At 37.9% G+C, this 288,358-nt stretch overlaps 3 protein-coding genes across 5 annotated transcripts in view; 1 reads left to right on the top strand and 2 right to left on the bottom strand.

The window, feature by feature from the left end:
- Positions 1-5,991: 5,991 nt before the first annotated feature.
- Positions 5,992-24,768, bottom strand: CCDC172 (coiled-coil domain containing 172). Of its 2 annotated transcripts, XM_008926373.3 has the most exons (8): positions 24,643-24,768; positions 24,370-24,455; positions 20,877-20,993; positions 19,303-19,468; positions 17,399-17,500; positions 16,354-16,456; positions 6,997-7,084; positions 5,992-6,143 (listed from the first exon to the last, which is right to left on the bottom strand). In XM_008926373.3, exons 1-8 carry the CDS (start codon positions 24,719-24,721, stop codon positions 6,111-6,113), a joined length of 774 nt encoding a protein of 257 aa, XP_008924621.3. In that variant the 5' UTR covers positions 24,722-24,768; the 3' UTR covers positions 5,992-6,110. The 2 variants fall into 2 exon arrangements, with proteins under 2 accessions (XP_008924621.3, XP_017924426.2); XM_018068937.2 differs by lacking the exon at positions 20,877-20,993.
- A 22,878-nt stretch (positions 24,769-47,646) lies between these two features.
- Positions 47,647-185,415, top strand: GFRA1 (GDNF family receptor alpha 1). Its single transcript, XM_008926356.2, has 9 exons — positions 47,647-48,027; positions 49,109-49,411; positions 50,637-50,720; positions 131,913-132,252; positions 149,180-149,289; positions 154,593-154,727; positions 158,605-158,783; positions 181,949-182,005; positions 183,980-185,415. Exons 1-9 carry the CDS (start codon positions 47,988-47,990, stop codon positions 184,139-184,141), a joined length of 1,410 nt encoding a protein of 469 aa, XP_008924604.2. The 5' UTR covers positions 47,647-47,987; the 3' UTR covers positions 184,142-185,415.
- Positions 185,416-243,807: 58,392 nt separating this feature from the next.
- The window catches only part of ATRNL1 (attractin like 1), a 464,278-nt gene continuing 419,727 nt past the window's right edge, over positions 243,808-288,358 (bottom strand). For both annotated transcript variants that reach the window (XM_029958554.1, XM_029958555.1), the window contains one exon: positions 243,808-244,956. In XM_029958554.1, the coding sequence (XP_029814414.1) occupies positions 244,832-244,956 (125 nt within the window). In that variant the 3' untranslated portion in view covers positions 243,808-244,831. The remainder of the gene's footprint in view (positions 244,957-288,358) is intronic.

Raw genomic sequence — 288,358 nt, 5'->3', positions numbered from 1 at the left:
CTTTGAGAGATTACAGATGTAATCCTACTGTGGAGATGTCATATGCTTTAACTGTTAGAAGGCATCCAGCAAGCTCAATATGCTACTGCTCATTTAAAATAGCTGGCACTGTAGCGCACACAGTCTGGAACTGATGGGTTAGAAAAATAATGCCAGTGAGAAATAATCATCCAGTGAGGCTGTTTAAAATTGTGTCTTCCAAAGGAAAGCAGCACTCAAAGGAAAGTGATGCCAGTTTTATGCATCACCTGGATTTAAATATAAAATCACCATGGACAAAATATGCAGAGGACACAGAGATTTGACAGCATGACAGATAAAGATGCTGAAGTCAGAGTAGTTTGGTAAACAGAACAAACCCATGCAGTTAGCTGCTGTTTTAATATATTCACATGCAGAGCTGTATGTCTGAAAAAAAAATAAAATTTGTAAGTATGGAGGGGAGGACAGTATCCTTGAAAACAGCAACTTTGAAAAGTGCTTATAAATCATCTTGAACAACTGAGTCAACACACACTTCTAATGTGATGTGTGAGGTAAATTGGATTAACAAGAATTTTTAAATCTATTCAGAAAGGCAGTGTGTAGGAGTAGGAAGGCAATTTTTTGTTTATATAAGCACTGATGAAGCCAGTACTAGAATACTGCTTACAAGTCAGGTGTTAAGTGTTTCTAACAGTGGAAGGAATGAAGAAGGTGTAAAAAGAAAGCCATAAAGATTACCTGAATGCTGGAAAAAAAGCCTTACTGTGAAGGACAGAATGAATGCAATTCTCTAAGCTTATCAAAAAGAGTTTGAAAAGTAACTTGATTGTAGCAGAGAAGTACTAACACACAGAGAACATACCATGTATTAAAAGGCTTTTTAACCTCAGGGAAGAGAATATAAGGAAAAACAAGGACTATGAGCCACAGCCAACACATTCAAACTATCAGCTAGACAAAGATCAGCATGTAAATTAGTGAGCTGAACAGGTGTGATGCATCTCCACACTTGGAATCTTAAAACTGAAGCTGTGGTTTTTTCCATCATGTGGGGAGTTGCCTGGCTAAATTATTGGTCTCAGACTCAGAAAATAGTGCTTCCTCCTTGTATGCAATGTAGTTTAGTATATTTCCTCACTGTGTGATATTTAGTATATTTTTACAGACAAAATTTATTTAGTCTATTTTACACAGGATGGTCTGAGAGAAAAATCAACACTAGTACTTTAATGGTAATATATCCAACATAATTATGTATAAAAGTGAAGAAAAATGAAGCATGTAGCAGTAGCAAAAAGTGTTTTCTGATTATAAAGTAAAAATTGTCATACGAGAGGGAAGATTTTTTTCTTAACATGAAAACCCCACTAGATGGCACTGTAACATCCCCTTAGAAATGTTCTCACTTTGACCGACAACCTGATTATCCATTTTTAATCAAGACTAAAAGAATTTATGAACCAGAGTATGAAGAATCCAAGGGACATAAAATTCTGATATTATACAGGATGGGTTTTCTTTCTGTTTACTGTACACGATCTACTCTTCATTGTGTAGTTTATGATTATCTTCATTACCTTTATGCACTTAAATATTTGGAGACTTTGTTTAAGGGAACTTAATCAGTACCAAATTATATCAAATGCTCCTTAGAATATGGAACTGAACACCATTCCAATCCATAGTTTGATTGCTGGCTAAGCTTTGTTATCTTCCTGCTAGACTAAATTTAGTTGAATAAATTACAGCAACTCCTTCTTTTAAAGTGAAATAGAGGCTATGAGCTCCTCTCTCAGTAGGACATAGCATCAAAAATGCTTGGAAGTTCATTAATACACAGTAGCAGGAATTATTGTTTCAGTAAAACCCAAGAAATACCCTGTGTATTTATAAAGACTCTTTTCTAGGATTTCATCTGTATAATAAATTATTTACAGGTAAAATTGATAACTTGAAAGCTACTTCTTCCAGACAAGATGCTGCCTTTAAATACTCGAGGCATTAAGTGGGAAGAAAGGAATCAGCTCCCACTCCACATTTCCCTCGAATCTTTTAAGACCCTCAGCTATTCAGGCTGCCCTGTTTGTGGGAGTTACCACATGAATGGTGAAACTGCTAAAATCAGGGAATTACTGTATAGGTCTGGTTGAAGAAATGCAGAGGGTCTGTACTGTAGTGTAACACACCCAGTGTCTCAAAATTGAAAGTGTTAGGCTTTCTGATATAATTTTAGTAAAAAAAATAAAGGAAATACAAACCTCCTGCAGATGACAATCTCATGTTGAAAATGCATTCAGACCCTACACATAGCAAGGTGACTGTAAGTGTCTGGATGTGCTTTGAGTTTGGCCCTTCAGAGAATCAGAGCTGGCATGTCCCCTCCTTGGAACTCAGAGTCTCTAAGTGTCTCTGACAGTTTAGGCTTTCAGAGGTTTATTAGTGAGCCAGGTGAAAACTGTGCTGCAGAAGAAGGTACTGCTAAATATAATTGTTTTTTAAGCCCAGTGTATAGATGCTTAGCTACACAAAGGGCTACTAACAGCAGCCTGGTGTAGAATATAAAAAATGCATCTAAAAACTTGATAAAATCAGCCCCAAAAATTCACCAACTAAAGTACGAAATCATTACAAAAGTCAGTTGAATAAGGGGCTGAAAAATCCTAAGCAGAAAAATAGAAATGATGGGAATTTGGAAGGTTGGGCTATCACTGCAATGTGAGCACTACACATCAGCTGCAATCAATAAAGGAAGCAGAGCTACTACTTGCTCAAGTACTCTATTGACAAGTGAGACATAGGTCATTAGACATGGAGTGTGATCCTTTACCCAGCTGCCATACTGTAGTACCACATTTCAGTTCAGAGCAGAGAACTGGAACTATTTTCCTAGTCCTCTTTACCCAGTATCAGTTAATTGCACTGTCATCCTTGGCTGCTAAACCTGCTATCTTTCTCGTGGAGATCACCTGGAGGTTTTTTCACTTACCATAAGCTTCAGGACAGGCCCCTCTCTCTTACTTCTGCTCAGTCAGTGGGAAAATCCTTTCTTGTGTCACAAACCACTATCAAACTGAAGATGACTGTCTTAAGGCAGTTGGTTCACTCTCCACCTGAGTGAGAGTATTGAGTTAGGATGAGTTTAAACCTGCACCAGCATGACAATATAGAGAGATACCCATTGTTTCATCCAAATTCATTTAGATTGGCTGGTATGGTATCACAGCAGAAAGCAGCCAAACAGGTACACACAGATGCACACACAGAGCTCCTCAAAATTCTGATGTATTTAACTGTCATGATATAATAAGACATAACACTCCACATTCGATTGAATCTGCAGCAGAAATGCAGTGAATGGAAAACCCAAAAGCAGAGCTCTTTTCTCTGTCAAAGGACAAGGGGGATCTGCTACAAATAAGCAGTGGTGCTGGTCAGGCACCTTTAGCTAGGGAGACAGTGCTGAAACATGCCTTCTCTTTCTGGTCCTCCCTTGCTACCCCTTCTTTTAGGATCTGTGCTCTCTGGTTCCCCACTGCACCTTTGTGGCAGGGGTTGGCCTTGCAGGTACTTTTCTCATCCATTTTGACCTATGCATGTAATTTAGTTACAGGTTTTAAAAAGAAATATCCCTTTCCCTTGGTGTCTAATTTTTTTTAGATTAGTCAACTGCCAAACTGCCAAGCTCTTTGCAGGCAACCAGCTCTGTAGCTGAAGACTGAGGACCCCATAAGCCAGGTCAGCTGAACAAGGATATGTGACCTCAATTGATATATTTGCCCCATGTCATACATATGAAATTTTTCTCACTGACTCTGTCATTCAGTTACAGATACTTTTTTTTTTAATGACTTATTCTTCTTTTTTCTTGCTGTTTTTCATTTTATGGCACTACTTTGTCACTATCAGCAACTCAGTCATATCTATGTCAACCAATTGAAGATAATTCATGTTGGTACTGTTGCATTAGCTAATGTAATTTCATTCTGTGGTCAGGTATTGTAGTGGTTTTCTTGTTAGTCTTTGAAACAGTTGTTAATACTAATGAATAAAATAATATGAAAATGTGGTAGCTGTGGTGTCATATGTAAGCCTGAGGTAAAACTGCACTTCGACAAGTTCTTTTGTGAAGGAGACAGGACTTGATGCTTGCCAGATCTCTTAAAAGGCAAATTTAGTAATCTAAAGTATTTCTCTATCTCTCTTCACACACAAGGGAGTTTTATCTGTTGCTCCTAAGAAGAAACTGTTCCCAGGTCCAATACAGAAGCATAGCTGGTTTTCCTGATGCCTTTTTTCCCCCCCTCTAGAATAATAATGTTTTGCTTGGACCATCTTCCTCTTTCTCACTAGCTGTTTCAAGTATTTCTATGGCTCTAATTCATCTTTTTTTTTTTTCTCATAAGACAGTACAAATACATCCTCTGAGGTTCTGTTAGATTCTCATATGCAAGGTATATAATATAAAACCTTAAAAATATATTCTTATTATGTCATCTATGAAACAATTCATTTATTCATAATAACTCTGTGTGTATTTGCTTGGTAATCTGGCAACATTTTTTAACATATTTATCAAACATCACAGAGGATTTGGTTCTTTTGCAGTCATTATTTAAAAGATTACTCATCCCCAGTTTGAGAATTTGAAAGAAAATCTACAAAACACAAATTTTTGCTTAATTTTTAGTGTGGTCTTCCAAAATAGAAGTACTATATTCGTCCAGAATTAGATTATTTTTAAGATGGTGGCAACAAATGTATTTTTATACTTGGAGAAATTAGTATGTTTTACATTCACCCTGCAACAGCTGGTTTAGTCTGGCATTATACTTTTTTCCAGAGCTGTTGAGGGATTTCTTTAGCCCAATAGGATTTGTATTGATTTCTGTTGCACTTTTTTTAGTGGTCCTTATTCTTGGAGTTTTTTCTCTTATATTGATTCTGAAAGCTCCAGCCATTTGGGTTATTATAAATTTTGCTATATTTATGCTGTAGTTCTACTACAATAATCAAGAAGTCAGACCTTCACAGACTTTCATGCACACACACACAACATAAAAAACCCACACACATACACAACTGAACTTGCAACTGGAACTCTACATTTGAATAAACATGAATATTTAAATTGTTAATAAAACATCTTTTGCAGTTTTATGTGTGACAAAGACCCTCTGTAGCTTGAAGAGCTCTGGGTGTAGAAAAACTAGTGAAGAGCAACTACCTTTCCCACCCTCAGGTGAGAAGCACATTGAAGAATATCTGCATGCAGAGGAGATGGGAGGAGATGATGCCCACAGAGTGGACTGAGGCTGAGCAGAGTGAATGTTTTTACATGGTCTGGTTCTAAGCATCTGAATGATAAAGTCAGTTCCTACTGTGGGATGGGAACTGCTGTAGCAGTTATACATCCTACATGCTTGAAAGAATAGGGATCCTGATTCAATTCAAATTCTTCACCATTCTCTAGAAACGTGGACTTTTCATTTAGCACAAGGTTTTACCTTTGCTCTTAAGTGCTGAATTTAGCACTCAGTATTTGGTGAGTTGTGGGAGAGGAAGAAAAGAAGATTTTCTCATGTAATCAGAAAGGAAGCACTAAGAAATGGACTGGCTTAACACCAGTGGAGGCATCCACAGCTCAGTAGTTTGGGAACTATTCTGGACTGTCAAGCAGCATTGCTGGAGCTGAGCTGTTTCAGAGAGCTCGTTGTGGAATTGCATTGTTGAGTCATAAACTAAACAGTTGTAGCTCCTGTTAAGATTTTCTGATTGTAATACCATTCCCTTTAGAAATGGAAGACCATTCATTTGAAAAAATAATACATAAAGAACAGAGCCAGTAATACAGGAGCTGAACTTTGTGTGTAGTGGACCATGCACTGGGATCCATGGGCCACAAACAAGATGATAAAGATGGATGGCTGTTGAACTTGAGGATAAAACACAGTCCCCCCATCACTTTTAAATTAATAAAACTTAATTTTAATAAAAAGTAAAAGCAGATACAAACTGGGAATCAAACAAACAAAAAATAGATGCAAATCTGATAGACCCTGAATAAAATAGTTTCAAAATACTCAGACTTGCTTCTGTGACACTCCATATCACATGTCACATATTATTCACTTGCCTGAAGACTTCTTTTGTGACAAATTCTGGAAAAGAGAAAGAACTGAATGATAGATAATGAAATCTTATGACTTCTGTATTTTTTTTTCACAGAGAAATTTTTAAACATTGAGATTTTTGTCTTTCTTTCTGAAGAAATTAATTATAAAATTAACAGATAAAGTACAAGCAAGTTATATTACTTCAACAGAAACTTGAAACTGATTATAAAAGTGAGAAATACAAATTTCTCATGACTGTCATTCTGCTATTGATGGTAGTGGCAGCTGCATCTTCACACAGCTCGATCAGGGGCTCTGAGATGAACCTCTAAACCCCTTTTGTTTCCCAAATGGGACTTCAAAATATTTTTTCTCTTTGTATTATTACACAGACTGATAATCAAGAAGTCTGAAGTTAGAATTGACATTTAGAGAAAAACACATTTTAGTAAGTTTTTGTAGGGAATTTGAGAGTGAACAAAATAAAGTACTGTATAAAAGGATCCTATTTCTCTATATTCCCATCTTCCATTTAACTGGCAGCTGGAAGTAAAGATTAGTTTAGCTCCAAAATACATAATCTTATGCAGCTTTCAATAAACTAATGATTTGTATTAGTCCCCCAAATACACCTTTTTTTGGGCTAAAACTGAATCTTTGTATCTTTTTATCTTTGTCTCTTCTCTGTAAATTTCTTTTTCTGTAAGAAATTATATTATTGAACATTTGAAAATAAGCCAAAAGAAATGAGTATTGGAGTGGGCCTATAATGTGAGGATGTTTAGATGTGTACATAGTATAAAAAAATGCTTATCTAATGCCACTGCTAATCATCCTAAATTACACCTTTAAAACTAACATTATCAAATGCTTAAATTACATAACAAAAATGGCATACCATTTGCAGAATTTCAATTTCTGTTTGAAGAGTCTCACAGACACTTTCCCAACTATCATCTTTGCATTTTTCCAATTCTTTCTTAAGTCTGGGTCCAAAAACAAAAAGAAATTTCAGGTCAGAGAACTGTTGCTGGGCAGCTCTTTTTCCAGCTTTGGTCCCAGTTGTCCATTTGACTTGTGTGAGAAAAGCCTCATTGATCTATTTTCATGATCAGGATTTACGTTTGCTAGTTTTGTAATTGGCCCTCCAACATGCCACTCTCTCACAGTACTCTTGGATTTTATTCAGCACTGATAGTTGTGATGGCAATGTAAGGAAATCCAGAAAGCAACACTTTGGGTTTTTTCAAAGTATGTCTTGACAAAGTAATTTTTTAGAAAAATTTCTGGACTGTGTTGTTTTTATAAACCATGAAAGATTTAGGGCCTCATTAGTCATCATTTTCCTTATTTAAACATGTGAATTTGAATGCTGATACTTAGGAAGTACCATATGTTACTGTTCTTATTTTTCCTGAGTATCTATTTGTAGCTAGTGATGGAGACAGACTGGGGGATTGGATGGGTCCTCTGCCTGACCCTGAGCTATCACCAATCCACACCCTTCCACAGACACTGCTGCTGCTGCTGTTCTCCCCCCACTGCTCCCATTATTCTTCATCACTTTACTGACTGTTTCCCAATAGTCTCAGCCAGGAGTTCTCCAACTTTTCTACAGTAAGAATTATTTTTAATATAGCTATTTCTCCATTCGAAAGATCATTTTAGTCCTGCTAAAAGGAGACACCTGAACTTTGCACATCAGTGACTGTAGTGGTTTAAATTAATACTTGGTTGGCCAAGAGAAATCTGTGCCAGAGCTTTCAGTAGTCTGATAAATACAAGGTGATGAGATTAGACTGAGTCCTTCCATGGCTGTCATAAGAAAAGCATAATGACAAAGCTAAAGTTGTTTACCCTTAATACAGTTTCAGGAAACAATGTGAATATTCTGGGACATACAAACAGACTGAGAAAAGGAGGAAAAGTATATATTCTGCTTGTCATTAAATAGCTAAACTGGTGCATCAAAGCCAGATGTTGTTTCTTCTGAAGTTGAAAGAGAAGGTAGCAACCATTTTTTCTTTTATACACTATAATAGACAAGAAATTATTTAACCCTGTTCTACAGATGATGCACCTCTTTGGCTGCAATAGAGTTGGTTTTCTACACAAGACAATGGCTTTATTAAAAGTAAAAGATATATTTTCATACGAGAGGAATGACTTAGTCACTGTGCAACATTGTAAGTCAATTTTGCTGTTCCTGTGGAAGATGCAAATATCTTGCCCTCAATATGAAAAAAGTATGAGCTGCATGTGCTTGTATTATAAGGGAGTAAATGCCTCTGTTTTCAGAAATATTTCTCATAACACATACAAATATCAAAAAAAAAAGGAAATTTTGAACTAGACTTTAAATAATGAAATATTCACTGCACTGCAGTATATTGTTACTTTACAGACCATTTCATTGAGAGAAGTTCATTTCAAGGTCTAAGATCAGCTTGTGATCTTGATTGAATCAGCCTAACTTCATTGCCTTGTCTACTCATTTTTTCCTCAGTGTTCTCTGAGGAACAGAGAACTTAGAAACCTAAGACAAACAAAAGCCCTACTTTGCCTAATTTGCCTTAGAAAAAGACACAGTTTGTCGATCTCAGAGAAAATGCTCTCTCACTGTCTTCTACATTATAAAACTGATGCATAGTCTGTTTGCTAGCTGTCAGCTAAGAATGATACCAGTCCATGGCAGCTGTACATTAAGGATAGAACAACCAGAAGATAAGCAGTAGGAGTTGCTTATCTGTGTCCTGGGATTGTGAATTAATCACTATTGACGATGTGCTTTGAAACTCATATTTTGCATATGGATTTTAAAAATTTTATTTCAAATATTTTATAGAACTTTTAAATGTAGTGACAGCAAAATTACTTATATAGCATCAGGTTGTGGTGATAAAAGACACATTCATTCAAATGTGGTGTTTAATTCTTACATTAATCAATTGATTCTGCTTTCAAGTCTTACTTCTTTCTTATTTAGAAGCTAGATAATTACAGTATGTGCCAGGAATATTATACTCACAAAATAAGGGCTGTCTGTTAGGTTACAGTCTACAAAATTAATGCATTGGAAACGCCTGAGTTACTGAATAAATGATGAAGTTTTACCAGAAGGAATGTGAGACAATGGAACTATTAAAAAAATGCTTAACCTGAAAGCAGATTTAGGTTTTTCATTTTACATTTAAGATAAGCAGGATATTCATATTCATCTTTCCACTATCAGATTAAATGTGCAAACCAATTATTCATGAAACTATACTGTTTAGATGGAAGGCAGGTTTTCTGTCACCTTTGGAAATGGAAAGAGATGTAACTTTTGCCAGAACAAGGATTAATATGACAATTATATCCTCGCTTATGACTATGATAAAAAGCAGATCTCTTATAAAGAATAATCTGAAAAATCACATTAGCAGTTGGCCGTCCATGTCCTTTGGTTTTGTTTTATTTTTACCATTGTGTTCTCTTTGGTGACAATAAAATACATCTTTATAATAAGTCACTGCACTGCACCAAGAGTGCATGGGTAAATTACAGCATGCCAGGCTCTATGAACAGCTGGAGCGGAAATGCCGGATTTGCAGTAGCAAAACCCAGTCTTAAATCAAGTAGATGGGACAACAACATCAGCATTTTTGGATGCTAGCTTGTCCTAGACTGAGCTCTACTATCAATGGCCCATTTTCCATTATTTTGAATGCCAGAAGTGACAGAGATGAAGAAGGAGGAGACCACTGAAGATGATCGATTTTGCAGCTTTGAAATGAGCCCAGCTATTAAATGTCATTGGCATTTGTGGTTGATCCACTCTTCTTGAATTTCAGCTGTATATCCACAAGGAAAATAGGAAAAATAATTGTGAAATCAATACATGCTGGTATTATAAATTGAACTATGGAAAAAATAATGTTATTGTCAAACAGGTTTCTCCAAAAATCATCCATGGATTCAAATTACTGGATGAAGACTTCAGTATCCAAAACTTGCATTTCAAGAATAATTTTATGTTCTCAAAGGAGAAATAATTCATGTAGAAGGCAGGGTTAACATGCATTTTTGGTCTGCTTTTTTTCCCCCTAAGTGGGGATGAAACACTCTAACTAGTTGTTGTTGGCATTGCAGAAGGAGCAGACTGTCTCTTAGTAATGTTTTGCTGAGACAGGTAAAACATCTTTGTATTCTCCTTCTTGTCTTTGCCTTGTTTATGACCACCATTTTATTTTTTAAACATAAATTGGAGGGAAAACATTATGGTGTGTTATAAAACAGAATTGCTTGACATTGATATACAGGGCATAGAATTCATGGTACAAAATGAAATTGTGTAGGAAGTTTTATATAAAACTTGAGAGTATGTATGTTGATTTTCCTGAATTTTATTGTAAACTCCAGGAGATGCATTTATCAAGGTTTTAAAACTTTATTGAGATTGAGGAAAACATCAAAGACTTTGGTTTATTGTCTCAAGCTGAAGCAGAGGTAACACACTGAGGTCATTCACTCCCACTTCAGCACTGGCACTAAATTAATATCTATGTTTCTCTAGTGAGAGCAAGATTTTGCTGGGTATTTACAATGTGCTGACACTACTAAACAGAAAATGCTATTGATACAGCTGCAGAAGTCAATCAATTTCAGACTATTATCAATTGATTGAGGAAGGGAGAAAACAAGTCCTAAACGTAGTTTAGTATCTCAAAATATAAACTCAAGTACTTGAGCTACACAATTAAATTATAAAAGTCTGTGCTTGGTGGAGCAGAAAGAGAATAAAAAGTAAGAAAGTGATCTAGGAGTAATAATAAATACTAGCAAGAAGATTAAACATGAAAGTGAAGAGGGTACTAGACCACATAACAATGGGAATTAAATGTAAATTAAAAGAAATAGAGCTACCTTAGGTTAAATAAGAAAGTTTTGGCTTTTGCTGTCCTGGATCAAATGCTGAATGTAAAATATGCAATATTCACTGATTAAAGCTTGCATTTTGTGAATGCTGTCAGGCAACTATTTATAGGAGTAGTTAGAGGTCTTCAAAAGTGTGGTGGTATTTTTTTTAATTTATATTCCCCAAATACATAAAACATCACAAGCCATCTTTGAGGAATATATTATTATAGATGAATAAACATGAAAAGGTTAAGGCACGCTGAATTAAACTGCACATTAGGGTGAGATCTGCTTTTGTGCAGAGAGTAGACCAAAGCTATATGGACTACTTTTCACAGGAACTGGAAGAAGAGTTACACAGGAAAGGAAAAATGTAGAAGAATCAGAGATGTGAAAATAAAACGTGTTTCTAGGGGTCAGTAAGATTGCTATTGAGGCAGGGAAAGTAAATAGGGGTCAATGATCCCTCTCATTCAATTATCTTGATTTTTCTATTGTACAGGGAAAATTAGATCCTAATCTGGATATATTAATATTGCTACCCTAGTGCTGAAATCAGTGTCTCTGCTGATTTCTTCACGTGTATAATTTTCTCAGAGCTAAAAAGGATTTAGAATTGTCCTTCTTTCCTTCTGCATTATGGGCTCTCCATACTCTACTCATCTTCCAGGTTGAATGCATCTCCTTTTTTTGACAAGTAGGTGAGAGGTTTGTACACAATATTTTTACACCCTTTTGCTTTTTGTTGGAAATAACTCTTGCTTTTATCTTGTCCACAGCTATATTTACTTTTGATGTTTATGGTTGTATTTTGCTCATACAGTAAGCTCTGACCTCTCCTTTGCTTCCAGGTACTTATTGTTGAAGCCTTAGTTGTGTACAAATAGATCAACTTGCACTGTATATAATTATATTCCTCCTCTTTTTCAGCAAATTCCAGTCTACAAGGTGTAGTTTTTTGATTATTTTACACAATTGTCATAAAACACTTTCTATTCCAAAGTCATTATTTAAAACATTAACCATGACCAGCAGTGACTGTAGTTACCTTCTTCAAGTGCCAGAATTTCTATTTTCAGACCCATTCCTGTTGTTAGTATTAGTCATTTCTTTCCTTCATTTTTTAAATATGTCTTCCCCAGGTTAACTAGTAGTTTCCCATGTGGGTTAACATCAAATACTTTATTAATGTCTAAATGGATGGCATTTGAATTTTCTTTGCCTAACCAATTTTTTGTCTTATCAAGGAAAGATATCATTAGTCAGATTTGATCTACTTTTTGTAAATACATACTGCAACTCATAATGGAAACTTACTTTAACATAATTCAAACTATAACAGTTCCACTAGGCACTGCTATTAAAAAGGAAAGCTCAAAAAATCAATGAGGAGATTGCCATTGAAAAACTAATTTTGAACCATAAGAATTACTCCACAGACTGATATCTCTAGATTATAAAATTTAACATAAAATTAAATTGCAAATTTTTTTTTACCCCATCAGAACCATACATGGCCTTAGGCAGTCTGCTGTTAGCATGAAATATTTTTCAGCCCTAATGAATATATTTCCTGTATGACCTGTATGAAAGAAAGAATTACTTTTTCCTTCCTAATTTTGGTAATGGAGTTTCTTTTTCTGTATTATAAAGTCTAAGAAGCAATACTATATTTTTGGATTTAGACAAGTATACAAAGCCTTGAACTACTTAGAAAATAAGCAGATTTCATGCATTTCCTTTCTGCTACTTCTTTTCTGAAGTAGAAGAGAGATTCAGGTTTCAAAGAAACATTTTATCCTCAGTCTACCTTTTAAATGGTGTGAAAAATATCAGTTTTAGGTAGAAATGTTCTGTTGTTAGTCTAAATGAGCCTCAATTAAAATTATTTCTAGGCTGCTTTACTTAAGGCAACACAAACATTTAAAATTAAAATGTGAAAGAAGATAAATAATTAATACAGTAATTACAATTAATATAACAGTGAAATGACATAGTTAAGAATTTACTGGTATCAGTTAGTCTCTGCTTGACTCCTGAGTTGTTCCACTCAAGTGATGCTACTTGCTACCTGCCAGGGAAATGGGACTCAGGAGAGCTGATGCCAAAGTTCTTTCCTGCTGTTTTGTGTTTGGGGTTGGCATTGGCAGAAAAGATGATTAAAATAAAGCTTTTGATCTTAATTGCAGATCTCTTCAGGAAAAAAAAAAGCCTTTTCTTAAATATTTCTCTGAATTATGGGCCTGTATCTTGACACTGGCATAGTCCAGAGTGCCTGCTTTGAGTAAGAGGGTACAGTGTCTTACCCATAACTGTATCTGTGCTTAACATGCAAATTTTGGTTACCATTTTCTGTATCTGGTATGTATTAAAACAAGCCTCTAACTGCAGCATCAACAGCTCTGAGAATTACCCCTGTGTGTTTCTCATGACCTTTTGTAATTCTTTGATGGATTTGAGAGAAATTTTATGAAACTGCAGACGTGGTATAGGACATTTTTCTCAGATCAAAGATGAATTGCTGTAATTTGAATTAGCTGGCTACACTGAAACACAATTTACTTTTAGATATATACTTAATTGTAATGAAGATTCTTGCCTTGCCAGCTACTTTTGATATTGATTTTTAAGCTGGAACTAGGAATGTGATACAGTAACAGACTTGCAGGGTGATCAGGGAGCTACATATATCAGGTTATTGATGCTGCCTGTCTCTCACATTTGTTCTAAGGAAGCATTAAAAACATTGGTATTTTTGCCATTTAAAGAGCAATGTGCTTTCCAGCTCTGTAAAAAGAGAATCAAATTTTGTGCTTATTTCATAGAAAAAAATATGTATTTTTGATCCACATTACTTGTGCCAAAATATTATCATCTTTATATGTAATAAAAATGATTTTCAGCAAAAACTAGAATTCTATTCTTGCAATAAATTTTGTATGGGGAAAAAAATCTAATCTTGTTAGGCTAAAAAGGGTTGTTTCTCTGACACAGTAGGTTCAATCACATCGATTTTAACATGGCCAAAATTGACTCCTGGTAAGATATATACACTGGTATATGCATATATCTCAAGGAGAACCTTCAAGGATGAAAGCTATGCAACCTCTCTGGCCAACCTTTTCCTTTGCTTACACTCTCCTCATGATAAAAATGTTTTTCCTTAAATTCATTCTAAATCTTCTCGTTTCAACTCCTGCTTTTTGCCTTTTGTTGTCCTGCTGTGCAGCACTGTGCAGGTCCTGGCTCCATCTTCTTGATGATATCCTTGTAGGTACTGGAAAGGGAGCAGGTACCTCCTGGGGGACTATTTATACACTGCAATATTTATGGCACGGAATACCTTAAAGCCCCCCTTTCATTCTCTTAATTCAGTAGTCCAAATCAAGGAGTGATGGGTAGGTTATGTCAAAGAAGAGGAAAAAAGGAAGAATTGCTAGAGTTGTATGAGTCTGATAAGAGTTTGGGATGATTCTGAAGAGCACAGCACTATGACAGGGAGAGGTAGACAAATGAGGATTGCCTGACTAGCTCTACAGAAAAGCAGAATCTATTAGTGCTGACATGGAAGTACAGTAGCATATCTCTGTTGCTTCTGGCATTTGAGTTAACTTATTCAGGGCTATCTCTCTCTCTATAAAGCACTGAGCTCTTCTGATCAAAAGCAAGTGCAAGATAAAAGTATGATTTAGGCAAATCCGTCCTAAATTTTTTCCAGTATCTGAAATGAAAAAGTATTTCAATGTAAAGAAAATGTATTCAATATATTATTACACTGCAAGAATCTCTTGCATTTTGTGATATTAGTCATAGCAGCAGCAGCAGTTTATATTTTGCACTACATGCAATTATCAAATAATGTAATCTTATCTTGACCACAAAAGAAGGCATTTCATTAAACAAGAAAATATCATCCTCCTTCTTGCTTTGGTTGTAAATGGCACTTGCTGATTTTGCAGTTAATAGAATTTAATATGTTTTATCCACGTTTTCCACCCAGATAAAACCAAAGTACCGTTCTGCAGACCTGTGAGTTACTTTCCCTACATAGAAAGGCAGACATATCTGGATTTGATTGATCCCTAGGATCTCACTGGCAGAGCTGGGAACTTAAAGTAACACAATGTTTGTTACTTCTGTACCTTACACAAAGGAAACCTGTTACAGAAAACTAATTACACCAATTTCAATATTCAGTGGCATCATGGCAGTAAACTACTCCAAGGGAAGTCTGTTATTTAGAAGGAAGGTGACAACCTCATGTATCACAAGCCCTAATATATCACGATTGAATGAATAATGTAAACAAGTGAATTATAACATGCTGTCCTAAAGAATCGTTGCTGCTATTATTATTTACACTGTGTCTTCTATGTATATGTTGAATGCAAATTTTTTGCTGCTCTATGCAGGATTGTGAGCTAATTAATTTTTATGCTGAGGGAATTTTGGCCATGTCTCAACACCATGTAAGAGGTTGAAGAGAGTTAGTAATAGGGCTGATATATCATTTTCTTTCAAAAACTGATATTCAGCAAAAAATGGGCCATTACCAAATCATCTTTCAGAAAATTGCTCAGGGTTCTCTGCAAAGTTATAACTTTCCATTGAAAGTTTTCAGAAAAAAAAACCCATGTTATATTTATTTATTTCTGTCAAAAGCTTAGCAATATATAGGAAAAACCCCCACGATGGTAATGACAGCTATGTTTTCCTTAACAACTTCTGTTAGAGAATCTTTCAGACCAGCTTTTCCAGAAGGAGTTTCTTTGCATTGCCTATTCAATATTTTTAAATATCCACAGGCACTTTCATCTGGAACATCATAAGACAGAAAAAAGATGGACAGTTCTGTGATATGGGGCTTTCTGCAAACTGGAACTGATAGAGATCAGAGAGAAAAATCTGCATTTAGTAGCTTCAACCCAGGGCCCAGCTGAGCCCAGGAGGTTACTGTGGCCCACCCATCCCACTGCAGTCAGGCTCTGTGCAGCCCATCAGCAGAGATGCCTTTAGCACTGGGCAGTCCATCAGTACTTTGTGCACCACCACCAGTTTTACAAGAACTTAAGAATTGGTCTTCCACCCTGTGGAAGCAGCAGTCTTTTGTTCTTCTTCCAAGTCTGACTGACATCCCTGCAAACTCTTCCAGTTTTTAGTTCCTTTGAGTATGCATGTGAGTGTGAAATGCTGTACTAAACAGCAGGAATTTGTCTTCTCTAATAAAAAATGAATGGTTCTTCTGATTCCAAAGGAATATTGTACAGGAAAGGTAAAATAGGCATTGCCACCAGGATTGGTTTGCAGTTACAGGTCTAAAATCAAATTTAGGAACTCATTAACACGAGACTCTTACCTTAAACATTCAGGATCAGTCTGAGGTTTTTCAGTTACTTGGACTTTTTCTGCTTCTAAATCTTTGGTCATTCTTTCAGCCTCCCTGATTACTTTCTCAAGGTCTAAACATGAAATTAGAATCACTTTATAAATATATATTAATCATCCATATTCAAAGACTTTCTACATTTTCTAAATTTATATTTTCTAATATTTCTTCATGCAACTGTTTGAAGGGAAAAGGCATCTAAATAAAGAACATGAATTATTTTATTATTATTGCAATTGCATATTGCAATCTGGAAAGTTTCACTCCCTTTCTCAAACAATTTCTGATCATATTCACTGCTTTCCTTAGCTCTTACTGTGACATGTTACTTATATATTTGTAAAAAGTTTACTAAAAGGCTCTAGATTACATTTTTTAATTCAGATCTCAAAATTATTCCTATTGCTCTGATCACCTTTGACACAGAACTTTTTGTGGTTCCTTCTGTATCTTTTTAGCTTTTCATTTTATAGAGTTTGCTGAGTACTTGACACCCCTCCTAGATGTCCTTTTTGATGCACAGACTTCCATACAAGAACACACAAATGTCAGCAAACAGAAGACAGTTGAATTTACGACTCAGAGGTTTAGCACCCAGGACAAACCTGTCTTTCTCATTGCTTTTAAAACATTTGAATTTTAGTGACATTCTTTAATTATAGGTTAATGGGTTTAAAACAATATTTATATTGATTTTAAGTGCACTTAGAAACACCAAATTCTCCATTTAAGTACATGACTTACCAGCAAAAACAAATATTTCTTTTTTATATTTACAGCTCATGATTCAGCGAATCTCTAGACCTCAGTATCAGTGGCATTCAAAATAAATCTCATTGAAATCCATATTTATTATAGCCATGTTTAAAAATTATGTATTACATATTGTAAAAATTAATTAAAATCTTGTTACTATGATTTCTTTTTATTGAGAAAAGAAACTTGACTGAAAAGATTTTTCAAAAGCCTTTGTCAAGCAGAAGTAATTATCATAGCAAGTAATTATCAGGCACACCTTTGAGTTCACTTTGGAGAGTAAATAAATCCTGCTTTAACTCATTCTTCTGCAGCTGGAGTGCATTTAACTGAACATTTTTGTGTTCCATTGACTCCATTTCTAAGAAAAAATACATTTAAATTAAAATACATTGCAGTTTTAGCATTCATGATACAATCTTAAATATTCTTAACTACTTCTATCAATATTCAGCTAGTGAAAAAGAACCTTGAATATAAAACAAAAATAAACTAAAATCAGTCATATAAAACACAATTCACAAGAAATTATAGGTCATACAGTGCATTCATACCTATGAAAGAAAATGTTGTTTATTGTTATTAAGATGTTCAACATATTTTGTTGTCTGGGCAGAAAAAGAATGTTTTGCTTTAGAGTTACTTCAGCTATAAAGAAAGGAAGATGACTCATTGCATAGGTGGAGAACAGACACCTCTCAGCAGGACTGAAAAAAACCCACTTAATTTGTTTAGTCTCATGGATATTTGAGCCTGACTGTTGACAGCATCTGGAATGAATTGTGATTGTTTTTCTAACAACTGGAGGTCCTTGCATAATTTCCATGTTAAGAATTACTTAAACTTTTCACTTCAGTGTTGTCACTGTGCTCAGGACTGGAGCAGACCAAAGACAGGAAACTGTACCTCAAAAAAGGTGCAAATAAAGGGTGGAATCAAGACAGCAACTGAACCTAGAGAAGAATGTTAGTCCCTCTTCAGGTCCTACCAATCATTTAACTGCCCAGATCTGCCTGAATATGTAAAAATTAATTGCTAAGAGTAGCACTTGCCACCAAATACAGACTTTTTTCAGTTGTAGATTAGAATCATAGCAACAAGAAATAAGAAAGAAGTACTACCAAGTGCAGGCTCAAATGGATAGTCCTGTTTCAGTAACTTTACAGCAGATATTAGGAATTGGAAGTGCTGGTGTTTGACAAATCATGAGACTGGAAAGGACTTTGAGGGGTCATCTACTGCATTCCTTCTCCTGAAGGCAGGATCAGCTGTACCTCTGCCATTTCTGACAGATGCTTGTCTATCCTGTTTTTAAAGACCTTTGATAGTGAAGACCCCTAATTCCTTTGATAAGGGAATCTCCTAGGGCAGAGTGTTTTAGTTCATTGTTCCTGGAAAAACTTCTAAACAGTCAGACAGACTCTCTCTTATTGTGTTTTACACTTGTTACTTTTCATTCAGTTCACTATAGATATGCAGAATATATTAATTTCCTTTTTACAGGATCCTTTAATAACTTGAAGACTGATATTCATATTTCATCAATCTTTTCCTTAATAGGTTAAATAGTCACAATTCTTTCATTTTCTTCTTTCTCATGTGCTCCAGAACTCTGATCACTCTCACTGGTCCCATGTGGATTCTCTCCAGCTGGTCCACATCTTTTCTTAGAGTATAACATCAAAACAAGAAGCACAGTACTCCAGCTAAGAGCTTAACTGCCCCAAATAGAGTGAAAAATTATTTTCCATGTCTCAGAGATCAGAATTATGTTTACATCTCAGTGTGGTGTTGGCATTCTGATGTCATTAACTCATGTTCAGCTCGTGATCCATGACGACCCCTATTTCCTTGCAGAAGGACTGCTTTTAAGTCTGACCCTGTGTTCTGAGAGATCTCATACTCTGGGTCTTAAAGATCAAGTTCTACTGCAAGACATTTGTGTGTGCAATTCCTTTGAAGCTAAGGACATGTACAGAACTCATCCCTAGAGGATTCTAACCAGAACCAGTCAGTGTCTATGACAGAGCACCTCTGTGCTGGCTGACATTAGACATCAGGAGACCCTTCTGCAAGGGGATGGAATTAAAAGTACTGGTTTGCATAGTTATATTTTACTGATTTGTATTAATCCAAGATACACTAGTTTAATATAAGGCTTACCATTTTTCAGCAGTGCTGCCTCATTCTCTAAATCCTTTATTTCAGCCTTGACTTTTTTTTTAATCAAAAGATCTCTATTACTTGTTAGTCCATATTCATTGTTAAACTCTGTTACTTCTCTGGTAAAATTATCTTCCTCTTCAGCAATTTTTCTCTTTGCATCTGTCTGAAAAAAAGAAAGGGAATATTGAATGTTCAGGTGAAAAAAAAAAGGAAGTCTTTGTTAGGCTAGGCAGACTGAAACACACTGTTGTTTCTACCCTTAAATTTGTAGTATAATATAAATAAAAAACCAAAAGTAAATAAATGTAAAAGTAAATAATTTCCTGACTTATAAGAACATGAAAATGGTCCACAGTTCTACCATTATGTCTGTGGTTTCAACTTTCTTTTTTTTCCCCTGTAAAAATGAAGGATATATTCTTAATAATAAAGCATGTTAAAAATCACTACCTTATCTTCCAGAATTGCACCAACAGTTACTTGGTTCAACTATTTTACTGAAGTTAGTAGAAAGTTCTGTTTAAAGTCTGTAGCCTAGCATGGCTGTTCCTCTTTTTTAGATTGTTATTAATTTAAATCAAGGTGTTGTTTATTCCTCTGCAGAACTCAGACTTACTTTAACTCCCTCAATAACTACCAAGAAAGCTATAGTTGATAGGAGATTACTGTTTAATTTTCTGGAAAAAAACCCCATTCAAACAAGAAAGGTTATATTCAATTTCTTTTAAGAAGTCTTAATTGATTGCTAAGTCAAATGAAATGAAATGTCCCCTATATACAGGAAAAAAGAAATGATAACCCATATATTGAACTTGACTGGCTCCAATTAAAAGAAACTTCACACCTATATTGGGAATACTTTGGGTGCTGCAGAAATATTACTCAATTAAGAAGATATCTGCCTAAAGATTTAGGGTTAATATCAGTGATTTGGACTGACCATTTGAAATTTAGCTCTGCTGAACATTTAAAGTGCAGATACATATGCAGAGAAGACTCCTCTGGTATTTCTTCATTGGTACAGACCCAAGTATGCCCAGGGAAGTAAGAGGAAGGCAATATTCAGGTTGGCATATGAGAGAACTGAAAAACTTCTTGTCTGTTGTAAGCAGCTACCTTTGAAGAGGTGGTTAGGTGTGTCTGCCACCAGAGATTGTGTGGCACGTCAGGATTGCTAAAACATGGTGTGGGCCTCCCTGGGTTTTTCCTTAGATCCTTCTCAATCTGTTTGATTGTGGATGAGCCAACCCAACTTAAGGTGAGGCTTTCCTACTTTACTTTTAAGAGTAAATAATTATCAGAACTGGACTTCAGTCATACAGCAGCAGACATTAGAAAACAAAGTCAAGAAGGTTAAATCAGCTTTGTAGATAAACTGCAGCATACACTACCTTAGATCGTGGTTTAAATTAAAAGTGATAATTTATCTACATTTACATTGTTATAAAAGCTAAAGCAAAGAAAAAATTTCCTGATTTAGAATATTAGGTCTTCCAGATTTTCAAATTTTAAAGCTGATTGCTCTTGCCGAGTAGAAAAGAGCTCTCTGAACACCATAGCTGGGAACACACCAAGATTTTAAGAAGACTGCTTTTCTGATTAATAAGTTCAGCTTTCTGTTTTTCTAAGCTATCTTCACGTTTCTTCAGAATTTCTAAGTAGAACTGCTTTTCAGACAGATGCTGGACCTTCCAAGAGAAAAAAAAAGTTAAGAAGTAAGGTTATTGTTTTATTGTTTGATATACTTTGATATTGTACAGTTAAAACACAGCTGCCCCAGCTGCTGGGCTAGCAAAACCATAACAGCTCTTTCTTTTATCCCCCACTTATCTTGCAGGATACCACTAAGCTTTTCAAAATCTTCTTTCTTTGAAGGAGACATTTAGTGGTGGTCTGTCTATCTAGAATGGCAATTTAAAGTCTGCCTGATTCAGGAGATCTTTTTTCAGGTTAAAACCAGGAAAAGTCTTGGCCACATGGGATCTTTTATGCAACACAGGACAGTGTCCTCCATCTAACTGTGTAAAGTTCATCATCTACCAAATCAGACAATAATATTAGAGGGACAGTGGTCCAACAGTGTAGTTTTGACTGACTGGCTGTACATGTCACCAGCTCTGCAATGCCACTGTGGCATATGTGAAGGAAGGAGGGATAAGCTCATATTTTTCTGAGCACAATTTCTGGATTTTTTAGCCAAGAAAGTGTAATGGAAATCAGCTCATTGATTAGAGACAGTTTGGCCATAACCACCCAAAGCCCCAAACTTCAATTTTGCATAGAGATTTATTTTGAGTTTTATTACTTATAACCATTAATTTATCTGATAGAAGAGTATGCTGTTCAACCACTACATTTTCAAAATTTGCTGAGGAGTTCTTCTCAGTTTTCCAGCACATCTGCTACATCGTCTAACCTAAGTTAAGATACATGGTGGAATAAACTATAATAACAGATAAATAGAAAACAGTTAAGTGTTGAAGAGTCTTAAAGGATGAAAACCATTCATCTGATGAAGTTCTCTTGGAGTCAAGAGCAAGACTCAAACTGTAATGCTCAGCAATGAGTAGGGAAAGTAAAGTTAGCAGAAGTGCCCACAGACTGTAAAGGCACAGGGTAAGTATCAGGAAGTAAATTGAATAGTCAGGCTGATAACGTGACTGTTTGTGTGTGTAGAAGCAGAAAAGACCAAATAAGAGTGGTATTAAAGAGGTAAAAGCGAAAAGATTTTAAAATTAAACAATGTAGATGATTTTGGAGCGGGCACAGATCAAGTGCATCTCATCAAAACAGGAGGAGAGTGGAATGAAAATGCCCTAAGATCAGAATGTGAGAGTTGGGAAGGAAAGGACCAGAGTTTTTCCTTATCCCTGATATGCCCAGCATGCTGAGTGTCCAGGAAGTGCTTGCCTCAGGAGAATTTATTTTACATATCAATTCAAAGGAGTAGATGCTCTTATACCACTGTATTTGTATTATTGAACGTAACTAGCTGCAGTGTAGTTGCTCCATCTGTAAGATGCCAACTTAATCTATGCATTTGCAACCAATTTTTTTAAAGAAATCATTGAGCTATGAACTGCAAAATGTTATAATTTGGGTTCTAATTACATGCTACCTGATTTTACAGAAAAGAGGGAAAAAATGCACTTCCTAGGACTCTTTGATTGACCACAGGCAGTGTCTGTGAAATAGATGTCAAAAAACCTTTGAACTCAGTCTCATCTGCTTGGCCAAGCATCAGCTGCTGAGCATGCATGTGGTTGGATATGTCTGATTATAAAGAACTGCAGTTATTTTGTTCAGGACAAATTGAACAGCATTAGCTGAACAGCATTATTTAATATTATTTGAATTGCATGAACTATTGCAGACATATGTAAACCTGATTCCTGTACTGAAAAAGAAATTACTTTAAATAATGTCCATAACTATATAATCTTTAAACCTAAATACAGTCTGATTGAAATGTATTTTCCTATTCCACTACTTTTCTGTATCATTTCCTATCTATAAATTAATCAATGTCAGACTAAGCAAGCAAGTAAAATATATTTTTGTGGACATCAGTGAGAATATTATTAATCCTGGTCAGTAAAGCACATAAAATTTAATTAGGAATGGTTCTTCAGCTCTTCCCATTAGTCATTTACAATAATGGCTCTACTCTTGGGACCTTCTATAACCTACCACACGAACCTTGATTATAAATCACACTGCATCAACAACAAATTAGTAGTATAAACATAAAATTGTAATGTTCATAAATAAATTTATGAATAAGACTACAGAGGACTTCACCTAACAAGCAATATCCAGATATAATCTGTGTTGGCTAAATAAGTTACTATCTTAAAGCACCTTTGGGCTCTGAGATCATTACATGCATAAATGTGAGCACGTGAATAACTGCTTGCATGATTATAGTCTGAATTTACAGCCAGTAAATATTTGTAAATGAGTTCTTTTTTATTTTGATCAGTAATGTTGGTATTTATTATATATACTACATAATCCTTTACAAAAGGCAGAAGAGCTTGTGTTTGGAAGGATGAAAATCAACCTCCAAACATTTATTTTCACAACTAGGTGAGGCAATCCCCCAAATGTTCTTGATGCTGTTTATTTAAGTGATAGGATACAACAGTTCCGACTTCAAAGGAGGCTCCAAATCCTTTCCTGTTGTGAATACATATTCTGTCAGCACAGACACTTAAGAGCACCAGGGATGGTATTTAAACTTCATTTTTCAGACAGAAGCAAATAGATTTTCAAATAATTTGCAACTACAGGTGTTATGGGTGAAAAGCTCTGGAAGCTTAATCTGAAAATACACCTGCAGTCTGATTAAATGGAAAGAGTAATAAAGTCACTAAATAGACTTAGAAACTTTCCTCTGTCTTTGGCATCCTTAGAAAAAACCTTAGGTCTTGTCAGCCTTAACTGTGAGCCTGGGCTTACAGAAAGGTCTTCAGTGTATGATTCAAGCTCCTGTGAAGTAAACACAGGGAATGTTTCCATATATTTTTTCCCGTGGAAGGCTGTTAGTGAAGCACATCAGGCAACCAAAAAATGCCTTTTGGGCACTGAAGGAAACGCTGTAACAAGTGTCAGGACTGTTAAAGCAGGAAATCTCACACCACAGCCCAACAGTCAGCCTGCCCACAGCTGGTGGCCGTATCTGGTGCATGCAGTGACCTGTCCATGGTGACGTGCTCCCTGCCAAGCTCTGGCTGTGGAGAAGGAGTGACTGTGCACATGCCCTGATTCTAGAGTTTCCAGATTTTGGAATCATTATCTGGAAACGTTGCTAACCTTGAGCCGAGCAAGTCCCTGAGCACAGCCAGGGGCCAGCCCAAAGGGTGAGATTTGTGAGAGGAAGGATGTTGACAGACCCTTTTTTCACTGCAGGAATGCGCGGTGCAAGTTTTCTCAATGCTGTATTCCTCAGCAAGGGAAGCACACTCCTTGAAAGTGCTTATGAATCTATTCCTGAAAGGTCATATATTTGTAAACATAATGTATTATTTCATTATTATGTACACTCTAAATATGCCTGCTTACCTTAGTTTCTAAGTTAACTTTTGCAGCGCTCAGCTCTTCTTTTATTTGGTTAATTTTTTCATAGCTTCTGTTTATGTCAAATTTAGCTGCAACAACAAACAAAAACCTGTAAGAATGTTTACTCGGTTTATAAAAGTTACGTTCTTATAGAAACATGCCACTAGCAAGAAGCGGCCCCCCCGGCTTTCCCTGACACAAGTCCCCTCAGGACACCCCGGGAATGGAGAGGCCATTCAGGGTGGTCGGTGCCGCCGCCGGCCCCTCAGGGCCGACCTTGCTGGATGAAGTGCCTCTTCTCCCTCGCCTGCTTCTCTGTGAACTGTATTTGCTGGAACAAAGCGTCCAGGTTCATTTCTGCCTTCTCGTGGAGCCCGTGCTGCCTTTGTGAGGGGCTGGCTGGTGAGGTGCCCGCAGGAAGGTGAGGCTGGGTCTGGCCACAGCCCTGCCCTCAGCGCCCTGCCCTCGGCCTCCGCCTCCCTGGGGAGCGACCAGGGCAGACGGGACATGGCTGAGGGGGAAGAGGGGACACGAGGGGAGGTGAGGGCTGCAGAAAGCAGGGGACTGAGAGGGAACCTCGGGCAGAGGAAAATGTGGGTGACTGGCCGGGGGAGCCCGCGTGGGAAAGAGTGAGTGGAAACGAGCAGGCAGGGAAGCTACAGTAGGAGCAGGAGAAGGAAGATAATTGTTGAGGGAAAAACCAGGTGACACTGAATCATGTCAAACTTGGGCACATCTGTGAAACTGGTTCTGGCTCAGCATCTGGGGAGTTTTGATCAAACAGCTCTGACTTCTTTATTTCTCTGAGAACATGTGCTTTATTCCGGTTTTCTGTCGTCCAGAAGCTGTTCTTCTTTACCTTTTTCTATGGAGTGATCACTGTCCTTTCCAAAAGTTGCATCAGCCCAGATTTACTTATCTTTTGAAGACTGATGTCTAAGCTGAGCAGCTAAGGAAGTAGGCTAAAATCTGCTATCACACAGAAAACAAGGTAAATCTGACTCCATAGAACTTACAGGGATCAGACTCAGCTTGGCTGCATTTCACCATGAATGTAAAATGGGCAGAGTTTCTGTTCCAGTTAGTCCCAGCAAGCAAAGATCACAACACAGCCCATTCTACGCTCTTCTGGAGCGTATGTTTACTCTGCTTGGAGCTCCTGCAATGCTCTGGTTTGTATGTTACTCGATATACTTGGAAATGTAAGTACCTGGTTGAAAATATAATTCCTATTACAGGGTTTGCTTCTTCATCTTGGAAAGGATTGACTACACTCTCTGCAGGGAATAACTAAGTGAAGTTGGCCTATTTGCTTTGAGGCAGAAAAAGCCTGGAGGAATGGAACTTTATAGATTTCCAGCCTTTTTAACATTGAAAAAGATTAGGATTATTGACATTCCTGTATTGTTATAGACATTTCCTCAGAGGAGATACTGTCTTAGCATAGACTGCTGCAGCAAAGTTCAGAAATTAGAAAGAGAAAATCTTTGAACATCAAAAGCAAAACAATATACATGAGAGTACAAATGTCTTATTAATCAAAAAGCTGTTCTAAGTTAGCAGACTGAAACTGAGAATTCTGGAAAAATGTTATGCTATAGCATTTACTGCTTAAAAGACGCTATGTTATAGCTGATATTGTGCTATAAAATGGTGCTTTTAAAAGGAAAGACATTGCTCTATCTAGGAAAGAAAATGTGGGTTCTAATGAAATTTAACCCCCTGAAACTAGCACATTATGTTGCAGGAAATGCAATTATTTTTTAAAATGGAACAAAGTGCAACTGAGGGAGAAGAGTTCACAGAAGTGAATTTAGAAAATGTTTCAGAAGTGAAGCTTCCTACCCAAAGGCCAAAGGAAAGGCGGATGAGTCAAACAGGAACATTTGGTGATTGAGACAGTGATTTGTTACACAGGTCTGATGAGTGAAAAAGTCATTTTACAAAATTCAAGAAAATGAACTGCTCTATCAGGGGATCAAGGAGAAAATAAAATGAAAAGCTTTCTTTGAAGTTTTTGAGACTTGACTGCTTTTGTGTTTCAAACTGAGAAAGCTGCTGTAGGCTGGGATAGTGTTCAGTCTCACTTATTAAAGGAACAACTGTGTTTTGTGGAGGGTGCTTCAGTGCCTCTAATTATGGCAAAGGAGCTGCTCTCCCTAGAAAGAAGAGTCTGACTCCAACTGTACTTCTCACTGTCTGAGAATGACCATTCAGCAAGATTAACAGTTCTGTAAGAGTTTTCTTCAGAGGCCAAAAAAGTTCAAAATGGGACATGTATTTGACTTTAGCTTCAGAGCTTTTGACTCCTTCAGCTATTTGCCATGTGCTTGATTTTTTACATGGTAAATAACTCAAAATAATAACAACTCAGGATTATATAAATTGAACCACATGTGTGAAACATATACAAGTGATTTCAGAATTAGGATCAAGGCCTGACTTCCATGAAAATGGATGAGATGGCATGAACCTGAATGTGATATGGTTTGAAGTTGGCTCCCTGCCAAGTCTCCAAACCTTACCAATGTTTCAGAATGAAAATAAAATGTGCATTACCTTCACTCAACTCCAACTTTTGCCAAGTATAAGATCTCTTCTAAATCACTAGCTGTTAGAAAGGTGACTTTAATTTCATTCTCTCGGTCATATCAGTACATCCTAATCTTAATCTATATCTGTATCTTAATCACTGTGCTGTAATCAGGTCATGTCTTTTTAGTGTTCTTCAAAATTAGTAATTGCCCTTTGTAATCAGGCTGCTGTGCTAATAGTGAAGTTTCTTCTAAAAGTTTCTTCTCTAGTTTGTGTAGGAAGAAGAAAAGAAAGATTTTCTTTGTGATTTCGAGTCAGTATAAAAAATCATTACTGTAATTTATTTCTAAATCATATGTGCTCAGATTGTTTCAAAAATTGTTTTTCTAAAAGACAAAAATTAAAGAGGCAAAAGTAAAGAAGCAGCAGGGTAAAAGTCAGATGATGCAATGTGGACTTCACCATAAAAAATGTATAATAAGAGCTAGAAATTGTAGGATTATAGTTGCAAATAAATGTCCTCTTTTGGTCTTAAGCGTTGTTAGTATTATTTTTCCATATACAAACTACACTGTTTACTTTTGAAATGCTTTATTTATAGCAAACCTTCTTACCAAACTACATCTCTCTGGTCTCCCTTTCCTGTTGGTGGCCCTTGTATTTGACATCTATTTTTGCAGTAACTTTTTTCTACCTTACATGAAGGAATAAAGCCAAAATATTCCGTGGCATAAATTTGCCACTGTCATTTTGTGTTCAGTGCTGAAGTGCTGTTTCTTTTACGGGAAATAACGTATCTGTGTGTCTGTGTGTGTACATGTATTGAGGAAAAAAAAGAAAGGAAGTTCACTAACCACTTGGAATGCAATGCTAAGCAGCAATGCTATCAGAGAGAGAGCACAAATAGTAGAAACCCAGTAATTATTTGTCACAAGTATGCATAAAAAAATCACAGACTTATTAAAAATTCATTTTATAGTGTCACTTTTTAAAATCAAGGCTGTAGCTCTACTATTTAAAACTTTGCTGTTAAAATTCAGCAAGCAGTGTAAACTGGTAACATAAAATAAAGTGTTTTCAGTGTAAATCAAGAACATTTTGTGTCGTGGTTCTCCTGCTCTGGCTGTCCACCCATTGCATGGCAGGGTAGGATGGAGCTGTTCTGTCTCTTCCATTGCCTGTCTCCCGGGATGGGTGGAATGGGGGAGGCACAGGAGCAGCAGAACAACCTCTTGGTGGTTTCTGTTTGAGTATATTTGAGTTCCTATTAATAAAAGAAATGGAAGAAAAAAAAATAACAAACCCAGAACTCAACTACTGAAACCTAGAGCAGGAAAACAGGGAAGGGGAATATTAAGATGCAGGAATAACCTATAATTTATGACCTATCTCAAATTTCCTGAGGAACTCAGGCTGAAAACAGTCTAGTTTTAATCTCTGGAAGAGGGAGAGCAAACTGCTGTCCCACAGGCTGGAAGCTCCCAGTTTCTATTAGACTGCTGACCAAGGGAGTCCTGAATGAACACTGTTTGTTCCTTGTAAAAGGAAGGAAATAAACTACAAATTCACATAATAAAATATAAAATACTTGAAAATTTAGAAATAAACCCCTCACAACTTCTATGGAAATGGATACAGAGAAATAAGAATGTTTCTTTTTGCCCCAAATTCCTATTTGTTTTTTCAGGTAACAAAACAGTGAGTTAGTGAAAAGCTCTGTGTGTTTATTAAATACCACTAAGAAGTAACTTTGTATTCCCCCTTAACTTGCCTGGCTGCAATGGAGCATTAGCATACCCTTTTCCACTTTGGTAGGAATGTAAACAACTTCACAACAGATGTTCTTTATAAGGACAGAGCCTGCTATTTGCATTGTGATATCTCTGTTTGAGTCTTATATCCAAGATTTTGTTTAATTCCATCTGGAAAGGCTTCACTGGATCCCCTTGGCTTACTAAAGCAAAGATTATTCTTTTATGGTTTTAAATCTAAGTTTTCCACTTTCTTTGGTCAGAATCAAACACCACCTGCGTTCTTTGCTGGTTGGTAACTGTGCAGTTATACAGGTATCCACATTGTTCCCCTGTAGTGGTTTGGAATCTTAAATATATTTCAGCTGTTTCTTTTACTGGATCTAAGAGTCTATCCTAAAACTTTTATACTCTTCCGTTCTGTAATATTTGGATAAGTGACAAATGAGACTCTCATTTGAAACATCTATCAGAGCTCTTATTTATCTTGGCACACGGGTAGTAACTTGTCTAATGGAGAAAGAATTTTTCAGATCTGGAGTGCATATCACAGTACAAAATACAACCTTGAATTTGTATTTTTATAGTGAATTTTCTTAATTATTTGTCTGGGAAATTGTAGCTTGCTTGACATCAATACTCATTACCACTAAGTTGGCATCATGTGGAAGCTACAACAGAAACAGTGAATAAGTACTTTTTAGATTTTAATTGTTTTTATCTTCCATTTACATGAGGGGTTTTTTTCATTTTGTATTAGCAGAAATGTAAATGAATTATCTGTTATGTTGTAATGTCTTATAAGAAGATGGGTGGCATTAAATCCTCTGAAAAAGAGGTTGTTAAAGAAATATTTTGAGGATTGGGATTTTCATGCAAAAGATGTCATCTTGGATTGAAATGAAACAGTCTGTTGAAAAGACTTCATTTTAATCAATTAAATAAGATAAGTTTCCTATAAACATATAATGCCAGTATGCCAGTTTATCTCTTTTTATCACATAAATTTTATTTTAATTATAGAGATTCTTAATGGACACTGAAACACAGAAAGTAATAATTTCCCATTTCAATTGATTCTCAGGAGTTCCCATATAATCCTGTTATAGTATTAGATGAGCTGCTATCATTATTTCTTCTAAAACATTTCAGGAGATTTTAAAATGTGTTTGTTTAAGCTCTATTTCTACTTGATGCTGCACTTGAAGGAAAAATAATACATGTAGATGACTGAAATGAAATGGCTTTATTGTCTTTATTCATAACAGCAGTGTTACTTAGTGCTGGGTTAGAAAACTCTTATACTTTCACTATAGGCATTGAAGCCAAATGAGTTCCTTTGCATATCATGAATAACTCTTGTGAAACCAAGAGTTGTCCATTTTACTGTTAGGGTTCTCTGCTAATAGTTTTCATAAGATTAATTTTATGGTTCCATCTGTGTTCCTTCTTAAAAATATGACAGTTTCCTTAGACATTTGGAAGATTTGGATACATGCCCATGGGCTGAATTAGGCAGTAGTATAAATTACTCCACATTCCATGCAAATGCCCAAACCAAGGAAGTACTGCCTGTTTGAGGAAGGCTGTCTCAGTTTGACCAAAACTGGGCCAGATGAGGGTTTTTAGTGACAAACTTATGTAAGGAAATTCTAAATTCTAATTATTTACTCATAAAACAAGCCACTATCCCTACTCCTTCAAAAGAATCTCTATAGTTTTCACAGTACTTCTTTCCTTGAGGACGTTGTGGAAAAGGTTTGTTCTACCTGCAGGTTTTAGAAGCTGCTTTGTAAAATCCAATCTAATAAATAACTCTCTATAAAACTCTGCCCTCTTCTTTCTGTACAGCCCTTTGTGGGCAGAGGAACATATTTAAAGAAGACTTAACAACAACAAATAACACTATATAAACTTAACTGCCTATTGATACAGATGTTATACTGTAATTTCATCTTTTTTAAAGGTGGCATAAAAAGAGAGAACATATAGTTGGGCTTCTATCCCTTCCATATTCCTTCCCACTGATGCTTCTGGGAGATCAGCTGTCTTTAATCCTGAAATTTTCAAAGGCTTCATGGCACACATCTGCATACAGATGCCAGGAATCAGCACATAGGCAGGATAATAAAGGCATTACATTCAAGTAGAGTAGAAAATCACAGCTGTGGTAAGCCTGTATTATCAATCGTGCCACATTCATAAATTAATAATTTGCATTGTATTACAGTCACTTTGTTTCAGAAGCTTTAAATACGTCTATTCACAGATTGTGTGAAAAGTGTGCAAATAATTCTGCTGGGTTTTTCTTTTTACAGCCTGTCTTTTGAGAAAGAAGATAAGAGAAGTGAATTAGAATAAATAGCAAAAATGTTGCTTCCTTTAAAATAATTACTTTTTGCCATTTTGAGAATTAAGTCAGAATATTTAAAATATCTGCACTAAGTCAGTACTTTGAATGCAAAATTAATATCCATAGCTGAGGCTGCAGAATTTATAAAAGTGAAAAACACATAGTGTTTTTGTATGTGTTTTCAGATATGTTTTGGCCTATTCCTCTTTATTTTTTTCAAAAAAATTGTATCATATCTATGCTACTGTTGATGGTGGTTTTAACCTTCCTCTTCCATTGCTAAAAGGAATAAACACAGCTTTAATACCAGTTTAGAAGCAAGTGTTGTTGATTGTGAATGCTGATAGGTATTCCAGTGCTGAAAAAACCCCAGAACAACCCAAACAAAAAAGAAGAGTTCTTTAATCAAAAGGCTTACTGATGAAGTGATGAAGAGCCTGATGCACACACATATTTAGATTTGAAATCTTTACTTACAGGAATAATCCAGCAGGATACACTGAATAGATGACATAAGAATCATAGGCAGGGAGGGCTGAAAAGCGCAGCAGGGATTGTGTTTTAACTGTCCAGTTAGGACAGAAGGAGAGCACCAGGCATTGCCTCACTGGGGTCAGGGAACTCCTGCAAGGGCAGAACTTCTCAGATTGCTGCCCTGCCTGGTTCTCCCTATACTGTGTTCATTGTCTACAATAAACATACCCAATTCCTTCCAGCCTTTCTGCATCAGTCAGATTTTCTTAGCCTCTTGTCTTTTGTTTCTTTCTCCATCTTCTCCATCTTTGGTGTTCTTAGATCTTTTCCTTCTGGGCAGCTTCTTGGCCAGACATTTCTTATCCTGCATGTGTGCATTAGATTTATTGTCATTAAGTGTACCCTGTTGCTCTTGCCCCAAGTAAATATTCCACAGAGTATCTTCCATTCATCCTGATATTCTGAATTCTGATCTTTTCCTCCAAAGCACACTTTCTTCCACTTCTCCAGCCTCTGTCACCTTCTCAATGCTATACACCGAGTTGTGCATGTTTGGTAAATACACTCTCTCTTCCACCTTCCAAGATGTTAAAAACCCTGAACAGAGTATGCCTGGCTCAGACTTCTGTGGGATCCCTTCCGTGAAGTCCTGAAGAGAAAACTGAAGATTATTCACAGAGAGCAAGTTTTCAATCAGCAATGCACTCTGATAATGGTGAGGACTGTGGACCACATGGGAGATCAGGATCATGCTGGATCAGTTTGAAGGCATACCTATCCTCTCCATGAAAATGGTCTGTGTATGAGATTATTCTTCCACCAGTATGACCTTTTATTTTGCAGCAATTTGGATTTGGCCAACAGTTTACTTATGAGGCTATGACACAGGATATTGTGCAAATCTACTGTCGGTGTCATCAATGTCAAGGTGAGACACATTTAATGCTTCACCCTGATCCTTATGGCCTGCTGCTGTATCAGGGAGGGAAGTTAAAAAGTGTGATATGGTTTGTTTGTGACAAACCAAGGTTGACTTGTGTTTTACATCTGTCTATTTTTCTTCAAAGTATCTGCAGTCTAATTGTTTAATAATTCATCCTGGTACCTTTCTTAGTTTGTCTGGTGTAAAATTCTGCCAGTGAATAAAGACAAACACTAAGTTCAGCCTCTCATATTTATCTGGGAAATTCTCAGTCCTCTGTGAATTCTTAAGGCTCTAGCAATCCAGAAAGGTCTTTGAAGGATTTTTGCAAATTTGTAATTTTAAAAAGATGAGGTCCTATCAGTGTGAACACACCTAAATATTTAGCAAATTATTTCTGTGTTGTAGCCAGTACTCCATACTCCTTGTTGAAGTTAGTGTAATTATGCATCACTTTTCTGGGAAGTCCTGAAGGATATATGGGACAGAAATGTGTCAGTCTTCTCGGGGTCGTACCCCATACCCTTTCCTAGTTCATAATGGATCTTTGCAAGGGTGATATAAAAATACCAGCATGGCCAAAAATTGAGCTGGGTTGGCTGGCACAATTAAATCAAATATGAAATGCTTCTTCAGACAGATTAGTAAAAAGGGAGCACAGAAGTAAGGAAACAGAATACTAGGAATGAAATGGAGATTAAGTACAGTGGGGATAATGTAGTGACTAAGAACAGAAAAAAGGTGCTGAAGGGAATGGAGACAGAGCAATGGGAGTTTCCATAAGTGAGCTATCAGCTAAACATTGCCTCCTCACTGCCATAAAATGGAGAGGGTTAAACCCTGCCCAATTCAGGGCACTGAAAGGATCCCAGAATGCTGATTGGCACCAAATGCATTAGCAGGGATTTTACCTACATCTGTTCAATTCAGGGCTAACTCGATACAACTAAAGACTAATAAAGTTATTCCCTGTATTCATGAAAAGGAAAAGAGGTGGTCAAATAAAAGGCAGGCATGATGGTTTGACCTCAGCACCAAGCAAGATCTTAGAGTAGATTTTGAAGGAAAAAATTCTCAAGGACCTAGAAGAAAATTGATAGCGGGAAAAACTACAACATGGCTTTATCAAGGACAGATCATATCTGACTAACTTAATATCTTTATTTGATAAGATAATTGTCCCAGAGAAGAGTAATGCAGTAGACCTAATCTACCTTGATTGAAATAAGTCAGTATGTTGTTTGTTGTGGGAAGTTATTGAAGGTGGAGAAGATGAGCTTGAATGCAAGCATTGAAGGTGGAAGAGGAACTGAGTAAAGGGTTATATTAAAAGATGGGTCTGTTAAAAATGGACATATCAAAATCAAAGGTGTTTTATAGTAGAATTCCTCTAGCACTGATCTTGGGGCTGATTTAATTAGTATTTTTGAACTCGGTAGGAGTAGGAGAATGGGTATGGCATTAAGAGATGATACAGAATTGGAATGACTGGTATATAAAAAAAAAAAAAGACCTCATAGGCTGACAAAATGGAAACCTAATAGTATGGAAAGCAAAGCTTGGTGCTTGGGGATTAATATCATGTTCTTTTGGTATAACCCAGTGCCTTGATAATTGCTGTCGATAGTGAGGGGAAGAGGTTTAATGCATTAATCAGCTGTGGTGTGACTGTGAGCCATCATTATGCCATGGCCTCAGAGCAGTTTAGGGTATATTAGATGAAGGGTTTTCAGTGGAGACAATAAAGTGTTAACACTGCTTTACAAGGCATTGGTAAGACAAGTCTCAGAATATTATTTACAGTTCTCATGACCCACATTGATGCACAGCAGGTGCAGAGTGGGATGGTTAGGGTAAAGTACCTATTTTCTCAGCTGAGACGAAAATAGATTATCTGGCAAAACAAAGCTTGAAAGGGCACATGGTTATGTCTTTATAAGTATGTGTGGGGGTAGATGCGAGGCAAGACGACTTTTATGTTAAAGGATAACACTATTTCAAGATCAGATACTTACAAACAATTATGAATAAATGAGAAATTGAAAAGAAAGGTTCTTGGCAATCTGTGCAAAGCTCTGGAACTGCTTACAGACGAGGTCAGGGAGGCAGGGACCTGAACTACTTCCAGATGGAAATTTATAAATTAATAGAAGTGTATGTGTGACATGGTGAAGTGATCATGGGTCAGAATATAAAGTTTGTGATATAAAGCTTTGGATACTTACTGACATTGCCAGACAAGCTTGATGGGAAACTTGTTTACTTTCCTTACACAATCCTTAAAAAGAAATGTTTTTAACTGGTCCCTGTGCCAACTCTTCTATTCCACATGTACCAGGACTTTTATGTTCCTTCTTGGTGCATAGTATAGGAGAAGGGGACTGCCCTTTCTTTAACTGTAAGATGGGCAGCAAGTAAAAATGGGACAGTTTTTTAGGATGTCAGGTGTCACCTGGAGCATACTTGCTTACATGCTCAGGGTTAAACTGATCACCTAAGTGAGATTAGGAAGTATTTTTTCTCTAAATCATATAAGTTGGGGTTATGGAGGGTTATTGTATTCCTCTCTAAAACCATCTGGAAAGGGATGTGAGTTTTTACTTCATGAAATGCCTGTTTTTGCAGACTGATAAAATGGGATTGATCAGGAAATTGCATGACTAATATCTTCTACTGTCCTCTAGTATTTTTCAATCTTTTATTCTCCTGAGTTACAAGGGGATGTGACTGTAATGTAGGACATTATGCCAGTATATTACATGTTTGATTCAATGTTTGCTTTTTCTGACCTTTCAAGAGTTTCCCTTGAATAAGAAAATTTTACTTTTTTTGAAGTAGTGTGGAGCTGAATAAGAGGCAGTTAAGGATTCTTTGTATGTATTTGTAAGTTTTGAAAAAGAAAAAAATGATCATTTTTGTGGATCAGAGATTCCTGAGACCTTATAGCAGAAAAAGTCCTTTAATTGGTGATTCTAGCTCAAAGAACTTAAAAAGTATATTTTGTTAATTAGGATTCTAAGGGCTTTCTAGCTTAGGTAGTACACTAATATAGATGCCTCATCTTCTTACCAAATGATTGAGGTTTGTCAGACTTTATAAAATCTACTTCATCTCTTTAAATGTATAAGGGGTCTATGGCAATTAGGTTCCTAACTCACCTGTCACAGTTAAGTGCATACAATCAGATGGGATGTAAATGTATTGTATTTATAATGGTTAGTTCTAAAGATTGTTTTTTACATAAATATGGATCCTCAATCTGGAGGACACAAAGGATGCAGTGGTCTTAAAAATCTACTAGGTAATTCAGTGTGAATTACCGACACACTTATGCTTGTAGTGATTGTGCTGACATCTTTCTTGCCACTAATAAAACCAAGATACTCATTTTATCTCCATCTTGCTTCTTGAATTCTGAATAAGTGTACTTTGAAACTGAGCAGTTTACTTTTAATAACCTATACAGTTTTATCAATGTATCAGTTCTGAGATCTGGTTTATCTCTTGCAATCCAGGAAGCTGAAGTTTGAAAGTTTTTTTTTTTTAAAAGCACAGATTACTAAATGACAGTGCAATCTACTACTACTCAGTCTGGCCCTCTCCTTTCATTTTTTGTCAAAGAAATAAAATAGCACATTAATAAGTCAGGTCAAATCCAGTCTGTATCTGGGTTTTTGAGTCCTATCTTGATAAATTATATTTTAAGATAAACTATAGATGATTTTATAAAAATATATAATATTATATATATATAAAATTATGATATATGTCTTCAGTGAAAGATAAATTATCTTTCAGTGAAGAGGTGGCCTGGACCATATATAGAAAATTAGTATCTCTAAACCTTCCAGTCCTCCATGTAGCATTTGCTTTGACTGAAGCAAATGCTTAGTTGAATGCTAGTGATGCAAACAGCAAAATCACCAAATCAGTTTTTCTTTGCTCTTCTTATAGTTGCCTCTGTGGAGACCAGTGTTACAAGCTATGGAATCTTGTAAGAAACAGTTGGCAGTTGCCTGGCATATGGAACTTTCTAAATCCTCATAGACGGGGAACAGTTTCTCTCACGCTGCTCAGTCCCTTTCGAGTACCATCTGGAACAGCAATAAAATGTAGCTCTTTGTGTTATCATCTTTGATACATAAATCCAGCTGAAAATAGCTCCCCCCCCCCCCCATAAACTGTGTGATTAAACTTAAGCTGAAAAGTTTCTGTTGAGTCATCGCTGTAGTTTAACCCCAGCCAGTGACTAAGCACTGCACAGCTGCTTCCTCACTGCCCCTGCCCCAGTGGGATGGGGGGGAGAATTGGAAGGGTAAAAGTAAGCAAACTTATGGGTTGAGATAAAAATAGTTTAATAATTAAAATAATAATAATAAATTGGAATGACAAGGAAAATAACAAAAAGGGAGAAATAAAACCCAAAAAACCCCAAGCAAAGCAAATGAAAACAATTGCTTGCTGCTGATTGACTGCTGTCCAACCTGTTCCTGAGCAGCAGGCCCTGGCCAGCTTTCCCCTTACAGTATATGCAGAGCAGGATTACCTGTGGTATAGAATATCCCTTTGGTCAGTTAAGGTCCTGGCTGTGTCCCCTCCAAGCTTCTTGTGCACCCACAGATGGGGTGGGTGGGGTGAGGAGCAAAAAAAAGTCCTTGACTTGGTGAAAACACTGCTCAGCAACAACTAAACATAAGTGAATAATGTTATCAACATTATTCTCATCCTAACTCCAAACTCAGTATTGTACTGGCTACTAACTCTACACTGCCAAAACTAGGATATTATTTTAAGTTTACTTGTTTTAAGTTTCAGTTAGAAATAGAGGATTTTTGAAGGCAACTTTATTTTAGCATTTTAGGTGGCTTTTCTACAAACCCCAGCCCCCTTATTATTGTTGTCTAACTTATTGTTATCAAACACTTGCTTTCCCTTTATTCCACAGGAAAACTTTGATACACACATAAGTACTTTCAAGCCTTTAGGTTCCTGAGATCAAAAAACTCCTGCTTCTAAGGAGATACCAGTGTCTGTTGGCAGGAAGTTAGTTATCTTGTCCTTTTGCTTGTGTGCTGTACATGTGTCCCAGATCACCTCAGGCTGAGCAGCAAAGTGTCCAGTCATCTCCTTTCAAGGTCCCTGTTGGAAACCAGAGCAGGACTGAATTTATAAGTCCACCCACAAGATGGAAAGTGAACTCTACTATGTGTGACTGACAAGGAGTCAGTACAGTGTTTCAGTGTTCATTTTAATTACCAAGTGTTTCCCTGAAGAAGTGTTGGATTGAGACCTTGAAATGTGCTAAGAATATGGTGATTTGGGTTGAGGAAGAGCGAAAAGAGAAAAGCTGATCTCTCTGAAAGGCATGTGGTGTTAGGAGCTCTCAGGGCACATTGTGGCAGAGATATTGTAGAACATCTCTATATTCTACAGGCAAGTTTTGATTCTGTTCTCTCACAACGGAAAGGAATTTAAAATCTTACTTTCCTAGCATATGAATAGGCACCTCTTTCAGATGGGGACACTGAACAGCAAATTAGGCAAGAGTTGTGGGGTAAGAAAAGCAAGCATTGATGCAACACATATCTAGAGTCTTCAGAATACTTCCTCCACTTTGACTTGTTAAGTCTGAAATAAATTCTTAGTTCATTACAGATCAGGCTTGTCTTTCTTGTGTAATACCACAGCTGAACTGAGATGGTCCATATCCATATAACAAATGTTTTTAAGAAATGGGTTATACTGGGGAGAGATTTAAAAGCATGGGTTCAGTGGATCCATTTTAGACTTCCCCAGGAAAAGTGACTTTTCTTTAATCATTAGATAAATAAAAATGTTCTTGAGTGGCTTTAAAATACAGTGAACTCAATTCAGGAACCAAGTGCATTATTTCAGAAATAGTTTTATTTCAGAGAGGTTTTTGTTTGTTTGTGTTTTTGGTTCACAAACAGACTTACTATTTATATACTAAAAAAAAAAATCTTGTGCAGATAGCTTTGGCAGTCCAGTGACATGGTTATTCAAACCAGGAACACAACTCTTAGTTCTTTATCACAAAGCTCCAAGTGTAGGACTCTGTTTGTCCCTAACCACTGGAAGATTTTTCCTTGGGTATATTCCAAATTTACTGGCCAAGTCTGGGCCAGCATTGCAAGTGTATGCCACAAGATTTTGGATACCAACATCTTAACAAGATTCAGAACTAAGGATTAAGTTCTAAGTCTTTTCAGTGATCCCTGTATATAATATATATACGTATGTGTGTATATATATATACATACATATATATATATATACATATATATATATATATACACACATACATATATGTATAGTAACCTGGCTATAGATATATATAAGTATTATATAGAAATACTCAACAGAGTTAGACTGAGGGAATCTCCTGTGTGCTTGACACTTCTTTTTAACATATTTAGTCAATGTCCATCAACTGGGACAATCCACATAAAGTAGAAATCTTATAGAAAGAGCACTTGTGGTTATCAATAGAAATCTTGCAGGAAGAACACTTTTGGTTATGCCTCCGGGGGAGAAATATCCTCCTGCAGGGATTTTTTTTCCTTTTCTTTTCCCCTGTGGGATGAAAGGAGTTTTAAAAATTCTTTTTTTTCACTTTCAAAAAAGATATAAACCTCAATCTTAAATTAATATTGACTGGGCAGTCAACACATTTTCATCTTTCCTTCAATACAATGTCTCTGTGCCCAAGTCAGCTATTTCAGATGTCTGAAAAAGCATTGCCTAATGCCTGCAAGCACTGTCAGAAATCAATAACTTTGAAATTTGTGCTATTTGTACTTTAAGTTTGGCATATCACTTTAATTCAGTCTGTTTACAGTAGATTAAAAGTGGGTATGGACAAGTGTCACAAAGCACATAAATGTGCTGAATATGATTTCTTTAAATTATAGAAGGAGTACAATTTTGACATTTGCAATATTAACTGGATCTTCATTGAAGCTCTGGAAAAAAAAAGGATGAATTCAAGATATCACAGGAAATAGCCTTGTTTTGGTGATGACACAGAATGTGAAGTTATTGAGAACAATCATCCTAAAATATTTTTTTCCATATCAAAAATATTTTAAGAATTTGAAGTATCAAAAAGGACAAACAACTCAGACTAGCTCTGGTCATAAAGATTAGAACGTAATCAAGTTCAGAAATAATGATATTAATCTCAATTGTTTTGGATTTGTAATTCTGGGAACATCATGCTTACATTTCACTCTGGCAAGATGCCCTCCCCATACATGTTTAAACAAGTTCGCATTATTTTCTTATAAATTGTGTTCTACTGGATAATTAAACAAGTCAGAAACTTGGAGGGGACACATTGTCAGCATATAGGTAATTTTTTCAGCTTTAAATTTACTATAAAGTATTTACATTTTATCTTAACATTTTGTCTGCAAACAGTTGTTTCTTCTTTCATAAATTAATAACTCAGGAATTCCTACGAAAATGACTTCATCAGAAACTTCTTTCTTTTCCTTACTTGGTGCTGAAGATTCCTAGTCTTTTGGCCATTTATAAATTAAATTACACAGCTCAATTGCTCACATCTACAGCCTTTCTTTCTTTCTTTTCTTTCTTTCTTTCTTTCTTTTTTTCTTTCTTTCTTTTTCTTTCTATCTTTCTTTCTTTCCTTCCTTCTTTCTTTCTTTCCTTCCTTCTTTCTTTCTTTCTTTCTTCCTTCCTTCCTTTCTTTCTTCCTTTCTTTCATCAACTATTGCTGAGTTCAAAAGATGGCCTTTAGAAACCTTTTTTGGGTATGGCTTTGGTGTGTCTGCTTAAAGAAAATGGCAAATCCACATCCATATCCCTCGCAGATGGACAGACAGAGCATGGAGTCCTTCATATGTGATTACTTTTACTGCCAAGTTATGATATAGTTTATTTAGGAATATTCAGAATACAGTTGCATGCAAATGACTTTCAATAAGTTTAGATCACCTAAAGTTTAGATCACCTAAAGTTTAGATCATCTAAACTGTCATCAGGTTTAGACAGCATCTAGGATGTCTGAATAGTTCAGCTTCATAATTTAAGAGTAGGCATTGTTGTTTTTCAAAGGAATTATGTCTGCCAGTAAAACTGCAGGACAGATGCAGACATTCCATCATAAAGGCTTTCTTTGGTGTGACCAGCAGGTAACTATATCCACCTAAAGAAAGTGCTGTAGATTTAAGTGTGTATCACATGAATAAACCAGAACTTGAACAGGTAGAGCTGTAGTTGATGTAGTCGATGCAGAAAAGTGTGGAGGGAAGAAACTGGAATTTCTCTGGCTTTCAGACTCCCCTTCAGAGTGGCCTGTCATGTTCACTTCTGTGATGTGTGCCGTGCTCCATCAGAATTTTATAGCAGTAGCAGAGAAGCCAAGTAATGGGATTATGTGGTATTTTATTAGAGCAAACAGGTCTTGATTTTCAACACTGTTTCCAGCTGATGATCAATTGGATTACAGGAGAATTATCTCATCATAAGGTTTTTCCTAAACTATATATATAAAAAAAGCATGTGTTAATTAAGGAGATGTTGCTGACTCAAGAAATATTTAGTCTTTTCATCCTGAATTTATTGAATATCCTTTTATCTAATTTCAAATTCTGATCTGCTTGTTAATTTTTTTCTGAAGTGTTTGCAGGCATTCAGAGAATTGTGTAAGCAAGCCAACAAACACCTCTCCCCAACCATCCCAAATAAAAAAAAAAATGCACCACAAGCCAAACAAACAAACAAACAAACAAAACCTCAAAAAAACCAACCAAACAAACTCACAAAAGCCCACACCCTCACCCCCAAATCCCAAGAAACCACAAAACCCCACACCCTCCGACCCAAAAAACCACAAAGCAAACAAAGACCCAAATATAATTGTACCTTTGGTAAAGAGACTGATATATGCAGCTGATGGCAGATATCTGAAAATAGGCAGTTTTGTTTCCTCAGTAGGACAAATTCTCAAGGCATTTACAACACTTGTTTCTTCCACTTCCATTTTTCCTTGTTCTTCTTTCACCTCTTGATATAAATATCTTGAGACTTTTTGTACCCAAAGTTTCTCACCTCTGAGCAGACCGATCAAACAGAGACTGTAGAGATTAACACTGACAGAGTCGCTAACCTTTTGAAAAACTTCCAATAAAATTACAACTTTGGTGATACTATCAGGAGAAAAAATTATTTTATTTGTCAGGGCTAGTCTAGCAAATGTATAGAAAATACAGCTTTGAAAATCCAAGATGATAATTTTGCCTTTGGTCACTAAATTCTAAAATGAATTTAACCTCCATGCATCTTTTTTGACTTCCCTACACAGGGCAGGAGTCAGAGCATATTTGATCCTGCAACTTAGAAGAAGACATGTACAGTAAGTGAAAGCAGAATGTTCCTCTATGATTTAATATGCTTTGCTCTGTAAATGTGTGTGTATCTGGTGTAGCATGAACAGTGAAAGCTGAACACCCATGACTAGCTAGAGCTGTGTACATTTGAAAAGAAAATCTCATCACTTTTACACACATTCCACACACAGAGTTGTCATCACTTTCAATTAAAGATGGGAAGGAAATGAATCTACATGTAAGTGAAGCATTATGCAAATACAATACCAACAGTCTCATTTTTAACATGGATTTTCTCAGATTCTGGTCAAGAATCTGATTTCAATGTTCTGAAATGTTTTAGTGTTTATGCTTTCCACAGTTATGTTTTTAAAGCAGAGTGGATGTTATATTCTTAGAGCAATTCGAACAATTAGAATAAGTAATTTTCTAGCTCTAATTTTTCTGCAAAGATGATGAGGTTCACTAATGTAAATATATTTTACATAGTAAGGTTTCAAGTTAACAAATCAATCTGTAGCCTTTGTTTAATCACATGAGTTGCTAATACCCTGGGGATGCTAAAGGTTGATGCTGCTGGCATATTTTTTGGAAGCTGAAGTTTCAAATGATGATGTTCTAGCATCTGAAGGGTATTGCTCTAGATTTTCTAGGCATCTGAATTAATAATAGTTAATATACGACATTTCATTTTTTGGTCATCTTTTATACTTTTACCTAGCTGCGTCACACTGAGTCTCTTTGATGGCTGTTTCCTCTTGTGCCATGGAATTCAGAGCCTTGTTTTGCTGAGGAGTCAGGAATCCCTTCCCGCGTCAGCCTGCATTGTCCCCACCAACAGCCAGGGGGAGGTATTATCCCATTTTTAAAGGAACAAGCCATCAATCGAGGGATGCAAGGACCGGTCTGTCCTAACAACTCTTTTCTTACTAGTTTGGGCAAACATCAGTGTCTATGCCTTGATATCAATATTTAGAGATAAATGAAATAATTTCTATAAGATACAGAGCTTCACAAGTGGCTGCAGTTCTGTCTGTATTTTCACACTTTTTGGGTTAAGCAGTATGTCGTGTTTCTTCACTACAAACTCTGAACTGCATTGTACTGTTTTAGTGTTCGTGTATCTTTTCTACTGAAATCATACTCGGGTCATATATTACATGAATTCACAGAGGAATTCTGCAGCTTTGTTTTTCTTTATCTTTTTTTTTTTTTTCTTTTTCCTTCCAGGTGGCCTGTTACTACACCAACCTCTGGTGAGGACAGGGAAGCAAGAGTTTAGGAAAAACTTCTTGGTCAAGAACAGCTGAGAATAGTCAGTTTTGGGAATTCACTATCAGGTCTGCTTAAAGCAGGGGCAGGGGGTGTAGTTTGTAGATGATGAATTTCTTTTCTTATACTTTTGCATCAATTAAGTCACTTTGTGATCTGGATTGCACTTCCACGTGTTTTTTATTTGATTGCTCTGTGAATGCTCATTGCTTACTTTGCTTTTGTTTTATGTTTTCTCTGATGCTTACTGAAAGCTCTAAACCCAAATAAATGACAGGTTCAGTAAAAACTCAATCATGCTTTTGTGCTGCAAAAGCCCATTCAAGGCTTCATAAGCCCCTCAAAATTGATTTTTGGAGCACTGTTATTTAATCTGCCCTTTACAAAACTTTAATGCCTTGAGCAAATCCTTCTTGCCTTATTCCCACCAAAAGGCACTTTGACTTTATGGTAAGCAGATAAATGTAAGACAAAAAAATGCAGTTCAGATTGTTCCCCCAGTCCCTTGTAATTCTCTAACTTCTCTATTCTCCCTTTCCCATTATTGAATAAAGCCTCCCGTGTAAACACTACTTTTTGTGCTCCAGTGGCACACAGACTTTTTCCCATCAGTTGCTTGCTCTCCCCCATCTGCTAGATCTGACTCATTAGTTCAGCTGCAGCTTTTCTTCACCTATTCACTCCCCAAAGAATTACATTTAAAGTTCATGGCACTGTTCTTATTCTGAGCATACTTTCTCTTCACATACCTACCAACCCTGAAGATAATACTGTGTAATGTTCCCTGGGCTCACTGACTCCAACTTCAATATTTTCTTGCAGAGTTTGGTCTTCAAAATGAGGTGTACAGCAGAGATGGCAAAGGGAATCTGCAGGCTAACTGTGGGCCAGGCAAGGTATTAATTCAGCTTTCAGCTCCTGGGTACGTTGTCACCTGAACTCCTGCCAGCCAGGCCAACCCAGTGCAGAGCTCCAACACTGCAGCTTTTGCAAGTGGAACTGGCTGCAAAACAACATCCACTGCCTTTGAGTCAGGTCTCTTTGCACGTGACGCCCTTTTAAGAGCTTGCTGTCAACCTCTAATTGACATGCAAAGGATGAGGCAGAAGGACATCCAGTAAAACTGAATGCAGCAAAATTTGTGTTATGACTTCACACACCTTCTCTGCCTGGCCTCCAGGGTCAGGTGGTTCTGATTACAGGTTGCTGTTTCTTGATGCATTCAGAGCATTTGGGACCTGGTTGCAAGGTGACAGGGAGTTTAACAGTGACCACTGTTAGGGGTTACACTTACCTCAACCTGCTTGGAGAGAAAAGTGTTTGAAGCACTGTCTCTTACTGAAGTTTTAGTATCAAATAACCCCATGATCCTCATTACTTTGTCTTTTCTTCATGAAAAATTTTCAAGAAAAGGATGCCAGCTATTGTAAAACAGCTTCCAATTAGAAAGAGCCCAGTAACTAAAAGTACTTAAATACTGAAGTACCATCAGTTAATGCTGGCAGCAAAGAGCTTGGAGTAGTTAGTTCTGTCTTCCAAATTATTTATACTGTGATGGCCTTTAAACTGTAATTCAGTGGTGATTGTGTTGTCACCTTGCTTCTAATGAAAGCTTCCTTACGAGCTGCACCTTATATATGTTATGTTATATTAATTGTCCTGAAAGTTTTTTTAATAAAACTCTATCAACAGAGTATTAAAAAAGCTTAAAAATCTTTAAAATGTTTGTTGTAGGTACTTCTGTATGGTTTATTCTTTTATTCTTCATTTGACTGAAGAAGCTCATGAGTGGAGTGATTGACAGACACAAATTGTAAGATGGACTTAGGTTTGACTGAAATCAACAGTGAGGCATCCATTGACTAAATTTTAACCCAGAGGGGGTAAAAGGCAATTGGAAAACAATGTGCAAAGAGCAGAAGCATTATGACCCCAGCCACAGAGTGGCTTGTGGTGTTTTGTCTGGTATATTTTTAAATTCTTGAAAAAACTAATAATGATTTGTAGCTACAATTTGTGGCACACTACTATACATAAACAATACTAATAAAACATGGTGCTTCAGTTCAGGAAAGCTGCATAGCTTGTGTGTTAATGGGACACCAGTTCAACACCCAAGTAACTTCAGCTACCCAAAACCACAATGATCCTCTAGAGAGAGAGTAGAGTACTAGTGCTGTCTCAGGGCTAATTTCCAGGACATGGAAATTAGTTTAGTCATAAATGGAAAGGATAGGGACTACCTAAAAAATAGTTAAAAAAAGGTAATTTCTGCTGTGGAACAAATGTCCTTGTGATTTTGAAGAAGCTTTTTTGCACCTGTGGTCCTGTTAAAGACTGTGCAGCAGGTGGATATTCTGAGCAACTGTATGTAGCATGAACTTTCTTCTCAGATTTTGTTTTTCAAACATGGTTTTGCATTTTAAACTTTGTTTTGGTTAAAACATTTTAACCCTTTTTCATTTTTGGTGGTAGTTGTTCAGAGATGAGTCAAAATACTGGCAGGAGGAGTGTTTAGGGGCAATATTCAGAATTTTGGATGCATGTTTTCCAGCTGTCTTGTTATTTCTGAACTGTCAGTGACATTTTATTTGACTTTTAAAACTTAAAACATGATTTCGGTTTTACTGTAATAATAATCACCCCACAAAATCTGTGTTTTACAACAGCATAAGTAGCTATTAATGCAGAGATTTGCAATGTGTTGCTTTTATAGGCCAAATAACTTCTGTGTGTATATAAGTATTCAGGACATTAAAGCATGAATGATTTTGTAAAAAGTGGATTTCAGTCTTATTTTCAGTTGCTATACCCTGCTGTGAATGGTGTAGCTATTTCTGATTTAGACTTCTAAATAACAGAAGAATTATGCTACCTCTCTATTAGATATACAGATAACTTCTATACAAAGCTTATTATGTGCCATAATAGTGTCAAAATTACTAGCAAAGAAGTAATCATCTCTCTGTATCACCCAGTTCAATTTGTACTGAAGTGTTTGGGAGGCCAACTTGTTTCATTAAATACCAGCTACTTGAAAGGGTGAAGCTGTCTTGAATTGTCAATGCTATCACCACCTTAGCACCTTCTAATTATCCTGAAATATTCTAGAAATCTGGTCTTTGTGTTTGTTTTTCCAATTCTGTCCTTGTAGGAACAGCAGAGAATAGATTTTGTGACTATATAACAGTACGGGCCTCTTCGTATTAAACAACCAAAACACAAAAGTTGTGACTTAATCAGTTGCAACTTGACATCACTATTACAACTTCACCGAAAGAACCAGTACTCTGTGCAGGTTTTTTTGGGTTAAAAAAAGCCCCTTCTGTGACTGTTGCACTCTCTGTATATCCTGGCATATGCTAAGCTTTTAAATAAGTGTTTCTGAAGTACCTCACAACAGTTTAGCTCCATCTGCCATCCAGTTTTTGCTGCAAAAGTGGCCAGCCTGATCATCTCCCATCTCATGAGGCAAGGCAAACTCCTTTAGGCAAAATTTATTGCAAGGAAAGGCAAATTCCTTAAGTCAAATGAGCCAAATAGCTTGTTGACAAAACTGCCAAGGAACGTATACGCTGACTTAAAAAAAAAGAAATAAAAAAATTAATAAGACCAACCCAAACACCTGAACACATTTGGTTGCAGCTAGAACATAAAAACACCTGAATCAAATTTCCCACATATGAAAACAAGGAAATCTGGAAACTGATGCTATTTCAGGCTAATTGCATTTTGTTGGGTTTCGGGAGAGCGGTCCATAGTAGCAACTGGGGGAAAAACCACTAAATAGTTCTCTGTTTGAACCATCTGTCACGAATATGGGACATATGTTCTCTTTGTTTATTCAGGAGCCAAGTGGAAGCCGATACACTCCGCTCGGCCCCGGCCGAGGGCTGGACCGCACCGCGCACCGCAGGGATGCGGGTCCCGGCTCGGCGGGCGCGGGGCTCGCCCGCCCCATTCAGGGACGCAGGGGAGGGACGGGCGGTGCCTCCGCCGCCCCCGGGTCGCTGCGGGACGCCTCGGGCTTCCCCGCGGGCGGCGGGGGCCGGCAGGAGGAGGCTGTGGCCGCCGATTCCCCCGCGGAGGGCGGGCGGGACCGGTCATCCCTGGGCGCCGCCGCCTCTCCCCCGCTCGCCTCAGCGGTCCGCTCGGAAACGCTCCGGAAGCCGCCGGGCTCCGCTCTGGGCGCGGAACCGGAGGGCCGCGCCTCCCGCCCGCTACCCATTCCCTGCCAAAACTTTTGGCCGCCGCCGCCGCTGCCGGCGGTGACACCGCGCCCCACCCCCGGCCCCGCCCCGGCGGCGAGAGCGCTTCCGCGCAGCCTGCGCGCCCCCGCGCACCGCCCCGGGCCCCGCAGCAATAAAGTTGCTGTTGGGCTGAAGGGGCGAATTTGCCCCGGGGGGCTCGGGGAGGCGCGGTGCGGGGCTGCGGGCGGCGGCCGGGGCGGGCGCTGCGCGTCTCGGGTCCCTTGTGCCCCCCCCTTCCTCCCCCGCCCCCTGTGCTCTCGGGTCCCTCCTGGGAACAGGCGCTGCCCACCCAAGGAGGCGACCGGCGCTCCTGCCCCGCTGCCGCTCGCTCGCACACACACAGACACACACACAGACACACACACACACACACACACACATATACCCGTGCGTGCGCCTCTGGCTCCGCACTGGAGTCAGTGCTGGTGCGTGCAGGTTGCTCAGACCTGAAATCTGAGGGAAAAGCTCAGCGTTTGCGTCGCTGCTCCTGCCGCCGGTGGTGGTAGCGGTGAAGAGAAGAGGGGCTTGTGTGATTTTTTTTTTTCTTTTTCTTTTTTTTTTATTCCCCCCCACTGAATTCAATGGATGTGAACTTGGAACCTTTGGACCTCGGTGGTTTTGGAATATCTACATGCTGATCCTTTTTATTTTGACACATCAGGTTGTTTGGGGAAACCATCCGAAGACAGCAAGATGTTTCTCGTTCTCTTGTACTTCGCTTTGCCCTTAGTGGGTAAGTTGCTGGTGCCTGATTTCGGTCTGTACATCGCTTCCTAAAGCAAAGCGTAGAGTTTACGGGATCGGGAGCCTGACGGTTGTCAGTCTATTGTTTAGGCAGAATAGTGAAGTTTCCAGTAGTTTTTATGGCTCTGTCTCACATCAGTTAGCCTGGTCCACATTTAAAGCTTTGTGAGGTTACAGACTTGGATACTTGCCTGTCTAGCCTCTTGTTAAACTGGGTTCTCGCAAGTTGCAGGGAAACTTTTCATTTAAATAAAAGAAGGCTGCCTGGGGAGGGTGGGGGGGTGACAAGAGCCAGCTGAAGGACTGTATCTTCACCTGCACCTGGCAGCGTGCCCGAGTGCTAGTGGTTTACAGCCCAAACTGGTTTCCTTTCCACAGGAGATGTTTGCGTTTCCATCCGCATGTGTCTGAGGGAGCATGACAGGGGCACGATGGAGAGGAGAGAGTTAATGTAATTTGCTTTGTTCTCCTGCAAAAGCATCATGCGTGGAGAGAAATGGGGGGTAGAGAGGGGGAGAAGAGTAATAAATTCTACCTTTATACATATAGAATAAGCAAAAATGTGTACAGCCTTTAAAAAGTGACGCCAAGACAGGCTAATATCAATCAGTGAGGATACTTATCTCTCTGAGCGGGCTGTTCCTGGATGTAATTGAAATTACAGCAAAGCTCTTGTGGAAAGGGAGGGTGAATATTTAACCCCTCAGTTAAACCCTCGGATGGAAAGCTGATTTGTTTCACCAAAGTGGATCTATGGAATAACGAATGCTTGTTTTGTCAGGCACATTAACCCCTGTGGGTTTTCTTTCCTTTTTGTGTTTCCTCATAAATCAACCTTCGGGGTTAAAACTTACCTTTTCTTTGGACTTCCTCAAAAAGTGGATCTAAACCCTGTGTCCTTTTTTCTAAGGCGTAGCACGAAGCCAGGTTTGCCAAGTGCTGCCCGTGGGGTTGGCTGCATGTGCTACGTGAGGAGGTGCCCGGTGCTTCCCAGATGCTTCTTTGGAGCCCCGGTTAAATCCGCCTTCTCCCTCAAGGAGTGTTTGTTGGTTTATGTCTCCTCTCTGTAGATGTACTTTTGTGTGCAGAAGTGAGCGGGCTGCCTGGAGGGGACCGCCTCGACTGCGTGAAAGCCAGCGATCAGTGTCTGAAGGAGCAGAGCTGTAGTACTAAATACAGGACACTGAGGCAGTGTGTAGCCGGTAAAGAGAGCAACTTCAGCCGGGCCACGGGCCTGGAGGCGAAGGACGAATGCAGAAGCGCCATGGAAGCTCTCAAGCAGAAATCCCTCTACAACTGTCGCTGTAAGAGGGGCATGAAGAAGGAGAAAAACTGCCTGCGCATTTACTGGAGCATGTACCAGAGCTTGCAGGGTACGTTGCAAAGCACAGAGGCGCCCCACTCCCCCGTGCAGGGTGCGGGTTTGCAGCCGCTCACATCCGCAGTTTAGCGGCTGCCACTGAGCCCACCCGGGCTCTGACCCCGCAGCTCACATTGTGCTCTTCAGCTGCGAACTGAGGACCTTTCATCCGCCTCAAGGCCAGCTGCTGCTCCGTCTCCTGTTGTTGGGAAATCCACAATGAGAGTTTCCTCCAGGGGACCCAGCTGACCTTTCTAAACCAGAGTCGAAAGATGAGGGCACTAGCATGTGCAAGAACCACAAAAACAATCATTTGGAGACGTTTTCCTAATAATATTAGAACTCATTAGTTAGGACTCACCTAACAAGATCACAGGACACTGGGACTAGTTTCTTAGCTTTTTGCTGGAAGTTAAATGTAATATGAAGAGGAGCACTGTTTTAAGGAAAAGTTTATTTTTTCCTTTCCTGTATTTCCCTGGGCATGCTGAGGCAGAAACAACACCCCAAGTTTATGGTTCCCGGAGGACTTAGATATGCCAGTTAGAAGGGATGTGACACTGGTTGACTTGTAGCTTCTGTTATTCATATCACTTGCAAATTTCCCCCAGTGTACTGAGAACAGTCAGGTCCTCGTTTGAGAGACAGCATTTTTAGCATTTGTAGCTCTATTTGGCTGTGGCCCTGGAGCTGAAGGTGCAGTCTTTAATTTCAGTGTGGTCTCCATTTAACTCTTTTTTTGTTTTTTTTTTAAGTTACTTCTGCAGAACAAGAAATAATGCATTCCTGCTCATTTATCCGTATGTTTTGATAAGTCAATATATGTTTTTCAGCTACCTAAAATAATGAATATTTTCTGTATCATAAAAAGTTTGTCTTCCACTAGCATCTTGTTAGGAGTGTTTTGTTCCAAAGATGCTAGTTTTTGGCTGTTAGCTGGGCTTCTCTAAAAAAGAGCTCTGCTATTATGGTGAAGAGGGGCACCCTTGCTTCTCTCCTGCTGGCATGAGATGGGACAGTCTCTGTGATGTCACAGGCTGTCTCTGAAACTTATGACCTTATCCAAGGAGGAAGGAGAGAAAAGATCTAGTGACAGTTTCTTTCAGGTGTTTTTATAGATAAGTAGCCACTTAAACAGGTTAAAGGGGAGTATGTTTTTCTGTTACAGAGTAAAAGTAAACAAATCTTACCCTGACTTTTTGTCTAAGAAAAAAATCTGAATATTTTTTTGTCCTTAGGAAATGACTTACTTGAAGATTCCCCTTATGAGCCAGTTAACAGCAGACTATCAGACATATTCAGGCTAGCACCAATTGTATCAGGTAAGCAGATTTAACATTCTTTAACTGATACTTGATTTTGTAATTGAATTATGGAACTTTAAAGCACTACTCTCATAAGTAAAAAGAAATGATAATGGCTTCCTGGATTTAGGAAGTTCATGATATAGTTGCACAAAAGAAAAGACTAATCGGTTTTGAAATAATAGTTAGAACTGAAAGAATGCTTGGCAGAATGGCAATTTGTATTCTTTTTGAGTAATTCTTGACAATAAATGCTAAATTTTCCTGTAGGTGGCAATCTGATTCCCTGTGTTCCCAATTTACAAATCAGTTCTTTTTTGGGAATTTGGTCAGTGCAAGTTACCTGCTATTGACATTATGGAAGATCAGAAGATAGATCTTTCTAATGTTTGCATAAGGGAATGCTTTATAGTTTAATACAGTTTTGTTTAAAACAAAATTCAGAGTTAAGGTAAGGTTTGTCTTCTTTTCTGGAACTGCTGCCTGTTTAAAGAGCCTATTCACAACTTCCTCCTTTTTCTGGTTTTGTGTTTGTTGTTTTGGTTTTTTTCCCCCTTGGTGTGTGGCTGTCTCTAAGAACCTTTTTATCATATTTCGAATATGTTGCTTGGTGATTTAACTGTGATGTTTGTTCTTTATCAACCTAAATTATACTCATTCTGGATAATATTTATTGAAAACGCCATTTTGGGGGGGGGGGGCCACTCACTGGGGTTACAGCTTGGAATTGCATTTCTTTTTAGGAGTTTCAGGAAGTCTTGTGAGGATGCAGTCCGTACTTGGGACATTTATTTGTTTAGCTACATAAATTGAACGTGTGTAAATTGGACAGTGCTGAAGCTGTAGTTAACTGACATGCTATGGATAAGCAGTAGGAGATGGCTCTTTAAAAGAAAAAAGGAAAAGACCAGTGAGAGTGGCTTGACCAATTTCTGGATGTACTTACACTTTTTAGAACTCAAAGTCCCATTAAAAGCCACGAGGGCTTAGGTTGTTAAGTATTTAATGGTACAGGTTTTCAAAGGCATATAGATACATAAAATGTAGGTAACTGCCCATTGGGATTTTCAGAGAGGACTAAGTGATGTAAAAAGGCGTTAGATGCCCAGGCAGTTCTGAAAATTCTAAGTGCTTAATGCATCTTTAGGTATCTTAATGCCTTTGAAAATCGCCCCTTTAGTCACTTTTCAAAATGTGACTTCAGATCCTTATCCTATACATCTTTTTAAAACATTATCCCGATTTTTGGGGCAATTCTGTTGGAGAAATAGTAGAGAGCAATGATTAATGTCAGAATAATCTTTATTTCTCTTATTTTTTATTGCTTAAAACTCCAACTTAATACAGAACAAAGACAAAATCAATGCAGAGGAGTTCCAGGCAGTTTTCTTAAAATTTATGATCAGGCTGCCTAGGGCCAAATTGTAATCTACCTCAGCAGTTTTATGATCTCCATAGAAATACCCTACATACATTCTGCCTTTGTTAGTTTTTAGATTCCCCGTTTACTTGCAAAGTAATTATCTTAAAAATGTAATAATTTTTTTCAGTAGCTGTTCAGTGCAACAGTGAAATAAGACATAGTTGCCAGCCATTGATTTCCATCCTATCACAGTCTTTTCAGATGGCAGTGGACTGGTCAGGTATCATTCTGCGTTACTAGTGCACCCCAAATTGCCGTGCATTGATCAGAAGTTTCAGGTTTACAAGGATAGGAGGCCTGGATTCACAGGGAGCAATAGAAAAAAGTTGTAATCCAGTGGAAAAACACCAGTATTTGAAAGTATTGTCAACTGAAAGAAAAAGATTAGCAAAAGCATTTTTCTTATCGTCATGGTTACTATTGCGTGTTACATTCTCTAAAGCTGCCTAGTCTTAGAGATTTTTTGCAGCACTCTGCAAATACCCCAAGCAGCAGAACTTGGTAAGATTTCTAGATCTTGATTAGAACAAACAAACAAAAAAATCCCTGTACAAGTACTGTTGGCAGGGGTTTCATAACTGTTGTTCTGCTAATATGGTCACTGTGTTTATAGATGTTGCTGCATAATTCCCTGTCATTTAAGTTATTTGGGTTTAACTGAAAGCAGTGATTAACCCTTTCCTATCACAAAGGCCATTTGTGATACTGTATTTCTAAGATGACTGTTTTGTGTGACATAAGCCTTTTGTAGCATACATAAGTCTGAGAAATGAAGGACAGTTTAGTTACAGTTGATGTATTTTTATACTGAAAGATGTTCAAAAATGCATCTTCTATGGAAACAGGATGCCACGTTTTCTTTAATTCAAGCATCAATATGTTGATTTAAAACAAAAATCAGAAATATATTGCTAAACCTGTTAGTTCCAATTTTCTCCCTAGTTCCTGTTATGTTAATGTAACAAATCATGTTCCACTGTTCCATCCATGTTAATGGATGCAGTCTTGTTACTAAGGTGAAGCATCTGTATTTTTAAGTGGTCTACATTATAGAGGGGCTGGTCGTGTAGTTAGTCTAGAACTAGAAGGAAAAGAGAAGCATTCTATATAAAATTTAAAACAATGTCCAACGGCATAGAGAAGAAATACGTAACTCACTAAATTATTTATTGCACTTTTAGCTGTTAAAAACAGGTTATCAGTATTTAGTTAATAATAATAAGCATGAATTCTGCATTTGAGTAACTACTTAAAGTTTGCAAGGAAACTGTAATTTATTAAAAAAAAAAATTGCTGGCTGAAATAGGAATGTGAGGTCAGTTCTTGATTTCCTTGTGATGATGAGAGTATTCAGGGATATTTTGTTGCTTTCCATCTGCACTTTAGCTCCTTCTATAAAGTGACTCCTCACATGGCCAAAGCCTGGACTGTAAGCCTTCCTAGTTGAAGGACTAGACTGTCTTGGTTTTTTGTTTTGGGCATATCTAGGTTTGAATTTTCTTTATAACTACAATGTCTGATGTGATGCTTCTGCCTCAAGGGTGTGAATTTCTTGCTGTTAGGCAGCTCTTCAAATTACTGAAAACTTGTGCATGTGTTCTAGAGGGTAACAGATTTGGGTTAGTTATTGTGACGTAAAGATTTTGCTTAAGCAGACATTTTTTGCTTGAACCTTTACAACTTCTGAGAGGTGAAAACATTTTAAGGTCATTGACTTCTGTCACAACTACAGTAAATGCAAAATCTGTTGATAGGATTTCAGAGGTGCGTTTCACAGTAAATTAAAGATAGATGCTGCAATTAGTCACTACTTAAAGCTATCTATGGCTTTTTACTACCTGGAGAGCAGTTTGCCTCTTAAATTTGTGTTGTTTCTGACATTGAGCCATGTAACTGGAAGATATATTATTACTATTTTGGTATCAGCTGATACACTATAGTGGTCATCTCTGGCATGTTGTAAGAAAATATCCTGCATAAAAACTGTAGCTGCATAAAACCTGGAGAAATTCTTAACAAAATAATATCTCTGAAATGTGTCATTTATATCAACACAAAAGGGAGAGCCACTACATCTGAATAAAATGCCTTAAGCCATATCTGTGAAGTGGTGTAAATAAAATCCGGAGTGTAATAAAGGTTTGGCTATTTAGATCAACGTGTTCAGGATGACATAATGCTCTCCTCCCATGGATTCACTTTTAATTTGCCTAGTTGTTCACAGGCTTATTATCCCATTGTTCAGCTTTGCAAATCTTTTTTCTTTTTCATCTATTATGTTCAGAAATAATCTTAAAGGACAGGCTCTTAAAACACACAGGGTTTGCTGTTAGTCTGTGGAGAATTGGTTGGTTACGTGCTGCTAGTTTCCAGTTGCTAAAACACAAGACAGGTAGAAATTAATTATTTTGCCAATATTTCTTGTTAGTGTAGTAAACCATTTTTGAGAAGTGCCTTTTGTATCATTAACAAATGAGAGAAAGAAAATGGCTCATACGATTGTATGTCAAGAGAAGTATTTCCTCATTCTGCTGTTTTCCTCAGAGGCTGTTTACTCTAAAAACTCTGAAAATGTTCTGTTGTAGAAAGTGCCTTGAAGCTTTTATTTAGAAAAGAGTATATTTTATGTTTATTATGGCAGACCTGTAAATTAAAACCAAGAATTCAGTAGACAGCACATAGGGCTTCTTGCTGGATTGTATCATTCCACGTTAGAACATGGGTAATGCAGTACATGAAGTTAGCATGTTTGACTTGCATGCTGAATAAGCTGTAAGACAAACAGTTATGGTCAACAAGGTGGCCTTTTACTGTATGTAAAAAGTTGAGACTATAACAAGTTAGCAGTGCTGGAATTCTCAGGAATTCTCAGCTGTGTGTACTGGTGGCTGTTACACTCTGTAGGACGTATGAAGATGTCTCCCTCTAGGATCCCACTGCTGCTCAGAGGGAGAGTGGGTTGGTTATTAGTTCCCATCTTCTTTTTCCTTTGAATTTTTCAGAGTCTTTTAGGCATCCTGTAGAGTTGGCATTCACAAATCAGAAAGTTGATTGTGGGAAAGAATGAATCCAGTGTGCAAAACACTTCCCTAAGCATGTGACAGGCTTTTATAAGGGGATAGTTTCCTCTCCCCAGCATAAAACCTTCTCTGAGTATTGATGACAGCTGCCTGGCCCCTCCCCAGTAATTTTTTCTTCTCCAAGATGGGGTAGAGACCTCACTGAGAACTTTTCCTTTGGAAAAGTTGCCATCATCACAGGTGGATGGGGAGGAAGGAAGGCTGGGGTTTTTCAATTGGAATTCTCAGGTTTGAGAGAAACAGAGCTTCCATTTTCGTGTGCTATTTCTGTAAAGAGGGGTTGTAGAATTAGAACAAGCTGTGTTGGAGTGCATTAATTCCCCTGAAACTTTCATAACCCCAAAATTCTTTTAATCAAGAGTGGAACGTTTCCCCATTTATTTATTTATTTATTTATTTTTTGTTGTTCTTGAACTAATGTAAGAGCTGTGTTCTGGGTAACAGGTCCCTGATACTATAATTATTATTTATTTATTTTTTCCTACTTGGTAAAGTACTTTTCTTTTGTAGAAGCCATACATAGCATTTTTTAGATTGTTTATCAGAAAGATAAGTTAGTCTGTGTCCTAGCCAAGGGATTCACTGCTTTTTCCTTTTTGGGTTAGTGGCATGTGAATTAGTGGCTTCTCCCATGAATTAATACTGTGTGACATTCCCAATTCCCGTTGCCTGAGGCCTCTAATCTTGTTCCTGTTCTGAAATCTGTGTATATTTCAAGTGCCACATATTTTTCTAATTTAACACTGTGTCTTTTTATGACATTTCTTTAAGATTTTTTGAGATGCCACATTTCCGCAGAGGCAGTTTTAATTTACAAAATATTGAAAATGTTGATTTCTCTTGACTCTTTACAGTGCTCTTATTAGGTCTGACCTCCCATATCATAGTAGTTCAGTTAAAAAAGCCAGATACTTCATGTTAGTTACCTTGCACATACACCCAAGTTCATGAAAAATAAACCAGATCTTATTAGGTTAACAGGAATCTTGCAGTCTGATTCTGTTCCCACTGAAGTAAGCAAAACACATCAAAATCTTTTTATTTGATTATGATATATTCTGTTTCCTGATATAATTTTTTGAGGGCTCTAGTTCTGGTTTTCTGATATGTGGTCAAGCCTTTTGATAACAAAAGTAAAAACTTCTTAAATTTAGCCTACATTAGATTGTCACATGCACATGCAAACTGTGTTTTGCTTTGTAAGGTAATATATTGCAATAATAGCCCTTGGACCAATATGTAGTACTGGTTTTGCACAAATCCAGACTAACTCTTTTTTTCCCAGTGAGAATTTATGTCCTGTTGCAAGAAAAAACCCAAACAACACAGGCATCTCTTTTAACTGCATTTAACAAAATGAAAATAGTTTGATAAAAATAAATCTGAGTGTGTCCAGTGTTTGTGTTCTTTGACATTTCTGTCTGCAGATTTTCTTTGCAGAGACAACTAGGCTGGCTTCCAGTCAGATAACAAGTTATCGAGGGTGCATAGATACCAGATTTCCACTTCTGCATTTTTATAATCAGATTGGACTTCACACAAAAGAAAATCACTTTGGTGACTGTTGGCTTGCAGGAGCTCTTTGAATTTCCTGTTTTCTGCATTTCTTGAAGCTAGATCTGATTATGAGGGGGGAATTAAGTACCTTGCTGATTGACTGGCCTATAAAGGCAGTGCCTACGCACTTTACCTTCAGCAGGATCATGAACAGGCCTTGAAAAATAGGAATATGTAAACACTCATGCACATTGCTTTCAGTGGTAAGATTACTGGAACCTTTTTGCTAATTTTTTTGAAGAGCTGTAAAACAGAAGAAAAGGTCTTTGTTCCTGAAGTGTTTAAAATGCACAGCTTTGAGCAAATGTAGAGCTTCTGCTTGTCCAAGTAGTCTAGGCAGGCTTTGTCAACCTGTTTAAACATGGGGAAACAAGATGAAATCCATTCCACGGGAGGAGGAAGCATCTGGTGATACAACCCAGACATATAAGCATATATACTCAGCATCTACATTAATGCTGAGAGTAGTAAGAGAGAATAGTTAGGAGGAAACTGGAAGGAGAGCAGTATTTTCCTGAAACCTCAAAGGAAAGTGTTGGGACATGGCCTGTTGAATAAGCATGGCCAGGTAGTTTGTTACCATATATGATGTGTACAGTGGACCACATCTTTTCTAGAGTAGCACCTTTGGAGAGTGGAATTGCCATCCCTCAGTGTGCTTTGCAGGAAAGCCTCAGTTATGGTGTGGGGGGTCATATATTAAATGAAAAATGCCTGTGTACTTTGGGCAGCAGATTATATATTCTTGTTTCCTGTTACAGGCCAGCTTTGTGGTTTGCTTAAGTGCCACCTGAGTTACTCTGAAGTAGGAGCAAGGCACACAGGTACTGCTAGTGGTATTAGTGGGATTATGAGGAGAGATCAGGTAGTTGTCCCTGGGAAGGGAAGCAGAATCCAGTTACCTATGAGTAGAGGTACCACTGTTCCAGGGATGTGATGAGCAGGAACAGGTGTGGGCTGCTGGGGACCCCAGAAACACAGAACTTGCCGGGTTTTGGGTTTTGTCAGGTGTGTACAAACTGCTGTGTCACAGGGGTGAGTGGTTGGATCCAGTGAGCCTGCTAATGGGGCAGCTGAAGGCATGACATGGTGAGAGAAATAGCCTGTGGTTCACACGGGGAGGATACTGGTGGCAGTACTGCTGTGACAAAGGTGGTGTGACAACTGGTGCAGAAGACAAGGCTGCACTGAGTACTCATATTTTTATGGCAGTCTTCCTTGTAGGGCTTCTGAAATGCCTTGTTTGAAATCTGTGTCCCCTGGTGAAACCATAAGAGCAGCATCCTGCAGCTTTCTGTCTCTTGATGGCACAGCAAGGTGCAGTTTATAACAGGTGATTTGCATGCTGGCTCTTTACAGTTTAAAATATTTAAAAATTTTTTTTTTATAATAATCTTGGAAAAGCCACTGGTATCTGTCAGGAGTTTGACAGTACGTTAAAAATGCTAGGAGTAAAATGCTTGTATATAATGAAAAGAAATAAGAATTTCTGGATTGCAAGGCAGATACTTTATTTGTGATAAGTCTCCAACATTTCTTGTTTTAAGATGTACATTATATTGTTTTAACTTTAGGAATGTGTTCACAACTTTTGTTTTTAGAAATGTGACTGGTTTTGTTCATGAAAAGTAATTCTGTAATTTATTTCATATTATTTTTGGTGGTGGTTTTTAATTCTTGCATTTTTCATGGATGAAACTAATGCAGCAACAATGCTGTCAGTATAGTGGGCATTAACACCATTAAGTTATTTTTGGAGTAGTTCTTTAGTTACTATGATACTTTGACAATTTTTATAAGTGTCAGGGTATTGTCCTGTACAATCTGCACTCAGCTTGAAATTTAACGTGAGAGAGGCATGACACAAAGTGTAATGGCATAGAGATAACTCTTCCTGCATAGAAATTTGCAGAAATAATGGATTGTAAAGAGACTTGAAGATATCAAAGAGTTTGAGTAGGAACCCATAAATAAAGATGAATTTCTGCATTCAGTGGTTATATTATTTTATCACTGTCTAGTGTCCATAAAATGCATCTTCCCATTAATGTTTTGTCATGCAGCTGATGAGGTTTAGAAGTGTTAAAAACTTCCGTGCTCTTCTTTTTAAAGTTCGCACCCTAAATTCAGTACTAAAGCTCAGTTCAGCAAACCCAGAAATAGCTGTTTCTCTCCCTCCTCCACTGGAGACAGCACAATGATTCTCCCTCCTTCCCAGTCCTACAACCTCCAGCCCACTGCTGGTGTTTCTTGGGTTTGCAGTCGGGCTAGTGCTGACCACTGCTGTGACCTCATACCCCGACTCATTCCTGCCTTGACATATCTTTTCAATATACTGCCATCCCTTCTTTGATTGTCAGCTTTGTTCTCTGAACCCTAACTCCTCCAGCTGTAGGACTTCAGGGGTTTCCTTCTCTGTCACTGCAGCATGGAGTGGCTCTGCTTTCCACCTCAACTACTCACTTCTCAGAAATCTGATTGCAGTTTTCCCCATTCCTTTTTATGACAGCCTTGTCTTCGCTCTCTGCCCCTCCCCTGCTCTCCTGTTCTCCATTGCCCCAATGCCTCCCTGTCCTCCCTTGTCCAGTATTTCTGGTGAAACACCACCTTCTGTGCTCCTTGCAAACTTTGACTAGGCTTGTTTTTACCCAACATTCTCCATTTTTTTTCTCAGCTGTACAGTTGTTCAATTTACAATTGTGAAGAGTTTAAGATGTGGTCTAATAAAAGGAATTGTTCCTGAGTGAAGGAACTGACAAAGCCCAGTATCCTATCAGAGTCCTCCATCCCCTGGATGCCCCCACTCTTTGCACAAAAAGAGCTCCTGTATTCTTTCCCTGTTCTGTGCCCTCTCTACATGTGCTCCCTTACCTCTTCTCTGGTCCTTAGTTCTGTCCCACATCTCTTGTCTGTGGGGCAGCGTGTGCTGCAGCTGGCTGGGTGTTACTCTTGTGCTGCAGGACTGTGTGGCAGGCAGGGGGGCCCCTGTTCCCTCTTGGAGTGGCTCAGAGCCAGAGGCGACATGTGCTGTGTCAGGCAAGTCTTCTTGGGTCTAAAACTGTGGTTTTTGTTAAAATCTGTAAGAACTTCGTATTCATTCCTCTGTCAAATTTGTTCAAGTATGTCCTATGGATTAAAAAATCACTAGGAGCTGCAGGGATGTGGAGAACACAGAGACTAATATTCAATTTACTTACATTTCCTTGAAAAATCATGATTAAAAAAGCAAATATGATTCCTGCCGTATCGTTAAGCATTAGACTGTGACATATCTCATTCTAGTCTCATAAAACATCTAGTGTGTCATGCAAGTGATAAAAAAAAACATGCAGTGGACTTGAAACATACAGGCAATTAAGTACAGTCGATGGCTGGCAGTTGTATTAGATAACTGAACATCTCAGGATTCTCAAAATGAGAGACAACTCATGCATTTATGTTAGTTGGCATGAAGATTGTTTATTCAGATTTACAAATGTAACAACAAAGAAAGGACCCATCCAGAAGCTATTATATATGAACACATATATTGCATTTGACTATTTGGATGGTACCACATTGTGTTTACAAATAACATTGTGTTTTTAGAGTCATCTTCTTCTTCAGATGGAGTGTTTTTAGGATTAATGATTAAGTTTTGCTGATGTTTGTCGTCATGAGGTGATAAAGAAGATTAAGAAAGGCAATACTAACATTTGACAGTAGTTTCAAAGAATTCATGTCCATATACCCTGACTTCTCCAGACTTGCTGCTTGCAAACAGAGTGGAATGTGTTCTGCACAGCAGTGGCTTTGCATTAATGAACACTTAAGCAGCAGATTAAAATGTCTCTTTAAAAAATAGGTTGGGATTATATAATAACACAATTCTGGGATACTAATAGCAGTGAAGATGATTTTATTGAGCAGATTAAGTGCAATTAGATCTCAACTACAGAGTATTTAAATACAATACCAGATCAAAATCCAGCCCCTGCAGCTTTACTTGCTTTCCTTCACACCCACAGGATCAGCACCTGACAGCAAAGTAAATTACAATTTTTATTGTAGTTCATTTTATATTGCCATGGGAATGTACATCCATTAGGACCCAGACAAACATGACTTTTCTCCACATGCACAGTTATGAAACAAGCCATGATTGAAGATAGCGAGGTGTCAGCAGTATTTGAAATTCTATTAGAAATTGATAAGTTTGCTTGCCAGATTTCTTTAAGGAATTGCATGGATAAGAACTGCCTATAGTATTCTCATTTGAAAAGTCATGAAAATTATAGCTTTAAAATCAACCCATATAGACTGAGAAATTGTGTCAGTTCTTCCTCTGATAATCTATTTTCTTAATTTTAGTCTCCTAAACAGTGAAATGATGACACAAACTTGCAGTGGTTGATACCACTTGTGACCTGATGAAGTAAACTGCTTTGATCTTCTGAGAGGTCAAACTGTGTGTGATGCTAAGCAAACATTCCCCAAGGCTGCTGATGTGTGAGATGTTTCTTCCCCTTGCCAAACATCCTACCTTTGCAATAGAAAATTAAAGGAGACTTGCAAAGAAATGTGTGGTGTGTTAGTGTGTTAAATCTTGTCTATAAATTGGTGTGAGAATTGTTGAACACAGGGTTTGGTGATGTGTTGTTATTTTTTTAATTTTTGCACAGTTTAAAAAAATCTAGACAGCTTTCTTTGGGGTTGAGTAGAAAGTAAATGTATTAACTGTAACTGTGTTAATGTTTAGGGAGAGAGGCATACAATGTTTTTAATTTGGTAAATAATTATTTGGATCTAACTTGGAGCTCCATTTAGTTTTTTAAAACATTTTTTTCTCCATAGCCAAAAATATCTTATCTACATGCCCTTGACCTTTCTCTAGGAGCTGTGGGAAGATTCAAAAGCATAAATGAGAATAAATTTAAAATTAGCCTATTTGAAGAAAAATGGTACCAAATGCCTTAGCTGTGTGTAAATTGGAATTGTCAGTCCTACATGTCCAGTCTGGCAGAACTGAGCAGAGCACCTGCTGCTGGAGCTGGGAGCCCTGGAGATGTAGTAGTTAATTTTTTAGTTCTCTGCTCACTCCTTCCCCTCCTTGCAGAAGCTGCCAACAAAGGTGCCTTATAATTGACGGTTTCTGTAGCTCAGTTATCTGTCCCTTAACGTTCCCCTTTACCCTCAGCTTGCTCTGTGTGGTTCACCTTTTAGCTGTATAAATACCTTCTGTCATTACCCTCTTGGACTATAATTAGTGACTAAAAGGTGACATTGTCACTGTAGTAAAGACATTGTCAGTGACGTAACCACAGCCATAAGCGGGGAGTAATTGGGATGGTTAGGGTTTATTTATTTATTTATTCGTTAACAAAAGTGGTGGTGTTTGGGTATCCCAGATTTTACTGAGATACTTCTGAGAACAGATGACTTGTAGTCACTGCAAGCAGCCACTCTGCAGTGTTCTTTTATCATTTATCCTTTAAATCATTCACTTAGCAAGACAGAGACTGGGTGCACTTGTGAGGCTGTCACCTTTAGGGCTTGGGTACTGCATTGCTCTGCAGTAATTATACATTCTGATACTAGCTTTCATTTATGCTAATTGCAAATAAACTTATAAATTCCTCAAATTATTAAAAAGAGAGTTATCTCCTTCCTGTTGCGGTCAGTCAAGGATTTAAATGTTGCAAAATTTCGGTCCTGCTTTAGGGAGGAAAATGTCATCCTAAAAATCTTCCCAATATTAATACTTTGTCAGGCTAAGAAAACAGTGGTGTTTGTAGCATTGCAACTGTATATACTGATTTTAACTATTATTTTAAATTAACTCAGTGATTTAAATATGTATTTAATCCTACATAACCAGACATAATAAAACTAAATTCCTACTTAAAAGATAATCAGTAAGCGACTGTACCTAGGACACTAATGGGAGGGAAAAGAAATTAATCTCATAAATGGCAACATTTTCTGTAGAGCTGTTCTCATTAGGATATTCAGAAAAAAAAGCCCCAGATTTCTGTGATGCAGACAGTATGCAATATCTGGTTTAGACTGTGAAGAGAAATGTAATTTGCAAGTTACAGAATGAATTATTCTGTCACAAAAAGAATAAAATAGAGCCAATATTTTGCTCCCCTTGAGCACTAATACCTGCTAATTGAGGGATTGCACTGTAAGAGTCAATATTCAAGCTTGTAGACTACTTAAAGTGACTAGTTTCTGTCTGTAGCCAGACTGAGAAACATAATAAATGATTCTGGACCTGGACTGTGATGAGAAGAGCTACTTCCCACTGCAGCTATCAGAATGGGAGACATGTCAAGTGCTTGTATAGCTCTTCTATCTACTGAGCAGGTTGTACTTCTTCTATGGCAAAGAGTGTTGCTGACAGATTAGGGTGACAATTCATAATGTTCCTGAGCGTGAATGCTACATGTTGAACAAGATCAGAGTCTCAAGGAGCATGTCATAGAGAATTAAGGCTTAACATTATCCTTCCTCCTGGTTTTCAGAATTTTAAAGGGATTTCTAATATTTGAAAATTGTTTAAACTCAGAAAACCTTGGTATTTCAGAGTATTACTTTACAAATCGTGTTTTCCCCAGATTGTAGCTGAGTGCAGTGGTCTGATTCTGGGTAATGACTTTCTGTTGTGTGAAAAGATCCAATAGCAGAAAAGTATTTTTATAAAATTCTAGAAATTACTGTGCATATTGGGAATGATTTATTAGGCTACAGTAGGAAAGCTAGAAAGGTTATTTTAAAGGTGATAACTTCTCAGATGTGTATTATTAGTCTGCAGTAAATGTATTATTTTGAACTGTTTAAAGAGTAGCAGAAGTATTAAAATACGTTTGTAAATCACTCTACAGCTATTTAAAGACAAGGTTTTGGCTATCTGCCCAAAATACTGTATAGTAGGTATTTTGGAGGAAGAGAAGGTTTCTTTGAGGTATTTTTACCACTGGGGGACTCCTGCTGTTCACATTTCTTCTGTGTACTTTGAAGTACCCCAGATTTACTTGAAATGATTTGAGTTCACCCTGGAAGGTGTGTGGAGGTGTATTGGTATTTGTTGTGGAAGATCATTTTAAGTTTAATTGTGAAATGAAATGTTTATCTGTTTCACATGATAACACCCAAGTGTTAGCCCAGGTTGTTTCTCTTCACACATAACACTCGCAGGAGCTGTTAGGCTTGAAAAAGATGTGGCTGAGTTAATTTTCTTGACTATTTTATCCTTACTTGTTTTAAGACTTGAGTGAGTAGGTGCTGACAGGACTCTAGCTTTTTTCATATTAAGTATAAAAGCAGAGCTAATGTATATTTGGCAGACACAAGCACTTTGGAGGTCAGGAAACTTACAACTTTAGCTTTTTCTCTCTTGTGCAGTTCCTTTCTGACACGGGCTTGAAATTACATTTAAACACTCCTTTTCCAGTATGTGGTATGAATCAGTGCTCTAGAAGTGCCTAAGATCACCTTTACTTATGTAGTTAAAATCTGATTAATACGTGTATTAAAGGAAAAGTCAAGGTACAAACACATCTCTAATTCTGGGCCTGGCTGGCTGGAAAGTTTCTTTCTGTAAATTATTCAACAGCAGGTTTACTTTAAGAAAGGTTAGGAGGCTCATTTGTGTAAACTTCCAGACCTGTCTGCAGAAATAGCTCTTTTCCATTTGGAAAAAAACCCCTCAGTTATCCTCATTTCCTGATTGTAATCTAGGTGGGTCATTCTGTGAGACTGCATTTTCATTCCTGTTAGGAGTTTTCAAAACCTTCACAAGTGGCATCAGAAGGGCCACCAGTTTGTGCACTGTACAGGAGATACGTGCACATACCTGTTCACAGAGCTGAACAGCATTTGAGTTTGTGACGAGCCAAACCTTCCTGTTTGTAATATGGGGGGTGTCCTCAAACCATGGGGTGTTAGGTCAGCATGTGTTTCAAGGCACAGGCATTGTAAGGCTGAATATTCTCAAAGCAGTGTGTTGCTGTTGTAACCCATATCCCAGTGTATTTCCTTCTGTCTATACCTGTTGCATCATAGTGAAATCAGTTTAAGGGTGTAGTGGGTAAGAAATAAGTATGCAGAAGTCCCATCTCACATCTGGCATTCAGAGGCCATTTATTTTATTAAAGTTAATAAAGTGAATTGTACTTCAGATAGACAATCATACCACAGTTTTACTTAATAAAACAAACATGGAAGTGCCAAGCTGGATTTGCTTCATAAGGAAAATCTGTCTTTTGTTGTTTAGAGAATGTATCCTGTGATGACTTGTCATACAGCATTAGTTTTTATGCTGTACTCGGAATTTAAATACCTGAGTTTTGGTAGTTTCTTCACTGGTGGCAAGTAAATGTTGAATAATCAATTGAAATATAATTTTAAAGAAGTAACGTCTGGAATGAGGCAGACAAGTAGAAGGGAAGAAGGCAACATTTTACATGTGAATAAAACTAAAGAGTTTGTCAGACTCTAAATTGGAGAGCTTCAGGTAGTGTAAAAGACATCTTTAAACAGAAAATCCTCTCATTGCTTTCACTCTCCTTTCATGTATATAAAAAAGCTACCCCACTGAGTACCAAAACTTGAAAGGTGGCAACCTATTCCTGGAGGAGAGCATGTAGTGCCTCTGTTTGGTGTTGGAGAGAAAGAAATGACCAATTTACTTTTTGCAGAATTTGATATACTCTGGTATTATGTTATACTCTTATACAATCATTCCTAATGTGTAATGAAGCATAAATATTTTTCTATTTGTTGCTGTTTCCACTGGTGGTCAGTTGGCCACTAATGGGAAACTTAAGAGATATGTTACAGAGAAATTAGGTTGTAGGGACACCAGTCAAATTGCAGCAGCTATTTTGCAAGGTAAATAGTAGTTCTTAAGGATAGTTGGCAGAGGGAGAAAAGTGATGCTTGCATGCTTAAACCTGTTTATTTCATCAGGTCACATTGTTATTTGCAGAATATATTTTGCGGTAATTAAGTAGTATGCCAATTACTTCTTTTAATTACAGATTATTTTATTTGTGAGGATGGTATCAGCCACTGTGAAATTGGCTCCTTGTTGTTTTTCCGTTCATGTATGTTGGAACACTGGAACAAAATACATTTTGTATTATTTTGCTGCTTCATCTGGAAAGAATTTGTTTTAATCTGCAGATCCCATATTCATAGCATTAAATTATGACAAATATGCTTTATAGTTAACTGCAGCAGAGTTAACTCTTGCTTTTAGTCACAGGATACCATTTACATTCTATTATCAGGGTCTCGTTATGAGTCCTCTAGGCCCTCTGCTGCCATCAAGCCTCCAGTTGTTTTCCATCAGAGTTGAATCAAAATCAGCTTCACTAGATCAAATTTTTAGTTCCTCCTTGGGTAAAATTTTTTGTGAAGATCACATGGAGCTTTCCCAAGCAAGCTGCAGGATATAACCACTATGAACGATGATGTAGCTTTGTGTATTCCAGATTGCAAATATACCTTGTCTGTGTGACCTTGAGATGTTTTGATTAATTGCATCTCTTGAAATTCCATGTGTGTGCTGTGCCTGCTCTATTCACAGGTAACAGGGACACAGCCATTACCTTCTATCTTAAGTTATGTGAGGAAAGAGAATTGTGTTTACCTTCTGTGATATATATCTAAGCTCCATAACAGTTAAAAAATATTTTTTCATGCCGTGGGTCTAATTCTAAATGTTGTTTTTCATTATTCATAAAAAATATAGATTAAAAGCTCTTAGAAGTTTTTTGTAGGCTTTCATGCAGTAGTTTGATGCCTAGGACAGATAATCTTAGAGAGATCTCTTCCACAAAACAGGACTTGTTCTTGGTAATTATTCTCATATTATGACTGCTGCTGCTTTGCTTTGAGCAATCTGATAAGGAGACTGCATCACGCAGAGTCAAGAATATTCCTTCCAAACACAGGAGATTTTCCATGTAGGCAAGTCTTGAAATTAAAGTTCTGTAGTTATTTACAATGCATAGGATGTTCCATACTCTTACACTGATAAAAGTTCATCTGATAGTAACATGTGTGTGTCACTGCTCAATACTTTACTTCATGGTCTTCCATCTCATACTAGTCCAATCTTGAAGACCCTTTTAGTGACAAGACAGGTTTTTGTGGAGCACTTTAATGTCCTGTTTGTGATGCTCGTCATGCATCTTGTGTGTATTTTAAGCACTGCTGTGATCATTGTCTGATCTGTCTTAAAATTGGTATTTATTTCAGGAGAGCAAGCAAGCTTTAGACAGTTTTCATGTAAAAGCTATATGCCTTTCTCTAGCAGGAACAAATAGGATTGAGACATTGTATGAAATTCATTCATAATAGCGATGCCAGAATTTTGCAGAGCAGAATTGGTAGCCTTATGTTTTTCACCTACACTTCATGCTACAGATGGAGAGGATTATTTATGTGAAAAACTCAGTTTATAGCTCAGCAATGAGTTAGCAGCTGTATTTTCCTTCATTGCCAGAGCCTCGGAAGCATCTTGTCCTGTTTGTAAAACGGTCTAGTTTATGAAAGTTAGAAGACTCTCAAACAGAACAAGCTGCTCATATTTGTAAAGTAAGCAGCTGCTAGATCCAGAGCTGATGCACTGGGAGAGCAGTATTCCCATCTTTGTTTAATTGATAGTGTTGTCACTTTTCATGCCACCACTCTAAAAAGGCTGCAGCTTAGCAGTCACTCTTGCCTGGCTTTATGCTGGCATGCACCCAAAGGAAAATTAAGACAGCTCTCCTACGGCTGCCTCAGTTGTTCAAGATGCTCTAGTCAGTTGAAGTACACTGCTAACAAAATATGGGAATTCCAGGAAAAAGGAGAGAGTAACTAGTCCTTCTATCTCTGTGTAGAAGCAGTAGAAATTCGAGGTCCTATATGCAGCAATACGCTAAGCTGGGCATAAACCTTAGGAGGTGCCAGGGTCAGGCAGTTCAGGTGCTTGCCTGCTGATGATGTATTGTATTGCAGCCTCATTGGCCACAATAGTGCAAAAATCAGAGATATTTGTTGGAAAAAAATACTATTTTTGCTATACTAAAGCAAATTTGGGTGTATTTGTCACATATACGTTTTTTAAGTATCTCAAATTTCCAGTTTATAAATGCCATTTATAATATATTTCTCTCTGATACTGGTCATTCTTGTAATTATAAAACTTGCCTTCGTAGTTGAAAAATATGTTGTATAAGATGTGGATAATTTTTCAATGTTTGATTTAAATTACAAAGTTTTAATCAAACATTGAAAAATTATCAAAGTCAATAAGCTTTCTTTGCCCAGCTTATCTTTAGAAAATATATGCTTTATAAATACTCTGTGCACCAGTATTTAAAAGGCCACGTGGTATCTGAGAAAACTCATGCAGAGAATCAACAGCTCTGCCATAGGAATCAATCAGTGTAGTACTGCAAACAAGGGACCTTTTGTACCTCTACAAGTGCAGAACAGCATGAATTTTACAACTGCCGAGTGTACTCCTAAGTTAATTACCATTTAAAGTCTAAATAAAATAATTCTCTATAAAAAATAGTGTTGAAAAAAGATTTAGTGGCATATAGCATCCTATTTATTATTTATTCATTTATAACTGAAATTGTAATCAGAAGTCAGATTTTAATCACAGGCTGTGGGGAAAGGCACATCTTTTCAGTAGGGCTAATTAATTTGAATAAAACAAAGTGCTAATGCAGCTATCTGGAACTTGAGTTATCTAATGTATACTTGTACTATATAGACACTCCCTACTGTGCCAAAATCTTATATTTAATAGAGGGGCTGAGAGCAATTAAATTTAGACACTTAAGGGATCTAATTGAAGCACCATAATTGTTTAAGAAATGTTTAAAACAATGCACTGTATCATGTGCACATGTAGTGGGTTTCTGTGGCTGGGTTTTGGTGTGTGTTGGGGGGTGGCTACAGGGGTGGCTTCTGTTAGAAGCTGCCAGAAGCTTCCCCTGTTCCATGGAGCCAATGCCAGCCAGCTCCAGGATAGGCCTCCTGCCGCTGGCCAAGGCTGAGCTAATTAGGAGTGATAGTAATGCCTCTGTGATAACATAATTGAGAAAAGAAGATTGTTTCACAGAAGAAATTCCAGTCAGGGAAGAGTGGAGTGAGAACATGCATATAACAAGGTGGACTCTGAGGTCAGTGCAGAAGGAGGGGCAGGAGGTGCTCCAGGTGCTGGAGCTCAGGTGCAGCCCGTGGTGCAGAGCAGGGTGGGGCAGCGATGCCCCTGCAGCCCATGGGGGAGCATCAGGGTGCAGAGACCCACCTGCAGCCCATGGGGGAGTCCCTGCTGGAGCAGGGGGATGCATGAAGGAGGCTGTGACCCCATGGGAGGCCCAGGATGGAGCGGGGTCCTGCCGGAGACCTGCAGCCCATGGAGAGGGAAGCCCACACTGGAGCAGGTTTTTCCCAGGTAGGACTTGTGGCCCCTGTGGGGGACCCATGTCAGTACAGCTCATTCCTGAAGGACTGCACCCCAAGGAGGAGTGACCCATGGGACAGCAGGTTGGGAAGAGCTGCCACCTGAGGGATGGACTCACGCTGGAGAGGTCCATCCAGGACTCTCTCCCGTGGGAGGGACCCCACGAGAGCAGGGGAAGGACTCCTGTCTCTGAGCAGCTGCAGAAACAACAGCTGAGTGCAACCCCCATTCCCTGTCCCCTTGTGCTGCTGGGGGTAGGAGGGAAAACACAGAAGGAAGAAGGGGTGGGGGAAAAGTGTTTTTTAAGACTATTTTATTTCTCACTCTTTGGCTCTTATCCTGTTAGTAACAAATAAAAGTACTATCCCCACTTTGAGTCTTATTTTGCCCGTGAAGGTAATCAGTCACTGATGTCTCCCAGCTCTTATCTCTCCTCATGAATTCTTAGCTGGTTTTTTTTGCTCTCTCCTCTGTCCAGGTGCAGAGGGAGAGTGGGAGAGTGGCTTTAGTGGGTACCTCATATCTGGCCACAGTCAACTCACTACAGCACAGCACTGGTTTAGTATGTATATTTTTTGTGTCTCCTTTAGTGTATTGTGTATACAGACTGCAGGAATTATCTTGTAGTAGTGGACATGTTATTCCAATGGTTAATTCATTGAGGAAGAAGAGGTGCCACAGGTGGAATAAGGATTTTTCAGGAAACCCTGAAGTGAGTGGATTCATTGTAAGGAGGAGGTGCTGTGTGTATTTCCCCTGTAGTTCACAATCTGTCCAGTGAACCTGCAGCATCTGCTGACTGTCACTGCACAGTCCCCAACACCTCTGGTGTGTCTGGTTATTTCCAGGCTTGATGGAGATGAAACTTCCCAAGCATAAGGACAACTGTGTTCTTTCTCTGAGGTACTTGGCAATTGCATTTCCTTCCTCGACTTTTAATTCTTATTATATTTTTTGCCAATATCATTGAGCTTTCAAATATTTTGCATTGTTTCAAAGGAGGTTGGCTTCCACGTTAAGCTAAATAAAACTTGTCAATAGCGTGCTTGATTCTTATTACTCTGTGTAATCACTATATCAGAATATTTTGTTGCCAATTTAACATTGTAATGGTTACTGTCTTTCTTCTAGATTTATTTGTGAAATAGGATGTTGAAATAAATGCTAAGCAAGGGTAACGCAGTATGTGCAGTGTCAGTCACCATTCTGTTTGGTTTCAGACCTTACTTGCTGTTTGAACACCAAATAGGACCTCTGAAATACCTCACGTATTTTCCTTAGGGAATATATGGGGGATTTAATTACCAGTTGACTTGTAAATACAGCTGAAAGAACATTTCTCAGAAAGTTAGAAAGAAAGATCTGTGAAGTTTGGCAACTTCAGTCCATTGTTGGCTCAGGACATATCAGTTGTACTGCAGAAGTATTTACCTCTGGCCTGTGGTTTTGGAGAAAGAAGTGGAATATCGGTTTCAAAGAAAAGGATGCTTAAAGAAGGTGGTCTTCTTACAAATGCATATTTCAAATGCATATTTGTATCTGTTTACCTTTTTGCATGTGTTTATCTTCACAGAGGATATCACACTGTTTATCATTTAGTGAAACACTCACTTTCTGTTTCAGTGACCTGACTTTGAGAAAGATCTTTTTCACAATACATGCCTTTCTGGGGACAAATTTCATCACAGTCCATGCTGGTGTGCTGCATCAGTTATACATGTGAAGTTTGTGCTGATTCTCAAGTAGTGTTTGACTCTTCTGGATAGGTGCATTTACAGAAGCTCTTCTCATGGTAGAGACTATAAACTATTGCCTTTCTGTCTGATCTACAGCTGCTTCACTTCTTCTTTCATTGGTATTTCTTTGATGCGCTTTCAACAATGATCAGATTTTTTGGGGACACAAAACCAGATGGGTCAGGAATGTGGCTGGGCCAAAATGCAGTGACTTTGAGGGATTAGAGGAATAGAGGCCATAGGGAGCAAAGGAAGATGAACTGTTCCATAAAGTTCTGTAAGGCAAGGGTGAAGAAGGGTGAGGAAGGATTGGCAGTGGGAGGACCTGGCCACACTGGTAACATTAAGGGAAACTCATTTTCCATCTTGTTGTCTCAGTTCTGCCCTCACGTGTCTTTTTATGAAAACAGTAATTTCAGACTTCACAATCCTAAAATAGCACAGATGGAATGAGGGAGAGTTAATGCACAAAATGAGAACTTTTGAGGATACTGCTGTAATATAAGTAATTTACATTTCAACTCTTAAACAAGTGACCTTGCCAAGGTATTTGGAAAAAAAATTAATCTGTATTGCTTTACTAGACTCAGATAAGTCATCAGTAGCTGCTGCAGGGATGGAGTTGAATATATTTTTGTAGCCCAGAGAGTTTAATAATACTTGAATTCCTTATGCCAATAAATGCAAATTAGTCTGATATTTTGACTAGATGTATTTAAAAAATGCTCTTTTTTTTTTTTAAATTTTGCAGTAGAAAAAAATTGTGTTCTAAGCTTTAGACTTCAAACTTGTCCTAACTTTGCTGCTGACGTATTGTGTCCTTGTGAAGAACTCTTACTGCTCCAGTGCTTGAATATTCTCAGTAAGGGCCTCAAATGCCAGGCAGAGTGCTTTGTCAGTAGTTACGCTGTAAGCTGATACTGAACACTGATATTCTTTTCTTTTTTGTTGATCCACATTGAGACATCCTTTCTTCACTCAGATATATTTTGTATAAAACACATTAGAATTTCTGTGCTTTCTCCCAAATAAAATATGAGAAGAAATAAAGTTACTTGATTAGTTGCTTTTGTACAAAAGACAGATCCTGACCAATGTTTTAAAAGGTACTTAGGCCTTCTTTGAAGACTGGCAGAGCTTTGTCTCCCAGCTCTAGGATACAGTGAAGACAAGAGATTCTTCTTTCAAGCTGCGAGTCGGAGTGAAGCTGGGATGTTTGTAATGCTCTGTGTGTATGGGAAGAGCTCATTCTCACTTTGGGAAGTGCTATATTCAGTGCATAGAGCTTCTCAGTCTCTCTCCCCTCCCTGTCTCCCCCTCTCTCTCTCTCCTCCTCCCTCTCCCTCTCTCTGCCCCGCACTGAGATCTATATCATATATACCTGCCTATAGATCTATAAACTGCCACAGGCAGCTGTGCATTGCAGACTGAACAGGGTGCAGGCAGTGGTGTGTGACAGTGCAAGGCCCTTTGCCTCAGAGCACATCTGTCTGAGCTGACCATCTTTGAAGTTAAGCTGCTTGGTTTGGTGCTTTTCAGCCTGGGCAGTAGTAGGGGACCGGGCAGGCAGGAATCAGATGTCTGGATCACAGATAAAACATACTAATAGCTTTTTGTGAAGCAGTGTTAAGTATCATGAGCACCCATGCCCCTACATGAAAGAAATTACTTCTTCTTGTTCGCAGCCTGTCTCTCATCCCTAAATTACATCACCACCAATGAATTCCATTTAATACAACTAATTTCTGGCAGGAACCCCATAAAGTCATAGCGTAATGATCTGCAGAAAGGGTAATGTTTCTTCTGTTGTGTCATCTTGTATTATTTCCTTCTGAATCTTATTTTTTAAAATGAACCAAAAATGTGGTTGTCTGTTGAGTTTCATATTTGTATTTTAGTTTGTTTATAAATGCATTTTGTAATCTTTCTTCAGAATGATTGTGTGGGTGGAAATATAGTTGAACACATCTATTAAGAAAAGATGAAGAAGCTTTATCAGTTGCCTAAAATCTTTATAATGTCTAGATTTTCTATCCTGTCTTCTTAATTAGTTTTACGAAGTACACCAATTTGCACTCTCTCGTTGTCTGGATATTAGGAAGCATCCAAGTGTAAAATAAGCATTAGGCTGATGCTCTTACACTGTTATTTTAGAAATACCTTTTCGTTTATTCTAAGAAAAGTGGTTTGCTTGGTCCTTTTTATATAAAGTTACAGCTTTTATATCCCTGAACTTTATGATATGATTTACCATCTTAAGTGGACTAAATTAATATTCTGATGAATGTAGTTTTTTTCAGAAAAGGGATTATCATCCTGTTTTGTACCTTTCTAGTTGATTTCCCATATTGCAATCAAATCATTAGCCAATTTTGGGGAACTTTTGAAATGGATTTAATGTGTATTGTGTTTAACTTTATATATTTGAGCAATGTGATCCTCTTTTCTCCAGATCATGTACAGAAGCAGTGTAAGCATTCATTCTGATATAGCCTTTAAACATAAGAAGTGCTTCCATTCATGCTAAATCAGGTTTTGGCTTTTCTGTGAGACAATCAATAAAGTGGTGGGATTCTCCTTTTGTTGCATGCTTTTGGCTTTAGAAGCTCGCCCAGGGATACAGCTTAATGCTTGCTTACTTGGCAAATGTGATTAAACTCTGACTTAGATAAAAGGAGAATGAGAGTAATTGTGTGGTAGAGGCAACAAGACATGGTATGAAGCACACAGATCCTGTAAAAGAGCGTGTGGAACTGTGTAATTTGTGAAAACTCAAAATAGGGCAGTTCTTGAAATGATTACGTGCAGGGGGAGAGCTTAGTATGGGATTCAATTCGGTTTGGAGGAAAAGTTTTGTTCCTTAGTCCGTTTTACTTTACCCTTGCTTACAGGGTAGAAGGTTGATCTTTGCTTGATTGTAGAAGAAGTTAGTGTTTCAGTATGGAAGGAGGAGGTACTTCTTAAGCAAGGAAGTCTCCTTGTTCATCTGATCAGGTTCATCTGACACAGAAATGAACTGGCTTCCTGTCCAGCATGACACTTTCCCTGTGCTACTCCTTCTTGGATCTGCTACTGCTTCTTGGATCTTGCAGCTTTAGACAGAGAACTTTGTGTCCAAATGTGTATCTCAATTTACTGGAATCTTTTTAAAATTGTAGAGGAGTCTTTTCTCTCTGACCAGATTGGTTGAGATCATATGTGTTTTCTCTTCTGAGCTGCACTGTGATGATTTGTGTATAGGACAGAGAAAAGCAGATCCAGGTTGGGTTTTTTTAATATTATAGTAGGACATAGGATAGTCATAGTACATAGTAGTTCATTAAGAGCTATATCTCTGTTCCCAAATATAAATGATCTCTGAGATTTTGTCATGGTAAATCTCAGTTTTCTTAGATAAAGCATTTTGAAATGTTTGGGTATTCTCTTGGATACACTTGATCCTTAGAGAAATTAATAGATCTTGGGTGACAGTGAAAAATCAATTACTAGAGGCAGAATGTGAAGGTGTGAGGGTGAAAGTTCTTGCAGAAATGGGCAATTACTATACACCCTGAAAAGAGGAGACAAGGGATATGAATGTCCCATATAAATTTATGCATACAAAATATATCTCGAACAGACAAAGGAAATTTTAAAGAAAAACAAGCATTAAAAAAACCAACAGAAGAACCTCACATAACTCTTAAAAATCTTCCAACTCTGTTGTATACAGCTGTCTGTTCTTCACAGGACATATGAAAAGAGAGAATTCTCAAAACAACTTCTCTACAGCAACTCCAGGAATGGATATTTTGTCTTCAAAAGACCCATACCCCTTGGCCTCGAATTCATCTTTCATATAGAGTTACCTACAATTGCTTGCTGCTAAGATCATCAGATTTCATATTGCCAGCATTTGTTTTAGAGAAAAACGTTTTCAAAAGCTTTATTCAACATGCAGAAACCTTGAGCTCATGCTTTCATATTGCCCCCTTTGTTTGAGACCAAAAGCTTTATTGATATAATAATGGATCTTTGGGAAAAAATTCATCCTGATTTATTAGTTTCTTCAGTATTATTATTGCATGAGAACATAGGTGAAAATTTTATGGATTGGAGTTAGTTCAGTGCCCATTTAAAGGAGGATCCTGAGAGAAAAAGCTGTATTCTGGATTATTTTTGTGTAAGGCTCCTTTTCTTATTCTTGTAAATAGGGGGATATTTTTGTAAAAGCAGAAATGCACTTTGGTAGCATGAGTGGTGATTTTTCTCAAATCTCTGATATTTTTAAAGACAAATTTTTGGTTTTTGAAGGGTGACCAGTGTCAATGCACAGCAAGTATTGTGATGACTTACACAGAAGACTGAGACAGCCTTTAGTGCTCACAGAGCAGGCAAGGCAAAATCTCCCAGAGGTGGAAGATGTACTTGGCCATTAAGAAGGCACTGGGCCTTCTGGACAAAGGACTAAATTCAGCTCCTCAACTCTTTGTCCAGCATATCTCCTGGCTGTCTTCTGATAGAGTGTTTGCTTAGCCAGTTGCACAGGTTATCTATTTGCTGATGTCCCTGCAAGCTGATTATAAAATACACATTGAAGTCCACTCTCCATCATTGGAAGTTTCAAAACATTTGGGTGAACCCTGGGCAAGTTGGTCTGATACTACAGCTGACTCTGCTTTTAGCAGTGCTTTCTGCAGAGCCCTTCAGAGTCCTTCCAACCTGAACTATTCTATGATTTTTATGAACAAATAATCAACAATATTTGAGAATACTTGTATATTGCATTTGTTAAATAAGGCAAAACTGTTTTTCCTAAATGGTATCTGGGTGTAATATACAGATCTCATTATGCTGTGGTATGGCATTACTCCGTGTATGAATAACAGATTGTAATGGAAGGCCAGTTCTTCATGGCTGAAAGTCATCACAAGTTCTACCATCCACAGAGGGGAGGTTCGGAATTCTCATTCACAATTCATGAGTCATAGTCTCTATTGCCTTCTGCTTTATGGAGTCACTGTCCCTGTGCACAATGGGCAGAAAACATTTCATCAAATCATATTGGGCCAGAGTGTTTTTCACTGTGCTTTCCAAGGACGTTGGGGGCAAGAGGTGGAGAGAAGGATGACTCATGTTTCTCGTCACTCATTTACTTTGTTTCAGAGACCCTTCAGTGAAGGGTATGTGCTGTGATGGGGAGAACTGATCCACCAAGCAAGTGGTGAAGATTTCAGTATCTCCTGGCTTCTGTTGCAGATCTGTGACATCCATTTTTGACATCCTTTTAAGATTAATAAATGAAATACCAGACTTTGGGAATGGATAGCTATAGGCATGTTGATGTTTTCCCAAAGATCTGGGAAGCTGGTATGTTAATTAGATTAATTAAATAGTGAATGCACTCTTCATTTATATAGCTATCAAAATGCATTTCATAGTAGTCTGTTTATTTACACAGTTGTCTGTCTGTCTCCTGAACGTCAGGATGTATTAATGATTGCTGGGAGCATAAGGCATGGGAAAGAAGGTGCTTTCTGTTTGTAGGCTATACATTGTTTATTTCCAGAGGCTATGTAATAAGTTTTTTTACCTACAGAGACTTTTCTGTGTAATGTATATAACCCAACATCCTGTAAGTTGCATTAGAAGTTTTAGTTAGTTGAGGTTGAACAAACAAAACTGAAAAGGGGATGAGGCTTGGTTTTTAATGAAATATCTGTTGTGGGAATGCATATCTATTGGGGATCTTTCTAATTGACTTGAGCCATCTAAGACAGCTTTTGGCTATAGTATGTTTTATAAATTAGAAATAACCACAACCAAGAGTATAGATTGTGTTCTTTATGTTACCACAGTATCTATTTATACTGTGAACAGTCTTCCTGTTTGCAAAACACAAGATACATTTATCATGTATGATGATAAAATCTAAGTGCCTAATTTGTGAACACCACTGAAGTGCAAAGAATAAATTAAGATTTATTACTAAATAGCTTGCCATACTTTATAAAATTTGCCTTTCTGGTGGTAGGACTTGCCAGTCAGTAACATGATAGGCTGTTAAGTGTAATCTTTAGAAAATTTCTCATACTTGGAAACTCACTAGCATTTTTTTAAACACTGGAGCAGTTGTTATAGTGTTACTTCCTCACATAACTATCAGAGAACAGTTTACCTATCGGAATATTCCTCTTGGAGGGAGTTACTAAGATTGCAAACACTAAATTAAGAAACACAATTTAAAAATTTCTGCTCTTTGCAAGGCAGTATTTTAGGAGTCACTGTATAAAGGCATAGAAATTCTGTCTTTATAGTTTTCTTCTGTTTTGAGATGTAAGGCAGTTAAGAGATGCTGGGCTTGATATATGTTTTATTGCTCTTGCTATTTTAATTCAGTCTTTGCTTAGAACATTGAAAAAACAACCAAAATAAAGTTGGAGTTAAGTTCAGCAAGTGTAATTGAAAAATTATAAATACAACTGCTTTCTGAATGACACATTACACAGTTGTGTGCTGGATGTTCACCAGTATCATATAAAATCTGAATTTTATATTTTGTGACAGTTTAATTCTGAACATCCGAGAAAAGACATATTAAAAAAGCAAGAAAGAGTGGTAGAGTTGTTTATGTTTTAATGAAAGGGCCATAACCAGGCACCTGAATACTGTATCTGCACATATACCTGCACATATGTCAAAATATGATGGACACAACAGATGGTATTTTGAAGAAGTTTTCAGTGCACAGCCACAGAGTCCTTTTTAGATTATTTGTGGATATTTAAAACTGGTTAATATCTGAGGAGATGTTTTTTGAGAAACTTAAGAATTTTTAAAATTATCTTTGTCAATTTGCATATAATTGCTCAAGTTCTGTAGCCCTCATTCCCAAAATACTTAATTGTCTCATAAATCTGTTGTAAATATTTTTTGTTACTTTAATTCCTTTTATGCTTGTTATTTCCTTCTTTGATAAGTTTCTGGAAGGGATGGGTTGATAAAATATGGGTTAAAATATCTAGAGTTCTGAAATTTCTCAGGGAAATACTAAAATTCTCCTAAAGTGTCAGAAGTGCTCTTAGATGGGATGAAACCTTCAAAGAAGGGACAGCTTGGGCAGGCCTTGAAACACCCATGGGAGCACATTGTACACATGAACTGCAAGAGCAGCTGATGGGATGCTGGTGTTGAGCACTGACTGATGTAAATCAGGCATAAATCACTTCAGATGTGATAATGAGGGTGTCCTTCATACTACCAGTATTGTTGCCTCCCCTCCTGTCATGGCCTTTGGTACAAGTTAAACAGAGAGAAGCCCTGCTCAGCCCTTAACTTGGGCCTGTAGGATGTTTGCTTTGCTGCATCACCTGCACTGTAGCTTTTCAGGGCTAGAAAGCCCACAGTGTGAAGGTCACTGCGAGAGTTTTCTTTGGCTCCGAATAGAAGTAACAAAAAGTTAACAACTCAAAAGATGACTTCAGCCTGCAAAGTAGTGGTATCAATTTTCCTGTTGCCTAAAGGTGGGGAGCATATGCCACTTTCAGCTGCAATAGCTACTTCATTCTTACTTCAGAGGCCATGCAGTGACTGAGCTTTCCTAACTCCAGCCATTCAAGTCGGAGCTGTCTGGGCTGGTGACTCAGTTTCTGCTTTAATGTTGGTGTAAGACAGGAATCAAACTACGGAGGGGAGTTCCTAATGCCAGTAAGAAATCTTCAATTAGATACTATTGTCAGAAGGCTATGGAAGACCACATAAGTGTATATGTAAAGTCAACTTTCTATTAATAACCTTTTGTACAACAGCAGCCTTCATCAAGTGGGTGAAGGAGTCTCAATGGGCTTGTGCTTTCCCTGAATCTGAAAGCTACATGACACTTCTCTTGTCCTTGACTCTCTGAATGTCTCCTCCTCAGACCACTAGACCTATTCAGAATCATCAACCCCCCTGGCTGTCTATTTTTACCTTAAAGCACTTCTTCAGAATTACAGGAGGACACCACTTGCTTACTGTGTTTCGAGAGACTGTTTGAAAAAAGTTGTACTCTCAAGTGCCAGCAGGAAATGTGACTTTTGCTGCATTTTTTGCAGCTCTGTGGCCCAAACAGTGCCTGTTACAAAAAGATAGTAAAACGTGTGTTGATATGAATGAACACTGTTGTTATCAGCCTGTGCCAAACACCTCACAGATGTGGAACCTGATATTCCAGGGTCTCCTAATGTATTGCTACATCAGTAACTTGCATTTATGGGTGAAGGAAGGATTGAGAAAGTTGTTAGTGACTCTTGCAGTTAACATATGTGCATCTGAAGCAAAGCAGTGTCTGTTTAGTTGTTTGCCTGTGTATGGTGAGTGAGAGTCAGTTTGTAGTCTTGTATTTAAAGAGTGGACACATGCTGAAGCAGTTTTGTGGTTTGGGAGCATAAGGGTTTAGAATAGAAAACACTGGGAGCAGGTGACCTTTGATAAAACGTTGTAAAAAGTTTCCCCTGAGTAATCGATATGTATTTATGGCCTTAATTTTGTCTGGAGTTTTTTTTGGCACATCTCCAAAAGTTCAGCTCCCCTCATTTTTCAGATCTCCTTTATTTCCCAAATGCCTGTCTGATTTATATTGAACAGTTTTGGGAGGGGGGAAAGCATCCCAAGTTCACATGCCACAAATGAAAAAATTTATGACAAAAGATTTTAGTGAAGGAGGGTGGAAGGAAAGCAGAGTTGTAATTATGTGACACGGGGAAAAACATTGGATTTATAAACCATTTCAAACTTAGGAGTGTCGGAGTACCTTTATTAATTTACTGTCAGATTTTTACTTGAAGTGTTATTTCAGGATTGGGATCAAGGAGGAAAAGACAGGCTAGTGACATCACTGTCATGCTGCAGAGAGCAAACTCAGGGTGGTACAATGGAGCCTGTGGCAGGATGGAAGGAATCTGCCCTGGGTGGGAGCTCATGCATCTCGCTTCCCCACGGGAGGGAGGGACGGAAGCACAACTCTCCTGAGGCAGCATATCTTACATTGCTGCCAGATCTACTGCTGTTGGCAGTAGTCTGACACTTATGAGTCATCTATCATCCTACCATTTTTTTTTCAGTTTTTCTGTCACCATTGTGAAACAACAGATTTTTCCCCTCCTTTTCTAATCCTGCCCTTGCTGTCTGCTGCCAGGCTGCTGTATGAGCAACGTGCTTGTGCTCATCCATTGCTGCCCAGTGATGGGAACCTGGACCTTTGTCACTCCCCCTAGGTGCTGGATGGGCTCCATGCAGCTCAGCTTCTTCCCCATCCTTTTTCTGAGAAAAATAGCTGACAGGTTCAGGTGCCAGAGCATGTGTTAGCGTATAGGTTAACTTGTGCTGCTGTGAAATGTATCCCATTCTGTATGTTTTATCCATTTAGTAGGGAGGGGGGCCATGCCAAGGGCAGACCAACACCTTGCTATCTTGTCAGCTACTCTATGAATTTCAAATATTACAAGGTAGAGGCTTGGCTATTGGCTACAGTATGAAATTCAAATATTAGGTATGGACGTAGCTACTCAGTGTCCTTTACTCACGTCTCAGGCTGAAACCATGATCCAACCCTTAAGCATTAAGGGAATCTACCAGTTCTCCTGCAATTGTCTGTGAAACTCCTGTTTTTACACACATACCGTAGTCTTGTAAAACATTAGGAAACAAGTTTAGTATTCATTTCAGCAAACAGGAGAATTGAATTCTCTCTTCATTAGCAGTGCATGAAACTGTCTGCTGGTTGGTTCAGGACTTTGATTTTTATTCTAAACCCAGATGGAAATATTTGCATAAGTCCTACAGTAGTCCTTTGTGGGGGCTTTTTCGTTCTTCTCGCCCCAGTTAATATTGCAACCTTAAGAAATCCTCTAAAATTAATCTTTTCCATTATACTCGTTTCTGAGTATTACGACTATGACAGAAAGATCTAGAAATCACAGCCTTGTGCTGCTTTCCAACGAGCTGTGAAGCTGCAGTGATTATTTGTGTGTCGTGTGTGTGTTTATCTCTTTTGGCTGGTGAGGCCTTCCATGTTTCCCATTTTTATTTCCATTCTCCACACACTCCTTCCCAGCTGCTGTAACCAGCACTTGCCCTCTGGCCAGTGTGTGAAATGAGCTGTTGGTGAGGCTGCTGGAAATGCCTCTCCGTCGACCACTAGACAGGACACACGCAGAGACACTTGGCATCTGTGCTCCCTCTCGCTGTCTGGCAGCCTGGTACCACCTGGTACCCTCTGGTGCAGAGTTTGCTGCTGTACTTGGTCCTGAGTACTCTGCAAAGAAACCCTGCCTGGGCCGAATTCATCCCCAGAGCAGCTTCTGCTGTGTTGCTGTAAAAAGGATGGATTTGGCATGGTTACGCTTTATGCTGCTGGAGAAGCAAGATGTTGAATAATATTTGTTGTTGTTTCATTGAAATTCAACCTACAGCTGTAGCTGCAGCTCTTAGCCTGCATGGAAAGTATCAGTGGCTACTTTGGATTCTTTTTTCAACACAGCAGATCCCTGAGTTTCTCCCTGGGAGTCCCTGCACTTGGGGTTGTCTTGTCTCTTACTGCTGCTGTCAGTATTGTAGGGGACTCTACGTATGCTTGGTACAAGGGGAGAAAGCACTTGCTGAGACAAGGCCTCAAGGATCTGGAAAAGGGGGGTTTTTTCACTCAACTCACTTTATTTTATTGGTATTTATTTTACTAGTAAAACGTAAGTGAATTCCCTTTTTATTTCTGATGCCTGTTTTTTTCCTACCCGTGATTTACTTTCATTTTTATGTTAAGTACTGTTGTGCTTGTAGAGTATTTATTTGTAATTGTGTGTTTGTGTGTGTTTTACTCTTGAATATAAATAACATCCTGATGTCTCTCTAGTTTAGAAATTCTGCCAAGCTGTCACAGAAATCTTTTCATGATCCATATCCTTCTCAAACTCCCTGCAATTGGTTTTTAAGTGCTGGGGCTGCTGGACCGTAAATTTTAGAGTTAGATCTGTTAGAGGTGCCATTTTGCATTCCCTGAGAAAGGGCTGTTGCATTTGGACACCATTTCCTGTTGCCCTATCTCCTGTTTTAGACCAGGGTTGAATATATTCAGAGATGTGATTTCTGGAGTGTAATAATAGGTATATAATAGCCTAAATGACGAGGCTGCTGGGCTCTGTACGTGTGTGTACATGTGTTTCATAAGCAAAGTCTATATTCATCCAGAGGTGCTTCCTGTACTACAACAGCATGACAATCACATAAAAGAAGAAAGGACTAGATGAGCTCTGTGTTTGCAGCAGTCAGTGGATTTTAAGCTCATTTCCAGTTGCCATACATTTAGCTGTTTTTAATATCTTTTGGTGACAGCTTTTATAATATTAAGGGTCAAAGTGAAATTGATACCCATTTCATCTTTCTAAAAGCTTATAGATGTAACATCGTTTGGACCAAATCCAGTCTCTCTTTCCCTCGGAGTGCAAGCATTGAAAGCATGAAAAGCGCCACTGCTGCAGTATTTAGATGTATGGGATAGATGCAAGCAGTAGAGAGCTGGTAACTTCCAGGGTAGCTCTTTCCACAGTGGTGTGTTGAAGATACTGAGAAGGTTGGCAGTAGCAGTTGCTAAGCCTGCAAGCATACAAATTACTGGCCAGTGCCCCAGCACAGCACCTACGTAGCAGGCATAGATATGTCATAGCTCCACAGCTGTTCCACCCCCTGTGTGACATTACATATGGTGAGTGAAGCCTACCTAATCTCTGCATTGAGCTTTGCTTCCTCAGGGGAGGATCTTTGGGCTCTCTGACCTAGCAGCCTCTCTCTCTGTTTTTTTTTTTTTTTTTTTTTTTTTTTTCAAATTAACAGTGTCCTGATGTCACATTTGATAATTATGTGACTTTGGACAAGAGGATGAGCGGTATCAGTTGTTTCCCTGCTTAATTTTTGCACCTCCCTGATACCACAGTCCTACTTTTGCCCGTTACTTATGTGTCTCCTTCCTTCTGATTTTTCTTTCTTTGTACACCTTCTAAAATAAAAACATAAATACCCAAACAAACTCAAAAGCTATACAGATAATAACTTTATTTGGGCTTTTGTATTAGTAGTAGCAAAAAAGCCATACAGAGTATAGGAATGGTTGTTCCAAAGGCCCAAGAGGTTGTTCTCACCTCATATTTGTATGATGCTCAACTGAAGAAAGGAAATCTCTCCACTTCTCTTCAAATAAACTTCTTATCTGGAATGTCATGGCTGCATGTCACCCACTATAGCTAGATTTGCCTGACTTCTTGTCAAGTCAGAGTTTATTTGTACAAAACTAATTTTAGGGCTTTCTCTTCTACATAAAATGTTAGGGTTGTTTTTTTCCCTTTGATTTAATTTGTCAGTATCATGTAGCATTTCTGCCTCCATCTCTGTATCCATTTCCAGTCAGCTTGTGGATGGTGGCACAGATGTGACATTTGGGTTCTTTTCATGGCTTTTGGGGAACTAAAAAAGGCTGACAGTCACTGGCTGATTGGAATGATAGGAGAGGTCAAATTTAGGATCACCATCACTTTGTGTAAATGTAAATAAAACACCACTGAATTTTTAGCTATTTGTAGTATGCTGAATTTGGACTTCGGTATACAAACTAATTAGAGATAGAAACACTTGATAAAGAATAAGAATTGAATTAAAAAATAATCCCATACCAACATTTCTGGAATTACAGAAGCTTTTTTTTGGTGTTTTTTATAATTATGAATGCAAAAAGTATGGATTTGTAACAATGTGAGGTCCCAATAGGAGCATAATTACTAAAAGTCTTGTAAAAAAGAATTATTTTCAAATTGCAATAATTCTGCCGAACTGTTTTGCTATTTGTTTTCCACAAGTGTGTAATAAGAAAACTCATTGCTTTAATCTCCAAGTATAATTTGTACCAGTGGTATAAAACCAATATCAGAGGTTCCTGCTTCTTACCGGGAAATTTATACTATGAGCTACCACAGAGACAGAAATTCTCTTACACCATGTGAGCAGATATTGAAACCAGCATCAGACATCCATTTTTGTCTTTCCCCTTTGTTTAAAATATGACATAGATAAATATAATTTGGCTTAAGAGACCAATTTATGCTTGGAGTACTAAACAGTTTTTCTATTGCCTTTATATGAGTTACAGTGAACACTTACCAGTTGTCACAAGGATGAATCAAGCTAATATAAAGTAATCCTTTATTCACACCAGATAACACTTTTCACTGTTTCACTTTACTGTAGTCAAGTCTCAGAGAGAATCTTTCGAAGTAATCCTTTTGAAGAGGGGAGCTACTGACAGAGCTATGAATTCTCTGTGGATTTAGGAATTCATCATTAGATTGTCTACACTCATTTTTTCTGGGAAAAACAGTAGTTTTTTGAGAAAGAGGTAAGACGTAAATTTAAAAAACAATAAACCACGAAAAGCATCAACACACACTTTGGGTCGCTGGCAGTGGCACACAACTGCAGAGGCTTTCCATGTGTTGTGGGTATAAGTAAACAAGTATTATTGAATTTGTTGCAAAAACACATGCTTTTGCCTTAGAATTGGTCCAGAAAAATAAGAAAAGCTGTAAAATGAGCCATATTTGAAGTAACATTACATAAACTCTTACCCATGGATAACAGGGTAGAATCACTTTAAATCCAGTTTCACTTGAAGATCCGGCTAATTCTTAAAAAGGGAAACTACAAATGATATTTTCTTGAATCGCTCAGCAATACCAAAACACAGATCAGAATTCTAATTTCTCTTTGTCAGTAACAGATAACATAAAAATAAAAGCTGTTGTAGAATATGAATATTAATTTGTTAACCATATTGAAAAAACCTTCTGACCACACAGCCTCGTGTTTTTGAAGCAATATTCTGGGAAGTAGCTGATTGAATCCCATTAATTTAAATGAGAGTCAAATGACTGTCTGTATGGACCTCTTTGAAAATTTGAGGCTTAGTTCTTTATTCTTATTTCTATTGTAGAAGACTTTCATGTATTTAGTGGACTTTCAAAGGCAGACATGTATTGTGCAGTTAAAATACTACAATTTAGTACTTGCACTGCCTAAGTTGTCATTTCCTGCAGAGTAAAGGAGCATAGTTAAAATGCTGTTTTACTTGATGTTGGGAGATTTAAGGCTTCTACTTGTTCGGAGTGTAACTGTTGAAAACTTTATTGCCTGTTGTCAAAAAAAAAATAATTTCAAGTTAATTTTTGAAACTTGAATCTAAATCTTAGATCGTGCTTCCTTTATAATTACACACACTTATTGGAGCAGCACAGGGTGAAAATATATAGAACTTTGTGATACAAAGGAAACAGAGAGAAATGCTGGGCTTTTATGTTGATTGCCACCTGTATGGGGGCTTTATAAGCTTACAGTTTATTTCATTTATAGATACAGAGTCAACATAGCTCTAATGTAACTAGTACTGCAAAGCTTTTTTTTTTTCCTTTCTGCTGACTGAATGATATGTAAAGCAATTTTCAACAGATGTAAGCTATCATCATGGAAGCCTTTTAATATTGCATTTTAACCTTAGCACTGGCAGCTATCTAGAAATTATTTCATTTATGCCAAACTGTTCTGCACAAAGCACTTGCTCTCTTACTATATGGGAAGAGAACAAACTTTAAACCTTAACATTGATATTGTTTTATCAGATCTTTTTCCTCTGTACTTCTGTCCATATGGGGATGTAGCAAAAGTGAAATAGCAACATCTTTTTTTTTTTCTTGGGATGGTATCAGTTTTTTTAATGAAGTAGAAATTTGAAAACTCCCATGTGACTTAGGTACTTAATTGCCATTTGTACCTTTCAGAATGTTTACTGTGGGCATCTGATCATTACAAGAATAAATTGTACTTCATTATATCCAAGCTGTTTTCTCTTTGGTAGTTTGGTTTGCTTTAAAACTCATATACACCTTAGTGCAGGGGCTCAGGTGGTAGTATAACTGCCTTCTATAAAATTGTTGTTTTATATACATCCGTTAATCCTTTAGTGGAGGTTAAGAGCATTTAAAAAAAAAACAAAACAACCAAACAACAAAAACATAGAACACCAATTAGAACAACATAGAACAACAATTTAAGACCCCTTAAATTAAGCCTGAATCTAGATTTTACTCAGGATCAACTAATCAATAAGATATTGTTAGCTCTGGCAGCTGTAAAGCCTCACAGATTGTCTATGCCCCATTACACACCTAAAATTCCAGCAAACAAAGTATTTTTTAACAGCAAGTGTACACTCTAGTTAATCTCTGGAAGTATATTTGCCCTGTATACTAGCTGGAAGATATATTTTGGAGTTAAATTAATAAAATCTCATTAAATTAATCTCCCCATTTGATCTGCATTTTTTTATCAGTAAACACTGTAATAATTTACAGGTGGAGAAGAGCAGGTATTTGCACAACATGGTGTTATCACATACATCTGAAAGCTATGATGATAGACTTGCAAGTATTTTAATTTTTACGTACTGAACATGCAGTTTTGAATTATCCCACAACTCAGAAAAACCATAATTTCCAAACTCTTGAAAAATACCCTCATGCTCTGTCCTGTGCAAGGTAATCTGCACTACACCATGGTACAAATAATGGCTTCAGAGAGGACTGTGCTGGTTTGTCTTTTTATTGCCCGTTGGGGTAAGGAGTTTATGTTCTTGCAGATCTTGGAGACAGTTTTCAGAGGAAAAAATCTTACCTACAAATAAAGCTTTATGTTAGAAATTGATCCACTCCTTGAAATTGTTGTCATATCACATTGGCTCAGACAGCGGATATTTTCAGCTCTTTCTTCTACTCTTTTTTTTTTCGTATTTTTATTTTTAAGCCTCTCTCTGTGAGATGAATTGTCAGTCATGCATTAAATGGTTGCTGGTTAGACAGTGCTTTTTTACAGATAGGGTGTTGGCTTCAGAGTCATCATATAGACTGTTCTGAATTCAGCTGTAAACCAGCTGAACAATCAGCAACTTATAATTAGCACCATTTTAATTATAGGTCAGTGGTGTTGTAGAAGAGCCAACTACTATTTCCTTAACTACTTAAATATGGACTAGGAGGCCTAATTTGAAGTTTTCTTCTCCAGAAGTCTTGACCTCTGTGGTTTCTTTGGTGTTATTTCCTCTTTGGTTTCCAGCATTCAGAGACTCAACTACACATAATTTACCCACTGCGAAGTCAAATATTTTCAATCAGTCTGTTCACTTTCTAAGGTTACAGATGCAATTTTTTCCAGTATTTTTTGTGGTTGCAGTAGTAGAAACATAAAATTGTCTCAAGAAAAAGAGCATTTGATAAGGGTCAAAGCACTGGCCTCTGTTGCTGGAATCTTTGAAGCAATACAGGTAGAAAAGAACCTCAAAAAATGAAACTACAACCCACGAACAACTGTGGTATTCCAGTGGCTCAGAGTTTATGCTGTCTTGTAGCTCACAGAAAGATTCTCTCATGTACCTAAAGTGTGGGAACAAAGAAATTAAGAACGGCATTCACAGACACAAATTCTCAAGAGATGACCTTCTGAGATCTGATAAGTGGAAAAGTAAAACCATGCTTAGTAAAAATAGAAAGGAGAAAAGAGAATTGTGGGTTTAGACTTTGTTTATTTAAGAGACTTCAAACGTTATGTATTTAGAGAATTTCCCATCAGCCTGTGTTTTTTATGTCAGTGTTTGGTTCCTGTACATGATGAGTCTGATGAGGAGCAGCTGAAGGAGTTGGGGGTGTTTATCCTGGAGAAGAGGAGACTTGGGGAGATCTTATCACTCTCTGCAAAAACCTGACAGGAGCTTGTAGCCAAGTAGGGGTCGGCCTCTTCTCCTGAACAACAAATGACAGAACAAGAGGAAACAGCCTCAAGTTGCACCAGGGCAGGTGCTACTGGGTATTAGGAAAAATTTCTTCTCCTACTGGTTTGTCAGGTGTTGGAACAGGCTTCCCAGGAAGTGGTGGAGACACCATCCCTGGAGGGACTTAAAAGACACGTAGATGTGGTGCTTGGGGACATGGTTTAGTTGTGGACTTGGCAGTACGGGGTTGACAGTTGGACTTGATGATCTTAGAGGCTTTTTCCAACCTAAATGATTCTATGATTCTATGATTTCTACTGCCTGAAGAGTATAATTCACTAAATATGGTTGGGGAAAAAAAGGCAAAGTTTCACTAATAAGAATCTCACATAGACTATTAACTTAAAACTTCCAGGAGACATTATTAGTTGCAGGGGTAAGGGTCAGGTCTCTTTGTGGATATATTTTCTCTTGGCTTTCAGCCTAACAGCTTTAGGGGACATTAGCTTGGAACTGAGCAATATAAGCAGAAACAATTCTGTTGCTCCTGCCTGGTGGGAGCTCACAGATGCTTGTAATAAAAATTGTTAAAAATTGTTTCATTAGTTTGCAAAAAGCAAATTTCTTGGAATACTCTACCTTCTTTTGCCAGGAATACTTAATTTCTTTTATGCTCTATATCTGACAAGTGCTAGCAGAACCAACCTCACAATTAATTATGATGATACATAGGACTTAAAATGACCACTCAGCATTTTTCCATTTGCATGTTGAAAACAAAAGGAAATTGGATCGAAAACAATATGGCATTTAATGGAACTGTTCCTTTAAGTGGCACATTTTTCCAAAAGATAAAGAGATATCAACGTTCTAGAATTACATAATATCACAGACATAAGTAAAACTAATCAGATATGCCACGTGCCCTCATTTTGTAAGTGCAATAGCTCATTTAGCTGTTAGCAAAACCTTGCTTAGTGATGCATCAATAATTAGAAACTGTCACTGTCTGTATATGAATAACACTTTTTCTCCCTCTTGCTATTTTGATGTTTGGAAATATCACATTTCATCTGTCCTGGAGTACAAACATAGTTGGACACTTCAAGATGTCTATATGGAATTTTTAAAATGTCACAAAGTGAAGTGTAGAATCTTTATACTTAAAATTAAAAGCATGTATTTTTATCCTATAGGCATATAGGAAGGGTTGCTCTTGAGGTAGCACATCTGCAAAACAGCCTACTCTGCAGTGTTTAATATAATTAGATGTCATACAATTTGGGAATGTGTATTTTAGAAACAAAGATTTTCTTACTTGAATTGAATATTTGTACTTAAACCTGCTTAGAAGGTTAATAGGAAGCCATTTCCTGGTGATTTTTTAGCAGGCAGGCTTCTCTGAGCTCCATTAGATGGAATGGGCACAGAGAAGTTACGTCTGTCAGTAACAAAACTGCCAGAAATCATTAAACCACTGTAAGCCTGGGCTGTAAACAAGATGGGCAGTCTTGCTAGATGACAGTGTTGCAATATCCTTTTCTTTGCAGATCAAAAGAGTGTCTTTGCAAACCTATGTTTTTGCAGAGCACCTTTTATGAGGACGCAGTTCCTCTGTTCTCCAAGGCGTGTGTTTTATGTGCAGCGGCGCTTTGTGTGTAGCCTTTGTCACTGGCTCTGTTGTTGCATTTCAACTGAGAGTCAAAGGAAGGACAGTACATCCCATCCATATATACAGATCTGGGGTCAGGCACATTGCATGAAATAATTTTAATTCATGCTTAGAAGCTTATCCTGTTCCTTATAATAGTTTTTATGTAAAGAAAAGAATCTCAACTAAACTATTATTAAAATAGGCAGATTGAAATCAGAGCTATTGTAAACATTCCAGCAGCTCTGTGACAGTGATATACAAGGTTTTAGTGACCCACCTGTGGTCTTCAGTTGGAGTAGGTGGGAGAATTTCCCTTTTCCTTCACAGAGATGTGTAAGTGGATAGTGCTGAACATTTTGTGTGTGACTCCAAGCTGTGCTCTTCCACTAAAAATGGTGGTGCAAAGACCTGCTTCTCTGAAGTCTAGACAAGATAAAAACCCAAGTGGAAATTAGATCTAAGTCAGGTAAATGGAGGTCTGGAAGACCCATAAAGCCTGGAAAACTCTCCATGCTGAGGAGAGGACAATGCAGATCTGATTTAGGATATCTATTCAGATTTGTGAATGATAGTCCTTAAAAAGGATTTGGTGGCACTATTTTTTCAGTCTGCTCACTGTAGCCATTTGTCTATGAAATAATTTATTTATACCCACATGAACCCCACATTTTGATATTGCAGTGCACCAAAATGTACTGTAAGTCCAAAGGCTACTTGGAAGCTCACAGATAAGTCTTTAGTGCAGCTGTTCATGTTACTTAGTGGTAACGCCTTCAGAGAGTAAATTGCATGATTTCTCCAAAGGAAGGTTTGGCTCTCTATTCACTGGTGATCAGACAAATTCAGAAAGCCCTCCTTGAGAGACAGCCTCAGACAGTGCTACAGAAGTGCAGATCACCTAAAGTATATCCCAGCCACTGTTTAGCTGTAAATATCTGGGGACTCTACAAATTTTAGCTGACACTAAACCAACACTAAGATTTGTTTTTAATGCGTAAGCTAAATATTTCCAATTATTTTTTAGTGGAAATCTAAAATAATGAAATCATAGTCTAGGACTTGAGAAATTCCCTGGACAACATACTCATCTGTTCCAAATTCCTACTGTCTCTAGTCTGGTGGGATTTCAAAATTTATTCAGAGACCAGCTGCCTGAATTAATAGGAAATGTACTGAAGGTGTGTGATGTCATGGATTTACATGAATACTTATATATGTGAAAAATTGGATGACTGTAAGAATATGGACATAGCCTTTTGTCTCAGGTGGTTCCTTGACACACAGTGCCAAGACATTCACTCCCACACATGGGCTCTGGAGGGGAAATTTCCTTTTCCTCCTGTTATATGTAAAATATGACAGAGGATTTTTTTAAAACCAGTGCTCTTTGTTATTCACAATCCATAAATATTTATGAGCTGTAAGAAAATACACCTGCTACTTATTGCTCCATATGAAACAAAAGCCTAGAAAAGAATATGCTGCAAACCAAAGGAGAAGCTGAAACATGTTTTGTCAATTACTGATAAGTACTAGAAGCTTAAATGAAATTTTTCAGAGACAAGATGCAAAAAAGATAGTGGCAAAGTTAAGCCATACCCTTGAAGAACCTGACTCCAAAGGCTCTACTTAGTAGAAATCATAAGGGATAACTACAGCATTGTCAGAAATGGATGACAGTTTAGCAGATTGGAAAAGTAAACTCTTCTCATTATGTTTCCAGAGATGATTGTGGGTAATCTATGTAGACAAACCTGCTTGAGGAACCCCTTTTATTACAAGGCTGAGGGGATTTTATGATCTGTCTCACGTCAACTGGCATCTAACTGTGCACTGCTTTATACATTAAACTGAGTGACCTCTTGGTGTAGATGGCCTGTGTCTACATTGCATTCAGCGTGCAAACATTTTAATGAAATTTGGATTTTGGTGCCATGTAGTCTCACTGGCATGTAAAATACTCCAGACTGCAAAAGTACATCTGGGAACTTGGAACAAAACCTTTTTCGAGTGCTGAAGTTGTAGTGTCTTGGCTACATGATTCTCAATACAACAACTAGCTTTTTGAAGGATTCCAGAGAAAATGTGCTTAGTTTTATGACTGAAGTACCTACAGTAAGAATTCATAATGTTTACTAGGATGAAAATGATTAGGTAGAATTAAGCTACAACGTTATAGTAGGATATCTTCCCAGGAGTTTCATAGAAGAAACCTTCTTTCTCCCCAGATGTTAACATGACCCATTGGTCAGAGACAGCTGTTTGCTGTCTCTAAGGTAGACACAGTCATTTCCTATCCAGGGTTTATGAAGATGGAGCTGCTGCAGTGGCATTTTTTTGCAGCCCTAGCCATTTTTAGTAAATGTGAATAGTCCTGCTTATATGGTGAATAACAGGAGATAATACTGTGTCTTACAACAGGAACATGAATGATTGCAGTGTTTCAAAATCTGTTGTGCAGTAAAGAGCAACAGTATGCTGTGATCACACTTTCCATTGCCAGGAGCACCCTATAAACTGATTTGAAAACTTATTTGAGTTGTTCTTGTCTCAGCTTCTAAATGTTTGCAGTGGCATCTAATAGCTTTACAGCAATGCAGGGCTTCTGAAATGGCAAAATCCAGTCCAGGAATTGCCTCTGTTACGAGCATGTGATGTCTGTAACTTTCCCATGGGGAGTCCTAGAATTCCTACCTGTGACCTGGAGCGAAGCTTCCTGACAGTGACAGACCTCTGAGCTTTGACATTATCCTGAGGTTTTTATTAGCACATCTGGTAAAGCTGAAGTTGGCTCATTGCTCCCACTGAGCAGAATGTGGTAAGGTCTGATCAGACCTTGGTAAAAATTAGTGATGCTGGCAGAATTAGCTTCTGGTCCTTGAAAAATACTAATTGAGTAGTCTTCTAATAGTACATTGTAATTCAACTTAAAGAGCTTAATCAGGATCTATTACATGCTGCTAAAGTGGCTCAATAATGGAAGGCTGATTCATAACCGTCATAATCACTTCATTGCAATTTTATTTTAGATCTGTTTTACTTCTTTCTTTAGTGCTCAGTAGAGTCTTCATAGCCAGAAAAACCTTCAAATTAAATGTTTGTAATATTAAAATTCGGGGTTGTACCTATGAAATAGTAAATACTTAATTGAAGGACAGTACACTATTTTATTTATCTAGTTTCATTTTTGATGTAAAAAGTGTTTCTTATCAGTTTCTTATCAGTTTCTTATCAGTTTCTTATCAGTTTCTTATCAGTGTACTGACATTTATTTTTGCATATTTTACATCATCTTGAAAAATCTAGAAGTTGAATATTTTTGGGAAAGTGTCTCATTTTTGAGAATGTTTTGCTTGCTGTACTATTCTACTAAATACTGGCCTCCAGTATTGTCTGTTATAAAGCACAGCGAAATTTGTAAAACAGATCATAATAATACTCAATTACATCATCTCCTTTCCAGGAAATCTTTTCCGAAAATGAGGTGTGACAACAATCAAAAATGTAGCTAGAAATCTCTCTAGTGACCCTGGGAAAACTGCTGGTGAAGCTTAAGAAACTGCTGCACTTAATTACTCTTACTGCTCCTTTGCTGATGTTACCTTTCCCCATAGTTGAGCTTCTGTAGTGGGTCATGGGATGATTCTGAGTCTTCTGGGGAGCTCACTTCGAATTACTACTGAAGGGTGATTTTATATGAAAGGTACATGATCCATGATAATGTCTCTTCTGTAGGGGTCGGGTCATGTCCTTGTGGGTGACTGTCAAAATCACTATATAGCTGTTCCTGGAACTATGGGATATCCATGCTCAAATAATGTATTTGAAATTTATGGTTGTATCATCTTGAAGTTGGCCTGTTCCTGTAGTCTTTGTTCAGGTTTCACATTTCTAATTGTTGGCTCAGTAGCAGTATCAAAATGTGCAGACAAAAGTCAGTCTTCGAGGGGGCTCAGCTGATGACCATCATCTTTGTTCTTTGGGGAAGGCAGAGCTGTCTGATCACCAGACCTTAGTTCAAGGCTTTAGATGTGCCACTGATCTATTGACTGATCTATCTGTCTCAGCTTATCAATCAGATTGATGAGAATAAAATCACTTCAGCTTTCCTCCAGAACAAAATGTGTCTGCAGCTTTATAGAAAGGACTTTGAATGTGTGCATTGCTATGTAAGTGAAGTAACCTGCTATGGTATTGTATTGGGATGGAGTGGATTAATTTAATTAATCAATCCTGATTTAAATCCTGGCTTTAAAGTAGCCTCTATTTGCATAATTGATTTAAATTTTGCTTTGTGTGTTACCATCTCATGATTTATCTAAAGAAAGATTGTTTTTTAGTTGTTAGTAAGCATTGATTTTCCAGTGAGATACACTGTGAATTAAACTGATTATTTCTGTTTAGGCGGAGAAGGTTTTGAGGTATTTTTTGTGTTTTCTTGTGTTGTTTTTAAATCTTCGAAGATGTCACTCTCATGCAGTGATTTGGTTATACTTATTTAAAAGAAAAAACTCCAGGCAGGAGCAGCAAAACTGCTCTGAACAGAATAAGAAGTGGCTCAATTACAATGCTTACTTCCTTTTTCAAAATAAAGGCTAGGATTATGTTCCAGTGGTTAACTTTAGGTTGAAGGAAGAGGATAGGTTTAGAAGAGATACCTGAGAAGGCCTAACAGAGAGTTGTGTTTTGGAAGAGAAGAAACAAAGATATTTTGTATATTCAGCATTGTGGTGGCATGTATGAGGCTTTGAGAAAAAACAGAAAGGAAGAGTAAGTGCTTTTGTAGGAAACAGGAGCAGAAAAGAGAAATGTAGAAAAATTAACTAAGAGGGGAGATGAACTAAACCTTGGAAGAGTCAGAATCTTGAGCTTAGTACTGAAAACAACGGGTAAATTTATGTTAATTTTCTTTTAATGGGTGATGATTGTGACACAGCCACTGTGGGTAAGGAGGGTAATTATTCTGGCAGCTATATTTCAGATGTATTGGAGCATGGGGAATAAGACCTTAAACAGGAATTTGCTGTAACTGATGCAATGTGAAGCCTTGGACAAGTATTTTAGTGGAAGGATTGGAAAGGACAGGGTGGATATTGGAGGTATCATAGAAAAGTATGATGACAGTTTGAGCTGTGATCAAGTGATGGAGAAAAGAGTTGAATGGGCCATGAAATTTGAAATCTAGAGAATTGAGAAAGATAGTGGTATTGTCAACAGTAGTGGCAAGGAGGTGAGAATTCGAAGAAAAGATAAGAAGTTCAATTTTCAGGAATCTGATTTTGACATCAAAATCGTGTGTTTGAGAAGGAGGCAGAGAAGTGAGATAGCCTGCACCGTAGGGGAAATGAAAGATGCGAGTGAAGATTGGTGATTCATCAGTGTCGAAATGGTGCTGGAAGCTGAGATCAGGTGAACCTGCTGAGATGGGAGTAGGAAGGAGGGGGACAGGCTGAGATTTTGCACTGGAGATCAGTGGAAGCAAGAGGAAGAAAAAGAAAATGTTGACTTATCAAATCCTGCAGCAGACAACTAAGGTAGGAAAGAGGAGTGAATACCAAGTGTTAAATAGCTGATCCACAAATCAAATACCTGAATAAAAACTTTATTGATTTCCATTTTAGAATGTCTTTTGTATGCATTTCAACAGGACCTTCTTTTCTGTAGGTGGCTACTGAGAAAATCAGGCTTCTTTGTCAGTGTCTGTTAGGCACTTTTTACCATGTGTAGCATACCCCAAATCGCTCTGTTTTAAAACCTCTCGCTGTGCTTTCAAAATCTGAAGAACCATAGCTTATGATGGAGGGAGCAGGGCAGAGTCACTGCAGCATTGACCTGAGTTCAGGTGCTGCTAATGGAACCTGAGCTTGCCTTACCTTGCAATGAGAACACAAGGGCATATGCTTGCCTGCCTTGGGTGTTAAATTTCTCCCTGAGATCCTTTTCTTCCAGCAACACAGGCAAGAACGCCAGGGTTTTATCATAAATTGTAAACAGTCATCAGCTCTTCACATACATGAAAATAATTTGATTAGTGACCTTTGAGAGAAATGTACATGTATTATCTTTAATTTATGGAGAAGTACATCTTGAGGAGCAGTTACATGATCAGTTGCCCCTAAGTCTCAGATACCTTATGGCAGGACTTCTGAACACATCCAACAAATCCGTAATTCCTTCTGAGATACTAAATATTATTTTTAGTTTAAACATTGGGGAAGAAACAATTTTTTGAAGCTTATTAAAATGTTATATGAATATTTTTCAAATACAATTTATATTATCACTGGTGCATAACTTTTCAAATGAATAATTCACGGCAGTGAGTCGTCACTTTTGATAATCTCTAGTGGTATGTTATGTTGGTTCTGCTGAGAGATTAACACTTATAGCCTAAGGAATAAAACCAGAGAATCTAATCCATTTGTTTGCCTATTCACAGTGACAGATATTTTCTTAAATTAAAACCTCTTAGTTTGAATTCTGAATCTTAAAATTGAATCTGTTTTAGCTCATTTTCAGCTTTTATAAAACAGGATTATGATATATAACACATTGCAGGCAAAGAAGTATGGAGACTATTGATTTTCAGCACAGTTTTCCTATCACACTGAAGAATGCTTCTAACAAAAATTTATAGGATATTAAGCAGAGAAATGGTTTCAAAAAGCTATTGGAAGATACAGGAAATAGGATAAGATGGTGTCTGTTAATAATTGGGTGTTATAAATTTTCTGAAAAGCAGCTGAATTTGAAATGGTTTTTCATCACACATTATGATGGCACATCTAATACGAAAGTAGGCAAAAATGTAAATGCTGTTTTAGTAGTACTAGTTGGACCCAATCCACATCATGTTATAAAAGTATGCATTTAACTATAAATAGTGGTGTAGTAGAAGTTAGGGTTTACCAGAGAAAACACTGAGATATATGTAAATTATATAGTTTATGTCTGTTTGACTTTTTCCATTTATGATCAGTTGAGTTTTAACTTCTGTAACAGAAATGTTAGTGTTGTAAATTATTGCTTTTCTTGGTTGGTTTATATCTGGAAGCTACAGGTGACCCACTGGTACTTTCTCCTGGCAGATACTGTGCAGTATTTCACAAATGGTGCCAAATTTAAGGAACATGCAGATCACAGGATCATTTAGGTTGAAGTTCTCTAAGCTCATTGAGTCCAACCACTAATCCAGCACTGCCAAGCCCATCACTAAACCATGTCCCCAAGAGCCACATCCACACAGCTTTTAAATCCTTCCAGGGATGGTGACTCCACCACTTCCCTGGGTGCCTGTTCAGTGCTTGACAACCCTTTCTGTGAAGAGTTTTTTTCCTATTACCCAATCCCAACCTCCCCTGCTGCAACTTGAGATGAGTTTCTCTGGTCTTATCACTTGTTCCCTTGGAGAGGAGACTGACCCCCACCTGTCTACATGGAACATGTTCAGAAGACGTGGATGTTGATTAAGGTACATAACCTAATAATTAAACCAACTGCTTGTTGGTCGTAAAAACCCAAACCCAAACAAAACCAAAAAACCAAAACCCCCACATCCCAAATATTTATTGTCTTGTTTCATGCACTTTTGAAGAGAGAGGACTGTTGTTTTCACTTTGAGGTAGCCTGTCTAAACAGTATTGTAAATAGCTATGAAAACAATTGTTTTAAATACTTCTCATTGCAACAGCTAAGAGGAGTGGCAAATCAGACAAAAATGCAAGATTATGTAGTTAGTGGAGATGCACCTGCCAAAACTGGGTGTGAATTTGATCATAAATTAACCTTGTCACAGATTTGGAGGACGGGAATCTTTTAGGACATGCTCTCAGGATACAAGTGACTTTTAAGCATAATGTGAAAAAAGGCATGTCCTTTTAGGCAGTGGTGGCTATTACAAGTATTTGTTTAAAAAATACATTTTTACATGAAATGTGATTTTAGGTTAACGCTTGGCAAAAAAAGTTGCCCCTTTTTGGCACCTTGTCATGGAAACTGTGGTACCTCATAGAAGATATAACTATATCTTTGCTTGGAAAAGTTACTCTTCTTATGTTCCGCAGCACAGAAATTGTACGTGTAGTTCTGGAGAGTAACTGGCCAAGAGATACAATACTACATCAGTACTGGAATTGATATATGGTGTCATTCAACAAAAGATATTTCTATTACTTTATCTCTTCCTTTGTCAGTGAGGCTTTGAACAACCTCACAAACAGCCTGTTACAAGGGGCTCCCGCTTCTGGTGCATGAACAGGGAACAATCTCTCAAAATTGGTTTGTATAGTTTGTAGTGCAGCTATTACAAGACCTTGGGTAAAATTGCAGGATTGTACTTAGGGATTGAGGTTGGCTAATATTAATAAATCATTCAAAACGTGTGGCGTTTTTGGGGGTTTTTATATTTTCAGTTAAATGCTGTGGTTTAATTACAATAAAGTCTTTCATAAAGGAGCAAGCTTTACAAGTTATTACTTTAATAACCAATGAAAAGGTAATTAAATAACTTGGATCTGTTTTCTGAACCAGAATTGGCATTCAACCTATACTTGAAAACAATTAGTAGAAGTGAAGAATCAGATACTGTTGCAAGTTTTGCTTTAAAGATTTTTCAAACTGAATCAGAGGGATCATTAGAGTTACCATTGGATCTTGTCATTGTCCTACTTCTGCAACACTACCTCCCAGCCCAGTATGATTTTGGAATATAGTCCCTGATTGCAGGCTAAAAGAGAAAAACTTGCATAAAAAAACCAAAAAATATCACAAAACAAAGAAACAAACAAAAAAACCCCAGCCCCAAAGCCCCCAGTATTATTTGTGAGTCTGGTCTAATGTGCCTAATTCTTAAGTAAATGTATAATTAACCTTTTTTCATTATAAATTAACATTAATTTTCTTAGGATTAGTGGGAAATAGCATAATATAGGGCAGGTTTAGCATTCACAGTAACTGTCACTTGGGACCTTTAACACTCTTACAGGATTAGCACAGCCAGTGATTCATGCTGTTACCATGCACACAGAAATAGTGTGTAGCTTCTGACCATCAAAGAGGCTTTCCTAATTACCAGCTTTTACAAGTGAGCATAGAAAGATTAGAATATAAATATGAGGAAGATGGCTTCAGAGTTCTTGAGGGAACAAGATAAAATACTCTCTTTCCTCAGTCAGTAGTTCAATTTATGAAGGAAATTTTGCAGTATTGTTGGAGAATGCATCATTAGGAAGATAATTAATGAAAAGGTCTGTTGTTAGGGCCTAAGTGAGTGTGGTGTCTGTATATTCGTCTCTCTCTTTTCTTTTTTACAACAGCATTTCTTCCTTGTCTTATTAATCTGAGCATTCTTTATGCAAGGAAAATGATTAATAATTTTTGAAGAGTGGGAAAGAACAGTTGAACTTGAAAAGCACTGGTTGAAAGTGTACAGCTTTGATGGTATTGAGAAACAGGCCAGCTCTGTTTAGGTACTGAAATACAGACTCAGTGCTTAATTTTTGGAATCCAAGAACCCAGAAGCAGAATTCTTTTGCTTAAACACTTGAACCAGAATAGGAAATGAAAACACAGATGCTTTAGAGGCATTGTTCTGGTAAGTCACATTAGCTGCCAGAAACTCCTCCCCCAGCTGTGCTGTGATCCATGTTTCTCTGAAGCCTGGCACAGAACGCTGTGGTTCAAAAGTTAACGACAGATGTAATTTGCCCTGATGCTGCTCCCCAGAGCGTGCCCCCAGACAGTGGCTGTGGCTCAGCAGAGGTAACGTGCTGAAACGTTGTGTAACACAGACTTGGATCTGAGGCCACAGGCGAGAGAGAAATCTTTCAAGCAACTCATTGCACCTTCTTTTCTTATCCTTTACTGAAGGTGGAAGAATTTATTGTCCATAATACACCAGCTCTGACCCGCTCACCTGGGGCTCCTTTGCACCTCCCGTGCTAAATATCAGCCCATGTAGGAGGCAATGTGCACCACCTGAACAGTACCTCAGGAAGAAAACATGCTTACAGCCAATACACTATTAATATATCAAACATAACCTTTTGCAACCTGGTGAGCTCCGCTTCATAACTTAGAAAGAAGAAAATGATGGGGTTCATGGCTCCTCACTGAATATGAGACTGCAGATTGTTTGGGCCATTAATCCATGTCGGCCACCAGTCATCTGCATGCTCCTGGCCATATTCCCTTTTGCACACAGAGTTATTGTTCATATAGATTTCAAGAGTTTAACAGATTAGTCTGGGTTTTGTGGAAGTCCTAGAAGTTTAGATGCTACCGTGTAGGCTGCCATATGTTCATAAATCTCAGACATCTGGAAGCCCAGCTGGGACTGGTGTGCACATAAGATCTCGTATAGCCATGCACAGCAAACACTGGGAAGTGCTGGATTCCCTCCTTCCACATGTGCTGCACAGTTGACTTGTGCATGGTGGTTTCCTGAGCTGTTGAGCTGGTTCACTGCGGGTGGACAGGAGTACCTGAAATTTGTCTTCATGTTTGTTTTCTTTCTCTGAATCCTGGTATTTTGTGCAGGATAGCCTGGGTTAATTTAAATGAATAAGGAGAAATATTTGTCCCTATGTAATATATCTGGGGGCTAAGGACTTTGGAGGCAATGTATTTGAATACATAGGGCAGAGCCCACCATTATAGACTATAAATTCAGAGCACCTTTTGCACCTCAGTGTAGTTTTTCTGGGTTTGCATCTTAGAAGCAGAGATCAGCATGGGAGCTGCTCAGTGAGACTTTTTTTTCTTTTTTTTCTTTGCTCCTGATTATTCATGTTTACCAGGAAAACCAAGAATGCTGAACTTGTATGGTATGTGTTAAAAAACAGCCTTTTGGTGTTTAATGTATGTTGGAGAAATTGCTCAAGAACAATTTTATCTGTAGGTTGTTGCTGCAGTGCTTTCAAGGACAGTTTCATCCCGGGTTATCGGCTTTTCTAAGTGCCAGTTGCACAAAGGCATATTTAACTGGTGAGCTCAGTTTACTTTATAGTCAGATTTTGCTTTCATGAACAGATAAAATTTGCTTATTGTTGGGAACTGTTCCTTTTATGTAAATTCTTCATCTTCTTCTAGACTCCCTTAACTCTATTACATGTCAAGCAAGAGTCTGATCATAGGGCAAGATGTCTATATGTGAAATAGAAATTGAGTGTAGGAAGGGGCAGCTGGACTTCTTTGTCTTTTAAATTACAGGTCACATGGAAACCAGAAAGTGTTTAGCACGTATCTTCTGCTAGGTGAGGCTATAGAACTGCATTTTTCTAGGCAGTTCCTTTCTGAACTCTGCCCAAGATAAAACCTACATGTAAATATAAATCCTGATAATATGAAGGTGTTTCAGACAAAACCTAAATGGTTGCATGAGCTTATATATGTAATTATCTGAAAACCCACAGGCACACCTACACATAAAGTTCAGCAGTTTGTATATGGATGTATAGGGTAAAGGTCTTCATTTTCATCTTAAACTACCAAAGAGATGGTGGGTTTGTGTCGTAATTAAGTCTTTATAATATCAAGAAGAAATTACTGTGCTTCAATCTGAAAATTCATTGTGCAGATAAACGCTTCTTTTTGCATAGAAACTGTTCTTAATTAATAATCTATTTGATGGATTATTAATGCCAGGCTGGATTGGCATCTGCACTTTGGACATGATGTACCTGATTGTACTAACAAGTTATAACAACATGTATCAACTGCTGTGATTACCATGTTGTCACTGTTTTCTACAGATGTAAAGATACATAATTCAAGCTGACAAGCCCAAAGATTTTATTGGAATGACCTGTGATACCCTAAGTTCTCATTAATATACAGCCAAATGCACAATATCAATTAAGTATAAGATACAATCTCCGGGCTTCTTAACATTAGCAGCAGTTAAAATTAGCAATTCAACAGAGGTTCTTATTTTATTTTCCTACCATGTTGAAACGAAAAACTTTGCAGTATAAAAGCTTTCTTAAAAATGTGTGGTTTTGAGTAGTCTGTTCTTTTTTGTGTTTTCAGTTTTTACATTAGTATGTACTAGGAGTAAATAGCATTTAAAATGAAGCCATTGTTTATTCACAAATCAAATAAGCTACCGACAGCTGCCCTAGTGGCTTCCTCATTCACTTAAATTAATGCCTAAGGCCTTGGGGTGAATAGTCTTCTGGGGAGAATGTGGGCATTTATTTTCGATTTCCATTCAATGTTGGGTCTTTTAATGCCAAATCCTATTTAATGTGCACATGTTATGTTGAACTGTGTGCAAATTTATTCTATGGACAACTTGACAGAATTCATACTATTAAAGTCACATACAATTTGTACTCAAAAAATAAGGTCTTTTCTTTTTAACACGCAGCCTACAATTCTGTCTTTATTTTAGTTTAAGATCGTCATAGCACTGAAAATAAGTCCTACACAATAGTAGGTACTTTTTAACTAAGCTTGAGGTTTGATGTTTTGGATTACTTCCAAGCCCTGTCCATTTAATCAGGATTTTCCTGTGCCCTCAAGTGTGGAGGCAGTGCTGTGATGGATACAGTTCAAGAACTTGAGGGGGAGGGTAGTTTTGCTAGCTTCAAGTATCCTCCTTTTCTTCCCCCCCCCCCCCCATAGTTGGAACTGCATAAATGTATTTGGACACTTACATTATGTCAGATTTGCAAAATTAATTAGACCCTATGTCCACATAAGGACTTACACCCTGTGACAAAAAGGAGATGAGAGGATGTAGGAGTGATAATGACTCTGTAACCTAGTGGTCAGCCTTCTCCTGGGGAAGTGGAGTACAGTTCCAGTCCTGCTCCAAGGATTGCTTATGCATTTAACAGAAGTAATTGAATCGGATGACTGTCACTATCTCATTTTCTGTCCTGGCGCTGTGCTAAAATGACCACATTTTAACAGTTGCACAGTTTATTAAGCAAGTTCAAATAAATTCCAAAAGACTTTAGGCTTTTTAGGTCTGGGAGAGAGAACATTTTCTTTGTGGATCTTGTGGGATGTTGTTATCAGCTAAATGGAAAGCTGCTTTGCCTATTAGCAGTGAGGTTATGGACAAGTGCAGAGATTGAACTTGGAATATGGTTTAGCAACATGAGAGAGGCAATATGGCCGTGACCGAAGTCCTAAGGTCTAACCTCAAACATTTGAAAACTCTAGGGCTGTAAATAAAATGCTTATGGACTTTGTGTCTCTAGTAGCAGCTGAGAAAGGGATCTGGAACTTCATAATTCTGGGTTAAGTTCTTAGCATAGCACAGATGTGTTTGAAAGGTTGCTGGAAAACTGGTTCTAGATGGTTACAAAGATAGAAGTGCATTTATAGTTGAGAAAGAAACCAAGGGCCAGAATTTTGACCTTCTTACAGTCCCTCAGAGGGAATGTAATTTTCCTTCTTTGTGCTCGAAACTTTCACCTGCTTTTGTTTATGAGCTCCATCTAAGCCTAGATGTGACACACACTTTTAAGCGTTAATCTCTAAAAGATTTCACCTCTTTTGGCTGCTCTTTTGCTGCTTTGCACTCTCATCTGTCTGTGCATATTCTCAGATTCGCATACCCGTGCCTGAAATGGAAGGTGAAGTGTCCTTCCCAGGTTGTTTCTCTGCCTTCACATTTCTACATTTTCCTTAGTCCTTCTGATCTGGGTAAAGATCATAACCCCTCTGCTGTTTAATGTTCAGTCTTACTCCATTTTCTGGATTTAGAAAGGAGGGATCTCAGCCACTGTGGACTCCGGTGGCTCCAATTCTACTGTGTTTTCTTCCTTAAAAAAGTGAAGTTGTTGCTAACCCATGCTTCAGTTCCCAGATTCCCCAGTTTACAGCAGCATGAAAATGACATGACTTTGAAAGCTTTGCAGAAGCCCTGCATAGTTCTTAATAGCATCTGTGCTTTGACAGGAGTGTTGTCAATTTTAGGGTTTTTTCCGCGTTAAAAGCTGTAAGCAGCAGCTGAGAGGTGGAGGTTGTGTTCTTTCCTCAGTTATTTTTTGGGTTGGGGCTTTGATTTGTGTCAAACACCTCCACGCAGCTTTAACAGGGCAATATTGCATTTGCTTTATGTGCACTTGCTTGGAAAAGGTTGTCTTTGTAACCATAAGGGCCGGGAAACAGTGGACAAATTTGTCTAGCCTGTATCTGTGAAGATATGCATTTCAGTTCCTCTTGAGGTACTCAGAACAAAGTGATTTTCTGAGTTGCCATACTTCCCCAGCTACCACTAACTCAGAATGAGCTCCTCTAGAAAAAACATTGCTTTTATTGAGAAATATGACATGAGGTAACCTGGTGCACCATTTTGCTCTCAGTGTGCTTTTTATTTTCATAACAGTTTATATTCTGAAAGAATTAATGGTTGCAATTCCTCTCTTGCTTGAAGAGAGCTTCCAGCTCAGCCTGTAGTAGCAGATGTGTCTGTGCTTGCTGGAATATTAGTTGTCCTTGTTTGCTTTTTGCTATTGTAATGGTGTCCAGAGAAAAAGTGGGCAATATACAGTAAAAGTTTGTACTCATAAGAAACGGAAAAGAGGATATGCTTGAAAAACTTTTTACGTCAATATTTAGTAAATCCCATTTTCATGCTCAGCATGCTTCATGTAAAAACTTATCGTTTAATGTTTTTAGATATCTTTTAAGCTGTGCTTCTGCATATTGTATGAATACTTTTCTAAATTAATTATGTTGAGTGATCTGTTACCTGTTCATTTTCATTTGTTTCTGTGTTAGGTCAGTATATGTTTACATATGCTTTCTACGTGCACATACTACTTTCATAACCTCTCCTCTGTTATTCCATCTCAAAAAACTTCGTTCTTCAAAGTTTACCTCCTTTGTACATGCATTTAAGGCCGTCCTTTCCTTTTCTTTAAAGTTGCTTTGTCAGGAATACAGAATTCTGGAGTGTGGATGCAGAAAGACTGTTTCTGTAACAGAATCAATTAGATAGTAATATTGTGCCCCTTGCTTGGGGTGTCTGCTACTGTAGGCATCTCTTTGGTGGTTTGTAGTTGATCTGTGTGCTGCTGTCTGTATTTGTCTTTTCAGTGGCCCTTGTGTCAAATTGTTCTGAAGGAAAACAGTCTTCTGGCGGTTAAAGCTGATCTTTCTCTCCTTTTCTGGAGGACAGAGCTGTTTCCTTCAAGTTTGCCAGCTAGAAGTATTTCCCATCTTAGATTAAACAATAGGAGTATTAAACAGCATTTTATGGAACAGTGGGAAAATAGAAAATACCAGTCAATGACCAATCAGTGTTTTTACCCATAAAATCTATGGAATTTTTCTTCTTGACTTCCATGGGAATCAGGTAAAACTCCAGGGCCTTGGTCAAACAAAGTACCTGCATGCTGAGTTACTGTGCCAGCCCTGATGCTTTCATCTTCTTGGGAGCCTAAATATGTTGGATCTGGACATAAGAAAAGGAATTTAGTTATAGTTATAAGTTCAAATAAGAAGGATCTTTCTTTGCATTGAAAAGATGTTTTCAGGACATGAAAAGACCAGGTTCTGTTGGACCTGGTCTCAGTGTTAGACCTGTAGTGCACATTCCTTTGTTACATTCACTCCAGTCCAGAGGATGGGTAAGGTTAGACCAGATGATCCTTCAAGGTCACTTCCAGCTGGGGCTGTTCTGTTATATCAGATGTATTCCAAAGGGAATTTACCCACACTTGCCTTTTCCTTGGAAGCGCATTACTTGCTCTTTGGGCTAGAGAGGGACAGCATCTAGTTCTGCTTGGCCCTTTCCTTCTGCTCCCTAAGAAGGTGGCCTCTGTGCACCGTGGGAGGGATGCACTGCCTCTCACATGCTTCTTGTTGTAGAGCCAAACCCAGCACATCATGATACGTATCTTTAACAGTTCATTATAGTTGCTGAAATTTGAAATCTTGCAATGGACTGGACTACAAAAGGAATATGAAATTTCCATTAGCTCTTATCCCAACTGCCCTCTCATTTGCATGCACAAATGATAAATTCCATTTATTCTCTTGCCTGGGATATTGATTTTCTTTTTAAATTCCTCTTTCAGGATACATATCATATCATATTCATTGCTCTTATATGCACCTGCTTAAATACAAGACTGAGAGCCCCCAGGCTTGATACAGAGAAAACAAATCCTTTGTGAATTTTTAATTAACCTGTCTATATGATTTGAACTGAATAAACAAAATTTACTGCATATATTTCCATTAACTGGCCTTTTTTATTCTCACAGATCTAAGCAAAACCTTTCTGGGAGAAGACTCAATTAGCATTTCGATCTCTGTTTCACTTGAACAGTTCAGGCATGTTTTTAAGAATGTAGTCTTTTGTCTGCAGATAAACACAGAATTAAAATCCCACCTAATATGTCAACTAAATTAAAATTGGACAGATTATCCTCGCCCATCAGACATCACCTATGGAGCATGTTTTCTCCTTGCAGACTGAAAACTTAGACTTGGCTGTGTGTGGTGCTTTGTTCTAGAAATACCACCAGGAAAGGAGTTTGTGGGTCCTAGGGTGCTTGGTAGAAAATCCAGACTAGGTTACCACACCAAAGGAAGATGAGAGTGTATGTTAAACTACCCTTATATAGGAAAAGTCCCTTCTAATCCGTGATCTGTACACTTTTTTTATGTTTGTCCCCTTTCTGAAGACATTGACACAAAAGAAAGAAGTCTATAAACAGATGAAAGCCCACAGGCATTGTTTTTGGGAACACTATCAGGTAAAAACTGGCTGGTACAGATCCATGCACTAACAGATGAAAATGAAAATATGAATTTTTATAAACACAAACTATGCTGCTGTTTTAAATAGTGCTCTTCAAGATAAAGTTACTCTTCCAATAGACTGTAACACATCATTTACTAAGCGTAAATGTTGTTTTATAATGGCAATGTCATTCATTCTGCTGTTCTTGCATACAGATGTAAACAGATCAATTAATTTTGGTTTTTAATTTGTCTTATATTTTCTTTGACATGTTATAATTTGAAAGGAATAATTAAGCAAAGATGTTGCACTGTATTATGCTAATACCTTAATACCAAGTTCAACATTCAGGAAAAACAGTAATAAATACGGTGGCAATAGAACGAACACCAGTTGTTTTTCCTACAAAAAAATGAATCTAGCAGCATTCATTGACTGAGGTTAGCCTTTGGGTCTACAAATAAACATCCCACATCTACTTCAAATGTAGGCAAAATTCAGTTGACTTAATTCTGCAAGCAGTTTATAAACATATTTTGATAGGTGTGTCCTTCTAAATCCTATACCGAATCAAATGTGTGTCACACAGCATGACCTAACATAGCTCAAAGCAAACTAGCACATGCAGCATTCACGTATGCATTTGTAAAGGAAATATAGTGTCTTTGTTTGTACCTTGTCTGCCGCTCTCTGTCTTTTCATCTTTGCCATAATGCTCAAGATGTTTACAGGAGCAGTCCAAAGCACTTCACCAGTGTTGTTTGTAATCAAAGACCTTTTGACCCTTCCAAAAAAACTACTGAAGTTTGCTTGTTTGTTTGTTTGTTTGGGAGGCTTTTGAATTCAGTGTGAAGGGCATGTATATGCACAGATGAATAGAGGTTGAATCTTGAGGTCTTTTACCAATTCAGAGTTCCCAGTAACCTTGAATGCCTTTAGATGTTTTTTTGGAACAAAAATTTTCTTGAGCAAACTGAGGCCTATGTTTTGCTAGACCTCTGAAAACAAAGAGTCTTTTGTATGTGAAGTGTATTTCAAATGCCACATCACTGAAATCTCTACTTTTGTCCTTTGAGGCTCTTTCAGCCACTCCCTTGCCTGGAGTGTAGTTATCATGATGAGAATCTATAAAGTACTACTTTGACATGGCTTTTTTGGCCCAGGAGAGGCTATTGTTGTACTAATAGCTCTAGAACTGTGTCTGAGACTTTCAAACTCCTAGGCTGGTGTTAAGCTGCTTTGCTTTTGTGAGCATAGTGGTTTTTTTTTTGTCTGGGAGAACATCAGTGTGAGAGCATCCCTGTGGGGTTACTGGTTCCTGTGGCTCTCAGTATCCAACACACAGCTGTAAAACCTGCAGCCACTCTACTATGTAAACAGTGTTGCACAGTGATTTCAGAACACTTCAGTTTATAACCTTTCTTTGAAAACCAACTCCCTTAATGATACTTAAACATGGGCTCCAGATGTGACAGTTAAATATACCCACCCCTTGGGAAATTAGCTGTGTTGTTTTTTTTCTTTATTCATTACTAAGTGCCCTCTGCCATTTTTCACACTCTCCCTCCAATTGTCTCTCAGTCTCCCTCTGTATTCCACATTACAGCAGAGACTGCTGTGTTTTGGTACTTACATTCTCATGAGGTAATGGAGGAACAGCATTATCAGCTTGCTTACTGTAGCAGCTGAACAATGTAAAGTCTCACTGCACTAATCCTGGTTACAGAATGTTAGTGTACAGCAGTATGTTGAGTTCCTCGTTCCACTGTATACCCCGTATGTGTCTGTGTGGTATTTTGTACGTGTGGTATAATGTTGAGGCATTTATGCGCAATAAGAACATGACCCATTAAATGTCATTTTGGTAAAAATGTGCAATTTTTCTTACCAGTAAAGTCAGGGTTTTTTTTTTTCCTTTTCATTCCCAGTCAAGGATGGCTTAACTGAACAGTCTTAAAAATAAATGACGGCTGTGTAACCATGAGTTTTGATCACGGATGGAAATATGTCATATCTCAGCCACAAAGTGGTTTGCCTTAGTTTTAAGAATAGGTTTGTTTGAAAGACTATCCTTGAAAGTAACATTCCAAACTGGAATATTAAAGAGCATGCTAAGAGAGTTTTTAAATAATGTTGCCATTGAAAAATATTAGTGACAAATAGGAATCTGATTAACTTATGAATTGTTACGTGATCCAAAGGCACCGAAATAATTTTCCCAGATGATAATGAATTTTGCATATCTTTGTACTATTGAGGCCATATTTCACTTACCAGGCACTCAGTACTCTATGTCTCTAGTTGATTGGGGCACTTACTGTTTTCTGGGTGCTGGAGCTAATATATAAAGACCTACAGAGCAGCCCTGGTGCCATCAGACCTTTTGGCAGGGCTCTGCCATCTACCTTTGCTGCATTTTGGCTTCACACACCTGGCCTGTAGATATCCTTCACCTGACTCCTTCCTCCCTTGAGTTCTCTCAGTACAATGCACACCTGGATGGAGGTCTGTTGTATTCAAACATTTCATCTATTCAGACAGTTTCAGAAGCAGTCCTGGATTACATTCCACTGAGATTATTTCTATGTACTGCAATGCAAAGATGAACCTCATCGATCTCTGGGGTTTTTTTTATTGTCCTTTCATCTTTTTTAATCTGTACTTCGGGGAACCACATTTTAATAATGAAAAACATCACTGTGTTTATTAAAGTAATGTAGGCGGTGACCTGACCATCTATTAACATTTATAATATACTTAGGACTCGATTTAGACAAGTTCAGGTTACTGGCTTAGTAAACTAAGATCCTATAACAGAATTAATCATTCATAGTTGTTATTGACATATGCCTCTCTGCTTTCAAAGAGAACATGTTAAAATAATAAGTAATTAAAAGCAGTAGGCATAAGAATATAATAAATCTATGTATGGCTAGATGCCTAGTGCTCCATACTGCTTTGAAATTTCTGAATGTATGGTGGCTTAAAGAAAGTATATATATGGTGGTTTTTTTAAAAAAATAGTACAATGTATTTATAACCCATTTAGAATTATCACTCTAAGAGCAAAGTAGACTTAAAGTAGTCTTTGTCATGCTGTATAATGTTGTGTATTGGTTTGTGTTTTATGAATCATTGTTTTACCACTGGCAAGTGAAGTGTTCAGCCTTTTCAAGTTTGTTTCCTCAAAAACTGTCATGGTCATTTTAAGAAGAAAAGACTTAACTGGGGTAAGAGTTCATTTAAACTGTCCAGATTTGAAAAAAATTAACCTTGGCTTCCTCTGTAAATGTTACTGGGAAGTCTGTCAGACTGGGGACATGGTTTTGACTGATGAAATACTAACTGGATGAAAATAAAAGTTTTAAATCTAGTTCGGACACCATTCAAGACTAGTTGGTTTTTCTCCTAAAATGCATGGAAAAGATTTCTTAACAGTGCATGAAGTTACCTTAAAAGCTTTATTAGAATTTGGAATTGGGGATCCAATTAAAGAAAAAAGAATCCTCCTTTTAATACTGGTTGGGACAATGTCTAGGTCCATTTATTTGCAATGTTAACAATGTTAACAAAGACCTTATATCACATTTTTGTATGCTGTTATGGTTAACAAATTATCAGAGGCCCCAATATTTCTGCTCAAGTTATCTTTTAAATCCCTTGTGAATACACTGATTTCATGTGTGGTCTGACAAAGTAAAAAATACTTCTTGCCTACATTCCACAGCTATAAATTGGAATTATAATGCTGCCCCTCTGATGTATTAGGAGGATAAATCATAAATTCATTAATAATTTATGGAAGTAGGAAGAAATACACAGTTATTAGAAAAACTAGAATTACTCAAACATCAAAATATAACCCCCTATGTTTAGATATGTTGATCTATGATTTGCCTGACTGAATTTTGCTTCAAAACAGCTGTGGATAATGGGACAAAATAACCCCATGGGAAGATTACAAAACTCTGTGTCCTCATGTTGAAACTCTGAGGGATGGGCAGAAAGGTTGTATAACATGCAAAGCAGCCACTCTCTGCAACAGCACTTCAAGTGCAGGATAGCACTCAAATATTTAGTGCACTAATGTGATGTGATCTGAATTGGTTTTAACCAACACATTTCTTTCACAGTGTTACTTGAGAGGACCAGATTTCCAGAAGTCTTGCTTTATGCCTTCCTGTGTTTTCCAAAGACAAACTAGTAGGCAGGGTCTCTGCCCCCAAAACATTTTTAGAGGTTCATATGAATAGACGTCTTCTCCATCCATCCCTGCCTTCTGGGGCATCTCCTGTGCTTTGAGTTGCTCCATGCTTCCTTTCTGTTTATATTAATGCTCTCTGCCATCCTCCATAATGAGGAAAATCTCATTCCTAGCACCCAGTTAATTTTTTAAAACTCTGTGAGTAGAACCATATGAAACTGTGCATTTTGGCAGGCTGGTGGTTTCTTTGTTTTTGTAAACTTTGTGCATCCTTTAGATCTTCTTACCTCTTACTAGATCACATTCAAGCTCTTTGTCTCTACCTCAGTGTCTCTCACTCTCCCCTGCATACACATTCTGTCCAAACTGCCTTTCCCCATGTTATTGCATCATTCCATTTTGCTTTTCATTTTATTCTTTTATATTGTACTTTCCCTAAGCTGCCTCCTCTTCCTACAGAATCTTCATTTTCGTCCTCTAAATTCTTGTGCCTTGCCTTGCTTGTCATTTTTTGTTTGTATTTCCAAGGCACAAAACTTACCCAACTATACGTTTACTAAAAATCTGTGGTAAAAAAGGGACTTGTATGTATAGTTATATTAATAAAAAGAAGGGTTTTTTTTTCATAGTGGATTTCATGAGGTTTTTTTCATTACTTTTCTTATCAATGCAGGTGTTATATAGTCAAGCAAAGCTTTTTGACTCACAGTTGTCACTTTCCAAGTTAAAACTGGTTGAAGGCAAGAAGAATGGTGTGAGAAAAATATTTGATAAATTCTTAGAATCTGCTACATAATTTTAACTTACCCTAACAACCTGTAATTTCGTTTTTTCTGAAATGTGTCCCCATTACATGAATCAAATTGACATTGTCATGATAAGTTACATTCATTAAAAGGATGATTCTTTTGTTCTAGTTAGTTTACACTTCCGTATCCATGCTATATATCTAGTGATAGTGCTGTACAAAAAAGTTACAATTTTATGTTTGATTTTTTTTTGTTTGTTTGGGTTTTTGTTGTTGTTGTGGTGGGGTTTTTTGTTTGTTTTTGGTTTGGGTTTTTTTGTGGTTTTTTTTTTGTTTGGTTTGGGGTTTTTTTTGTTTTTGTTTGTTTGTTTGTTTTTCACTTTGGCTGAGCTAAAACAGCCTTTGCTAAGATTTGGCATTAATATACCATATTGTTTCAACAGCTAACTGGAGCAGTTTTTCATTAAGACATATATAACAGTGCATACTATGAAATATTTAAAATGTATCTAATAGTATTAGATCAAGTACCAGTTTTTTTAATTGTCTATTGCTTGTTTTCAGCTATTGTGCTGGAAACTGATTTGAGTAAATGTTTCATTCTTACTTTCTGTGAGCCAGGTTCATAAACCCAAGTTGATTTTTACAGCCATTTGTTTTTACCAACTCAATAAAGCTTGATAGGTCTCTCCCAGTGCATGATTCCAGTATGTATCCAGGATGATTACTGTGCCATGTGAACCCTTGCTGTCTTACGGTCAGGCAGCCAAGCTCTAAAATTTTCAGAGGGCACCAGCTGAATTGTTGTTGAATTGAGAAATTTAACTCATTTGTTACTTTCAAAGCAGCAGATTTGTCCATTTGTTATGGTGTTTCTATGACTAGAAATATGACTTAATAAATATATTACTGGAAATTAGCAATCATTAGGGCAAGTGTTTAGAAGTTTTTCTGGTGATGTTTTTGTCCAAGTTTATTTTCCACTAAAAAGGAAAAAAAAAAAGTAAAACGTTTTGATATAGAGTAATTACTCTGTTTAGCCTCTTGGAATAGAAAGATTTCTGGACTGATCAGAACAGGTGTCCATCTATCCCTGTCTGACAACAACCTATAACACCTGCTTTCCAGGATGTTTTTTACATTTTTTCTCTCAATTGAACTCGCTGTAGCAAGATGGGCGTATACGTGACATGGTATCAAATTAATTTGGTTTTAGTACAGGTGGAGACAAGACAGAAAATTCTAATTAAGAACTACATCTTGAATTCTGCTTATCAATTCCATATTTGTGTTTGAGTACAGGCTCCTCCATGGGTGCTAGAACAGACTTCTTTCTCAATTTAATATAGATATTTCTGTTATGCATTTCTTATGCTGAGAAAGAATAAATACCATCCTCATTTTCTCCATGTTATGCTTAAAGAGCTGTATATTAGATTTCATGTTCTGTGTTTTTTTTTTTCTGAAGATAGAAAAAGTCTGTGGAATGAGACAGAGTTTGACATCTCCTAGAACAACAGAGTTACTCTAGATTTTTTTAGTCTAATTGCAAGCAGAGAATATAGTTCATTTTATACACCAATTACATGATTTTGGGGATCTCAAACCATGACAGCATTTTATCCTCAGAATGCATGGGAAACTCCTAGGCTGGAGGTTTAAAATAAGCTGCATGCTGACACTGAAGTGTTGAAAGCTATTCCTTCAAAAGGTATTATCTTCGTCACTGTTCGTAAGAATGATGATGATCCACATATGAATCATGTTTATAACATAACGTTCAAGAGCCATTTGGGAACAAGGCACCACTTGACCAGGCTGTATGAAAACATGGAATACAAGTTAAACCCAGGCTTGATGGACTTACAGAGTAAATCACGGTAGGCAGAGGGACAAGCGTGCAAGCAGTGACAAGTGTGATAACTGCAAACACTATTTGAGTTCTGTGACTGATTGATTTAATTTCATTAAATCTGCATGTTAGTGAATACTTGTTTTTTCTCCCTTTGATGTCCACTATAGATGCGTTTAATCAAGGAAAGGCAAGTAGAATGAAAAGAGAAGTGTGCCTGACATTGACAGAAATCCTTTTTGAGGAAATGGTTCAGGAATGGTTCATCCATGTAAAAATATGATCCTTGTAAGACTGCCAAGGTCATTGAGGCCTGTGGAGATCTGATGACTAAATACTGGTCACGCCTGGAGGCAGCTTTAACTTCTGAACTCAATTCTTCATAAAATGTAAAACAGTTTTACAGAGAAGAATGTTTGTCATTATCCTGTCAAGACCATTTCCCCCTTGTTTTCTTGGTGCCCTTTTCAACAGCTGTATGGCCCTTTATGTACCTGTCAGCTGTCCTGGAGATGTTCAAATGGCAGAAATGTTGGTCCTGGTTTGCATTCTGCTGATTGCAAGTGTGAAGATGTGCACACAGAGCCCTTTTTAATGGCAGGTCATCAGCAGTGTTTTGTACCAATCCATGGTGCTTGGGATGCCCATACTGATGGTTAAACCCAGCAGATTACAGCAGTGTAGCCACCTTAATGAGAGATGCCATCCTGATGTCTGGATCAAAATACATTTGTTCAAGATATACATTCATGTTGAAACAGCCCAGAGTCTTTATAGAGATCAGTACTAGTTATTAGAAAGATTAATCTTTCATTGCTGGTCCTCCAACATTCCCTGCTAATTTGCCATCCACCATTAATATATGCAAATTCAAAAAGTATTTGGTGCAATTTCAGTGCATCTACTGAATCCTAGACATACTAGGTGCCTGCAAACAGTTCAAAAGGAGTTAATTTTGTTCACCAGAACTTTTGGAAAGCCTTACTACAGTCACTTTAGTGCAAATGTGTCTTCATTCTGTAGTATACCTTGATGTTTGAATTTGCACATGATTTAACATCCCTTCAGCATTCATATTTTCTTTGATCCCCTTGCTTATTAAAAAATGCAAATCTAAATTGTATCTTATTAATGTGCTTCTTTGTGCTAAAGCTGTGGGGGGTTAAAATCCCAGCTTTGGTAACGTATTTGGATTCTTAATGTGAAAAGTGCAAAGAGAGCTAGAATTCTGCAGGCCATATTTTCTAATCAACTGTTATGAAAAAGATTTTTTTATTGTGCTTCTGTTTCTTGCTCTCATGGAATTTACAGAAATAAAAAGAGTAATGACTTCATTGTTATACAAAAAATATTTTCAATCATGGATAGAGATCCTTATTAATTTGCTGCAGTTTCTCAAAAATGACAATGAGGAATCTTGGATGAAGCTTTAGAAAAACATATATTTAAAATACAGGAAAGCCTTTTATCTGGTTGATTTGAAGTAAACACTAATTTTTTTTTTTCATGGACCTAGGGCCTAGATTTTGTAGTAGTAAACAGTGGTCACTCATTTTTCCAGTTAAATATAGTAGCTTTTAGATACTGAGTACATCCTTTCCCTATAAAAAAAAAAGCGCAAATGCTGTAAAATTACTGATGCATTTAAGTCCATTAAACTGCTCCTTATATTTCCTTTTTGCACAACTTGACCTATTCCTTTGCCCTGGTAAAAGCTTTCTCTGCATGGTTAATGGATTTTTCTCTTAAGAGTTACTGCTTGTTTCTGAATTGCTTCTTATGCATCTGGTTAACTTGTTGGGAATTTGGGTGGGTCATTGGGAGTTGGGATTCTGCATTGCATAGAAACATTATAGCAAAATGTGGAGCACCTATGAGATTGGTTAAAAGAAATTAGGAAAATGTTAAACTTTGTTGGCTGTAGTGCCATACTACTTCTTCACAACTTACTTTGCAGCGAGGTTTACATATAAATTGAACTCTTTCAGAAGCAGTCCAGTCATTAATGAGTTTTGCAGAAATATTTGGATGAAGACAAACTAGAGAAGTTGCCTATTTAGTTTTTTACAGAAAGGAAAAAATAACCAGTGAATTATTCTTAGGAAACAAATAAACCAGGGAAATTTTATGCAACTTGCATGTTTGTTGAAGCAGGTAATCCTTTTCTTTTTTCACCAGTAGCTGCGATCTTAGGACATCCAGATCCAAAGTAAATTGTTGCTTGTGATGAACTGTGGGATGGGGAGGCCGTGTTCCACCATAATGTGGAGTGGATACCCTGTTATTGAGCTTATTCTAAGCTTCTGCAAACTGAAAAGGGAACTCTTCTAGGAGCCATTCTAGCATGGTAGGAGCTCTACTCTACATTAATTTGCATTGAAAAGCATGTTCTTCATCCAGGAACTAGATCTCCTGTGTTTATATCCAGGTTTTGCAGAGTTTCACACTTGGGGGATCATTTAATGGCTGTGGCCCTCATATTACATCTGATTTGATGCAGTATTCCCTAGTCCCATCTCTTTTCAGCTCCCTACAACTCAGGGACTGAATGCTGAGCAGACTGACATTTCTTCCAGGAGCCCTTCAGAAATGGAAACTGTTGCTCCTGGCACTGTTCCTTAACTAGCTTCCTGTGATTTTAGAGATGAATAGGAAATGCTAAGAGAATGGGTTTGGAGTTCCTCAGGCTCTGACTGACTGACAGCTCTGAGGGGATAGGGCTTTGGGGAGCTGATTAGATCCTCTAGTCCATTTGTTTTCACTGCTTTCCCAAACAGATGGAAAGGCCCCTATTATCTGTAAGGCTCAACAAACCATCATTGTTGAGGACAGATGCTGTGAAATAGTCTTTTGCTGATCTAACTGTAAAATGTGCATTTTGGAAGTCCTTGACTTGCTGGATCCACAGCCCTGTAGCACTGGGGATCATGGCTCAGGTACCCTCTTTGCTGTGGGCAGTGAGTGGTGTTGTTTGTGCTATTTTGTTTCCTGTTGTCAAGACTCCACCTGGATTTGCTATATTTCTTTAGCTGCACCACCTTCTCTATAGCAGGAGCCTTAGCCACTGCTGTACGAGCTCAAATAGTTTGCCCATATATTGACCAGAAGAGATTAAGAGAGATTTCAGCTTCCTGCTCAGGAAAATAGGAAAGAAGGCAAGCAGTTTCATGCATTTGAGATGCAAGAGGTCCTTATTTTATTCCTCCATAGACCAGTTTAAGAGGGTGATGGGACAGCTGGGGCGGGTAGGTTGTCCTATCTGATGGCTTTGTGAACTCTTCAGTAGGGACACTCTGCACATAGCTTAGGGCTTTGAAGCTCTAGAGGTGTTAGTGCACATTCCAAGATCCTGGTTTTGCCATAGGTGGTTTTTGTTAATGTGAATAAAAAGTTTCTTCATTTCTATGTTTGATCATAAATGAAACAAACGGTAGTAAAGTTTTGGCCAACTTATTTCTCCTTCAGAGTCTGATTTATTAGAATGCTTCTACTTCTCTGGGCCACTGTGGTGAGACAGTTACAAGAAATCTAGTTTAACTTCTCAATTGGAGTGAAAGTTTGTTTTCCTTCTCCAGAGTAGCAAGAAAACCAACCTTTAGGAGTCTACCAATACCTCTAGGCCTCACTCCTGTCTCTGTGTATTCTGTATGTATTGGAGGTGAAAAAGTAGATTCTTGACTTTGAGGACTACTGTTCTTTACTGATAAAAATTCATCTAAAACAATTCAACATAGCTCAGCAAGCAATTTAGGAAGGCAGTTTTAAGCTATTTGACCTGTAACATACAGTTTATTATCACATGATATGGCATTAAAAAAAATCCTTTTTAATTTCAAGTTAAATTGTGTCTTGAATAGAAAAGAAGAAAAACACATAAGAAATTTTAGGGGTTTTTTTGTTCTGATGGCCTGATTAAATTAATTTTAGAGTACTTAAACAAACTGAAGCTGTCATTATACCATTAGCAATTATCTTTGAGAATTCTTGGAAAAAAGAGGAGGCCCAAGGGGGTTGGGGAAAGACTAACATAGTACCTACCTTATTAAAAACCATTAAATTTTATGTGTGTGTGTATATATATTTATATATGTATATACACACACACACACACCATCAATAAAATAGATCTAGGAAAAAGGCCCAGGGAATTATGATCCAGTTCCCAAACTCAGTGCTTGGAAGCATGATAGAATAGGGTATTAAAAAAAATTGATTTAAAAGCATCTAGGGGATTTAAGGTGATAAGGAGGGTCAGTGTGGATTCATTAAGAACAAATGTCAAAGCAGTCTAATATCCTGTGTGACAGGGTAATTGTCAATTGTACTGAATTGTAGTATGTGGTGTTTAGGTTAGACACTAGAGAAGAGAAATCTAACTTTAAAAATAACTAGGCACTGTATGTAATACTGTGGAGACTGTAGCATCCCCACCACTGGGAGACAGAGACTTGTAATTTGCAAAGGACGGGCTGAGTTTGTGCTTGCCACAGTAGGATGAACTAGATAGCCATTACAGTTATCCTTCCAGACTGGAATTTCTCTGTTCTTCCTAACGTTTCCATGCACAAGTTTTGAACTGCTTGGTAAAATAGTTGACAGTGAGGCTTTCCTTAATTTATTTATTTGTGTTGGCAGTAGGAAGGCACAGCACTCTCTTTTTCTGCCATTTCCTGTGGAAATTAACTTGATGTGGTTTTTTATATTTCTGGGATAAGCTCATCACATGCAGGCCAGGGTATTCTTTTCAAATAGCTCTATAAATCAGCAAACCTCTGTATCCTTACAGAGCCTACTGGGTGACAGTGAGATGAATGGCACTGTAAGAGCCCTGGTTATATGGATCAGATTACAAGATCATATACTGGTTTAATCCATTTTTAACTGGATTAAAAAAGAAAACAAAAAAGGAAAACAAAAAACCATCTCTGTTGGTACTATACATTTAATTTTGTCCAGCATTTGACCTGAAGCCCCCAAAATACAAAACTACTGTTTCATGGACTCCTGTAGTTTGGAGTTTTGCTTTTTTGTCCTTTCTTCATGCATCCTGCAAGAGCATGAAAACATGAACTTTATCCGTTGTATGCAGCTAAAATATAAAACCAAGTTGTGCTTTAGTCTTTCCTCTTACAGTTATCTCATTGTAAAATAATGAGTGAATGCACCCCATTTGGCTTAAAGCAACAGATCTATATCCAGTTAATCTGTGGATAAATATGGGTTTCTGCTATTGATGTTTCTTGATCCGTACAAAGTGGTTATATTAATACTGAAACATTATTAATCAATAGGTAGCTCTTTAAAAATACATCACTAAGACTAGCCAATTACCTTTAAGTATATATCAAAGGCGACAGAGCAATTTGAGTAACAATCATGTCCATTAGAGAGTTCCAAACATTTTAATTATAAATATATTTTTATCTGCAGTGAAACTTACAAAGCAAATTTAAATTTTTAATTCTGGCTTCAAACAAATAAAAAACCCCAGAAAACTGTTTCTTTGGCTTTTCAGTTTTTCTTTTCACTTAGGAAAGTGCAAAAATACGCTTAAATTCATCTTAGTCTCGTGAATTAAAACTAAATAAACTGTGTGCTAACTCATGCTATTTTTAAGATAGTCTGCTCTGTAAGATCCCAGAAGTAAGTTATAAAGATGTCACTGAAGTGTATTCTTCTGCTTGGTTTTATAATGCTAATGAACTCTATTGATTTTAAGTGAAATTGCCAAAGGAAAATCTGACCAAAGCGTACAATCTATCTGCAAGTTCTCAGAAATATGTTCTGTAATTTTGGGAAGCATATAGTGTATTTTTTATATATTGCTGAAAGTTTAAGTAACCATTTTAAATATAAAACCTACTCTGACCTATTTATGGAGTCACCACTGATGCTTCTGCTGTGGGAAAGGAATGTTACGGCTGGAGTATTGCACCATGTTTTAAAATCAGATGAGAAACTGTATTTTCCTTTGAGATTATCATACCATTCTTCATATACTTAGTTAAGTAGACTATTTCCCCTCTGGCTCCTCTCCCTCAGCAATTACCCAGCATAAGCAATCTGTGGAGAATAGTGCAAGGTGTAGCTGATTGTCATTCAATGCAAGTGAAATCTTTAGGTGAACATTAGTCACTCTTTTAGACATGTTAGCTTGAAGTGGAAGCAGTCAATTATAGAGTAGAGGCTTTATGGCTACATTATTACCATCATACTATTAGATTTTCGTCAGTAGCATTCTGTTTGATCGATCCATGCCAAGACATTGATGGATAGTTTTGTTCTTCAAATGTCAAATATGTGGGACTTCTGTACTTTATTTATTTACTCGTACACTGATGTATTGTGGATGTCTCACCTTTTTACATTGTTCTAGTTTTGACATTCATTTCATTTGATTCATTTTATTTGAAGTTTTGGTGTTGATTTCAATAGTGTTCTTAATCATTCTTTCTCATCATCTTGAATTACAGAGGGAACTATAATATTGTATTGGATGTGCACGTAATTGAACATGTGAAAGTTTCACAGTTGTAGGAGGGCCTTAGAGAGCAAGAGCTGGTGCTGATTGAGAAATGTGTGTGCATCCAATGTGTAAGGAATTTCGAGATTCCATTTTCTCCTCAGTGCTTCTATGTGTTGTACTTAGGTCTCAGGCCTATTGTAAACTAAATATATGCATTTCCAAGCATATTCAAGAGTAAAATACTGCTGTTGACACTAATCAGTAGGTATAAAGCAAACTTTCTTGGTTTTGATGGGGATGAAGAAGCAAGTAAATACAAAGAAAGAGCAAATATACCTATGGTGGTGTTGATCTCTTATCTCCAACGGGACTGAGAAGAAAGTCCCCATCAGCTTGTCTGTGAGGGGCCCTGGATCTAAGTACTTTAACTGTCTCTCAGGATTTTCCTGACAGTGTTACTGAATCAATTCTTCAAGAAAAACAGTAGGAAAAACTGGGAAATTGAAGCTTACCAAAGTTTTCTGCTCAGTTTGGTTAAGCATCAAGATTTGCAGGCAGAAATTAGCAATACAAAGGTTCTGCACCTGTCCTGCCCCCATGGCTTCAGTGGCACAGAAAGTCAGAGCTGTGGTCACAAAGTAGAGATGTGTTTATGCAGGGGAGGTCCAGGAGGTGTAGTCCCCATGTCACCACATCATAAAGTGATCAGTAGGCAGTGCTGTGTGTGCCAGAGGAACGACGCTGCACAGCTGGTGTGCACTGCATAAGTGCTGCCTCTGCAGCACTGTACAGGCTGCAGCCACAATGGAGGGAATGGGATTAATAGTGTTAATATCAGTGTTGTCCTGAAATGGGTTCTTCACTTACTGGGATATGTTAAGCACAATTTGTCTATCTGGAAGCCATACATCACTAGTGAATTAGTATTTCGAACCCATCCATTTAAGTCAATACTGCACAAGCATCCTAGCAGGATGTGAGTTGGGATGTCAGTCTCGTGATATGAATTCCTGGCAGCAGTAGCATTTTTTACCTGATCAGGCAGGAGTGTGAACGTTGAAAAAAGGATGAAAAAAAAGTAACTTGGATAAATGTTATAGTTTTGATTACAGGAGTATTATACACTATTGATTTATCTCTTATCCATGTCCCTCTAGTGCCTCTTGGACAGTGCTACTGGTGCTGTATAGTTATTATTCTCCACTCCAGAACTGGCTGCAATTCAGTAGTGTGCATGTGTGTGAAGTGACTCTGAATAAAATAGACTATTTAAATGTAAATAGTGTTTTCATTTTACTTAGTAAGGATCACTCCTCGCTAATTAGGAAGACATTCATTTTATTTAAGTATTTCAGTGTTGAAATAATTAATTTTGCTGCAACGCTGGTTTTCTCTTTTAGTTGCTTTTAGTTTTCTCCTATGTACGTGTGCAGTCATAGGTGTCAAATATATTTACGTATTGTAAGCGTGTCCACAAAATAAAAGCCAATACATTCTATATATATTTTAGAGTTAAAAAATGGAGCCAAGGAGAATGTAAGCTGATGCCCAGTTCACTGTAGCACTTAATCAAATGCTTAGTTGGTTTGAATGGATTTAAGGATATTTTATGCCCATAAATTAGGGCATAAAACTTGGATTCAGAGCTTTTTAAAGCAAACGAAAGTCAAAATATTGTGTTCAGTGGACTTCAGACTGAACACTTAACAGCTGAGGCATGGGGGCAGCACTTCAAAAAAGAGGCACACATGCTATGTAGTTAACAATTAAGTCAAAATAATTTATTTCCTCCTTGCCTTTTTTCAGGAAGAACCACATTTTCACATTTGGAAAAAAGAAACATTGGACACTTATAAGAGCTGAGTAAAGGTAAACCAGATAAGCTCAGGGCCAGACTAGCTCAGGGAGAGGGATCTGCAGGGAACAGGGGAAAGCCAAGAACACTAAAGACAAAACAGAAAAAAGCTTTCTATTGCCACATGTTGTATGTGGTATAAATGAAAGTGAAAGGTAATTCAGAGTGTAAAGTAGGCAATGGTCTAGTTATTAGTGTGGTGGAATTTATTAAATAGCATAATTATCTCAGGTTAATAAACCCTCTTGCATTGTAGGTAAGTGATATATATCATACGCAGCTGCTTCACCTTCATTTTGTACTGCATTATCCTCTGGGTACACAGTAGGATAGGGACCATCATAATCATTATTAAATCTCTAAGGCAGTATTATTTAAGTTACTTATTTCCAAAGTATCTTTTTTCCCTTGATCCATTAAGTACACCTGCCTCAATGCACACATCTTCTTGGTCACTGGCTCTTGAAGTCTCAGACACGAGACTTACGATGAAAGCAGCAGCACCATAGTGAGCGATGCTCACGTAAGCAAATCTGTGAATAGGCAAGAGTTACCAGAGCTGCCGTCTTCACATTGTGGTGACTTTATTTGTATTCAACAGGATTTCATTGGGACCAGCTGATACAGAAAAGAAGAGCATCTGGTGGTGGATTAATGGAATGAGGCTCATATTGTTTGGTCGATAGGCCAGATAATTGCCCCAAATGGTTTTCACTGGCAGCAGGAAAAAGGAGGGTGATTTGGTGCCTCCACAGCTGCTGAGGCTTTTGCTGTTCTCTCACGCTATTGCTCTCTCCACTGCCACGATGGCACCCTCTGCCCCACCTCTGCTCCTGCTGTCACTAATTGAGCATCTGCCCATGACAGCTCTGTCTTTGTGACTGCTGCCTTTACTGTGGTTTTAGCCTCTTCTTTTACTTGTGCTAGTGAACTTTTGTCATGATACTGAGACATCTCATCTAGAGAAGGTAGAGCTTTCCTCTTATTTTGTTGGGGAGAATCTTTCCCTACTCTTTGCTTTTAAATGTTTCCTGATTTATCCCATCAGCTGCTCTTGTCAGACTCGATTCACAATCACTTCTCTAGCTCGCTGTCCTCTCTTGATTTTCCTTCTGAAAGAGTAATACTGCAGAATAAGCAGGATAATTTTTCTACTAAGGTTTTATATACTTTGACTCTTTTTTGCAGGTTATAGCCATCAGGAGCAAGCTGCTGTCAAAGATAAGCTAATATATACTCCTGCAGTAGACAGTCAATGCGTGTAAACCATCCCTACCTACACTGGTATTGCTTGAGGCAGGAGTAAGCTATGCTTCAGCAACTCCTGAATTAACAGGTTTTGTCTGTCTGTAGCAATCTCCTGAGTACAACTTGTACAGAAACTCTTGGTCAATGGTTTGCTTGATTGGTTTTTTTTTTGTTTGTTGTTTTTGTTTGGTTTGGGTTTTTTGTTTTTGTTTGTTTTTTTTTTTTTTTTTTGTAACCTCTATTTTTTTTTCCAAATCTGAGAATAAAATAACACAAGTTTAAATATCTAGAAAACATGACTTATGTTGTGAAGGAATTTTGCTTGAGCCTTTGTGAAAGTTGATTTAAGTTTCTTCCATCAGACTTATCATTCATATCACACTGAGCTCAGATATCTTAGAGTCAGACTTAAGTTAGTCAAAAACATTTTGATTTTTTCTCATGCTGATTAATAAATACCTAAGTAGCTATCCTGTGAAATGAGACTTGAAGTATTGAAACATTCTATGTACATATACATGTGTATACAAATGTGTTTGTAAGCATCTATAAGAGAAAAGTCCAGGCCATTTTAAAATAAGATAGTACTGTGCTGTCAGCGTATGTAGTTGTAGAAATCCTCTGATTTGTAAAGAGCAAAATCTCATGTTGAATTTTGTTTCACCAACTGGAAGGTAGTGTAGTTAGACAAAAAATACTATATTCAGAGGCAAATAACCTTCCTTATCTGAAATCTGTGGTTATTTCAGGTTCCAGTGTCATAGCTAAGAGCATGTCTGGCCCCCTCTTTTCTGTAACTGGCATGGCTTCAGGAGTAAAGCAGTTGTTAGCGAGCAGCGAAGGGACTTTGGAATTTCCTGCACTCCTGCTGTGTAGATTCAAATGCTAAGTTTAAATAATGGATGAAGCCAAGATTATTATAATTGATCATTGTATGATTTATATGGAGTAATTATAACTAGGTTGAGAAAGAATTTTCAAAAGCTAGTTTCCTGGTAGCCAGAGCCATTAAATAACAGTGTGCTGCCAAAACAAAAATTAGGTGGGAACACAGCCACAAAGTTCAGAATGTCTGTCACCCACCTGATTTATAACCACCCTGATGATGACAGTATCAGTGGTATTTTCCTGTTAAGAACAGTAAGAGCTGTTTCAATTGTTTTTCTTATCTTTCTAACAGAACTCTGCATTGTTTTAAGTGTAGTCAAGCATAATAACTGGAAAACTGTAAAAATCTAATGCATAACAAAACGAATAGGTGTAAGAGGTTGAAAAGGTTAATTAAAAGTGTAATGATTGCATTTACTCAGACAGTCCAATTAATCACTTTATTCCAGTGGTCATGTGAAAACTATTGCTCTAGAAACCTGATTTCTAGTGCTGGCATACATGGTCTGTATTCATTTAAATGTGTATTTTTCTACAAGTGGAAATTTAATTTTTTATTTTAAACTGCTTTTGTTTATTTGAAAATATTTTAAAGTAGTAGCTAATATTTAACCCTGTATCCTCACATAATACTTCCTGCAGCTATGCTCCCTCTGAACAGGATGGGAGCATTGCCCCCTTGATACTTGTAGTCTTACAGCCCCACAGGAGGTTTGCTTACAGCTTAATGGGGTTGTAGGTATAGAAGAAATAAAGCACTAGAAATACATCATTATGTAATGTGATCTCTCTGGAACAGTGTATCTGACCAACAAAGTGAATTCTCAAGTGTCAACAAGCACAGCTAAATGTGATTTTTACCACGTCAACTGGAAAAAAAGGAAAAAAGAACCTTGAAAGATCAATTACAAGGGTCATAACCTTGTATTATCTGATTTGCTATAATATTCACACAAGCTTTATTGGAATGGAACATAAATTTGAAAAATAGTGAGATTAGAAAGGATTGCAATGCTACAGCAAAGAGCTAGAAGCTTTCTCCTGGTTTATTTTGCTGGGGCAGCACTTTAGAGGGAGCCCATTATAAGCAGGAGAACAGTAGTTATGTTAATATGGTAATTAATCAAGTCTGAGGAAAAGAGGAAACAAGTTGTGAATTCAATTCTGTAGTAATAAAAAGAAATGCTGAAAGTTGCCCTGTAAATTGGCATGACTTTGGCAAAACAGTCTCTCACTGTGTCTTGAGAACTTGTGTGCAGTAAATCTCTTCTCATGGCAACCGTGTAGGATTGAATATTTTCACAGATTTATTCTGTGTTTCTGTGTCTGCTGGTTCTTTCTTAATTCTGTTGACTTAATATTTAGCTAGTAATAAAATACTGAACTGTATAACACGATAGCATGTGCAGTAACACATTTACACTTAGAATATTTTAAAGGGAAATTAATTAGAAGAAATCAGCTGAAACTGTGGTGTTAGCCTTCCACATCACAAACCCAGCCTCTCACTCAGTACAGAGCATGAATTGTATATGGAATGACTGACTCCCTCAGAAAAAAATGTATGCTGTATATGGTCCCAGTCATGTGTGATCCATCCCTACTGCTAGTGCAGTGTAGATAGATTAAAATGATCTTTACACCCTAAAACTCTTTAGGGTAGAACCGAAATAATTGGTGCAGTAATGTGAGAAACAGTGGCTGGATCAGTTTGTAACAATTTTAGTTTCTTTGTTTAGCAGTCTCTGATTTTATTAAGGCATTTCTGCTTCCTAAGTGAGATACTTTAGACAGAAGTAAAAGTAGCTTTAAAGAGTCAAATCCATGACAGATTATTGAAAATTCAGAATAACTCCAGTGAATAAAATAGATTGAACTGTGCTGGCATGAATATAATGTACAGCTGCTGTCTTCAGTGCCATGTGGAAAACTAGGGATACTGGCATAATCTTCCATTAGATTTGTAGCAGAAATTAAAGGTGATAGATCAGGAGACTTGTATGAGTGAAGACAGAATTTCAGCAGCATACCACAATGTTGTTAACACTGGGGAGCAGGGTTTCCTCTCCCTCCCTGCTCTCATGGATCAAAAATTTAAACCAGATCACTGTAGGGTTATAAGACTTTCCTGTTACATAACCTGCAAGTTGAGCTGATGTCCCTCAGCCAACCCACAGAGCTCAGCCTTTCCTCATTTGTCCCCAGAAAAGGATGAAAGTATCAAAGGACATAGTAAGACATAACTTTTCCCCTTTTTCATCAAAACATACCCAGCATAGGAGTTGCAATTTCTTGCAACCTTTATCTGCAATGTCAGTGAAATGCAATAGGAAATAGTCAACTAAAGGTATCAGGATCTAAGTCTAAATGGCAGCAAGAGCCCTGCCAAGTATTAGAACTCAGATGCAGCGGTGAACTTGGGCAATGCAAAATGCAGCATTTAGAGCATGTGGCCTCATTAGTAGAACTAAACTTGCAGGAATAGACCAAGAGATACATTTATCCACCTAAAAGTCAGGAGTCTCTGCTTCCAGGTGATACCTAAAAACCTGAGCAAGATGCTCTGAATCCTCATAAAATACACAGAAAAAACTGTGTTAAAAACAAACGAACAAACAAAAAATAAACAAATTCTTTATTGTAAGGGACATGAGTCACTGGGACAGTTGCCCAGTGAAGTTGTGGGTACCCCATCCCTGGAAGTGTTCAAGGCCACATTGGATAGGGCTTAAGTTACCTGGTCTGGTGAAAGATATGCAGAAATACAGAAGCTGAGCTTTGTTGGAAGACTTGGGACCTGAGAAGCCAGATTCACAGCCTCAAGCAGATGCACCTGCCCACGCAGCAGTCAGTGTATGCTCCTGGGATTAGACAACCACTCTGGGATTAGACAACCACTCTTCTTTCAGTAGGCACCTAGCAGAAGATATTATGGTGCTCTAGTAATTAAGTTAGTGATCAGAATAGTCACTGAGGAAGTTAGATGTCTTTGCTCTCGGCTCATCTCTGCAGGATATCAGAAAACCTGGGAAGGTACCCTGTTGGTTTGGCAGTAGCTTGATCTGGAAGGGCAGGCATGAGATGGAGTATAGAAAGGGTTATGTATTTTTAGGAGGGATTAGCAGTAGAGAGTACAAGTGGGATCATGCCTCTGCAGGCTTAGAGTTAAGGGAGTCTTCTTCAGGGAGGCAGTCCTGGTTTCCAGTCATTGCTCTTGTAAGAGAAGTAACTCTCTTTCCTGGGTGCAGGCCAGAACCCAGCAATCTGCCTACCAGGGAGAGCTGTCATTCTTGGGCTAAAGCGTCTTGCTCTCTCTTTGTTTTGCAATATATACCATTTCCTGTGCACCTTCTTGAGAACACACTGCAGTGAGATGGTCTGAGAGCCCTTCTGGGAAATGGGAACGGCATTTTTGAGTCTCCAGGTCATGGAAGGTATTGAACCCAAAGTCTGCAAGATCCCAACTGATGACTCACTAGTGGAGTCTCATAAAAACAAAGGCCAGGGTGTGTTGCCAAAGACTTTGCATAACATGGTAGCTAAACACTTACAAAAACAACATGGTAAATGAACACATCCAAATCATGCTTGTTGGTTCATGCTAAGCAATGTAAATGTTCTTGATCTCTATATGATTTGGACAGGAGGCAGTATTTGCCTCCTCAAGTAAATTTATGGGTGTATTCAGAAAAGAATTCTAGAGACCTGTGGAATTTGTGTGATCAAAGACTTATGACTCACCAGGAATGTAAAATGTTCCAGCTTTGGTTTCAGGAACCTTAAGTCTCAGTTTAGGCAGTTTTGTTTTTCAGGTCTCTTTGTTGCTGCAGCCTTGGTTGTACCCTTCACAGGCACACGGGAGTCAGGCTCATCCTTGTCACTTGGTGCCATTGACTTTAATTTCAGCTTGCATATTTGGTAGTACTCTGAACGCCCTGGTTATAGCTGATAATATATTAGCTTCAATTTACAAATTAAGGCATCTGCTTATTATGATTATGCAAAAAGTTTGAAGTAGGTTGGCTGTTCTGTAAATACTGAGCAGAAGACAAGTAGAACTTCAGAATAATACTATGTGTATCAATCTCGGGATTTTTCTCTACCATTTGGGATTAGAAATAGTTTGTCCAGGAAAATGATAATTTATTTTAATGCATTAAAAGGCAGATGACAATACTTTTTATGCTTTCCTTGTTTTTTAATCTGCTCTTTTTACAAAGCAAGAGTACTTTGTTGAACCCCATAGCAGCACTTTTGTTAAAGTGGGATCATGGCTCCCCCTCTTAATTCTGGTCAGTTTTTGGTTCCTGTAGGCCATATTCTGCACCTGTGTTGGAGTAGGCCCATACCCATGTGGTCCCCTCTATCACTTTGTATTTTTGCCTTCCATCACATTAACATTTATTGCTCTCTTTTATAACATTCCCTTCACTAAATCTACTAGAAAACCTACCAATGCTAATTACTTGCAAATAGTAATGGTAATTTTAATGACAACCTCAGTAAATTGCTTTTAATGTGCTGTAAGAAAATTGAAAACTAAGTGTCCATTTTGCTGCTTAATAAGAATCTTATAGAACAACTAATAGTCCTTGTACTCCTTCTGTCTACTGGGAGCAGAAATAAGAAACTCCCAGTATCCATGAAATCCCTTCCTGTGCACCATGGCATGGGTTACCTGGAGTTGAGGAGACAGCCAAAGGCACAAGTAGGTGAAGAAATGAAATAGAAATGGAGATGCAAGGAAGATGAAAGACTAAGGTGAAGAGTCTGTGAAAGAGTGTGAAGCATAAGGAAGATCAAATAGGGCAGAGGAAACTGTATTATAACTTTAGAAACATCTCTGGATAAAAGACTGGAGCATTTGGCTGGCTTCTTTTAGTGGTCATATGGGAGATTGAATCCAGGAGTGCTGCAGCTGTAGCAATGTTGGGCCAGGGTGGGGAGATTCAGGAGATAACAAACACTGAAGTGGTTACACCCTGTGCTGTAGTACAAGGACTGTTTTTTCATCAGTAAAACATGTCACCTTGCCTGCATGTCTTCCGTGTACAGCAGAAGGGCTGTGAGCTGGTGATGAATGTAGAAATAACTCAGTAAGCCAGTGATTGCTGCTCCAGAGTTGTGCCTGGTAGGAGGGTGGGTTTAGGCATCCTAATGCTTTGGCTGTTGGGAGCTGCTGCTTTCCCACCAAGGCAGCAGCTCCTGACTCTGGCAGTGTTCTGCCGTGCCTCTGCCTGCACCCCATCAGGGCAGCATCCCCTACTCACAGCTACTGGAGGTGTCTGCTGGGAGGCACCATCCTGGGAATTCCACATCAGCTCTCCTGGACCCTGTGCCACAGACGAGAACCAATGCCTTGCACACAGCCGTGAGGCATCACTTACTACCTGCCTGGAAGTAACTTCCCTTGGAGTCTGCAGTGATTTGGCAGGAGTGGAGAGCTGCATGGTTTGGCAGAGATTTGCAGAATTGGCCTAGGCAAAGCAGACTTGGGAGAGGGGAAGCTCTGGGTTGGGAAATGGTGGTGGGAAGAAATAGTTATTTGTCCCAGGCTGCTGCCCTGACTGCCCTCAATCCGTGCCCAAGTGCCCCAAGAGAGGGGGGAACTGAGAAAGGATCTCCTTATACAAACCTTTCCCAAAGGATTCTGGCAGGAAAAGTAGCTCTGGATTAGATCTGTTTGCTTTTAAAGTAGGCAGTACCTGTTAAGAGCCAAACTGCTGTCTGTCTTAATAATTTAAGCTTTGCAGTACAGAAGCTGGATGAAATTTTGACCTTATATATTACTGCTGCATAAGTAATCCTCAGAAACACTCTCAGTATTCTTAACTGTTTGTAGTTACCACAGGACTTAGGAATAGTTATGTTGCACTTTTGCAATTAAAATAAAGTGTGTTCTAGATTGTAAATTTTTCATTAAAACATGATTTAAAAGCTTAATAGAAGGTGATATTAATGAGTTGGTTTAGACAGTCTGTTTTAATTCAAATGCAATTGATGCATCTCTCTTATATGTTGTAAGTTAGTCTTGGTTTTAAAAGGTGAAAATAATTTGTAAAATGTGATGACAAATATGCCAGAAACAATAGCTAGGGACGTGTGTATCAAACAGAAAAGGCAAGTGGCATGTTATGGCCAGGGCTAGTTTAAAAAACCAAAACCTCCAGAAAACTGATCTCTGTTCAGAGTTGACACGTAGAGGAATGAGGGTCTTGGACAGATATAAATTGGATGACAGATACGAATATGCATAACTATTGTTTTTGAACACTTTGCACCTAATTCAACTTTTATCCAAGATACCTTTCACTGCTCCTTGCATTGTCAGTGATTTGGCTTATGTTCTGCCTTTTAAAAAAGATTGATTAACCTGTCCCTTTTGATTTTTGAGGTGCTCATACTCAAGAGTGCTTTTTAATTCTGTAGCAGCATATATCAATACGGTAAGCTGGTGTCTGTTCATTTTGCAGCACCCCATCTGGAGCTCTTGCACAGAATTTTGTTTTAAAGAGGGGAATTCAGCAGTTGACTCCGAGGCACAAATAACCATGTAATTACTGTGCAATCACATTGTAATTAGCATGTACTATTCATATATTGCCTAATTATATGCCCTGCAGATTACATAGTAATTATATTTGTACTAAACATATAATTCTATATACTGTATTAAAAAAACTTTGGAAGTTCATAGTTAAGATTTTAGTTGTATGCTAATGTAGTACAGTGTTTTACATAAAAATGTTACAATTTTATGAGAGGGTTGTATTTTGGGTATCTCATCTCTTCTGCATGCAGTGTTGCTTAAACTGTTGTAGGCTGCTATTATAAAAAAATTCTTGGCTCTGTTAATTTATAGTCAAATGTTGCATGTTTATAATTCTGTAATTTATGAACATAAGGAAAAAGTTGCAGTTTATTGTGCAAGCAACTGAGATTGGGAAGGACTTGGAGTGTGAATGTTAAATGCACAAAGGTTAAATGTACAACCCCCTGAACGCAGTTACAGCACATTGCTGGAGTGAAACACAAATCTAATGCTACTTATGCTTTGTGTTATTTTTGGATAGGTGAGATGCATGGGTTGTAGGTGATATATTTGTATAATGTGAAATGTGTGTGAGCAGCCAAGGCCCATCGTGGGTACAGTATGTTCAAACAAGTGCAGAACCTCAGTGCAGCACATCAGCCAAGCTGCATCATCTTTTCCTGCCATGGAAAAAGAGAAATGGTCGATGTCCTGATCTGGAAATGGAAGGCAGAGTGGTAGGAGAATGGGGATGAGTGGCACTGAGTTGTAGAAGGACCTGGGACTAAGTTTCTGGGTAAAGGTGGAAGATCTAGGAAGAAAAAGCTTTAAGAGGAACTTAGAGCTTTAAAATGTTTGAAGTGTTTTATCTTTGGCCAGCCCCCCCTAAGAAGTTGCAGCAGATTTTAGATATTTGCAAACTGTTTTGTTCAGCTTGCAAATTCTGTAGCAGTGGGAAGTTAATGTATTTTTTTGGATCTGTGATGTTGGCTTTCCTAATATCCAAAGCAGCATTATGGTTATTCTTAATTGAATTTTGCAATCTAATGCCAGTTGCCTTCATTTTCAAGCAAAGGATCTATTGGGTTATAATATCTGGGTAATGTATTGCAAAATTAAATGTGTAATTATAGCCTTAAATTATATCTGAGTTTAATTTTTCCTGTAACTTCTTGTAGTGTGTGCATGTGTGTGTGTGAGAAAGAGACACACTCCTTGTTTTATAATGTTTCTTTCACAGTCACTTGTTAATTCTGTGTCAGCTTCTTCAAAGCTTGTAAACTTCATAAATTTACCAGAGTTCAGGTGGCATCTATAGGCCTTATAGCAGTGTTTTTACCTAAGCATGGAGCTTGCAGGCCTTGTGGGTGGCTTTAGAGAGCTTCCAGTTGTGGGGCTGCACCTGATTTCCTTTCTGTCTGGGTGAACTGTTCTCATACCTCAAAAACTGTAATAATGGGCACATAGCTTTTACATTCTGCAAAGTACACAGATTACATTTAAATGTTGTTACCTGGGGTAGACACAGAACATCATTTAACTTGTTCAAGGGAGAAATTACAAATGTCAGAGCTTTACAATGTCAGAGCTTTACAAAACCAGAGTTAGAAACCCACATTCTCACTGTGTTCTTGTGCAATGGGCCAAACGTATCCCTTCCAATTTACCACAGATTTTAATGGCTGTTTAGTGAGACCAAGTCTTACCCAATATTCATCCTGCATGTCTGCTACAAGGAAGATGAAGTGCAGCCTGCCCAGAATATTTGTCATTTATGTGCCAGCATTCTGACCTTAACGCATGCCTGTGCTCTTGTTCACTTAAACCATTACCCTGAGAAACATAAGGACTGGTTGCAGTTTCTGACACTGAAAGTTTTGTATGTAACAAGTATGTGTATTGAGGATCTCATGAACAGTGAAATAACCACAAACATCAAAGCACAGTATAAATGTGACGCATTTCTCACTGCTGTTGTGTTGTTTTTTCTAGTGGAGCCAGTACTTTCAAAGGGGAACAATTGCTTGGATGCAGCAAAAGCTTGCAACCTAAATGATACCTGCAAGAGGTTCAGATCTGCTTACATAACCCCCTGCACCAGCAGCACGTCTAATGAAATCTGTAACAAGCGGAAGTGTCATAAGGCCCTCCGGCTATTTTTTGACAAAGTCCCCCCAAAGCACAGCTATGGGATGCTCTTCTGCTCCTGTCGAGACGTAGCCTGTACAGAAAGGAGACGGCAGACTATTGTTCCTGTGTGTTCATATGAGGACAGGGAGAAACCAAACTGCCTGAATTTGCAAGAATCCTGCAAGAAGAATTACATCTGCAGGTAAGATAGCACATGGCAGGGGAGTGATTAATGAGGTACCACAGAGAACTTTTTGGTACTGATGGATTTGCCAGGACTAAGGGTCACAGTATCCACTAAGAAAAAGGATGAGTCAAGGAAAAAAGCAAATGCCTCTGACATCCTTAACAGAGTAACAAAAGCCTGCATTTGCTTACAGTGTGTGCCTTCTCCAAAACTGTTCACAGCTACTCCCTCGCATTACGGAGAAGTTTTTAAACCCCCAGTTTAATTTTTACAGATTTTTGTTGGAAACATTAGGTGTTTTTATGAAATGATGTCTGAGACGGATTTATGTGTCCCGTTAATGACCAGGTAAAATAGAATTTTTCACTATAATGGGGTTTATTTTCATTGTGCATGTGAACACTAATAACTGGGAATACAAGCTTCATGTTGGACTTTATGCATTGGTCACAATGCATTGGTCACAATGCATAGACTTGGGTTTTTTCTTCATTGGAAAAAAAAGGAGTCCACATTTATAGATGGAACTCCTGGAATCTTCATGGAGCTGTTTTAGTCTTGAAATTTATCTCCCCTCCCCTGAGAAGTGTGCTGGGCTGTTGCAACTGGAGTTCATTGATTCACTGACCTAATTCCCAGCCCCTTTGCTCTGTGTGTTCAGGACAGAGAGGCAGTGCAGAGCACTGCTCCACTGGACAAACTGGGTCCTTTTGCCCTCATTGAGTCCCTGCAGGTTGTCACACAGCACTTCTTCAGTGGCATAGAGGACCTCCTCTTCTCTTAGAAAATGCTTTAGTCCTACTTAGTATTGTTTATGTTTATATTAGAGCGTTGTTGTGCTAATGTCATATTTATGAAGTCATGCCCAAGAATCCTGCTCATTTGTAATGTGTAAATTTCTTATAGCTTATCCAATTCTGTGAATTAGCAAACAAGGAGATAAACACTATTGTAAAATGTCAAGGACGCTGAAGATATGATATAAATCTTAATAAGCATTTACTTGTGCCTGGTAAAATATTTACTTTGAAGTTTGTTTATGAGATCTCCTGCTGGTCTTAAGCTTTTAGCTGTAGCACTTCAGATATGCCCGCGTGTTGTTCAGAGGTGAAGAGTTGAGCAGCGCCCTGCCCTTGATGGCTACAGGGAAATCTGGAGGCAGTTTCCTGCTGACCGCAGTAAGAGCAGATTTAACTCAGAGAAGAGTTCTCATTTCAGTCCAGTGGCTTGCATTCAGCACCTTTGTAGCTGATGCTGTTGCAGTTAATGAAAGCTGGATACACGTAGCCTAGAACAATCCATTTTCCATTTCCATGTTGTACCATTAATATGTTTGCTTATATATATTGCCTTCCCTATACGCAGGCCCTGTTAATTAGTAGAGTTACAGTATCTTTACTGTGTTTTCTTCCAAACTACCAATGTGTTACAATGCCAGTGAAATTGGAGATGTGTCCCGGTTATTCAGGTTGTAGTGTTCAGGAATTAATTTGTTAAATTAATACCGTTATGTCTCTCATGACTGTGTTTTTCTTTTGTCAGCTTTGATCTAATGTTGTCTCAGCAGCTAAGTTTTTAATGGCATTTTGTTTAATGTAACGAATCTGGTGTGCTTTCTCCATTGCAATGTTGCAGAAGAAAGCTTGGTAAAATCTCTACTGAAGTTGCAGCCAGCACTGGGATGAAAATGGATTTCTTTGTAGATTCCTCCTGTGGCTTTTGCTTTAAAATGCTGAAATTAAAAAGTTTGGGCTCTTCCAAGGCTCGGTGAGACCTGGCTATGAGGGTGAGGGGCAGCACTGGTACAAGGGTGGGCAATGCCTGCAGGGTCTGGAGCAGTTAGTGTGTGCAGCCATAGGTCCTGTGGAGGGTAAAGCAAGCTTGATGTGTTGCTGAGAGTCATGTCACATCGGTGTTACTACCTCCTGGGCTGTCTAAACTGCTGGTGTATCTAATACCTTCCTCACTGCTGTCATGGAGAGGAGAAATTGGCCCAAAAGCTATTCCAGTCTATCCATAATACAGTGAAAGATATTTTGTCTCTGCGACTTCTTGTGCACTTAAAGGGAGTTGGTGTGATTTGTTCCCCTGGTCCTGCAGGAAACCAGAGACTTAGGCAGGGGAGGAAAGAAATGGGAGATGACCTCCTTGTTATTGAAAGTATTGGCACTGATAAGTATCAGTCCTCCTAGTAATTCCAGATATGTTTAGAATAATTAAAAGCAGCAGTCAGTAGGTATGTAATTGTAACTCTGATAACTTGTATTTAATTTTGAAATCAGAGTATCTAAAAGGCAGAATAATTTGAAAATACGTTCTGCCTACTGAAAAACCATATAATTTAGAAACTATTATATTTGCATGCCTATTACATGTATTAAAGCCTTCTCATAATGCTGATTAACACAAGGGGTAAAAAGTTCTAAAGGTTTTCTGGAAATATAGTAGTAAATGTTTTATGAATGCTGCTTCCTAAGAAATGCAAGATTTGAATCTGCCCATAATCTGTATAAAATATCACCTGGGCCTGTGCAAACAAGTATTCCATATTGGGTGCTCTTTAGAAGCCTTATCCTGGTGTAAATACATGTGTGTGTGTGTATATATATATATGTGTATATGTGTGTGTATATATATATATATATATAACTGAATCTGTTCTTGAAACAGAGATAAGAGCAGGGGTGATTTGGCCAAGCTGCAGGTGCCACTAACAGAAATGGCAGGATGCTTTGCTTATTTTTTATTCATTAATCTATCTGTTACATAACATAAACTCTTAATAGAGGGAAAAACAGACCAGAAATGTCAGGAAATGCAAATAAGTTTTGACTTAAGTAAACAGTCCTAATTTTTCAGCTTCATCAGAATACTGAATGGTTCACTTTCATTATCATTTTTCTGCTGCCTCTGCTTGTATCGCAGTCCATATGCAGCTTTGAAACCAATCAGAGTCTCTCAGGCATGTCTGTCAATGCTCACTGAAAAGAAAAGAAAAAAAAATAACAGAGAACAAAAAAAAGCCATTAGAGTTCCTTTTTGTTATGAACATAAACAAATCTTCTAAGGAAAAACAATATGCTGTCAATAACTTACACCAGTGATGTCCTGGAATAGCACAAACCTCTGAGGAACCTCTTGATCTGATCGCTTCAGCCAACAATTAAACTTTAGAAAGCTGACTGACATGTTTTGAAAATGTTTTAAATGCAGGGCAGCGTGCTTCATTTTTGCCCCTATCACATTTGACAGTGTTTCAAAAAGTATTTTGCTTGAGTAATGAAACTGTGAGTCACTAATTTGGTCTTTTTGTTTTGTATTTTGAATTTGTATACCTCCTCTCTTTCCTGGATATGTTCAGAAGACACTGACCGGAGTGGTAATGGTACAGACCCATTATTTATTGAAAGAACAGTATCAATCCAGTCATGTGCTGCAAGGATCAGAAAAGAAGGGCAGCATTTTTTATTAATAAAAGAAACTGGTAACATCATGTTTCTTGTCCTCCACAATTACTATATTCAAAGTGTCTGGTCAAATCACTGAGGCTCATTTTTGAAGCCGAAATAGCTAGGAAGTAGTTCTTAACTAATTTCAGAAGACAGTTGTTTGTTTTGTTGTTTTAGTTTTTTTGGTGACTTGTTTTTGTTGTTGTCTTTCTAAAAAAAATACAATTCTTAATGTTTTGCCTTTAGTTCTTCAAAGAGTACACGTTGCTGTCTTTGACTGTTTGCTACTGAAAAAAAAATAAAATGGCTGCATAATATATTTAAATAACTCCTCCTGGGATGTCTGAAGCATAATAATGAAATACCCTATTAGGTTTTAATAGACAGGTCATCTCCTTGAAAATACAGTGAAAGGTATTTTCAGCATTGTGGGTCCAGAGAGCTAAATCTTTATAAATCTGCTTTCATTGGTGTGTTCTTACTTCTTGACCAGTTTCTGGTTACCTATCTGTTGCAACCACCCATTCAATTCTGTATGAAAGATATCTGCTTCTACAAATATCAGAACACTGTGTGAGATATGCAGACATTGTTGTCAGTGTTCATCCGCTGTAAAAGTTAGAACAAATGCTCAACTGCTTGATATGTTTCCTGAAAACATAAGAAACCTGACAAGAAAATAATTTGCCTTCATGATATTCTGTTGAACACTTTTAATGATAATTTACCTTTGGAAAGGGAGTCGCTGTATCTGTGCTCCTTTTTCATAAGGCATGTGCAAATCTGCAAGTGCTTTGTATCTGTAACCTGTTTGTAAAAGTGGCTTTTCTGTGTAAGACTTATGGGCTGTTCTTGCAGCAAGTACCCTGCTGACTGCAAACCCTGCACCCTCGTGGTTCAGCACTATAGACAAGTCTATGATGAGATGTTATAAACGTGCAGGCAACCTTTTTTGTCCTTCTGTAGGAGTGGGGGAGCCCAGCATCTTGTGTTAGGAGGGACATCTTCAGTTAACAGCATTAACAAGTAGCAGGGAGGAGTGCGCTGGAGGGACATGTGGGAGGAGATAGAAGAGGGGAAGAAGAATTATGCCCTTTTCTTCAAATTTTCTAATCCTTAGACTTTCATTTTTTCCCACTTTTTTCCCTTACTTTTTTTTCTCCTGCCTCTTCCGCTTGCTTAGTCTCCTTTCATCTCCTCTTTCCAGATCTTCCAGTGATTATTTGACTTTCACCGGCTCCCTGACATGTTTGAAATCTATTACAGCCACTTATGGCACCTCCTCACCTGCATCTCTGCATGTTGTGCTTTTCATCCCTCACTAGCCTACCATGGTCTGGTGATCATCTGTAATTCAGCAAATGAGAGGGAGAACATGGGTGCTGCCTCCCTTTCTGAACCTGCTACTGATGACAATTCACTTGGCCAGCTACAAAGCCTGACTGCTCGCTCTCAGGCTGACTCTAGTTTTGTGTGTTAAGAGTACATTTGGTGGACATTTACATGAAGGACCCAGTAGCATTATCCAGTTCTGTATAATGGAGTTGGATTTGAGCCCCTCCAGGGTATTTATATCAGTTTGGCATTCAAAGTACTCTTGGCAGCCCCTTGGGATGACTGGTTTGCTGTGGTTATGCAAAACCAGGACAACATCATAGTTTTTGTAATGCTGTTAAGGACATTCAAAAAAAGGACACTCTTGATTTCTAGCAATGTGCAGACTGTGCCTACATTGTATGTTTGTAGACTGAGTCAGGGAGTGGGTGAAAAACCTTGTGTGCTGCCTGACTCACCCTGCAGTAGATGTAGGATGCTTGCAGTGTAGTAGGGTAGCCTGAGCTCAGGCTACTTGAAGATCCTCCCTGCTCTCTGGACTCAGGAGAGCTCCTGTGTCTGTAGAATACCAAGTGGGACAGAAGAAAATGTAAATCTACCTTTTGGCTGATGCCCAAAAGCCCACATCACATTTATAAACATAACCTGAATTTGAAGAGTGATTTTTATAAATATAGGTATATACAAGCATGTAAATACATGCATATATGTTTTTATTGCTAGAGGTATCATATTTATTTAAGTGAAAAAACCCCAGGTATTCATTAATTTTAATGAACTAATCTCCACATTTGTGGAATGATGACAGTTCAAATTCAAAAATGATGGGCAATAAGCTGGTGTGCTCTGCAGAGGAAACATGATGGTGTAGTGGAGTATGTGTACGGGGAATTGCTAGCTTGGGAAAAAATATTAATGCAGTCTCTGCAAAATAAGCAAAAACCTTTCAAGAAAGGCAAAGTAAAGATAGGAAATGCTGCAATATAATATAATTTTTTTCCCCTTTTAGTCCCTTATATGATTCATTACATCAATGTCTTCTTTTAGCAGAGTAAATGGACAGAATATTGCTCTTCCCTCCCACTTGTAAACAAAGATAATTTAAAATTTCTTCCATCTGAATAAAACTCAAAAGTAATCAAGCAGTTCCTCCTTATAATATGTCCATAGATCCCTTTGGAATCAAAAAATCCAAACATCCAGTAAAACAAGCCTGCTTTGTCCCTCTTGAAGTGTAGATGGGTCTCATTTTGCAGTGCCAAGATCTGCTTGGCTAGCCCTCATTTATACTCTCTCTGTTCTGCTTAAGAGGGTCTTGAAGATTAAAAGCTTGTTGGGTGATTGACATTTCCCTGAAAGAAGGAAAGATGCAAGGATATTGTAATTAGAAGAATGGCTCAGCCTTATTCCTGCACCCAACTTTCACTTTGCTTTGTGCTGTAACAATGAAGAGAGCCTCACTCACAGGGGGTTTATGCTCCAAGAAGCAGTAAGTAGACAGTTTCTTTACGCTGGGGTCCCTTGTCAGGCAAACTTGAAACTCTCCAGGCAGCATCCCTTCAGTCGTCCAGGACCTCTGCTGATTCCTGAAAGCTGGTCTCCACGAAAAGGGAGTGCAGTTCTTTTGTGCTCATTATCTGTAAAACACGAGTTATGCGTCAGCATTTTCAGAGCTGTTTGAGTCAGACAAATGTTTGATTCTGTCTTATGTGGTGTGGCTTCAGCAGTGTCCCTGACATGGCTGAGGTCCTGCTAGTCCTTTCTGGTTACTTTTAAGGTTAAAAACAAGTGCTGAATATTCATTATTACCTGTCTACAGGGTTGAAAACGTGCAAGTGGGAATAAAGTATGCATGTGTAAACATACAGCAATCATAAAATAAATACCAGCGATTCAGGGTTTTTAGGCTGTATTTAGATACCCTGCTTCCATGTCAGTCTCTTTTTAGTCAGAACAATGCAGTGGGCTGAAGTACTTGTCACCACTAAACTTTTGCTCCGAGAACCAGAGGGGATTTGTATTATCCAAATGTGGTCCTTCATAGAATCATGGAGCCATTTAGGTTGGAAAAAAAACCCTTTAGATCAAGTCCAGCCATTAACCTAACACTGCCAAACCCACCACTAAACTGTGTCCCTGAGTGCCACATCTACAGGCCTGTTAAATACCTCCAGGGCTGGTGACTCCACCACTTCCTGAGCAGGCTGTTCCAATGCTTGACAACCCTTTCCATGAAGAAATTTTTCCTAATATCCAATCTAAATCTTCCCTGGCATTGGGCCATTTCATCTTGTCTCATTACTTGTTACTTGGGAGAAGAGATCAACCCCCACCTCACTACAGCCTCCTTTCGGGTAGTTGTAGAGAGTGGTACAGTCTTCCCTGAGTGTTAAGGTCTCTCTGTGTATCATTTTGTCTGAAAAACCTTATTTTGTTAGTGAGAAAGAAAACCTGCCTGTATAGTTTAAGAAATAAGAAGACTACAGATAAGTAACACGAGCCAGGAAACGGATTATAGCAAATGTGACCCATTTTGTTTTGTTAATTTTTCAGGGGGGAAAGATTAAACTACATATGTTAATTAAGCAGTTTCACACATGTTTAGTCAAAAATACTGAAATCCAGGACAGTTAAATTTGGCACTAAACTTTAATGGAGATCTAAATTTGGAGCTACTCATGTTCTTACAGTTAAGCAAGCACTTAATTGCTTTGCTGAATGGGGTTCCACTAAGAGTACTGCTACTGCTGATTTGTTGAATTGGTAGTTGAGAGATTTCTGTAAAGAGGAGTTTAGTATCCACTGGTTTGTTTGAGTAGTTTCCACCCACTGATCTGTTAGATCTGGTGAAGGGAAGGTTTGTGATCCCTTGTGATGTACACTTGGTCACATTTGGCTAACTTGCTGTTTCTGGGGCAAAGAAAGGGTGTAAATATTACACAAAAGCATTTTCTTTAATAAATCAAAAGCTTTTTTTCATTTACCTCAAGCCATGTATATGCTACAGGCAAGAAGCTACTCTATGTTTAATGTGAATAACAGAGCTATTCTATCAAGTCCATTCCCAGCGTACTTCCTCTGACATCAGTGACTTCAGTGGATTTATTCCAGGGATGGATTTGGCTGTTCCTGTTCTGTGTAGGTAAATCTTCAGGCAGTGCTAATTAAGAGAATGTCAACTGATTTTACCATTCCATTATGCTGGACTTTGTAAAGGTTATTTATATCATTCTACATCAGAGCCCAGTGAGAGAATATTTCTGGTGGCAGTTCATCTATTAAAATAGCTGGGAGAAAATGTAAGCACCGGAGCTAAAAATAAAACTTTGTTTCTCAACAGAGCAAGTGACAGCCACATGCATATTTTCAGATTCTAGCATTTTTATGTTTACTGAGTAGAGATTGCATTGCTTTCATTATTTTATAAGCACTACTGTGTTACTGGAGTAGCTGGTGTTAGGTGGAAGCCAGATGTAAATGTACCAGTATCTGCCAAGACTTCTCAGCAGAGGTGATGGTTGTTTTCTATGCTTTAATGATCTGCTGGCTTTAAAACAAGTGACACAGAAACAGTTTTCTGATGTGTGTTTACTGTCAAATATAGATTTTCTGTGTGAGCTGACTGTCACCCTTGTCTAAGATTATTAATAGATGACCTAACGTTCACGTGTTTGTGCTTACATTATATTTGTTCAAGCACACACTATAAACCATTAAGGCAAGTTTTTGTGCTTTAAAGCACATAGGTCTAAGACCTCTGTTAAATTCAAACTGTATCATTTGATTGTTCAGTTCACTTTCTTTTGTTCCAATTCAAGCATAAATCACAATGGTTGTCCTCTCAGTTATGATGCTCCCTTTTCCAGACTATGAAATGCTGTAGACACATGTCAGTAACAGGCCATCATGCAGCATTGCAAAATATTCTTCAGAATGGACAGTGCATTACAGAGCAACATATACATCTGGGTAGATCACAGATGTATCAACTCTTGACCTCATGTTTTTCCCTCTACCTCATGTGTGTTCATGTTTTTTTGACAGTGGAGGGGAAAAAAAAAGCTCTGAAGACAGCACATCATCCTTAACTGGTAAAAATGGTTTATTTTCCAATCTTATACTACAAATCAGTGCTTTTTGTACTATCATTATATATCCATATTACTTCTAAAAGCAAGTAAAACATGCTGAATAAGATCAATGCTCTCTTGGTTTGCTACTGCCAGAACTTTTCAACTTGCTGTTTTATGGGGTTGTTTTGTGCATGGAAAAAAATGGGTTCACATAAAAGAGATTCTAATCTGCTTTTATCTGCTGTAGTTCTGGTTTTATGTTTGTTGTCTTACTCCTGAAGTCAGAACAGTATTTAGAGTATTTCAGCGTGGGTTTCAGCCATGCTGGCTACCTACAGACCCTGCCTGATTGAGTGCAAGGACACACTGAGCACCCTGTCTTTCCTTCAGCCACCTCTCTGACAAGAGGACATAGAGTTGTTTCCTTCAGGAATGCCACTACACATACCACTGAGTTATTTTCTTGTGCAAAGAGCATCCCTACATAACCTTAGGAAACCTGATACATCTGGTACATCTACCAACAGAAACTTTTCTGGTAAAGAGACAACTTTTATCGGACTTTTAAGATTATTTTCTGTCTCCAAACTCCCAACAGTTTCATGCTTGAACCAACAATAGTTTATTATAGTTTATTCAAGTGGTTACAGAGAATGTTATTGCCGTGGATGTCTTTCTCAGGTACTTGGAACCACATCCTTTCAGTGTGCAGTGACAATACAGTTGTTAATAAACACTGAAGCATCCAGTAGCATGCTCAAGGACTTGCAGTGGCACTAATTTTCCTTGGCTTGCTTTTCAAGAGTGACAATGATTTTCTTTGGTTACCAGTCTGTAATTCAAAGTCTCTTCTCTTAGCCCAGCTAATGAAGTGAGAACAATTCTGCCCGTAATGCACTAGTTCTTTGCTGAGTAACGTGCTATCAAGATACACTGAGGCTTGGACATCTTTAAATATGACAGACATTTAGCTTTAGAAGCTTCAAATTAAACAGCATAAAGAAAATGAAATAAAATGAAAGTATACTTATTCATGGTATTTGGAAAGCAGCTAGTGGATTTGTTCATGTTATTGGAGAGCTTTGGTACAGAGACAAGTAGACTAAATAGAAATCTTCCCAGCATTCTCTGATAAAACCACAGCCTGACAGTTCAGCCTGTCATTCTGTAGAAGACTCTGAGAGAAGTGTTTTCTTTACAGCTGAGAAGACAGAAACATGTTATGAATGCTTAAGGTGGATGCGAGGAAACAGAGCCCTGCAAAACATATTTAATATAGGTTTGATTTCCTGTGGAATGTTTTCCAGATGTTCTCTCAAACAGACCTCTAAAAAATGATGTGAGGTAATTTTTTTTTTGTAAACAGAAAGATAAAATTCTGTTTTGTGTCACAGCATCTGAAAATCACTGCATTAATTCTTCATTGCATTACCTTGTGCTCAGAATTTTCACCATATTTTTTGAAATTGGTTTTATTACACAAAAGGTGAGTAGTATAAAAATATTTATATAACTCTATTTCAAAGAAATCATACTTGTTTTAAAAGTATGATCACATTTGAGCCTAGTGGTTTCCCTTAAACCCAAAGGAGACTTAATATATTAAATTAAAATTGCTCTCATGCATGATCTTGAGTCACTTAGAGGATTTAATTAACATTGATAAACTATGACATTAGTGTTTTGTTAAGTTTTTTTGATTTTCTGTAGCAGATACTGTGTAAAAGGATCTAACTGGTCTCCAGCAGATGATAAGAGCAAGGGGAAAGGATAATATTAACAGAAAATGGTGTAGAACTTAACTTTATTTTGCTTTGCACAAAATACAATAAAAGTACATCGGTGTGGGTTTTGTTTTTTTTTAGAGCACTTGTTAGTCCAAAAAAACAATTTGTTAATAGAAGAATAGAAAGAATAAAATGTTTGTACTTTTAATTTTTAAAATACAGATATGCATAGGTGGAAATATTTTTCTTTTTGCATGACTGAATTTATAAGAGTTAGCTCTCCATTTTCTGGGGTACTAGATGTCCAGAAGGTCCCTGATGAACAAAAAACACGAGTAGCATAAGTGCTGGCAAACATGGTGGGGAACATGGAGCTGGCCAGTTTGGGTTGAGTGCAGGTGCTCATCTGGAGGAACCAGCTTTGTTGGGCTGTTGTGTTTGTGCTCGATGCTCTGAGCAAGCATTTGTGATGTTAGAAGGGATCTGAATGAATCTTCTGTGGTCTGTGGTGTTTGTTTCTGTATCTAGTTATTCCACAATCCAAACAGGCTGCCTCTGGGGATTGACCATATTTTGCTTCCAGATGAACAACAGTTTTTAGAGATAAATCGAATCCAGAGTCAAATATTTGCTTGGGTTTAGCCTGCCAGTCATTTAAAATAACAAATCAGAGGCAAAACCAGATAAAAAACCCAGCTTCTTCCAGTTAGTAGCCAGTATTTGGGATCCAAAATCCTGTAATGGTTTCTGCCAGTATTGCCAAAGATTTTGATCAGCTCATGTGAGAGAAACTGCATTCAGTATTCAGGTCTTGGGTAGCAAATGATCTGGCATCAGATCTTTACTTTTACTCTCCTTCCCACTTCCCAAAGGGTGCAAATGCTGAGCTGGTTGTCAGGGTGCAACATGGGCTGGGGGCTCCCTGGGGCCCATGGGGACCCCCAGGGACAGGCAGGACAGAACCTTTCAGGCTGAGCTCATCCCACCACCCCAGCTAGGGAGCAGGGCAGTCCCAGGCATCTCCCTGGGAATAGGCTGGGACATCAACCCATGGGCAGACCTGGCTCAGTGGGGCCCATGGCTGTGTAGGGCCAGGCTGGGGGGGGCTGGAGACTGAGTCCTACAGCACTGGTGGGGCAGCAACTGAGGCTTTGTGGGGCTGAATGGAGTCCTGGACTGCTGGGGGGAAGCCCCAGGGGTGGGCAGGAACATCAGTGCCCTCAGAGCCTGGACACTCATTGTTTGAGAAGGGGGGTAGCAACAAAAGAGAAACTAACCTCTTTGTTGAAAGAAATTTACTGGAGTTGCTATTTAATAAATACAGGTAAAAGTGGCCTCTTAAAGAAAAATGTCAACATTTGTAGTTGCTCACAGGTTCTCATCATGTGTGTAGATAACTAAGGAGGTGTGAGATGTATTAATATTACCCAGCTCTAGTGTCTTTTAATGAAAACAAAAAGGATCAAAGCTACGTTAATAAGTACTGGGAGGGTCATCTTTCGTTATGGAGCTGCTCTGAGGCTTTTTTCGTCTTACTGGTTGATAGAGCTGCTTATGTAGCCTTTGCCTCATTTTCTAACTGCCCTGTTTATGAAAGAAAGAGAAAATTAAATTCTCCTCCAACAATGAAGCCATTAGTTTGGCCACATATCAACCCCTCTTGCCACTATTGCATCCCAGCAGAAGCAGCACCACCCCAGCTATAGAGGAGCTATTTGTAGCTACAGAGTAGGGTACTGCAGTTGACCCCCACAAAAGAAGAACAAGTATTTGGACTTGTTGTTTTTTCTATAATGGTGCCATTTATCACTATGACACACATTCATTGACTTAGTCTGGGTTTTTTCAGTGTCAGATTTATACTTCTTTTCTGGTTTGAATATTGATGCAGCACTTCCCTTACGTGACTGCACTGCCAAACGGTGTCTAGACGCCAGAGCAGCTTTGACTAATTAATGTAGTCACCCCAGTCTCTCAGCTTTGGCATTTACCTCTTTATGTTACTGCTATAAATAGGTACCTAAACACAAGCAGCAGTTTAAAGAGAGGTGGCAGTGAGCATGTCCAGACTTCACCTAACATCCCTGAGGTGTGTGCAGAGGACAGCAGTGTCGGTCCCTGCATTCCTAACAGGGCAAGGAGTTGTAACCACTCACTTGGACATCACTCCATACATGTGTGCAGTCAGCAGGAGATCTGGATTTCTTGGTCTGCATATCACCAATGCAAAGGCAAGGCTGAGAGAGAAGATTGCTCTCTGGGAAGGCTCAGCCCTTGTGTACCAACTGCACAGACAGAGAGAAAAAATGAAAGGAAATCCACATCCACCAGCCCAGCAATACGGGTACTTCTTCGGGAGGACTCTGGTTCATAGCATTGCTTTCTGATTTATACCAGATCCAAACTAAAAATGCAGTTTTAAATTTTTTCTGCAACCTCACCATCTATATCACTCTTTTAAATATTGCACCAGTATTGAAGCTGAGTTGACCAGCTTTAAAGAGGTAGAACTGATAAATATCAAAGATAACTTCAGGATGTCAAAGAACTTTTACAAAACCTTGAGAACAAAAAATAGTGAAAACCTAATCAATACTGTCTATGCAACAGGCTGTGCTAATATAAAATTGCCTCAACAATTATATGCAGATTAAACAGAATACTGCTATTAACAAAGCTTATTTGGGAGCAAAATTTGAAAGTTTTGATTTATCCTGCTGAGTATTTGAAGAACCACTATCATAAGGAGAGCAAATTAACTTTGTTTCCATTGTATTTTTAACTGTTACAAATTATTTTACTGGTGCTAATACAAAGCATTGGAGAATAGCAGGTTTGGGATTTTTTTGTCTTCTTTTCAGAAAGACTGTTTGTTTGATTTTCTTTGAATTTGCCAATAGGATTACTCTTACTTTTTCAGCTAGTAGTATACAAAATATTTAAAGTAAGCTTTCCAGAACATCTGCAGTTTACTTTGATGAGATTTTCCAGGTCTAAGATAGGACTAATTTAATTTGTGGGGTTTCTGCCCTACAAAGGGAAGATTTTTTTTATGGAAGGGAAAAATACCCATTAATGCTGCTGTGCATAATGAGGATTTTTTGACAGAAAAATAAACAAATAGCTCCTTCTAAATGTGGTCCTGCTACACATTCTGTACAATATAAAACTGCCTGTTTCTATCCAGTAGTGAGACACATCTATGTACATTGCACATGTAAAATTGTACACACCTTATGGTACATGTTGAAAGCTCTGTTTGTTCTCTAGATAACAAAACTGCTCAGTTGTGGTTAGGCACTTAACCACAAGTTACTACCTGCAAGTTCTTTCCTGCTGAAGGAGCACTAAGTTAACACAGTATGCAGATTTTTTTATAGGAGTGCTATTATCTGATTGCTCTTATTCAGCATCCCTAAAAGGATTGTCTCTTTTACTCAAACAGTTCTTAATATTCATGTGCAATACTTTAGGATTAATGGTTCTCATTAAGCTAATTTGTCTCTCTCTCTAGATAAATAGCAGTACCACTGTTTTGGTGTTAACTGATGAGCACACTTTCATCAGTGCCAGTCTACTGGAAATGTTTGGGGCTAGATCTTCAGTGAGTGTTAATCAGTAGATCTTCACTGAAAGTGTTGGAATTATTTTATGATAGGTATAGATCTGTCTCTGTTTTTATTTTCTGGTCTTAACTTTATCTCCAGTGGAAATGAATCCACATAAATATCAGCTGTAGTTAACAGCTCAGGAGAGAGTGAGAGCTTTGATAGTATGAAGTTTGGATGACTCACTAGGGAAGAGGTGTATGATAATGTCCAGTAATGCTTGGACCAGAGCTGTCTGAACTATATTTGACTTAAGAAAACTTAAATGTGCAACATTGTCAGATCATTACCTTTTATGACCACAAAAAGTCTTCATAAATTCACACATAAATCAAGCTGTATGTAAAGGAGATCAGCAGAGCAATTTTTAGCTGCCTTTAGGGCTTACAACAAATAAGTTCTTTAAGCAGACCAGGTAGTAAATGACTGTTGTTATTCCATATTTATCAGTCCTTAGAAACGTTTAGAGAAGAGGAATGTATTAAATGATCTCTGTACCAGTGCACCTAATAACCTAAGGGAGAACTGGACATTTAAGAATGATGAAATGATTGCAAGGCGTGTTTTCAGGGTTATCAAGATGCTGATTGTATAATTGCATCTCCAGAAAGATTTATTTGTGGTCACATAAATGATGAAATTTAAATGTGAGGAGCTATTTTGTTTTAGAAGTGCAAAAATGCTGCACATACAGTAGGCTTGCTCTTTCTCCCATTGCAGAGGTTTTTCATACTAGGTAGATGTAGGAGGTTCTATTCTGTCCTAAACCTTACTTCATACAGGTAGTAGCAGAATTAGAGAAATCCTTGGCAACTGTCAACTGTCTTTGTTCCCAACTGATCCAAGGGCTGAATTTGAGCCACTATCTTAATTATTGACTGGGAGAGGAATCAGTGCAGTGACATAGGGTTTCCTTGCCCAGATTTTCTTTGTAGTGCTGCTGTTTATCCCTTCCCATACCTTGGGACCCATTTCTTCTCAGCCTGTCTCCTGGTAGATACAGTATATATTAACCAGCAAAGTAGGGATTTTATGTGAATTTAGGAATTTAGGTATACATCTGGGGCATCTTGAAGGATTGGTAGAGAGCTTTACTTTTTAAGGCTATTAAAGGCAACTGGGTACAAATTTCCATCTCAAGGTTAAGTGGTTAAATGAGGGAAGAGAGGGAATGAAAAGCTTAGAGTTGGCTCGTGGCTTGAAGGCAACCATGGATTTGCTGGTGTCAGTACAGCTAGTGAGAGAGGGAACTAAATAAAGGCCATGAGAACAGCTCAGATACATTCAGGTATAGGTTGCACAGAGTCTATTTATAGGATGCTTTCTCAGACTAAGCCTGTGAACCTTTTGAAGTTTGCCATCATTACTTTCAGGCCAATTAATGATGTGTATCCAATCCCATTCTGGGGTAGGTAAAACAATAAAGTAAACAAAGATAATTAGTCTCTGGAGTAGGTAAGCAAATAAAGTAAAGCACTTGTTTCTGCTAACTTCTGTGGTTTTGTTGCAAAACTAAAAAATAACATTTATATTGCAAATCTGCATAATGCTAGAGCAGTGATGAAAATTCATACAATTCTGATTTGGAGAGAGCTTTGCAAAGATTAAGCACCAGATCCTGAGACATTACTGTGGTTTTTTAACAAAAGAACATTTTTGTACCTATTTCAAAGAAGTGAAGATCGAAGTAGGGATATTCCATCTTTTTTTCATGGAGATAGAGGTCTAAATGATACTTTATAAATAAACAAAAGTCACTGATCCAAGTTTATAAGCCTGAGCAGGGCAGGAGAGCAACTGTAAGGTTGTGGGACCTTGACCCACCTCATCTCAATGCCTCACAAATTTTACAGACCTGAATGGGAGCATTATGTGGCCTTTAAAGCACAAATAACCAGAAGAGATCATGGCTGCTGGTCCTTTTATTTTGTTTTCCAACATAGAAATAATCAGTTAATGACAATACAGCTTCACTCCTAGTCTTAAAGCACCTCCTGTCAGTAAGCAGTGCTCTCTTCTTAGTCATGGGGCCACTGAGGGAACTGAGGATAATATGGCCATTCAGCAGCAGAACTTGATGCAGAGCACACATTCCCTTTCCTCAGCCCTGGACTCAGCACTCTAGACTTCGGATAAAAGCACATTTACAAGAACAAATAGATTCTCAGTACCATGGCTCTGGGGGATGTGGAGACCATGCCAGCTGGTTCTGCCTGCTACCCCAGTTCAGCCAGCTGGTCCTGCAGGCCAGTCCAGAGCAGGGGAAAGCCCATTCCCTGGAAACTCAGGGCAGTACCAAAGCAGGTCCTGCTTCCACTCTTGCAGTAAGAGGGCTCTGTGAGTACAAACATATAGTTTTGTGTAATCAGTAAGACAGCAGAAACTGTGTTCTGAATCTTTAGGACAACAGACTCCAGTTAGAGTTCAGATCCAGGCAAAATGACTGATAAAATCACTCTTTGTATTTTTTTCTTGGCATGAAAATGCAGAACATTTCTTTTAGTAAAGGGCACGCATTGCCCTGTTGTTCTGTCCCTTTTTACTGTTTTCTTACACTTTTTTGTTCTGACTACAAAAATAGACTCTGGAAACAGATGCATTTTGGAAAGCGACTCTCATCGGCTGAAATGTGTCCAATATGCATTTGAGTTAAAGAATATTAAGCCTTGTCCAAAAATAAAGAGAGTGTAAAAGGTAAGAACGCCTGCAGGCTTGATTTTTAAAGATACGCATTTTTCTTCATGTTGCAGATCTCGCCTTGCAGATTTCTTCACAAACTGCCAGCCTGAGTCACGGTCTGTTAGCAGCTGTCTGAAGGAGAACTATGCTGACTGCCTGCTCGCTTACTCGGGGCTTATTGGTAAGGAGGCAGGGAGGGGTGGGGGAAAAAAACTACATTTTGAAGGCCCACATGAAATAAAAATTGGAATATAGTACTATACAGACACACAGGATCAACCAGATTAGAAAAGACCTCTGAGATCATCGAGTCCAACCTTTGAACCCAGCACCACCTTGTCTACTAGACCATGGCACTAAGTGCCACATCCAATCTCTTCCTACATACCTGCAGGGATGGTGACTCCACCACCTCCCTGGGTGGCCCGTTCCAATGTCTGATCACTCTCTCTGTAAAGAACTTCTTTCTAATGTCTAACCTAAACCTCCCTGGCACAGCTTAAGACTGTACCCTTTGTCCTACTGCTGCTTGCCTGGGAGAAGAGACCGACCCCTGCCTGGCTCCAACCTCCTGTCGGGGAGTTGTAGAGAGCGAAAAGTTCTCTCCCGAGCCTCGTCTTCTCCAGTGTGGTGCTAGGCCAAACTCTCCACCTATTGACCCTCTTTTACCTTACAGAGATTCCTGGGGTAAATTTGTACATTGCAAGAAAATTAAGGGTGGAAGATAAGGAGAGAAAGGTGCTTGAATTTGAAATAAATTCAAGATTAAAAAGTAGAACTTATTAAGATGGTTAAATTTGGACAGGACGGAGGAGTAGGAAGTTAAAAAGAACAAGTGAAACTGCTGCTTGGTTGATTTTGCATCACAAGGTTGGGTAAATACCTCCTGGTCTTCAGGGAAAGTTTGCAGGACATTTGAGGTATGAAACAGTAGATCAGTTTAGCCTCGTTTCACTTCCAACTGCTGTTCTTTCCATGATATCCTTCTGTCCACTCTAAATGTTTTCTGAGATGCCTGTCAGTGAGATGAACTGAGACTAAATTTATCTTCTGAAATCCTTTTCCCTCCCCCACATAATTATTTTTATTTGTTACCACCTTCCTGACTGTCAACACAAGGATGCCTTTATGGAAACCAGATTCCATATGCCACACACAGTATTTGAGAGAGATTGTGTCAGGAAGCCAGACATGTTGTAGAAATACCGTAGTTGGGCAGTAAATAATAAGTGAATGTCAAAACTCTGGAACAAACAAAATTTTAAAGGCCACCAGATAAGATGTTTTTAAGCTTACAGGCTGCACCTGCTGTGATGCAGTAATATCCCCTTCTGTTGGGCATGAAGGTGCCAGCTGAGGCCCTGAAGTTGATCCTGCTGTTAAATAAGTGTCTCTGGAGATAATATTGAAGCCAAAATATTTCTAAAGTAGGTCGAGTTTGCTGAGAAATGACTGAAAGCTATATTCAATGGCTTATTGTTATTAATATTGTTATCATTCTTATTACTCTAGCAGCTAACAAGTGAGGCAAGTCCACATGGCAACGGGTAAACTAAGATGTGATGGCTTCAAAGGATATGCTTCTATGACTGAAGAGATTAGGACAGTATGCAAAGGGTATAACATATGAACAGTTATGACAGAATGTCATTTGACTCTGAAACAGAATTGAATAGCCTTGAAATCTGATCTAGTCAATGAGATTAAGAAGTCTGGCTGCTGGCAAGGAGTAACTGTTACTAATAGATACTTCTGGGTAAGAGCTGCCAAGAAGTTCTTGCTGGACCTAGTGAATTTTGCTGGCAGTTTTGTTGGTTTCATTTTTCAGTTTAACCCCAAAGATGACCCAGTTCCTGTTGTCAGGTGTTTTTGTGTTCCTGTGGGTGACCATGCTGCAAAACACTGTCACACATCAGAAATGTGGAATGGATCCCTAAGGGGTTGAAATCAAAAAGAGATCTAGTTTTCAAAGGGAAAAAATATACAATTTTCTTCCTTCCTGCTAGTCCCTGGAGACATGCAAAACAGGAACTGGCTAGTGTTCCAAGGGTTTTTACTTCTTAGTAGTGATTCTGTTAAACCAAGAAAATTACCAAAACAAATGTTTCTTTTGCTGAAGCAGTAAATTCTTGCTTCTGATAGCAATCTGACATGAAAGTGGAGTAAATTATGTCAATACCATCAAATTTGTAAGATCCTGAGATAGAAGTGAGAGAAATAATCTTTCAAATGTCTTCATAATGTGTATAATACACAGGAAGAAGGGATAGACTGTGGGCAAGAGGCTGTTGCAGATCCATTCATTCACTGGAGCTTCACAGTCTCCTTTTAATTAAGATAAAATATTTTTCCTTAAAATATTATTTCATTTAGCCATTTTATTAAATGTAGCAAAAATTGCACCTCTGTAGAGTTTGTTCAGGAAACTGAGGAGTCTTTATGGAAGGTACAGTGAATGTGAGTCCATTGTCATATACAGGGATTTAAATGAGAGTTAACTTCACTGAAATTAGAGGAATCTCACCTAAAATGAATAACTTAGGTGGAAATAGTATCAGACAGTTTTTGTATTAGGTGCTTTATCAATTAAATGGAGAACTTGCTGTAGAGGGTGCTTTAAGGTTTGCTTCAAGGTGTTATGTGCATAATTTTAAAGATATGTATATTTTACAGGAATTTTGAAAACTTGAATTCGTTGCTTTAGGCTCCTTGTAGTATAGGGATAAGTTAATAGTTTTTAAAAAAATAACAAAAATTGTAAAAAAGTATTAAATGTAAAAAGAGGCTGTGGATAGCCATGTTTGAGAGTCACTGCTTTGGTTACAGCCTAGCTAAGCCATCTGGACCTGTCTGCACTCCCACATCAATTAAGTTTGTTCTAACTGCTGACTTCAAGATCTGCTTTAGCATTCACTTTCTGACACATTTTCCCTTGTCTTTAGTAAAATCCATCTAATTTCTCTGTCATTCCCAGAAATTCCATGAGAGTTTGTGTGAATAAGCTGGAGTTGCTTTAGGCCAAAGGAACTTCAACCCCTTACTCCTCCTCCTGGACTCACCATCCATTTCCTCATTCTTAATAGACCCTAATTTGAACAACCTCTTGGCTGTTTGGATCAGTTCTGCTTCTGTCTAAAATATGGAAAATATGAAAATATCTGTCTGTTTGCTTCTGAGACCATCACAGAACTATTTGATACATAGAGCTCAGAAAACCAAGCATGTCCTATTTTACTGCCAGCCACCATGGCTTCTCTGATCCGTTAGTGTCCTTCAGCAGAATTTCCAAGATGCCAGCTAGCGGGGAAGGGGAGGGAGGTAGGGCAAGGCACACACATTGCAGGGAAAAAAGAAATCCACCCCAGGAAACCAAGCATATAATCCGCTTGGGTTCACATCTGCCCCCAGGTTTAAATGACAGACTGATTTTCTACTAGCTGCTCTTTCAGCCACTCTGTTTATGCTGGATGTACGATTTGTGTGCTGTGTACACACTTTCCTTGTCCTGTCTTTCCTGTATTCATCAACCCTAATTGTACCTTGGTATCTGTTACACTTTTAACCCCTGTCTTGACCCATTTTAATTACCTTATTACCTCTTTGTGATAAGAAAGTTTTACCTCAGTGACCTTTTTAATTTCCTCCATACCTTTCTGGTTTTTTAACCCTTCACTAAGCATTGGCTAATTAGAATTATTTTTTTTAACCTACTGTTTTCTTTCCATTTGCAAAATCCACTTTTCATTTTCTCTCACGTCTTTTCAGATCATGTTGCATGGCTGAAATAGTGTACTGAACCATCAAATGGATAAGGGACAGACATTTTAATATGTTTTATTTTAATTTAACATCATTCCTCTTCTTATTTATCCACTCTCCAGTTTTCATTAATGATGCAAATGCTATTTACCTATTTTTCTAAATTCTCTACCTTGATTTAATAAATTTCGAACCGTGCTATTTACCCATGTGCTAATCTCATGTAGAATTTGATCAGTTATTACTATGCAGCTATCTTCTAAAAGTTGGAAGTAGACAAAGGTGTAGGACTGCAGTCTAATTTAAGAACATCCCAAAACAAGAAGAAAGATGCTTTTTGTGTGTTTGGCAATGGGACTGCATTTGTTTTCACATACATTACTGCCTTTCTCAGGCCAGCCCTAATGCCTGTTCTCCTTTGTCTCCCACATCAGATATGCAGCAGTTTGCATGTTGATTTGCTCAGTTCTCAGCACTGCATTGGTGACTGTTTGGCATCATTCTGTGATTCGTGTTATTTCTAATGTTCCTTTTTTTAGCTTGATGTTTGATAGCCCTTTCCTGTGTGTTATTGCAGACTATTGGACCCGGGACCTATGGACCAAATTTTCATTGCTAGTGTACACTTTGTGTCTCTAACATTTGTCCTTTGTCTATTCCATCTTATTAATGACTACTTTGATGTCAGTTTTGAGGAGATGTGATCACATTTCCTCATGATATATAACCTGTCCTAGAACTGCAGATTATCAAGTGAGGAATATGTTCCCTGAAAAAGCAGCAGTACAGCTCTGGAATACTTTCCCCTTTTTATTTAATTTTTCCTTTTTGATCAGACAAATAAAATAAAGGTTAAAACTTTGCAATCCTTAGGGAGGTTTGAAATATCTGACCTGCTGGGTGATGCCTTCAGCTAGACCACTGGCTTGAGCAATTGCTGATCATATAAGAGTTTCCCGATCCAGATGAGTGATGAACAGTCACTGTACATCTTTTAGGACAAAAAATGCCTTTTTTGGCTCCATTTCATTCTTGGTAGCCTTGAGTTGACATATAAATGTGAGAATATTTACTCAACAACTTGTAATAGAGTTAAAGTGACCCTGTGGCTGGAAGTTGCTGACAATGTTTAGGAAATAATCACTGTACTGAAGAAGTAGAGAGACAGCAAGATTAATAGTAATTTATTGCCTGCAAAGAATCTTCTGTTACCTTTTCATGCACGCTGGGTTTTGCTCTGTTCATCACCATAACCCACTCTGTTGGCAGGTTCCTAATGAGCACCCTGAGGTTAACACTCCTCCAAGACGTATTAGGGCTCCCCTCAGCATGACTAGCATTCTCCTTGCTCATGCATTTCAGAAATGTTTTTTCAGGCTGGCTGCAGACTCAATGAGGAAGCACAGGTCTGGATACCTAGTTTCAGCCGTTTCTTTGCAGATAGAATTAAAATGGGGGAAAAAAAACAGGCAAGAAAGAAAAACCAGATTTTTAGAGTGCAATTCAGGCAACCAAGGGAGTGAACTATGGCACAAGGCTGGGTGTCACAGGGTGAAAAGGAGCCAGAACTGTTAAGTGTGGAGGTCAGAGCCCTGCTGTGGGTTTGTGTTGTGAATCCAACCCTGAATACATGACTTACCAGGTGCTGTTTGCTGTCTTCTTAGGATGGAAAGAGTATTTCAGTACAAAGGTTGCTCACAGTACTGTGCCTCACTCTGTTAACAGGCACCGTGATGACACCAAACTACATAGACTCAAACAGTCTCAGTGTTGCCCCGTGGTGCGACTGCAGCAACAGTGGTAATGACAGAGAGGAATGCGAGAAGTTCCTGAGTTTCTTCCAGGACAACATATGCCTTAGTGAGTACAAAATTAGATGTCTTTAATGTGTTTTAGGATGTTTTCTAGGGTTTTTTTGCTGTTTAAGTGTGTTACGATACATCAAGGCCATCTCTTTGCACTTTGTAAGCATGGTTCTGTTATAGGTGTTAAAATTAAAAGAACAAGCAAATATGCCTGATACTGAGGTTTATGGCCAAGATTGCAAACATGACAAGCTCTTGGAAAAAAAAAAATTCGAGTAACAAAGTTGTATGGTATTGAAATATGTTTACATCACAGATCATATTTGGACCCTAACAGTCAGGAAGCGTCTTTACCAAAATCTTGCAACACCTGGGGGGTTTCTGTGCTATTTGAGAACTTCATATTAAAAAGACATGTAGTTTATGATATGAAGGATTTGCTGTAGGTAAGTATAAATTGGATTGTGCTTGCAATTTATTGCCAACTTCGGGGTTTTTGGGATATTTGATCTCAGAGGCCTGGTTTTAACACAAGCCTGGATGGTAACTGTTGTAAAGATTTTGTTAAATAAATGATTTTTTTTTTCCTGTCAGACTCACTTCCAAATTAGGGAGTATTATAAATTTCAGAATGGCTCAATAGAGTCGATTTTGGCAGGTTCTCTTTTCAAATTTCCTGTCTGCCTGGAGCAGCATAATTGGATGAGGTGGAGTGTGCATGAGAGTTTTAATTTCAGATAAATGAGGAGGCCAAAAGAGCTTGGTTTCCCTAGCCCAGCAGAACAGAAGTTGAAAGGATACGTGATTGTCCGCAAAAATTGCATTAGAGGGGCAAGCCCAGGGAGGGAAAAGGATTACTTCACCTAGAGGACAATGTTGGCATAAGATCAAAAAGGGAGATATTGGCCATACATATTTAGGCTCAAAATTGGAAAAATTTTAACCATCACACTAAAGTCATGAAATAGGCTTCCAGCAGGAGTTTTGAGGGCAAAAGTGGATTTAAAAGTCGTATTTCATCAGCTTATGCAAAGAAGCATACATACAGCATTACTTTCTTCAAAAATGGTAAATGAACTCAGTGATCCAGACTGTTCTGTCCAGCCCTACAGACCTGAGCTAATGCAGGGTTCAGTCTGGGTTGTAGCAGAGTCTGAAAATCTCCATTGGCAGCTTCTCAAGAGGCAGCATTGTGGTGAAGACATGGGGAGCTTTGCCTACAAAAACATGAGTTGCTATGTGTGATACACTATTTATTAAGCTTTGGAAGAGTTAATCAATTACTCAAGATCATTTAGCAAAAGAAAAAGAGAAAAGAGTTTAAATTATGATGGGATAAAATTTAACAATATACCATCAGACCTTCTTCAAGCCTAATGTGTGTTGCCATTATATGTATTGTAATACCTCAGATTGTATTAATTTGTGAATGTATTAATTTCTAGAATGTTACAGGTTCCTTTTAGAACATAGAGCAATTCCTTGTCCTTTCTTTTGCCATTGGTACAAAAGCATTAATGAAGACAAATCAAAGACAGTAGAGGTTACTGTGAGACAAATTATAGTCATTTTAGCTGCAAGAGATGTCTTCCTCATGAAGCAATTACAGACATTTCTGGTTTAATACGAAGTTTTTCTTTTATGTAGAGTGGGAAAAGTTAGTTATCTGGGACATTTATGATGATGGGGAAAAGCTAACTGAAATAAAAATCCTTTTAGTTACTTATGCAAAATGGAAGAGCTGGGACTGTACCCTGCGGGCCAGGGAAATTAGAAAGCAGGAGACTGAGGATCATATTCATACTGTGTCTGATGAGGAGCTGGGATATGAAACTGAGTGTCCCATGTCCCACATACACACCTGAAATCCTGGTCTTTCTTGGTCCTCCCCATGCACTTTTCCAGAAACTACACTCTGGGCTTGAAATGCCTTTTGCAAAAGATGTTAAGTTGAAACCAGAGTGCAAGTTTTGATTTCAAAAGATGGGTGTGAAAATACAAGTGAAAATTCCAGTCTGTTTTAGTAATTAGTCCCATGAAGACAAGCATTTTGTTGTTTTCTCTTTATCTGTATTAAAGTGTTTCTTTATCTCAGCATTTTCCTGCAGAATATGGGTTTGTATCAAAACTGTGAAATTAGCCCAATTTCCAGTTTAATAGGACCCAAATAAGATATATTCCTCTCTAAAATTTTGGCTGTATATTGCCTTGCTTTTACTTTTATCCTCTATTGGAAGATGCCAGTTTATTGACAATACTGCAGTGTTCCTAATTTCTGCCTCTCAAGGTAAGGTTTGACCAATCGTAAATTCTGGAAATCCATCTTGAGAGTTTTTTTCACTACTCTGAAAGTGAATGCTCTGACATTCATTGATAGAATGCGTTTACTAGAATTCCTAGTGATCTGAATGGGATTCAGTATATCTACCCATCTGTTCAAAGAATTTGTTCACACCTGCCTGTGAGTTGGTTAAAAAAAATTATTGGGAGGACCTTTACTAGAGCAGTTAGACATTTGAAGCACCTCCTTGAAGTCATTATGGTTTTTGAAATATGTTTGTAATATGTATTAAAGTTATATGTAAAAAATAGATATTTCATATATATGTATATATATTTCAAATATTGTGAAAATCTGAGGAGGGGGTGGGATACCTCTTCTATGAGTTGGCGTTGTTTAGCTTGAAAGAAGGCTCTGGAAAGACCTTATTTTGGCCTTTCAGTGCTTAAAAAAAGGATGGTTCAAACCTAAATCATTCTGTGATTCTGTCAAAGAATCATAGAATGTTTCAAGTTGGAAAAGACTCATAAGGATCATTGAGTATGAGTGTATGAAATAATTGAAGAAAACTAATTGTAAAGAACACTTGTTACTTAAAAACTTGGAAGGATTGCACGTGTTTCTGTGACCTTTCTTGTAATAGTGGAAACAAAGACTTGCTGTCAATTTAGGAAATAATAGGAAAATATTGGTTTATATATGCCCTCATTCTGGGGAAACTAAGGAAACATATAATTTCACTCTTCCCACTTTGTCTCCATTAACCCAGCTGATTGTGATGCCTTTTACAAATTCTTCTCTTTGCATGTTGGAGTTCTGAGAACTAATATCATAATAAAATACATATTTTTCAGTTGAAAATTAAATGTAAATTATTTTATAAGCCAAGGAATACTACTGAGAAGAAGTATTAATAACTTCCACATATTAGTCCCCAGTGAAATTGTTTGGTTTCTTGTACAAAGAATTTGGAATAAGAAATGCCCAAATCCATGTTGAATCCCCAAAGACCTGATTAAAAACTGTTTTTCTATTTGTTTTATAAAAGCCCCAACCAATTTACTCTTGCTATAAACACACTCTTTAATCCCGTGAAACTGTGATAAGCTTTTTAACTTTTATATTCTAAAGTTTTAGTTTAAGCATGTTTCCTTCACCTAATTATGCAGATTTTGATTGAAAACTGTAAGGAAAAGATTGCCTTAGTTAAACTATTTTGTAGTTATAGGCATATTAGTTTTACTACAAGAAGATGTAGAAATAAGTATTTTGCCTTTTCTCTGTTTTCAGTTTGCTAAAATCACCTGCCTGAATTAGGACATGACATTCAAACTGTATTTTAAATCCTCAGAGTAAATTTTTGAGGCTTTTGGATGGTAACAAATATGATTATGGTAAGTCCTAGAGTGCCTGTCAAGAATTACTGGAAACATTACAAAGAAGAGGCTGCACCAGATAATTACGACCCCAGACTCTGAGTTTGTGTTTCAGATAGGTTCAAAATTAAGGCACAGTTTTCAGCATAAAAATTGAGTTTCTCTAAAAACACATTTTCAATGTACTAATTATAATAATAATAAAAAACAACTCAGTTCTGCTTTTTGCCTTTTGTTTTTAGAAATAGAAAATTGCCTGTAATTTATTTTTACAGAAAATGCAATTCAGGCCTTCGGCAACGGTACTGATGTGAATGTCTGGCAGCCAATCTTACCAGTACAGACCACTACAGCCACAACTACAACAGCTTCCAGACTTAAAAACACAGGTTCAGAGACCACCAACAATGAAATACCCTCCCACAATGATTCACCAGCATGTGCAAACCTGCAGGTAAGAGAGTTTTGTACTTGTTGCAGTGCATAAATGAAAGTTTTTCATAGATATCTATAGTCTCCCACTGCCTAAGTGGATGCCTGCTTAAATTCCAATATTTGTTTATTCCCATGTTGTAGTTACAACCTGTATATATTTTAAAATATCAGATACTCTTATTCAATATCAGAAACACGCATATCTCAAAGTGGACTTTATTGCCTCCCTGACTCAGAAAGGAGTAGTATTTTGTTTCTTATCACAGATTTGAATATGAATGCGGTACTCTCCAAACCCTTCCAGAATATGTCAGAATAAATTAATTACCTGAGTAATCCAAATTCAGAGGGAACCCTTATTATGAGCTTGCATGTCCTGTTACCTTCTTTCTTATGTTATTGGCAATAAACTCAAGAGGCTTTTTGGCTGAGTAGATCTGGATATTAGAGAATATGTGGTGAAGAAGCTGGACAAAGATAGAAACAGTTTTGGATCAGGCACTCTCCTGAAGTGGGATTGAGGTCATGATGTGATTTTGCCCAGTGACTGTAGTGATTTTCTTTGACACCTAAAGTAGCCTGTTCATGGTGCATCATTGCTTCTGGATTTAAAGAGCTTCATCACTTGCTGAAGACAGTATATGCAACTCTTAGAAAGTCTGAAGAACTTGGGCAGGAGACAACAGCAAAATCAAGGCAGGAAAGAGACAGCAGGAATTGTAAGCTAAAAACATCCTTAGGTCAGATTAGAATCTGGGGCTATAAAAATTTCTAGTGGTTTTAATGCAAAAGTAGGTCAGGGATAGATCAGCTTGTCCTGTTTATTTTTGTCTTTACAGAAGGAAAATTGCTATGTGACACAAATGTAAGTGTCCAAGTTTTAAGGTCTCATCTGATATTAAGATAAATTTTCTGAATTCCTAAACTTTTCTACTCTTGTAACGTTGACTTTTCACTTTTCTATAAAAAATTGATTTTGTGTTCTTCATATTAAACTGTATCAAAGTTTCCATGTGCATTGAAACAAAAAGGTTTTATTCTTTGGAAGTGTGTTTTGCTTCTTAATTTTTCCAGCACCATCTCTCATGTTCATCCTTTTTCAGTTCCTGCATTTATTTCATATTGAAAACTGTATATGAATCAACATCAGAGAAATTTCATGGTCACAAAGTAAAGGGGTTAATGGTAGATGGTGCTGCATTTAGGTCCTTCTGTTTTTCATATCTGTATGTTCATTATGATTTAAGCCTTGTACGTTATTGTTGAGAGAGACAGTAATAGGTATATATTGATATTTGTGATAATTATTTGACCAAATAGGATATACTGAAAGAAATGTAACCTTTTAAACCAGAAACTTGTAATGTCTTGCATTTAGAACAAGACCTTGATGGGATATTATTGACTCAATTCATGTTATATTAAAAAGTTGTTTTATGGGAGAGATCACATTTTCTTTCAGTATTTGTACAGCCCCCTATAGAGCAAGGCCTCCAGATGCTACCAAAATACACATAATAAATAAAGAACTGAAGAAATGGCAAGTCATCTCGAATCCCATTGGATTCACTTCAATTTGCAAATGTTCCTAAAGCCTAAATAGATGTTCCTTTGTTTTGAAAATGAATTAAATTCTTCCTTGTCCTTCCTCCTGTTACTCTGGTGTTTTGAAGTCACATCCCACATGAGTTTATCAGTGCTGGTTTAAAGCTGTGCTGTGACTTCAAGTGTACCCCTGATGTACTTGACACGAAAAGTAAAGGTCTGTAGGGAAAACAGCTTCCTTCAAATAAACGATCTCTGCTGTTTTGTAGAAACTGTAGATAAGTCTGCACTAAAAGGTCACGGAAGTTACGTGAATCAAGCAGTTTTATTCCTGTGAAGTACAACATTCTTCTGCTTACTATTTCCTTCTGTCAGAACTAAAACACAAAGAACAAAGCTCTTAATATTTTAATGTATTTTTCAAAAAACCAACTTACGAATAGAGCCAAAACAAGCCCACAATTTTTTAAAAAGAAACCTGTGTTTTTTGGGACAGTATGGTGCCACTTTGAATGTGAGACTTAAACCTTAATGCAAATTTTACAAAAGAAGTGAGGCATTCATATGACATTTAGAGAAGGGTATTCATTCCAAGGCTCTCCTCCCATGAAAAATATGCTTTGTAGTATTTTCAAAACATGAACTAGTGTGACCAAAAGCAATGTGAAGGGTTTTTTTATGCAATTAGCAGTTTAGCTGAAAGGTTTCGAAAAGGCAGTATGGCCTGAACATTGTGGAAAGACAAATTAAAAGCATTAGTCTCAACACAAAAAGACAATGGCCAAGAGGGGATAAGGAGATGATCATTGAGATGCTACAAGGCTGCATATTCTATTTAGTCGATTTAGTGAAGGAAGAAAGAGCAGGAAGTGATTGATTAGTATAAATTGCCATTGAAATAAATACAGTGAGGGAAGAAAGAGCAGGAAGTGATTGATTAGAAAATATGCCATAGAAATGAACAGATTCTAATCTCCCAGGGTTTTCAAATACAGGGCACTAACCCAGTTCGCCAGAAGCGTCACTGACTGAGCAATTTTTGATACATTTCTTTCTGACTTGTTCAAAATGGTTGTATGAAAAGCAAGGGTGAACTGATCATTCTGTCGCTGTGCCGTGTTCTGCAAATGCAAACCTGGGAATTGGAAGGGTTGTGAATGCTTAAAGAAAATATGAGATTCTCTTTGTTTACCTGTACTCAATATTTATTTCAAATACCTTTTGAAGATCTGGACTTTTAAATTATGTTTGTTTCAGTGATGCTGTTTAGAAGTTGTTCATAATTTCAACTTACCATTGCTATGAGAATTTGCAATTCTCCTATTATGGAGTATTTTCTTATTTCAAATTGATACAGCAAAATGTTTGTTTCTGCTATATGCTTACTTTATGTTTACATTGCATTGTGTAATATGCTCTTTCTTCTATCCCTAAATTAAATCAACACTCCATCTTTGCCAGGAAGATGCTTAATTTTGTCAAGCATCCTATTAACTCTCTTATAAACCTGACTTTTAACAAAGTTTGCTAAACCCAGAGAGTAAATAGTAGTTAGTTTTATATAAAATGCTCAAGTAAAGTATATTTGAGATGCTTGACATCTTGAAAAGGATCCTCAGCTCTACAGAAAAATGATGTATAGATGAATGCCAACAGTGTGCTCCTTATACAGGCATATTTTATTAAGTAAGTGCCAACAGTATATTTTTTCCGATAGCTTCACTCTGATGTTTGCTGTTTAACTGACATATATGTTAATCCCTCATTTTTAGTCATAACTTGCATTCAGTATGCCAGTCAAAGAATGGTTATGGTCTTTCAGTCTCTTGTTCTACCCCCACCGCCTGAACCATCATGTTGGATTATTTGAAAGGGACGAAAGAATGAGGTTGGATGTGTACTCACACCATGTATTCTTCAAGAAAAAGGCTGCTTCTGCATTTAGGAGAGATACATAGACCTGAATGATGATAATGAAATAAACCTCAAGTGATAGATTAGACTAGATTGGACCCTTTATTCCTGGGTCATTGCAGGGATAAATAAAAAAATAAGACTTCCATACTGGGTTTTCTATAATATTTCAGAGGACATTTTGCAGAAGACAGAAATGATAGAAGTCAAGATGGTTAAGGACATTTAAGTAAGTTTATGCATCGAAATCTATCAACTCTCTAGCTTGCTCTGTACTTTGTTTTCCCACATCTATTATAAAAGCTTTGCTCTAGTTAACGTTAGTTCAGCATTCAAAGAGAATTTAAGGGGTTTGTGCTTTTGAAGACCACAGCAATGGGCACATGTAATTGACATACATGGCCCTTTGGACTGAAAGCCAGCACTTTCAATCAAGTCCAGTGTGTAAATTTTGTTTACTCTCAGCAACAAAATTTAAAACCTATTAGACATAAATTGAAAACCTCAAACATTTTGTGGGAACAAAGGAAAAGAGAAATCTAGATATTTAAATGTGTCAATTCTTTCTATTTGCATGTAAGATTAGTGGGTGTTTATAACAGATGTGGGTCATATGGCAAGCTATTTTCCCACAAATTCACATAATACTTGGGATTTAAAAAAAAATATCTATAATGGAGAGTCTTAAGACAAAATCAGGAGAGGGAGTTCACAGTCCACTGAGGAGAGCAGGACTTAAATATGACTCAGACTGAAAATGACTGTGCTTTTCCCTTGTAGATCTGTGTTGCAGATCTTCAGCACTGTGCGAGGATCTGCTAATCTGGTGGTTTAAGTACCGTCTGTAATTATTTAATGTACCTTCTCATGTGCTAAATATTATTATTATAAAGCATTATGTAGGTGTTTGGAGAGGGTTAAAGCTTCAGCGTAGCATTTTGAGGATCAAGGCACAGCAGGTATGGATCTTCATGAGCTGGTAATTGGGTGGTGGGTGAACATAAGCAGGAAACACAGGCAGATGTAGGTGTGCTGTTGATGAGGGAATAGTACAACTGCTGAGATGCTGCACTGGAGTAGAGACAAAGGAGACTTGTTTTATCCCCTGAGCTACAGTATTAAGTCACCCATATACCTGGCACCGTCTTTCCTCCGTCCCTTCACACAGCCTGTGATCTTTCTTTTTCTTTTCTGTGATAAACAAGCACTATGCTTTCAAATACCCTGCCTGCTCTGTCAGTTGGAAAAGTCATGCTTGGACCTCTTCCTCTGGGCATTACAACTACACAGAAAGTTATAGACTGGGGTAAAAGATGGACAGCAATATAAAACTTCCAATGCTATGCCAAAACAAACAAAAACCGAAAATCGACTAAACAATTCATATGAAAAGCTTTAAATTTACCTCCTGTATTTTCAGGATTAGCTGACATAATGGGGTCAGCCAGCTGGTACAAGTGATTTAGAGAACACCTATTGACAACTTTTCTTCTGAAAAAGCAGTGCCTTTAATTTGCTTTAGTGGCAATTCTCCTGTACCTAAAGAAATCTTGAGTGTTTGTATGTTCAGATTAGAACCTGACAGCCAGGGATAATTTGGAGTTTCTTCTTTAATCTTACACTTCTAATTTGGGGAGCACTAAATGAAATTCCGTTTTTCCACAACAGCTACTGCTTTGTCCATTGATTTCATTGACACTGATTTCAGTGAAGTTAATCCTTGTTTTCTTCAACACCATGCTGGAGTGGGTCCTCAAAAAGTGTGGATGTATACAATTCCCTGAAAGTGTGTTCATTTACTGCATGACTCTTGCACCTGTCCAGCAGATCCAGAGAAGGTGAGGGGACCATGAGTGAGAGACATGTTATGGAAATCTTGGTATTCTTAGGCAGAAATTTAGCTGCAGTCCACCTGTATTACTGTGGAAACAGTGGATCTCAGTGCCAAAAGGCTGGTTTGCAGTGAAGATATGTATACCTACATACATATGTATTACTGGTATGATCATGTAGATGCTCCCACTCCAAGCAAGGCTGCGCTTGGGTTTTTCACCATCCTTGCCCATGAACATCAGGACCACACACAATAGATTGTTTTCAAGCTTGTTGAAATCCTGCTGAAGTTAAAGATGTGATTCATAAAGCTGATAAATTTCTTAGTATGGAGAGTCTTTTTCTTCGCTTTTGATCATCACAGGAACAGTTTGAGAATGTAGCCAAGTATCATACCCTATAGGCTCAGATGTATCATATTAGTGTCAGCGTTGCTATGAGACATCTGACATCAGTAGTCAGTAGAAAATTGTTCTCATTTACCAGACTTGGTTGAACTTATAAACTGAACATCAGGCCCACTTACAAGATCAGTCATGATTTGTGGAGTAAAATACAGGCTAAAACTTTACAACAGTGTAAGTCATCGTATCTCCGTTGTTATCACCAGAGCTACACAGACGTGCACTGCTTAACCAAAGTCTCTTTGGCATGTAGAGCTCTCTGTAAGAGTGGACTTCATATGTAGTGATTGATACTTGGATGAAACATTTTTTATGTTGGAAGTTGGGTGTAATAAACTTCTCTTACTGAAAAACAGTGAAATGGTTTATTTTACATATTAAAACTACAGTTTAAATTGCGGTTTTTTGATTAGAATTCTTTTCATTAGACCAAAATATTGTGCATGTATACTGCTGGAGAGCATAATACTTTAGAATTATTTCATCAATGATAAAATATTTTATGGTTCATTAAAAAAAAAATAATTTACTAGTCTGAGCATCTTAAGTGTATTATAATAATACAGCGCTTTATAGCAAACTGTAAAACTCTAGACTGCAGTATTAGGAATCATGCAATTTTGTTTTATAGTTTAATAATTGTTCAATTGAAAATGAGTATGAGGTTACTAAAAACCAATTTAATGACTTACAAAAATATAGCTTTATTAAAATGTACTACACACCTTTACAGAAAATTTAATTTTCTATGGACAGATTATAGTTCTTATCCTCAGAAAGAATTTTGCAAATTAATGCTGCTAAAGGCATTTTCAGTGTTCCCCTAAGCCACAGTTGTTTCTACGTTTCACGTGAGTATCCTCTTATAAGAATACCCACAAAAATACAAAGTGCTAGAATAAACCAGAATCAGAAAATTGGATCACATCAGATAAACCAAATTGAACTATTCATAGCCCTTGGTATTTACTTTATATGGTTCTTCATCATATTAAATGTATTCTTAATGTCAGCCAACTTTAATTCTCAATCAAATACCTAGTCCATCATGTATTTCCCTTTTAAAACAGATAGCTCACTATAGTCTGCAAAAAACAGCCATAAAATGGAGTACAGTATTATAAATTAGTTTTAAGACATAACTACTACCAATAAAAATTCTAGGTCATTGCATTGCAATGGTACACGTTTAATCGTATTGTCTTTGGAAGTTTAGTTCATAATATATTGTGCATTTATGGGACCTGACAAAGTGCTTTGTTTAAGACATATTGTTTGCTATTAGCAAATATTAGGTTTTAGTCATGACTCTGCTTCCATTTCTACGTGTACAAGCGAAAGTAGCTCTGGTTATGTCAGCAGGCTGACCCTGTTGCAAAGCAAGTGTAGGCAAAATCAATTGTGCCATCAGGTTTTTAATAGAACAAAAATCAAAAATAGAATCCTTGAAATCTTAAGTACTTTCTTATCTTAACTGGAATAGCTTTCAAGAAGTCCTTATTATACACTGGAATCCCATCATTCTAGCTATTCCACAGACTCATAATGGTACCCTTTGCCTTAAAAACCCGATGAATTGCTGTTAGCTTCACTGGAGCTATCACCACATAGCCTTTATTTATTCTAAAAACCACATAGTGTATTTCAGTTCTCTAGAAACAATAAATATTTTACTATTATAAACTATGCTAATGTGTTAGGTTATCCTCAAAAAAGTATATCCACAGAGATACACAAGGAATACCAAAGTAAAAGACTAGTGCTATCTCAGATAATGAATCCAGTTGTCAATAGAGATGTTTCTTCCTAAGGTATGAAAATAGCTCGGCAGTTGCCAGAATAGATCAAAGTTTAACAAATAAAATCTTTATCAGTTCTGCCATCTTTGCAAAGAATTGTTATTTGCTAGGCAAGCAGAGGGATTTAATAAGACTTTTATAATTGAAATGTACGTTTAACCACTGTTATTGAAGTAGTATTGATGGTTTTGTTTTGTACTGTGACAGTTTAAGACAAATGACAGTGTGGAAACTAAATAATTCTGGATAGTAAAGCATTTTAATCACAGATTGTACTGTTTTATGAATTACCTGCCTTCTCCATCTTGTAGGGAGAGGGGGTGAGAATTGAGGGGAGCAGGGTAGCACAACCTCCTTGTTCTGTTGAGGAGAAGGCTTGCTGCCAGAGAGGGACCCTGATGAGTTCTGCAGAGTCCTGGTGCAGGGTCATGAAGTTTGCCTCGTCTCTAGTTGTGCTCCTTGAACCCAGAGACTGATGAAATGGTCGTTGATCCTGGGAGTAGGGTTTTGGGGCTGTCTGCCCCAGGGTATTTTCCCAAATCAGTTGTTCCCTAGTATTTTTATGAATCCTTGGGTGTGTGAGTGGGTAGAGAAGAGCTCACAGATGACTACTGCATTCACATTGTGCTATAATTCTCTCATTTACTGTCACCCTTGATGGCTCCTGCAGTCTGCTTGTTGCAGACACTACTGGACACCTTTGTGCTTCTTAAGGAAGGGCAGGTTGTTTCCATAGATTAGCTATCTGTTTCCTAAAGCACAGCAAACCTGTGCTGTTGTTTGGGACAAGTATTGATGGTATTTTGTCTGTTGCTACAGAGAAGTGTTGATTAAAGCTCCCTATCTTACACTCACAGCTCTGATTTATTTTCAGCCCCAAATAATTTTAAAAAAGGTAAGAATTGAGTAGTGGGCAGAAGCTACTGCCCTGTTGTACATCCTGAGCAGTTATCAGGCCAGTAGAGTTCTCTACAAGCCTTAGGAGCCTTGTGCACGTTTAATTGTCTATTTCTTAATTTTTTCAAGTGATCAGATTGCTTTGTTGCTGGTTTTAGCTGAATCATTATGAATATCATAGTGGAGTGAAAGGATTTGAGGAAGGTGTATGAATTGAGCACTCCAATCCTCAGAAAAATAGACAGGATAACCTGATGCTACCCACGGGATGAAAATGGGCTCAAATACATTTACCAAATTCTCTTCTTTTACGCATTTTGTAGAACATGCCCATTGTGGAAGTGGATGGGGCAGTTTTGTTCATCCTCTTACACTCAGCCTCATGACAACACTACTTTCCCTGGCAGAGAACTGCAACCTTTCCTCTGGAGGTCTAAACATCTCCACAGTGCCAGCAAAGGAAATCACACTGCTTTTAGAGAGATAGACTCCCTTAAACTTGTACACAGATAGCAGCTCTAAACACAAAGATCCTTTTAAAACACCTTCCTATAGTCTTGGAAACCCTTCCTACTGGAAATAATAATAATTCAAGGGATACCCTGTTTTATCATGGAGGAAAGATCCTCTTTGGAAAGTGATAACCTATTTCAAAGATCCTCTTTGAAAGTTCTGCCTATTTATGTGAGGTGAGTTGATGGACTGTTAGTCTCAATTTACTGGAATACCTATACCATCTCTGAAAACTCACTTCCAGTTACCCATTAGTCTTTATTAGATCTTTTTCCCATCTGTTTGTTGGATGGGTTTTTTGTGGGGGGGTGGGGGTTTTTTTGTTTGGTTGGCGTGGTTTGGTTTTTTGGTTTTTTTTGGTTGGTTTGTGGGTTTTTTTTGGTTGGGATTTTGTGTGTGTGTGTGTGTTTGTTTTGGTTTGTTTTGTGTTGTTTTTTTTTTTTGTCCTTTCATCTTGCAGATCCATTCTGTAATCTTTGGGTACTCAGTTGCCTCATAGACTTAATCGGCTATGAAACTTAGCTACATTATTTTTTCTATATTCCCTCTAATGGTTTAATGGCTAAATGCAGATTCATGGGGGGGAAAAAAGCCTGCACAAAACTGAACTGAAGAGCTCTTGAGCCTGCATGGTCCAGGAGTAGTCACCATGTGATCACTGGCTTGGCTTCCTTAGAAGTTAAAGTGAGGAAGGGCAAATGGGGCTGGGGGTTGTGGCCACTGAGTGGGCTGGGGTGCAATTGAGATTAGAGTAAGTCTGCATTCAATTTGGGTAAAATGTCTGAAACAACCCTGCTTCCTTATCCTTGATTAAAGAGGATACACTTCCTTCTTCTGCCAGCAGCAAACCCAAGTACCTGAAGTATGTTTATGCACGTAAAGTCATTTGAGTTTAAAGAGGCAATCACACAGCCTAATCAAATCCTGCTTTTGTTTATAGACTTGTAAAAATGGAATAACTCCAGAGTTGTGTACATTGCAATTATCTTTAAGTGTACATTGTAATTATCCATTACCCCATACATATATGCATATCATCCTTGATATTTCTGTGTAACCCAGAAACTAACATTCTTAAAAAATAAACTACCCAGATTGCAGTTGCTGTGTGACAGATATGATCAGAGGTACTTCAGGAATAATAAAGAAGTTTTTTTAGGAATAGCTTGTTCCTTGTTACTACCAGCAAATGAAATATAGAAAAACCCAGTGGAAATTAGAATGCAATAGTAAGTAATCATTCTAAACCATACATTGCTGACAAGGCAGCATAGCTGCACAAATAGTACATTGTTGAAGAGCTAAAATTTGGAACCTTTTCCATAGCATTCATAGGTTTTTCAAGTAATCAAACCAAGTTTATTGGACAAAAAACGAAATTCAATCTTTTAACCAAATTGTCTAATCTATACTCTTAAAAAACCCCACCCATTAATGATAACAAAACAGCTGAACATAAATATATTTTTGTGCTGCTTTTACTCTGTCTGCTCATTTTATAGTCTTCACTGTACATTAGTAATCAAATACTGTGGATAAATCACACCCTTTGTTTTCTATTTTGTCTTTATCCCTGTGACTCCTAATCAGCTGTTTTACCTGAATAATTGATCTCTATGTTGCCCTCAAACCACCTTCTCTACAGCATTTTTCAATTTGCTCTTGAGTTCCAGAACATGACACACTGTCACCCATTTCAGTTCCCTGCCTTCCAAATCAATAGGAGTTCAAAATGTTTGTTTTAGTCCGTACTTTGGAGGAGAGCCTAACTATTGCATACCAAATCCTATTTCTAATCAGTGGACTTGGCCTAATAATCCCACCTCAGGTTAAGCCCTCCTGCGTGCTTAGCTCTTTTCGTGAGTCACAAGTAAACAGACTGATGTGTATAATGCAATGTGTAACCTATTTTTCATAGGTTCACTCAGCAGGTCTCCTAAAAGAATTAGAGGATTATCCTCCCTCATGTCTTTCTTAAAACAGAATTAGGTATTCAGGGTGGTAATTTACTAAATACTGCATTACATGGTGCTATATTTTTCCAGTTTGACATTTTCAGAAGGCTCAAGTAGCCTCTGATTCAAGGCTAGATATGCATTACCACATGCACCTAAAATTAATGCTCAGATTTGAAATGTATGCATTCAAATTTTTTTATGTATGTGGCAGGTAAGACATGTACCAGGTAGGCTCTAAATAGCTATGTGCAGTCCTAAGCACCTAATTTGTGCAGAGAGTTGGATAAATGGGCATATAAATTAGGTGTGCCCAGATGAAAGCAAAGCAGTTACAAGTATCTATGAAAACCCTGAATTTGTATCTGCACAAATGTAGAAAAGTGGTTTGATCAGATCTTTTGCGATGAACAGGATGTTTTTTACATTGACTTGCCCTCCTCTAGGAAAAGTAGTGTATTAACAGTTGCATGTATCTAAGTTCAATTCTTGAAGACTGCTGCATAATGATTTTGATGCTGTTATGCTACTGTGCCCACCTTGGTCTCATGTGCACCGTAATGGTCTGGTTCTGAGGGCAAATTTAGGCATCTTTTCTGGAGGGACCTAACTGCTTGTATACAGTTTCAGAAGCCAAATGCAAATTCAGAAGAAAAAAATTGTCCCTTTTTTCATCGTTATTATGAACTTTAATAAATTCTTGCAATTGTTTGCAGAATCCTGCTCTCATCCAGGGTTTGCCTAATCCCTGTTACTTTTGATTAAGATTTCCTGATTATTCCTAAGGACTCAGCCATGGTTATTTGCAGAGCAGAAATTCAGATTGTCATAGGCATGGCTAAACAGGTTTAGATCAAAACCACACTCTGTCTATACCCAGAGAACAGCTTAATGACGATACTTAGGATTAATTAATTAGGCAGAGGCTTTTCACCTTCAGGCTTGTGGCTCATGTTATATTTAGTAGCAAACAGCTCTTCTATAAGTGCCCCCAGTGAGAGAGAGAGCTCTGCACTCTGGGAGCTGAACTGAGTCCATGTCACAGGGACAGCCCTTAAAATACAAGTTGTGCTGGCTTATGTCAGTGTAACAGGGGACTGGACTCTGGTGTTCCATGGACATTTAATGAGAGCAACTGGCAAAGCTGCAGCTCCACATAATCTCCAGCCAGTGAGACGCATCTGCTCATATGTGCTCTGCAAGTCCTCATTCATCATCTGCTGCCCTTTGTTATGTACAAAGCCTGTTGGAGTGCTGTTACATTCATCTGTGCTCAGCACACCAGAAATGTGATATCCCATGCTGTTCATGTGGCCACCGAATGTGAGCAGCCCAGTGATATCCTAAATCCCTTTTAAAGATGCTGTTCTCAGACACTAGAGAGGCTAAGCACGTTTTGGCCACTGAGCAAGGCATCTCTTAAACCCATTAAATTCACTTCTGCCTGGGACGCTCAGTATGTCAGTAATGCTCAATAGTGCAGTATCAGTGCTGGTGTCAATATACACTAACATATGTTAATATGCAGTAGACACGGTCTGCATTGCACCCATCCCTCATCTCTAGTCATGCTGTGTTTGTTCTGACTTTCCACCCACTGGTCCACTGGACTGTAGGTGAGAGTAACACAAGAAGCCATATTGCTGCTATAGTTGACACACACCCAGATGTATTTATTTTTTTAATGCTTCCTCTCTGGATACTTGATGGCAATGTATTGACACTGAAACTTGCTAGTAAGACAGAGTTGGTGGTTGTGAGTATTAGATGCATCTGAGTAGGTAGATCACAAAAAACACCCCTCACTTTGTCTGTTTTCTACTTGCTTCAGCTTGGTCCAGCACTATTAATCAAACAGTTATGCACTCAGGGAAATATTTAGTGCCAGCCATCATCAATCAAGATTCTCTTCAGATAGCACTCTTAAGATGGTTTTCTTAGGTGAAACCTTCTAATCTCTCTCTTGAGTCCCACTAAAGGATGTTAAAATTTGGTAGCATAGGGCACCTTCAAGATTTTTATTGTAGGGTTTGCTGTAGATTTAGAAAAATCTGGGGATGGAAGAAGACTTTTTAACACAGCAGCTCATCTCGCAGAAAGGAAAGTGAAGGGCATAGGGAGACATCCTGAGTGCTTTGCGACATTATAAACCTATATCCTATTAATTCCTCAGTCTCTTTGATGAAGTGCATTGTCTGAGGTGCAAATTAGTGCCACTTTTGTGCATTGAACCTGTCCTCTTAAGAGAAGAAGTGCTTCAGAACCACCTCCTCATTTCAAAAATACTGCAGAATAGTTGTCAGTATTGACCTGAGCTAGATTAAACTAGCTACCTTGGAATTTAAGGCTGTATATCCCATTAATAATCCCCTGAACTATCCTGTCTACCACAACATAATACTTCAAAAACAGGCAAACTAGTCAAAATAAATCTTCTAAAGCTTCTTCTAGTTTAGTATGGAAACGTAACAAAATATACGCAAAGAGATGTTGATCTCCATTACTGACATTATTAGCATTCATTTGTTTTTATTTTCTGACTTATTAAATGTAAACATACATTTAAGCCTTCTGTCCTTCTGTAAATGACTTGTGGGATGAAACAAAGCAGGATTATATCCTGCAAATACAGTTTTGCATAATCTGGTAATTATTTGCATAATCTGGTTATTATAGGCTCAGTTTTGTTTTAATAGGGTTATAATTGTTAAACATGCAACATTCAAAGTACCTTCTTGTGTCTAAGAAATTGTTTCAGTGATGGAAAAAATTTCTCCATACTTCTTACTGAGTTCAAATTGAAGCCATATATGAAGATGATAGTAGGAAGTTACTTTTGATTTTTGGTTGCTGCTGCCTGGCAGGTGGAAGAATTCCTATTGGTGTGGTGGGATCAGAGCAGTAAAGGATAAGGCACCTTTCTGATAAGGTCAAGATTCTGCAGGCTCCTCTTACGCAAGAGTTTCTCTGCTTATTTGAATAGCTTCATTAATTACAGTGTAACCGTTGTGTGTGAGAGCATCCTTCAGGTGTAAATAATGGATATGCGGAAGGCCACTACAATGCCATCCATTAAAGTATAGTCCACTATAGTACAGCCCATTAAAGAGAATTAGTGTCAGGGTTTCACTGCTAGTATTTCTGAGAGGGGATGATTTTTCTCTCCTTCACTCACCTCAGCAGGGGAAGAATGAATGTAGGATGCTACATCAAAGTCTCTCACAAGTATTGAGTTTTAAGATCCATTCTGCAAGGGCCTTTTAATAATCTTTAGGAAGCTGACAGGACAAACCAAGGTCTAGCTTAGCTAATGGAGATCTGTGGACACAACCAATTGTATGTTTATTTTGCTTCTGTCATGACTTAAATCTGTTGAAAAATATGCTTGTGTTAGAAAATAAAATACCAGTAGTCCAAACTGTATGATAATAATTCACTTTTAGAAATTAAAATGCCATCAGAATTTAATAAACAGGAATGATAGCATTGAATTTGAATACCTTTCTAGAAAATTTTGAAGGCATATATTCTAATGAAAATAAAAATAAACTATCATAGACATTGCTAGCAACTATGCTTAAAGTTGAAGTCTTACCTTTCACATATAAAAAAAATACAAAAGATTAATTATTTGGGTGAAAATTTTGTTGTTATGTGTGTGGTTCTATCTGAATTCTTGAGGAATACCTGCCTGTCAAAGCCACAGTATACCATAACCTGTTTTTTATTCTTTTTTTTTTTTAATAGACTCACCTTGGTAAATTTGTTTACATTATTTTAAAAAATGTTTTCTAGATTTTTATTCTGAGTGCTATATATTTTTATTTTCAGTGCTAGAAAGGAACTGAGGCAAGTACTGCAGCAAGTTCAGTAAAATTTCAGCCCTGCCAGTTCTGAGGATACATCTGTGCACCTGCAAAATTCAGCTACAGGATTAGAGAAGGGAGAAAACGCTTTAAAATTTTATTGCAGTGGCGCTTCTGGAGAGCAGATTGTGCCAAAAATGAAAAATTCATAAATTAATCCAAATCAAAACTGTTAAAAATTGGATTACTTTGAAAGAAAAGAACTGGTCTATAAATCATGCTGCGATTTAGTGGGACTTGGGTACATCACCACACAACTGAGGTTGTATGGAAATTAATACACTGGGCTTGAAATGTGCAAACAAAACTGAGGCAGGGAGGGCATGGCTGTGTGGTGGGTGCTCACTAAGTGGCTGGTTTCTTCTGCCTTTCTGTGCAGGGTTCCTTTACTGTAGCCTTTGCTTTTGCCTCTGTAATTGCAGCAAAGTCACTTGTTATCTGAAGTGTTTTCAAAACCCTTCTAAGGCTTTCTGTGTTGTTTTTCTGTGCGTCACCATGCCAAGTGCTCACAATAACACAGATGCATACAGCTACTGTTAATAGAAAGTCTTGAACATTTTTAGCCACTTAATAAAAAGTAGATGTTCATGGTCATTCTCTTCCCTTCCCTTTTGAAATTTATGAGTGAATGCAGTGCTCAAAAAACCAGCAATAATACCAGTTGCTTAAGGTTGGAGTAGCACAAAGGAAGCTTCCTGTAGTGCTCAGCGCTCAAGGGCCCGTGCAGGCTGATGTTCAAGCACGCTTGCCTGATCTTCCCTTCCAGCTGCAGAACCAGAGAGCAGCACCCCTGGTCCTGCTGCCTGAGTGCTGAGGCAATGTGTGACCTTATTTACTTAATCTCTTCCACCTTCTGACAGCTCAGGGCTGGAAGTCTCGTGAGGCCGACCACTGCACTGAGCATCCCCACAGAGCTCCCTTCCTGCAACTCTGCTTTGGGCTTCAGAGCCTCCCTAGTTTTCCTTAGCGGAGTCCCACCACACACTGTCCTGTTGGGTATGGAGGAGAGCTTTCCAGCAAGAAACAGGCACGGTGCCTGCTGCCTGGCATGGAGCAGTCACACTCCAGCCAGCAGCTCCCTGCCAGGGCACACCTGGAGGTGTGTGCTGCTGTGTAGGAGCCCTGTAGCCACATTACCATAGTGCCTCTTTTCAAGGCTCATTAGCACAATGCAGGCCTGTGCTGTTCTGGCTGAGCTGCTTTTAGTCCCCCAGTAGCCGTGGCTGACAGCTGCTCAGCAGTGTTTACACCACACTCCAGTGCCCCACAGAGCCCAGTCTAATACCGGAGGCAGGTACTTCGCCTGCTGCCGAACTGAACAACTTTGTTTGCGTATTCCGACATGCAGCGGCACATACTCCAGCCTGGAGAAGTGTTGTGGGATCTGTAGTTCTTCAATTACTTACCTTTGTTCAAAATTAAAATCTGGGTATGTCTTTTAACTGGGACTGTGATGGCTTTGTGTTCCTGCTGCTTTTCTTTAGATGCTGTTCAGTGTGCAGCAGCCAGATGCTACCTGTAAGTGCTGTGTATGGCACTGGGTTGATTGCTGTGGTGAATCACTAGGGAAATGTGTTTTAATAATAAAATCCAAAACAACTCGAATTTGGATTACATGGCTCTTTAGTTTTATAACTAGAGAAAAAAACTCAACAACCTAGACAGCCCACGCCACTGAGATATTAACCTCATAAAACTTATTCTGTCTGTGCTTTTTAGTATTCTGTTTTCTGCTCTGCCCTTCTAAATGCAAAAATATTTGCTTGTGGCAAATCCATAAAAAGACCATATTAGGAGAATTGCATAATATCCCCTAAAAATAGGAAGCAAAAATCTGGGACTACAGAAATTCATTTTACTCATCTAAATGAATGACTAAACATGAAAACAAAGTTGTTAGCAAGTTACTATACTGCCATGAAAGGTAAGTAAGTTCAGTTGTCTTGGCTGGGTGTCATATTTTGTGCTGTGCTCACCGGGAGACTAATTGCTTGAAATAAATATTTGAACATCTCTGTGCCTGGTCCTTGTAAGCTGTTTGATCAGTTTGGTGTTTCTGATAGGATCTGTTTTTTATAAAACCTTCAAGATTGCTGTCAGGCAATTTTCGTGCCATGTTGTCCCAGCCATATAAGTGCAGTGAGAAATAAAGCTTAATGAGGTCTCATGTTTATTAAGATAAGGATCTGGGAATAGTCCAGCAATAATTAATACCATATAGGTCATCTCTCCTTCTTTCCATGCTTTTTTTTTGCTCCCTTTGGGAGGATTACTCCCAGCTCTTGCCCCTCCAATCAGATTTTCTTACAATTTGAAAATCAAAGAGGTTGAAGGGAGAAAGTTTTCCTCTATCCGTATCAGACTTAATCAAACTCTTAGGCCCATTTCTTAGATTTCTGAAGCAGTGTCTGCTATGTGTGTTTCCATCTGCATCTGTCAGGAGCTCCAAGTGTCTGCAGTGTCTGTTAGGCACAATCAGAGCTGCATTGATTCATTGTACTCCTCGATCTGAGGAAGAGGCACTGTTCCCAGCCCACCTGGCCCTGTCAAGGAGAGACTGGGCAGTGCTCCCTCCTTGACTGAAGAGCTGGAAAGCTGGCTTTAGCAGACAAGAACCTACATTTGTTCCAGCCCCTCTTCCCAGAGGAGTCCTCTAGACTGCTCTGGGGTGAAGACTTCTTTTGAATCTGGAGGAAGGCATGAAGGTAATCTCTGGAGATCCACCACCCCTTTTTCTCTGTCCTGATCAGAAAACAAACTTCCCTGCTTTAAGGTTGCCCTCTCTTTCTTGTTTCTCATGCTCAAGTGCTCAAATACAGCAAGAATTGATTAATGTTGGAGGATAAAGGGAGTACAGTAAAAAAAACTAGCTCAGTATGTGTTTTCCCAGTGTGTATGTGGGCACAAGGGGATGCTTTATTTGCTTTATTTAATGTCTCCCAGCTGAAAAACTTGTGATTTGCTTCTTACTGTGCTGGGTGTTATCTGTGTAGCTTTGGAACATAGTGCCAGCAGTGTTTTGTTTCTAGAAGATACTTTCTTCTCTCTACAAAGTGGCACGACAGAGCTGTAGCGCTTTTATGCAGAATGGCAATTGATAATTTCATGCCCGGAGCTTGTGTCTTGAGGGTTGATTCAGCAGAGAGAAAAAAAGGCAAAAAAAAAGATCTCACTGCTTTGTTACAGGATTGTGCAAAGCTGATATTTTTTGTAAACTTAAATAGCTTTCCACTCTGACTGTATCATATGGGTTTCAGAATTACTCTGTGCTTAATTGGATCCTTATTTTAGTGGCCTGTGCCTCTGACCCACACTTTGCTCATCTTCCCTATTGAGAGTAATTATATAGTAACAATATAGTACTACTGTGCTAATAAGAAAATACTATTGACAGTTGTGATAGATGCACCATCCACTTAGTGTGTTCAGAAGAGTTAAAAGGATTGCATTCTTAGAGTCTGTGTATTTCTCTGGTTATTGTTTGTGTCCTGTTGGAAAAGCAGGTTAGTTGCATAGTAAATCTCTCTAATCAACACAGGAGAAGAACAAAAAGAACAATCACCCTCATTTGTTATAGCTACTTTAGAAACGTGGTCATCTGAAGGATGTATTCTGGGAGATTTGTCCCTTTTCTTCAGAAAGGCTTGTTAATATGGGCATAACTAACCAGGCATCTCAGGAGAGGACAAAGGCACTCTCATTAAAATCAGCTGTAAAAACAACCTACAAAGCACATATCTGTCATAATGATGGTTCTGTTGTCTCTCCCTGTAACGTCTAAGCAATACTTCCCTTAAAGCACATAAGACTCAAAGTGTGTACCAAAGGAAGGAGACTGGTTTCTGAATTTGGATGCTCTCTCTTGTGCCTGTTTGTATTCAGATCCAATGTATTCTGTTGTCCTTCTCCTTCCCTTCCCTCCCTCCAAATTAAAGCTCACCTCCGTTTGGAGCCATCTCCAGTCAGACCTTTTTCTTGCTGTAACAGAGAAATTCGTGCTGTAGTGGATATATAAAAATACTGCTGGATGACAAGACATAAATGTGTGTACAGACTCCTGGTGAGATACTGCTGCAGTATTTAATGCATTTATTAACCATGTAGTGCTGTGATTTGCAGAAGCTGGATGCATAATTACAAGATAGCATTTCTGGGCATAAATTCAGGGCTATAGGATGCAAAGGATGGAGGTAGAGGGATTTGGGGGATGGAAAGCAGAGAGTTACAAGGTTTAGGAGGATCCTATGATAGTTATTAGGTGGAGAGCAGGAGAAGACTAGTTAGGGTGTGTATGAGCAAGGACATATGATTTAACTCTGATGCACTGGGATCAGAAGGAAATACAGAGGTCCACAGAGTCTTCTGAAGGAGAAACATCTCTATAAGCAATATTCCTTTCTCCTTTCAGAAAACCACTAGCTCTTCTGCTGGTCCTGATTTACCTTTCTTTCTAGGAAAGAAATAAGTAAAATTTTGCCTGTCATCATGAGAGATTTTTTGTTTTCTGGACATGCAGTTGGTTTCTCCACCAGCCCTTGACCAAGTCTAATATTTTAATATTTGAGTTCTAATATTAAAAGCTAAATATTAATATTTTAATATTTTAGTTCTAATATTAAAACCTAAAGATTGCAAGACCAAAACAAGGCTGGTGTGTGACTAACAGACAGGATACTGAAGTCATCAGGAGGTGCATGAATACAGTTATCTCTAAATGTCATCTGTTGCTTCTGCTAGTACAGTGAGAAGATTCTCTGGAAAAGCAGGCATTTGTTTTTACAAAATATAAAAGCTTTGGTGAGTTCAAGCCTGTTGGCAATATGGAAGCAGCTTCACCAGAGTAGCTCACACTGCTGAATTATACTTCCCTGCAAAGTTGGAGTGTCAGCCCATCTTATGTAACTTTGTTTTATAGTCTGAGGCATGTCACAGCTCAGTGTATAAGTCATTAGGAAATGCTGTTTTACCTCAGTAGGAAAGAACTCATAGCTCCTTCCATACACTTAGCCACTTAAAGCTGATTTTCTTTCACTGTTTTTTTTTTAATTGTTATTATGAGCCCAGCACTTCTTCGTTTTTTTTTTTATTTAATGATGGAATCCCCATAGATCTTTTTGTCACCAGATAACAGCTTTATATGAAAATTCCAAAAAAAATACAAGTTTGAATACAGACAGCTTAACCATTTGTGTGTGCTGTTTTACTCCTGGGGAGTTAGGTACTTGTAGAACCTTGAAGGTACATTCTTGCCTGCTTGTTAGGCAAGTAGGGATACCTGCGATGGGGATTGGCAGTGAATCTTTGGCATCTTGCATAGCATACAACTCATTTCCCAAATTTATTGGTGATGTAGATATTCCTTGTCAGAACTGTCTGCAGCTGTGTGTGATGGAGTCATTTCTATTGTTTAAATTTTTTAAGATAATGGAGGATGGTATAAAGTAAATAATCCAACAGCCGAGGATATCCTCTGTTATTCAGATGCATGTCTCCTAGTCTGGGTGTATTTCCCCTAAGGCTGTCAGCATAACCTCTAAACCATGTTTTTTTCTTTTTGCTTCTGATAAACTTTTCACTTAGTGTAGCACATATAGGGCAGTTCCGCTACGTGTAGAGTTGGTTTTGCCTGAGAGTGGGGCAGGAAGAATTTTCCCCTTTGGTTGTAAGTAAAGGACATACACTTTCTACAGCACTCTCTTCAACATGTGGGTTTGGGGTTTTTTTCCCATAACTTGTGATTTAGTGATGCACTGTTGTATTGCAGTAGTGCAGCCTATGCCAGTATTTCCATTATAACCCATTTTTACAGGTTTATAACTCAACACTAAAAATGTACTCTTCCAATTTGAAACTTGGCAGATAATGTCTCATCTCAGCCTCAGAATGACAGTTTTTTCTTTCCCTTTTCCTTCTCCCCCCAAAAAGGTTGCAATTTTGCTGTATTTTTAAATAGAAGATATTGTCCTTTCTGCTTTGATAAGAGAAAAGCCTGCCTGATTATTAAAATTGCTTTTCAAATCTAAGAGAGGAGGTCGTTATAATAGAAGATGCATTGAATAAGTGTTGTTGATGTTACAATGTCTACAATAAGTACATGGATACAGAGAAGTATCGCCTTCCAGATGAAAGCTAGGGAATGTTGATCAAAATGATTGAAAAGCTTTTTTTATGGTGATTTTTTTTCTAGCTGTTGATGTTACCCTTAAAATAGTGTTCTCAAAGGTAAATATGTGTTAGCTGCTGCACTCTGTTGTTTATCCGGCTGAAGGAAGTAAAGGAACACTTTACTGCATATAAGCAAAATAATTATATTTCTGTCTTTTCTCATTTGATAAACACAGTACAAAAGGAATATAAATTCTAACTTTGGTGTTGAGACCAAATACTATGTGTAAACAGTGCTATGAATCCAAAGCAGGCATAAGTAGCAAAGCACAGTGTTCCCAATGAACAGACACTTGTGTGGAGTTGGAAATTTAGCACTGAATGACAAACCAAGATACAGGAGGCTTGTATGATCCTTACAGTTAACACTGTCAAGATCTGAGCCTCTGAATCTGAAGCTTTATTGGAAGCCTCACATTCCAATTCAAGGCAGGGTGTTCAGGACATAAGAAAATCAGGATTTAAATCTAATTTCTCCTTCTTTAACCCTCTCCTTGGACCCAGCCATGTAGGAGTTGAAATCTACCCAGCTGATTTTAAAGGAAGTTTCCTAACAACTGTGAATGCAACCACTACTACAAACATGGCAGGAAGGCTTTACTGGGATGCTTCCTCTTGTTGCAGATTTACTTCTAGGGGTTTCTTCTTCTATTTAGAGCGTTAAATTTATGCTTACCATAACCACTTTTATGGTACTAATTAGTAGAAAAAAAGAAATTTTATGGAGGGTGTTAATGAATCGAGCTATTATTTTGTCATATGTATAAAAACTATCAACATATATACAGTATGTATTCTTACTATAGCTAAGTTGTCTTTCTCTTAAATCCCAGCTGCTTCACTTTTTCAGTTGTCTCTAATATATTTATGTATCATTAAAACCAGAGAATGTGTTTCCTTATGAGAAGTTCAGTTCCTTCATTTGAATTCTAAAATCAGTAATTAGGTCAAAGACTATTTTGTGTTCACTGGCAGAACCAGTGGCTCTCAGATATAAAATAAAACATCTGTATGTGAAAATTAATTTTTTGAGGGGATAAAGTCAGAATGCTCAGCACTTTCTCACATCAGCTTTAGTTCAGTCCATCAGTGCCAAAACCAGGGAGATTCTTCAGTGTAAAATGAACACAACACAGTGAGATTCAGATCTTCATTTCTTGCAGAAAATAAGATGCAAGTCCAGCAAAACTTCCAGGTGGAAGTATCAGATGTGTCCAGTGCAGTCAGTAGTTTCGGTGTGTAAACCAAGGTCTTCTGTTACAAGACTTGATTTACATTGAACACCGTGAGCTCCTATAAAAGGGTGCTGTTTATGTTTCTGGAATATACAAAGAAAGAACTGATATTGAGAATCACTGAAGTGCTTAAGTCAACCACAGCACCATTTACTGAAAATATCTTCCACAGCACAGGGATTAGTCTTACTCCTGTAGAAAAGCAGAAAGCGCCCAGCCCAGTCCTGTTCACTTGAAATATTGGAAATATTAAACAGCTTCTGACACTAGACAGAGTGCACATTATTGCTTTCATTTTGTATGATGCCACCTGGAATGTTTTTTATTTGAGTCAGTGTGGAGAGCACACAGTAATAGCAAAAGATGGTTGTTCATCATAAGACATGGCTGAATTTATAGCAGATTAATTTTTTAATTCTTGATCATCTAAAATATTCCTACACTTAGTTTAATATTCTATGTATGATAATCAGCAAACACAATGTAAGCAAACAGTTCAATTTGACTTAGAGGTATATATGTTAAAAGGCACTAAATGTTCTTTTTGTAATGTAGAAGAGGCTCTCTGGCAGCCATGAAATATATTAAAATCATATTTCTATTTTTATAGTAATACTTGGAAAAATGGAAAGAATCATTAAGGATAAAATACTCCTGTGTTGTATATTTTCCTAAAACTGAGGCACATGATAGATTATTTTTTAATATGAAATGGTATTATGATAATTATTAACTGTCATATTTCATTTCTTCTCATGAACATCCAACACCATTTTTAAGGGGCCACAGAAGATAACATGTTCTCTGCAGCTGATGGCACTCATCATTGTCATTACTAAGTACTCTTAGTTGACTGTTTGAAATTTTGCTGTAAATTCAAATGAGAATGTGAATGTTATTGGAAAACATGCAGTTACATTTGGAGAGTTGATTTGTTAATCATGTGCAAATCACTGTCGAAATTATAGGAGTATGACAACCCATGTAAATTTATCTAAGTGTTTTGTGCCGCTTTATGCATAAATTGTACAGGGAATAAATTCTGCATTTGTTCATAGGCACAGAAGAAGCGAAAATCCAATGAATCTGTAGATACAGAGCTCTGTCTTAATGAGGTAAGAGTGTGGATCCTATATATTTCACAACACAGGTGTCTCTCCATAATATAAGATTCCTAAGTCTGTCAAGATTATCATGGTTTACCTCATATTTGTCTTGTCAGTTTTGTTATGTTTGGATACCATAATGTATTAAAGAACAGCCTTACTCAGAAGTTCAGAACTGGGCTCAAAGTGTCCTCTGCTGACTTTTATATTTTAATAGCTGTATAGTGCACGTGTAGTCAGATCCCATAATAATAACCATTGCACCTAGCAAGTGTACTTGTTAAATCATCTGCAGGAGTGCAAGATCAGATGGGTTTTAGCAAATAATCAGAAACAAACTGGTCATCATTCTGTGGTTAAAACAAATGACCAATTTATGGAATGAAATGATATTCATATCAGGAGATGTGATGCTTATACACCAGGGAACAGATTGACAGACTCAAGACATGAAACTCCCAGTGCTGTTGGAGTAGTCTGCTCAGCCTGACCTCAAAGGCCCCTCTCAGACATAAGCATTACATCAGTTTCCATGTCTGTCAGTCCGTATCCTTTGTACCTATTCTCTCAGGAAGCTTAATAATTAGTAATGTACATAATTTTTACAGTGTGGAAACACATTGTCTTGGCTTTGGAACAAGACCAGCTGTACAGCCATAAGCCACCAAAAGGATGTGACAGTATCTTTCAGGTTCTTCTTCACCAGTCCAAATTTGCCCAGTTCTTCTACACAATGGAAATTCTATGGCCCATTCCTAATTCTTTAGGTTCTATTAAGAATTTCTTGTAGGTACTAGAATGAAGCCTAGTAACATGTACAGGAACAGTGCAGTAACGTTAACACATCTGTTGGCATCTTGTGCTGGCTAAAAGACCTTAGATGAGAAAGCTCAAGTAACTGTAGCTAACTATGAGAACTGCTGGTCCATCTCATGCCATACCCTGTCCCTGACAGTTTCCAAAAAGGAGATGCCCAGGGATGGTAAAAGAAAGCATATTGTGATAATCCCCCAATGCCTCTACAACTTCCAAAACTTTGCATCTCAAGGTGTTCCAGTTAGCCAGTCCTAGCAAGTGATACCCAGGTGAGGGAATGGCATGGAGATTTATCCATGAATACCTCCCCAGCTCTGTAGACAGTCATTCCTGTGGAGACTGATGCTTTGAACTCCTTCTTTGTATCTGGCCTTCTGGGTACTTGTCCCTTGTACCATGGCCCATTGCTTCTCCAGGGTTGGAGAGGCTTGTCCCCTCTTTAGAAGCTGCATCCTTGGGGATTTTCACATCTTGAGTGGACAGTATCTGAGCCTCTTCACATGGAATAGGTTGGACTTCACGATCTTAGAGGTCCCTTTAGTCTAAATTGTTCCACTTCTGTGATTATAACTGTTAGGTTTTCTTTTTTGCTGAGGATGATAGCAATGAGAAATATTTCTGCTACATCTGCTCCTTAAGTAGTTCACTATAATCTGCCAATCTGCATTGGCATGTGCATACTGTTTAATTATTGGTAGCAAAGATGCCAAGGAATGCAAATAACACAGCAATTAAGGGGAAAAATAAAATTTTTGTAAGCTAGAAAACAGTCTTTTCTGAGCCCATGAATTAGATTTTATTTATTGTTATCCAGAAGTAACTTGTTGTCAAACAAAGTTGTTTTGTTGACTGTGCAGAGGTTGAAGTTTCTCTGTGGGTCTTGCTTCTGCTATTTTAAAATAAACTAGCATGATAAACACAGATTCACAAAAAAATTACCATACATTTTATACATTGAAGCATTGCTAAAGTAGTAATTTTTTTAAATTTCAAAAAATTGTCATTTTGACATCTGTTTTAGTGCCTTTCAATTTGTGACATTGATATATATAGGTATCAGTGGAGGGTGGGACATGAACAAACAAAAGGTGAATTTCATGATGTAGATTTAAATGTTTTGCAGTGGAAATGTGTAATGGTGACCAAGGAAAGTATTGTGTCTTACAGAATGCTATTGGGAAGGACAACACAGCAGGAGTCTCCACCAGTCACATATCTGCGGAGAATTCACTCGCTCTTCCTACAAGCTTCTATCTAAGCACACAGCTCACCCTGATGACACTTGCACTCTCACTCTGTTTGTCCCTAAGCTCATCAGTCGTCTTGTAGCTGCATTACATTACAAAAGGACGTGTAAAAAAAAAAAATCTGTTTGCTGTCCTCTGTTGTTTATCTGGAATTCCAGGTCTGGGAGCTAAGCTGAGGCACACCTGTTAGAACAGTCTCAGTCAGCTGGAATTTTACTTTTTTTTCTCTCTAAAAAAAGCTTCTTGTGATATTTAGAGGCTTTGTGAAATACTTGGTGCAGTGCTACATTCCAAACCCAAAAGGCTTTTGGGCATGCAGTGTTTTAAAGAGACAGTGTGTAAATTTGCCTGTAAAGCGACCTGGTTGGATTATTTTAATAATTATTATTTTAATTCTGGCTTTTATCTGAGAAGGAAGATGGCAGTTTTCTTAAGATCTTGTTTATCTCATTGAATGGTTTTGGTTTTCAAAATGGTTGAACTTCAGGCTATCAAGGATGCCAGGCTTTTGTCTAATGGTGAATGTTCTCCCAGAGAGTGGACTTTATGAAACTTCTTCATTTGATAAATCGCTACTGATGTTAAACTCTTTCAATGTGTTAGCATTTTCCTCTTTAAATGTTTACGTACTGTAAGTGATTCTGCGTTCCCTGCTGAGAAGCCATTATAATTCACATACAGGTATAATGTATGTCTTTCAGTTAAATTCTCATAAAAATAGAGTGTGGCGTAGAACCTTCTAACAGTACATTTATCTTTTAATTATAATCATCTAGCCTTAACAAGAGTGAAGATTCTTTAAATTAGCAAGAAGCAGCCATTGTGAAAGCTTGATAAAGATACATTTCTTTAAATATGAGGAACAATTTTGCTACAGGGTTTCAGCTGTACAGTCTATGGTCTTCTATGCTTCCATTGTGATAATATAGTCCAGTTATTATACTGTTTGTTTAATAAAAAAATGACATACAATTTATTTGCTCTACTAAAACGTTATCTGTTTATACATACTTGATAATGTCAGATCAAAAAGTTACAGGAACTTCATGCCTTACTTCTCTTATCAAAACATTGTAGAGGGACAAGAGGAAGTAGGATATTATTTAAATTGTGGTTTATCTCTTACACTGCTAAAATGAACACAAAAAATGGTTGACCCAGTTACAAGGCAGCGCCATGCACACACACCCATGTGACACGATTTTCTCACTGTGGTAGTTCCTACTACAGACCTTGGCATTGCTGACATGATGAACTGTTTGCAAGACCAGTCCCATAAATTAATTCGGTGGTTCAGGTGGCAATATTGCCAATATACATGGTTTAATCTCATGGTTTAATCTCTTGCTCAGTGACACTGGCAGCCCGTGCTGGCTCATGATGATTTCCTGCAGTATCTAGAAGGAATTCTTTAAAGCTTTAAATGTCAGGAAATAGTCAGCATTTCTCCTAAGGGCTGTCTTTCTACCTTACTGTGATGGCTTGTTGACTGTTACAAGCAGTTATGTCTAAGTGATCAGCAGTAATCAGTTTTTGTTTCTGTTGGAAGTAGAAGATAACTTCTCAAGCAAGGAGTTCATCATGTTGAATGTACAGATTTACGTTGAGACTTACACAGTTCTGACCTGTCCTGCTCTGAAATGTCCAGATCACTTATTTGCAATGCAACTATAAAGTACAAATTACTGTTTTATAAACTGCACTGAAGTTTTGGAGTGTGCAAAATACACATCTTACTAAGAGATTATTAAACTTATTGACACGTTCATCTTTTGAGATTTTTTTCTTAGCTAATAATAAACACTTTCATAAAATTTGAAATTCATTTATGTACTTTTGATTATGGTCACGTAATATACATCTCAAAGCGATGTGTATGGGATAGAATTCTACGATACTCTGTGTCACTGAACATAAAAAATTAGACAATATTACTCTTTAATTCTGTGTTGGTAAGAAACTGCAAATTACTTTCAAAGGGAACAGAGCTGCTTTCAGAGAAGAGATATATAGCCCATCATTACCAGCAAAGCCCATGTGGTTCCTGTTGCTCTTCTTGTAGAAGAGAATGAAATTATTGAAAACTAGGGGTAGCAGAAAAAAGATTATGAGATTCATGATTTAAAAAATGAATCAAATTCGTTTATGTCAAAAGAAGTTGATAGTATAATCTATTGAAATGCTAATGAACATTGTATTAGAATTCAAAAGTCTGACATTATCCATTTAAAAATATTTTCAAAACAAATTCATAAACATTACAATTACTAAATCCATCTTTGATTCCCAAAGCTTTCTTTAAAATATGGTTTGTATTCAGCACATTAAACATTTTAGGCAGTATCGGGAATTTTAATAATCTCCCAGTATAGTATATATTTTTTGAAGATTTTTACATTTGGTTTGATTGCAATTATCTCTGTTATATTTAATACCAATTATTAGAGTTCTGGCACTGTGTGATCCAGAATAAATGCTGTTGGTCACTTATACTGTAAATAACAACTTATTAGTTTCTTATTACAAAAGAAACTGCTAACTATCTGAGTCAACCAGAGTTACCTTTGGAAATACCATTCATATATAGTAGGGGAAAAAATGGTGTTTTATATGGGTAGCCATGTTACCACAAAAAAAGCCCAACAGAACACTGTAAAGTAAAAGCATACTGAATTCTTAAAAAAAAGAAAAAAAGCATCTTATTAAACAGGCAAAAGAGAATAAAACCCTTAGGAGTCTGATACTTCATACAGAAGTTTTTACAGGCATCACCATGCAAATATTGGAGGATGTGGTGTGGATGATATCAGTTTATCATGGTGACCTCATCTGTGCATATCTGACCTCATCATTTACTACTGTTCTGAAGTATGCAAATACTTTTTCATTTTTTTCCCCTTTCAGTCACTGCAATGCCATATGTTAAGTTCTCAAATGAACAAGCTTAGTCTGGGTTTTATATATTCCTTTAAAAGATTAATGTTATCCATGTAACAATAAGACAGGAACTGTCCAAATACAGGATGTACATAGAGGTGACCTGCTGTTTCAGTTGTAAATCTAACCAGTTTCACTTGGGTGTAAATCATGGGCTACTGTAAACATATCAAAGTCATATTTTTCATTTAATTTCATCAATGTCATAGTGACACAGACATTGTCGTTAGTGTTATTAAAAGCATGTTTATGGGTTTTTTTGAGAGTAGCTCACAAGGAAAATTTTATAAAGGTAAATTTCAGACTGAACTGAAATACATGGCTAAGGTTTTGCAGTATTCAACATAATTATTAATTCCACAAGCTAGTCCAGTGAAAGAGGCACTGAAGGTGAATCTTTTAGATATGAGCAACAATAACAGCAGCTGAGGGTTTCCCTTGCCCCAGTGTGTGTGGTGACACCCAGCAGCAGGCAGCAGTCCTGAGGATTGTCCGTGCAGTGGTTTGGTCAGTAAGGAGGGGTGCAGCCCTCCTTTCACTGACTTGGCTCCCTGAGATCCTTCAAGAGAATGGAGATGTGGTGCTGAGGACTGAGCAGGAGCCATCCATCTATCTTCTGCAGGGCACTGGCCACTTTTCATTGCACAGCTTCATTCCTACTTTGTCATTAGGATGAATTAGGTGGAAGTGGAATTGTTAATGATTTCAAAGCATTGCATAGACAGACTGTCGGGTGACCTATTCCCAGGCTTATTTCTTTTTAAATACAGTTGTGTCCCTCTAAGGCCCAACCTTTTGAATATGAGGCTGTTCACAATTTTTTCCTGTTTTAATTAGTAGACTGAAAATACAAAAGTGTACACCTTTACTAAGCCTATGCAATTAGGCTGGAGATGAAGAAAACAGATCAGGAATCACCTTGAAATCTCAATCCCATTAAAATTTGTAATTGTTGCTTAATCAGTATGATATTTCTGTGGAGTAAAGACGATGAGAAACCAGTGAAGGAGAAGAGCAAAACTCAGAACAGCTCCCTGAAGGGAGGTAAATCTTGTGTATGTCAAGTGACAGGAGTATCCCATACTTAGCTTGTAATAAAAGAGCTGGATCCTGCTAGAACAGCAGCTCCTTCAGAGCAAGCAGTAAAAGATGGAAGCATGAGCAGTTATTCATACAACAGTTATAACATTCATAAAATGTAATTCTTTGTCATCAACACCAAGGTGGATCTACCTCACTGAAAAATATATGTTCACTGACATTCTCTCTTCTGTGTTAAATTGTTCTGCATTCTGCATGTTCTGTATTAGAACTGTTCTGGGCTAAAGAGGCCTCCAAGGTTGTTTTATGCCCGTAAGGTTACTCAGAGTCTACCTGATGTCCCTGACATCAAATAGAAATATATTTGCTTCTGATGAACTTGGCAGAGAAATTAATCCAGTGACTTGTTAAATATTTCTTATCTTTAAATATTTGCTTTTTCTTAGCAGCTAGTTCCTTCTATGACATTTCAATTATTGAGTATTTCAACTTCTCCTTTAACTTGGGAAGGTCATTTTGTCCAACTCTACAGTATTCCACTTTATACATTTGCTTCAGTGGGTTTTCTTTTTTAATTACAGCCTTCACTTTTGAGAAGAAAAAATATGATTAGGAATATTGGTCTATGGAACTAAGAACACCTTTAAAGGGGAGGAAACTGCAAGTTCCTGTTTTATCTCTTTAGCACTGATTTGACTTGAATAAACGAAAACATGATGTTGCTATTCCCCAGATGGAATTTAAAATTTAGTTTGGTACTGAATAGGATTGAAAACTTTCAAACTCTCACAAGCTATTAGAAATATTTAAGTACTTCTACTGTATTTTCCAGTTGGAATTTCAGTCAAATAGATAAAGTCTCACTAAGTAGTAATTTTTTTCAAGAGTAAGAAGTCTCTTTGGAAATTGTGATGGCTCTGTTTTTAAGGTAAAATCAGAGAGGATGGTGAATTCCCATTTTTGATTCAATATTATCTCAACTTTCATACACCCTTGTTTCATGTTCTCTTATGAGTGTGTTTGCCTGCAGGCAATGGTTACACTTAATAGATACATATTAGCTATGGTCACCTCAATAGCTGGAAGCTAACTCCTGAAACTCCTACTTAGATGTTCCATCTCTTTTTATCTTACATAAAAGCATGAGCAACAAATTCAAGATGTGGCCTAAAGATTACCTGAAGTTTCAAAGAGCACAGAGTCAACAAATTTCTCAGTAGCATTTCTTATCGGTAGAGATAGTGGTATTCTATATTAGTACTGTCTAGAGTACTCCCAAAAGTTCTTTGAGCACATTTAACCAGAGTTAAACCAGTTTCTGCTGTTTTACCTTGTTCAGGTGCCAATAGCAGTTGCCATGCATAGAATTAGAGCTAATTGCTGCCCAGATTAAAGCAGCCAAACGTTAGCTCCTTTTCCCCTGCTTTTAGTGATGCCAGCACACTAATTCTTTTGCACTGCTTTTTAATCTGTCAAAAGGAGAATTGCCTAGAATCCAGAAGAAAATTAGTCATAGATTTAAAGGCAATTTTCTTCAAATTCCTCCTTCCAGAATACCATAATTACTGACTTCTTACAAACTCCTATCCTCCAAACACTGAATACCCCCTGCTCAGCATGTTCAGTTCTTAGCAAACTGAGCAGGAGTTTGGGGGATTCAGCTTCTAGTAAAGGAGGCTGTGTATGTTTTCAAGACTCTTCAAGCCTCTTATTCTGCAAATTGATGTCCCCTCCAGCCTTTTCTGAGTTCATTTGCTCGATCTGCTTGGAAACACCAAAGAGCTGGAAATGGCTGACTGATGCCACCCAGCTCTTGGTGTCAGTCTCAGTAACTGTAGTCCATCTCAGGTCAGTAATCTCAGCCCACATTTACTGGCCAGTTGCATGAAAGCAGTATCACAGCAGGCACTAACAGGCAGCAGCATTCTTCTGGCTGACCACAGATGCACTGGTAACACGCTGTACATCGGCACTGGCTGGTGTGTACCAAGCCTTTGTGTCTCCATCAGCCAGACCTGTCCAGCTGGGGTGGAGCTCATGTACACACCCTAATAAACCTGTTGGAACTACAGGCCGACAAATAAGTCATGCCAGGCTTGCTAGCTCCAGCTTTTCAGCTGGTCTGCACCGAATAATGTTGATTTTGACCACTGCACTTGTCCTTAGGTCAAAGCTTAAATGCTACAAAAGCTAAACCCCATGGATTTACTGAACCATGGGGTGATATAAACTCCTTTAAGCATAGAAACCAGAAAGTCCACTGAAACTCTGAAGTAATTTTCAAAATAAATTGAAAACATCATCGTCCTCTCCTGGTAATGTTTATGCAATAGGATATATATGACAGAAGGAAACTTTTGTCAAAAACAGTAGAAAGCCTGAAGATGCAAAAATTACTGTTTAGGGAACCACCATTTATTTTAGCAGGAGATACTGCAGAAAGCACACTCCTGAGACATGGAAATATGTGTCCCACTGAGGGTAAGACAGAGAAATCATACTTCTTTTCCTTTGACTTTGTGAATTGGCCCATGGAAACTCTTCCCCCTTTTGAGAGCTGAGGGAATTCTTCTGGGAGTATGCTAACCAAAATGCAGGGAGCACTTGGTCTCCCTTTCACATCCCCAGACTTGATTATTAGTAATGATGCTTTGGGATGGTACAAGGGCTTTAACCCTTAAGTGAAAGTTAATTCAGGAAGAGTGTTCATGACGATTGTTAGAGATGGAATAAAGCCCTACAATGGATTGCATCTGGCAGTTGGGAGTGCACAGCCCAGACTGAGCTGAGTCACACATTGCTTATACAGAAAAGTAAGTGGAGGTAAAAATTGAAATAAAAAATATGGTCTTGAATTTTATATTGCTGCTTCTCTGGGAGGGTCACAGTAGAAGTGGTGCATTACCATCAGTCCTTTACCTCTTCCCAGTACCCTCCATTGTTTCTGGGTAAGAACAAAAAGGAAATCCAAAAGGCAGGCAGTGGAAGAAATTTCTTCAAAGGACTGCAACACATGGTAAACTTAACTGGTGGCAATGATTAATCTCCATGTTCTCCCTTCCCCTCAAGTTACTGCCACTGAATTTGCTTAACAGGGTTTGTATGATGTTATGTGTAGCATTAGGACTGAAATGATTAGCTGTGATTAGTACTACTCAGACTGGGAAGGTGTATATGTCTTTCACCTGAGGGTATGTCAAATTTTGTACTTCTTGTGCAAAGTGCAAGTTGACAAGAGCTGCAGCAAAAAGGAAATAGCAGGGGAAAGCTCACATTAAAAGTAATTTTCCTTACATCATGGTGATAAAAGGATTAATTGAGGGTAAGAAGAAAGGATGTAAGTTAAGGTAACAGGTAGTAGTAGGATCCAGGAAGACTGGCATTCACTGTGATCTGAGGATATCCAATGTTAGTATTTTCCTGCTTTTTTTTTTGGTCTTTTTTTTTTTTCTTTCTCTTTTTTCAAAAACTGTCTAGAACATGCTTCCATTTTCTGGAGGAGATTCTTACAAAAAGAGTTACCTTCTCGTGTAAATTGTATGTCATCTTATGGATTTCTGTACATCTCACTGCAGGTTATTATGTGTCAGGTTTTCAATCATAATGGCTGGTAATTTGTTGTCAAAAACCAAAACCACTGTCCACTTGTTCCCGTTGACTTACTTAGAGATTGCTCTGAGGACATTGCTCTTTGGACCGTCCACACCTTGGAAGTCAACTCACGATGTTTGGCGTTTTCTGTTGGCATAATCCTCCTGCATTGTACATATCCAGAAAACAATCCCTCTCAATAAACATTATTCTCTTTTTTTATTAAAAAGCATGTTTTTGTGAGAACAACGTCTGGGTTTTTTTCTGGTTTTGATTTGTACCAAAAAAAAAAAAAAGAAAAAAAAAGAAAAAGAAAAAAAGGAAGCTTGACTGGCAAAAAAAAAAAAAAAGAAAAGAAAAAGGAAAACAAGGAAAAGGAAAACAAGGCTGATCTCATTTTTCCCTGTTGTTTTGCAGTCTACTATGATCTAAGAAAATTAAGAAATAAAGCTTTTCCCTTTAAATATCTGTTCATTTGCTTGCTCCGTAGTCTTTTTCTGTTAGTGAATGTGGCCTGCAAAATTACAATGAGCAGGCAATATCAGAGGGAAATGATGGAAAGATGGGCACAAGAGTGGCCAGCTGGCCCTATTCATGCTTGTTCACTCTCTGGCACACAAACACGCCTCCACACCCATCCCACCCCTTCATCCTGCCAGGCCAAAAAGAAAGGGCTCGCTCCTATTTTCACACAAAGGGAGCAAAAGAGCTGCAAAGGCTTTGAAGACAAAAGGGTCTGGGGGAGGATATTTCAGGAAATGCAGAGTGTGCTGCAAGGGGAAGGAGAAGGTGGATAAACAAGCTTTCATGATGCCCTTCCTCATTTTGATGACTAGAAACCAGGAAAATTATCTCGACATTTACTCATATTCAATGCATATATTATGAGTGAAGAGGAATCACACTCATCCATGAAAAAACTACTGCATAGCAAAGGGTGGGGCAGAACCTCCCACCATTTTAAGGCCAGACAGTTTCGATTGCTGTTGCCTCAGAGAGGGGGAGCAAGGTTTGGGGGCAGGATGCAAGAAGGAAAGATGGGAGTGGTAGAGATGCACATAATCAAAGGTGAAAGGGCTGCTCATTTAGGGCTGAAAACACTTTTCCAGTTCAATCATCATCGTGCTTTGGCAGCTCCACAAGAGGCTAGAGTTGCATGGGGTGATGCGAGCAGGAGATGTTTAGTTGTCCTGGCATCGTTTGCTGCTCAGATGATCTGTGTTTTAGGAGGTGGGAAGGGAAGGCAGTAGATTCTGTTTGGCAGCATCCAACAGCTCAGCTTGGGTTCCTGGGCCAGCTATGGAGGTTGCTTGGAGTCATTCTGCTGCTATTACAGTCCTGTGCATAAAGGGCTGCAGATTCTTCAGCTCTTGCAGTGCCATCTCTTAAGTGTTTAACCATTTCAAAGATGCATTTGGAGTATGTGATGCACAAAAGCAGTCAAAATGTTTGCCAGTATGAGTTAGTGTTGGACTTTCCTTCTATCTGCTTTCCCTTCTCTGTGCTGCCACACCGCCAGTGCTGTGAAAGAGGAGGATGGGGGGGGAGGAACAGCAGTGAAGCCTCCATTCAAGAGGTACAGCTCCATGACAAACTTGCTGAGCAGCCTCTCCTGGGACAGATGAAACCAAACAGTGTTTGACATCGCTAAGCAGCCGGCTACGGATGACCAGATGGATTTTTCAGTGTGCATCATCTGTGGGTTTGATTCTTAGGTTTTGTTTTGTTGATTTAGAGTCGAGGTAGTTTTGTCTTCCTTTGGCAATTTTCCTCTGCGTTGAGAGAGAATGGCAACAGGGCTACTTTTACTGGACAAAGGCCAATTGGTAGGTCTGCCTAGAAAGTGCACAAACGTGAGTCATTGTGTCACACTGCCCTTCTTCCACATGTATATATTATGCTATTAATAAAGAACGATGCCTCATAGCATCAATATCTTGTCATTACAGATAGGACCAGAGTCCTCATGAAGAAACCAAGTTCTCTCTCCACTGTCCTGGATGTGAGGTGTTAAACAAACTGTGCCCATCACACTTTGGCACTTGGGCTAACTTTTCAGTAAGAATGTTAGTAATGTCTAGTGATGCCCAGATAAGTGGGGTTATCTGCTTTTAATGGCATTTATAGAACAATTTCAGTTAAATGGGTTATGCAGACACATTTTAAATGGCACCCTGATAAGCGGCTGAATGGTTTGGCACCTTCAATGCAGGCCTATGGTGGACGTGTTAGAGGGGGAAAATTTGACACCTTCCTGTTTGGAGTTTTCTTAGAGATACATTTCCACTGTGCCATTAAAGCAACAGAGGATCTAAGCTGCATAAGAAAGGGATTTTGAAAGGTGATCCTAACCATTTTCCAAGCATGCTCCTACAGCTCTCCAAAATCCTCTGCCCAAGCAATCAGCCAGCCCTGACACTTGCATGGCTCCTGTGCGTTGGCAAAAAACCCTGTCTGTGTTATTGTCTGCTTCATGCTGAGTTCTGGTTTACATTCAGAGACAGAAGTGAGATTTCCTGAAACAATTTTTTGGTAACAGTAAACTCAGTTGTTTTGGTGATACACATGTCTTTTTTGGCTCTGAATACAAATTACACCACCTAATTCTGCATTGCCAGATTCTTTAATCTATATTAATTACAGAAAACTGCAGAGCAATAGCCAGGAAAAAGCCAAAATAGGGACTGGGAAATGCTGCTCCATAGTAATTGTGCAGTAGGTTTTTTGGATTGATTGTTGTTTGGTTTTTTTCCTCCCCAAAGAGGATGCTAGAAAATCTCTCGCTTTGAAGTAGAAAGCCTAGTTCACAGAGTCTCTAATTAAAAAACACATTCATGTTTTGTAGAATTATAAAATAAAGTCTGTTAGTCAATTGCTTTTGAAGGACCTGCGATTCAAGTCTCTGAATTGCTATTGTATATGTATTTTAAAAAAAGAACAACATTCCACCAATGTTCTCAGTGAGGTTAACTAAACAGATGGTATTTATCTCTGGGTTTGCAAGTATGCCACATCCCTCTTGATTTTAAAAGAGACATTAACACAAAAATCTTAAAGAGAGGCAGTTGGAAAGTGTCCCACAACGTACACACACAGATATAAATGTATAAAACCAAAAATTTTAAAATAAATCTGCATTAACCAATCCACTGCTAGCTTCATTCTGGACTGGGAAGGCTCAATGGTAGCATTAGCCTGGCTGTGCAGTTATACTTGCTTGTTTGTCAGAGGTCAGAATCCGGTGGATATAAATACAGTTTAGATTTTATTTGTCTCCAAAACAGTATGTGTCAATACTGCAGTGCTCTTTTGAGCAGAGCAGTGGCTGCACATAACTCACTGCCTGAGGGCTTTATTATTAATACAAATGTAGGTAGGCTAAATATTGAGTGACATTATTAGAAAGGGATTGTCCTTCTCTCTGACTTTGACTGATGTCAAATGAACATTCAGCTCACTAACACATTTCTGTATTTCTGCTCATTTTTGCAAGAAATTGTCTCTCCCTTCTGCCCATCATGGGAGTTGTTGAATAATCCAGAGAAGGTTATTCAAACTGAGTTTTGGAGTACTCGAAACCTGAGTTAACATCTAGAAAACATTTGCCTTTTTGGGTGAAAGGCTGAGCCATCTCCATTTAACCTCTTGAGTGGGACAGGATTAGAGCAATTTATGAGAGTCCATAACCTTTGTCCTCCTTAAATGTAACACACAGGGATGTGGCATAATTAAGAACTATCATGCCCCCATGACTATTGTTTCAAGTAATGTCTCATTTCAAAAAATGAAAAAAACCCACACATAAAAAACATTTACTGCTGAAATAGGAATAATTTCCATATACAGCCTGCTACCTGTGTTACCTCAGAGATTGTGACCCATGCACACTGGGGTATACACTGATGCTACAAGACCTTTTGGTGCAGTCCAGTGCCTGCTGTGCCTCAAATGCCACCACTTGCTCCAGCCCAGCTGGGCATCAGAAGCAGCCAGATGCAAAGCTAAGGATGATGCTTTGCAGGCACACAGCTGGCTGTAAAGATAGTTGTCCTGTCAGGTCCAGTGGTGCCCAAGTATCTGATATGTGATCAGGTGACTGACTGGTCAGCTGTATTGTGTTATTCTCTTGAAAAATATTTAACCTGAGCTCATAAAAGGAATGCTGTTAAAAAAAAAAAAAAGAGAGATAAATAGCTACATATGATGCCACTTGGTTGCTAGCATATTAAGTATTTCTGTGAGATATCTTCCTGAAGGAGGAGCCTATACGTATGTTTAGATAACTTTCTTTTTTAACTGATTTTTGTAATAAACGAGTCAATCTTGTGGTTACTTGAAATGTAGCAGTGAGATTTTTAAAAATACAATGCATTGTAGGAAAAAGTAGTTTTCTCCTGAAGAACACAAAATTTGTTAGTTAGGGGGTTTCTCTTATAATCTGTCTACACTTGACAATAACTTAACTTTCAACACCCAGTGGCATTAATTTCACTTGACTTCCTGTCTTAAGGTCAAAAACATCAATCAGCAACTTTTATCATTAGCTCAGTTTCCTTTTCTATTAAGCGATTATGATCACTTACTATTAATGAGTCGTGAAGTTTTAATAAATTTTTGCTAGTGTGAAATTGCTAAACAGTAATTATGGCATATACTGTATGGATGGTTTGTTCCACAATGTACATTTTACTTAATGTTGGTTAGAAACATCGACAAAAAACAACAGAAAATAATTAAATAGTTATGACTGAGGATGCAGAATGGCCTTTTTCCCCACATTTATAGTCAATACAAAGACAAAGCAGGTCATTTTTTTTGTCATTGCTGGAATTATTGTATTTCTAGACCTTGTGACTTTGCAATTCTTTATATGAAATGGGACTACCAAGGTTGCTTACTAAACAGGAGATGAAAGAAAATATCACATCTTTTACAAGCTATTGTTTTAACTTGTGTTATATTTCTACTGTTCCGGCATTGAAACAACAAGGTTAAAAAACAAAAGCCAGACCGTTTCTGTTAATACAGAAGATAAATAACACAGCAAATCCCATTTCCAAAAAGTGATGTCTGAATACTGACTTGGCTCAAAGACACATCCAAACAACCAATGCCAGATGCTTGTTTGGAGCTTGGCTGAGATTTTTATTGGTTAACTGACTTTTTAAAACACTCAACAACCAGGAACTGGACTAATGGTGACTGACAAACTGGAAAGTAACTCTGAACACAGAACATATCAAGAGGATATTTTAAAGAAAGCAAGGGAGGTTGCAGCAGTAACAGTTTCTCCACTGATTTCCCCCTGTTCCAAATTTTCTGGTTTACTGACAGAGAAAACTATATCTGGTAAAGTCACTGCAAATGTACCTCTGTACTGAACCGTATTTTCCGGATCAACCAAATGGAGGAATAGGGTCAACTGAAGCACACTGGCTTTGTTGAGCACTAATTCTGTGGCATTGCACCAATCTCACAGCAGCCAGGTACTTAAAAAGACTAAATCCTTTTCAGTGTTTGTTGCTATATTTATAGTTTAACACATGGAATCGAAGTTGTGTTGGCAGTTTTGAAAGCCCTGGGTGGGAAGCCATCTGGGTCAGTGATGTTCCTTTTCAGTAAATCTCATCAAACTGGTGCTGAAAAATTGAAGATGGTTCCAAGAAGAGCCAAAAGGGTGATGCTAAGTGTCTGCGAAAAGCATGGCTAATAGTACCTCCCTAACAGTGCAATCTCATCACAAACCCACTGTGTATGGTCGTGAATACTGACTGTAGGAACCTAACAAGGAACAGAAATTAAAAAATAGAAAGTTTTCCATCCACAGACAAAGCGTTAACAAGGCTGGTTGGCTGTTAAATCTAGACCAGTTCAGAATAGAAAAGTGTCATATTTTTAACAGAAAAGGTAAGTAAACATAGGAACAAGTAAACAAGATTTGTACTGTGTTATCTACCATTGAACAAAATCTTTAAAACCAGACAAGGTGTTTTCCTCAGAGAAAAGCTGTGTTCAAAGAATGATTCAGTAAAGTCCAACACCTTGCACAGTGCCAGAGAACACTTAATCTATGAAACCTATTTCTCTAGTATATAGTTCTGTTGTGTTTGGGTTGTTGCTAGAATAGAGTCTTTGCACTGCCTTTGAAGATTCTTTGTATTCTAAAATGCAAGAACAAGATGGTATTCTTTTGATTATTTCAAGCGTGGAGCAAGCACAGCAGATCTTAACTGGCAGCAGACTTCCTGTGTGGGAAGGCTGGCATTGTGCAGGTCTGCAAAATATTCCATACAGGTTGGCTACTGTACTGGAGAAGGATTACACTAGCATGGTGCAGTAAGAGATACTCCTTCAACAAGTACCCTGTCATAGCCCTGTAGAACCAAGAGGCACGATTCACACCTGTATTTCAATTAAAGTCCTGTGTTAGTCTATCAGAAATTTAACAGGTCTTTGCTTTCCGTTATAAAAATGGTGGATGCCCTGGATGGGTACAAAAGAATTTCTCACATAGCCTAGGAGTGAGTAAACAGAAGAAAAATGAAATAATCAGCTTCCTATGTCTTCAGCAAAAGCTGTGGCACTGTAAATAGCAGTTCTGTTCAAAGTACACAGTTGCACCCACTGCTGGGACAAGGTCAAAACTTTACTGGCAGCTGAGTGACCATCTGTCTTTGCAGACATTGGAGTATCATATCCTTGGAGAGTTATAAAGCAATATCAGACCATACTGGAGGAGCTGCATTGCTCACCAGCAGCTACTGGGATTCCTGCCTGTATGACTTGTACTGATCTCAGGAAGATTATTAAAACATTAATTCATACCCCTTGTCTTCATCTTCCTGGCCTGATTCTCACTATGTTCATTACTAGGTAATGTACAGTTATAACATCTAAGTTTTACAACTCTCTGAGGATACTTTGGGTCAAAAATGAGCTTGAGATTCCAGGGCACAAGAGAAATATAATTTTTATCTGAAGAAACAACATAGTGTAGAGAGAATTATGACCAGCAAAAGTCATCATAGCCAAGTATCTACTGAAAGCAATTTTACTTTAATTGCAGCTGAAACTGACAATTCCTGAATATGTAGAAAGGACAGTAATTGCTTTGCAGGGATTTGCAAGAAGCCACTGACTGGTGCCTTGGATACATGCACTGTATAGGATTACTAGGAAAGCCCAGCCGTGCATATAAGGACATCCAGTTAACTTAAAACACATAGTAACTCCTGTAATCAAATTTGTTGTATAATGATTAAGCAATCTCAAGAATGAATGGATGACTGGGTCATTAGCATCTTTCCCTCATTCATTAAGGGTGCCAGGACTCCTTAGGAAGTGTGACTGGTGCTATTACAATGCAGGAGGTTCCTTGCTTGATAGCTGAGGTGCACAACACAACATTCATATTTATGTAGCCATGCTCTGAAAATGCCCCTTGCAAAAGTGGTAGGCAAAGCAGCTGCACCAACATCTGAGGCTTGAGTTAACTGCACAATGACATTTTCAGCACTGTCAAGAGCTCTAAGCTTCTCCAAAACCCATCCTCAGTACCTAGGGACTGCTGAAGATGCAGGCTCAATCCTGTTTTCAGAGCTGGCAGTTGCCAGGGGTTCAAAACACTAAAACTGGGCTTGGAAACTTAGAGCACCAAGGATGGCAGTGAGTCTTGGCACACACGTCTTTTAAAGAAGGAGCATAAACCTCTTGGCTGCAATGGGCAGGTCACAGGACTGCTTTTTATCCATATGTAAAGGGAGATGATAAACACCATAGGCCTTTAATGGAAAGTTGTCACCGGCCATATGGTGACGTTTGGCTGGGGGGTGAGATTATTTGACCAAGCAAGTGATGCTAGGGCAAAGTCAGAGCTTGTTTCAAAGCTCATTTCTCACATTTGACAAGGGTTTGTGTTGCCAACTTCATTGTTTCCTCTCTGTACCTTAGTTTCTTTCTACTATTTTCATGGCTTCATACTCAATTACTGGATGTCAGAGTATCTCTAGGTTTAAAATAACAGTACATATAAGCTGTAAATTCACATTTTAGAACAGATTTCAAGTTATAATATTCCCTACACTTACTCAGAGAAAAAGCTCTATATTTTAATCTCCTTCAGTTTTGAAACGCTTTCAGTCCATTAGAGCCACATAAATACAAGGCACAAAACAATAACAGGCTACAAATCAATATATTTGCACAGCCAGCTCTAAATAAATATGATCCAGTTGCTGACTTGAAAAACTGAGAATAGTCCAAAGTTTCCAGAGTGAAATGCTGGTTGTGAAATAACATTAAACTGTGTGCAGGGAACTCTGACCCTCTTCTCAGGTGGTGTACTTAGTCCAAGGTATAAGAAGGGATTTACCAACAAGGAAGGCCAGTCTTCTGATAAAGTAATGGAACAGTTAAAACATCCCCTGTTGGGAAGTGTGTTTGGCATTATTGTGCTGATAAAGTGGGTTGTTAAGTGGAATGAGACACGTTCAGTTCAAATATTCAACAATGATTAGCAAGCATTAGGCCTAGCAGGAACTTAATAAATAATACACAATAAAATCGTAGTCTTCAGCTTGGAAATTGGTACTAAGCATACAGACATAAACATACTCACTGTAATCATGCACGACTGATATCTCTGCAAGGGAACCTCAGAAAACCTACAGGAAGAGACAAACCAGAAAGAATGACAACTTCTATTCATTTTGCCTTTTACATCTCACGTGTTTCTGCTCTGCAGACGATTTTGTGACAAACAGCAGAGGACGCTTCAAAAGATCATATTTAAAACACCTGGGAAAGAAAAAAAAGTAAGAGAGTGCTATGCTCAATTTCTAATAATAAGCAATAAAGTCTATTGAATTCAAGCCCCAAGTAACAATTTAAAGTTCAAGTCATTTTACACCATGATGTTCCTCTCTTGTTTGGAGTTATCGCTTTCTGACCCTGCCGCAAATGAAGATGTTATTGCATCAACCAGACACAAGTAACAGATACAAGAAGGGAAAGACATATGAGTAAAGGGCAAAAGGCAAAGCAGGTTTGAGAGGAATGGCTCCTCTGGGCAAGCAGATGCAGCCTGCTCTTACATATGCAGTTCAAACTCATGCTTGCCCCTTATTCTGTACAAGAAATACATTCTATCATAAAGTAGATGTGGCCATGTTTCACACTAGTCAAAGTCTGTGAGCACATAGAATAATAACTGGTGGATTCGGATTTAAAAAATTGATGTACGAAATTTGGATTTTTTTTCTTCTCTCATTTGACCTTCTCTTTCTAGGGAATTATTCCATCACTTTTGAGGTCCACAGCCCAAAGACAGTGATCTGAGGCATCAGGTCTCTCCCTAGTGCGGCTGACTCTAATAGAGACTTCTTGATGTGGAAAAAATTAAAATATAAAGTAAAATAAAATTAGTTCCCCAGGGTGAAAATGTTGGACTGTTCTATGTGTATTTATACATGCATCTTTACATTTGATGGATTCTGGTCCCACTGTTTCCTACACAAAATATAAAGGTTTCTACTGGAAAACACCCCCATAAGTGACCTTAGAGATTTGGTTATTTTCAGCAAAATAAAGAAAAGCCCCTGTATCATTTTAATCTAGTTCTCATTTACAGTATTTATAAGAGCTCATTAGTGCTAAGGCACACATCTTTGTGTGTGCTTACCCAGCTGCCTTGAGAGGCAGAAAAATGCTGTTAAATCCATTTTATGAATGATAACATAAAGGTTCAAGCAGACTAAATAGGGATTAAATTGAAGTTAGGAGCCAGCCTCTCAGAGGGTGATGTACAGTGTTTGCTATCTACACAAAAAAAAAAGATGACTTACTTCAGTGGGCACATTCATGCTGGGCTCCAGAGCTCATTAAGCACTTTTGCATGTTGGAAAGCTCCCTGGGTGGAGTAGAAAGGCACCTGTCTCCCACCTAAAGTGTATCACGCTTCAGGGCCAGATGAGAAAACATCTCGTCTCTGCCCAAGTTCTTGCTGGAAAGCACTGCTGGCACAGGGTGCTGTGCTGGTACTGCCTCCATTGCCTAATTTCCGTTTCTTAAAGACCTCTGCAAAATGTGGGAAACGCAGAGATCAGGCTCTGCTTGGCCCAAAAAAGTTCAAATTCATACTGTGCCCTTCAGAGATGTACAAACCACAGGGCTGTAGCCAAAGCCAGGCTGAGTATGTTGCATTCCTGTGCTGAAGCAATGCTTCTTGAGCCAGTTGTTTTGTCCTTGTAGCTGGTAACCCTCCATGAACTCCTCATCTGGGGGTTTCAGAATTCACAGAAACCACACAGAATTTCCACTGAAATCAGGCAGAACATGTACAAGTGTTAATCAGTATTGTAAGTGCTGTACAAGCTACAGCAAGATTAGGACCACTCCCTTTCTGCTTTCTCTTGGGAGAAAGAATTCGGATACATTTAAAGTCGACTGACGCCTTCATTCCTAAATTGTTTTATTTCATGTTGCATGACTACACATAAGAGATGGATTGTCTGCAGTGAATTGTGTCTCTGAAAGATTCCCAGAGTGGCTATATCCTACAGAAGATGCAGTTAAAGCGTATTCTAAAATGATAGTCCAGACAAAGAGCATAACTGTCTTTGGTGCATATTGCAACCACTTTAGGAAAATTATCTGGTAGCACATAACTCATGTTATATGACAGCATTTTGAAAAGGACAAGATAAAAGGTTAACTCATGAAAATCCATTATTAACAGCCCTTTTTTTTTACTTCTCTGAGAGTCTGTCCCAGTGACAGAGTAGGTACTATCCTTTCCTCTAAGCTTTATACACCATAGACTCTCCTAGCTTAGTCTTACCTTTTAAATACAGTAGAATAAATCTGACCCTATCTATTTTAATAATAATTTGAAAATCTTCACAAGATGACATGTCTTTCATCAAGACTATGGGTGATACCATAACAGCTTTAGGAAGTCCCACTGCGTTTATTGATACAGTTCAGATTGGCATAGAGCAGCAATCCCTCAGTGATCTTGGAACATTCTGTACTGAATGCTCAACAACTAAAATGCATGGACCAAAGGTAGTCATAGAACATGAAAATATTGTATTTTCTTGTGCAAATATTCTCTTAATGATCCCAGAGGCTTATGATACACTAAAATTTTGGCTCTATGTATATGATCTTCATGGAGAAATCATCCCATTTCTGGTGAACCATTGTTACCACACTGGGATAATCCCCACTGTGAACAAGGAAAGGCACTGTCTTTAGTAGTGGAGCTCATCCTGATCTCAACAAAGCAGAGGTCTAGCAGCATGCCCAAACCATCCACTTATCTCTGCAGAAAACAATGCACTGCCATTCTGGGAAGTTCTCAGTGTTGTGTGAGGCTGTCCTTTTATTCATATGATCTTGAATTCACCATCCCTCTCCTCTTCAACACAGAAGGTTATTAGAACAATTTCCCTTCTGTTCTTTTAATGAAACCACTCATCAGGAATAGTTAATTACAAATCCATTCTTTGAACTCTCAATTTGGAAAAAGAAAGGAATTCCAAGTAGTTTAGCACTCTCAGGAAATGAGGCAAGATGAAAGGACTACAGGCATGATATGGAAATGCATTTTTAAAGGACCTGTGGGACAAATGAAGTCATCAGCCCAAAGAGAGGAGAAGAATCAGTGAGCAAACTTCAGACTGAAGATGATTTTGGCTCAGGTTTGAGACATCTTAAATGCTTCTAATCCTCAGAGGCTAGACATTCAAAACTAGCTGAAAGCCAGGTCTTCTAGGCACCTGTTATAATTAGTCATTTTGAGAAACCAGCTTTGTACTGCTCTCTTCAGCCTGTTTTTTCTCTTGGTCTTTGATTTTGTCAAGTCCCCATGTTCCACCTGTGAGAATGCAGCCGGCTGTTATGCACAGCATTTGTCAGAAAGCTGAGGAATTTTTTCTGCGCAAGAAAAGCATGGATGCATACATTGTCCAATAGATTCTGGAAGTTACTCTATTCGCAATAGTCAAATCAAGCCTGGAAGCCCAGGATTAATGGCATAACTGACAAAAAGTTCTGTCTACCCTTGCTAATGGAAGTAAGTAGACAAATAGACATAAAACTATATAATTTGTAAGAGATTAAATGCTTTCTTAAAATTTGCAACTAAGAAAGAGAAAAGTAATACCAATAGCAGCAGAAACAGGAGGTTTATCTCCACATTTTTTGTTGGGAAAATTAAATTTAGCAATATTCTCCTTTTGAAATTACTTCCTTCCTCTCCCAGCTACTAATTTTCATAGCATGTATCCCCAGGTATGGCTTTGTTTTTCCTGATTAAAAAAGTGCTTGCTGGCGTTGGCCAATCTGTTGATCAATAGGTATATCCTTAGTAGCTCACAGACATTACCCTTTTGTTCTGCATTGCAACTGAGGTTCCATTATTCAGTCATTCATTCTGATTCAAAGCAGCCCCAAATCTCAACCAATTTGCCTATGGATACAGAACAAATGGATCTAAAAAGATGTGACCTTCGTATATCAAAACAGCTACCATCTGGAGACCATAAATGTTGTGATTCTACCTAGCATAAGCTTCTGCACAAGCATGCAAATTGAAGTCAGTTTTGGTAACTCGGGTGTAATGAGGTTCAACAATATTTTAGTAAGATCACAAGTTAAAATTATAGCTTACAAGCTGGAAAGTTAGCAACCATCCCCACTCACCCTCAAAAGAAGAATAAAAGGAAAAATAAAAACTCGTGAAAAATCCTCTCATATAACTTTTCTTGTTTGACTCCTCTGACTATAATTTCTCAATGGTCTGTGTTCAATGCCCTCATTCTTTGTCACAGTGTGTCACACGTGTCCAGAAGTTTTATAGTTCCTAGCAGTGCCTCCAACTCCTAGATACCGTGAGATGAACATTTGAATTAGCATAGATATTCTCCCAAGGAATGCTATGCCACGAATAGCCTTAGGAATTCGGTATGCACCCAACCTCTTAGGAAAGCACATGCACTCATTCCCATGCAGCTAACAGGATGACATCAGGCTGCATGCAGGGAGACCTGGGTCATTGCACTGCATCCTGGCACAGCAGCAAGCCCGGCCTCAGAAGTTGCTGCTCCCCAGCTGCACGTCCCCTCCTGACCCCTGCATCCGACACGCCTCGCCTGTGCCATCATGGCTGTTTGTGGAGCTGAGCCGTAACCTGGAGTCCTGACATGAACAGTCTGAAAATAATGTTAATAATGAACTGTTGTATCAACACAGCTGAGGGGTGATGAACTGCAAGAAGGAGGTGGGATTTGGCTGGGGGAAAATATATCTTTGGCCAGCTTTCCTGCTGAAACTCGTGTCTCTCTGATTGCTCCTCTCAGTTACAGCAGGGGTGTGAGCAAAGTAGCATTGACGGGATATTAAGAAGCTGGTTCGTGGGGACATTTAAACCTTTTATTTCTGTTACTGCTGTGAGTTTAAATAGCATACCATTTTCTGCTATATTTTCTTACAGTACCTTTGAGGACGACCGGGAAGGAAATGCTGGATCAGCCTGTGATCTCTGTAGTCCAGTACCTTGTTGTAGACAAAGTCCTTACAGCCCAAAGATGCAGTTACAAATGAACCTCTTGCTGGAAAGTTTCTTACCATCTTCAGTGGTTTGAAGGTGGCTTAAGATTATCGCAAATACTTTCTCTTTACAGATGGACTCATAGCTAGTTTGCTGTTTTAAAATCATGGTCTGTAGCTGATACGAAGAATACAAATAAGAACAAAATCAGTAACAGGGGCCAGATAAACTGCTGATTTTGAAGCTCAGGTACAGTCTTACATATTTGCATTCTTGTCATTATGCTTTGAGAGGCATAGCTGTGTGTGTGTTTGCATCCACATCTAAGACCAAGGCTTGAAGAGCTGACAAATAGACAAGAAAAAGGAGAAGAAATACAATTACCCTTATTTTACAGATAGAGATCTAAGACAGAGAGAAATGAGGGACCTACCTCAGGTCATACAGGGAGTCAATAGCAGGAATTGAACAAAGATTGTCTGAATCCTGCCCAGTGCATTAATATCTTGACCTTTATACCAAGGCATTTCCACTTCCGTAGGAAAGAGCTATATAGATGGCTGAGAGAAAGCAGAGCATGAACAATTAATTATGTTTTACCTGCCATTTCTTTCCTTCTCCCAAGTTACCTCCTGCCTTACAGCCTGAATCATGAATTCTTGAAGAATTTTCTTCATGCAGGGAATCTATACACAGATGATAAATATAAGCTGGAGAAAAAGATGATAGAGTGGGTGGAGGAGGTTTTCTGTTATTAATGTATTTCAATAAACTTCTCCCTGAGCTCGGTGCAGCTACTCTGAAGAAAGAGAGAGAAAGCCTGAACATTTGGCTTTTTACTCTGTGTGACAACTGCAGACAGTAGGTGCTGAAGAGTGAGAGAGTATCCCAGCTCTTTAAAAAATGACTGATAAAGAGTTTTGTTAAAAATAACAGGAGAAGAAAGACCCTCTGCTTTATTTCTTTTCCTGAGAACTTCCAGGCATTCCCCAGCAGGTGCAAAACACTCCAGGAGACTTTGGCAATGGTAACTACAATGGTTAGGGAGTCCATGAGGATTATTTTTAAAGCACTGATGGGATTTAAGAGCATAAATCCAACTGACCAATATTACATTCCTTAGGTTTGTCTGAAATGCCACACCGCAATTAGCACCTGGAACAGCAGATTTTGTGCATTATCCTTCATAACTGCAAGGGATATTGGATTAGGTTTAAATTTTTATTACACTAAGAGGTTTTTTTACTTGTGATGGGAACTAAGTTCTCTCATCTCTTCAGAGTCCTGGCCTCATGTTTCTAAGGGTTCTCAGGCATGGGGTTGCTGTGACTTGAACTGTACTCTCAGCAGAAAATTACACTTCCAACCTTCCTCTGTAGTCTCTCTGATACTGATTCTACTGGCTCTCCACTGTCTCCTCAAAAGATGCTGAACTGAATAACAACATATTTAGCCCTCGGTGCTCAATACACTGAATTGTGGTGGGCACTGCTTTTTGATTTACAACTTTGTGTAAACAAATTCAGCATGAGTTTTAGCTTGCACAATCTCTTTGCTTGCTCTCACTTGTGTGGACAGAAACCAGGAGATATACGAAGGCAATCACAAGTGCCACTGGTTTGAATAACTTGGTAAAAAGTTTACATCTGGCACAAAGGCACACGTGCAAACTAGAGTATTTGCTCCTTGTGTAAAGCAGGTTTGGGAACAGAGAATGGTTGCAACAGAAATGACTGCTCAGTCAGTGTCTTGCCCTTCCTGCTGGCAGTCATCTGTACACTGAAGAAAGTTTTGAACAGCTACAACTCAGACACTGATCCCACTAATCCTGCTAATCCCATGCCCTGGTGTGCTCCATTAGCCTGTAAAAAGCAGACTTGAACTTCCACAACTAGTGGCACTCTAAGCTTCAGAGAGGTGGCTCACACATTTCCCCAGACCCAGCCAAAAGGGAAGCAGCCAAAGGAGCTACACAGCCACTGTGCCAACCCATGGAACAAGCTCCTTGGAGGACCATGGAAGATGGTCTGGTTTGTATCTGCACACCAAAAGTCGCTGTTGGTCTCTTTTACAGCTGCAGGTTTACGGATGCACAGATCTGGCCTTCACTTTAGTTCCACTGGTTTCAGCAACAGCTTTTACATGGAGATACATAGCCAAAGTTGACCAGGTACAGCAGCTACAGTACTGGAGTGGGAAAAACATTTTCATTTCTCTTTTGCCCCTCAATTGGCATTGATAAGCACAAGTGTGTAGTACCTTAGCCCACAAATACTGAGAGCTTTCAATTAAAGATGGAAATATCCATGTGGGAAAAGTAAGTGAAAGAATCATTTAATCCTACAGAAACTTGTATGGCTAAAATAAGTGGAAAGATGCTGTGTGTGAATGCATATGTGTATATCTGAGAAAAGCCACATTCTTTGTACTGATAAACCTTAAAATATGATTTACTCTGTGCGGGCAGCAGTCTTAGACATCAAAGCTTCAGACTTAGTGCAGTGTCAAAAAACCATGAAGCTTTAAGACTCAACCAAGCATCAACACCAAGCTGAGGCAGAGGCTTTTACTCTTGAGACCGCTGACTGAATGGATTAGATTTAAAAAAAAAAAACACCAACCCCACAGCTCTCTAAAACTGCTGGTAGAAAAATAAATTACTAAATGTATGTTTGCTCAAGTATGTCTTTATTTATCCTGCTGCATTCTACACATAATACTTAAACTCACTGCATTTTAAATGGAGGCTAAAAAAATCTGTATATGCACTAGGCAATGAACTAATGATAACAAATGCATCCAGTGGAGGAGACAAAGGTTTGTTTTTAATCAGAAAAATGAAACAAAGACCAAGGTAATACTGTATTAGGTATTTTCTGTCGTGCTGCAGAGTGAGTTACATACCTCAGTGACTCACAGAAACTGTATCAGATACTCATCCAAGCCTTTCACACAGTCTGTAAGAGATGGGAAATGACTACAAAGCCCTCTTGTAGGATTAGGTTCATATATTCTCCTTAAAGCTGTGGGGTTTAATCCTTAGATTTTGCCAGCTAGAGAACTTTTGAGGAGGACACAACTGAACAATTCAGTATTTTGAACTTGTGACACTTTCTGTCGGAAAAGGCATGAAGTCAGTTTTATCTGGATTCCATACATATGAGAAGGTGACTGAACTGCTAATGGGGGAACACTGCCTTGCTTTCAGCAGCATACTCAGATTTACAAACTGCACCAGCTGGTGGGCTGCAGCTGAAATGATAGTTGGCATTAACACTGCTTGTGCAGCTTATCTACAGGTCTACTTTGAGAGGATTTCATAATTTGGACTAGAATCGGGCTCCTAGTATTGTGCACAGAAAAAGGTTGCCTTTTTTCTATCAAGATTTTACACACCCATTTCGTGTTAAAGGATACTGGTTACTCTTTCCCACAGATTCTTTGTCCTCTCCATGTGCTCACAAATACCATCCTCTGTGTAACTTTGTGGCAAATTTGTTCACTTCAGAGCTTCTCATCTCCAGCCTGCGGATGGCAAACTGGCAAAAAGAAAAAAGGCAAACAACAACAACAGTTGTTTTGCTACAATAAAAAAGAAAACCGAATCTCTTCCTGCAGGTATGTAAGCCCTGCTGCTGAAAACAAGATGGAAGTGAAAACAAAGAGAAAGACAAATGATAGAATGAAGATTCAAGGTAGGATGCTGGCAGTCTGCAAAACTCCATCTCTTCTGCCACTTATTGACACTACGACCATTAGGAGGCACTGCATTGTTATTTCGGTAGCAGGGCAGCAAACCAAGTTTAGTGACATGGAACAAGTTGTCAATAGGCCTACAGACCTGCAGGAGGACTTTATTGGGTGAGAACATATCTTAGGAGGGGGTGGAGGCTGAGTTTTTTGTATTAGCAAGAGATGTTACTAAGCATGGTAGCTTTTGAGAAGGAAAAAGCTTTTATTCCTTTTGTCTCTTTTATCATAAAAATCTACTAAATCACAAACTGTTCAGCTTCGCAATGAGGGAGTGCCTTTTGTGTCATGTATATTACCCTACTGTGCTCTTATTATTAGCAGTCTTATGCTTAAGAACAGTACTTGGAAAAAAACGTTCTTAAGAGCTTGAAAACACTCCCTGCAATGCTTTCCTCCTTTCCTTCCACCCCAGAATCCCAATCAACAAGTGGATTTTGTGTTCAGGCTTCCTCCTCCGCCCACCCAGTCACTTTTGTGAGATATTAAATCCTTCTCAGGTTCCAAAAAACCCCCAATGAACTCAACTATTGAAAAACAGCTTGAGACACTTTACTCCCTCCATGAAATGCCATCAAAGACCCTTAGGGTTTCTCGAGAGCAGGAAGGCTACAGGGTGAGAGATAGGAAAAGTTGTTGCCCTTTATGAAGGAATGATGAGTCTGAGAGATAGTTGAGAAAGGTCCTGTTAGGACATGCAAATCTACCTCAGCATGCTGAAGTCCCTTGTCTCTGAGAAAGGTGTGAGAAGTATGACAATCCTTACTCTCTTTTAGGAGAAGAGGAGCTTGCCTGAGCATGTGTGCCTGATTGAGTTCACATATTCTGTGCAGCTGAGGAGTATAAGTTATCGCAATCTCTAGACTAGAAACTGTAGCAGACATCTTTTGACCATCAGACTACTGTCCTACTACATACCACAATAAGTCTCTCTTCTCTGCTTTTCTTTATTTTTTTTTTCACCCTAACTGAAATTATTTTCACTGGTAAAAAGTGTTGGACTATCTGACCATCATGGAACAGACAAAATTTGGGAGATCTACCCTACCCCAAGAAACAGGGGGGAAGAAGGGCCAGAACTGACAAGGGATGGTCTCTACCTATTTAAGATACAAGCAAAAAAAAGTGGAAAGTTTTCTGGTACCATCTTACAAAGTGAAGCAGGGCAGTTCTGTGCTGGTTCAGCCTGTGGAGCAGTTTTGATGCATGATAAACTTGGGAGCTTTTGGAGGCAGCTAAGCCTGAAGCTCTGGTCCAGGCGTGGACCAAATGTGTGCTCATCACTGATGAGGATGTGACTGTTTGCATTAGTAACCTGGCCTTGGAGAGCTTTTAACAACATTCCTGGTGGGGAATTCCAATTTAGGGAACTGTACAGACAACATCCAAAGCAAAGCCTTCAAGTTGCATACTGTGTAGGTGTAGAGGTCTCGGCTTACCTGCCTCTGTCTGAGTCTGCTTGATAGATCCTCTGACTGATCTGCCCTAAGGATGCCAAATTATTATTGTAACCAAGGCCACAGCAAGTCTCCTGTAGCAGAGAGGAAGCCTGAAAAAGGACTAAAGAACTACATCGTTTCAATGGGTCTTCTTTTCAGATTACAGGCAGGGAAGTCAGATGCTTCCTGTGCCACTTGAAATGCTGAGGAACTGTGGGTCTTGCTATGGTCTCCTCAGAGGCTTGACTGAATTTCTAGTCTGCCAGAAATTAATGCAGGAATCTGAAAGTAAGATGGGTTAACACAACTGCAGTGAAAATACGGAATGGGCAAGAATTAATGTCTTAGGGATCTTTCTTCTGATACTGTCCATCTCTCACAGAGAGTTTCATAGAAAATTATTCTTAATTTCCCAGACGTACACTCATTTTCCCCGAGTGTGTCTTTTCAGAGACTCAGATTATACAAGCTCCCATATATCTCTGGGTAACATTTTGCCCTTTTTAGAAAGGACTTTGGACATGCAGCTCTGAAGTTAAAATTGCATGCAACTGATCAATGTTCATGGTTAAATATAATCAAATAAGACATTTCTCCTCTGATTAATTTCAAGTGCATTGTCAAAGGTGGTACAGATAATATCAAATTCATGTTGTAAGGCAAAGGAGGCAGAACAATGTCTCTATACTTTTCAGCTGTCTGGTTTGATGAGAGGGTAAGGATTGCTCCCCTCTCAGCAGGGAGGAGCATATCTCACAAGCACATTAAAAAAAGGAGGTGGTATTCTTCATGGTTCACCAATAGGGGACAGCCTTTCGCATATTTGTCAGATTAACATATTCTCGGATGGCATTTCCTGGAGGGAATAAAGTGTCTCAAGCTGTTTTTCAAGCTCCTGTGCACTGTCTGAACAGATAGTTATGAAATTGCATTGCTAATGCTTGCAGTGGAGAAGCTTTCTATTCTGTGCTACAGTGGAAACATTCAAGACATAGTGACACGTACTCACTGTCTCTAAAGGTAGAGAACAGCTTGCTTTGTCCTAAGTAGAATGCCATGCAGGTAAATGATGGGGCAGCAACCAGGGAATATTTCATGTGATGGAGGAGCCAAATTTCATTGTGAAAGCATATGCCAGCTCACCTCAGCCAAACTGGTTATGGTGCACTTTACTTACAGCACATCAGCAATATATCTGCTCCACCTCTTCCAGAAATTTTTAAATCACCATCTCTGTCCCTCTCTCAGCTCATCTTCACTGTTTCTTTCTTCCTTCCCCCAAATGCTGCTTCCTAGCCTTTTGCCAAGTATTATAGGTCTGTCCTCAGAGAAACAGAAACAATTTAGTCTCTCTAAAACCATCCCCTCTCCCCCTGCTGCTTTCTCCTTTCCTCCCATCCTATTGGTATTTATGAAGAGGGGAAAACGACTCTAAGCTGGTGATATTAAAATACATATACTTGGGTACATGTATTTCACACCTTTAATCTGTCCCAAACACAGAAGTTAATAGGGTTACAAAGGTATACTATTTACCAGACCAAGCTGTCCAAAGGACAATTTCTCCTTCCCCCTTCCTCCAGCAGTGTAGATGTGTCCAAACTTTCTGTCATTCATTCCTTGGTAACATGGCTCTTTCATTACAGCCATCAGTTTCTATTTTGAAGTCAGTTTGTTCTGTCTGGGATCTGCTTACAGGTTCAAGGTGAATATAAAGGGACAAGGCTTATTGCTTCAGTTTAGTATATATTTTTATGAAACCTATATGTCAGCAACAGTTGTTGCTTTGACTGATTAGACAGTCTCTAAGTAAAATGATTAAATATGAATAACACAGGATATTTATTCAGACTTAATCTCCCTTTCTCAATCCTCAAGACATTATCAATAGGGAGTTGCTAATGCAGAAAATGTTGCTTCTGTCATCCAGATAGCAATATGAGCTATCCCATGGAAAATTTGATGGATATACATTTTCTCACAATGAGGTGGGAGGTGGGCAGAAGGCAGGGTTTCCAAAGAGCAGGTTTGAAACTCTATGCATCAGAGTTGTCAGCTAACTGTGTATCAGATTTACTAACAAGCTTTACTGGGGCAGGGATTTCTAATTTATCACTGTCTTACACTGGAAGGAATGCTCTAAAATACGTGGACTGGGCTATTTTAGGTAAGACCGGCAAATTAGTCTCCATCTTGTTGCATCCCCCAGAACTTTACAGTCACCCAGTGACTGAGGTTGACAAAGGTCTGCTTCAGATCTGCAAACAGCAAATAGTACAACATGTATTGCAAGGGGGAAAAGCACGTAAGATAATATCCCACTCCTATAGATCAAATCTACCTTAATTTCATAATAAAAATTGCCGTGTATTTTGAATAATAACTATCCATATCCATGTCCATGATAGGTATCCACTACATTTTTCAATGTAGTTCAGTTCAGCACCTACCTTTCCATTTCTCAGAGTAAAATCTTTACAGGTCTCTTTGCCAAAAGGCTTCTTACAGCAGGGCAATAACTGTTACCCAGAAAACTCCTTCTGGTCAGAAGTTCTGTCCCATCTGTAAAAAGCTGATTTCATGGCTCCTTACTGACTCTCCTTCCTAAGAAACCTGGGGTGGAGTCATGTGCATTTACGGTTTTGCAGACACTTGCTACCTTCCAGCCCTCAAACACATTCATCAGAATATGCACCTATTCTGCACTGAGAGAAAAACAGGAAAGATGGCCCTGAACACCCAAAATGCTTTAAAGTTATGTTTAACTTCTTCCCCTGAGGGTATCAGATGAGACTTAGGCTCTAAGTACAGCACAAGTGCCAGGTCTCCTGTTCCTTCTCACTGCGTTTCAGCAGCGGAGTTTGGTGTTTGATCTCTTGTTGAGTGATTGAAGGCAGAAACAGTGTGGTTGGTCACCCTCGTGTTATTTAATGCTGTTTTCTCTCAGTTTAGCAATTAGCACAGTCACTGAGCTGTTTTACAGCAGGTGTTACTATTCTGAATTGTTCTGCAGCAGCGCAGGATCAAAGAGTCACAAAGGGAGCCCAGTGCAAAGATCTGCCACATGTCCCTTTAACTCGGCTTTGGTTAATGTTAATAATTCTGACTGTGGTCATTAACTCCCTTTCTCTATAAGATTTTTTATTTCTTGCAACATATCTGAGAGCTTTATTCCAGACAAGCAAGCCGTGACAGTGAGCCAGGGAAGATGAGACTGGTGGACTGTAGCCAAGGCAGTGGCACTGTCCTGCAGAAATATTTTTGCCAAGAAAGGAAAGATCACCCACTGTTTCAGTTATCATTATCACTAGTGTACTTAAGAGCCCTTAAGGATGTGTTGCTTGTTTTCAAAAGTCTAAATATGACTACATAGCTAGTGAGCCCTGAGAACTATATTTTTACAGGTATATCCTAGGGAAGCATTAACAGAATGGGCCCAGTAAAGAGAAAACAAGTCAAAACTGAAACCGCCAGCTGAGAAAAGCAACTAAACCTTCCTCCGTCCTCTCAAAAATAGTACAGCTACTTGTTCCCATGTTTCTTAAGTTTAAAACTTCCTCCTGTAATAAAGGCTCTCAATAGCTCACTCTCAAGTTGGTATAAACTTTCAAAGCCAACAATGACATCCAATATGACATCCCAATAGCAAAGGGCTTTTCACAGCTAGTGTTGCTGCTTGTCTCTCTACTGTCTTGCAACCAGGGCTCCAAAACCTAACACACTCTACAGTCTACGGTAAAGGCAGAGGGGAGCAGAATGCAGTGCTGAGGGTAGAGAAAGGGCAAGGAGAGAAAAACAGTGCCTAAGTTACAAAAGGGACAAGGAAGGTGGAAGGGGCATGGTTTGACAGAACCAGTGTACAGGGAGGGAAAAGAAAACACACTAAAGTTCCATAAGATAATATGCAGCAAATAGTATGTGAGTACAGCCATGAGCTACTGCTTTAATAGTTTTATTTTGTCAACATAACAATGAACACATATTTAACCCATTTAAATGGCACTATTAATATTTGGCAGAATTCTGGCCCTTCCTCAATTAACCCCATCAGGAAATATGCATTCCAACAGCAGCTTCAAAGGTATGGTTTTTCCACTCTATTAAACACTATTAAGCTTGTACAGATCGTAAAACTGTAAATCTGACAACTTGATGATCATTTTATTTTTCCCCTTCTGCTATCCCTAAGCCTCTATTCCCTTACCCCTGTGTTTTGCCACTTGACATGATCGGCTTTGTTCTCATACTTCAAGGCCTGTTTTACTTTTTAAAGACACTCTGTTATCCTAAACATCTTCAAAAGTTTGCAAAGCCCAAAGCCTGTGGCTGAAATTCAAAGATATAAAGTGTCTCCTTGCAGTCTGTGAGACAGCTCTCATTGGGAAACAATTTATTTAAACCTGAACAGTAATGCAGACAAAAAAGGGTTTAAGGTTTTCTGGGAATGGCGTAAAATTCTCCCAGCAGTGAGGCAGAGTGTAAATCAGAAATTTTAGGGATAAACACTCTTTGGTTTAGGAAGGTGATTCTTGCTGTTGCTGCATACCACTGTTTCTCCTGCAGATCATGTTAACAGTGACACTCATGCCTTCCTTGGGAATAGCTTGTCACAGAGGATATGGATATGGATCCTATCATTTCCCCTCACTGTAAGGACAGATGTTTGTTCTGACTGGCAGATCTAAAGAATGAATTATTTTTCTCTCTGCTGAGATAGATATACTCCCTAGATAAATTTGAGCATGATCAACAGATATCTTCTTTAGAAGACTGACACAGAACTTGAAAAATGATGTACATGTCCCCTAGCAGGAACATCCTCTCTGCAAAGCAGTGACATAGAACAGGAAAAAAATGATATATGCTCCTTGCCTATTCCATCATTTTAGTTTGTGCTCTAGACCTCTATCAAGGCAATCATAAGATTAAGGCTTGAGACAAAGTAAAAATATGGTATATTGCCAAATAGATTCTAATAGTATTTTTGGCTTCTCCACTGTTCATTATTCCTTAGGAGGAACTTTGTTCCTTGGCAACTAGATGATGAATATTACTTCCATGCTGTGCAGAGAATTAAGACTTCTGTTTGTAACCTCTTCTCACCTGCACAAATTCAGGGCAGCTCAGGGTAGGGTGTTTCTTATATAGCAGAAACACTAGAGGAAGACACAAGTGGGCGAAATCCTGTTGTGCTACCTGTGAGCCAGGAGACTTTGCCGGAGCCCCACAGCCTGTCCAGGTTCTGCTCCTGAAGAGAAATAATCATCTGTGATAGCAACTAACCTGGGGGTTCCTCCATGGTCACCATCCTTCATCCAAAAGGAGGTGGTCAACACATTACATGTCACTTCAGCCACTCAAGCTCCAGCACCTCCTTCTAGCCTAAATAGGACAGAAACTCCCCCTTTCATCATTAAATGAAATAAGGAGAGTGGCAAAGACTCCACAAATTCCCCTCAGTGGACAAAATTATAAATCTTAGAAACAAGGAGGGAAAGAGAGGGAAACACAGTCAGATAATGGACCAGTAACGGACTGGTAATTCACCATGTCTAAAAAATGTGTACTATCTTGTCATTCAGTGCCCATTTCCCTCTTTCTCTAGACTTCTAATGACTTGCCAGATGGAGCATCCACTGTGCAAGCGACTATGTGTGCAGCTAGAGTTCCTTTGAAATGTCATTTGAATCTTTTTTAATATTGGCTTAATTTCTTGTCTGCATTAAGCTAGCCCCATTCCTATCCTAAATGGCCATGGAAAAGGCTGTCTAGCATTTAGACAAAGAACCCTATTTAAATTGAGTTTAATACTGGATTATGAATGGTGTTTAACTACTTCTTGTGTTCCTCTGCTGTTTGAAGCAAGAGCTAATGTGAGTCTTTTTGGGGTTTAAACGGTTTTAAACTTATCCTGTTATTGTGACACATAACGGATGAGGCATGGGATGTAGTACTTACACTGTCTGGATATAGCTGGGATCAAGCACTGCTCTGTTTAGCACTGAGATTTCCCCAAAATCTCATCTAGCTATTGAAATCTTCCATTCCAAATGTGGAACCTCATGAATGATACACCAGGGGAGCACCCAGTTTAGTGGAGGCAATATGGGCTTCTCCTCTTTAGCCCATAGGTAATTCTGCAGAGGGTCACATCCAGTACAGTGGCTCCCAAGAGGAGCTGGAGCACTCTCATGGCCAGCTCTGGTGCTGTCCGCCAGGCATTCCCACCAGGAAGATTTCAGTCATCTGAAGCACCCTCAAGAACCTGCTTATCTGCAGCCCTCTTACCTTGGTGTCCAATGAGAGGGAAATCAAGCACTCAAGAGACATACGAAAGGATGAAGAGGGTGGATTGGACTCCCTGAGCTGCCAGGAGAGTTACTGATGTGAATCAAACTGGTAAGAGCTTTTGAAGCAACTTGTCCTCTGACAGAGTGTGATATCACTGATATCACTGTGGCCTAAATTAGATCAGCCAACTCAAGGATTTCAGGGCATGGTGCTCTTATGGTTTATGTGACTTTTCCTATACTTCATACCCTTGAAATTTTATGAGGTGAAATCTTGGATCCTACTTTTTGCAAAGCTGCGTTGTGGAGCAGAGATAGAATAATAAAATTAGAGAATCACAGAATCATCGAAGTTGGAAAAAACCTCCAAGATTGTCAAGTCTAACCTTTGGCCAAACACCACCATATCAACTAAACCATAGCACTAAGTGCCATGTCCAGTCATTTCTTGAAAACTTCCATGGACGGTGACTCCACTACCTCCCTGGGCAGCCCATTCCAATGCTTACCTACCCTTCCAGTGAAGAAATTCTTCCTGATGTCCCGCCTGAACCTCCTCTAGTGCAGTTTGAGGCTATGTCCTCTTGTCCTGTCGTGGGTTGCCTGAGAGAAGAGACCAACCCCCACCTGGCTACAGCCTCCTGTCAGGGAGTTGTAGAGAGTGATAAGATCCCCTCGGAGCCTCTTTTTCTTCAGACTAAACAACCCCAGCTCCATCAGCTTCTCCTCACAGGACTTGCACTCCAGACCCTTTTCTGGACTTGCTCCAGGACCTCAATGTCCTCCCTGAACTGAGAGGCCCAGAACTGGACACAGCAGTCAAAGTGTGGCCTTACCAGTGCCCAGTACAGGGGGTGAATCACTTCCCTAGTCCTGCTGGCCACACTATTTCTGATACAGGCCTTCTTGGCCACTTGGGCACACAGATTGGCTCATGTTCAGCTGCTGTTGACCAGCACCCCTAGGTCCTTTTCCACTGTTCCTTTTCCACTGTTCAGCTTTCCAACCACTCATCCCTCAGGGTGTAGTGCTGCATGGGGTTGTTGTGACCCAAGTGCAAGACCCAGCACTTGGCCCGGTTGAACCTCATAACAACTGGCCTTGGCCCATTGATCCAGCCTGCCCAGATCCCTGCACAGAGCTTTTCCGCCCTCCAGCAGATCAACACTCCCACCCTATCTAGCATCATCTGTGAACTTATTGAGAGTGCACTGATCCCCTTGTCCAGATATTAAAAAGATATTAAAGAGGACTGGCCCCAATACTGAGCCCTAGGGAACACCCCTAGTGACTGGCTGTCAACTGGGTGTAGCACCAGTCACCACCACTCTCTGGGCCTGGCCTTCCAGACAGGTTTTAACTGAGTGAAGAGCACACCTCTCAGAGGGGTGGTGCAGCAATACCACAGCAACCTGCACACCTAAAATAGTCTCACTGAAGCATTGCAGTACTACCAAAACTGACTTAACAACCCCTCTCTTGTATTTTATTCAGTCATAATTTCCACTCACTGTGCTCTATTTCAATTCAGATTGTAAATACTTCTGAATATAAACTGTCCTTATTTGTTTCTAACACTCACTGGGTGCCCAGCACTAATGATCACCACAGCAATTAATGATTCAGAGAATTCTGACTTCTGGCTGTACTTAAAAGAACCTCAAATATCTCCAATTATGGAAATTCATAGTTGGGGCTTTTAAAATATTAATTAATAGGTACCCCACTGCTAACCTCTAACTTCCCATCTTTGTTCCATTCAAACTTACTTTTTAAGATGAGTTTATTCCTTCTAATCTGTTACTTTTCTTTGGCTGTGTTGGAAGGCTGCAGCAATACACCAAGGATATATTCCATGCAGAAAAACCACTGTACTTGTACCAATTATTTGCGCACCACAGAGCTTTCCTTTTATAATTGACTTCATACATTCACGTCTTCAATGCTAAGTGTGTAGCTTCATCACCACACTAAGCTTTGTTCTGTTCAGAAAGCAAAAACAATAATTTCCTGATCTGGGCCAGGGAGGTTTATTTATGCAGACAAACAGAGTCCTAAAGCTAATGACATTTGTATAATTGGTGGCCAATGCAGAGGAAGCACCAGAGTTGTTGGAGCCCTGTACAGTGGCTTAGGCATGAGCTCCTCTCTGCCTCACTCACTATTTGCAGGGCTTCCCCGCTTAACCAGCTGACTTCAGTTCTCCCTCCTCCATGGCTAGAGAGCCTCAGCAATTGCCCCAGTATCTCCCTCTCCTTCTGTTCTGTGCAGACAGAAGTCTGAACAGAGAAGGAAAGCTTGCGGAGCCCACCGCTTTCCTGATTGTGAATGTGGAGTATATAGCACCTATTTTTCTTTGTTCTGCATCTGGTCATAAAGAAAATTAGGGTTGGCAGAACTGTACTATAAGATTTAAAGTAAGTCACTGGTAAAACAAACCTTTTTGTAAAGGAAATACAGGATTTAAAGTACATCATTGATAGATAAAATAGGTCTGTTTGTAATGGAGAAAAAAGCTATTTATATTGCTGTGGTACTAAGTAAACATATTTTCTTCAGTCAATAATAAAGTCACCAGAAAACGCATTTTCTCTTGTCCAGAAACTATTCCTGAATTCAGGTCAAATTTCCTAATTGTTCCATCTGAGAAAAAAGAATTGAACCAAGACTCTTAGAAGAGCTGGTAGATGGTTTTGTTGCCTTTATCCAAGAATTTCATGCAGACCCACTCTATTAATTTTTACTGAGGTCCACTTCATCTCAGCAGAAAGCAATATGCCATCTCCCACCCTGTCAGGATTTGGATGTTGTACTTTCAGCCAAGATGGACCATTACAAGGGTTCCCTCATTTCCCTGCCTTCCTGCCTAGCAAGACATTAGAGAATGGTGAGCAATGAGAAATTTGAGGTGTCTTGTTTGAACCACATATCTGTAACTGCAGTGATGCCTAAGGGAAATCTACACAGGATCTGATCCAGCCCATCCTGGATTTAAGGGTTCATACATCCCTCTTGGGACATGCAGTAGTTTCTCCTCTGACACTATGAGCAAATGTTAATTGGAGCAAGACCTGGGAGGCAGTTCCACATCACAGCTGAAAATACCAACCCTTATATGGGTTCACATGCTCACCCTTCCTTCCTCACTATTCTGAGGAGTGCTGAAATGTTTCACACAGGCAGGACAGGCTCCGCCATAGCATCCAGCAGCTTCTCCTCCTGGAAGGTGGGGAGGTGGTTTCTATGTCCATCAGGAAGGGAAAGTAGCTTCTAGTTCTCCTGATTGTGGTGACTAATTCTAATTGATTACCTACTGAGTGACAGGAGGATGGTTTCTAAATCCCTCCTACCTTTGTTAATTAGTCATCACCTGCTTTCTGTAATCAGTGTTTAAAGAGTGACGGATTTTGGTTTATGTTGCATGGAACTAAATAAATTACTGCATTTTGTAAATTTTGATGATTTCTCACATCATTTCGTTCAATATTTCAATTTTGATTTTTTTCTGCCTGAAACAGCCCTACATTGCACTCATCTTGACTTATCACTTCAATTTATACAGGGCTAGATGAATTACAGAGATGCTTTTAATAGCAATTTTCACGCTTTTAGTGTCTAAATAAATAATTCTGATAATTAGCCTTCCCTTTGAATTTTTTGGCCTTATTGATGGCTGGAAATTTAACCCCCCCACACATATAAATTCCAAGAACGGTTTTGACAAGAGTCTTGACAGAAGGAACATCACATCTTAGAGGGAATGCCAGGACAAGTTGTAGGCTTCTCAGTCTTCATGAATTATCTTGGATTCCTCTCACCTGTCCTCCAGTTCTATAACAAGTGTACCTGCTTGTAAATATTAAGAGGGGCTGCAAAATTAACATTTCAAGAAGAGTTTGAAATAATAATAATAAAAAACAATTCTGCTAACCAATTCCACTCACCTATGCTGACCAAAATCATAAGAAGTTTATTTCTCCCTTTCAGGTGAAATTTTCCAGAGTCTGATTACCTGAAACATTGCTCCCAGCTTTGATCAATTACTTAAAAAATGGAGAGACTGAAAACCGAGACAGGCATGGAGATCTCGAAAAATGTCTAACTTTGGCTTTACAGGTTTGAACATTATCAGTGTCAGAATATTAAGTAAGGACATTTCTGGAGAGCCCAAATGGCCATCTGAGATCTAAGGCTGGGCTGAACAGCAGTCACACAACTAAACCCGTTGTGTCCATTAGCCTGAAGCTGTGAACGAAGAATGCACTCAGCAAAAACACTGACCTCAGTGAAGTGGGAGGGAAAAGTCCCTTTTTCCTCTGAAGGGGAAAGGGCAGGTTGCAGGAGTTCACCTAGGATATTGTATTGCCTGTGGTTGTGGGATGGGAGGCCCCTTTTTTAAGACAAATGTGCAATAGTTGAAATTGAGCTGGCAGACCCTGCCTGGGGAACAAGCTCACCTTTTATTAAAACAAAAGAAAACTTGCCAGAGCTGCTAGGCTCAACACAGCTTGATTAAAGACATTGGGGAATTTACCAATCAAGGAAAGGGCAGAGCATGGAAAAAATAAGAAGTGCTAGATCAGTTAAAAGTAGCTAGAGAAAACCCTGAGGCTCTGCAGCTGGTCATTACTGATGCAAGAGATAGACTGCCTCATGGAGAAGGGATATAATGAGAGAAGAGGAACACATTAATAGCTCAGCATCAGGGCTGACTAATCACACTCAGAACTGGCAGCTGTAGAGCACAGACCACCTTCTTAGAGTAGGGTCTTCGATATAAATCCTTGTTTGTCATGAAAACAGGTATTATCATGTCTGTATGCCTTAAGCAATGCAGCTCACTGCTGCCCTTCCATGCCAAAGGAGATTGGTGTGAAAAGTAACTCAAAACTGTGTCCACACTAAGTGCAAATTTAATGTACTTCAGCGAGCTGCACTGATCGAAGCAGTTTATCCCCAGCCCTGCTGGGCAGTCAGCCCTGCTGGAAATCATTATCACTTGAGAGGCTTCGGCTAAAAAAATCTCTTCTAAAGGCACTTCAGTGAAACAATGTTAATTGCTAATTGTGATTCCCTGCCTGCTGCAAGACAGCGGGGCAGTGATGGTAAGAGGAGGATGCACAGAGTTCCCTGAGGCAGGTGAGCAACAGATGTGTGTATTTACCTAGACATGGATAAAGGCAAAAAACTATGCCTTTTTAGATTTTTTTTCCCCATTCTGCGAAATCCCAGCACTGAGATTAGGAATGCAAGGTTTCACAAGGCAGAATCCATTTCTGCCTTATTGAAGAACTACCTGACTCACATTCAGGATATAAAGCAACAGTGATTAATAACAGGACATGAAGGCATGTGGTCATACACTTGTTTGGACCACAGAGTTTCACCAGGTTCCTGTACTTGCTGTATAAGAGAGAAGGAACTGAGGCCACTGGGGGCTCATATAACTCGGTCGCTTTGTCCATGCCTGTCATGAAGACAGAGTTATACAATCTGTAGATGCATTTTCAGGCCTGATCTCCACTGCCAGAAAGGTCATGCACCAAACTCAGTGTAACCTGCCTCCTACTCACAGCCAAGAAATTCTATACTTGTGCTAGAATGCAATTATTTTGTATTTGCCACTGTGTAACAATACAAAAGAATGGCAACAAATCTTTCTTGCCCCGCTGAATTTCAGATCTTTGTACAAAATTTTCTGCTGCCATCCACCTTTCCTCCTGCCATGAGAAGTGTCAGAAGACGTCAGATTCCAATGTCCAAATTAAATGCAGTAATCTGATCAGGATGAAATGCCAAATGAGTCACCTCCTGCATCAACCTCTATGCCACTTGCCCTTTGCTCGTCTCTTAGTTTTCATAGTTTGCTGCTTGATACAGTGTCCAAGATAATATAAAATGGACATGATAAAGAAGAGGCTAATGGATAAAAACACTATGAGAGCCTTCAGATAGAAGACTGCAGTATAAGCAGATATAAGTGATGACATTTGTGGGGAACTTGCCCTACACTCTACCTTTTTAATGGAAAAAGTGAAGTGATGTTGATAGAATAATTCTGAATTTTTCACCTTCTCCTTTCTAAATGGCACATCAGTGAGACAGTGACAATGTTCTCACCATTTAACCTGACAGAGAAATGTATGTTCCCTGATTCCAGAAGGCTGCAATAACGTAAAAATTGGTATGAACCTGGGCCATATGACCAGGTGGGGACCTGAACATAAAACAATGTGGTATCAATAGCTTTTAATACACTTGCTGAATTTGGCACCAGTTCTTTTTCCTAAAAGTGAAAGAATAAATTAATTTAAAGAAGTTGTCTGCTGCTTTTGGTTTGGTTTGGGTTTTGTTTTTTTTAAAAAGAGGACATGGTCATGAACTCTGAGCCTGTGTGCTAAGTGGGAAACAGAAGGAAAACTTCAGAAAAGAATCTGTCACCTCTAATTCCTTCTTATCAGCAAGCCATAAAAAATTGTTGTGCCCTAAAATTTAAAATAATTAAAAAATAGGATCCACCCCACCCCCCTACACACCTACTTTTTCTCTTTGGTTATACACTGTGTTAAGTTCAGTGTAACTCAGTGCTTAGGCTTTCTAAAGTATGACACCTTAGAAAGACGCCACCATGCCTCCCAGGCTGTCCTAAAAGGCAGATGAGGCCTTTTCTCTTTTGAAATGTTCTTCTTCTAAAGCAAGATATATGTGAAATAAAACAAACAAAAAACCCCTCCCAATTCCTCCCCTCTTAAACACTTGGCCTTTTTGCATCACACACCTGTTCCCCATGCAGTTCTCAAGTCACATGGCCAACACGTCCCATCACAATCAGATTTTATCAGTAATAACTATTTGCTGCTACTAAGGCTAAGAAAAAAGGCAAAACAAGAGAAGGACTAGACAGTAGGAAAAACTGTTGAAAGAAAAGATCTATCTACTAGAAAAATGAGCCATGCCAGGGGGAGATGAGCTTTTCATACTGTATACAGCAGTTTACCTTCTCTGTATTCTTTGTCCTTATATCTGGCTGGCTTCCTAAGGCTTAAAGCATCTTTGATAGGTGGATAGTAAAACTGTCCTAAATGTCTTCAGAAATCTGCTTGCCTATTAGTGATTCCCTAGAGACAATGTAAAGAAAATAAAACACCAGACTTCACATCCTGAGCAAGTCTGGTTATGCATATTTAATAAAAGGAAATATACTCTAAGATAAAAATGAGTGTCCATGGAAACTGCATATCTATCTTAAAAAAATCCCACAAACAAACAGTGCCTCACGTTAAATTTTGCATATGATTTTCTATCACATACATTCTCCCTCTACCAGTTTTGGTGTTATGTATTGACTGTCAGAGACCTTCACTGCCTGACTGTTATTTTTGCACCTCCAGGATGATCTCAGCACTGTACAGCTCTGAGATCTGTTATGTACTGTACACAGCTCAGGCTGCACACAGACTTTTCTGCACCAGGTAAACATGGGCTGCAACAAAACACTGAGAAGGATGGCCTGTCCTACGATTTAGAGCTCTTCAATAACTTTTTTGTACGGGGCTATATGAGGGGAAAACAAACCTAAATGAAACAAAATGGCATGGGGAAACCAGAGCAGAGCCTGTGCTGTGCAAAGAGGGAAGAAGGAGCTGTGCTCCCAGCTCTTACTGGTCCCTGTCCTCACACTCTGTAGGTAAGGGGAGAGATGAGAAATATGGGTATATATGTCCCCATGGGGACACAGGAATCATACATGGGTTATTTTTGACTGCTACCCTGAGCCCATGGTGCTGTAACAGTTCAAAGGAACAACCAGCAGTTGTCTTGGTGCTTTCTATGGGGTAGCTGAACTGCAGCTCTGAAAACTGGGGTTCATGCTCAGGACAGTGTCGAGCACATGTTGTGGGAGGGGGTGTGTGCGTGTGGGACCAACAAACACTGAATCATCTTGTGGTTCTCTCAGCTCCAGCTACCAGAACAGTGCCTAGCATCAAGTAGTGCTCAATAAGTCTCTTTGTTCACAGCACCAGCTGCTAGGGACTGTGAAGAGCATTGCAGTAAGCAGTGGATTGCAAGAGATGCATGTGTAGAAACAGACAGCAAAAGAACAGTGTTACAACTAGCACAGGATGTATAATCAAACTTTTATCAAAATGAAAGCAAAAGTTGGCTTCCTTAACATTTTACCTTTAGCAAACAGGCAAATATGCCAACTCTAGCTGCTTGCTCTGGTGCAGCTCTGGGAAAACAGTGAGTGAGATGTACACACTGAGACATACTGGGTGATACAAAGGCACCAGCTAATTGTGGTGACAGCAAAGGTCACCATGAAATACTTGACCTCTTCCAATCTGTTTTCATACGGATCCTGCTGTATAAATTGGCTAAGCACTCAGTAGCTTTGAGAATCAGGACCTTAACATAGAAAAGAAAGATCCTGAGCTATCACCTTATTACCATTGTTTCTAATAGAGTAACCATTTTCTCCTCTTCAGTAGCTAGGCAATTAAATTCAGTCCCTACTGCATTTTTAATAGCAGTAAGAATTTCCACTGTGGGATCAGACATTTAAACAAAGAGCAGCAGTTTCCCACCTCAGAACACTGAACACTCCACAGAACACTGACAAACCCAACCTCTACCCTCCTTGTCCTCCTCTTCACACCTCTGCACACATTCAATCTGTAGCTGCTGCCTTTCATTTAACTTGCTCTTAGGGAAAGACATCCCAAAGGTCTTAGTTGCCCAATTACTAGACAAATGTAACCACAAACAGCTAAGCAATGCAAATAAATTCTCTGCTTCTTCATCCAGTACACTTACTTCAGGCTTCACTATGCATTCATAAGCAAATTTCGTTTCCTCCCTCCTTCCCTTCTGTGTTTGTCTTGAACTAGAGAGAAGTTTTTTCCTGTTACCTTGTTATCATGCCGAGCATCCCTAAATTCATTCCACTGCTTGAATTTCCTCACATTCCTGAAATAAGGCACCTGCAAATTCTGAGCCTTGAAGGTCCAATACTGCAGGTAGAGGAATTTGGGAGCAGAACAACAAGTTCATGCAGCAATACAGAGGCTCCCTGGCATTGTGCACATCATCCTGCTGTAGTGCTCCCATTTGTGCAGCTGAAATCTCTGACTTTCCATACTCTTTTTCAACTGTACTCTGAAGGTTTTTGGGAAGCACTCTGGCCTGTGTGTCCCTGGTAGAGAAGAGGATGACCTGGCCAGGATAATTGCATGTGAAATCTGCATGTTCCATACTCCAAGGCTTTCATGTCTGGTATCTACTATCATATATTGACAAGGCTGATTAATAAGGGCTGCAGAGTCAAAGCACACAATGGTAGCCATGTACTCCGTGGCACAAGCAGAGCACAGGCTCTTCTCACAGAGTACCCACAGAGTCAGGTGCAAGCTTCACATAGGCACAGTCACTGTCCACAGTGATAAAGACAAGGTGTGCTACTAGACCACAGTGTCACAAGTGGTACTTTTGAGCACGTGTAGGGGCTAGAGAGCATGAGTAGCTTACACACTGCAATACTTGTCCTGCCAAGCAGAGCTTGGTGTTGGACTCAGAGAATAGACAGTCTTGCTCCGTGGCCTTGCCTTAAGTGTGCACAGCCTGAGGGTTATCAACAATGTACTCACGAGGAGCAGCACAGAGGACAAGAATGTGGGTGAAGTGGTCTGACACGACAATAGCTGGGTCCCAGAGGTCATGGTGCAGGGAACACAGGCCAGTCAGATCTGTGTGCCAGGAAAAACACAGCATCTCTAGAGAAACGCTGACAGGCCCTTGGTGAGGACAGGGCTTTTGGCCATAGTCAGCAGGGGAAAGAGCACAATAGCATTTCTGATGAGAGTTTGCAGTATTCACCTCCTGGCTCTTCCTTCCTAGTTGTAGGTGGTCCCATGCACTAGGAGTGGGACCACATCTCCACCATACACAGGCCTAGCCCAGGACTTGATGAGGCTTGGCAGGCTGTGAAAAACAGATGATTAAATGCTTCTCTGCAGCTTGCAATACCAGATATGCTCAAGTAAACATGACAGTCAAGGAGGATGGGTGGTAGAGGAAGGGAAGAACTGCACTACATAGTCAGCCACAAGGATATGATGACACACAAGGAGTTGCTGGGAATGCAGAACCTTGATCTGTAGGTTGGCACACACCTTATTCCACTTATTATTCCATTCATTATTTTTTGCCATCTCTTTTTTTTCCCAGCACTGAGATCTTTCTATGTGACTTGCCAAGGATACATTCTAAATATATTTCTTCCTGCCAGGGTAAGAAATGGGTTAAGTCAGCTTAGAAGTGGGTTTGTTCTCCAGCTAGCATCTGTATGCCCTAATAAAGTCAGATAACTGTATTACTGGGGTAGCTTGAAAACAGACAAAATCTGCTTTCTGTTTTTGCTAAATCCACAGCTAAATGATTTTTGAGGGGGATGTTTTCATGGGAGATAAAAGACTAAAATCAATGATAGGACTGTCTGAAGACTGAAGTTTCATTTTATCTTCACAAAAAATCAGGAGTCAGCTATTCCAGTCGCTCTCTATTAAGTTTTGGTTCAAAAATGTCACTTGTACTCATAGCAGTGCTGAAAAGACTATTTATCTGAATCCAACTGCAGCATAAAGATTCTCTTGGAATCTTTTGTTTATCGAATGAGATAAGCATACGTAAGTAATGTTGTTTATTGCAAGAAAAGGACTTGTAGGCGATGTGAAACTCAAACTGTGATATATGACAAAAATTAATATCAGTAATCAGAAATAGTTATGAGTAGGTTGTGAGGTATAAAGATAACACAGGCATACACTTAGATATCAATCCATGGTTTAGGGAATTTGGGAGAAAAGTTCCTGACAGTTCAAAAAGGAAAATTATCATCTCTTTCAAACACTTTTGAAGAACTGCAACAAGACCTTAATGCTGTAAATTATGAACTTCACTGTCATATCATGGTGATGGGTCTGTAGCACATCTAAATCTAAGAACTCTGAGAAATGAGAGAGCAGTACAAGATGGCTGTTATTTAAAGATTATTTAAAGGGATGCATATTGCATTGTTTCACCTTCCTTATTTTACAAGAGTGTGACATCTTTTCCAGTAATACAAGCTTCTATATTAGTTTTGGTCCAGGTAACTAGGCAGGCAGCTGGCAATGGTTCCTCAGTTCTGTATCTATGTGGACACTATACCCAAGGAAAAGCTAACAAGGGCTAGGCAACTTTGTTGTCTGCAGTAATGGGGTGACTAGAATAGATGTCCCTCAATGTGCTAGTCTAAAATCCTAATTTTCCAATCAGTCTTCCTTTGCAGCTGGCTCTGTATGGAGACTCCTGCGAGAGGAATTAGGATTAAATATTTCTTTCTAGACACTGTTCTCTTTAAACACAGATCTAGCTGTAAAACACAAGTAAGAAGAAATGAGCCCTTGCTCATTTTCTCTTTGTGAACTAACTTCTTTTATAAAGAGCTTAGTCTCCAGTTCAGCTAAGCCTTTAATTGTGTGCTTAACTTTAAGTATGTGCTTAATGTCAATGGGACATATGGGTAAGTATGAAACTGTGTTTCATTGAATAGAGTAAGTTACCTCAAACATTTAAGTGTTTTGCTGAACTGAGGCCCTGGCAAATAGAACAAGAAAAAGCATTTAATGGGATATTGAAAAGAAATAGTTTCCTAGTATCAGTTGGTAAAACTAGTATTTAAAGTTTTTTCTCCTCACTGGTATAATTACATCAATAACTCATTTCTGTTCAGCCTAGAAGGAAGGATTTCTTTGAACGTTAATTGAAATGTGGGAGCTTAAACTAAGTAACTGAACTCTTTGCTTTTGGGCGTCTTTGATCAGAATGTCAAAGTTGTTTGGATAATTATTGCTATTACATCAGTGCTCATGACCTTGCCACTAAAACATATATACATATCCTCTCATCTTCACTGTGTTTCTAGGATTACTCCATTCCTGTAGGTAGCCAGCAAGGAAAGTGATTAGGTATCATGCTTAAGAATACTATAAAACCAACATTTGCACTCACTAGGGTTCCAGGGCTGTTGTGATGGGACCCTGCTGAGGTCCTTGCCCCTGATTTATACACATTCTCGTTACCGAGCAGTGTTAATAATGGCTCTGAAGCAAAGGAGAGGTATGAAATGATGAACACTCTCTTGTTGTTGCTCCTGTTCTTGAGTCCAGGAAATTTATCTTTCATGAGTTTCTGTACTTAGGTACTTTCTTTCACAAGTCGTTCAGTCATGGCATTTAGCATCGTGTGCTCTGAAACAGGAGCTACCCTGAATCAACTGAGGTGAGCAGTTTTTGAAAAGCTACACCTGGCAGACAAAAGCAGTCTGCCTTTTGGCAGCCTTCTTTCCTTTTCTGTCCCTGAGCTCACCCTGCAGCAGTATGAGGTGTTACCCTGTAAAAAAGAATAAATGCTACATGCAGGAAGAGTGTTTCTCTTGTCTCTTGCCTTATCCAAATGTGTTCACCTCTTGTCTGTCCTATAGCTATTGCATCATATTCAGCCTCTACTTGTCCCCTAAATCTTGCCAGAATCTACATCTTGCCTCTTCAAGTGAAATTAATGATCACACCTATTCATCCTTCTGACATGTCTGTTCTCATTACTCCTTAATCCTTTGACCCTTTCTGGTGTCATTACCATACTAATATCTTTTACCTTGTATGTCTTCAGCAACAGAAGCAGTTCTTTTGCATGACACTACAGAGCAGCACTAGAGAGTCAAACATTTTCTAATGGCTCACTAATATTTTTCTTCATTTCTTTCACATGACAAGCCACAGAAATATAGAGCAGTGGTACCAATATTTCAAAAAATGTCTCAGCAAAACTCTTTCATCTAAAGGCTATAGTTTTATTTCACAATCTTGGCTACATTCAGGGGTAAAAAGAGAAAGCCAGTGGCAAGCTAAAAAGGGCAATAATCAAGACTTATTATAAGCAATATGCCAATAATTATGCTACTACTGCCTTCAGTTCTTACTGCCATGCCTGCCCAGTTTGCTATTTTACTTCAGCATTTTAGGACACCTTAGACAGTTAGCAGAAACTCCTGTCACTGCTCTTCTAGATTCCCTTTTAAATTCTGATACATAATATTTGCATTGCAGCTATCACTAGAGGTCTCTTAGTTCTTTTAAACACTTCTCATGGTGATTTAAAATGAATGAAGCACATATTCCTATAGGTCTTTCATTTTGTAAACATTTTCTTCAAACAAAAATCTGCATTCTGGGTCATATTTGGAGATTTGTAATATCTCTTTAATGGATTGTAAAACCAAAGGGATCATTACGATAATCTATTTTAAATTAACTTCTGTTTAAACAATAGTACATTTTTCAAAAAGATATTCAGAGGGGGAAAATATATTCTGATACTGGATAAATTGTTCTGGTAATAAATTACCTTCAGTTTTAAACCACTGCGTGGTTTTCTTTAAGTCCATATTTGTTTAACTCCAGCTTCCATCCACTAGATAATGTTACCCTTTTTAATGCTGTACTCACAGATATTCAGAATTGTAAAACAGATATTTTATGTAGATATTGAAGACTGGTAACAACTCACCTAATAACCTACCCTTAGATAAATTGGATAGATTAATTTTCTTAAATCATATGTTATTGGAACTCCTCTTCCCCACGTTCAGAATAATTCCTTTGTTCCTCTCTGAACCTTTTAACTTTTTTTTCAGATTTTTTCTTAATGTCTGAAAACAAGATCTGGACAAAGAATGCTAGCAATTATCTCAGTCATGCAATGAACTCATCTCCCTCCTGCTTGACATTCACTGCTTACCCATTCAAAGCTAATGTTTTTCTCTTGGCCATTACATTGAACAGGGAGCTCATATTCAGACACTACTTATCACAAACTCTAAATTTTCATCAATATCACTGTATTTCAAGGGTACTTTTCTGCTATTCTGTACATGTGACTGGAATTCTTTGTTCCCAGGCATATGACTTTGTATTTGACTGCATTAAAATGCATATTGCTCAGATGAGCTCAGCTTATGAAGTGATGCAAATCCAGAACACAGAAATGATCTGTCCTGTTGTTATTTACCACTCCACTAATTTTTATGTCACCTTCAATATTTACTAGCAGAGATTTTGTATTTTCTTTGAGATCATTGCTAAAGAATAACTAGCATTAGGCTAAGAACAGATTACTGCAAATGTCTCCATAGGATACAAATTTTCAATCACAGTGCTTTTGAAATCTACCTACTAAATATGTCTTTCAGCCAAAACATAAAATGGTTGGAATAAGCTCTATATACACTATAAAATGGTAGGGAAAGGTTAAGCTGTTTTAAACAATAAAAATCTAGCTGACCAGGCAATAGATTGGAAGCTATTGTTGCCATCTAATAATATTTTAGACTATCCAGCCATAAAGTCTAAACATCATCATGGGAATAAATACAAAACCACATTGTGCAACTAGGAGAAATCCAGTCCCTTAGAAAAAATGCAAGACAGCTTTCTCCTTCAAATGCATTAATTTGAGTAGCTTTGTGATAAATGTGCCATGATAATATTCAGTCAAAAACCTTTCAATATCCTATTCATTGTATAGAGAGAGGCCTCTCTCTACTTTGACCCCAAAATACAAGGAAAACTTGGAGAGTGCTTTGACTCCGGAAGGGATGCACAGAGGCAGCACTACATATGCATCTCTCATCTCAGGAATGGCCTAACATATATGGTAGCATCACAATAACCTGATTCTGTCCTTTCTTTTTCTTAGTCAGCACAGTATGCAGTAATCTCACATGAGCCTGCATCTTGCAAGTTATGCAGGGTTTTGGCAGAACTGTCACTTCCCTTACAATACAATACAATGCATTTTGGGCTTGCTTTCATTATTAAAGAAATAGTATTTGTCTAGGATTAGTCAGTCCAAATGCAACAGTTTAGGTTTAATTTTTAGTGATTTATCTGGGTCATAAATCAGTACGTGATATACAACAGAACTGTATATTTATCTAAACTTGAAGTAGGAGGGATACAATTATTGCAATATGGGAATAACTCTTACAAACTAGAAATTGTGTTTCCTCTGGCTTGAACATGACTGTTTAGGAATAATAACCAGCTGAAAAAAATAATTGCCAAAGGTTTTGTATGGATTTCAGAACTGCTTGCCATGAAATTCCTTTATTTCCACTTCTCCAGTCTTTCAGGTCCAAGACTCCAGTCTCATCTTATTATCCAAGAAAAGTTAAGTACTCTGGATTCTTATTGCCTTCTATTTTCACCACTGTAAACGGACAAATACTATTTTACTTTTTGGCTTTGCAGTAATTTAGTCAAATAGCTGTGGTCTGTCTTGCTTGTTACTATGATGCACATGCCACAATCCAGACAAATCAATATGCTATCAGGGTATTGTTACAAGAGAGGTCAAAACTCACTCTTTTTCTTAGTCATCTGCATTGATATACACTCTGTCATTATGCATATTAAATGGGGATTGAAGATCTAAGCCTTTGTACCTTACCACCACAGTTTTGTTCAGGGAGTCCTGAAGTCTTAATAGACTAGACATAGGCAATATTTCTCCTCTCTTATATTTTTACTTGGTGTTACAGGATTCAGTCAGTAACCTATACGATAAAAAGGGAAATATAACATTCGTAACAGCTCTTTCCTTCCCTTATAATGTAAATCTAAAGAAAATTAATATAATGAATAAAAACATTTGAAATGTGACTTGAAAGTCTCCTGATTTTAAATATTACAGAATTTCTTATTGCCAATAACATAATGTAGGTATTTAAATATTCTTCAACTTTACAAGATTTTACTATGTTAAATATTTTTGCTAAAGGCATAATATATGTTTTAACAACTCTAGCATGTGTGAACCATTTTATAGCTCAGAGCTTCATGGAAGTAGTAGAGGTTTGAAGGCAATAAGTCTCATCTATTTTATGGAGGGAGTGAACTACCTTGACATACTCACATTTTGCAGGTACTAGAGTTTCCAGGTGCAAACAGAATTAGACAGATGGGGTGGAACTGTTAAGAAAACCAAGTGATTTTAGTCACATGAACTGGATTTCCTAAAAGTGGAAACACAAAATCACCCTTTTATTATCCTTGCATCTGACAAAATACATTATCATATGCTTTTGCTTGCACAGTGTAAAGACCGTTCAAAACAGATACAATTGCAAATCAGGAAAGATCACACTTACGTGGAGCCCTGACAACGTGATCTCATCAAGCTAGAACTTGAAATTGCAAGTGTCACTTCAGATAAAATCAGAGGATGCTTCCTGTCCCAATGATGTGACATTATCAGGTTTGAGACTGTAGCAAAGGCACATGCACAATTTTGTGAACTAACAAGGCAGATTGAGAACACGCTGGTTGGCAGGATATTTTAGATCCTGAGATTGCCTTGAGCTGGGCATAATTACAGCTCATTTTTTGCACATGGGAGAGCCATCTCGAAGACTAAAAGAGCAGAGTATTCACTGAGGAAGGAAAAATGTTGATCTTTCAATTAGCATAAGTTCAAACATACGAGTAGTGTTTCACAGTGTATGGACAGCTTTTGGTGAAAAAAGCGATCTTCTGTAGAAAACTCTTAGGTAGCTGTGCTTCCATTTTTATGGGAAGCATTTAACATAGAATTCTGCTTTTGACTGTAATCTATTTAAGCTTTTTACAAAAAAAACTAAAAAAAAAAACCAAACAAAAAAACCTTCCAAAACCACAACCCAGTTGGTATTAAACTGTTTAAAGTTCATCCGTAAGGTAGGTCGTTAGGAATTTATCAGCAGGGTTTTTCTGATCATTTGGACTCCCAAACTCCAAAATAAACACAGTGGTTCACAACCATAAAGAAAGAAGGGCAAGGTGGCAGGAAGCCATTTAGATTTCTTGGCTCTCTGCATATTTTTGGTGTTGTTTGGAGCTTAGTACACAGCACTTCACCAGGGACTGATTCAGAACAGTAGTTTCTGTAGGTATAAGTCCAAAACAGGATTCATGCATTAAAACCAGTAAAAGGGAAGGTGCTGGAGGTCACATGAGAATTAGTCATCTGAAAGTGTTTCCTAACACTAAAAACCTCAAAGCCATAAAATGCCTCTCCTGATATGGAAATTCCTTATCATCTACAATTTGCCTTTAATTGAACAGGTGCTAAATTACTGCTTATTCAGGAAGATTTACTTTTTAGACTTAGGTGTCCTTCATTGCTTTAACTTTGTCACACAGCTAAAGATCCCTGGAAGTCAAGGCTTGGGAGCACCCCCCTCAATGTTAAAACTATGGGAGTAGAACATACACATTGGTACTATTTGCATGATGGAAGACATGAAGTCTATCGTGGTAAAGCAGCTGGAAGAGACAGAACTGTGAAGTGCTTTTACTTCAGGGCTATAAATAAACGTACTTAGGAATAAAACATTAGTTTATCAAGCATATACATGGTCTACTCAGAAACCATGTGATTTCATGTAGCATGGCTTGCAGCATTTGAAATACTAATTCCATGTACAGAAGATTGCAGAAGGTAATTTTGCCCAATGTATGCATGTAGTGTGATACCAAAATAATTAAAAAATTAACATTTAAATGGAGAGCTTCCAATCCCCACAAAACCACTATTTTTTTCCAGTAACTCCCCAGCCTTTTAAGACCACAATAATTGACAACGTCCTATATGATATTTGACAAAACACAAAACTATAACTTTAGTGCATAACTAAAAACCAGTGGTGAATTCTTTTTAATACCATAGGTCTTTTTCCAGCTTCTCATTTTTGCACAAATATTCACATCAGATGGAGGAAAAACCACCACATGTTCTTCATCCTAACAAACTTTCTTGCACTGATTAACGCAACATTTTATGAGACCTGAAAGAACAAAGTTAAATGAACAAGAAGTGAAAACTTATGATGGATGTGTCCCTCATAGCATGTAGATCTTTTCCACTTGATTAAAAATTCCTAGTTCCTCTTCACTGAATTGTTTAGTTTTTTAGCAGTCTCTGTCCTGATTAAAACAAATTAGCATCAAAGATCCCCAGCTGAATGAGGAATCATTAATTGAGAAACATGCAATGCTCCTTAATTACCTTAGAACAGTCAGAGAACAAATAATCTTGGGTTTCAAAGGGGTTTGCACGCACTGTGCACCGTGGGTTTATTCTCTGTGTCTGCTGGAATAAAAGTAGACTTGCCTGTACTGTTGAGGGATATCAGTACAAGCCTCAGTAAACACATTGTAGATTGTTTATCTAAAGTGAAAAAAAAAAGGCAAGGCAATGGCTGACTGGAAGAGATAGATTTTTCAGTTTATTATGTTGACCATAGCTTTCAATTTGCTTTGCATATACCAACATTGACTGAGAAAGAATGAAAGCTGTTCGTTATTGATACAAATTGAAGTAATTTTGGAGCTGGAGTGTTTTACTCAGAAGCACCCAACAAAATGTCAGACGTAGGTAGAGAGAGTAACCGTGCACCTTGAAATCGCAGAAGAAAGGCAAAACACATTTCATAAAACCTGGCTCAAAAGGAATCCAAGGATTATCTGCTATTTCTTGGTTGCTTGTTCTTTGGTACACAGTTCTCCTGACTTTTTTTCAAGCTATGACTCAGATCAGCTAGTGCCAGCCTTCACAGGAGGAGTAACTGACTTTTTTAAGGGCACAATATACTTACTAATATGAATATTTTAACATTTCTTTTGCTTCACCAGTTCATAGAATAAATCCTGCGGGAAAATGTCACTCAATAGTACTGAGTGCATTTCTGGAGTGGGGCTGTTATTTACATTTCTTTGGCATTCAGGCTAATCCAGCAAGTGTTACTAACTGCAAAACTGGACAGCAAAATTAAATGCTGTGCAGAGCTACCTGAGCTCGCTGGGAACAAGCTGGCTTGTCCCAGTGTCAATATCCTGTGGTGTCTCATGGAGTTAATTAGCTCGGCAGAGCAGTAAGCTATTAGCAGGGGTGCAGGACAGTGCTGATGCAGCTATGCCCTTCTGCTACTCAGACTAACTCACCTAGAATTAGCTGGAGAGATTTGCACCATACTAGATTACACTATATAAGTGTGTCCTTACAATCCTTGGGAAACAAAACCCCGATGCAATGTAATACAATGGTTGCGGTTGAAATAACAAGATTATCCCAATAAATATAAACACCACAGTAATAAATTTTAAAAAGAGTCCCTACAGCACAGGAAAGCTTTGGGCTTGCTCCCAGTTCCTATAAACCTGTGCCATTACTCTGTCATTAAGGAATTTTTGCTGACACACCTCAGAATGATGATTCTCTGATCTGTTAAAGAACTTGAACTGAATATCACATCCTGGCCTTAGTACACTTGCACCTGAGCTGCAGGAGCAGCCCATCCAGTCACTTATGTTAAACCACCTTGCTTGATCTCTTTTCAGTCCATAGCCATGAATTTCTGTTTAACTGGAATCCTGAAGATTTCAAAGATTTCATTGGGGCTCATTCTTCTCCCTGATTACTAAGGATGGTATCCACTCATAAAGAAAAACTGCCTTTTATCTAGTCTATGTAAAACTAGAAAGCTGGAAAACTCCTGAAGCATCTAGAAGACACTGCACTCTTTATGCAGAAAGTTATCTTATATATTTGCAAGCAAGATCACTGACCTTAAGCCAAACTAATACTTTTATAGTTGAGATCCATATATATATGTATGTGTGTGTGTGAGCATAGATGTACCATTAGAAGTAAATATGAGTTAGATTAGCACTTTATTTTATCTCTCCTCCTGTGAAACAGAACTCCACTTGTATATCACACTCTTAACAATCAAGCAAGAAATGAGAAGGCTAAATATTGTTCACTTGTTTAAGTTTTACTTATTTAGAATTTAGTGAACCAGTGTTTCATTGTTGAAATCATAATCTTAATGGGTATAGCTACTGATGTCCTTTCTGTTGGCCTTCATTTTTAGAGCCTATAAATTGAACAAGTTGATATTCCTAGACAGCAAAACTATTGCTTGCACATTGCACTGTCACAGGAACACAAATAAAGAAACCTTTGCAATTCTGTGTTGTTTGCCATCAAAGCAAGGTTTTGCAAAGTAGGCAAAAGCCAACCAAGCTTCAAAGTACTCCTTTTGGGTTGGTAATTTCTATAACAAAAGCAGTTTGTTCTAACAGAAGGTTGAACAAAGACAGGGTAAATGGCAAGTTCTGAATGCTTCAGTTTTGAGCTGTACAATTTTAAGGGCCCCTTCTGAAAAAAAGGATTAGTTTACTGAACAAACCGAATGATAACATATTCTACCATTAGCAATATTGGTGGCTCAGTGGTGAATAGAACAGAACTGAATGTTTTCCTTTTGATGGGACCAGAAGAAGCACAGTGGGAGGCAACTCCTATGAAATGGTAATCTGGTTAAGTAAAACAAGAACACCTTTACAGCAATATGATTTATTCAATTAAAATATTTAAATTTCTCAAGCATTTCCCTCTTGCCCTCCAAATATTGCACAAAACAACCCGCAGATCTACTGCACCACAGAAATTAGGCAATGGTTTGGCACCCCAGCTCTAGTTAGAGTTGCTTGGACCTTGACATAACACAATATCTTGGATACATGACTCTGAAAGCTCTGCTGACTGTAAAAACCTGGGCAGGCTAAAGGAGTCGGGTCATATTGAAGCAATATTACATTGAAGGCCTTTTCTTCACGAAGAAGCATAAATTCTTAGAAAACACTTTGAATAAATTTTGGGAAAGCAGATAAAACTACAGAGGTCTAAGGAAAGGGTGGATCCTGAGGTCATGGAATGTTTTGAGTGCATATGGTACAAGAGAAGCCAAAATGCTGTGCAGGGGAGTGGGTTGGATGTTAAGACTTTAAAGGCCTGTCCAGGAAATAGCCTTGTCCCAGCAGAGACAAATTAAACATATATGCTACAAATAAAACTCATAAATTCTGAGACATAAAGTAACGCTGAGCAACAACTAAGGACAGGTTTGAACCTTGGGAATATTTCTATTTGAAGTGTGCAGATGATGCTGATACTAAGTGTAAGATGACTGGATATATCGCAGGAGAACTGCTGAAGGAACCAACAGCATAGTTCCAAGAGGAAAGATAACAGAATCTGAAAGGATTCAGGATCAGCATGTGGCAAGGACGCGTGTGCCTTCAGACCCTGGGTCGGGATCATGATGAGATTGAACCAAAAGAAAATGCCAGGAGAGAAAGCCACTACAAAAGACAATATTTAAAGGGCACAGTGGAGAGGATGGGGCAGAGGAGGAACGTTAATGCCTGAGAAGAAAGCAGAATCTTCACCTGGAGGAAAGAATATAATTCTTTGGTAATCTGCTGAACAATGAAAATACTTTGTTCTTAAAGAAGGAAGTTACAGAGGGATTGATCTGAGTTGTTTGTGGAGCTCAGCTCTGAAGAGATCCAAAAGTCAATTACAACCCTTCGGGAAGAAACTGGCACCGTGTGTTGACAGGGTTGCCATTAAATTATTAAAAGCAGAAAGAGGTAAAGGAAGCCAAAGGCTGTACAGAGTAATTCTGTTGACTTCTGATATAGGAAAAATTTTAAGAGCAAGGGAAGGTGATTTTCAAAAATGCAATGTAAAAGACAGTACAGTGAGTGACTGTCTTTTTTTCTGAAAGTCTAGAAAGCTTTCTCAGAAGGCTTTACATTTTTTGGGGGGGGTTGTTTATGTTGTTGGTTTGTTTGTGGTTTTTCTTGGGTTTGTTTGTTTATAGTTTGCTTGTTTTATTTGTTTATTTTTTATAAAGCAGGAACATTTCAATAATGTCAGTGGAGATTCTGGAAAAGAGTTCTACCAAATATTAAATATTTTCATGATATATTTAATGAGATATAATACTATAATTGGAATGAATACACAGACTTCTAGACTAAGAAATCTTACAATGCTGTATCGTGGCCTTTGAGATACACTGGAGGAACTTATAACTCCATAAAACATTTTTTAACAAGCATAGTCACAATTTGCAATGAAGAAGATAAAGCATGAAGAAGGTGTAAAATCTCTGTCCCATTTAATACAAATGAGGGATTAAGGCATGGAAATGAATCATCCCTGATATTCTTCGACATGGTTAAAATGATGCAATCACTGACATTTTCAGACTACAGTGAAGAAAATAGTGGAGCACCTTTGGGATCCTATGGTCTGAGCAACTGGGAATGAAGCAGAAGTTATTGTACAGAAATGGGTATTTGAAGAAGAAAAACAAAGAAGAAATAATATAAAATCTGACATCTAAGAAGCCTGATTAATCAAAAATATCAATAAATGGAACAGATTAGTAAAATATTTACCAACAATAGGAAAATTACACTGATAAGAAAAATCAAGAGCAAATTCTGTGACCGCTATTGTGTGAAGAGCCACAGAGTATGAATATCTGCCAGAAAATATTTTTTTTTAATTATGTCTCAAGTTGTGGTTTAAAAAACTAACATCTAGCACTATGAAATGAATCTGATACTAAATAACCTGATAACTAAAATACACACTCTTACAGTGACTGTTATTTTTAGATCAGTAAAGAGCTCTGAGTACTCTCTAAACATTAATTAATTAATCTTAAATATTCCCATGTCATTAGTAAGGTTAATTTTATCATTCCTAAGTACTCAGTTAGAAAACTTTTTTGCCATATTCTAACCATCTATTTAGAATCAGAAAACAAAAATCACCTGTATTAATACATTTAAAAGATTTTTATCCCTGACCATTTGTGCTTTGGGAAGGTGGGGAAGAGGAGACTTGCAGAAGTATTAACAGATTTCATGTCTGAGAGAAAGCATTACAGCACAGACAATTTGTGTACAGTTCTTTCATAAGAACATCCATACTGGTTATCTTAAACATTATGTTCAAAGTTGTGTTTCTTTTTTCTAAAGTATATTTTATAACTGAATGTCATAAAAGAACTTCAGGACTTCGCATGAAAAAATAAGTTGTGCTTCATGTTAATCCCTAAAATCATATAATAACAATAACTTTTGATAATTACTGATCTGAGAATAAATGCTAAAAAGACTCAGACCTTCAGTAGAATAAGATGCTTGTGATATCTTCTAGGTCTTGAAGAGCTCCATCTTACTTTTTCTTGCTTCTTGTTTAATGAAAGGTCTTTTAGAAAATGGCATTTGGTAAAATTGGAAAATAATATAGCCAAGCATTGCTTTGATGATATCACAAAAAGATAAACAGTTATTGTTGAGTAGCAGTTCTGTCAACATTCATATTCCTTCTATATTATTAACTCTGGCCATAGCATGTAAAAACTGTTACAGGGAAATATATTAGAAAAGAAAAAATACAAAAGAATGGGAGACACTTGCCTCTCTTCCTACACTCAGTCTTGGTCATGCTGAAAATACTTATACCAAATCAATAATAACAATTGATAATAGATAACATTTTCTTTACAGTATTTCAAGCAAAATTCTATATCCTCACTGAGAAGGACAAATACATTTAAGATTTTATTTCTGTTGAAATGGCTGTTATTATAGGCATAAACAGTCACTGATTCAGTTAAAGTCTTCATACTATTCAATATAACGTGAGAATATGTGAGGAAACTGAGAAAATGTTCTAATTTAGATCAGCTGTGAAACCAATTACATAATCATATATATATACATTTATATATGCACACACGCACACACACACACATAAACACAGGTGCCTCCTGTGTGCTTTAAAAATGGTTGTTTGGTTTTTCCATCATTGCTACCCATTAACATATCAAGAGGGGCAAGGTGATGATTTGCACCAAGACATGAACGAGCCCCAACATACATGACCAAGCCTAGGGAAATAATAGACCCCTTTCAGCCTCACAAGAAATTTCAGAGAATCACTAGAATTTCAACTATATATAAGAGATGATGACTTTTTACATTAGAAATCCCTGTAGCCATAGCAATGGCCACATGTGGCCATATAGGCAGTCAAATAGAAATAAAATCATTCATTCTGAAAGTGAAGTAGCATCAAATTGGAAAAGCTGAAATAACATATGGCCCTGAGTTATACAAGTCCAGATTCTGCAAGGCCTGTTTGTCCCACCTTTATTCTTCTTATTTAGTATTTAATGAGCAAGTACGGCTGAAGACAACATGGGAAATTCTGGCCACCTGCAGACAAAGTGGGCTTGCTATTATTTGTTATAAGCACCTAAAATAGCCTTAGATATTCCATACTTTATTCTAGAGATAATCTGAAATAAATATCAGCAAACTACAGTTTTTCAGGTAATGCTGCACTTCAGAGACTGAAAAAAATCATTAATTTATTTAATTTTCCCCAGTAATGTCAAGCATTCTTAAGAGGAACTCTTTGTTTATAAAAAAGAGGGATTGTTAATTACCTTTAATAGAGAATTTTCCTTTATTGTCAAGAAAATTTCCAGATGCTTTTTAAAAAATTGGTAATGAAATTAGGTACATAATGATTTTATAAGTTATGTGAATACTATGAAAGTTATTATGCATAAAGATTGAACATCTGTTAAAGCGATCCCAAACTAAAATTCTTACCATCAGGATTCCAGCCTCTACATTAGATTATTTAGAAAATAATTATTACTTCAGATTTTTCACATAACAATTTCGATGTCCCAATATGAACTTCTTGAAATGGTTTTGATTTTGGAAAATAAGAGGAAACTCTATCTATAAAGAGAGCAGTCAGCTATGAAAATTCTCAAATCAGATGAATCTGAATGCTCCCTATTAATGGTATATTCATGCCTTAACATATCTAGAAATTGACATTTTTTTAATAAATCATTTTAAGAGTGGCAACGTACAGATAACCTTTTTTTTAATAGGTGAACAAACATTTCATTACATTTCATAGGAATGCAATGAATGGAAGCAAATATTCCAAAGTGTTATTTATGTGTGCACAAATTTGATTTAAGTAGTTTCAGGATTTTATATAAATATACAAGTAAAGTGAGGAACTGAAGCAGTAAACCTATGCTACCATGGACAGTCTATCTCATATTTGGAATAGTAATTCATAGCTGCTGAACTTCCCTCAGCAGAATGCATGGACTGAGGGGGTGGAGGTTGAATCCTGACAGTCAGAACTTCACTGGGGCTTACTTACCAGAACAGCACTTATTTATTTTTCATCCGATATAAATCACATTAAAACAGGCCATTCAACATTTTCTAACTCTAGAAAAGGGTTCCAAAGTTAAATCAGAGAAAAGAGTTTAAAAAAAATGGCCTTTTCATGAAGTAATCATAATGTGACAGTTCATAAAACATCTCATCTGATATACAGTGGTCATTACTAAAAAGTTTGCACTTGCCAACAACTAACAAAATGTAGTTATCAGACATTTTAGGCTACTCATACCTTTCAAAAAGAAGGCTGTAAGAGTTATTCTGAAACTTTGGTTTGAGATGTGTTTGCAAACTTCTTGTATTTAAGTGTGGCCATTATATAAGTATTTTTATTTATTTAATTATTATATGAGTTTACTGATTTGCATGCAATCAGGGATCCTGGGAGAAGAAAGATACTTTAGAAAAAAATTCTCAGAGTGAAGGGAAATGCTGAATGATCCCATGACAAATATGCTTTTCTTGTACAATAAAATAACATTTTTACCTGAAAACACAGTAAAATGGCTGATCGTTATTCGCCCATCTTCAGTGTTGCAATAAAATATTTCAATCCCTTTAAAACTCACACCTGCTTTTCAAGTATATTTTAAACTCTGGTTGAGATACAGAGGAATGTAATCCTTTATGAGTGAGTACAGGCAAAACTGTTCTACAGGACCATATGGTCCTTCTGTGGATGGAGTTTCCAGTATATACACAAAACACACACTGTATATTTCTCATGTGAAATGTTTAGGTTGAGGATAATACAGGGTTAGTAATATATTCCAGACAAGTGGTTCTTTCCTTTTCATAAGTGTATGCATCATATAAACCAGTTCCATCAGTTTATAATCATTTGAACAGATTAACTTTAAAACTGGTAGAAAGTTGTCTTCCAATGATGATTTTTTTCCTATTATAAGTAGCACTTGTTGAAAGTACCCAATAGAAGTTTTAAAAAGAAATTTTTAAAGTTTCAAGTTATATGAGGTCAGAATAGGCAATAAAAGTCACAAGATTGTGATGGCATTATTTTAAGATAATAATCTTATTTTAAGATATGAAAATACTGAAACAATCATGCCAGTATAAGAATTAATTATACCATAATTCATCAGTGCATAATTTATCAAAACAATAGAGATGGTTAGATGCAACCTAATATTCCTGTATAAGATATAACTACATACTGTACAATCGTTCCTTTTTTATAATTCTTTTTACATTTAGTCCTCATCCAAATTAAGCTGAGTACTTTGATGTATGAATGGCTTTAGGAAATAAACACAACTCACAACAGAGCTTTATTACTGCTACTGCACCACCATGGCATGCAAGTAACTATGTAGTCAACTATAAACAGTAAAATGTCATCATCTTCCTGAAATAAAAAGAACATAAAAAATACAGATATAATAGTAAACATCAATTATCATTTTATATCTTTCATATTTACCAAAAGTCTATCATGACATGAGACATTTATACCTCTGTATCACTCTCCTGTACTAGTATGGTGGCAAATTTGGAGTTGAGAAACTATACTTTCAACGACCTTGTACAAAACTACTAGTTTCATATTATACTGCTGTCAATGTGTAATGTGTAAATGAGAATATGACACATCTGCTACTTACCCCTTAACATTCTCTTGCTCTTTTATACATATTCATGAATTTTGAGTAAATAAAAAGACGGAGGGCCATTAAAGCTGTTCGCTGGGTTATCTGTTGTGGTTACTGAGCCCCCAAAAGACTAATGTCCTTTGGAAAGGAAACTCTTTCATCTGCTTCTTGTTGTTGAGTACTGACTGTGTGAGGTTCCATACTGGATGTTGGATTTGAGAACCACTGTTGGAAGCAACTTGGATTTCTAAGTATTTATTTAATTAATTAATTTATGTAATGGGTATGAAAGTGAGAAGATGAAATTCTGCATCTGGGGGGGGGGAAAAAATCCATACTACATTATAAAAACAAAGGCCAAAGTGCTGACTGGGATTCATTTCTCCTGCTTAGAGGTCAGGACAATATGTAGATACCAGCAAATTTCAATATTGAAATGGAAGCAGGTTGAATAACAGCAAGTTCAACTCTCCTTAGATTTGCAATCTTGGAGACTGCCTCATAAAAAAAAAAGGAAATTTTACTGCAGAAAAAGCTTTTCCATGCTCAATTAATTTTGCTAGTCAGTTAGCTGGCATAAAGGACCCTCTTTGTAAAATATATCATTCTGAATTCAGGACAAACCCTTAGGTACAGAGACATGAAAGCCCCCCATCACTCTGCTGCAGCACAGATTATGTATATGAGGTGTTTTCAGTGTAAAGAAAAACAATCATGAAATGCTCAAATTATTCTATTTTAATAGAATTATCTTTCAAATAGTAACATGTGGTGTTCTTGGGTTACACCTATGCTAAGTTCAAAAGCTGCCTATCTATTTCAGGCAATGATAAAAGAACAACTAAATCCAAATGATCCTTTTTAGTTCCTGCTTGCTGGAAAGAAATTTTCATGCTGATTACAAGGAAGGAACTGTACAATTCTCGTTGTTACATTAAGCTATACAAAAATTTCCTTTAGTTTTCTGGAATTTGCTCAGTTTTCAATTATACAATTTGCTTCTACATTACAAAACAATGTAAAGTTTTTCGTAGTTGTGTTCAAGGATTTTCTCTGCTCTGATATGTTCAGGATTAAGAATACTAGGTATTTTATTTAGTATTTTGTTGATACCAGGATCCACTCCTTTTATTAAAGCTCATCAAACATACTCACACCTTCCACAAGTTTGTTCTGCTTTGGGGTATAGCAGGCTGTGTGTCTAGAACAGAGCACAGTACCTCATATGTTCATTCATAGATTTGCCTCCATAAAAAACTGAGGCTGTAGTAGAGCTTTCAATGGAAGCCATTTAAAAAGAAAACATTACAGAATATACAACTGTACTTTTTGAATCTCAGACACAAGTTCCTTGACGTGTTGAAAGGTGATGTTTTCGATTTCTGACTCCTGAATTCTTATCTTTACAGTCCGCAGGCTTCTGTTGTGAAATGTCTATCAGTGCACTTGCAATTGCAAGACCTGTAAGATAAATAAAGGAAAAACAAAATTTAATGCTCAGCTTTCCTGAGAAGAATTCCAGAGCAGTGTGATGGTTCCTTTCATGCCAAGTTTTTGTACTTTCCCAGAAGTGATCAGTTTTATTTCAGAGTTAGATAAGAAGTTCTCACTTTCTGAAAGGCTACCTGGTGAAGAAACAGTGGAAGGAAAAAAGTGCAGTTAAGACACCAGACTGGAAATCAGGAGAACTGACTTCTATTTCAGTCTGTTATTGATTTGCTGTGTGATCTTAGCATGACCTCTCTTTATCACCATTTTCTTTGTTATATGGACCAGCGGTTCTCTGACAAAGATTTTCTCTTACTAAATGTTTGTGCATTGCATTTAGGAATGGATAAAACTATCCAAAAGTAAGAGAGAAATTGAGACTGCAGTTAGAACAAAATTGTATCCTTGAATATTTGCCTGTGCAATATATATGCCTCCCTAATTGGGGAATATTCAGAGGTTAGTATATACCATGAACAAAAGAAAAAGAATATATCTTTCCAGAAAGCACAGATTACTGAAAAGGCAGTGAAACATGATGATGTTGGCCTGGGTAAATTCTATATGTTGTCAACTCACCAAAACTCTTCTTTTTCAGATTCTGGTTAATTTGTTGATATGTCATGACCTTTTATTATCCTAATAGGGTATTACCAAGGGCATGGACAGGCATGCTTAGGAATCATAGAATATCCTGTTGAAAGGGACCCACGAGGATCACTAAGTCCAACTCCTGACCCTGAACAGGACAACCCCAAGAATCACACCATGTGCGTTGTCCAGATGCTTCTTGATCTCTGGCATCCTTGGTGCTGTGACCACTTCCTTGGGGAGCCTGTTTCAGTGCCCAACCACCCTAACCTTTTCCTAATCTCTAACCTAAACCGCCCCTGACACAACTTCATTCCCTCAGGTCCTGTAACTGGTCACCAGAGGGAACAGATCAATGTCTGCCCCTCCTCTTCTCCTCACAAGGAAGTAGTAACTGCAATGAGGTTTCCCTTCAGTCTCTTCTCCAGACTGAACAGACCAAGTGACCTCAGCTGCTCCTTGTTTGGCTTCCCCTTTATACCTAAGAAATTAGTAGGTTGAGAATTTATTCTTCCATTTGCTTGTTACTTCAGCCTTTCTAGAAATTACTGACTTCTGCAGATATCCTGTGATTAGAACGTGCTTAATACATGGCAGTTCTGAGTTTTTAAGTTCACGCAGCTGATATTGCAATCAAATGAATTAGGAGTATTCATGTTATTCAAATGTTGTACTGCAACAAAATCATGACATCTACATATACTCATAATGTAGGTGATGCTGCCCAATACATCTCGATTTCCAACTACTCTACAAGGAAATATTTGAAAATATTTTTCACCATGTCTAATAGGTTGTTATTCTCAAGCCAATATCAAACTCAATTTATGTATTACACAGAATCCAATTTTGCAATATTTTTCATGCAGTCTCTTGTCACGGTACTTTTCTACTAAGAAACTGTGCAAAAATTGTTTTTCACTTACAAGTGTTGCTACAGTTTTCTTTCTTAGTATATGCTATACAGTCAGATTTGGTTCAGGTTTCCAGTATCCTGAAAAAAATCTATGCTATTGCATCTGTAACACCACCTTTCTTAACTCACAAAAAAGTTGCAAGAATTAATTAATGTGCATACAGCTTTTCAAAAATGCATGGCACTGTAAAATGCTAAGTACAATTATCATTGATACTTTTCTAGATACGTAAGAGCCAAGATTAATCAAGTCATTTTTTCTCACATACACAGATATTTCCTGGCATGAGCTAGTGATGCTTTAAATTGGACTTTTGACAAATTAAATTTTTGAAATCATTGAGGCACCTTTAAAGTATTAGCAGTATCTGGTATTAGCAAATTCAGGGATAAAACCTAAATAACGTTTTAATGATTGCTTCTATGTAATCCCATCTTTAACATCTAGGCTTAGGGAGCATGCTAAACAGAAGGACAATTATTAGTAAAGATTTTCTACCTTTTGTAAGATATTTTAGAATATATTTGAAGTTTTTAGACTAACCTCCCTTGACATGACAATTAACAAAATGGAAGAACTATTTCTTTCAAATCTAACACTACATACTGGGATATACTGGCATGTTTATGGAGTTCCATTAAAATTGAGTCACTCCAGAAGATAATTTTTCAAATGTCACACAAATCATCTGATGAAATTCATTTATTATGTTCTCTACACCCCAGCATAGTTCCTTGTTATCAAAGCAATACAATTAACTGGGGGAACAATTCATTATTTCAGAGTGGCAGTCTAAAGGAATTTACCAAGTCAAGCATATGCAAAGACACTTCAAGCAAGCAGAATTTACATCAAAATATAACAGAAAAAATTGCTCTGACTTTAATATTCAATAAAAGAAAAAAAAAACAAAACAAAACATTCCCTTGATTTTACAGGTTTTTTATCTAAATAACAAATGTGAATACATTTATAGTCATTGAAGTTGGAACTGTAAATCGCAAAGTGATTTATATGTGTTACCTCAATTCCAAAGTTATTACATTTACCTGCCTTCTGTGAGGGCTGCTATTTAAATATCTTACCTAATATCCAAACTGGTATTTTCCAAATCAGTACATGATCTCTGGTTGCTTCTGACTCTTGAGTAATGTGGAGGAAAGGAACAATGGAATCAGTATGTATCCTACATGGAAAATCAACAGGTCGCCTTCACTAGGCTAATTTCTTGAAATCCAAGCCTAGCTGCAGAACCAGACCTATTTTTAAATTTAGTTTGTTTTTCTACTAAATGTTATAGAAATAACCTGACCTAGTTCTATGCAGATAAAACTATCTCTAGCTTGTTTTAAGGATATATATGCATAGATCATTAAGAAGTGATCCCAGTCAAATACATAAGTGGAAAGTATATTTTTGTAAGAGGTAATTGCATCCACAGTGAGAAAAATACCAGAGAAAGCAATATCTTTAGCAGAACTATTGTCTTTCCTAATGGAAGTTAAATGGTAACAGTTTATTCTCAGGAAGCATCTAATCATAAAATTACTGGTGTGTGAATTGTTTCTCTTTTTTTTTTTACAATAATGCAGAACCATTAATAAGTAGAGGAATAAAATACAGCATATCAAATGAGATTACCTCGAAAAGCGCATTCCCAATTTATATACAAACAGCACTTTAATTCTGCATTTGAACAAAAACATCTGAAAAAGTCATTCATTTTGAGATCCTCTCCTCCTAGTCTCTGTAAAAACAGGCAGCACTATATATTTTAATTTTGCAGCAAAACAGCTTCATTAGGCGTGAAAGGTTAATTGCAGGTTTAAGTGCAGTTCGGGGAGCAGTGCACGGGTCTGTGGTGAATAGCACAGTCTGCTAGAGGAAGGCTGAGTGCTATAAACTGTTTGCCCTGCTGAAATGTTTTACTACCTCATTTACTAACTGTCTTCTTTTACTGCTTGTATTTGTAGTTCTTCTAAACCTTTAATAGCTACAGTTTTATTTCACTGTAATCAGATTTAAATGGAAATACCCATGCTGGGATGTTTAAACATTTTTCCTCTGATTGTATACAGCTACAAAAAACCACCCCTTACATTGAAAAAGTTAGTCTTACATGCTGGTGTACATATTTAAAACCTTTTTTCCTCCTCTATTGTTCATTTTAATGAGAAATGCATTGAGTTCTTACTATCCCCTTTGTTAAAAGTGAGGGAACAAAGAATGACCTCAGATTCATGGTTAGGCAGGTAACTAGAAATGTTTTTCTCAATTGAATATGTATTATTCAGACATAACATTTGGATAGATGTCTTCATTTGATTAAATTTCTACACATGCCATTGTTATGCAGAATCAGAACATTCAGAAACCTGAAGACAATAAAATGAGTCAGGTAGATCAATTAGATTTGTTTGACATTTTAACCAAAATTATAGTCACTGCTTAAGGTGACTTTAAGCAATGAAAATAAAATGCCAGCTGCCATACAGAGACTTAAACAGAAAAGACTGGGTAAATGCTACACTATTAAAGTCATGGCTTCACCCTTCAGTGCCCAGAAGTCTTTGTGTTACTTCCATTTGTTTATTCTTTAAAGACATGTTACTGTACATGCTCACCTCACAGTGGACAGAGTCCTTTTATCATAAAGGATCTATTATTCAAAATCTTTCCATTGTAGAAGATGTAATGCCCATGGATATCTGTAGAAATGAATCTGAGCTGTTTGCAGATATACTAAGTGATAAGAATTACAGTCTGTGATGCCTCATGAAGGTGACCATAGCACACAGTAAAGCCAATGAAGATAATTTCTTGCTCATCAATAAAACTACCAGTTATTATGTGGGGAATTTTAATGAATTCTATAATTTATCAATATTTCAAGTCTATAAAAATACTGTTTTATAAATACACAATGTGTATTATATATGCACAACTGACCTTTGTATACAACCCCCTCAGTTAATAATGAAGTTTTGTATTATCTATTTCTTAATTTGATGAAGTAGATCACATTCACCACAACCTTTATGAATGCATACTAGGACTGCACACATTTATTCTTCTTAGAAACTAAATATGTTAATTATGATGTGTATAATAGTGGAGGAACATAAAATTCTAGATGATTGTTACTAGGCAAGTGTTTCTGAATACGCACTGAAAAAATTCTCTTAGTTTCTATAAGACATTGTGCTAGAAATAATCTTATTCAATTTAGTTTGGTAATATTTTCAAGATTTTCTGGTTCTTCCTGTACTTTTCCTGTGTTCTCAACCAAACTGTCTCCAAGCAGACCAACTTATGCTTAATTTTCATGACTGAAAAGGGCAACATGTCATTTGTGCTACATACTGCTTTGCTATAGTCAAGTCATGTTGGGAGATATCCAAAAGGTACATAAAATGGAACCAGAGTAAAACTTGGTATTCAAAAGCATGATCCACAAAACCTCCTGCTAAGCAAGTACAAACCTGATACTGAAGTGCCTACTTTCCAGGAGACAAATTAAGAGTCATCTGAAGTTCAAGACTGTACATGGCTAGAGGAACACAACAGATCTAAGTTCATTTCAGAGTCAGAAAACAGTAAAATCCGTCATGTGTATCCAAGTTTCCTGATCTGGCAGGTGTGCCTAGACAGTATCCAGAGATCGCAGACTTAGTCACAGAGAAAAATAATCATAAGCAACTGCCAAGAAGAATAAGTATCTTCATAACCTGTCATATTGAATGTTTTTGTATTTGAATTAGATTATTTTTAAAGGACAAGCTGACAGCACCTCAAAATCACAGCCTTTTTATGGGCTTCTCTTCCTGTTTGGTGCATGAATGTGTATTTTAAGTTGACACCACTCTTACTATAAGAAAGATATATTAAACAAACTAAACTAACTAGGATATTACTTTGGGGAAGTAACCCCATCATTTTTTTTCAGTGATAATTTTTGCTAGATGGGAAGACAGCCAAGAGGCCAGGAGGTATGTTTTTCTTTCCTTACGCATATAACTTAATTAAATAAGTAAAATATGAGACAGAGCTTAGACCATAACAACAATAAACTAAATAACAATTGTGTGGAATTAAATAGCCACACACTAGTAGAGGGAAGATGTCATGCTCCCTTTTATTATACCTTTGCTATTTAGTAATAAGAGCTATTTATAAGGGACTAAGAAATTCTTATTCCCAGAATAGACTTATAAATTACTTGCTGCCAGTTTGTGGGAAATACAGACTATAGAATAAAGTGCCTTTTAAGAAAGTTCAGCCTTTCCCAAACTTTCTCATTTTGAAAAGGAAATGGCCCTACATATTTGTGCTAAATACTTGTGTTCCAAGGGGCCAGTAGCAAATTTTTTTTAGTGTGCATTTAGGCAGTTCTCCTTCCCTTTCAGAGTGAGATATCTGTAGTTTAGTCTGTAATCCAGGTCTGTACAACATCTGGTGCCTTTAAACTATCCAGCCTGCCAGTGGTTAAGAGACAGCACGAGCTTTTTGGCATGTCTGAATATGGATGTGCAGGGTTTGACAATGCACTTTGGGATACCTCAAATAGAGTCCTGATGAACTGGACCTAGGGAGGAGCTGGAGACACTGTGGTAGTGGGATTGGGGCAATCTAATATTGATTAACTGAAGATTTTTTTCTCCCACTCTCTTTTCTCATCTCGAGCCCTCCTGAAACACAAAAATCATAGAATAATAAAATTGTTTAGATTGGAAAAGATCCTTAAGATCATCGAGTCCAAGCATTAGCCTAACACTGCCAAGTCGACCATAAACCATGTCCCTAAGTGCTACATATATGAATAAGTATTAAATACCTCCAGGATTGGTAATTTCACCACTTCCCTGTGCAGCCTCTTCCAAATCCTGACAACGTTTTTGGTGAAGAAGTTTTTCCTGATAGTCACTCTAAACCTCCCCTGGTGCAACTCGAGGCCAGTTCCTCTTGTCATATTGTTTGCTACTTAGGAGAAGACCCAATCTTGCTACACCCTCCTTTCAGTTAGTTGTAGAGCAATAAGGTCCCCCCTGAGCTTCCTTTTGTCCAGACTAAACACCCCCAGTTCCCTCAGCTGCTCCTTCACTGATTAATTTTAAAAGGAGCTAATGTGAGACTGTTGCATTTAGCTGGACTGAATTGTCAGACCTGTACTCCAATCCAACCTGTGCTCCTTGCCCAGGGAAGGCAGCACAGATGGAAGTAGAAATGCACTTACTCTAAGAAGGGGTAGAGGAAGACTGAGATCGTGTCTGACCCGAATTGGGAGAGGACCTCTCATCTGAAACTGCGTAAGAGATGATAGGCAGGGAACAGCAAGTCATGGCGGGTCTTGATGATGAATGATTATATTTGAGGCAAGGGAAAAAGGGTTTCAATGGACCTACTAGAAATTATTTCTTGATTAAAAATAAATAAATTAGAGAAAGATATGAAATAAACCTGACTAAAACAGTATTAGTTCAACGTGGCAGTAATGGAAAAGCAAGCTGCAGAGAAGCAGGGCGAGGGCTTTTGTTTTGAGATGCAGAGGGAAGACGGTGTTTTGGAGAAGCTTCAGCAATGGAAATCAGCAAGATGCACTTTGGTGGTGAGGAACACAAGGAATGACAGTTAAAGAATACTTAGGCAAGACTGGAGGAACAGGGAGGGGCAGTAGTGTCATGAATCAAGGGAAAACACTGGATTACAAATTAATAGGAAGAAATGTAAAATGCTGTGGGAATGAAAAATGACTACATAAAACTGGTCTTTAACCTAACCTGTTGGTGAAGGGTAACCCAAATCCAGGTGTATGGATTCCACTATTAAGACTTCCACTACAGACAAATGATTTCTACATGAAAGGAAGTCAATGCACTTTCTATAAATAAAGGGAGAAATTGAACTGCAGATACTTTCCCAAGATCTCTGACACTGTACATTGACAAAAAAAATCTTTAAATTGGAAGAGTAAAGAATACCTTAATCTATAATGCTTAAACAACATTACTAGGTATATTATCTATTTCTTGGACCCAAATACATTGGGGCTTTCTGGTTAAACTTGTCACAGACTAGTCCAGTGATAATATGACAGACTAAAGACTAAAAAAGGAGAAATAAAGAAAGAGATTTGTAGTTGACTACCAAGTCTGAAGATAAAACTTTCTTTTCAAAAGCTCTTATTTGACTCACTTTAGATATTACAATTGTCTTGGAAAATGGTTACAGTTAGACTAGTTTAGTAAGAGTTCCTAAAGCTGCAATACTTGTCAGAACTAAATTTCAATTAATAAAGCAGTCATCACATTTAGTCAGGAAATAAGCTTTCTCACACAATAGCAGAGCTAAGAGAATTAAAGCATTTCATGTTTTTATCTATGAAGATTTACCTTGTTACAAATGATCTATTGTTAAACTCTTATTTTATTCCATTACTGTAATTTTTGGCCCTTGGACCACATGTGGTCATTACAGAAATCTGAGATTACCCCTAAATATTCCATTATCTTTCTCAACACATCTAATTTTATACAAAATAATGGCAGATTTTTGTATGAATAATTGCATCCCATGAGACTTTCTCTACTCTGCATTTTTGAATATAAGTTGTGGAGACTCAAACAGGTGTAAAAATGTTTACATTTTTAGGAGGGGGGAAAAGCAAGTTTAGATGTTATATAATATTTTCAGAAACATCAATCAAGTGCATGAATGACGAATCAGCTATAGTTCACACAATATATGTTATTAGCAAAATTAGAATTTTGTTTTTAACTGAATGAATGATATTAAAAACACTTAAAAAGGAATATTGTAATTAGAATATGTGCAAACCTTATGCAGATTAATTCCTCGCTGCTCTGCCACTGCAGATTAAACATCATGTGTTAAAATGCAAGTAATTACACATTTTTCTATAATGGACAGTAATATTTGAAACATTTGGATTACATTTTCAGTTTGATTACATCTCCTTTCAATTGAATCATTTATCCATATGTTATGAAGAACATCTCTATTCTTGTGATGTTGTGCAGCCGTTTAATTTGTTTTCAAGAAAATCACTATAAACTAATTTGCTACTCTGCAAGAATTTGGTGAGATGCATTAATCATGCCAGAATCTAATTTGGTCTTCTAAACCTATTTCTTTAGAAGAGAAAAAAAGCCTACTTGGAGTAGTGCAGAAGCTCTATTTTCACTTACTTTCAGCGATACCTGATTTAATACAAACAAAATTATAATGGGTTTTGTTTAGAAGTCAGTATCAGAGTTGTGACCCATTGGAGGTTAGTTTATGAACCTCTCTGTAGTAATTAGACACATTTGGATTGCGGAAGTCTACTCAGCCTGGCCCACTCGAGGTTACTGGTATAACATTATTTTACTCTGTCTCAATCTCTTTTTATTTGGACTGTGGGTGCAAATCAGAGAAAAAATGAAGATATGAAAGCTGTAAAAAATTTGTGAGCTTGAGTTACAGCATTTTTAAAGCTTTTTATTTAAATCCATTCATGCAATTGGCTGCTTTAACCACTGTGATGAAAGCTAAAGCCTTACTACACATCATGAGTAGGATGAACACCTGTGGGACAGAGATTTATCGTCTGTATAAACAGAGCCTGATTGACCATTATTGCACTGCTGAACTATATTTCATGTAATTAAGTAATCAGAATATCTGCACATGTGTGTGTGTGTTTGTGTGCAGATCTGTCTATATCTGGGAAACTGAGAACACGTTGGAACACAACTGAGCAATCAGGAGAACAGTTAGAAGGAGAAAAGGAAGCAGTTTTCACTGGAGTTTGCTTCCCTCCAGAGGGGCCTTACTTGCAAGGGGTGATTTAAAGCAGACCTCTTTCTGTCTGTAGAGGAAATCTGGGGTGATAAACCTCACTAGGTGAAATTTAGTTTTTATGAATACCTCCCTGATGTTCCATCTGGGTGATAACAGATTTGCAGCTTTACTACTCTCCTCCTCAAGACAAAACACACCACCTTAAAGACAATAGGTTTAAGGGCCTGAAAGGGGCCAATTCTGCCCATGATGAAGATAAAAGAAGACTACTTACATTATCATTTACTTTTAAGGAAGAAGATTAGAACAATAGCCCTCAAAAATCCTTTTTTTCTCTCTTGCACCTTTATTTGCAGGTGCCAGCTTTTTTTTTTTTCACTGTCAAAAATTTTTTTTAAACCAGAAAGTATTGAAGATGTTCATATAAAGAAATTATTCACCAGAAATTCAGTAGGGTTGCAGGTTAACCAGTAGTAGGCATGATATTGAATTCTCATTTAAAAGTATTGCTTTTGAAGGTTGATTTGTCCATTTTTACCATACTGGTGCAATATATTGTCACTCTAACCACTGTTTTGCTGCTAATTTGTTTCTTGCCAAATAAAAATGCCAGTTTTCAGTATGCTGCTGATTTCCACAATTAGAGATTCAGAACATCCCCAGCTACATAGCCAGCAGTCACTCTGACAAAACAAACGATCTTGGGAGTGTAACACAGAATTAAGCCAACAGGACAGAAAGCGTGCCAAGAATTTTGAACCATATCACTAAAGTGACAACTTTAGGGTCCTCAGAATCTCTGACATAAGGGTATTTGTAGTATCAATTAATGTCTGAGACCAATGAAAAAGAAAAGAAAAGGAAAAAGAAAAAAAAAAGAAAAAATACACAAATTCCCTGCTGTCAATATTAGGGTGGCTCTGTCAGCAGAGCCAGCATCAGCTTATACAGAACATTGATTTTTATTAATTCCAGCAGAAAATCTTGGAAAATGCTGAGAAGTTGTCACCATAAAAAAAACATTTAAAGCCTGAAAGATTTTATACAAATTGCCCTACCAGAATTATGGTCAGCATTGAAGGAGAATAATTTTGAATGGGAATCCAGGTAAACTACCCAGCTACTCATTTATTCTTTACTGAATCTTCTATTTTACACTGAAAACATTATGTTATGACTATAACAGGCACAATGACAGACTTTTACCTGTCAAATTGTATGGAAATAGGATTCCATTTTAAACACTGACTATTCCTAATTGATTACATACACTTACTTGGTCCTGAACAGTCAATACAGATAAATATCAGCAAAATTATAGCAGAAGAGCACCATTTCTGTTTGTGTGACATATGCAGGTAGAGCAAATGCCTGAAACTGTGAGATAGTAATACAATGACTGGTATCACTGTAAATATATTACATGCCCTAGGCATGTGTCCTAGTTTGGAGAGGAAGAATTAGAAAACTGACAGTACATAGTCAGAGCTTGCTAGCTAGCTCTGTGTGTACTCAAAATCAACAAGTAGCACTCACTGTCCCATTCACCCATTAAATAAATTAAAATTTTTGAAAAAAACCCCAAAAACCAAAAAAACAGAACCAAAACCAATCCAACAAAAAACTCTATTCTGGTAAAAAGATTACCAAACTATAACTTCTGCCATTTAAAACATTTGTCTAAGTGCCCCTGGAAAAACCTGAGAAAGATTCTCCTGACACACCAAATTCAGGTTCCGTGTTTCTCCTTTTAGAAACAACATTCACCAGGGATACAGGAGCCACAAAATATTCCTCTCTTGAGATCAAATTTGGCATAAATCTCAGCCTGATTTGCACATCTCCTCTTAATACACCAAAATAAGATCTCTAACTCACAGCCTGTCAAACAGGACTCATGCTACTAAATGGATGTGAAAAATAAAGGTAGAAATCAAGTGAAAGATACAGTCCAGAAAATCTCACAAAGTCCATTTCTCAACAATGTGAGCTCCCTGAAGAGGCACTCAATGAAAATACATCATCAGATACTGAATAGTTACTGCAGCAGTGCATCCTCAGCACCAGTCATGCAAGTAAGAAATGGCAGGAATGAAACCACGGAGAAGATGTGTTAAGAGATATATATTGCTTGGAGTTTCCCAGTGTCAGGATGGTTCTTTGAGACAACGGACAAAATTCAGAGCAATTCTGTGCATTGTTCTTACCGAAATTTTCATTAAAACCTGATGTGCCATATAAAGCATCTCAGTGTCTTTGTATTCCAGGATGTGATTAGGAGGTAGTTTTCATTTATGCATTTTCAAAAAGCTTTTATTACGTGATGAAGGAGAAACAAACCTTCAGTAGGACATTAGAACTCCCTCACTGCAATTTTGCTAAATCTCCTGTCTGTTTTTTAAAAGCAGAAATTGCATGGAGTCTTCTATTTTCTATTTAACTGCTGGCCTTCACCCCCCCTATTTTTTCCCATATGCTTTTTGATCACATGTGAAAAACTTAGCTTCACTTCCCTTATTTCCTGATTTTCTATATTTCAATTATACTTTAATGGCTATATATACAGTGATAATGATACAAGAGTGCTATGAATGAAATCTGTTTTGTACTATCCCAGCTTCTGAGAACTGCTACAATTTGAGTTGCTTTCTTCTGTAGCCCCTGAAGTGCCTTCTCTAATATAATAACATAATAATATAATAATATAATAAACCCTGAATCTGCTCTCCCTTTCAAATGCAATCCAGCATTCTGTTTCCCATAATGCTGCTACATTATGATTTGCAACTATAAATAATTATCCTAAGTTATAAAGATATAATATAAAACTTTAAAGCAATATCATTAGACACCATACACTTGAGACTCTGAAGCTGCCATAAGCAAACATTGATTTTCATAAAGAATAGAAAAGAATGTGATAATGAAAAGCATAGTTCCTTGCTGCAATTTTGGGTGCAAAAAATGAAAAAAGCAGGAAAACAGTGGCAAACTACACCTCGTTTCTGAAAGGTGGGACACCACATTTTATGACATTTATCTTAAAATGTAGGGGGAAAAATTGGACTTGGCAACGCTTAAAGTTCAGGAATATAAGGTATTATGCCCCAAAAGGGGAAGAGTTAGAGACAAGAGGGATTGATATAAACCTCTGTAAGGCCTGTGTCCAGATGTGTGACACTGTGAGTTGATTTTTGTTTGTTCTATCTTGTCTGGACAAGCATTCAATATAACGACAGTGGAATATATAGGATTCCTGCCTTTTTCCTACACTACTTTCCAATGTCTTCCTTCCATATAGCCCTTCATTTTCCATTTTTATTTTTGCTCCTTCTTCTTCTGTTAAGCTTCAGCCACCACATTATTTAATTGCCTTTATAAAGTACTTAGTACATAGACTTCCATTAATCAGGAATTCTCTTTGTGAATCTGATGTTAGTTACTAAGACTACTCTAATTCCCTTCTACTGTCTTTCATCATTTTGGATTGTACTAGTGTGAGAAGATGATGGTATGGTAGGTTTTAAAGGCTGCAAACATCCTAATAATCATTTAAATATTTGTCCTTCTCCTGATTTCGCATTTCAGTGAGCAATTCTTTTCCAGGAAAAATACACACATCCACTATTACAAAGAGAGATAAAAATAACTGTTCAACACTTGAACTACGACCTAACTATTTCTTTAAGAGGAATGAAATAGATTGTGAACAATCTAAATACAGCCAGCTTTATTTCATCATTTGATTCCCACATGTGCCTTAAGAACAATATTTCCATTTGAGATTTTAAAAGCCGTGTGCTAACTAGTGCACATTTTTCATGCAACTTTTCATCTTTGATGTGTTTAACAGTGCTTTCAATACTCCTGCTGCAAAAGGGACAAAAATGTGTTTTTCTCACTGGGATGGCCTCAAGGATACAGCTATCCTTTGGGACAGTGAAAACTGTGCATGAAGCTGCTTAATGTCCACAGAGGCTGAGGCAGTGGGGTTTAAGTCCTCTCCAGATCCACTGGGGTGGATTTCAAAGGGAGGGAAGTAGGGCCAGGAGGCTCTGGCAAGAACAAACAGCTTTTAGGGTGAGGTATGTCTGTGCTGTTCTCCGCTGAAGCTGCATATGCTCAGTAATTCCCAAAACTAGGTGCTTCCCCTGGGATGAAGTGATGATGGAGTCTTCACATTTTCATGTGGCTTCAGTCACAGGAGACCAACATTTTACATGGGCAGATAGTGATAGGACAAGGGGTAATGGTTTTAAACTAAATGAGATTTAGATCCAGACATGAGATTTTTTTAGTGGGAAAAAAATCCTTAATCATATATGAGCCTGTTAAGAGATCAAAATTGAAGGTCTGATTTTAACAAGCTGATTTTTCACACTTTGCCCCCCTCTCAAAAGACTAGCTCTTTCAAGTCCTATTTTAGAGCTTTCATTTACAAATTCAATGTTTACTGACCTTTTCATACTGGTTTAAATATGAAGACAAGAGATGTGTCCAGGGAAGAAAAATTGTATTAAAATCCTGAGCTTGTTATCTCCAAATTGCTACAAACAAATTAACTAATGCATGCTAATATAGTGTTTAGATAGTTTGCCTAGGTCTAGTGCAATGACTATGTTTCCTAATGCCATCATTGAATGAGAGATGGGCTTGCATCACACAGTAGCCAGGACAGTTCTCCTTAGAACATAATGTGCTTAACACTTGTGTATTCCTCATTGAAAATAATGTAAGACTATTTAGAGTACTGACATTATTTGCAGAAGACATATTTTGAAATCAAGGTATGTTTTGAGTTACTGAAATATTGCAATATTAAGCAAAACCAGAATGGATTGGTTTGGGGCAGGTGGATGAGAATGAAGCTACAGACATTTCACCTAGAATGACTACTGTGTTCTGCATAAACTTCATGGGCGTTGACCCCTCACAGCAACTTCTCAGGGGGAAATAGCACAGAAAGTACTTGAGTTAGTGGAAAATTCTGCCCCCTCCCCAGAACTGTCCACAACCTCCATCCTCCTTTAAGGAAAAATGTGACAGACCAAAGAGAAGCCTGTGGGTTTCCCAGAAGATCACACTCCATGGACACTCAACTGGCATGTCCAGTTCCAGTGCTCACAGGCTAAGTTATGTACATATTTGTACACCTCTCAGTGTAATGAAGTCTCTGACATAATGAGGACTCTGAAAGCCTTGAGAATATAAGTAATAATAAAAAAACTCCAGTCATAAATAGAAATCAAACTGGTAGCATCACAGGTATTAGTGGAGTTTTGTAATGACCACAAGGAAGTTGGTACAATATCATTGGCATGATGTATACTGAACCAGCTTGGAAAAAGTAATCTGGAAAAAAAGCAGTTATAATGACTGAACCTTTATTCCACATATGAAAATGCTTCTGATACTGACAAAAGGAGGTAAAATATTTATCATTCTAGGATCGCAGAGGACACACCAACAATATTAAGTCATGAGAGATTTTATTTGTGAATTAGCATTGTTTTCTGTCCCTTGTGTCACCACAATGATAAATGCTTTCCTTTGTGTAGGAAAGAAAGACACTGGCTGTTCATTACACATATATTCATGCCACAAGTTTTTGAGATGTTTGGTTAAATTCTCATTAATACCAATGTTTGTATTAAAGGTGCTAATAAGCATTTGGGGTCGGGGAGGCGTGTTGCTTGGTGTTTATTCCTCTTCCACAGTTTTATTCGAGAGTCTCCTTCATGATATTTTATTTTCTAGGGCAGATGAAACAAGATTCGGTTATCAGAGTTCTTAGGATAACTGTTGGGAATATTGCAGAAGCACAATGTGATCAAAGTGGATGGAAAAGCAATCCCCAAATGACTGAGGGCAAAACTGTGCCAGTCCCAGAATTACAGAAAGAGCTGATGTGTATGAGACATATTAAACAGTTGCATTTGAATTTTTAATACAGAAAATAAATGTCACAGCATTTTCATGAAGAATCTATTAGTCTTGAATGCAGCTCATCTGCTACTCCTTGCTGTGGATTATACCATTTACTTTTTATCCACCTTTAACTCCTGATGAACACTCAAGCAATTGCAATGTCTGATAGGAGTTATGGACTTTTTCATATTTTCATATTTTTCTAACATTTTATGTTTTCAAAGGCTAGCACAGAGCCTTCCAGTGATCACATGAGAGTTAACATACTCTGTTGCCAACATTTTCAAATGCAAACAATACCTCCTGGTCTGGGCAATTCAGGATGAATATGGTGCATGACTGTGCCATCTAATGTGACTCAGCTTTGAGAGCTTCAGGGCTTGGCTCTGCCTTTGGTGCCCTAAGTACACAGGGCTGAATTTTTTTAGACAGTAAATACTGAATGTGTAAATAAATGTATAACTAGTAATCTGATTTCCAAAGATATATGAGCGTGACCCCCCAGAAAGGATTATTTTTAAATGGTATAATTCTGTGCATGCTCTGAGTGCTGAGCAAAAATTCCTAGAGCGCAGCCAATTTTATTGCACAGATTTCAATTCCTAGGTTGGATGCACTTAAGAATAGTATTTAAAATCACACAGAAATGTATTCTATGTATGTTACATCTTACAGCATGCATGGATAGAATGGCTCTTCAGAATAGCATGACTGGTTTTCATTTTCTTTTGGAGTGCAATTGCTATTACTGTTACTCAGCCATCTCCCTGTAACCTCCATCAGCCCCCATCAGGGATAAAATATCCACTGTGTTGTGTGTAATATGTGAGCACTGCAGCAAAGAGTTTTAAACAACTTTTCACTTCCCTTAAATGTTCATGTTAATAGAAACATACTTTCAGACCTCCTTAACACACAGGCTTTTAAATTCAGGCTGAACATGAAAATTTAGCTGGACTTTTCTTTTATGTAATAGCCTACCAAGCAATAAAAGTTCTGCAAATCACTACTGGCTCTCAGTTACACTGTGTAGTTCAGAGGCTTCAGATGATATTTCTGACATCCTGTTACACGGCTACTTTCAAGTAGCCCTTTGTGAATAGCTCTATTAATGATGTATAAGAAAGAACAAAATCTACCTTACTCCTGCCTATCTACATTGGTCTTGCAGTTCTAACACAAGCAAAAAAAATACTGTTTTATATCAAAAACTGTCAATATAAATGCTTCATAAATCTACGAAGCAATAGGACTGCATTAATCAACTTTGGGGTTTTTTTTGAGAGAGAACTGGGTTAAATTATTCTGAAAACTAGTATATGAATAAGCCACAAAATTCAATTACTTGAACTAGCACAAATTTTCCAGGAAACTTTTAGGACACACACAAACAAACTTTTGTGTAGAAAATCACATGTACAGATATTACAACCAAAAGAAGTTTCCAGATTTTGATAGATTTCAGGCTGGATGTGTCAAAAGATAAGCCCTGATGCTGGCAGGCAGTCTCCCTTGAAAATTTAGATTCCATTTACAGAGATCTTCAGGTAAACCAATTTCTACTTTCACCTCTGCCTCCAAATGCTGGTCTCAAAGGACTTCATTTCAGCCAAGACCTGTCAAAGCCCCCAAATGCTTTTATTACTGAATTCATTCTGTATGTTCTTTCAGCTGTGTTAAAATAATAAATTCACAACTAATTGTTTTTTGCAAGGGGAGAGAACTGCTTGAACTCATCTCTAATTTCATTATTTCAGCATGTAAATTATTTTTTTTTACATATTTAAAATTGTAGTTTGAAGTCTTTGCTTTCTATGCCCTTTATGGAGTTTAAAATAGCAACAGGTTCAGAGAAGTTGTAATTAAAAATCATTCTCAGTAGAATGACTATGAGACACCAGGGGTATACTCCAGTCACTGCATCATTAATATTAATGGTAATTCACTCACAAACATCCAGCACAGACTAGGTGCCCTGGTGATCTTAATTGGTGCTATGAAATAATAAAATGATTTTTTACATTCTGGTGTACATGGGGGGAAATTCAGGACATTTCTAAAATTTCTTCTGAGAGGTGATTTTCTACACTTTTTGTCAAAATCAAGGGAGGGTAATACTCAAAAGCCATAGTGATAGATTAAGAAGGCAACACTGGTTATTTCACCCAAAAAGAGTCTTTTAAAATTGTGTGTGTAGAAAAGGAGCTTAGTTTGGATGAAGTAGTTGCAAGAACACCTTAATGGGGGACAAGAAAGCAATTAACAATGAAAAGTCACTGATGCAAAAGATAGTCCTAGAGATTAAAATCTTATTGAAACAAATGCTTCTCCATTTGATCATAATGAATTGAGATGAAAGATCTGCAAAACCAGTTCACTGAACACATGAGAAGAAAATAATAATTTGTTACCCAATTATAGCACAAAGCTTTCTGCCCAACATACTGCTCTACAGCATTAGTTAAATAGAAATAATCTGAATAACAATAGGAGAATTAGGCATAATATTATTTGAAACTGTGACGTGATAATTATAAAAATATATACAGATATATCAGTTTTTACAGGACGTTTAAAACACAGAAAGAATATGCTTTCTCCTAAATGGATAAACAACATATTCAGGGGAACAGAGATGAAATGGGCATAGCAGGGAGAGATGAAGCTAATAGGGCAGGGAAAAAAGGGGCAGTGGTGGAGCTAAGCTGAGCATGGGGCAACTGGGAAATAGTCTGAAATGAGATAAATTGCAGAGACAGAACTGTGAAAGACAGAGAGAGAACATTAAGAAGCAAAGATTGAGAGAAGTACATTACATGTGCGGGAACAGATTGCTTACATTAGAGAAATCCATCAGATCAAGGTAGATTGGGTTTTTGTAATGGGGACAAAGATCTCATATTCATCCCATCTGCCTTTAGGCACTTATCTGAGATATCCAAATCTGGAAGCTATCCTGTCAGATTTGAAAAATCAGCAGAGATTCATGTCCAAAGAGGAATCAAGACTCTAGGTGGGCTGAAATGCCCTTTGACAGAAGTGTTAAGAAAGAAATGTAAGCAATCACATTAGTAACACATCTGAAATAGTATGCACAGATGATGTGAAACCTTTGGATTATATGGAACTACTATAAAAGAGATTAAAGCAGGGAAAACCAAACAAAAATATCTGGAAAACCAGGTGTCACGGGAATTGCTATTGAATGGTTTTTTCCTTACAATGCCCCCAAACAGGTCCCATGCTCTTCAGTTCTTGCCTTTTGTGGGAAAATGTGGCAATGACAGAGGTGGGCACAACAGAACAGTCAGCAGTGGTGAGGATGGCATTTGTAGCAAAAAATTATAAAGTTACATATCTGGGACAATAATATGGGATATACCAAAACCAGAGCAATGGCTTCAGAAAGGCTCTCCAATTCATAAGTCAGGGAAGAGGAAGGGATTTGATTACATTTTGGAAGCTACAAAGGTTCTTTCACCCTTTCAGGAAGACAGATTTAACACACAGGTTTAAACCCTGAACTCACGAAGCTTAAAGGAGGTGAACTTAAAGGAACTTCGATAAACAAATCATCAGAGTAAGTAAGTCAATGATTCACATTTAAACTCTCTTAAAAAAAAGGAATCAAGCAGATAACCTGGAAGGTCAACAGACTTGGAGGCAGATCACCAGAAGGGCCCACATGAGAGAAAGGCACTGAAAGGAACGTACGTAGGTGGGAGTAACTACAAAAATGCTAAAACACCTTATTAAAATCAGTTTATATATACAAGTATATATATACATATACAGAGTTTTTCCAATTGAACATATTTCACAATAAAGTCCTCAAAATTTATTCTGTCAACATCAGCAACTAAAGAAGAAGAAAAAATATTTCAGTATTTTCAGGAAGAAACAAATTATTTGAAAATATGGATTTCTTCACTGTCTAGTAAATAAAATAATTTTAGCAAATGAAAACAAACTAGTGAAATAAGCCTCTAGATGAGAAAAACAAAATTGAAATCATCAAACTGTCATTATATTTTAGGTTTGTCAATCTGTAAACAACGAACACAAATCTCATATGAAATTAAGCTGCAAATATCATATTTTTTCACATCACCATCTACTTGCATTTCAGTCACAAAAACTTCAAAGCAACTCAGTTGCATATTCCCACTGTAACTATGGTTTCTAATACTCCTAGTGATGTGCTGAAAGCTGTATGCAATTAGGCCTGATGAGCCTTGTTCCTTAATAGAAACAAACCCAATGTTTGAAACTTAAGTATGAAGAGGGCAAAAGGAAGCAGAAAATGTACTGCCCTACAGAAAGTTCTTCCTAGATTTGGAATTATGGACAAAAGCTTATATGCATCAAAAGATGTGAAAAAAAGTTGCAATTCTTGTTTGAAAGAAAAAAGAAATTGGTCTGCAGCCCTTCAGAAATACTTTACCTTATTGCGTGTTCTGCTTTTAAAAAATCCCTGTTCTCCATGCCAGGAATGTACAAACCCTGTACAGGAACCAGACAGCAAACATATAGTCGGACACTGTGGTTCTTACTGAGATAATGAAATTATGTTTTAGACATTTTCTGCATGACTAATCTCTCTTGATTGCATTTTGAAGCTTTTCAGAGAATGTTTAATTATGGATGCACAGGGCCTTCTCTTTGTGGTTCTGCTGTCTCTGGTACAGAAGGATCGCTGGACTTCGGTGCACAACTTCCACTGTTTACACTCATCCTTATTAGATCACTCCTAGTCTTCCTTTGGAGACGTGATAGTTACAGAGAACCTCCATGCTGGGCTCAGCAGCCTGTGGAGGCACCACCAGGTGGGCTCTGCTTCCTGCCCTTGAAAGGGAGCTTTGAGGGGAGCTGGTGCTGTCCCAGAACAACAGCTGCCCCCCTGTCTGCCACATCAAACACGGAAGAGAATTTGGTTTTCAGTGCTGAAGGAAAGGACAGATCTGCGTAGATTCCCTGTTGAACTTTGACTCACAAAATGTTCCTCTTGATTTATAAAATATTCCTCATAAGGTTGAGCTCTTCCTGGAGCTATGTACACATGTGCTTCCCCTCATATCAGTGCATCCACCACATACTTAAACTTCCACGCAGGCGTCTTGACCAGAACCTTACAGACACCCATCCTGTCAATGGGGATGGCTCTATATCCCTTAATGCAAGGATCTAGTAATATTCTCAGGAGATTCATGTGATTTTTTTTCCCTTCCCTACAGTTGTCTTCCACAAAAATATTTATGGAAAGAAAAGATCTACCCGCAGGTTTCAGGACACTTCACATCAGAACTGCAGAATGGCTCTGCAACCGTGCCACAAAACATTCTCTTTGCAAATCTCTTTCACATTCTGAGGCTAACACCTGTAGCATCTAGATCAGAGATGCACAACAAGGATCTGAAGCTCTTTAGAAAATCTGACTGACAGGAAATCAATATTACAAACATACCCATAACGAGGGATCCATTACTGTTACAATATATAAAACAGTACTGTGCTACTTAGCAAACACTTGCAAAGTATGTGTCAGCAGTGGGAAATCCTTTTTTCAACTCGCTGGGAATATACAGTGACACAATATCCCTGAAACTGGAAAATATTGTAAACAAACCCATATGCTCACAACCTTAAACAGAGTTATCCACCACAGTATATTCTTCTGTGATTTGGTTCCATTATGGCAAGGTTTACTTTAGTCTTTAATCTGATCATGCATACCCCTAACTATTCAAACTATAATTATAAATATAAAATTGTTTTGCCTTCTACAAAAAATGTGCTTTGGAGAGACCAAAACAGAAATTAAATGCATATAAAACAATAGAATTATTTCAATGGCACTAATTGCAAAATAATTTTTAAAAGCATCTTTTGATGGAATAATTGTTTTAATTATACAGTATACTTAGGTTTGCCAACTATAAACACTTCAGCTTTTAGAGTTAAGATAATTTCATGTATACTGTTTTGCCACACTTTATTTCAGAGCATAAATAAACTAGAATACAAATCACTGTAAAAGGACATCCAAACAAAACAGAAGGAAAAGTAGGGATCTCTCTACAAATAAGAGAATTCTATCATAGTATATTAGTATAATATAATGGGTATGGCTAAATGCAAATAAGTAATTCATTAGTTGCCTGGGAGAAACCTTTATATTGTGGCAGTAATAGGGAAGTCCAAACTTTAGGTCATTCCAAAACAGTATCTGCCCATGGAGGGCTCTGAGCAGAGATCAGCAATTTCCCTCTCACTGCAAGACTGCACTAGGGTGGGTCTTCTGGCACAGGGGTTTCCAAGTGGAAGTCTTTGCAAAGGACAAGGTTCCTGTGATTGCCTGCCTTAAACTCACAGATCTGTAGATGGTTCATTTCAAAACCAAAATGAGATGCTTCTTGACTGCACACTGTGGTAGACCATAAATTCACCATGGTACATTATCCACCATCTCAAGAAAAAATAAATGCAATAATTCTTATCCACATGGCAGCAACTTTCCACTGGGTTGGTCTTGAAGCTTTCTTTGAGAGTAAGACTCCTAGAAAAGGTGTTAAAAATCAAATACCATTGTAAGGAAGATTTATCCCCCAAAAATTACCATTAAAGGTAATTAAACGATATTCCCGGACAACCCCCTCAAATTTGCTATTGTTTTTATTATAAAGTGGGTACAGACATAGTAAATGTTTTGTGACATTCGGTAGGAAGGGGAGGAGAGAGATTTGTGATACAGAATGGATGTGAAAAGGAGATGTTAGTGAGGCATTGCACATGTAGACAAGTTCTGGCAGAATTGCAAACATTTCTACAGCTATAAAACACTCAAATCTCTTCTCAGTTTAAAAATATGCCTGCAAACAAGAACTTTATATCATTCTGTGAAACAATGACAGTAACAACTGCTTGTACTCTGACTCCCTGCAAAAGCTGCACACACAGCAGTGAGGGGGTCCCTTCTTCAGTAAAACCCACAGTATTACTCTCATGAAATTTCAGAATTATTGGTCCTTCGCTAGACAAAGAAAAATCCTTCCATGCACTGACTCCAAATCAGTGTAAATAGAGCAAAACCAGAAGAACTGCTTGGCAGGAGTTTAAGTAGTCTCTTATCTCTACACTGTACTTTCACTTGTACTGCACCTCAGTACATGCACAAGACTTGTGTTGGTCTTGCTCTCACCTTGTAATCCACAATTAAACTGGTTGAAGGATGCCAGAAACTAATATATCTGTTTAAACTTTTCCACCTGGTAATTGCACGTCAATTTTTTGTAGCTTAAAATTTAATCTCATTGAGGGTTTTTTTGTTTGTTTGGGTTTTTTTTTATTTTGGTTTGGTTTGTGTTTTGTTGGTTGGTTTTTGGAGGTTTTGTTTTTGTTGGTTGGTTGTTTTTTTGTGAGAAAAGTTATTTTAAATAGCATTAGTGATTAATTCATATTTTCAACACACTGAATCTCCATACTGCCCTTCAAATTTGCTCCATTATGAGAAACATATTTTATTATGAAAGATAATGTTGAAGCCTTCAGAAGAGCTGTGTGTCATATCTTCAGCTGGTTTTAATGGATGCTCTCTACTACAGACAATGGGTTAATTGAAAATTTGGCTAGCTGGGGTTCTGGTTCTCCTTCTGCCTAGCTAGCAAACTACTTAAGCCCTAATTGATGTTATTTGCAGTATGTAGGTATTAGAACTACATATACACATATATATTGATTTATTTCTGCAATTTTTAAGACCAAACTTACTCTCTTTTACCTCTTTTTTAAAGGATTATCATCTCAGAGAATTTTTGCTCCTCAGCTTTTTCACTTTCTTTCCATTGTTTGTCAAATATTCTTTTTCTCAAATATATTATGTAACACAGGTCAAAACCATGCAACAAAAATGTTTGAAAATAGAAAATATCATCAGGTTGATACAACCTCTGCATAGACAGAGGCATCTGATCATTATGGGGTGCATTTTCATCACTAACAAAAGTTTATTGGCTGTATCTTTAAAACTGACAGTGTCTTTCAGGATCTATCAAATGTATCATAACATAAGCTATCAAAATAAATAAAATATAAAGCGCATACTTCTTATGGACATAATTTCCAAGCACATAAACTTTTATCTTACTTTTGAAAAAATGTCAAATCACTTGGAGCAGCACTTAAAATAAAAAAATATGATTTATGGAAAAGGCTTCTTTTACAGGCTCTGAGAACTATATAAAAGTCCTTCAAACAGCAAACCTACCAGAACTTTTAATACAGGAAGTTATAAAACAGGTTACAGCTGAAAGCGGGTAAGACAGAATCATGGTCCCTGCACTCAGTCAAATGTATCTGCATCTAGTAAATAGCTCAAAGAACTGAGTATGTTACAGCTGACAAAAGATTCGTGCAAGTTCTCAATTTGCATTCAACAGATCCAATCTCTGTAGCACAATAGAAGCTGCCACACTACGGTGTCAGCAGCAACTGAGCACACAGAAGATGTTCTGAGTGCTTGGAGAGGTGAGGACCTCACAGCTGCAGGAATGAGGGTGATACAAGAACAGTCCAGTCATGAAAAAACATACTGCTTTTTTAAGTAAAGCCCCTTCTTAATGTAAGAACCATTGTGTGTGAGACTATTAATTATCTACATAGCACTCAATATGTTACATAGGTGTTACATCACATCAAACATTAGAGCTTCTCAAGGTGATTTATTGTTAAAACTACTAGTCACTGCTAAGCCTGGCCAGCCTTCAAAATGTGAAATTCCCAGGTTAACTGATACAACTATTCTGTCCTGGCTCTATGCAGACTCTCCTTTCATTCTTCCAAAACCTGCTGGTGAAAGATATGTCTGCTAACTGCATCACCATACTAGATTTGATAGGCTGAAATAAAAGGCAGTTCAGCTGAGTTTCAAAGGTTGTTTTTAATCTCATCCAACTCCAGCTGCCTAGAGTGAGGTGACTAGACTAAACTAATCATCTAAGCTCCCTCTGTAGACATCAGAGGAACACAGACACCTCAAGAGTGAGATAATTTTATTTCGAGATCATGTAACAGAAAGGACAAAATGTCCTGTCCAAGTGCTTCATTCTTTCTGTTGACTATCAAGGAAACTTAGATTAATTTAGATTAGAAACCTAACTTTTGGATGAATGTGAGACAGCTCCTGGTTATTTTGATATAGAATTGCTTAAGAACAGCTGTGGGAGCAGCCTTATACAGACAGCATTAAAGATAATTCTTGCTTCTGGCAATTCACAAATTAAGCTAAACTAAAGTCCCATTTCAGCAATAAAACTATTTTAAAAGATACTTTTTGAGTTCATATTATAGATCTTAATGGGAGAAGGGTGCCATATGGAGGGATTTCATTTTGTTGATACTCAATGCTCTTGTCTTCTTTATGTATATCCCAGAAATTCAAAGCAAACATAAAGCTTATATATTTTTGCAAGCAATTTTTAGTTTAAATACCAAAAAACTATATTAATAAAGCAATGGGACACAGAAATACTAAAATGAGAGATCTGAGAGTAAACGCTCTTTCAACTCAGTTAACACCATCAAGCTGTATGCAGTTATCTTGCATTTATTAGTTTGTATATATGGATTATGGCACTTTAAAATGTCATGTATTATTTTCCAAGGATCATTTTCAAAGAGAAACTGTAATTTGCCAAATACAACTGCCATATAAAATAATAGCTAATGTAACCGTATGGCAAAATTGCTGTCAAGTTGTTTACCAACTGTCCAATACGATCAAACATGGTCTTGTGATTATTTTCCTTTTCTGTTTGAGGAAAAAAATATATCTGACTTCCAAATCCAGGCTTTTGTTTCAGTAGTCTTTGAATTCTGGGAGTACAAAAGTATTCTGTAGCTTCTATGGCCAAATAAAGTAGTTCATATGCTCAAAAGTGAATCTCATCAAACTTTCTGAGACCAAGAAGTGACTGCTGATACAATGGAGGAGTAAATTCTTCAGTGAGGATGAGAAGAAGGAGTATTCTTAACATTCTTCTTCACTTACAAAGTAGATCAAAGGCATGCAGCTTTAGCTACTTCAACCTATACAGAATGACGCTGCAAAAAAAAGTACATTTATCTAAAAAAACGTGGTGATATTGCCACTATCTGAGTGTTTTCTACATTATTTCCCACTTTCTATGCCCTACAACACAAGATGTTTGGCTTTACTTCCAAAGCCCTTCCCCATTAAACTGCCTCATCCTTAGAAGGAGTTCCCTACAGCTGTCTGCAAAACTCTCTTAATTATCTCATTTCAGATCCTGTCTTTGATATGTTGCTTATAGAAAACTCATAGCTGGCCTGCTGCTCTCCTCTGAACACTGACTTTTTGGCTGCCCAGCACTGTCACATTGTTTCCTTATGGTCCCCCGTCTGTCTAGACCCATCTGCTGTCTCTTGTTTCGTACTTAGATTATAAACTCCATGGCAGCGGAACTGCCTCTTTGTTCCGAGTTCATTTAGTGCCTAAAACAATGCAGGCTTGACCAGTGATTAGGGCTTCCCAGAACTAGAAAAAAAAACCACAAAAAAAGCAAACATTCTCACAAATAACCCAGCTGGAGTGCCAGAAACAGACGCTGCCTCACAGACACCACAACATGGAGGAATCAAATTCCACCAAAACTAAATTACTTGGCAATATTGGTCCATTTGGTCATCACTGAAAAATAGCCTTCATGTCTCTCTTGCTTTTCAATCCAGCTAACAGTTGTGGCTTTTAGCTAAATAATGTCTTCTCTGAATAAAACTTGCCAAAGTATTGCATTGTGGGCTTTAGGTACCAGGGCTCTGCTTCCTATGTCTTGGCTTTTCTAAAGTATGCAGACTCAGAGTCTCCCTTTCTCTTTTTACCAGAAAAAGTTGGGGTTTGAAGCCAGCTGCCCTGAAGCCAACTTGGATGTAAAGAAATGTTCACTCTTCACTGGTTTAAGGCATCACAGCCTTCTGGTGTGTCAAAACCCTACTGAGAAAGGACATAAGGATTAAGAAACCAGTGTGACCAGACCCCAGAGGAAAACAAAACACCACATGTGTCTCTGGATGCAGCAAATGATGAATCCTATAACATCTCCAAAGCTCCATGGAGGCAGAATCTGAGTCCACTGTGACTGACCAACACAACTGGGGAAGGTCACAGCACCTACTGCTGCCCTCACAGGCCCTTGCAGATTCTGGCAAGGAACATAGCATAGTTATATCCTCATTCCCATTTCAAGACTGTCTGTATACAGATGACTAGAATTTGGGACAGTATTTCTCTTGTGGTTCTTAAAGTGCTTATTACTTTAATTAACTTTTTCATGAAAGTAAAATAGGGCATAAATTTTAGCTGTATTCCTGTGAGATTGCTAACTTAGATTTCTTCAAGCACCTCTCCTTCATATTGCCAGTATTTTTGCTGATTTGATTACATAGAAGAGGTGGCAGCATGATGACTGTTAATTAGAACTGAACTCTCAACTTATTAGCAGTACACCTTTTTATGGGTTTCATATTAACAGATCAATACAAATAGATGTGTTTTAGAGGTAAACACCTGTGTTTACCTCTAAAAATGAATCACTCTAGTTCATACATGTCTCCTTTAGAATCTTTTAGCCTGAAGAATTCCTATGAAAAAAAGGAATATAAGGAAACACAAAAGTTCAGCTCTAAAGGGAGGTTTTACTACAAATAAAGTATTATAACTCTAGTGATCAGGAATGTCCTTGAGCTGAAAATTTTTGATGATATGATTAACAAACAGTGGCATTACTTGTATGCAGGACTCAGCTGTATATTATGCTTTACTTTCAGTCACTATATATTTCTCAGGGATTCAGGACCTTATCTAGGAGGTTCTGGACATATTCAGCACCAATACACTTCAATAGAAGCTGAGGATGTTCAGCAGTCTGTACTACTATGACCACAAAGCTTAACTGTGCAGTGCATGCTGAAATAATCACGAGGTAAGTACCTGGTAATTTCTCTTTTCTAGCCAAAGTGCACATTACACATTAATTACAGTTAAGCCACCTAAGCATAATTGTCAAGTATTCTACAGAAACAAGTAATTTCTATGCAGATTGTATTTGGCTGTGTTATTCTGTGTTGCCACGTTTACATGGACAATGCAAACCAAACTATTAACAAACCAAATAACCCTGAAAGAACATTTAATAGTTATTGCTGACACAGACTCAGCTTCTAAGAATGCCAGGGTAGGTTATAATATGGAAAAGAGTAGATTATGAAGGACATAAGGATACATTCCTTTATCTGACAAGCAGAATGCCCAAAGAAGCTAAGTCCTGTATGCTGGCTTCTCATCCTTTGCTTCTGAATTTTAAAATAAAATGGTAATGATATGTCCAGGTGGCAAAAATTCTGTTTTAACAGCTGCATCAACCGTTCAAAACTCGAAAGCAGCATCTTAACAGATTAACAGCTCTCCATAATATTATCTTTGTAGCGTGCAATTTCTTCCCAATGATAATTAGGTATTTAGAGACACACATAATTTGAGAGAAATGACTGGATGATTTTTCATTTGCTGAGAAATCTACTGTCAGAAATGGAGATCCACTGTGGGGACTAATGTGATTCTGGTGCTAGAATTAGTGTCAGAAAGACATGAAAAAATGGGGTTTAAACTATCTAGATGGTAAAATAATGTACCCATACAGACCTCCACACTGTTAATATGTGTGGGATATATTTTTCTCCAAATGGAACAATTCTATTCCTAATATGCATTTCATAAGTTTGAGTACCGAGGGGAAATATAAGATTTAGTAAAAGATGAAGTAGAATTTTTTTCATCAAATAGATCTTTCCCAGTCTAATTTGGGATAACAGATAAAAGATGCAAAGGACCATTAGTTCTTAAAGGCATTTGTTTGTTCTTATTTTTGCATACCTACTACAGGGCTCTATTTCTGTTTGCCTTTGCTGCTACACTGCCTGTGACTAAAATACATCTTTAACTGTACATCATTTTTCCTCTGGATTTTATTTACCATGTCACTCACCAGCTAGCTTCATATAAGTACACCTCAAGCTACTGGAAAAGAGCATTCTCCACATTCACTACTAATATCATTCCACAGATTGAGTGGAGTGCTTTATGAGAGATGCTGCTATCATTGAAAGACAAATCATGTCTATGACATATTCAGTCGGCTTTTACCTGGGGCTTAAAGTCGTACATCTACAGCACTAAAATGTTTAAGCTGGCCCTACAGCATTCTTCTGTTGAGAAATTGATAGTTCTTTTTGTGCAGCAAAAGAAAGCTCCTCATTTCCTCAATTACAGGTGTACATGCATGTGTATGTACACACATTCCCCCACCCTTAAATGTACATCCAACAGCATCCACATTCAGAAGAATATGTTAAGATATATGTAAGTGGCATCACCAAACATTCAAACATCACAGCTGTTTGTACAAAAATAATTTTGTCCTTTCTTATGGTCCAATCTAAGCAGTAAATGTTGCAGGTGTTCTTCAGAAACATAGAACAAATACTACACTATTGAAAGCTGTATCACAAGGTACTCACCCAGGGGAAGGGAATAAGGGCTGCACAGCCAAATCTAGCAAACCGTTACTTCTAAGAACTTGGCTTTCCAGTTTCATTTATTTCTTTTTAAAATAACCCTTGAAGCATTTTTTTCCCCACAACTTTTGCTGTTTGCTGTTTGCTGAATGATTAGGCTTTAAAAGTTTTCTAGCTTAACTGTCATGCTCTCCCCAGTGCTCTGGTACTTGATACTGGACATATCAGCTGCATCATTCAGTTTTTCAGCTTTACGTTCAGGACCAAATATATGAATTGTCAACAATAACCCCATGGGTGAAAATAGCCTTTCCTATGACCTCCCAGTTGCAGCAAAGTGATAAAACTCCATGGCAGGTCTGGAGAGGTGTGGCTGAGGAGCAGAGAGCCTTGACTGTGCCCTCTCCTTTCTCCCCACTGCTCCAGCAGCTCAAACACTTCACAGTGCAGCCTCTGCTGACACAGCAGCTCTGGTAGCATCTAAAAGTCTGCTGTGAACAACAGAAGTGCTAGAAATTTCCTTTGAAAGTAAACATATTTTTCTGCAAAAATCTTTCATTCCACTATGTTGGGAAACTTAGCAGATAGACCTAAGTTTGTATATTTTGTATATAACTACACAAACACTTCACAAACAAGCTTATAAACATGATGAAATGGGCACCTCTGTGACAGCAGTTGCATTTAAACTTGTTAATTGCTTCAAATAGCTAGCTGCAGACACAGACAACCTTAAGTTGTAGTAAATGTCTGCTTAGTGTCTACGGAATCAGAATTTAAGCATACATAAGTAAAATCATATATTTTAAATAACAGGGTTAATTCCCACAGCTAGTTCATATCAGCAAAGTTCAGAGAACTGAGGTGCTTCTGATCACATATTTTCAGCAGCTCTCTCAAGATCTGCAAACTATACCTCCAACTTCTTCATTTCTACACAACTTTTGTTTAAAAGACCAGCATCACAAAGGGCCTCTGTCCTTTCTTCACAGGAACTTAATGGCCAAGTTTCACGAGTCTCTATGTACAGTGAACAAAACTAAATACTGCAGCAGTTACATAATCAATGTTCAATATTTAATCAGGCATCACAGTGATACATCACTGAATGACATTGGGGTAGGATTTGTATAGACAGATGGTATTGACCACTTGATAGAGTTGGAAAAACACAGACTTTTTTAAACAGGACCCCTTCTTCAGATTTGAGCTTTCTAAAGAGAGGGTTCCCAGGCATGTTAGGATTCAGCTGACTAAAACCCATAAAATTTTATCAATTTTTTAATCTATGCTCACACATGCACATAGAAAGAGATTTAAAAATACACTCAAATGTCTCGACATTTCTAAAACATTACAAATTATTTCAAATTATTTTCGGTGGTGGCAAAATGCATAGAACGAATGGCAAAATGCTACGGAAATAATTTTTTAATTGCAGAAAGGCACTTAGAACTTTGTAACTCATTTTTTGACAGAAATCCTTTATATTTAGGGCCACACTTTCTATCATGTTCTTCAAAAAATGCATTGCAGGTATATGGAAAAGAAAGCTGAATACGTGGAAAGAAGAGCTAAGTTACTATTACCAAATAAAATTGTAAGACTCTTGTCTTTCCATTAAAATAAGAAAAATAATCACTTCCACAAGAAAAATGTAGTAAATTGCATTTTCTCTTCCGTGTAGAGATGCTTACATGCAGCAACATCTACCTCCTCAGCAAAGTAGTCATTTTCTTGTCATGTTCAAGTAATATGTCATACATAACTTGCTCAATCTCTTGAATGTTACTTTCCATAATCACACCGTGAAGTGTCCTAAAAGTCTGGAAGATGTCAGAATATTTTGTGTTGTGATATCAACACACCACTCTATATGCAGACAATGAATAATCAAATTTGCCCATGAAGGAATGGTATGTATTGCTAGGGTTGACTTAATTTTCCATTTATACTTCTGTTTGTTGTTAAGAAATAGGAGAAGGCATTAGCTTGAAAGATATCTGTGGGTGCAGGACAGCAACAGAAGTTTCTTCCCAATTAAATATTTTTCAATATGGTCATCACGTTGAATTTGAAAAAAAACCAGAACAACCTAATACTTTTTACTGCATTGCTACACTATTGTGAAACATCACAGTTAGAAAAGTTGTCTGCTCTAATTTGATCCTGTTTTGGCATTTCAACTTAAAAAGGGGTATTTGACTTTACAGCCTTGTCTAACAATGCCTTCTCATTGAGTCAAGGAGAGATCCAGGAAATCAAACCACAGCATATCTGTCTGTGGAGTCAGTGTATGTGATACTGGATCATTTTTTTATTCTTGACTAATAGGACATAAAATTGGTTCAAACTGTATCTAGAATGAATCAAACTACAAGTAGACCTGCAAGTTCAATCAGGTTTGTTTCTTCACATTTCAACCTTACCAGTCTGGGACAAGAAAATATTATTACAGCATACTCAGGGTTTACAAGAAAGGTACATAACTATGGAGACAAAATCAGCCAGCTCTTTCATTCATGACTGGTCAGGTCATAAAATGAGCACAATTCATAGCCTTGCTTCCAAAACAAAGAACATGTTAAAGTAAGATTCCAGATAATGAGTAGTCTGCTCCCTTTTCTTTAAATAGAGATCTATTCCTCTACATAAATTGTTCAGCTTGAAATGCTGCAAATGTTTTGAACAGAAAAAAGGCTTCCTTTTCAAGGTCTGGCAGAACATCATTCCAGTTTGGTAGGAATATGGTATAAGTGGCATCCAAAAGCAAAGAACAGAATGCACTTTTTGAAGCACTGCCAATAAGGTAACACAACCCACTTCTTTAAGTTTTTCATTTCATAATAGATGATTTCTTAAGAAACCAATATTTTCTTCTCTTCATATACTTTGGAGAGTGCTTAGAACTACTTATTTGAAGTTGAGTCTCTTATTCATAACTAACTTTTCAATAGGCCCTTTGTATTACAATCCAAAAGATATAAATAATACCAAAAAGCAAACAAAATCAATCAACAGTTAAGAGCTCATAAATTCAAATTATGCTCAGTTCAATCTCATGAATACAAAGCAAGTTAAGTACTTGGACATGGACCTCTTCTTCAGTTACAGATTATTACCATCTGATTATTATTTGGTGATCTCTAACATGAATGTGGTATTTTTTTCATTTCATTCTACTAGAAAAATTATTACAAGAACCTGAGTATCCCCTACCAACTTTCATATTTGCTGGCATTTTCTCTAGGAGAATTAAGGAATAAGTGGAAACAGTTTCCTTCAAAGTAAGGGAGCAGACACATTGATGAGCCCTGCTGAGAAAACCACCAGTGCTGCCAGTGCTCAGCTGAATAAACAAAAGTTTCAGCTCCCAGAGCAAGAAATGCAACACTAAAATTCAAGTATGCAACTTGATATCAAAAGGAAAATAATTTGGGGAAGTAAAGTGTCTCAACTTCTGCTTTCCAAAAGAAAATTCAGACAGTAGCTATTGCAATTAGGTAGGGAAATTGCAAGAGGACAAGGTAACAACTACTTTTATCAGAAATAACTAAGCAACACCACACAAGCTAAAAAAGGTAGACCAGGTACTGGGCTAAAATGGATGTAGTCAAAACAAAGAACAAATACCAAAAGGAACAGGCAGAAATTATTTGTTTTATGAAGTTTCTTGTGACCTCTTCAAGATTTTTCTGTTTTAATGGCATTTGTATCACCATAGTGATACAATCCCTCAGGTGGAATAGGTTATGAAGGTGTATCCACAGATACAAGTGTGGCCACAGTGGCATATCTTATTTTTGAAGGAGAAATCTAATGATTTATCTCAGTATATGGTGTATTTGCACCAGGCTGCACTGAGACTGGCAAACATACACATTTTGATTGGAATTAATATTTTCAAATCTAATTGCTTTGTTAATTTATTGGGAGTGTCCATGCTAAGCTTTCATTTACGCTATTTTTGTATCATTGGTGAGTGTGTAAATGAACAAAAATTTTAGTGCAATTATAACCATGTTCTGTCTCTTAACTATAGGAAATATGACTGGAGGGACATCAACTTTCATTAGAACACCTGAAATAGGCCAGAAAAAAACCCTCACAAGTATACCCATAAAATATGTTTAGAAGATGAGCTTGGGAACTAATTTCATAATTTTCAGGTATCTAGATATCTTTCATTCAGTGAAAGCCTTGCTTTGATATGGAAACTACCCTTTTCATTTGGATAGATTCACATTACTATAATTCAGGACTGAGAACTAGAATTCTGTAAAATATATTATTTTACTGGTAGATAGCAATTTCTGTCCTTCATGGATTTAAAGTTCACTCTGCTGCACTGTGGTGTTTTATTGGCATCTATATGTATCTATAGAAATAGATGCACTTGGAACATTTGAGGATATAAAAGTGTAGAATACATGCAATATGATGACACAGAGCAGGGAACTTGATGAAGTGAAATACTTTCTCTTGACTGTACCTGTCCTTGTATCAGTTTCCAACTTGATGGCCAAGTGACAGCTACAGGCCTTGTGTAGTCATCAGTCAGACACTCCAGATTAGCATTTCCATGCTAGCATTTGCTAGCACTTCCACGTTTGAACATTTTGGATAGGATCTAATGAGGGAATGGCTGTTCAGCAGCCCCAGAGCTGTTGAGTAAGATTTGACAGGGTAATTGCTCCAGTAGAAAGAATGGTGCTGCATCTTCCTTGAACTCTGTGCAGCACAGTGTCAGGATTTCACCTGCCATTGGCTGATGTAAACTCTCTTTGATAGTTGGGCTATACTGCCTGGGTGGGACAGCCTGTGTCTGTGGTCATGTTTGTCAATTATTACAATGTTCACATTCTAGTCCTGCCTTAGGGATTCGTCTGGTTTGGGATACAAAATCCAATATGTCTTGAATTTTTCAGAGGGACTGTCACAGCAGGGAAGAAGTGCAAAGTGGCTTCCTATAAGTGTAGAAATATTATCTATGCTGAAGTTGGTAAAACTAAATTCTATATAATGAAAAAAACTATCTTAAATGCTTGACATGGTTTCCGATTGTTCATTTGACTACCTGGAATGTTTTTATGTGCCTACCATTGAAGAAACAACTCAGTAATTTATGATAAGAAATGCAGAAAAATGGTGCTTTCTAAAAATCTTTTTTTTCATATGACTATTGATCAATGGAGAAAAATGAGAGAAAGCATAATATCAGGGAAATGGCATTTGAATAAAGCTCTAGTTGCCCAATAACAAACAGTGAAAGTTTATTACAGAATTTCTTAATACTATCCTGATGGAATAAATTATCGGATTATGAAGCTATATTAGATTCTTAGGGGCCAATATTTATCCCACAGGTAAGGATTACTTGAATAATTTAAAAATTCCCCTGTGAATGAATTATGCATCCTTGTAAGCAAAATGTACATCACAGTTCTAAAATTGCCACCCTTCACTTCTGCTGGGAACTAAGCCACACTTGTTTCCTAAGACAAATTTCTCTTCATTAAATGGACTTTTTATTGCACCTTGCTACAAAGTGCCACAACCCTGCATGGAGAAATAACTGATCCCTGCTGGCTGACTTTACCAGACATGAATCACTGACTCCACTGTGTATGGGAAAAGATGGGCATGTGTGTGGGAAGAAGGAATTAAACCTCAGGGCCAAGATCTCTGCAGGAAATCCTAAAAATAGCCAAACTTAGGAAGAAGCATGGAGTTAGCTTTCTGGTTTCTGTGTCAAGACACTTAGTAAAATTAAGATTTTGGAAGTAGAAAATATGAATCAACCACAGCCTTGATTTTCCTGTTACTCTATAAATCCTGCATATTTCCCAAATTCAGAATTACAATGCTACATATCACATAACTCTCATTTTAGGTATGCCAGCCTTTGACCTATGTCAAACATTAGTAATTAACAGTGTAGGAAGGATGGATATTGTGCACATAAAGGGCACACTGCAGAAGAGACTGACAGATAAAGTGGTATACACAAAACAAAACAAAACAAAACAAAACAAAACAAAACAAAACAAAACAAAACAAAACAAAAAGCTTCTGAATGCTTGGAATCATTTTAGTAAGAATTTATTTTAAAATATTTGTTTTACTCCTCCATTCCTGAGTATTCTATGCTCCTGCTGCACCTGTTTTTGCATAGGAGGTATCATATAAGGGGCTAACACAAAACAATCAGGTATAGAAAACATGACCTTGACTAGCTTGGAGGAACTGGGATTATTTTGATATAGAGAAAGGTGATAGAATGTAAACAGAAAAATATAAAATACTGCAGAGAAAAGGAGGGAAGGAAATAATCTTTTTTCCATGCTCATTTTGGGCATGATAAAAAGTAATGGGCTTAAACCATAACAGAGGAAATTTAGGTTAACCATTAGGAAAGATTTTTTAACATCACAGCAATGCATGGGGGAAAAAAATTTCCTAGGTAAGAAGCACGAAGTCCATTTTTGTATGCTTTTATGAACAGGTTAGACAAACATCTGCCAGAAATTGTTTACATGCAGCTGATATCGCCTTGAACAGGGGAGATGGGAGTAAATGATCTCTAAAAGTCCTTTCCAGCCTTATTTTTTTATGATTCTGTAATCAACTTTGAAAGGAGCTTGGCATCACTCCTATTGAAAATAATGGGAGTTTGCAGAGTGTTCTGTAATGGCATTCCAGATTTCCTCCAGTACAAACCAAGGTGGAACTGTGTCTTTCAGTGGAAGGAAGTGGGACCTCGAGCTCCAGTGGCTGCAAGAAAGGTGGTAATTTATACCTAACTGCATTTGTCACACTCAGTATCTGGCATTGCCAAGCTCTTTAAAAAGCAGAAGAAATCTGATGCCTCTTTCAGCCCATTCCTCAGATTCTGTTCTGAATTGAAGCTGATGTGTGGCTGATGTTTCTTAGGTGGATGAGTAATTGATTGTAATGCATCATTTCACAGAAATTAGAGCTTTCTCTACTCTAAATATGTTTCCGAGCAAATACTCTTAAATTATCAGAAAACAGTAAATCAAATGATATATTTTAATTTCAATCTAAGACATCATTTAAAGCTACATGTAACTCTTCTCCTGTGTCAGTCTGAACAATTCTGTGACTCAGCTCAGGATGTGGCTCACTGTGCTGCCAGACATGGTTTGCTGGTTTCTAAAAACAACCCCATATTATTTTCATCCTCTACACATAAAAACGCAAATAAAAATTATTCAAAGGTTATTTCTTCAGTACTGGCATTTAAAATTTAACAATTTCAGTCTCCAGAAATTGTAAAGAAAATTCCATCTGAAGTTCACATTTATACTTAGGTTATTTTGTATTTTATGAGCAGCATTCCTTTGCTGCTTCCCCAGGAAAAGATGCAGTCTCTTCTTGAATTTAATGTGTTATGCTCTAATAGTTTGTACTGTAACTTGTTATGCTTTTTGCATATTGATACATTTTCAGGTAATCAAAATATCTCTACAAAAAACTTCATTGTGCACTCCCAGCTGCAATATGCTATCAAAGATTCTTTATCTATTTTCCCTCATGATGACTAATCAGTATTTCTCTATTGTGGACAAAGGTTCCTGCATGAGTATATTTGACAGGAATCATTTATCTGCAGGAAGAATAACAGATTAATCTGCACTCTGGGAAAAAAAAAAAGCCAACAAAAAGGAACAACAGAGTATCTTATATATTGAGATACTGATCTGAAATTTCAACAACAAATAGTGAAGAAGAGTCCTTATCCTTGACTTGAACTTTTCTGCTGAGGCAACGTAGGGATCTGGAAATTAATGAATGATGTTATGCACTCAACCATGCTATGAATTATTACTTTTTTTTTTCTATTACACTTACAACAATGAATCTGAGAACATCTCAAGCATTTATTCCTGCTACATCCTCACAAAGTAGCATTTCAGTTTTACAGAGAGCATAGAGAAACACCATGCATCCACAAACACATGTGGATCTGGTAACAGAGCAAGGGCTAGCATTTACTCTGGGTACAAATTCCAGTAAGTGCAAGTCCTCGCAAGAATTTTCTTCCTTTCTGATATGATTAACTACAATCAGCCACCTAAAACTTCCATGCTTACCTCTAGTTAGTGAAACCATTTCACTACAGAGTAAATACTGGTGAACCCACTGTTGTGTGAATTTGAGCCTAAGGAGCGAGAGGCAGATGCAGCTGCAAATGCATAGGAAGGGGAAGGATTGACGGGGAAAAAACACAAGCCTGAAGCAGTTCTGTACCTGTAAAAGTGTCTGAATGATAACCATGGACAAGTTTGAAAGCCTTGAACAGCAGTTATGGGTATCATGCTGGTATATCACTGGCAGAGGACAAGGATAAGGCAGGTTACCCTTTGATCACTGCAATCCAGTCTACTGCCTTACAGGGTTTTCCCTATGCAAGGCACCAGATATTTTACGTCCCACTTGCATTCAGATGCATTCAAAAGAAGTTGAGGACACTGAGTACTTAATAGAAGATACTTCAGACTGTGTATCATTGAATCGTGAATTATAAGTAAGAAATATATATATATAAATAGTATAGATTAAGCAGAGAATGGGTGAAAAGGATAGATACATTGTCATTCTAAACTTTTCATGTTTGTGTCATACTGAGTCACTCTTAACCCTAAATATAGTTTGTCATTGTAATTTTCTTTGTAATCTTTCACTTACACCCTAGCATGTTTTGAGCACTCATGACAACTTTATTGAAATGAAAGACTTCAAGTGACAAGAGGGGTCTTTTTTGGCTACTGTTCAGGTTCATACTTCCTGCTTAGCAATTTGGAAAATTCACTTAATACTAACATTTCTCAGATCCAAACATTTTAGAAAGATCAGGTTTATAAAAAGGGATTCTTTTAGAAGTGATTCACATACAGCTACCAGTTTAAAATGTCCCTCTTTTGGATGTATTATTTTGTCTGCCATTTTTCCATATTAAGTACCTCTCTGTCATTTTCAAGCTCATCTTCTCCATTATGAAAAATATATGCAGTTTAGTGTGTGGCTTACTTGCCAGGTCCAGTAACATTCATAGGAGCCCAGCTTCATCTCATTTTATATTTCCCTTATCTTCATTGTTTTATATATTTAACCACTTCTTGGATTTTTAGTTTGGAATTTTTTTTTAAATACTTTTTAAAACAGGTTTCATTATATGAAAACTGCTATTTCTGTCTGTCTAAACTTATTCCTTTTCATTGTTTCTGCAAACCTTTATATTTGCTCTATGTTTTAAGGAAAAGCATAAAAATCACCTTCCAACCTCTTTTTTTTTTGTGTTATATTATTTTTTAACCTGGGAAATTGCCAGCAGGAGTAGCCTTGATACCAGAGAAACCTGCCCCTCTAGTACAAGTAGAACACAGTGGTGCATCCTGCAGAAATTCTTGAGCAGCTCTGCAGTCAGGTATGATTCACTAGGCTGTACAAGTTCTGACAGCCTTGCTAGTCTCAAACTCATTCCAAAACCAGCATTTGATGGTTTCTACACTGTTCCCCTTTTCATGTTCCACAAAGACTTAGTCATCTGATTGCGCTATTTAGCTGCTCCTACATGTAGTGTCAGACCTAGATGGCAAAGGGATAGTGCAGAGAGATGCAGAACTGAGCCCTGGTCTTGTACAGACAGTACTGACCTGGATCTACTATTTCCCTACAGGACATGAGCTGACGTGGAGATGTCTCTGAACTATATTCCTTATACCTCTCATTCCAAAATTATGAAGTAGAACTACACAAGGCATACAAATAAGAGAAGTTGAGAATTTGTCATGGTAAAGGAAGATTTATCATAACAAGCAACATCCCTTCTCTAACAACCATGACCTAATTAACACAAACCTAGACTTCTCAGCTATCTGTGGGTGCCCTGAGTTAATATCTTTGCTGGGCCAAACCAGTTTCTTCAGAAGGACATTTCTAGTGATTTCACTGTTATGGGACAGTTAGTCCACAATCAGAAAGGATGTAGGCAATAACTGAGTTCACTGTTACAAATTCACTCTTACCACAAGAAAGAAAGTGCCCCATTAAGATATATTTCCTCAGTTTGCTATTCAGTTTTACTAACAGAAAATTTTGAACTTTAAACCTTACGTCTTCTCTTTTCTGCTTACAACAGTAATTGAATATATAGAGCACAGAGAGAGTTCATTTCCCATCCCTCATCTTAAAAGTGTTTTATTACTAATAACATTAGTTCATTTGTGTCCATAAGCTTTAAACCTAGCCTTCTACAATAGCTATACAATATTGACTGAAAGGGGTTAGATCAAATGATTCTAGAAATCGAGCAGCTCCAAACTTTTAAGAGCTACTTTTAAGCAAGAACCGTCCCTATCATGCTTTTAAACTGCTAACAACTGAAAGCCCTGACATCCTTCTGTCAACATTTTCCTGAACCACAAATTGCTCATGCATTAGAAATTCACTTGAAATGGCATAAAAAAAGGCTGTGAAGCAAATGTATTCCTGAAGCCTGGGTCTGCAAGCCAGTGTAATTTCAGAAAACACCATGCAGGCTGGAAAGACAGCAGATGTAAGGACTGAATTTAACTATAGATGATAACTCAATTTATTTTCTCTGTAGTCTAGTAACTCAATAAGTCTTTAGCAGTTTTGTAAATAAACAGATGGATGCCATCAAATGCCACAGAATGATAAATCTGATTGGTCTCTGTATAATTTTGGGCAGCTTTGTCCCAAAAATAGACAGTACAAGCACCTTACCCCAGGAGTGTGCTTGCTAAAATAAATGCTGGAAGGTAGATTATTGGCAATTGCATTGTTCCTGTAACGAATGAAACTTTCCATGATGGCAGGACTACAAACCAGGACAGATCTCAACGTCACTCTTTTGAGTCTCAGATTGACTTCTGTTGATTAAAGAAAAAAAGATGTTTTTCAAGGAATTCAAAGTTAGAGGAAGGATAAATAGGTGATGGGACCCTTGCTGAAAGATTTAAATCATATATAACTTTAACTTTGAAAGGTTTATGATTCTAATTTAGCTGTAAGCCATCTGCTCCACATAGTACGTGTTGACTGAATATAAAACCAGACCACCAATTTTCACACAGGAAGGACACTTATCATCCAGTGTGTCACTTGCACGGGGATTTGTTCACTTTACCTAATTTTTCAGCTCTAACTAGACATCTGTTGAATCCTCAAGGTTTAACAGCACAAAATTAAAAAAGATGCTCTGTTAGGTTAAGGTGTACATTCACATGGGCTGAATACAGAGAAGACAGGCCCTATTATTGCCTTTCAGTAAGAAACACTGGGTCTTTGTGTTAATATCAAGAGCAGTAGAACAAAATGCTGCTTTATAGCATTATCTGATCATCAAGTTTCCATTTGTATAAAATAAATCATACTACTGAAAGATTTTTTCATGAGATTTCTATTAAAAAACATAAGTATTGTATGACCTTTCTCAGCAAAACTCTCGAGTGACAACTTCACGTTTGTTAGTTGCCTTTATAATTTTTTAATTTATTTTTCTTTCCTTTGTTGACATCTCTATCATTCATGTCAAAAGAAGAAAAGCACTCTATGATTTCTTCCAAATAGGGAAAGCTTAGCCTTGCAAAGTGCCTAAGGCTCTGCCTGGAAGACAATGAAATTTGAAGACCTAAGTTTACAGAACATTTTCTTCTTCCTATTTATGAATTATTTTTCTACATCCTATCAATTTTGCTCTGACTTTCCAAAGCCTACTAATCCTCTGGCTTCTTTATCATAGAATAGGCAAAAAGAAAAAAAGAAAAAACACATCCACTAATACAAGACCTAGGAAAGGAAATAAGACCAAGTTCTGTAAACTACCACGTTGTTTAGAGGAAGTGATTATGGTGAGGATACTAGAGCTCTGAGTAGTAAGAGGCAAAAATATAAAGGAACAGCAGTTCCCCACCCTTCCACAGGGAGAACATTGAAGGATCCTAAGGCTGTCCCTGCCATTTGGCAAGGCAGGGAACAAAAAGTCCTGGCTACCATAAATCTTGCCCAGACCCTCCAAAGGACAAATCACTGCTAGAAATCTATGCCTTTCTACATCAACAGCAAGTTGATGATGATGAACATAAACATTCTGCAGTACATTCATCAAGAAAAATTCTTGACTCTTCCCTGGCTTCCAAAAATTCCATTATAACCATGCTATATGGAAGCCAAAGAACTTCTAAAGAAAGGAGCCTATGCATATTTTTAAATTCAGAAAGTCTATGAAAATGGCTAAAAAGCATCAAGAAACAAAGGAGGCTGTGTTTTAGAGGCAAAGAAATATAAGAGCCAAGTGAGAATTGTCAAAAGTCAAGATAAGTTAGACTTTTCAAAGGTTCAGTAAAACAAGCATCTCAGGATTTTCACTGGATATGACTAAGAGACCAAAAAAGGAAAGAGTCGTTATGTAGAAAGAATGAAGTAGAGATCAGGTATTTTCTAGAGATTGTCCCAGGAATGAATTATTTGATGGTTTTCAAGGAAGGACGTAATGTTTATCAAAGACTGTACCATCAATATGGATAATGGAATGAGGATATGGAAACAGAAGAAACAGAAGTTTTATGCAATGACATTAGGGTAATCAGAACACTAATTCTGTAAGAATACAAGAAAACAAAGGCTGGTAACAGGGAAATTTAATAATCTGTCATGTCAAATGCATAAAAATTGAGAACAGTAACTGCTGTTTATTTCAAACTAAATATTGTGTAGATTCAAGGAAAAAAATATTTAGTTGTTTACTGCTCTATTAATCAGACTCAGCTATGTGATACTTTGGAAGAAAGAATAATTAAAGGCAGGTAAATGGAAAACAGGTCAAAATGCACCAACATTTCATCAAAATGCAACAACATTTCATCAAAGTTTGTGCCAGAACCACCCGATAGTTTTATACAATAAATTAACTGATTTTCTGGGTAAGAACATGGAGAATATTTTCTAGATTTCTGAAATCTTTTACTGTAAGAAATTACCAACAGATAAATTATCAAAATGAGAGTTTAATAAAGGAGCTATGGAGAATAGCTAATGGCATGAAGGAGAGAAGACAAAGAGTAGTTTTGAAGAGAAAGAAGGCTGCTGAAGGTAGAGCACAGAAACAAGAATGAATGTTTTTACCAGTCATTTTTGTTTTTATTAAAGAGCTTGGTATTAAAGTAGGAGTAAGCTGCTGAAATTCAATCCTGACAAACATTTCTATGTATCATCAATACCGAGAAGGCATAGAATATAATCTAGAAAGAGATGCATGACCTAAAGAACTTGAGGAATGTACCTGCACTCAGATTCAACAGCAAATTCAAAGCCATGTATTTTGGGAACAAGTAGAAACCTACACTCTAAAAGTTTACTGCCTGAGGAAGAAAATAAGGGCAGAGACATAAGAAGTTGGCCACAGAAATACCAAGTTGGAAGGGGAGTAAATTGTTTTAAAAAAGTAAATGTTAAAAGCAACAAAATGTTAACGCCACAGGGCAATGCCAGATGGGACTTCACATGGCACTCTGAGCACAACCTGGTCATGCAAGGTAAAAAGTGATGAACTGAAGCTGAAACTGGGACAATGCTACAGAGGTGCTCAGAAGACTGAAGGTCTGTTTAAAGCAGACCTTATTTGCCTTGGTAAAATGAAGGTGGAGAGGAGATATGATTGCTGTGTTAAAACATTGCGGATGATGGATGAAAACAGCATAACCCCAAGTACTTCAGCTCATGGTGAGCAGGCAGGTATGGTTGAGAGATGGTGTTTCCTTCCAGGTTAGAGCCTTTGATTTGAAAGTTTGGGTTCTAATGTGTCTGTTCTTGTCCAGAAGCTTAGGATCATGAGCATTCATCACTGCTTCTCTATTCCCCATGACAACAGGGGAGAATAAATCACCAAACTGTCATAGGGATGCAACCTGAAAATAGCTCAGACAACCTCCACAAACAGTGGAAGAGATAGACATGATTGTACTTACACTTCCCAGTGTTCAGAATTTAATACCCTCTTCAGATATTCTTTCAGTTCCCTTTATGCAACTAAAGCTGCAAAAACCCCCAAAAGAAAAAGAAAAGATATTTCTAATACTCTGGAGAAACAGTGACAGTTTTGTTTTGATTAATGAATAACTAGTTGTCAAAGAACTGTTCGCAGTGCTTAACAGTTTTTATTAATATGCCTCATTTTATTGAGTCCCTCTTCAGCAGGAAGTCCAATGATAAAGTTGTAAATCAACCATCTCTACCTCCTCTAGTCTCCTGCTCTCTTTTTTTTCTTTTTTTTTTCAGCTGATAGCTCCACAGTGTGCAGTTTACTGTCCAAACAATAAGCTACTTTTGCCAAACTGTGTGGAAGACACATTGCTAATATTATACTGCCTGTTTTTCATATTAAAGCATTTATGTTGTTCTCAAGTAAATTCTTCAGAATTTAAAGAAATCAAGGTTCTATGGCTAGAATAATGTAAAAACTAATTCTTTACACAACTACCTAGAATTGTGCAAAAGACCAGGCA

This window comes from Manacus vitellinus, unplaced genomic scaffold (genome assembly GCF_001715985.3).
Source record: "Manacus vitellinus isolate BGI_N305 unplaced genomic scaffold, ASM171598v3 scaffold_15_pilon, whole genome shotgun sequence".
Taxonomy (NCBI): domain Eukaryota; kingdom Metazoa; phylum Chordata; class Aves; order Passeriformes; family Pipridae; genus Manacus; species Manacus vitellinus.
Note: the sequence above shows the minus strand (reverse complement) of the source record. Positions and strands in the feature narration are given on the sequence as shown.

What these genes read in the sequence shown, in the direction of transcription:
- CCDC172 (XM_008926373.3), bottom strand. Translation starts at nt 24,721, where the DNA reads ATGAACCTGGACGCTTTGTTCCAGCAAATACAGTTCACAGAGAAGCAG. An exon ending in GCAGTCTTCTTAAAATCTTG is followed by an intron (nt 19,469 to 20,876) that starts GTGTGTTCCCAG and finishes TCTTTTTTTCAG; the next exon opens with ACAGATGCAAAGAGAAAAAT. An exon ending in TCTCCAAAGTGAACTCAAAG is followed by an intron (nt 16,457 to 17,398) that starts GTGTGCCTGATA and finishes TTTCATGTTTAG; the next exon opens with ACCTTGAGAAAGTAATCAGG.
- GFRA1 (XM_008926356.2), top strand. Translation starts at nt 47,988, where the DNA reads ATGTTTCTCGTTCTCTTGTACTTCGCTTTGCCCTTAGTGG. An exon ending in CTTCGCTTTGCCCTTAGTGG is followed by an intron (nt 48,028 to 49,108) that starts GTAAGTTGCTGG and finishes TCCTCTCTGTAG; the next exon opens with ATGTACTTTTGTGTGCAGAA. An exon ending in GCTAGCACCAATTGTATCAG is followed by an intron (nt 50,721 to 131,912) that starts GTAAGCAGATTT and finishes TGTTTTTTCTAG; the next exon opens with TGGAGCCAGTACTTTCAAAG.